Raw genomic sequence first — 209,676 nt, forward strand, 5'->3', positions numbered from 1 at the left:
GCAAAGAGTGGGGTGGGGGTTAGGGGCCAGGGGGTAAGTTGAGTGATGGTTTAACTGCCATACGTCTGACAGACAGAGCAGGCATGCTCCTGGGCGTGTGCAGTGAGACAGATGCAGCCGTAAGATGATCTCATTGTGTCCTCTTTAGCCTCTTTTACTGTATTTGTATCAGTTGTTGTGTTGAAGGGGCCGGGCCGGGGGAAAGGGCTGTTTTCACAGTTGTCCAGCTCTCCTCAGAATGATTATGGGTGACCTCATTGTTTTTGTGGAGCCAAAGGTCAAAGGTCACGGCTCTCATACTGTAGGGGTCAATCCTGGATCACCTTCTGACTCGGAACAGAACATCCCCAGAATAAAGACATCAGCCACATCCATACCACAATACTACATTGTTCTGTTGGGTTCTCACAAACGTCATACTGTCTTTTTAGAGAGTTGAATGCATTGAAATATTATATTCTGCCACACAATCCACCATGCCCTTTTACTGCACCAAGACGCTTTTAATGTGTTTTCACAAATAACTTTTACCGCCACAATGTCTAGCGTTAAAAGAGCTGACACTTTTATTTGGGCCTGATTTATTGATCGAAACAGGCTTTTATAAACGGCTGTAATTTTTCTAATGCTGTAATTACCCTCATGTGGTAATCATTTTATGTCCAAAACCTCCCCAAACTTTTCATCTCCATGCCAACGTATGATGTAGCTGCTTGCGGAGCTAGGAGAACAGGGAGAGGGGAGACACAAGATAATGTGGAGACGCTCAGGCTCTCTCAGTGGCACCAGCCTTGTCAAATGTGTTTTTCCATCCAGCACTACTGTTAATAGGAATCAAATGCTCACTTTTATGACTGCTGACTTCTAGAGCAGTAGACTAAGACTTTCACTGTTGCATTACGCTCGTATGTTTTCTCATCAGAGTGAACGTGTTGTTGACATTACAGGAGAACAGAGTGGGGTATATATTATTATTCATCAAGAGTTATGCTGTGTTGTATGTGGGTTTGATTTGCAGTCTAAGATTGTACTGGGGTTAAGGTTAAGGCTAGGGTTAGGTCAGGGGTTCCTACCACTACATTTTGATATCAGAACATTCTTGCGACCCCATCATGCAAAAAATGGGATGAAATCAAGAGGGAATCTCAAGAAGACATGAAGAACACTAAAGTAACCTGCCTAAATGACTACCAACCCCTAGCACTCCCGTCTGTAGCCATGAAGTGCTTTGAAAGGCTGGTCATGGCTCACATCAACACCATCATCCCAGAAACCCTAGACCCACTCCAATTTGCATACCGCCCTAACAGATCCACAGATGATGCCATCTCTATTACTCTCCACACTGCCCTTTCCCACCTGGATACAAGGAACACCTATGTGAGAATGCTATTCATTGACTACAGCTCAGCGATCAACACCATAGTGCCCTCAAAGCTCATCACTAAGCTAAGGACCCTGAGACTAAACACCTCCCTCTGTAATTGGATCCTGGACTTCCTGACGAGCTGCCCCAGGTGGTAAGGGTAGGTACCAACACATCCACCATGCTGATCCTCAACACGAGGGCCCCTCAGGGGTGCGTGCTCAGTCCTCTCCTGTACTCCCTGTTCACTCATGACTGCACGGCAAGGCACGACTCCAACACCATCATTAAGTTTGCCGATGACACAACAGTGGTAGGCCTGATCACCAACAACGATGAGACAGCCTATAGGGAGGAGATCAGAGTCCTGGCCATGTGGTGCCAGGACAACAACCTCTCCCTCAAGGTGATCAAGACAAAGGAGTTGATTGTGGACTACAGGAAAAGGAGGACGGAGCACGCCCCCATTCTCATCGACAGGACTGTAGTGGAGCAGGTTGAGAGCTTCAAGTTCATTGGTGTCCACATCACCAACAAACTAACATGGTCTAAGCACACCAAGACAGTTGTGAAGAGGGCAAGACAAAACCTATTCCCCCTCCGGAGACTGAAAAGATTTGTCATGTGTCCTCAGCTCCTCAAGAGTTTTTACAGCTGCACCATCGAGAGCACTGGTTGCATCAAATCAAATCAAACTTTATTTGTCACATGCATCAAATACAACAAGTGTAGACTATACGGTAAAATGTTTACTTTCCCAACAGTGCAGTTCAAGAAGAGTTACGAAAATATTTACCAACTAGCCTAAAATAAAAAGCAATAATAAAAAAGTAACACAATAATAATAAGAATAACGAGGTTATAAACACCGGCTGGGGTTAGTGCTAGGGTCCAGATACAGGGACGTCGCAATCACCATTCAAATCAAATGTATTTATATAGCCCTTCTTACATTAGCTGATATATCAAAGTGCACTGCACATTGCCACATCCCAACTGTACAAGAGAAATACCTATGTAAGAATGCTGTTCATCGACTACAGCTCAGCCTTCAACACCACAGTGCCCTCCTAGCTCCTTACTAAGCTCAGGGTCCTGGGTCTGAACTCTTCTCTGTGCAACTGGGTCCTGGACTTCCTGACGGGCTGACCGCAAGTGGGGAAGATATGCAACAACACCTCCGCCATGCTGATCCTCAACTCGGGTGTGTGGCTCCTCAGGGGTGTGTGCTCAGCCCCTTCCTGTAGTCCCTGTTCACCCATGACTGTGTGGCCACACACATCTCCAACTCAATCATCAAGTTTGCTGATGACACAATAGTGGTAGGCCTGATTACCAACAACAATGAGTGAGAGCTCTGGCGGATTGATGCCAGAAAAAAACTCTCCTCCAATGTCAACAAAACTAAGGAGTTGATCATGGACTACAGGTGACAGCAGAGAGCGCACCCCCCCCCCCCATCCAGATCAACAGGGCCGCAGTGGAGAGGGTCAAAAGCATAGAGTTCCTCTGCTTGCACATCACTGATGACCTGAAAATGGTCCCTTCCCACAGACAGTGTGGTGAAGAAGGTGCAACAGCGCCTCTTCAATCTCAGGAGGCTGAAGAATTTAGGCTTGGCCCCCCGAGCCATGGCCTGTTTACTCCGCTACCATCTAGAAGGCGGAGACAGTACAGGTGCATCTAAGCGAGATGAGAGATGGATAAACAGCTTCTATCTCTATGCCATCAGACTGTTAAACAGTCACGACTAGCCGGGCCCCGCCCAGTACCCTGCCCTGAACCTTAGTCCCTGTTACTAGCCTGCCACCACCCGGTACTCTACTCTGCACCTTAGAGACTGCTGCACTATGTACATAGAGTCATTGAACACCGGTCACTTTAATAATGTTACTTACTGTTTTACCCACTTTATATGTGTATACTGTATTTTAGTCTTAGCTCATCCTATATAACTACTGCTGTACATACTTTTTCTATTCATATACTGTCCATACTGTCTATACACACCAATATATATATTTATATTCTGGACTCTGACATTCTGATATTTCTTAATTTCTTAATTGTTATTATGTGTTTATTGTATTGCTAGATATTACTGCACTTGTTGAAGCTAGAAACACCTGTGATAGCATCTACAAATCTGTGTACTTAGATTTGATTTGGTTAGTGTTAGTTTTAGGGTTAGGCTTGGGGTTAGGGTTAAAGTTATGGCTAGTGCTAGGGTTTTGCCGCGGTGTGGACATTACGCTAGGGTTAGGGTTAGTGGTGAGGGTTGAGCTAGGGTGTGGACATGAACCCAGGGCTAGGGTTAGGGTTAGACATTATAGCTGTACCTTCAAAGGCTTACACAAGATCCAAACAGTTTGGTCAGAAGTGAAGATGAGGCAATGATACAGTAGATGGCTGAGCTCTAAGGGGGAGCGTCTCTGTTTATTCTCATGGAGGAGCTGTCCCACTACAGGAGCCAAGCACTCTAGGCACACACAGGGACGATATGTAAGCCAAGAGCAAAGAACCCAAGAGAGCCTATCCAACCCCTGACAGCCTTTCTATTTCACAATTTATGGACAGCCAAATGGCGCCATCACTCTACAACCCCCCAGCCACCACCACCCCTCCCTTTCTCTCTTTGTTCCCATTGGCTGCCTAAACCAGTGAAGACCACATAGTGCAGAGATGTCATTGATGCCCGTAAACAACTGCTGTTCGGTCTTCTCTGCTTCTGTGGCTTCTCTCACTTCTATCAGTTCTTAGTTCAGTCCAGAGTAGAGACTGAGAGGTCTGAAAGGGAATCAGCTCCAATGCCACCAAAGCTTTCATTAAGAAACATGGGTTCATCTAGACATGTGTTGTCTCTGTGACTTTATCAGTAGTAAAACTGGACAACCAGAAGCTCCACGAGACCTGTTTGACCTACTGTGACCCCTGCTGGACTCTCAGACCTCTCATTCCACCCACTTACTTTCCACACACACACAGTCCTCCCTGGGCAGCAGAGGCAGAGCTAGAACCCTGTTAGTAGTTAGCCACGCGAGGCAGCAGCCACAGAGTCGCCCACAGTTTACACACTGTGCTCAGCGGAGGAGGTCAAGGAGGCGTGCGTAGTGCTCAGAGCAGAGCTTGGCAGCGCTGGCCCATATAATCATCACTGTTACGCAAACATTCAGATGCACTATTCCCTGCATGATTTAAGTATTGTGGCATATTGTGAACCCAGTGTTGCTGCAAATTCATTTTCTATTCATATCTGCTGTTGTACTCTATGCTTATAGATAGAATTCATCATTATGATCTGTTATGATGGCTGTTTCCGTGCACACGACCAACACAAGACCAACACACGACCAACACAAGACCAACACAAGACCAACACAAGACCAACAAATTAGATTTATGGGGAGAGTTACTGCTTTCTCCTGCGTTTTGCTATGTTGAAACTTTCTGTTGAGAAATCATACTTGAAAAAGAATAGTCACAATGGTCTCTCACCATTAAAAATGTGTTATTTTATTCAAATTACATTTACATTTAAGTCATTTAGCAGACGCTCTTATCCAGAGCCCTTCATCAGAACACTCCAGGGAAATCCTAGTATTATACACATGACCTGAAAGTTGAGGATGCGGCATTATGAGCAATAGGAGGTTGAAAGCATTGTTACATTTTAGCACAACGACGCCAAGATCCTATTGAAAATATATGGGTCTGGACCTAATCTTGTGTTACCATGCCTCCCCTGCCATGGCAACAAAACATGGCTATGTGAAAACAATGGCCACCACAGCTGTTTAACTGTGCCCACCAAAACTAGCACATACAGCAATTAGCTGTTTCTACTCAGGGGCCACTTAGTGGATTTGAATGTCCTGAATTGTGCAGCCACTTGAGGGACGCGGTGTTGGTTGATTACATGCAACCAGTGCAGTATCTGTTCCAGGCAGAGGAGGCTGGTGGGAGGAGCTACAGGAGGGCAGGCTCTTTGTAATGACTAGAATGGAATATGTGGAACGAAGTCAAACATGTGCTTTCCATATGTTTAATGTGTTTGATACCGTTCCATTTATCATTCCACTCCAGCCATTACAATGAGCCTGTCATCCCATAGCTCCTCCCAGCCTCCTCTGGTTCCAGGGTATTGGTGTGTCATGTAGAGTAGCACTACATCTCAGTACACAGAATTAGCCTAATGGATGAGCTCTCCATTAGGGTGGCCAAACTAAAGTATCAAATCAAATCAAATCAAATGTATTTATATAGCCCTTCTTACATCAGCTGATATATCATAGTGCTATACAGAATCCCAGCCTAAAACCCCAAACAGCAAGCATTGCAGGTGTAGAAGCACGGTGGCTAGGAAAAACTCCCTAGAAAGGCCAAAACCTAGGAAGAAACCTAGAGAGGAACCAGGCTATGAGGGGTGGCCAGTCCTCTTCTGGCTGTGCCGGGTGGAGATTATAACAGAACATGGCCAAGATGTTCAAATGTTCATAAATGACCAGCAGGGTCAAATAATAATAATCACAGTAGTTGTCAAGGGTGCAGCAAGTCAGCACCTGAGGAGAAAATGTCAGTTGGCTTTTCATAGCCGATCATTAAGAGTATCTCTACCGCTCCTGCTGTCTCTAAAGAGTTGAAAACAGCAGGTCTGGGACAGGTAGCACGTCCGGTGAACAGGTCAGGGTTCCATAGCCGCAGGCAGAACAGTTGAAACTGGAGCAGCAGCACGGCCAGGTGGACTGTGGACAGCAAGGAGTCATCATGCCAGGTAGTCCTGAGGCATGGTACTAGGGCTCAGGTCCTCTGAGAGAGAGAAAGAAAGAGAGAAAGAGAGAATTAGAGAGAGCATACTTAAATTCACACAGGACACCGGATAAGACAGGAGACGTACTCCAGATATAACAGACTGACCCTAGCCCCCCGACACATAAACTACTGCAGCATAAATACTGGAGGCTGAGACAGGAGGGGTACTGTACAGTATGTGTGCTGCATCAATGCTTTGTGCGGGTGATGATGATAAAAACAATATCTCCATAGATACGTTTCATGTGCAAAATCCAACAGGCTGTAGAATGTCTTACGTAAACACACACACACACACACACACACACACACACACACACACACACGGTCTCGAAACAGGCCATGCCGTCACAGGATCTTCCACCGCTGTGGTTGTGTAAAGCAGCAGCATCACAACACCTCCAAGATCCCAATCTGACTGCATCTGACCAATTTACGAATGGAGTAGAAAGGTGTCTCTCTATCCGGAACGTGGAAGATCCGCATTATAGCGCGATTGACAGACATTTAAAGGTCATTTCCGATTGAGCTGACATACACAGCATTTACCATGAACGTGTCTCCGTGAATGCGGTCTCTGGGAATGAGGTAACAATGCCTTTAAAAGGTGCATAACCGAAAAGGGTCGATCAGATTACATCTAGCATTTAAACTCTAAACTATTTTATCTGCCAAAATAAAGGAAACATCAACATAAAGTGTCTTAATAGGGCGTTGGGCCAACAAGAGCCAGAACAACTTCAGTGCACCTTGGCATAGATTCTACAAGTGTCTGGAAATCTCTATTGGAGGGATGCAACACCATTCTTCCACACAAAACAAAATAATTTGGAGTTTTTTATTTTACCCCTTTTTCTCCCCAATTTCATGGTATCCAATTATTTTAGTAGCTACTATCTTGTCTAATCGATACAACTCCCGTACGGGCTCGGGAGAGACGATTGAAAAGTCATGCGTCCTCCGATACACAACCCAACCAAGCCGCACTGCTTCTTAACACAGCGAGCATCCAACCCGGAAGCCAGCCGCACCAATGTGTCAGAGGAAACACCATGCACCTGGCAACCTTGGCTAGCGTGCACTGCGCCCAGCCCGCCACAGGAGTCGCTGGTGCGCAATGAGACAAGGATATCCATACCGGCCAAACCCTCCCTAACCCGGACGATGCTAGGCCAATTGTGCGTCACCCCACAGACCTCCCGGTCGCGGCCGGTTGCGACAGAGCCTTTGCACGAACCCAGAGTCTCTGGTGGCACAGCTGGCGTTGCAGTACAGCGCCCTTAACCACTGCGCCACCCGGGAGGCCAATTTGGTGTTTTGTTGATGGTGGTGGAAAACGCAGTCTCAGACAATGCAACAGAATCTCCCATAAGTGTTCAATTGGGTTGAGATCTGGTGACTGAGACGGCCATGGTAATGGTTTAAATTGTTTTCATGCTCATCAAACCATGCAGTAACCACTCTTGAATGGGGTCATTGTCATCGCATGAGGGGCATAGCCATGCTAGCCAAAATACTGGCCTGCCCAGCATTTTTATACATGACCCTAAGCATGATGGGATGTTGACTGCTTAATTAACTCAGGAACCACACCTGTGTGGAAGCACCTGCTTTCAATATAGTTTGTATCCCTTGTTTACTCAAGTGTTTCCATTATTTTGGCAGTTACCTGCATGTTTAGTGTATTTCCGTTTGCTCCTCTCCTGTGATGGTGCACTGAGCCACCTTAAGGAGCAGACAGTGACAGGACAGGATCGACAGAACCTCTCCTCTCTCTGAGGTTGTGAAACCTTCTCTGTAACAGCCTCTGATGAGGATTTGGGTCAGTGAATACGTGTTGTGTGTCAACCCTCTCATAAAGCAACATGGCACAAAGGTCCCAGGGTTTGAAGGGCTTCAGGGTTATGTGTCCATGTTATTTTTATATGGCAGGGGTGTTACTCCATAGCTCATCCAACAGGGACATGGAGCACCTCTGGGATGCCTCCTCGTTTGAATTTGTTGTATGGAAAGACAGCCCTCTAGTGGTGTATTTTGGTCCACTATAAATCTTCTCTAACGCTTATCTATTTTCCTCATGGAGATTAATAAACATTTGAAGCAAGCAAGCAGGCACACATAAACTTTAATACTCTTTCTTTGTTTTAGTAACACATGGGAAATCTTCTCTAATGAGTTTTTCTTTTGACAATCCAGAGGCTTAAAGTGAAGTGTTTGATTTTGCTCCCACATTATTAAAAATGATCAGAAAAAGCATGCAATTAATCAAATTAATGAAATGAATCATGTTTGAGTTCAACAAAGGTGGAGAGATTAAAACAAAACATTTCACAGCTTTTTGCAATAAATCAGCTACACTTATATTACTTATATTTTCCAGCCAAGATTTTAAATCGGAATTCTCTCCTGAATCACTTCAGTTGTCAGTGACAATACAAAGCCACCTTTTTAGTCAGTCCCCATTGAGAGTGTACTCTCCCTTATAGGGCTAATAGCAGTGGTGTAAAGTACTTAAGTAAAAATACTTTAAAGTACTACTTAAGTAGTTTTGGGGTATCAGTACTTTACTTTACTATTTATATTTTTTGACAACTTATACTTTTACTCCACTACATTCTTAATGAAAATAATGTACTTTTTACTCCACATGTTTTCCCTGACACCCAGAAGACCTAATTACATTTGGAATGCTTAGCAGGACTGGGAAATTGTCTAATTCACGCACTGATCAAGAGAACATCCCTGGTCATCCCTACTGCCTCTGATCTGGTGGACTCACTTAACACAAGTGCTTCATTTGTAAATGATGTCTGAGTGTCGGAGTGTCTGTTAAATATCTGTTTTAAAAAATCATGCCATCTGGTTTGCTTAACATAAGGAATTTGAAATGATTTATCCTTTAACTTTAACTTTTGATACTTAAGTATATTTGAGCAATTATATTTACTTTTGAAACGTCAGTATATTTCAAATCAAATACTTCTGGACTTTTACTCAAGTAGTATTTTACTGGGTGACTTTCACTTTTACTTAAGTAATTTTCAATCAAGGTAACTTTACTTTTACTCAAGTATGACAATTAGGTACTTTTTCCACCACTAGCTAATATTGTAATTTTAAAGCGTGGCCAGCTACCTATTTGTCTGTGTGATTCACCTGAGCGGAGAGGTTGTTTTTTGTTTATGGACCAGCCAGTCTGGTTAGTCTGGTGAATTAAATATTAATGGATGTAATTGGTCTGTTTCCAGGAAGCTTATCTGATGCAGTGAATTCTTAGAATGGTTACCGGAGTGGCAGTAGACTCAGCATGAACCAGTGATATCCCACTGGTCACAAACTGGTTGAATCAACGTTGTTTCAACCAAATTTGTCAACATATCGTGACGTAGAACCTACACGTAAAATATATTGGATTTGAAAAAAGTTATCAACTGTTGTTTTGAGAGTGAAAGTTCAACAACAGGATTATGTCATCATGGTAACCAATTTCCAATATAGACAAACCTGGTATAAAATATGTGGAATTGACCTTTGAAACAAAGTCAGATTTTCAACGTTATATCCAATATCAGAAAAAAACTAAAGGCTGGGCAGCACCTGCTACTGGAGGTGCTCCCATCCAGGGTTTTAACCAAGCCCTGCTTTGATATTTGTCACTGACTACTTCCAATGTGCTATCCTGAGAAAAATTATTGAGAGATCTCTGCTTAATAACTAAATAGATTCACTGTTGCTATCAAAGTCATTCCAAAGGGTTTAACAGAGCAAATAAAATGTACTTTATAAGTCGTATATCATGTCATATATCATGAATGACAAAAATATTAACGCAACAGGCAACAATTTCAACGATTTTACCGAGTTACAGTTCATATAAGGAAATCAGTCAATTGAAAGAAATGTGTTCGGCCCTGAGGATTTCACATGACTGGGAATATTGATATGCATCTGTTGGTCACAGAAGATACATCTCCTTCAAATGTTGATATTTGGTTGCGTTGACAACCAAACACAATTCAATATCACGTTTTCAGTACAATTAATAGACTATTAACTTGTTGACAACTTAACAAATTAATGCTATGTTGGATTCACATCTCCAACTAAACCAAAAATAAAAGTTAAGGAATATGATTAAGCCAGTGGCTCAGATGAAACTATCCATGTATTAGATCGCCTTTAAATTTTAATATTTGGTTGCGTTGTCAACCACAGTTCAATATTGCTTTTTTATTTTCAAATCAAATCAAATTGTATTTGTCACATATGCCGAATACAACAGGTGTAGACGTTACAGTGAAATGCTTACTTACAAGCCCTTAACCAACAATGCAGTTTTAAGAAAAATACAAAATAAAAAGAAAATTACAAATAATTAAAGAGCAGCAGTAAAATAATAATAGCGAGGCTATAAACGGGGGGTACAGGTACAAAGTTAATCTGCAGGGATGCCGGTTAGTCGAGGTAATTTAGGTAATATGTGCATGTAGGTAGAGTTATTAAAGTGACTATGAATAGATGATAACAGAGAGTAGCAGCAGTGTAAAAGAGGGGAGCAATGCAAATAATCTGGGTAGACATTTGATTAGATGTTCAGGAGTCTTATGGCTTAGGGGTAGAAGCTGTTTAGAAGCCTTTTAGACCTAGAGTTGGCGCTTCGGTACCGTTTGCCATGCGGTAGCCGAGAGAACAGTCTATGACTAGGGTGGCTGGAGTCTTTAACAATTTTTAGGACCTTCCTTTGACACCGCCTGGTATAGAGGTCCTGGATGGCAGGAAGCTTGGCCCCAGTGATATACTGGGCCGTACACATTACCCTCTGTAGTGCCTTGCCGTCGAAGGCCGAGCAGTTGCTATACCAGGCAGTAATAGCCTAAAGTTAAGGCTATTTTACAAACTAATGTAACAGTATTTATTCAACCTTAAACTGAGGAACACATCCATGGCCATATTTTGAGGTTAATGTCACTATAAGTGTCTTCTTATGTAATCATAGAAAGCGTGCATGTTCAAGATAGCATGCAAGGGTCGCAGGTCTGTGGAGATCTCCACAATTGCTATAATAAGCTGAGCACTATTGATCACTTGAGCCATGTACTTTTAATGTAATCTCAACTGCAATCCAGGTAATTTGGTTGTGCTAATTGATAAGGCACCGTGATAACACATTAAGTTGTTGTATAAATACAAAATATCTGACATTGTATTCCCATTTGAACTTTGTTGCACTTTTAAATGGTTGCAAGTATAGTGATAACACATTGAGAATTCAACAAACCTCTGGCTGTCGTTTTGAGTGGGTAAATAAAGGTTAAAATCTCATTGATCAACGTCTCAACCAAATATTACCCAAATGTCCATGTTGGTGTGTCCAGTGGGATAGCCCTAATTGACATGGTATTGGGACATGTTCGATTCACTGCGGACTCAAGTGATCAGATGGCTTAATTTCAGGACCAGCTAGTCCTGAAAAATTGGTCAGCAAGACATAAACACAAAGAATCAAGGCTATGTCTACAATACAAACATAATACAATACAATCATCTGCAGCCTACATGTTTTTGTGGATTACTCTTCATGCAGGATTAAATGTAAAGAACAATCATAAAAATTAAACAATCAGCTCTGATGAGATCACAGGATAGATGGTTTCAGTAGATGGAGCCATTGAGCCTCCTTGTGGTTTCCTCCTTGAGTTGCCAAGTCAGTCCATGATCAGTAAGTAAAGTTGTGATATGGCACAATCATTCTGCTGTTGATGAAATAGTTGGATGATCTTTCATGATTACATCAGTGGATCAGGGGAGCACACAGCAGGGCTTGGAAGGGGGAAACTGCATTCAGCAATCCCTCTACATACAGACACATATACACACTGTACACATACACACGTAGACCCAGATATAATTATGTTCTTATGGTAGCAGAATTGTAAATGTGTGAGTTGCTAGGTTGGGAAGCAGCAGAGCATCCAGAAAAGCAGAGGGCTGAGAGTTGACAGTAGACAACAGAGAGCTCAACAGACAGTGCCACAAAGGGTCAGGAGGGGTCAAACTGTAGAGAAAAAGACCCAGTGAAGCAGTCAAATCTGGGAAGTGTAAGTGAGTATATTATAAATATCTGGTGTGGTGGGGTAGCAGTCAAAGGTTTGGACACACCTACTCATTAAATTATTTTTTAAAGAGTGTGCAAAGCTGCCATCAAGGCAAAGGGTGGCTACTTTGAAGAATCTCAAATAGAAAACATATTTGGATTGGTTTAATACTTTTTTTGGTTACTACATGATTCAATATGTGTTATTTCATAGTTTTGATGTCTTCACTATTATTTTACAGTGTAGAAAATAGTAAAAAAGAAAGAAAAACCCTTGAATGAGTAAGTGTGTTCAAACTTTTGACTGGTACTGTATTTTGAAGTAGGACATTTTGCAGGTTGTTAAGACAAATGTGTGTGTCACCTCAGAGACCTGTAACATCACATATCACACAGACATGGAGTAGAGGATCATGGCTGACGTGTAATTCACATCACAAGATGGAAGAGAGATGTGCAGGGACCTTCCTGATTGAATGGCCTTCTCTTTGTGCTAGCCACAATTCCCTGATTCCGTTCAGGATTTCAATTTCCGTCACATCAGGGCATTGAAAGGCCTTCGCGCAGTGAACGAACAGAAAAGAAGAGAAAAATCCTCCCTCAGAATATACTTTACCACTGCCAAACTCATATTAACCTCCTCCTTGTCTATTGTCAGAGATAGTACAGTCCCAACAGAGAAGAGTTTACTACTCAATAGTGTCATTGGTATTGGGGAGGAGAGAAAAACCATTTGGTACATTAAAGTGTGTCAGCTCTGATATTAGGCAGAGATAGAGGGAAAAAGAGAGACAGAAAGAAAGAGAGAGAGAGAGAGTCCCTGTCTGTATTTTGCGAAGCAACAGCTAGCTGTATGTTGAAATTTCAGTCTTGAGATCCATTGTTAAAGCCTGAGTCTAATTAAATATATACTTCTCCTCAGAACAAATTTCCCTGCATGAAAATGCAGTCTTACCCCAGTCTCAGTCGTAAAGCCTGCAGGATTTAAAAGTACTTTACTTAACCTGAGCAAATGCTCCTCTCCCATTACAGTCACAAGGAGCAATAAAATGTCTGTTTACTGTATCCATCCGATAATGAATGAATCTAAATGGATCTTAAAGTTAATAGTTGCAGATTGAGAAGGCAATCCACCTCTCTTTACTGTAACTCCAGGTCCAACACTGCGAAGGTTCCTTTTGACATAATGAACCTCTCAGATTTTACAGTTAATTGTGATTCAAAAACGGTGTATGTGTGTGTGTGTGTGTGTGTGTAAGGGATAAATATTCCATAGTACTGAAATGCTTCCAAATCACCATACTGTACATGCGTATATATATCTACAGCCTGGTCTCAGACTAGACGTAACATGGTAAATGTAAATCCGAGACAATCAAATTACCATACTGTATCTGCTAAACTGTGTACGCCACCAATAAACTTTGATTTGATTTGATTTGATATGTTATGTTTAGTATGATTACATAAGACAGAAAGTTACTTAAGGCAAAACCGAAAGGACGGTGATTGGTTGGGGTGGATATATACTCGGCTCCCGAGTAGCACAGTGGTCTAAGACACTGCATCTCAGTACAAGAGGCATTTAAATAAATACAAAATATAGGTGTATAACGCAAACGTCTAGCAACCCAAAGGTTGCGTGTTTGAATCTCATCACGGACAACGTTAGCATTTTAGCTAATTAACAACTTTGCAACTACTTACTGCTTCATTAATCTGTTACATAACCATCATCAGGCCATAGTTGAGCTAAATACCCACCAAAAATGTTGGTACACAGGTTTTGTTGTTAGGTATTCCTTGATTGGAGGATACTCTGTGCATACAGATATTTCTCAATGAGTGCCAAGCTGATGCCAAGGCCCTAGCCCTTCATGGACAGAGAGAGAGAGAGAGAGAGATTTATTTTGCCTATGTAATTTGAGTGTTATTTGATGCTATCAATCCATATCATGCTGATTTTTGGGGGGGAGGGATGGTGTGTGAGCAGGGAGTTAAGGTTAATGATGCACTATTGAAACAGCAGACGATTCCTCCCTATTACAATGTGTTCTAGATGCAGAGAACACTTTAGCCATAAATTATCACTCAGCGCGTCCATAAACCAATAACATTCTCCAATAGCTCCTCAGAGCTTCTCCGTACACATGCACACACGCACACACACCTCCCCACTAAGCCCATTTTACAGGCTCACAGACAATGATGAGGATGTACTATGCCTACGTCTGTACTGTAGATGCTAGGTGAGAGGAGACGAGGCAAGGGGACCAAGGGGCCATTCACGTGATGCCCCAGGCCCAGATTACATAAACAGCCTTCTCCATAGCAGCAGTTGTGCAGTTACATAAATCCCGATTTAGGATTTACAGTGTGTAACTGCACAACACCTGTGAGATAGACATGTAAATAATGTATTAATCAAGATTATGTGAGAACAGCATGGTGATGAGGCTCTGGTTCAGGGTCAGCATCTTGCTATGTTAGGGCTAAATAATCCTGATGTTACCTGATACTGAGTACAATAACAGATTTGATTAACAGACAATAACAGATTTGTCAATTATGGCCAATCCACGTAAACTAGACAACATCGTTGTCATAACATCGTTGTTCTGAATTATTTCAATGAAAGGTCTTGAGCGGGGCATTAGCTGCGTTTCCCTCTTAACCTCATCAATGGTATTCTATCCCCAGTTGTGTGTGAACACACTGATGAAGGTCTAGCGGATGTGTGTATGTGTGCACATGTGCATGCGTGTGTGGGTGTGTTAATCACTGGCCTCTCTGTGAGTTTGCTCAGAAATTCTTCTTACAGTAATCTAACTGGCTGTTATGTGAGCAGCAGGCATGCAGCCAGGTGTTTCAACTGTAACAGTACAGCACTGTAGGTAGTCTAGCGGTTAGAGATGCAGGAAGCTAGCAGCTGGAGGGTCCAAAACATCTGGAGGGAAGTGAGATGGCAACTGGAGGGTTGCTGGTATCAAATCAAAGAAGCTATTGCCTGGCATTGTGCCCTTGAGCAAGACGTGGCAGCCCCCTGCACCTCTCCAAAACATGTACGTATGTCTTTAGGTGGGGTTGGATTAAAAGTGGAAGTCAAATTTCGGTTTAACCTTATGTGCAATTGATCAATAAAATAATCTTAATCTTCGAAAGGAGCTCACATTGAAATACTTGCATCAAAACAACAGACAGTCCATATAAAGCCTGTTATCATATATTACAGTAAAGTGTCTGTACTGTGTGTTGTAGCATATTGCATCTGGAGCCTGTGGAGTTCTCCAGTTTTCCAGTGTTGAGCTGATGAGCTCCCTTTGTCCTCTAGCCCTGTGTATGCTATGGCCTTGGGACATGGCCGGTTTCTCATGCACACTGTTTTTCAGAACTCCTTTCTTGTCAGGGCCACAGAGGGACAGCCTCAGTCCTGCCAGATTTTCAGAAAGTACTACATTTGTCTGACAGGATAAGGATTTTTACCAAGGAAAGATCTAGGTCACCTGTTTTATACTCCTCTACAGCTGTTGGTTGGAAAGCCAGAACACAATTCAATTACTTTTACTGTGAAACTCAAGTTCCAGGATCTTCTGGTGGGAAGTAGTTCCCAAAAGCTGTTCCCTAATAGCTCTGATAAGAAACACAAGACTATGTGGATGGAGTTCTGTGTGTAGTATCCACACAACATGAGCAGACTGTGTTCCCTCTCCCTCCATGCTGTTAGGGTAATGAAGTCAGTGAATTACTGCCTGTCAAGTCACTGCATTTAAACAGTTTGTTCTCCAAACCACTCCTAAATTAAGTTATAATGCCCAGAGAAGCTGTGGTTTGGAGGATATATTGGCATGAGAGTTGTAAGGCCCGGCTGGTCGTTAGTTCTATGCGTTCTATGCCAAGCTAGCCTAGCTATCTAAGCTAAATAGCTATACTAGACAAGAGAAAGGAAAGACATAACCAAATGCTAAACTAAAAGAGAGGGGAAATAATGTCTAGATGTGTTTTTACATTGGAGATCAAGTTTATGCCCTGCACCTTAGATACCGCTTTGCCCTATGTACATCGTCATTGAACACTGGTCACTTTAATAATGTTAACATCCTGTTTTACCCACTTTATACACTGAGTATACAAAACATTAAGAACACCTTCCTAATATTGAGATGCATGCTCTCCTACCCCCCCCCCCAGAACAGCCTCCATTTGTCAGGGCATGGACACTACAAGGTGTCGAAAGCATTCCACAGGGATGTTGGCCCATGTTGCCTCCAATGCTTCCCACAGTTGTGTCAAGTTGGCTGGATATCCTTTGGGTGGAGGACCATTCTTGATACACACAGGAAACTGTTGAGCGTGAAAAACCCAGCAGCATTGCAGTTCTTGACACACTCAAACTGGTGTGCCTGGCACCTACTATCATACCCCGTTCAATGGCACGTAAATATTTTGTCTTGCCCATTCACCCTCTGAATGCCACACATATACACTCCATGTCTCAATTGTCTCAAGGCTTCAAAATCCTTCTTTTTCCTGTGTCCTTCTGTTCATCTACATGTATTGAAGTGGATTTAACAAGTTACATCAATAAGGGTTCATAGCTTTAAACTCGATTCACCCGGTCAGTCAATGTCAATGGGAGAGAGTCGAAAACAGCAGGTCCGGGACAAGGTAGCACGTCCTGTGAACTGGTCAGGGTTCTCTAGCCGCGGGTAGAACAGTTGAAACTGGAGCAACAGCAGGTGGACTGGGGACAGCAAGGAGTCATCAGGCCAGGTAGTCCTGAGGCATGGTCCTAGGGCTCAGGTCCTCCGAGGAGAGAGAGAGAGAGAGAGAGAGAGAGAGAGAGAGAGGGAGAGAGAGAGAGAGATAGAGAGAGAGAGAGAGAGAGAGAGAGAGAGAGGGAGAGCATACTTAAATTCACACAAGGGCACCGGATAAAACAGGAGAAATACTCCAGATATAAAATATTGATCCTAGCCCCCCGACATATAAACTATTACAGCATAAATACTGGAGGCTGAGATAGGAGGGGTCAGGAGACACTGTGGCCCCGTCCGACGATATCCCCGGACAGGGCCAACCAGGCAGGATATAACCCCACCCTCTTTGCCAAAGCACAGCCCCCACACCACTAGAGGGATATCCTCAAACCACCAACTTACAACCCTGAGACAAGGTTGAGTATAGCCCACAAAGTTATCGGCACGGCACGAACCCGAGGGGGACGCCAACCATGACAGCAAGATCATGTCCGTGACGCAACCCACTCAAGTGACGCACCCATCCTAGGGACGGCATTGGAAGAGCACCAGTAAACCAGTGACTCAGCCCCTGTAATAGGGTTACAGGCAGAAAATCCTAGTGGAGAAAGGGGAGCCGGCCAGGCAGAGACAGCAAGAGCGGTTCGTTGCTCCAGTGCCTTTCCGTTCACCTTCACACTCCTGGACCAGACTACACTCAAGCATAGGACCTACTGAAGAGATGAGTCTTCAATAAAGGCTTAAAGGCCGAGACCGAGCCTGTGTCTCTCACACGGATAGGTAGACCATTTCATAAAAATGGAGCTCTATAGGAGAAAGCCCTGCCTCCAGCTGTTTGCTTAGAAATTCCAGGGACAGTAAGGAGGACTGCGTCTTGTGACCGTAGCATACTTGTAGGTATGTACGGCAGGACCAAATCAGAAAGATAGGTAGCAGCAAGCCCATGTAATGCTTTGTAGGTTAGCAGTAAAACCTTGAAATCAGCCCTAGCCTTAACAGGAAGCCAGTGTAGAGAGGCTAGCACTGGAGTAATACGAGCTGGTGGTACTCATGAAATAAACAACGGCTTGAATGTGGTTTTAACCAATCACCATCCAGGATTAGACCATCCAGGATGTATAAACTGCTATTAATTGGCTATTACTTCCCATAACCCTAACCTTTGTTTTGCATTCCAGTCATGTCCAGTCATAACCTACGTAATGTGCAGACTGTCCATTACAGACTGCAGGATACAATTATATCATTGCTAATATTTCATCATTCTTCCCCTGACCTAACCTGGAGCTTAGCTCTGGGGACACGATGCTGAATATGTGGTCTAATACCAGAGTAATAGCTAGCGGGCAGATGAAAACACCTGGAATCCAGTCCCTTCCTCCTGCCTGTCATTACTGCCAATGCTCGGGTAGAGTAGTGGGGCAATGGAAATAATTCAGGGATGAGTAACAGAAGAATTTGTGGTAAAGATGAATTAACCTGTATGCTGCGCAATGTAACCCCAGCTACGAATGTGCCCACTCCACCCACAATATGATTCAGAGCTAGCATATGCTCGATGTCTCCCCATGTCTCTGGGAAGTGCTACCCTCTCTGTCCCCTTAAAGCAGCGCTAATATAGGGGAGGGGAACAGAAGTGGGAACACACAGTTCCAATTCTAAGTTTCCTTTTCCAATCACGATTTTGGATATAAAATAGCCAACTAGTGATTACACATGCAATTTGACATCCTGTTACCATATCTTACAGGGACTCGGGTAATAGGCTCAGTGTCATCATGAAGATGGAGGAGAGGATGAGAGAGACGGTACTGGATGAATACTGGTTGCTATCCTGCCTTCTGAATGAATTAGGTAACATAGTGTACACTTCTCAGCTTCCCAGGAACTGGGTATATGTGGCCTTGTACTATGAAAAGAGTGGATGCTGTCCTCAGCTTCTCTTGTACTGAAGATCCATCTGGAAAACTTGTTTTAGGTTTAAGCATTCCATGTTCAGCACATGCTGTTTGTCATGTTCTTTTCCCAAATAGTAGGCCTGCACATGTTATTTTATATTTTAGGCAAATAATTTTTTTATGCTTGGACACAATTGACTCCGCTCTTATGGGACTGTGACTATTAGGGCTAGAAATTGCCAGAGGCCTCACAATTCAATATTATTACGATACAGTTTCTTCAGAAGGTATTACTCCTTGATTATTTCACATTTTTATGTGTACAGCCTGAATTAAAAATAGATTAAATCTATTTTTTTGCTCACCTATCTACACACAACACCCCATGATGACAAAGTGAAAACATGTTTTTGAAATTTTTGCAAATATATTGAAAATGAAATACAGAAATCTAATTGACATAAAATAAAATAAAACATACATAAAATCAGTAGTGATTATGGCACTGGGAGAACTCAGGCATGGTGTGGATGGTCTGACACTAGTAAAATGATCTTGCATGCCACAGTTGCCGTGTATGTATGTACAAATGCCATGATGGCATCTGCCTTTTAGAGAGTTTTTATAAAAACATTAGAAAATCATTAGAAGCAAAGATGTAAACAAATACTAGGTGAGGTCAAATAATGTATATACACACTAGATGACTAACAGGGGCCGCTGTTTTGAAGCCATCACGCCTCCATCTTAGCGCTCCTGCTCTGTTGTAAAATATATTTTGGAAGCTATAGTAATGCATTTATTAAAGGCTATATTTGTTTATGCCATGTTTATTCTATTACAGACATGTTAATGCATACTTCTAAAATATATTATGTCAGCTAAACATACAATAATATGAAAATATATGTTTAAAAAATGCTTAAAGTATCATTTTTGGGAAAGTACTAATGTTACAGTCCCCACTAAAACCAAAAATACTTACATACATGTAATTTTGTCCTTGAAACATTTAATTGAAATACTGTAGAATTCCATTCATTCCTATGGAGGATTGCTCCTTCTGGGCAGTGCCAATATGGCCGAACGGTGGCTTCAAAGCGCCTCATTGGCCAATACTCAGCATCAGCATCAGCATTCCAGGGTTTATATAGCCTAGATCATTGGTAAGGAGCTACACTACATGACCAAGTGTATGTGGACACCTGCTCGTCAAACACCTCATTCCAAAATCATGGGCATTAATATGGAGTTGGTCCCCCATTTGCTGCTATAACAGCCTCCATTCTTCTGGGAAGGCATTCCACTAGATGTTGAAACATTGGTGTGGGGACTTGCTTCCACTGAGCCACAAGAGCATTAGTGAGATCTGGCACTGATGTTGGGCTTTTAGGCCATGCTCGCAGTCAGTCAAAATAAAGTGTTCGATGGGGTTGAGGTCTGAGCTTTAATGCAGACCAGTCAAGTTCTTCCACATCAACCTCGACAAACCATTTAAGTATGGACCTCGCTTTGTGCATGAGGCGTTGTCATCCTGAAACAGGAGAGGGCCTAGCCCGAACCATTGAAAACAGCCCCAGACCATTATTCCTTCTCCACCAAACTTCACAGTTGGCACTATGCATTCGGGCAGGTAGCGTTCTCCTGGCATCTGCCAAACCCAGAATTGTCCGTCGGACTGCTAGATGGCGAAGCGTGATTTGCTGACATTGCTACCAGAGGCAGTTTGGAACTCGTAGAAAGTGTTAGAGCAAAGGACAGACAATTTTTACGCGCTTACACCCTTCAAGACTTGGCAGTCCCGTTCTGTGAGTTTGTATGCCCTACCACTTCGGGGCTGAGCCGTTGCTGCACCTAGACAATTACACTTCACAGCAACAGCACTTACAGTTGACCGGGGCAGCTCTAGCAGGGCAGAAATTTGACAAACTGACTTGTTGGAAAGGTGGCATCCTATGACGGTGCCACGTTCAAAGTCACTGAGCTCTTCAGGAAGAACATTCTTCCGCCAATGTTTTTCTATGGAGATTGCATGGCGATGTGCTAGATTTTATACACCTGTCAGCAATGGGTGTGCTTTTCTTTTTTTCATTCTTGTTCAAATGAAACAGTGGCCAAAGGGACAATGCTGTTTAAGAGATGATGATTACGCTGAGTTCTGGCTCTTGTCCAATTAACAAGCTTAAGGCCAATTCATCTTGATTAAATGACAATGCACTCTCGATTAGTTATTGCAAACAATAGTATTCTGGTGAGGACTATTAATGTTAGGACAACAGATACGTGCGCACCGCTGTAGTGTATGAAACAGCGGCTCAGATTAGAGAGGGTGTGGTCTGTGACATCAGCAAACGTTTAAACCTAGTGCTTTCAGAACAGATGAACTTGGCAAAAAGAAGTAACAAATGAATGACCCAATTGGAGCAGTTATATTTTATCCATAACAATATTCTCTTTTCTACATGCCTACGTTAGCAATGTAAATCATAGTCCACATTGTGACATACACTGAGTGTACAAAACATTAGGAACTTCCTAATATTGAGTTGCACCCTCCTTTTGCAGTCAGAACAGCCTCAATTTGTCATGGCATGGACTCTAAACGGTGTCAAAAACGTTCCACAGGGATGCTGGTCCATGTTGACTCAAATGCTTCCCACAATTGTATCAAGTCAGCTGGATGTCCTTTGGGTGGTGGACCATTCTTGATATCCAAGGGAAACTACTACTGCAGTGGTTCCTATTTATTTTTCATATTTTTGAAGAAACTCATTCCGGCTTTAAACGTACTCTTGTAAGTTGTAATAAGTTGTAATAGTAGAATGCACAAGGTGCAATTTCAAAATTGGGTAGTGCCTCTTCAATTCCTCTTGTCATGTTAGCCATTGCATACCTTGCTTAGAGAGCTATTTATAAGTTATCAGAAATGTCCAGATCAACTAGCCCATATCAGCTAACGTTTTTTTATTTAGTTTTTTTATCCCATAGATATTGTTGTAATTTTTTAGTTACTCAAATACCACATGAATACACATTAGATATGGCAAAATGTATAGAATTGCAGGAAATAAGCTTTCAACCTGCAAAATTCTCTGCACCAACAAGAAGGGTGTGAACAGTTTGAGAAGGGTGTGAACAGTTTGTGTCCTGAACAGTGCTCGGGCCCAGGGTGAAAAAGTTTGGGAACTACCATAACTGGTTCAAAGGCACTTAAATATTTTGTCTTGCCCATTGTCTCAAGGCTTAAAAAACCTTCTTTAACCTGTCTCCTCCCCTTCATCAACACTGACTGAAGTGGATTTAACAAGTGACATCAATAAGGAATCACAGTTTTCATATGGATTCACCTGGTCAGTCTATGTCATGGAAAAAACAGGTGTTTCTAATGTTTTGTACACTCCATGTACTGTAGCTACACCGCTCTGAGACCACCATCCACGTGGAATGCACAGCCCGAACGCACACCTACAGTACCTCCCCACAATTCCCAACAAAGGCTTCTTCTCTGTTACGCGTCCTCAATTAATTTGGATGTGTTGACAGATGGTGAAATTTGTTTGAGCTAGGCTATGAAAGTCAACGGTCCAATATTCTAGAACACTGCTGCGCGCACGCGTACATGTTTTGGACTATAATAAACTTAGGCTGCGTCTCCGTTTCTTTTTCTGTTTTCTCTAGTTGTGCGAGTGTGCTCTAAGGTAACTCCACCGTAGCGCTGCAACCCTAGGCAGCTGGCACTTGGCTCAATTCACCGACTGGGAAAGAGGTCCCCGTCCACTGATGACAGGCTTGGCAGCAGATCAAACTACAAAGTGGCAGGTTGGTTTAATCAAACTATTGTTTGTATCCTATTGGCGTATTTGAAATTGAGAAACAAAGTGAAAGTAAAAAGCTGAACATGATTGTATATAAGTGACAGCTAGATTATGTTGAAAAAGTTACTCCCATAATTGTCAAATGACTAGCTAGCCTTTTACTCTTTAATAGCGTCACTGTGTTAAAGCGTTGTAAAATATTTTCTTTGATGTGTGATTTGGTAGAGTATCCAAGGCTATATTATTTCAAATCTATAACTCGTATTGTGCTCTGTGGATATCCTTAGGCTACTGTCAGTAAATCGATGAGACATTTCGTTTCGGCTACAGTTGTGATTTAGATTAACAGTAGTTTAAGATTTTATATACTATAGATTTGGTGACAAACATATAACAGATCTGGACTCATCAAGTTGAATTACAAGCTATATTATGCTATATGCTTGGCACACATTATTATATTTTACTTGAAATATCGGTAGCCTATATACTGTAGGCTACTCAGTGACACAGTAGCCTAGGCATTATTGCATACCCTTTTATAATGCAATGAATGTATTATTACTGCTGTAGTTGACCATTACAAACATTCCAGTGCTATAATTTTGAAACACTTTAAATAGCAAATTGATCTAGACTTCCACGAAAAGAAACACATGAGCAATTTGAGAAACAACAAGAGGCATGTAAACTTAGCAAAGCCTTTAAAGAGGCATGCAATCTAGGATAATCAGAGGTTGAGAAGTGATATTTGGACAGTTGGGTTTGTCCGTGGGAGATAACATAGGTTGATAATATACCAGTAACTTAAGGTGATAAGAGACTCATACCCTTATTATGGCTGCCTGCCTGCTCCCTCCTCATTTAGAAAATAACCCTGCCCAGATTGTGTGAAATAGAGGATGAATGGCTAGACGGGTTGTTTGCTTTGGTTGATTACCAGCAGAAGATCGCATTTAAATGTACAGATAGATTTGGATTTGGTATGGTTGTAAAAAAAAATATATAGATTTAAAAATATATATATTACCCACCAAAAATATTTGGTATTTGGTATGGATTTCAGATACAGAGGGGCAGAACAATTGTTCCCTCACTAACAAGCAATTATAAGCTAATATTAGGCAAGTGTTAGCCTATTTAACCCTGGCTTGCATGCATCACATCACACCTATGACCAAAATGACAGCAAGTGCCTTTTTGTTGCTCGTGTTTATCTTATTTACACTGTTTTAAAACATATTTTTATGCACCCAAATGATATTCCCAATTCTCATCATCACATAAACAAAAATGGTCATATCAAAAATCAAACATGATTTACATTTGGCAATCTCCTCTGATAGCCTTGACACTGCTCACAGTGTAATAATAATCCTACTGTTACTGTGGGTTACTCTCCTTTCTACTTACAAATAACTTGACTGTGGGGGAGCTATGTGTGGGGGATGTCCTGTCATGTACAAAAATAATAACCCAACTGTGCATCCCCTTCCGTCCTCCTGCATGTCAACCACTTGAAACACATTCCGTTGGCAAGCACCTAAAACACACCAAGGTCACGGTTTCAAAAGACTGTCTTAGTTTGTACATTATCCAAAAACTAATACACCATGTTACTAAAACATGCCTCCATGCAGTAATCAAACGCAGCCCTCACTGCAGACACACACAGCTACACAGCTACACACTCAGTCACTGGCAGTCATGCACATAAGGGCTGCTGTAGGAGTGTGTTGCGCTGCGCAGCCAGCTTTAGTTGTCAGGTTTCAACTTAAACCTCACACACTACTACAACATGCCCATCAGGGATAGTACTGTACATGCCAATGGGTTTACAACGAACCTCTTTAGTCGTGGTGTTACATTATATGGTTGTCCATAACAGCTTGTCCTCCATTGCAGATGTTATCTCCTTTTCCATTCAGCTGTAAGCACAGTGGCTAGGAAAAACTCCCTAGAAGGCAGGAACCTAGGAAGAAACCTAGAGAGGAACCAGGTTCTGAGGAATAAATGATCACAGGGCAATTTGAGGGAGGACACCAATAAACCATGTAGAAACCATCATTCAGAAGGGTTTACCATGTACAAACCAGGTCTATGTGGTTGATGTTTGAGTGGTGAGGCATAGCTGGTGTTATTTGGAGCTGGGTGGTTAAGCGGTGAGTAGTTGAGCTAGCTGCTACAGCACAGAGGTACAGTACAGTGGGGAAGGCTCTGGTGCGAGCCAGGTGTAGGAGCTCCAGTGACAGGTGACAGGTAAATTACCTCCAAGCTCTAGGTGCCATAATCAGCCTGTCTGCTCCACTCAACTGCACTCTGCTCGGCTCCACTCTCACAAGAGTTTTTACTCTACCAAAAGCAGCCCCTCAACTCCTCCTCCCGTGTAATTTGCTTACAAGGCTCGTTTTCTCTCCCTCCTTCAAATTGAGACAAGTCTTTTCTTGAGCGCTTACTTGTCAGTATTGAGGGAGAGCGAATGGAGGCTAAATGGGGCTGCTGTAGCTCTTTGTGTGGAGGTATGTGTCCCTGGCTCTTTGCCTCCATCTGAGAGGGAACGATTTGGGAGCATGGCTGACTTAATCATTCTGCTTTAATCACTCTCTCAATCACTATCTCCTCCACATTGTCTGACCAACATAGTCTGGAAATGTTCTAGAATGCAATCTTCTTAATGGATTCTTTTCTTTTTTTTTCCGAATTCACAATGCTTTTTCATTACGATTGACATTAGTCCAACTGGTACAGTATTCTAAAGGCACTAACACTGAGGAAATGAGTGAATCATTGCTGACCTTTGTTCTCAGTGAATAATGGCAAAGGTCTCCTGAACCGCGCTTTGATCTTAATGCTATCGAAACTGGTGGTGGGGGGAGTGTGCAATGAAAATATTCATTTTCTGATGTTCAATCTCTCATTAGCAGCAAGAGAGAGAGCCCTGTACATGAAACTACCTGTACAGCTGAATATCCTGTGCACAAGACAAATGTGTGCAAGTGAAATTAATGTGCAGTACTATCACTGAACAGTATCATTGTTTACAGGATAGGGGAGACCAGGGGTTGGTTGTCTCACAGGTTGGTTGTCATTGTGTTTATTACTCAAAATCCAGGGGGGCTATGCAATAAATGTACAGATAAAAATGTGTGTCCTCTATAGGAGAGGTCATCCATGTGGCCAATTCAGGTCAGGATCACAAAACATGGAGGTGAGAGGAATATTAGCATTTTTCATGGGGGGCTGTCACATTGATGTTGGAGTTGCCTGTCACAATCTGATAATGAATCCTCATTGTAACAATGTATCCAGAAAGCTAAATATATTTTCCAGATGTTGAAAAGATGTCTATGTTTCACAAGTTTGGACAGCACAGCACAGTACAGTCCAGTAGTTGAATTTAGCAGAGTACAGATCTGCGCACAGGGCCAGCTTAATGAAAGGGCTTATAGGGGCCCAGGAGCGAAAAGCCACAGGAGCCCACTCTCAATGTTCAAAATACACCAGCGAGCATAATTTAGCCACACAGGATCAATAGTTTCTAAAAAATACAGGTGGATTAAGGTTTATCATACGCACATACAGGTAACTGCCAAACTAAAGGAAACACCAACATAAAGTGCCCTAATAGGACATTGGGCCACCGCGAGCTGCCAGAACAGCTTCAATACGCCTTGGAATAGATTCTACAAGTGGACAGCAACCATCCAGGAAAATGCACCCCACACCATAATATATACTTTGTATCATCATTTACTCGAGTGTTTCCTTTATTTTGGCAGTTACCAGTATGCTTACAGTTGGCAGGGGTGCTTGTGTTGTGTTAATATATATCTATTTTTTTACATTTTAGATAGGCCAGTTGAGAACAAGTTCTCATTTACAACTGCGACCTGGCCAAGATAGAGCAAAGCAGTGCAACACAAACAACACAGAGTTACACATGGGATAAACAAACGTACAGTCAATGACACAATAGAAAAGTCTATATACAGTGTGTGCAAATGTAGTAAGATTAGGGAGGTCAGGCAATAAATAGGACATAGTGGCAAAATAATTACAATATAGCAATTAAACACTGGAGTGGTAGATGTGCAGAAGATGAATGTGCAAGTAGAGATACTGGGGTGCAAAGGAGCAAAAAAATAAATAACAACATGGTGATGAGGTAGTTGGGTGGGCTATTTACAGATGTGCTATGTACAGGTGCAATGATCGGTAAGCTGCTCTGACAGCTGATGCTTAAAGTTAGTGAGGGAGATATAAGTCTCCAGTTTCAGTGATTTTTGCAATTTGTTCCAGTTATTGGCAGCCGAGAACTGGAAGGAAAGGCGGCCAAAGTAGGAGTTGGCTTTGGGGGTGACCAGTGAAATATACCTGCTGGAATGCGTGCTACGGGTGGGTGCTGCTATGGTGACCAGTGAGCTGAGATAAGGTGGGGCTTTACCTAGCAAAGACTTATAGATGACCTGGGGACAGTGGGTTTGGCAACGAATATGAAGCGAGGGCCAGCCAATGAGAGCATACAGGTCGCAGTGGTGGGTAGTATATGGGGCTTTGGTAACAAAACGGATGGCATTGTGATAGACTACATCCAATTTGCTGAGTAGAGTGTAGGAGGCTATTTTGTAAATGATCCTGCCGAAGTCAAGAATCGGTAGGATAGTCAGTTTTACGAGGGTATATTTGACAGCATGAGTGAAGGATGCTTTGTTGCGAAATAGGAAGCCGATTCTAGATTTAATTTTGGATTGGAGTTGCTTAATGTGAGTCTGGAAGGAGAGTTTACAGTCTAACCAGACACCTAGGTATTTGTAGTTGTCCACATATTCTAAGTCAGAACCTTTCAGAGTAGTGATGCTAGATGGGCGGGCGAGTGCGGGCAGTGATCGGTTGAAGAGCATGCATTTAGTTCTGCTAGCATTTAAGGGCAGTTGGAGGCCACGGAGGGAGTGTTGTATGGCATTTGAGCTCGTCTGGAGGTTTGTTAACCCAGTGTCCAAAGATGGGCCATGAAATTTCTATAGGATTGAGGTCAGGGCTTTGTGATGGCCACTATAATACCTTGACTTTGTTGTCCTTAAGCCATTTTGCCACAACTTTGGAAGTATGCTTGGGGTCATTGTCCATTTGGAAGACCCATTTGCGACGAAGCTTTAACTTCCTAACTGATGTCTTGAGATGTTGCTTCAATATATCCACATAATTTTCCTCCCTCGTGAAGCTATCTATTTTGTGAAGTGCACCAGTCCCTCCTGCAGCAAAGCACCCCCACAACATGATGCTGCCACCACCGTGCTTCATGGTTGAGATGGTGTCCCCCTTTTCCTCCAAACATAACGATGGTTATTATGGCCAAACAGTTCTATTTTTGTTTCATCAGACCAGAGGACATTTCTCCAAAAAGTACGATCTGTGTCCCCATTGTCACAACATCCGCCGAAGTCGGCTCCTCTCCTTGTTCGGTCGATGTCACCGGCTTTCTAGCCATCGCCGCTCCATTTTTCATGTATTTATTTGTTTTGTCTTGTTCCATGCACAACTGGTTTTCATTCCGCAATCAATTCATATGTATTTATTCCTCTGTTCCCCATCATGTCTTTGTGTAGGATTGTTGGTGTTACGTGTATTTTGATATTGTGGATATTGTTACGTGCATTACTTTTTGTCTATGTTCCGTGTTTTGGGCACATTTTATGTTATTTTGTGCTGTCATTTTGACCGGAATAAAAAGTGTGCCTGTTCACTACACTCTGCTCTCCTGCACCTGACTTTTCCTCCGATACACACTCCTAACAGAATCCTACACCAACCATGGAGTCAGCAGGAGCAGGTACCCCGGTCAGAGGAGTCCAGGAACACGTCCAGGAACACGCGGCTATGCTACATCATCTCGGTGGCATGATGGATCGCGTTGTCCAGACCATGGACCGCTGGGAGAAACAGGAAGTCTCTCCAGCGCCTCGACCAGCTCAACCAGGGTTATCTCTACACGTCCCGTCCGGATCCAGCTCCAGTGGAATACGTCTCTCCCTTCCCAGGGAGTATGATGGGACGGCCGCACAGTGCCAGGGGTTCCTTTTACAACTGGACCTATACCTGGCCACTGTTCACCCAGCTCCCTCAGGAAGGGAGAGAGTATCCACCCTCATCTCATGCCTCTCGGGCAGAGCTCTGGAGTTGGCAAACGCCGTGTGGGGAGAGGAAGACGCTGTGTTGGACCACTTCAAGGAGTTTACCCGCCGTTTCCGGGCCGTCTTTGACTATCCGCCCGAAGGTAGAGCGGCGGGTGAACGACTCTTCCATTTGAGACAGGGGACGATGAATGCACAGGATTTGGCGCTGGAGTTCCGGACCTTGGCCACCGGAGCAGGATGGAACAACAGGGCCCTTATCGACCACTATCGATGCAGCTTACGTGAGGACGTCCGACGGGAGTTGGCCTGCAGGGATGCCACCACCACCTTTGACCAACTGGTGGATATATCCATCCGGTTGGATAACCTGCTGGTCATCCGTGGACGTCCTGAAGGGGCTCTGTCGGTTCCATTTCCCAGCACTTCCACTCCGGTGCCCATGGAGTTGTGAGGAGCTGTGCATAGGGAGGCTGGAGGAGGGGCCTTCACGTGCACCATCTGTGGCCGCAGAGGGCACACTGCCGGTCGGTGCCGGGTTGGTCCCTCTGGAAGCCGAGGCAGCAGGCAGGGCACTCTAATGTCACCCCAAGTGAGTATGCACCACTCTCATCCAGAGTCCTCTGTTGTCCACCTGTTTGTACCGGTTTGTTTCCCTGAGTTCTCCCCGCATTCCCAGCATAAGGCGCTTGTCGATTCAGACGCAGCCTGGAATTTTATTGACAGAGCATTAGCACTTAGTTTAGGGATCCCCATTATTCCTGTGGATAGACCATTTCCGGTTCACGCTCTGGATAGTCGACCATTAGGGTCCGGGTGAATCAGGGAGGCCACCATCTCCCTGGCCATGGAGACGCAGGAGGTTCACGATGAGAGAATCAGTCTCTTTCTCATTGACTCTCCTACGTTTTCCATGGTACTAGGCCTTCCCTGGTTGGCTCGTCATAACCCCACCATTTCCTGGCAACAGAGGGCTCTCACGGGGTGGTCGCGAGAGTGCTCAAGGAGGTGTGTAGGGGTTTCCATTGGTGCTACCACGGTGGAAAGTCCAGACCAGGTCTCCACCATGTGCATTCCCTTAGAATATGCTGATTTGGCTCTCGCCTTCTGTAAGAAGAAGGCGATTCAATTACCACCCATTGACTGGGGGATTGTGCGATAAATCACCTTGTAGACACTGTACCCAGGAGTCACGTGTATCCCCTGTCGCAAGCGGAGATGGTGGCTATGGAGACATGTGTTTCCGAATCCCTGCGTCAGGGGTACATTCGATCCTTCACTTCACCCGCCTCCTCGAGTTTCTTTTTTGTGAAGAAGAAGGATGGAGGTCTGCGCCCGTGCATTGATTATAGAGGTCTCAATCAAATCAAGGTGAGGTACAGTTATCCGCTACCTCTCATCGCCAAGGCGATTGAGTCAATGCACGGGGAGTGCTTCTTCACTAAACTGGATCTCAGGAGTACGTACAATCTGGTGTGTATCCGAGAGGGAGACGAGTGGAAGACGGTGTTTAGTACCACCTCAGGACATTATGAGTACCTCGTCATGCCGTACGGGTTGATGAATGTGCCATCAGTCTTCCAATCCTTTGTAGATGAGATTTTCAGGGACCTGCACGGGCAGGGTGTAGTGGTGTATATCGATGACATTCTGATATACTCCGCTACACACGCCAAGCATGTGTCCTTGGTGCGCAATTGACTTTTGTACCTGTTTCCTCCAGCATCTTCACAAGGTCCTTTGCTGTTGTTCTGGGATTGATTTGCACTTTTCGCACCAAAGTACGTTCATCTCTAGGAGACAGAACGCGTATCCTTCCTGAGCGGTATGACGGCTGCGTGGTCCCATGGTGTTTCTACTTGCGTACTATTGTTTGTACAGATGAACGTAGTACCTTCAGGCTTTTGGAAAGAGAAGACTCATCTGTCTGTAGAACCAATAGATTTGATTGTTTCTCAACAACTCCATATTTTGAGCAAACAGCATAGTCCCGGGGCCTATGATTTGTGACTTTGCAGTACAGTGCAGTTTAATTCAGTGTACAGTAGAGTCTAGTAGAGTTAAATTCAGCAGAGTACAGCACAGTACAGTGCAGGACAGTACAGTTTAATTCAGTGGTGTACAGTAGAGCAAAGTAGAGTACAGTACAGTACAGTACAGTTGAGTCTAATTCAGCAGAGTAGAGCAGGGTTTTTCAAACCTTTTAATGTTAAATGAATTCTCACAAAAGTATTGCACTAAGCCTTTACTAGTCTTATATTAGTGGAGTGACATAGCCATCTGTAGTGCAGGCAAACATTTCTCAGTCCCCCCCCCCAAACATCTTCCCGTGGCCATGCAAGGACCCCCAAATACTATGAACCCTGGGCGAAGACCCCTTAAAAAAAAAGTATATTTTTGCGAGCTGCCAACTAAGTTCTTGAGAGCTGCATGCAGCTTGCGAGCAGCGCAATGACTACCAGTGGTGATCATTTTATATAGTTAAAGCACATTTCCTGCTATTTTACCCATTTTGCCATGAGGCTGAGAGAAAAAAATAACAGTTTTAAAGCAAATTTCCTGCTATTCTACACATTTTGCTATGACTTATGTCCAGTTCATATGCTTTCTGAACAGGGCTGGTTCTAGGATTTTGGGCCCCTAACTAGCTTTTGATTGTGGGCCTCCCCAACTGCCACTGGAAATAATAATAATAATAATAATTGGGTAAAGGGTCCCCTGGAGGTCAGGGCTCCGTGGCACGTCCCCCACGTGCCCCTCAGTAATAAGGCCCTGACTACCACTGGTGTAAAGAGTGAGACAGGAAAGTGCAAACGCTATTTGCATATTGATGGGATACTGAAATATAACTGGTTAAAACATGTTTTTTGTTATTGTTGTTCCACGGACTCCCTAGCCCCCCCCCCCCCCCCCCCCCAGTTTGAAAACCCCTGGAGTAGAGTACGGTATATTACAGTACAGTACAGATACATATGAACATTAAATTATATTTTTTCTTACAGGTAGCTTTAGTGTAGATTCATTTATTTCGGTTTGAAGTAGCTTGGCAAACTATATTTGGTAGCTTGGCAAACTATATTTTCAGAGGAGCTTCCCCAACACTGGGTATTAAGCACATTCATAACTGTTTTATAACACCTCAAATTAATGTCACTTTACTTAAGTTGTCTGTGCAATGGCATATGGCATGGTTATGAACATAGCCACAGGACGTATGGGTGCTGAGGGTGCTGCAGCACTCCATGAAAAATCAGAATAAAATGTTTTATGTATATATACTGTATATATGTAAATACAGTGCCAGTCAAAAGATTAGACACACCTACTCATTCCAGGGTTTTTCTTCATTTTGAATATTTTCTGCATTGTAGAATAATAGTGAAAACATCAAAACTATGAAATAACACATATGGAATCATGTAGTAACCAAAAAAGTGTTAAACAAATCAAAATTTTATATGTGAGATTCTTCAAAGTAGCCACCCTTTGCCTTGAAGACAGCTTTGCACACGGTATATGAATATTCATAAAACAAAATAAAAAATCAAATTCACTGTGCCTTTACTAGTCCTTTATTAGCAGACTGATATGTCTTTAGCGCGGGGAAAACATTTTTTTCAGTATCTCTGCTTTGGCAAAAAAGGTAGTTGTATAATTAAGAACAGAACATCTTTCAGGATTCAATTGTTGGAATTGTAAGAGTTATTGAATAACTCTTACAATAAAAACAATCCACAATACAGTAATTGAGTACATTGAGACATCAAGTGATTTGTGATGATTTGATATGATGATTTGGCTCAGTTGGTAGAGGATGGTGCTTGCTAGGGTTTGTCACGCTGGCATAAATGATTCAGGAGACAGGCGCAGTCTGGGTGGTATGGATTTTTATTACACCCAAATTACGGCATGCCGTGTAAGGGCACAGTGACAAAGACCAAACAAACACATAACAAAACACAGGGTTGAAACCCAAACAAAATAGCGAGGAGTATTTCTAATAAATAACACGCACACAATGATTAACACACGGGAGGAGACCCGTAATCATCTGCGCAATCCACAATGGCACGAAAGCCAAAACACACAGCACAGGTACTCACACGCACCAACAGACATTGTAACAATAATTGACAGCACTATGGTGAACAAAGGGCACATATATGCAAATACAATCAGTGGGAATAGGGGCCAGGTGTGCGCAATGAAAGTTCCAGAGGGATCGTGACAGGGTTGTGGGTTCGACTCCCATGGGGGACCCGTATGAAAAAGTATGAAAATGTATGCACTCACTACATTTACTAAAATGTCAAAGGAATGAATAGACCATTTTGGTATTCACATGTGTTTGCAAAGTATTTCAAGAAACTGGAAATCATATCAAGCAAGTATTTTCATATTCCACAATTATCAGATTAACTGTTTTGTACAGATAATTATCAGACTCAAATTACAAATGCTGGTAAACACAAAATGCATTACATTTACATTTTTTTCACAAAAGTAGTGCACTGGACCTTTACTAGTCCTGTATTAGCGGGCCAATATAGACATGTGTAGCGTGGGCATTTTCAATATTTTACAGTGCATTCGAAAAGTACTCAGACCCCACATTTTTTCCACATTTTGTTACATTACAGTCTTTTTCTAAAATTGATTCATTCGTTTTCCCCCCTCATCAATCTACACACAATACCGCATGATGACAAAGGAAAAACTATCAGTACTCAAGATAAGACCCAGATGCAGACAGTTCGAATCAGAGTGGTTTCTTGACTAAACGGGGCAGGCAAACAACAGGTCAAGGGCAGGCAGAGGTCAGTAATCCAGGGCAGAGTCAGTACGGTACAGTACGGCAGGCAGGCTCGGGGTCAGGGCAGGCAGAGGTCAGTAATCCAGGGCAGAGTCAGTACGGTACAGTACGGCAGGCAGGCTCGGGGTCAGGGCAGGCAGAGGTCAGTAATCCAGGGCAGAGTCAGTACGGTACAGTACGGCAGGCAGGCTCGGGGTCAGGGCAGGCAGAGGTCAGTAATCCAGGGCAGAGTCAGTACGGTACAGTACGGCAGGCAGGCTCGGGGTCAGGGCAGGCAGAGGTCAGTAATCCAGGGCAGAGTCAGTACGGTACAGTACGGCAGGCAGGCTCGGGGTCAGGGCAGGCAGAGGTCAGTAATCCAGGGCAGAGTCAGTACGGTACAGTACGGCAGGCAGGCTCGGGGTCAGGGCAGGCAGAGGTCAGTAATCCAGGGCAGAGTCAGTACGGTACAGTACGGCAGGCAGGCTCGGGGTCAGGGCAGGCAGAGGTCAGTAATCCAGGGCAGAGTCAGTACGGTACAGTACGGCAGGCAGGCTCGGGGTCAGGGCAGGCAGAGGTCAGTAATCCAGGGCAGAGTCAGTACGGTACAGTACGGCAGGCAGGCTCGGGGTCAGGGCAGGCAGAGGTCAGTAATCCAGGGCAGAGTCAGTACGGTACAGTACGGCAGGCAGGCTCGGGGTCAGGGCAGGCAGAGGTCAGTAATCCAGGGCAGAGTTAGTACGGTACAGTACGGCAGGCAGGCTCGGAGTCAGGGCAGGCAGAGGTCAGTAATCCAGGGCAGAGTCAGTACGGTACAGTACGGCAGGCAGGCTCGGGGTCAGGGCAGGCAGAGGTCAGTAATCCAGGGCAGAGTTAGTACGGTACAGTACGGCAGGCAGGCTCGGGGTCAGGGCAGGCAGAGGTCAGTAATCCAGGGCAGAGTCAGTACGGTACAGTACGGCAGGCAGGCTCGGGGTCAGGGCAGGCAGAGGTCAGTAATCCAGAGCAGAGTCAGTACGGTACAGTACGGCAGGCAGGCTCGGGGTCAGGGCAGGCAGAGGTCAGTAATCCAGGGCAGAGTCAGTACGGTACAGTACGGCAGGCAGGCTCGGGGTCAGGGCAGGCAGAGGTCAGTAATCCAGGGCAGAGTTAGTACGGTACAGTACGGCAGGCAGGCTCGGGGTCAGGGCAGGCAGAGGTCAGTAATCCAGGGCAGAGTCCGTACGGTACAGTACGGCAGGCAGGCTCGGGGTCAGGGCAGGCAGAGGTCAGTAATCCAGAGCAGAGTCAGTACGGTACAGTACGGCAGGCAGGCTCGGGGTCAGGGCAGGCAGAGGTCAGTAATCCAGGGCAGAGTCAGTACGGTACAGTACGGCAGGCAGGCTCGGGGTCAGGGCAGGCAGAGGTCAGTAATCCAGGGCAGAGTCAGTACGGTACAGTACGGCAGGCAGGCTCGGGGTCAGGGCAGGCAGAGGTCAGTAATCCAGGGCAGAGTTAGTACGGTACAGTACGGCAGGCAGGCTCGGGGTCAGGGCAGGCAGAGGTCAGTAATCCAGGGCAGAGTTAGTACGGTACAGTACGGCAGGCAGGCTCGGGGTCAGGGCAGGCAGACTGGTAAAATCCAGAAGAACTAGAAAACAGGGACTAGAGAGAACAGGAGTACCAGAAAAAAACACGCTGGTATTCTTGACGACACAAGAAGAAATGGCAACAGACAAACAGAAAACACAGGTATGAAAGAGGAGACAGAGGGCTGTGAGACAGAGGTATCCTTGATACATGAAAAGTGGAATGTGTGCGGGGCAACAGAAGATGAACAGCAGAGGGGCTAAGAATCTTTGAGATGGGGAAAGGGGCGATAAAACGGAGGGAAAGTTTGAGGGACTCCACCCGGAGGGGAAGATCCCGAGTGGACAGCCATACCCTCTGCCCAAGACGATAATGTGGAGCCGTGGTCCGGTGGCGGTCCGTGCGTCGTCGATACCAGGAGATGATCTTGAGAAGAGCAGACCGGGCTCTCTTCCAGGTCCGGCGACAGCAAGCGGACAAACATCTAGGCCGAGGGTATACTGACTTCCTCTTGCTCATGGAAGAGCAAGGGCTGATAACCCATCGAACACACGAAAGGCAAGAGACCAGTGGCTGAGCAGGGGAGGGTGTTGTGGGCGTATTCCACCTACACGAGTTACTGGCTCCAGCTGGTGGGGTTGACAAAGACAAGGCAACGAAGAGTCGTCTCCAGGTCCTGATTGGCTTGCTCCAACTGGCCGTTAGACTGGGGGTGAAACCCGGAAGACAGGCTGGCCGACAACTCAATGAGTGTGCAAAACGCCTTCTAGAACCAGGACGAGAACTGAGGACCACAGTCGGAGACCATGTCCACCGGATGTCCATGGGGAGAGTGCAGGGATATATATGACCAGGGACAGTGAGGGACAGGAAGTGGTTGAAGGAGACCAGGTGGAGCTTGCTGACAAGTCTTATTCTGAGCACAGACAGTGCAGGCGGCAACGAACAAGGAGACCACCAAGGAGAACCATGTTGGACCACCAAAAGCGTTGTCGCACAAAGGCCAGGTTCTGTCGGGAGCCAGGGTGGCAGGCAAGCCTGGAGGAATGAGCCCATTTCAGAACCGGGCAGTGGGCAGCATCTGGTTAGCCGGGCCCCCTCCCCACCCGTGGTCCAGCTGGGAATGCTGCGCCTCATGGACCTAGTTCTCTATTCCCCAGATGAGTGCAGCCTCCAAACATGAGGTAGGAAGGAGGGTCTCGGGTTCTGGGGGTGTAGCAGATGGCCTATAGCGACGTGAAAGCACATCCGGCTGAACATTCTTGGACCCCAGGCAGTAGGAGATGGTTAAGTTGAACCGAGTGAAAAGCAGGGCCCATCGAGCTTGCCTGGAGTTGAGACGCTTGGCGGTGTGGAGATATTCCAGGTTCTTGTGGTCCGTCCACACAATGAATGAATGTTCCACCCCCTCTAACCAGTGCCTCCACTCCTCCAATGCCATCTTCACAGCAAGTAGTTCCTGATTTCCCACATCATAATTCCTCTCCGTGGCGTTAAGACAATGGGAGAAGACAGGACAGCCCTCACTCCAATGTCCGAAGCATCGACCTCCACCACGAACTAACGGGATGGGTCCAGATGGATTAATATGGGAGCTGTGGTGATTTAAAAAAACATATATATTGAACTTTTATTTAACTAAGCAATCAGTTAAGAACAAATTCTTATTTACAATGACGGCCTACCAGGGAACGGTGGGTTAACTGCCTTGTTCAGGGGCAGAACGACAGATGTTTACCTTGTCAGCTTGAGGATTCGATCCAGCAACCTTTCGGTAACTGGCCCACTAACGCTCTAACCACTAGGCTACCTGAAGCGGTGCTTTAGGTCCAGGAACGCCCGATCAGCAGCTGGGGACCATGTGAACTGAATCTTGGGAGAGGTGAGTGCTGAAAGGGGGGAAGCCAGGGTGCTGTAACCCTGGATAAAATGGCGATAGAAATGGGCAAATCCCAGTAATCGTTGCTGCTGCATTCTGGACGTGGGTTGGGGCCAATCCACCACTGCTCTCAACTTTCCGGGATCCATCTTCACATTACAAGCAGCGATGATGTATCCTAGGAAGGAGATGGTGGAAAGGCTTGAATTTGCATTTTTCTGCTTTAACAAAAAGATGGTTCTCCAGGAGACGCTATAAGTTCATTCATTTCTACCATGGTACAGACAGTCATTGTTCTAATTCTTGATTATATTTGCACACATTATATTCAGTACTAAGATTAAAAAGATTCAAGAAAATTCATACATATACAGTAACATAATAGTATTCTGATTAGTACATATACAGTAACATAATAGTATTCTGATTAGTCAGTCCTGATTGAAATGTATACATAATTAGTCATCATTGATAAAAATTCCCTTAACAGGATGGGGCTGTCAAGAGTCAATTATCTTAGTCGGTATTCAGAGTAAATTATCCCTTTAAAGATGGTATAGTGCAGGGGTATTCAACTTTCCCTATGAGGTCCAGAGCCTGCTAGTTTTCTGTTCTACCTGATAATTAGTTGCACACACATGGTGTCCCAGGTCTAAATCAGTCCCTGATTAGAGGGAAACAATGAAAAATGCAGTGGAACTGACTTTGAGGTCCAGAGTTAAGTTTGAAGGGTGTAGTGTGTTTGAAACAAGAACACTTACCTCCAGACGGTCAGAGGTTTGAAGTTGTTTTTGCTAAGCATCCTACTTGCTGTTTGCAATGTTTTGGGGGGGATTTTTTTCTCTCTCTCACAAAAGTAGTGCACTTGGCCTGGTTGCATAAAACATCTTAAGTGTTTCCCTTAACCTCTTGAAGCTAGGGAGCACTATTTTTATGTTTGGAAAAATAACTTTTCCAAAGTAAACAGCCTATTTCTCAGGACCAGATGCTAGAATATGCATATAATTGACAGATTAGGATAGAAAACACTCTAAAGTTTCCAAAACTGTCAAAATATTGTCTGTGAGTATAACAGAACTGATATTGCAAGCGAAACCTGAGGAAAATCAAACCAGGAAGTGGCTTCTATTTTGAAAGCTCCATGTTTCATAGCCTGCCTTCACTCCATTTAAAGGGATATCAACCAGATTCCTTTTCCTATCGCTTCCTCAAGGTGCCAACAGTCTTTAGACATTGTTTCAGGCTTTTATTTCGAAAAATTAGCGAGAAAGATAGCATTGCGTCAGGTGTTCGCATGAGTTTTGCTCGCGCAACAGAGTTTGGGCAGCCATTGCCTCTCCCTCTCCTACTGATAAAGACAGTTGCGGTTGATGTATTATCGATTATGTATTTTAAAAACAACCTGAGGATTGATTATAAAAAACGTTTGACATGTTTCTGTGGACATTACGGATATTTTTTCGTCTGCATTGTCGTGACTGCTCTTTCCTTTGGATTTCTGAACATAACGCTCCAAACAAACGGAGGTATTTTGGATATAAAAATAATCTTTATGGAACAAAAGGAACATTTATTGTGGGAGTCTCGTGAGTGAAAACATCCAAAGTTCGTCAAAGGTAAACTATTAATTTGATTGATTTTCTGATTTTCGTGACCAAGCTACTTGATGCTAAGTGTACATAATGTTTTGCCGAGCGATCGATAAACGTACACAAACGCTTGGATTGCTTTCGCTGTAAAGCATATTTTCTAAATCTGAGACGACAGGTGAATTAACAAAAGGCTAAGCTGTGTTTTGCAATATTGCACTTGTGATTTCATGAATTTAAATATTTGTAGTAATATTATTTGAATGTGGTGCTATACAATTCAGCGGTTGTTGATGACAATTATCCCGCTACATGGATGGGTAGCATCAAGAAGTTCCCTTAAGTGTTTTACCTAAAGGAATAATTTTATCCATACTGAATGAAGCACTTAAGGGACCTATTAACTTTTATACTATTAACTTTTTCACTTCATTTAAGGAAGAAATTCGACTTAAAATGTTTGGTGCAACTGACTTAAAGTTAAGGAAACTTTAAAGGAAAAGAACAGGGGGGAATTAACATACAATGTTTTATACAACTGGGCCCTGAGCCTTTACTAGTCCTGTATTAGTGAACCAATGTAGTCGTTTTTGCTTTTTGTTTTTTCTGCAGAATGTTCAGCTAGAAATGTATTGAACAAATATGACTGTCAGATAGATTGGAATAGTATAGAAGATTGTGTTCTCTATTAATTCTATTTCTATCTTCAACATGCATTTCTAGATACAGCCCTGCCATTAGTTGAAGGCAGCCAATCCAAAAGTTTCTGAAAAGGAGTCACTTCCTGGGATCTGTATTCAAATAGTTTAAAAAAGTTGTTATATTTGGGATATGTATTCAAATAGTTTTAGTCACCCCCAATAGTTTTTTCCTTTCCACAAAGTATAGTTAAATCTATAGTTATCCCAGGCCTGGCATGGTGTTCTCTCTTGGTAAGAACATTCCATCTTCCAAGTATATAGTCTTATTAACAGAGCTGGCACCATGACCTTTGGCATGTGATGCAGTGCTGGGTTTACCATGGACCTCTGCCAGGCTGCAGGTTCAACAACTAGACTGTCTGTCCAAAGACCACACCACTGGTTTGCCAGCATTTAACAAAACATCGGGCCGTTCAGACTGTCAATAGTATCCATATCCTCAGCATGTAAACGTAAGTGACTCAGTCCATTCTTATACGTTCTGTATGTTAATTAAAACATATGTATTTGAGATTTTGGGGAAGAAATTTGTTGGAATATTTTTGTCTTACCTTCTAATTTAATATTGATTTAATATTCAAACCCTATGATATATTATTTAAGATGAGTAGAAATAAACAACATTTTCCCTACATCTGAATGTTGAGTTCCACAGGCTTGGTCTCATGTTGAGGTTTGTGATGATGTGAAATACAAAAGCGTAGTATGGGCTTTAGTTAATTAAATGTAAAGTCCCCATATTTGAGGAACTTATTAGAATTATTTTATTCAATTTAGTCTGTAACAAGAACGGTAGCCCATATCTGCAAAAGCAGGATGTCTGCGGAAAGCTGAGTAGACTGGCTATTGATTAGGCCTTCAAATATTTTATGTGACTTACTACCAAAAATGGGCATACGAATGTATAAAGGGAGGCCGAGCCGACGACATAATTTCAAGACGGCTGCTACCTATATTCCGGTTAACGTTGTGAAGCATAAACGAAATAAACACAGAATATGTTGATTCACACAGAAAGCCGGGACTCCACAGATCATGAGGATATCTTATTTATCTGACTGTGAACAACCATTATTGATCACCAGCCCGAGAGTCAAAATGTTTATTTTAGACAACGTTTTCACCAAATAGCAAACATCTTACAAGGTAAGCTTCGATTTGGTCTGTGTTTGAGCTATAGCTACATAGGAGGTATCAAATTCATCCTTTGGTTGGTAGGAACACATCTAGCCTATTGTCAATTATGATGTATGACTTAATAGCAACATTTATCTTTGCGCATGAAAAATATGATGTCTGCTTACATTACACGGGATTGGCTACTATGGCACCTTGACAGTCTCTTGTAGCCAATGAGATAAGCTTTCCAGGGATATGCAGTTGACCTGGATGGGACAAAGCAAGGCCTAGAACCTTTTATCCGTAATGCGAACTATTGCTTCCTGGCTCAGAGACTTGGAAATGTACCGTGACTTACTAAAACATCTGCCCATTTCTAGTTGTTAAGTCAATCAATCCCTTTTTTGCTGATTTTGTTCAGTTTTCAACTCTAGTCATCAATAATTCACTTATAGCTTGTCAATGACAGATTACTTTCAAATTTTAAAAAACTAAAAAATGTTATTTTGTGTGGGTTTGATCTTGTGTATTCTGAACTATGTAACTGCTATCTATCTTCTGATAATTTCCTCACAATCTCCCAGATGTCTTCTTTCCAAATATACTAAGTTTTTGCCTTTACATTTAAGAGGTTTAAGAGTTATCCCACCCAGGCTTGATTGGATGGTTTTAGATCAAGCTATAAGTATGGAACTGACCTAAAAAAAAAATTTTTTTTAAATTTTACCTTTATTTAAGAACACATTCTTATTTTCAATGACGGCCTAGGAACAGTGCCTGTTCAGGGGCAGAACGACAGATTTGTACCTTGTCAGCTCGGGGGTTTGAACTCACAACCTTCCGGTTACTAGTCCAACGCTCTAACCACTAGGCTACGCTGCCGCTTGCCCTCAGCAACTTCAGGTGAAATACTTTGATTGGGTGAGTTTCCTGGGCATGTGCTGGAATGGACATCTTTACTCTGAATTCATGTGTGGGCCTGTTTTTGTGTGAATGGAAATGGAAACCTAACCAATGCCTGTCCTCAGCCCTCGGCCTGTGCTGTTGGTAGCTGTGCAGTTGGTACCTGTGTTATCCACTCTGACACTGATTAACGTGCTGATGGCCTGTTTGTCACAACCTACAGTGCCTTCAGAAAGTATTTACAAGCATGGACTTCTTCCACATTATGTTGTATTACAGCCTGAATTTAAAATGGATTAAATTTAGATTTTTGGCCTACACACAATACCCCATAATGTCAAAGTGGAATTATGTTTCTAGAAATGTTTACAAATGAATTTTAATTGAAAAGCTGAAATGTCTTGAGTCAAAGTATTCAACCCCTTTATTATGGCAAGCCAAAATAAGTTCAGGAGTAAACATTTGCTTAACAATTCACATGATAAGTCACATGGACTCACTCTGCACCCCACACATACAACGATCTGTAAGATCCCTCAGTCGAGCAGTGAATTTCAAACACCGATTCAACCACAAAGAACATGGAGGTTTTCCAATGCCTCACAAAGATGAACCCATTGGTAGATGGGTAAAAAAACAGACATTGAATAGCCCTTTGAGCATGAAGTTATTCATTACACTATGGATGGTGTGTCAATATACCCAGTCACTGCAAAGATACAGGTGTCCTTACTAACTCAGTTGCCGGGGAGGAAGGAAACCGCTCAGGTATTTCACCATAAGGCCAATGGTGACTTTAAAATGGTTACAGAGTTTAATGGCTTTGATAGGAGAAAACTAAGGATGGATCAACAACATTGTAGTTACTCCACAGTGCTAACCTAATTGACAGAGTGAAATGAAGCAAGCTTGTACAGAATAAAAATATTACAAAACATGCATCCTGTTTGCAAATTAATACGGCAAAAAAAATGTGGCAAAGCAATTAACTTTTTGTCCTGATTAAAAGTGTTGTTTGGGGCGAATCCGAAACAACACATTACTGAGTACCACTCTATTTTCAAGCATCGTGGTGGCTGCATCTTGTTATGGGTATGCTTGTAATCGTTAAGGGCTGGGGAGTTTTCCAGGATAAAAAATACTTAGAATGGAGCGAAGGACAGGCAAAATCCTAAAGGAATCCAGTTTAGTCTGCTTTCCACCAGACACTGGGAGATGACCTTTCACCTTTCAGCTGGACAATAACCTAAAACACAAGGCCAAAGGTACACTGGAATTGCTTACCAAGAAGACATCGAATGTTCCTGAGTGGCGAAGTTACAGTTCTGACTTAAATCAGTTTGAAAAGCTTTGGCAGGAATTGAAAATGGTTGTCTAGCAATGATCAATTTGATAGAGCTTGAAGAATTTTGAGAAGAATAATGGATACATATTGTACAGACCAGGTGTGCAAAGCTTTCAGAGACTTACCCAGAAAGACTCAGCTGTAATCACTGCCAAAGGTGATTTCTAATATGTATTGACTTGGGTGTGAATACTTATGTAAATTAAATACCTAAATGCTGTATTTAATTTTCAATTCATTTGGAAAAAAATGAAAAACTTGTTTTCATTTTGTCTCTGTGCTATTGTGTGTAAATAAATCTGTTTAATCCATTTTGAATTCAGGCTGTAACACAACAAAATGTGGATGAAGTCAAGGGATATGAATACTTTCTGAAGGCACTATATGTACAGCCTTACGTAAGGCACTGTAACGGCTTTCCTCTTCCTCTTCTGAGGAGGAGTAGCAAGGATCGGACCAATGCACAGTGTTGTAAGTGTCCATATCGATACTTTATTTACATGAACACTAAACTACAAAATAACAACGTGAAATACCGAAACAAACGAAACAGTCCCGTGTGGCACAAACACTGACACGGAAAATAATCACCCACAACTCAAAAGTGAAACCAGGCTACCTAAGTATGATTCTCCATCAGGGACAACGATTGACAGCTGCCTCTGATTGAGAACCATACCAGGCCAAACACAGAAATCCCAAAAAGGAACATAGACAACCCACCCAACTCACGCCATGACCATACTAAAACAAAGACATAACAAAAGAACTAAGGTCAGAACGTGACAGGCCCACACGTCCAGTACATACCATATGTACAGAACACATCTACCTATACACATAAAAAAGCACACTTTTCCCAAGGAAGATTGTAACAATTTTAATATACCACGTTACTTAATGTTGCACCTATTTCTTTTTCATGTGTTTCATCTGATCAGGCTTGTTATCAGTCTGATGTAGGTGCACATTTTTCTTTCTGTACAACATGTTCTGTGATTTGGATTTGAGTATTCACGTTTCCCTCTTCCATCCTGACTTAATTACACTATTGTTAGAAGAAGGAGTGTTCCTCTGAAGTCTCTACACGTGCACTCGAGTGGCAACAGTAAAAGTAACTGGTAGTCTAGACAAGGTTTGAGACCAAATTAAATAAATAATTTCCTGTTGCATCTGTCCTTTTACAGGCTCAATGTGAGCAAGATATATTACAACTATTTACCACTCAGGATTGGAAATTGAAACTGTTCTAACTCTGAGCAATGCAAACAATGATCTTTCCTCAAATAAACAGATATGATCATATAGTTTTTGTTGAGTATGTACAACATTATTTTGTTGAGTGACTTTGTGTGCACTTGAGAATATCTATGTGGTATTTGAATGCGACTCTGCATACACTTTCTCCATCCCACCCTCCATGCTGCAGTAGGACTTCTCACTGACTGGTCCCGGTGAGGAAGGCAATAGACGACAGCAGCAGCCACAACGTCAGCCCAACATTATCCCCAGCATGGCATGTTCTCCTGAAAGTGGGACAGACATTTCTTCCCTGCTCCAGCTCCAGGATGTGGGCTCCAGCAAGGTCCAAGAGAGGGGGAGCTCCCCGGGACTCCTACCCGCCCTCTACAGCCCTCCGAGCGGCATGGAGAGCCGCACATTCTGCATCCCCTCTCCCTACACAGACAACAGCCATGATTACAGTCACAGCCACGGACCCCTAGCCTTCTACAACCCCTCTATGCTCGGCTACAGCAGACCACCTATCTCCGACAGCCCTTCTCTATGTCCACCCCTCAGTCCCTCTCTCTTCTGGCCCAACCATGGCCACGGCCAGCACAACATGCCCTCGCTGACCCTGCACTGCCCCCAGCCCCTGGTGTACAGTGAGCATAACCCCCACACCCCCTGGGTGGAGCCTAAACCCCACGGCCTCAGCCCCAGCAGGTAGCTACAAGCCTTCAACATCTGACACACCCTCCTTTTGTATCTTTTAATGTACACACCTGTCTTATTTGACCTTTTCTTGTCTCCTATAACATCTCAGATGGGTAAACAATAGGAGACAGCCTCTTAACAAAACTGAGGCTTCTATTTTGGAGTTTGTTAAACATTGATTGACGTTCCTTCTCATAGCCCTCTCCTCCACCCTACCAAGCTGCTGGGGAAGAGACTGGAGGACGGAGAGGAAGTGAACTCCTCCTCAGCCAGCTGTGTGGTGGTGAAGGCAGACATGCACTTCTGTGCCGTGTGTCATGACTACGCTTCGGGCTACCACTACGGCGTGTGGTCTTGTGAGGGCTGCAAGGCCTTCTTCAAGAGGAGCATCCAAGGTATGACCACCAGGGGAGCTGTGTGGGATCGTTTCCATGTATACCCTAGGGACTGTGGTCATGGTGGCCACCCTCTGTCTCAGTGTCCTGTAAGGTCTGCCACTCCCAAAAAATGTGTGATATATAAATATAATTTGGTTTAAAAAAAACTTTTCAGTGTAAACTTAAAACAACTCGAACCAGATATAAAGTATGTAGCAAAGATAATAGAGCTACAGTACCAGTCAAAAATTTGGAATGAGTAGGTGTGTTCATTCTCTCAACCAGCTTCATGAGGTAGTCACTTGGAATGCATTTCAATACACAGATGTGCCTTGTAAAAGTTAATTTGTGGAATTTCTTTCCTTAATACGTTTGTGCCAATCAATTGTGTTGTGACAAGGTAGGGGTGGTATACAGAAGATAGCCCTATTTTGTAAAAGACAAAGTCAATATTATGGCAAGAACAGCTCTAATAGGCAAATAGAAACGACAGTCAATCATTACTTTCAGACAGCGGTCCCCAACCACCGGGGCCGCGGACTGGGCCGCACGGAAAGGATATATATATATATATTTTTTTTAATTGGTCAAATTAAATAACAATTATATACAATTTTAGGCTATTTGTGCAGTAAGTACATTGAACTTTGTGCAGTCTGTTGGTCCTTTCCTCACCACTCTAATATTTCTGTCACGCCCACAACAGTTTACAGATTTTGAACTTCAGTAATGCGTGCGCCGCGAGTTCATCATGGTCTGCGTGAGCTGTTGCCCGGCAACTTTGTACTAACTAGCTGACATAAATATAAACAACGAAACGTCGCTTCTTCTGAAGGGGTAAGGGGGGATACAAGGCCCAACGACCATGTCGATAATGCAGACAGCAGAACCCGAGACTGTAATTATTATTTTTTTACGAAAGAAAAAGAAAGCCTCGCCAAACTGGAACTGCGGGGACGGCGAGTGGACAGGGGCATATTTGACATGTTCCAAACATTAGTGGGGATTTTGGGATAGACTGAGCCGTCTTTCTCCCAGCTGGTGCGCGATCACATAGCTTCGCTGTCAACAGCGTTCAAGCTTTACTTCCCAATCGCCAAAGACCCACGAAGTGTGAAGTAAAAGATCCACGACCCATTTGTGAATGTCCGAGGTGAATCGTCCGTGCAGGAAGATCAACTCCTTGAGGTTGCACATGATGGTGGCCTTAAAAGTATGTTTGAGAACCTCATTTCTGTCGACCTTCTGGATTAAAATCAAGGCTGAATATCCTGAGATCGCCACAAAAGCACTGAAAACGTTGCTTCCATTTCCAACATCCTATCTCTACGAAGCAGGGTTTTCCGCTATGACGTCAACAAAAACTTAGTTACGGAGTAGACTGGACATAAGGAACACCATTCGGGTATCAATTCAATTCAATTCAAGGGCTTTATTGGCATGGGAAACATGTGTTAACATTGCCAAAGCAAGTGAGGTAGACAACATACAAAGTGAATATATAAAGTGAAAAACAACAAAAATTAACAGTAAACATTACACATACAGAAGTTTCAAAACAGTAAAGACATTACAAATGTCATATTATATATATATATACAATGTACAAATAGTTAAAGGACACAAGATAAAATGAATAAGCATAAATATGGGTTGTATTTACAATGGTGTTTGTTCTTCACTGGTTGCCCTTTTCTCGTGGCAACAGGTCACAAATATTGCTGCTGTGATGGCACACTGTGGAATTTCACCCAAAAGATATGGGAGTTTTTCAAAATTGGATTTGTTTTCGAATTCTTTGTGGATCTGTGTAATCTGGGGGAAATATGTCTCTCTAATATGGTCATACATTGGGCAGGAGGTTAGGAAGTGCAGTTCAGTTTCCACCTCATTTTGTGGGCAGTGAGCACATAGCCTGTCTTCTCTTGAGAGCCATGTCTGCCTACGGCGGCCTTTCTCAATAGCAAGGCTATGCTCACTGAGTCTGTACATAGTCAAAGCTTTCCTTAATTTTGGGTCAGTCACAGTGGTCAGGTATTCTGCCGCTGTGTACTCTCTGTGTAGGGCCAAATAGCATCTCCCATCAACCTTAAACGGGACCGTCTTGTTGCCTGGAAACAAGCTCAGGGCTCCCACTGATTCAGTGACATGGTGAGTTGCAATGTTTTTATTATATGGTCGTTAGAGAAAAATATAAGCTTTGTTTTTATAATATCATCACATTAGACCTATTTAAACTAAAATGTTATGAAAAAGCGGCTATACTAAACTTATAGGCCTAATCGATATTCTGGTTGTGTCAAAAATATTATCTATATGAGACCGGTCCATGGTGCAAAAAAGGGTTGGCGACCGCTGCTTTAAGACATGAAGGTCAGTCAATCTGGAAAATTTCAACAACTTTGAAAGTTTCCATATGCAGTCTCAAAAACCATCAAGGGCTATGATGGAACCTGGCTCTCATGAGGACCTCCACGGGAAAGGAAGTCCCAGATTTACCTCGCCCTCAGAAATTGCAGCCCAAATAAATGCAACAGACACATCTCAACATCAACTGTTCGAAGGAGACTGCGTGAATCAGGCCTTCATGGTCGAATTGCTGCAAAGAAACCACTACAAAAGGACACCAATAAGAAGAGACTTGCTTGGGCCAAGAAACACGAGTAATGGACATTAGACTGGTGGAAATCTGTCCTTTTAATCTGATGAGTCCAAAGTTGAGATTTCTGGTTCCAACCGCCGTGTCTTTGTGAGACGCAGAGTAGGTGAACGGATGATCCCTGCATGTGTGGTTCCCACCGTGAAGCATAGAGGAGGAGGTGTGATGGTGTGGGTGTGCTTTGCTGGCGACACTGTCTGTGATTTATTTAGAATTCAAGGCGCACTTAACCAGCATGGCTACCACAGCATGCTGCAGTGATACGCCATCCCATCTGGTTTGGGCTTAGTGGGACTATCATTTGTTTTTCAACAGGACAATGACCCAACACATCTCCAGGCTGTGTAAGGGCTACTTGACCAAGAAGGAGAGTGATGGAGAGCTGCATCAGATGACCTGGCCCCCACAATCGACCGACTTCAACCCAATTGAGATGGTTTGCGATGAGTTCGACTGCGTAGTGACGGAAAAGAAGCTAACAAATGCTGAGCATATGTGGGAACTCCTTCAACACTGTTGGTAAAGCTGGTTGAGAGAATGCCAAGAGTGTGCAAAGCTGTCATCAAGGAAAAGGGTGGCTACTTTGAAAAATATATTTTGAGTAGTTTAACATTTTTGGGGGGTTACTAAATGAATCCATTTCATGTGCTATTTAATAGTTTTGATGTCTTCAATATTATTTTACAATGTAGAGAATAGTAAAAATAAAGAAAAACCCTTGAATGAGTAGGTGTGTCCAAACTTTTGACTGGTACTGTATATATTTTTAAAATAAGATCATATTTGAGAACTAACAATCACCAAAATAAAACCTAGATAGTCAGGGAGAATCTAAAATTCCCTAAATGTCATGGCATGGGGCCCCCATTGATTTTGTTATGTATTAGTCACTCAGATAGCATAAGAACACAGCATAAATCATGGTAAAATGTTTAGAATTGCAAGAAACTAGCTTTAAAACAGAAACATTTTGTCTCTGCGGCCAATAGGAGGGCCTCAGTGCCATTGGCCTCGCCCCCCCCCCCCCCCCCCCAAGCTAACTTGGCCATCGCTGCTGAAAGAAATCCTAGGGGTGAACGCTGAATAAGGTTGATTGTAGGTTGATCAGATATGATGAATAGTGCAGCCATGTAATTTCTCCGACTGTCTCCATCTATCTCATCTAGGCCACAATGATTACATTTGTCCAGCAACTAACCAGTGCACTATCGACAAGAACCGCCGTAAAAGCTGCCAGGCCTGCCGCCTACGCAAGTGTTATGAAGTGGGCATGATGAAGTGTGGTAGGCAGCCATCTTCCTTATCTAGTCTAGTTGTGTTTTGAAACCTAACCTTATGTAGTCAATAGAACATTTGGCAACAGATACTGTAAGCTTGTAGAGGTACAGTACCTTCAGGAGTGAAACCTCTGTTGCTTGTCTGTGTTGTTGTCCAGGTGTGAGGCGAGAGCGCTGCAGTTACCGGGGGGCGAGGCACCGGCGTGTACCTCAGGGGCGGGGGGCGTCAGGCGGGCTGGTGGGGGTAGGGACCAGGGCCCAGATGCGTCTGGAGGGGGGCTCCCACCCCCAGCTGGAGGTGCACCACTCGTCATTGACCCCAGAACAGTTGATCTCCTGCATCATGGAAGCGGAGCCGCCAGAGATCTACCTGATGGAGGACCTGAAGAAGCCCTTCACTGAGGCCAGCATGATGATGTCACTTACCAACCTGGCCGACAAGGAGTTGGTCCTCATGATCAGCTGGGCCAAGAAGATCCCTGGTGAGACACCTGGAGGGTGTGTGTGCCTGCCTGCCTGTGTGTGTGTCTGTCTGTCTGTCTGTCTGTCTGTCTGTCTGTCTGTCTGTCTGTCTCTGCCTGTGTGTCTGTGTCTGTCTTTCTCTGTCTGTCTGCAACATATGTGCAAGGCTGAGTTGGTGTCCCAGGTCTATATGTGAGATAGGAGGTATATCTCCAAACAAAGAAAGACTAGCTGTCTGGCTGTAAACCCTTCGCACCCTACCCTTTAACTGTGTCCATTACTGTAGTAGTTGGCCCTTAGCCTTCTCTTTATGCCACATACAGTACTGCAGCCAGGCACACAGCTGTGTAGTCCTGTTGGACAGGATATCACACAGGCTATGAAGGGGTTACTACTCCTCTCTTCTCTATCCTGCTGGTGAGCATTGTTCCTTCCTCACTCAGGGTTTTAGAGGTGAGCCCAGCAGGTGCCCTCTCAGAGGAGATGGGACTGAGTTCACACACACACTCTAGTCTGAGATGGGGTTTAGGGGGTTTGGTGAAAGAAGGAGATGTGACAATTAGCTTGTATTGTCTGCTATAAAGAAGAACAAGAACTCCACAGACTAGATATGCATTGTGGATTTTTGTTTAATCCACAATCAGCATGCAAGGTGTCTCAGTATTTGGCTTTGTTCCAATGTCCATCCTTCAGTACTTGTACCAACAGACTGCTGGGAGCGTAGGGTGTCTCTAGTGTGAGGGCTCAACCATGCATTTAATCTGTCCTTTAATTAGTCCCTCTAAAGTTAGGGGTCTTTTAGTTCTCTTTATGTTCTCTGGTTCCCAGACTCAGTCCTAGTAAAGCTATACAATAGCTACAATGAACACTCATTTCCCACACATTCTTTTCGTGTGTGTGTGTGTGTGTGTGTCTGTGTGTGTGTGTGTGTGTATGCACGCGAGCATGCACATTTGTGTACTACAGGCTTTGTAGAGCTAAGTCTGACGGACCAGGTGCACCTGTTGGAGTGTTGCTGGCTGGAGGTGCTGATGCTGGGTCTGATGTGGAGGTCTGTCGACCACCCTGGGAAACTCATATTCTCACCAGACCTAAAGCTCAACAGGTACAATTGCTTATGTTTTACTACTAAGCTTCAAAATACAGTATACCGGTATAAGATTAAATATCACATATTTAAGTAAAGACATTTGACATACTGCATTTCCTGTCATATCTTGGTCAGTATTAAGTGCATCCTTTTTTATCTAGAAAAGACCAAACTGCAAAATAATCGTTTTTTACTATGTGTCCAGTTAAAAGCATGTGTTTTAATATGGTGGGGTTGTGTTGGAAAGGCAGGCCTGGGGTTGCTCATTAGCTTTCACCAATACGCCTGGAAAAGAACACTCACATTCTCAGTACCCTCTGGGGCCAGCATTATTCACTCTGTGTGTGCGTGGGTACTGATAAGAATGATCGTGTTACAGTGTGTTCTCCCTATAAATTGCTGAGGTTGACCTCTCATAAATCTATGAGCTATATGAAAATGCAATAATATCAGTGTTTGCTTCAAACGATTGGACAGAATATTTTCAAATTCCAGATTGATTAGTATTTTGAGGTTCTTAAGTTAAAATGTTGTGTTTTGTTTTGACTTTGAATTTAGGCCATATCAAAATCTTAATTTGCTGGCAAAGCACCTTTTTTGAATTGTCAGTAAACAAAAGGTTTGTGTCTCTAAATCACACATCCCACTTTGTTTGTCAGAATTATACATGTGTGTTGTAGCCTAAAAAACTTTAGCATTGGGGTTTGTTAAAACATTGAATGTTGGTTATTTAGCTGTATTTCTGGTTTTGGGTAAATCTGATCAGGCCAGAAGGTTAGAGGATTTATTGGCCTTGAGAATGATCTCACCCTTGAGACTAAGATCCTGGATGTGTGAGTGCTTGTACTACTTGTCTATATGTGAGTGTGTGTGCTATTAACTTGTCTTTTGAATACAGATGTGTGCAGATGTGCTCCTATATTTATTTTCCTATCTTTGAGTTTGTGTCTGAAGCCTTACAGCAGTGTATGTGAGTGTGTGTTTTGTTGTGGTTGAGTAGTGTTTCCCCTTTTACACTACCACGGCGACTATCACTATAGGCTTAGCTAACCTTGGTGTGTTCCCATAACATGGGACTTATTGTTCAGTCCTCTGGTCATTGTGTGGCTTTGGCACTGTCTCTTGAGGCTGCCATGAAAAACACATTATGTAGACAAATGGGTCAGCGTTTTGATTGGACTTTAATTTTCTCACACCCCTCAACAAATCTCTCAACATGAATTTAATTCATTTGTAGCACTCCATTACTAAGAGTTTTTATTACAGTATGTGGGTACCTACTGTTTTACAATATGAATAATGTGCAGTGCCTTCGGAAAGTATATAGACCCTTTGACTTTTTCCACATTTTTTTACGTTACAGCCTTATTCTAAAATTGATTGTTTTTCCCCCCTCATCAATCTAATGACAAAGGAAAAAACAGGTTATTGTATGTATAAAATAAAAATAAATAAAAATGAAATTATTTACATAAGTATTCAGACCCTTTACTTTGTTGAAGCACCTTTGGCAGCGATTACAGCCTCGAGTCTTCTTGGGTATGACGCAACAAGCTTAGCACATGTATTTGGGGAGTTTCTCCCATTCTTCTCTGCAAATCCTCTCAAGCTCTGTCAGGTTGGATTGGGAGCGTCGCTGCACAGCTATTTTCATGTCTCTCCAGAGATGTTTGATCGTGTTCAAGTCCGGGCCACTCAAGGACATTCAGAGACTTGTCCTGAAGCCACTCCTGCATTGTCTTGGCTGTGTGCTTAGGGTCGTTGTTCTGTTGGAAGGTGAACCTTCGCCCCAGGCAGAGGTCCCGAGCAGGATCTCTCTGTCCTTTGCTCCGTTCATCTTTCCCTAAATCCTGACTAATCTCACAGTCCCTGCTGATGAAAAACATTTCTTTACATTTTTATTTATCTGTTATTTTACCAGGTAAGTTGACTGAGAACACATTCTCATTTGCAGCAACTACCTGGGGAATAGTTACAGGGGAGAGGGATGAATGAGCCAATTGTAAACTGGGGATTATTAGGTGACCGTGATGGTTTGATGGCCAGATTGGGAATTTAGCCAGCACACCGGGGTTAACACCCCTACTCTTACGATAAGTGCCATGGGATCTTTAATGACCCAGAGAGTCAGGACACACGTTTTAACATCCCATCCGGCCAGTGTCCCCAATCACTGCCCTGGGGCATTGGGATATCTTTTAGACCAGAGGAAAGAGTGCCTCCTACTGGCCCTCCAACACCACTTCCAGCAGCATCTGGTCTCCCATCCAGGGACTGACCAGGACCAACCCTGCTTAGCTTCAGAAGCAAGTCAGAAGTGGTATGCAGGGTGGTATGCTGCTGGCCATTCCCACAGCATGATGCTGCCACCACCATGCTTCACCGTAGGGATGGTGCCAGGTTTCCTCCAGACGTGACGCTTGGCATTCAGGCCAAAGAGTTCAATCATGGTTTAATCAGACCAGAGAATCTTGTTTCACATGGTCAGAGAGTACTTTAGGTTCCTTTTGGCAAACTCGAAGTGGGCTGTTATATGCCTTTTTACTGAGAAGTTGCTTTCGTCTGGCTCCTCTACCATAAGGCCTGATTGGTGGAGTGCTGCAGAGATGGTTGTCCTTCTGGAAGGTTCTCCCATTTCCACAGAGATGCTCTGTCAGAGTGACCATCAGATTCTTGGTCACCTCTCTGACCAAGGCCCTTCTCACCCGATTACTCAGTTTGGCCGGGTGGGCAACTCTAGGAAGAGTCTTGGTGGTTCCAAACTTCTTCCATTTAAGAATGAATGTTCTTGGGGACCTTCAATGCAGCAGAAATGTGTTGGTATCCTTCCCCAGATCTGTGCCTCAACACAATCCTGTCCTGGAGCTCTACGGACAATTCCTTCGACCTCATGGCTCGGTTTTTGCTCTGACATGCACTGTCAACTGTGGGACCTTATATAGATGGGTGTGTGCCTTTCCAAATCATGTCCAATCAATTGAATTTACCACAAGTTGAGTATCATAGCAAAAGGTCTGAATACTTGTGAAAATAAGGTATTTGTTTTTTAGTGTTTAAAAAAAAAAAATTGGCAAAAATATCTAAAACCTGTTTTCACTTTGCCATTATGGAGTATTGTGAGTAGATTGAGGGGGAAAAAAACATTTAATTGATTTTAGAAAAAGGCTGTAACTTAACAAAATATGGAAACTGTCAAAGGGTCTGAATACTTTCCGAATGAACTATACTGTATGTATAATACATATCTTTCCCTCTGTGTGTTTGTAGGGAAGAGGGAAACTGTGTGGAGGGCATTATGGAGATATTTGACATGCTGCTGGCAGCCACCTCTAGGTTCAGGGAGCTGAACCTTCAGAGGGAGGAGTACGTCTGTCTGAAAGCCATGATCCTCCTCAACTCCAGTAAGTCAAATAATTAGTACTTCTGTACTGTATGAGAGGTTGTGTGTGTTTTGAGTGTGTGTTTGTCCCCAGTCAGAGACCTGGAGGTGAAAGCACCTTTAGGAGCTACTTTTGTAATTGGGCACATTTGCCATATTTCCATTGAGGATCTACACCAGTGTTTTACCCAAAAGACTCCGACTTTTCTGTTTCCATCTACACGGGCCGGGACACCCATGTCTCATGGACCTGCTCTAACTTGGAGCCATGGCAAGGCCATGGGTACCTTTCAGCTTGCATTTTTATAACAATGGCTAACTGTGAATGTTAACCTCACACAGCAACAGTCTTGAATGATGCAGATGTAATTAATTCTGCTCACCACAAGTATTTTTTTTATTGTCACACTCCTGATGAAAACACAATAACACTATAGCTCACATTAACATTAAACACTGGCGGCCAACTAGTGTGGGGGTAAGTCTCAATGGAAAAGCACAAGTTGTTTTCCTCTACCAGGGATCAAGGTGTCCTATCCCTATCAATGTTCACTCCAGGTTTCAGTGGGGTGACTGACTCCTCTGTCTGTCCTCACTGGGGTCAGAGCTCGGCCACCACATACACTGGCTCCCATCACTGCCAGACTCTGTTGATTCTTTTCCAAAAACGCTGGAAAAATAAAAATTGTGCAACAGAAATCTAGTTTAGAAACTCAGAGCATAGGATTGCAGAATTGCTTTGTTGGACAGAAGTAAGATATGTCTCAATTCCTCAGGCCTACATTTTAATGTCTATTCTTGTTTGGAATGTCTGATTTATGAAGGAGATGTTTGTAGGCTGAAGCATTTTCTCCCCACCAGTGCCATCTAGTGTTTCAAATACAAATGAATTATATGTTAAGTGATAGTAGGATTTTTTGTTTTATGGTGTTAAAGTAAGTGTGACAGGTGTATGTTTGCCAGTGATTCTGCTTCATAAATTAATAGTTACATAGGGTCTATGTTTGTGTCCACCTGTAGACATCTGCTCTACCTCTCCGGAGAGGGCAGAAGATCTGGAGAGCAGGGGGAAGCTGCTGCGTCTGCTGGACTCGGTGACGGATGCCCTGGTGTGGGCCATCTCCAAACGAGGCCTGTCATTCCAGCAGCAGTCATCCCGCCTGGCCCACCTCCTCATGCTACTCTCACACATTCGCCACGTCAGGTAGACTACAGCTACAGCAATGTCTCACTAGCAGCAACAAGAGTCTACTGTGTCAGTGTCTGTTCAGTCAGTGACATAACAGCACACCTGCAGATCTGTCCATTGTAATCTCAGTCAGCGACACTTTTTTTGGGATGTTTATCAAAACGACATTCCCATGCTTCTTCTCTCCACGTCTCCTTAGTAACAAAGGCATGCAGCACCTCTCTAGCATGAAGAAGAAGAATGTCGTGCTGCTCTATGACCTGCTCTTGGAAATGCTGGACGCCAACACAACCCACAGCAGCCGCATGTCCGCAACTCATGACCCCTCTAACAATGACCCCACAGAGCCCCCAGCAGCACCAGCTCCTGCTGTAGACACTCAGCTCCTGCTAACATTCCAAAACCCAGAGGAGAGCCAAACACTCGAGAGCATTAGTAAGTTAACGAAGTTGGGTTAGCCACTGAAGACGTAGAATGTATGTTCACCAATACTCCATGAATCATAATCCAATATGTTCTCCAGGTACATCCAGCCAGGGTGCTGGCCAGCCGAGAGAGGGGAGATGTGTACCTCAGTAAGAGGGACAGTGACAGGATACAGCGTGGGACATGGATGGAGACTGCCTGAGACTGTAAATGGACTGAAGGAGAGGCCAGACTGGCACAATAGGATAAGTGTGGATCTGACCAAAGTCCACACTCTGGGACAGTGTACACCATTCCCAATAGGCTGACTGAGAGTAAAATCTCTTATAGACTGCAGAATGTGTCATTGTGAGGTAAATATTACAGTTGTATCCTTTTCGGATGTTTTTGGTCTATGGAAAAAATATGATTTGTAACAGTGAATTGACTGTATTTTTGGTGTAATTTCCTTGTATTAATGCAGTTGGTAATGTAGCTAGTAATGAGTACATCTTTTAACCTCTACCAGTCAAAATGTGTCTCCTTTTGATATATTTCTAAACTTTTTCACCTTTATCAGTGTCTGCCGAAACAATTCATACCATCCTACTGTAACTGGCTTACTTGGAAAATGGTGCATGAAGTGAACATGATTTATCAAACAGGACTATAGCAATGAGATGTGCATTTGACATTTCAGATTGTGGCTGTTCTTTGCCTCATACCACCAGGGCACACTGCTATTACAGTACAGTAACTGTAACTTTTCATGCTGGATGTGTGGAGGGGAGTGTTATGATGTACTCATTGTAAAAACCTACATTTTAACCAGATGACTTTTGTGGCCTTTGATTTAAGATGACTGCTAGTCTCCATTCAAGTTTGTGTGAAGCGATCAGAAGCCAAACGAAAAACCAGCAACTGCTAGAAACTCACACACCTGTTGTACTTATGCATCCTGATCATACCCTGTCCCTCCTGTAATGATTTGGTGCTTCTGCTGTTTCTGATGTTCAATGTCAAAGTCATGTTTGTATTGATAGAAAACCTACATACAGAGCTTGTCATATTGAGGCATTTTAGCCCCAATGGAATTGCAACCAAACATCTTAAAAGCAACTGTAAAACGTGAATGTAGTTCTATTGACATAAGCACAGATTATGGCAAACAATGTTTATTGTCAAGTAAAAATGAATTCAAGCTATTCATCATCCATAAATAAGCATTAAAAAATGTATTCAACTGTACACCATTGTTTTCTTTGTTTCATTGTACTACAGAGGAGTACAAAGTGACTTGACTATGTACACTAATAATGGAACTAGGTAAATTAACTCTGATCAGCTCCAGCTTGACTGTAATTTTTTTACACATGAGTAAGCCTTCTTTGTGAAGAAAGCCAAAGCATACGGACAGGAAACCTTCGAGTCTATACGTACTCTTTGATTCTGCATGTACACCGCAACATTAATCGCTCACTGACTGGTCCAGGTTCATGTCACCTATATATTCATATACTGTAGTGTATTTACGGTATTCTACAGCTATGACAGCATCAGATTTTACTCACAATATTCAACCGCAGGAAAGAAAAGTGTAACAGAGCAGCTTCCAGAGGGGTACATTCAAACATTTTTGATTTAGTTCTCCGGTGCTAAAACGGTTTGTAAGCCGCACTCTATGTCCCCCCATCAGCCCAGGGTGTCCCACAATCACACAAGGCCTCTGTGGGAGATAGGGTTACTCACTCACATATGCACACACGCATTGTCAATAATTTACCATTGCTTTGTCAGTAGTTTGCCATTATGTACAAATGCACTCATACACACAAAATCATAGGTACACTAGTGTAAATAAAATATTTTTAAACAAAAACATTTTCTAAAGCACTGACTACAGCAAGGCATGTTTGCAGTTGATTCGCTACCATAATTCAGTGAAAATGACATATCACAGTGTACATGATTCTAAATCAAATAGACAAAAACAAAATCGTTTTCAGTCGATATGTACAAAAATGTGCTACCCACAATTGGTTGTCCTAAGTAAAATGGTAGAAACAGTAATGATCAATATCCTCAGTACTCTGATCCTTTGGTAGCAACTGCACTTTGCCATTATTATGAGTATACAGTATCTGCAATGATAAAAACAAAGCTATCAAAATAACTTAAAAATATTTTTTTGTATGTGGAAAACAACTCGATGGGGATAATAATCATCTTCACTACATATAAAAGTGTTTACTTCAAACCAATGATATGGCTTATTTTCTTATTTTCAGAGCCACATAACTTCATGAGCGCTCAACATATATTAAATATAAATATGTATACATAAATACCTAAATTCAATTTTACTTTAGACAACTTTAAAAAAAAACATTTGGAGTGGAGAAACAGAACGCTTGGCTCCAGTCTCTGTTTTTCGGGGCCGTTTCCGACAGTGGTGAATGGGGACTTTAAAAGACGGGGGCAGGGGGTGAGTGTTAGGGGAGGGGGTGTTGTTGCTGTCTCATGTGGGCGGGGGGCCGTTGGTGTAGCGCAGCATGGGGTAGAAGGAGCGGGCAAAGTTGTTGGACAGGGCACAGCTGTAGTCCTCTTCAGACAGAGGCACCAGGCAAGCCAGCACCAGCAGCAGCAGGAAGAGCAGGTGAAGGGGGAAGGCAGCACGCAGTACCCTGTAGAAGAATGGCCGAGCTGAGGAAGAGTCCCCCTTCTCCTCCCTGGCGATGGAGAGAAAGGCATTAGTACAGCTATGGACATTAGAGTCAAACGGATTAAAAAAAGTTGTCTGAGGACAGTCCCGGACACTGGCATAATCTTTCTCTGTAACATATTTACAGCAGTAGTCAAACCCAAGCCCTGTTCTTATCACTCAGGTATTTTGTTCCTACATGTTAAATGAAAAGGGTGTAAAAGGTGTGAAAGTTGTGAGCGATCAGGCGTTTAGATTAGCACGTACTTTCTGCAGCCTGCGTCTTGGAGTCCTGCAGCTCTCATTCCAGCTTTCTCCTATACACATACACATCATACCATGCCGTTCGATCACATTCCAGTCAATGCAGCATAGCATTTCAAATAGACTCATAGTAAACATGCCAAAACATGCTAAATGTATTTTAATCTATGGTTATTACAGAATGTTCACTGTAAATAGCGTTGGAGGCTTGATTGAACCCAACAGTGAACAACCAGTAGCAGTCAGCCACTATTTGCATATACTCTGCATTAGAGCACCAGACTACATGCGTGAATGAAGGTGTACCTTCTGCAGCTGGAGTTGAGAGCTGAGCGATCCCGGAGCAACACTATCCATCTCAGAGCTGGTTGGACACGATTCCTGTGACACACACAGACAGTACACAAACATTCACATCATCAGTCAGAGAGACAGACACACCAAACCTGTTGACACTACCAACAATAATAATAATAATAATACTGTCAATGACTGTACCACAGCACATAAACCCTATTCACAAAAAAAATGAATGATGGGGTCCTGGTATTGCATAGGTAAATTACCCAATGTTGACGTACCAGCCTTCCTTGCAGGATGTGCAGGTCATTGGCCACCTGGCGCAGTAGGAGTCGGAGCTTGTTGCCGATAACATGGACCTTCTCCTTTGCCTCGACGCTGTCCTCGGCCGTGGCCTCCAGGAGGAGCTGGGAGGAGATCTCCTGAAGGGAGGAGACCTGCCGCTGGCGCCCATGCAACTCTTCTTCCAGGGCCTGCAACAGAGCAGGGGGCACAAGAGAGACCAGGCCTCAGTCAGCACGCTCATACTGTAGGACAACTACAGTAACTATTACAACTTATAGGTCAGCTCTATCTTATAATCAAGCTTATTCTATTTCAAATTGCTCTGTGCACATAAAAGTAGGCCAGCTTTCTATGCCATGCTAGCAGCTATACTATATATTAGGAAATATTGTCCACGATGCTCTGTTATTTGATGCTAAATGTTTCTATGGAAGCTTGTTCTCCCTTCCTCACCATGAGTGTGTCTCTGTGCTCCAGCAGGACAGAGTGCTGTGCAAACTGGTCATGTATGTTGACGGCGTAGTGTGTGCTCTCAGACCTGGCCAGCCACAGCAACATGGAGTGCAGCGTCTCATGGAACTCCTAAACAGATAGGTCAGAGGTCAATAGGACAAGGTTAGTCTTATCCATTGTTTTTTTTAGGTGTGTCTTAAATTACATCCAATTCCCTACATAGTGTGCTCCGTTTGACATGAGCCATTGGATGTAGTGCCATGTTTGGTCTGGAATGTTAAGTCACGAGCTCTGACTAGTGGTGCCAAAAGCCCTGGTGTGTCCCAGAAATGATTGCCAGAACGGCCAAATAAACTGTTTTAGACACCCGTTTTGAGCTATAAATGTGTTTATTAAGGCCTCCCGTGTAGCGCAGTGGTTAAGGGCGCTGTACTGCAGCGCCAGCTATGCCACCAGAGACTCTGGGTTCGTGCCCAAGCTCTGTCGTAACCGGCCGCGACCAGGAGCTCCGTGGGACGACGCACAATTGGCCTAACGTCGTCCGGGTTAGGGAGGGTTTGGCCGGTAAGGATATCCTTGTCTCATCGCGCACCAGCAACTCCTGTGGTGGGCCAGGCGCAGTGCACGCTAACCAAGGTTGCCAGGTGCACGGTGTTTCCTCCGACACATTGGTGCGGCTGGCTTCTGGGTTGGATGGCGCTGTGTTAAGAAGCAGTGCGGCTTGGTTGGGTTGTGTATCGGAGGACGCATGACTTTCAACCTTCGTCTCTCCCGAGCCCGTACGGGAGTTGTAGCGATGAGACAAGATAGTAGCTACTAACAATTGGATACCACGAAATTGGGGAGAAAAAGGGGTAAATTTAACAATAACAAAAAATAAGTGTTTATTATGATCAAGTTTGATCCTCACAGTGAATTGTTTTAAAGTTCGCTGCAAATCGAGATATTTAATTTAATAGTGATCAATTATGACTACTACAGTAGGTATATTTCTCTGGTCACCCACAAAACCAATTCTTCCTTTGGCCGCCTCTCCTTCCAGTTCTCTGCTGCCAATGACTGGAACGAACCTCAAAAATCTCTGAAACTGGAAACACTTATCTCCCTCAGTAGCTTTAAGCACCAGCTGTCAGAGCAGCTCACTGATTACTGCACCTGTACATAGCCCATCTATAATTTAGCCCAAACAACTACCTCTCCCCATACTGTATTTATTTATTTTTGCTCCTTTGCACCCCATTATTTATATTTCTACCTTGCACATTCGTCCACTGCAAATCTACCATTCCTGTGTTTTACTTGCTATATTGTATTTACTTCGCCACCTGGGCCTTTTTTTTTATATCTCACCTCATTTGCTCACATTGTATATAGACTTATTTTTCTACTGTATCATTGACTGTATGTTTGTTTTACTCCATGTGTAACTCTGTGTTGTTGTATGTGTCGAACTGCTTTGCTTTATTTTGGCCAGGTCGTAATTGTAAATGAGAACTTGTTCTCAACTTGCCTACCTGTTAAATATATATATTTTTTTTAAACAGTGAGCTCCAAAGGTATTGGGACAGTGACAAATGTTTTGTTGTTTTGGCTCTCTGTACTCCAGCACTTTGGATTTGAAATGATACAACAACTATGAGGTTAAAGTGCAGACTGTCAGCTTTCATTTGAGGGTATTTTCATCTATATCGGGTAAACCGTCTAGAAATTACAGCTCTTTGTTTTGTACATAAGTCATCCCATTTTAGGGGACCAAAAGTATTGGGACAAATTCACTTATAGGTGTATTAAAGTAGTCAAAAGTGTAGTATTTGGTCCCATATTCCTAGCACGCAATGATTACATCAAGCTTGTGACTCTACAAACTTGTTGGATGCATTTGCTGTTTGCTTTGACTGTGTTTCAGATGCTTTTGTGACCAATTTTGGAGTCACTTTTATTGTAAATAACAATAGAATGTTTCTAAAAACTTCTACATTAATGTGGATGCTACCATGATTACAGATAGTCCTGAATGAATCATGAATAATTATCAGTGAGAAAGTTGCAGAGGTATAAATATCATACCCCCACAAGCATTTCGCAACACCCGCAATAACATCTGCTATGACCAATAAAATTTGATTTGATATACAGTACCAGACAAAAGTTTGGACATACCTACTATTTCAAGGGTTTTTCTTTATTTTGAATATTTTCTACATTGTATAATAATAGTGAAGACATCAACACTATGACATAACACATATGTAATCATGTAATAACCCCAACATTTTTTAAACAAATCTAAACATATTTTATATTTTGGATTCTTCAGCCACCCTTTGCCTTGATGACAGCTTTGCACACTCTTGGCATTCTCTCAACCAGCTTCATGAGAAATGCTTTTCCAACAGTCTTGAAGGAGTTCCCACAAGAGGGCCGCCATTGTTCCTGTTCCCAAGAAAGCTAAGGTAACTGAGCTAAATGACTACCGTCCCGTATCACTCACTTCCGTCATCATGAAGTGCTTTGAGAGACTGGTCAAGGATCATATCACCTCCACCTTACCTGACACCCTAAACCCACTTTGCTTACCGCCCCAATAGGTCCACAGATGACGCAATCGCAATCACACTGCCCTAACCCATCTGGACAATAGAAATACCTATGTAAGAATGCTGTTCATCGATTGTAGCTCAGCATTTAACACCATACTTGTCATTAAGACCCTGGGTCTCGATCCTGCCCTGTGCAACTGGGTTCAGGACTTATTGAAGGGACGCCCCCAGGTGGTGAGGGTAGGAAACAACATCTCCACCCCGCTGATCCTCAACACTGGGGCCCCACAAAGGCGCGTTCCTAGCCCTCTCCTGTACTCCCTGTTCACCCACGACTGCGTGGCCATGCACGCCTCCAACTCAATCATCAAGTTTGCAGACGACACTACAGTGGTAGGATTGATTACCATCAACGACGAGACGGCCTACAGGGAGGAGGTGAGGGCCCTCGGAGTGTGGTGTCAGGAAAATAACCTCACACTCAACGTCAACAAAACAAAGGAGATGATCGTGGACTTCAGGAAACAGCAGAGGGAGCACCCCCCTATCCACATCGACGGGACAGTAGTGGAGAAGGTGGAAAGTTTGAAGTTCCTCGGTGTACACATCACGGACAAACTGAAATGTCCACCCACACAGACAGCATGGTGAAGAAGGCGCAACAGATTGTCACCAAAAACACTCACGGCAACTGATACGGCAACAATACTCATGGCAACTGCTCCGTCCACAACGCGTCACCGGGGGCAAACTGCCTTCCCTCCAGGACACCTACACCACCCGATGTCACAGGAAGGCCAAAAAGATCATCAAGGACAACAACCACCCGAGCCACTGCCTGTTCACCCCGCTATCATCCAGAAGGCGAGGTCAGTACAGGTGTATCAAAGCTGGGACCAAGAGGCCATCAGACTGTTAAAAAGCAACATTGAGTGGCTGCTGCCAACATACTGACTTAAATCTCTAGCCACTTTAATAATAAAAAATTGGATGTAATAAATGTATCACTAGTCACTTTAAACAATGCCACTTTATATAATGTTTACATACCCTACATTACTCATCTCATATGTATATACTGTACTCTATACCATCTACTGCATCTTGCCTATGCCGTTCGGCCATCGCTCATCCATATATTTATATGTACATATTCTTATTAATTCCTTTACACTTGTGTGTAAAAGGTAGTTGTTGTGAAATTGTTAGATTACTTGTAGATATTACTGCATGGTCGGAACTAGAAGCGCAAGCATTTCGCTACACTCGCATTAACATCTGCTAACCATGTGTATGTGACCAATAACATTTGATTTGATTTGTTGGTTGCTTTTCCTTCACTCTGCTGTCCAACTCATCCCAAACCAACTCATCCCAAACCATCTCAATTGGGTTGAGGTCAAATGATTGTGGAGGCCAGGTCATCTGATCCAGCACTCCATTCCTCTCTTTGGTCAAATAGCCATTGCACACCCTGGAGGTGTGTTTTGGGTCATTGTCCTGTTGAAAAACAAATGACAGTCCCACTTAGCACAAACCAGATGGGATGGCGTATCACTGCAGAATGCTGTGGTAGCCATGTTGGTTAAGTGTGCCTTGAATTGTAAATAATTCTCTGACACTGTCACCAGAAAAGCACCCCCACATCATCACACCTCCTCCTCCGTGCTTCAAGGTGGGAACCACACATGTGGAGATCATCCGTTCACCTACTCGGCGTCTCATAAAGATACAGCGGTTGGAACCAAAAATCTCAAATTTGGACATATCAGACCAAAGGACAGATTTCCACCGGTCTAATGTCCATTGCTCGTGTTTCTTGGCCCAAGAAAGTCTCTTCTTCTTATTGGTGTCCTTTAGTAGTGGTTTCCTTGCAGCAATTTGACCATGAAGGCCTGATTCACTCAGTCTCCTCTGAACAGTTGATGTTAATATGTGTCTGTTATTTTGGGCTGCAATCTGAGGTGCAATTAACTTATCCTCTGCAGCAGAGGTGACTGGGTCTTCCTTTCCTGTGGCGGTCCTCATAAAAGCCAGTTTCATCATAGTGCTTGTTGGTTTATACGACTGTATTTGAAGAAACTTTCAAAGTTCTTGAAATTTTCCAGGTTGACTGACATTCATGTCTTAAAGTAATGATGGACTGTCATTTCTCTGCTTATTTGAGCCGTTCTTGCCATAATATGGATTTGGTCTTTTACCAAATAGGGCTATCTTCTGTATACCACCCCTACCTTGTCACAACACAACTGATTGGCTCAAACGCATTAAGAAGGAAATAAATTCTACAAATGAACTTTTAACAAGGCACACTAGTTAATTGAAATGCATTCCAGGTGACTACCTCATGAAGCTGGTTGAGAGAATGCCAAGAATGTGCAAAGCTGTCATCAAGGCAAAGGTTGACTACTTTGAAGAATCTCGAATATAAAATATATTTAGATTTGTTTAACACTTTTTTGGTTACTACATGATTACATATGTGTTATTTCATAGTGTTGATGTCTTCACTATTATTCTGTCCCAATACTTTTGGAGCTCACTGTACATGTGTCGTCATTTGTAGTTCTGACAGAAATCAATCACAGGCAACGAGGAGGCTCCCGGTTGAATTTCTCAGGCAAGATGAAAACAACTACATCGACCATGATCCTTTGCTAGTTACGCCACTTTCTCCACAATCGTTAGCGATTTTTTGGGTGCTATTCAGCCACAGATAGAAAGAGTAACCCAGACTCGTCACAGGGGCTATAAAGCTGAAGCATTCGTTGAGAACATTTTCTCACCACCAAATATGGTAGTGAGAGGAAGTCCAGCTGCGGGTAGTGGGAGAGGATAGAACTGGGTCAACATTCTGCCAATTCTCTCATCGATGAAACATCTGATCTCAATATGTTTTTCTGTTCCCAAAACTAGAATATTTTAAAAACAAAGTTTTATAGACTTGACACTTTGCCAAAGTAAAAAAAAAAAGAAGCATTGTTTAAAAGGAGTGCAGGGTCGAATTGCATGCTAAAACGCGCCAATAATTGTATTTATTTATTTATTTCACCTTTAATGAATCAGGTAGGCCAGTTGAGAACAAGTTCTCATTTACAACTGCGACCTGGCCAAGATAAAGCAAGGCAGTGCGACACAAACAACAACACAGTTACTTACACATGGAATAAACAAACTTACAGTTAATAACACAATAGGTAAGATTAGGGAGGTAAGGCAATAAAATAGGCCATAGTGGCGAAGTAATTACAATTTAGCAATTAAACACTGGAGTGATAGATGTGCAGAAGATGAATGTGCAAGAAGAGATACTGGGGTGCAAAGGAGCAAAAAATAAATAAATAACAATATGGGGATGAGGTAGTTAGCATCTTGAGATTTGAGATTTGACCTCAGAGTGTATCGTATCGAGTTGTTCCCCTCACCTGGCACTGCATGAGTGCGCTCTGCAGTCGTTCTTCCCAGCTCTCCAGGCCGACGCAGGCCTGTGTCCAGCTGTGATTGGCTGTCCTCAGGCCCTCCTGCAGCTCCTGCAGCTCAGCGCTGTCCCCACACTGGAAGTCCTGCCCACTCAGGTTGATGGAGATCATCAAAGACTTGTAGCTGTTGAACGTCTTCTGCATCTCCTGGACAGAGAACAGGAAAATTGTGTTTCTTGTTTGTCCATAACTCAAATAATGTTTCACATTCATCTCTTTTACTAATGAAATAACACATCCCTAGTTTTTGTCTATTGTTGCCCCACTGGCATCACAGGAGATGTGTCATACTTGGGCCCTCACCTTGAGTCTCCTTATGTTGCCCTCCATGTCTCGGATGCTGGTAGCCGGGGCCAGCCTCTGCAGCCTCTCTAGCTCTGGTAGCACATGGCCCAGCCAGGAAGTGATCTCATTGAGGTCAGAGTTCAGCTTCTGCCACTGCTGCAGGTCCTGTTTGATGCACAGCTCGTCACTGAGGGCCTGGGCCTGCAGCAGCTCCCAGCGCTCGATCACACCTGCACGACAACAGGTCACAATGGTTATAAAGGCCATTGTGGCAGATGTAAAGCCTAGTCCCAAATCTGTTTGTGCTGTCTTTCCAAACTTTGCAACAAAAAACAAACAGATCTGGGACCAGGCTAGCAGATATAGATATAGCAGACAGAATATAAATGGCTGTAGATCAGTGTGTGTTATCAATGACACCTACCAGTCTGTTTGTCTGCGGTGGTTAACGTGGTGAGGCCTTGGTCCTCCAGCTCCTCGTCATTTAAGATCAGTTTGACCCTCTTCACACTGTCGATACTGCCACTGCACTCTGACATCAGCTTGACCTGGCCCACGGACACAGACATGCCAATGTCACTACCTATCAGCACTATCATCAACTAACAGTTGTGTCTTTATCCAATGATGTTACTGTATATACAGTTTGATTTGTGTGTTTTGAGAAATAACAGGCAGACAGTATGGTGACTTACATAGCCCTGCTGGTGAAAGGGGGTGCTGGTGATGTGGGTGGGAGAGGAGCCCAGGCCCAGGATGATGTCCCTGGGAACATGTTTCCTCTCCTGTGGCTCAGGGGAGTGCCAGCTGGGGGGGTCTGTCACCGACTTCACTGGGATGGGGAACAAGAGGAGGAAGCAAGTCAGACTAGGGAAAGATGGTTCTAGGTTCACTGAGTGGACATGGGCAGTTGGGTTCCCCTATGGCCACTTTGAGATTCACTTCTGCTGAAAACACAGAAAACATTTTTTACCAAATGTACATGCACACTCGACCAAAGGAGATGCCATGAGAATGCCGTAACAACTGACTACATGCAGCAGAACACGCAGTAATCAAATAGTGAATCTACAAATACCATCAATAAAATCCAGTTATGTACTGTATAATCATGCAGTGGTGTGTATGAAGATATACAGATGCAGGTGGTTAGGGTCAAGTCATGGTCAAGGCCTGTGGTGGGACAGTGTTATTCACATCCAATAATGTACAAAACCAATCTGTAGGCCTGTATGTCCAGGGGAAGGGGGATAGCAGAGCTGAGATATTGGGATGGGGGGGGGGGACATCATAACCACACAGCAGCATAACCACACATGCAGGACAAGAGGCAGAGTGCCTACCCGAGACTGCTCTCAATGCTTTGGCAGTTGCCTTAACAAACGACTCTGAGCTCTCAGTGATTTCTACATCTGCAACAAAAGAAGGGTGTCAATAGGTACTCTTCTCTTGGACCACTAAGGATAGAATGGCTCTCTTCAGCACACTCTTCTTCATTCGTGTTCATTCACCTGGTAACAAAGACTGAGACAAAGCCAGGTACAAGAGACTAGAGAAGTCTATCAGTGGTCATTACCTGACATGGCGCTATAGTAGGTAGCATCCTCCTCATCCTCATGGGATGAAGATCCCCCCACGTCCACAGTGTGGTCCCACTCCAGGGGGATAGAGTCCACGCTGAGCGGGGTCTCTCGCCCCGAACACTCCAGAGGGGGGGCCAAGAGACGGCACCCGGCCTGTCGTCCCAATAACTCGCCCGTCACTCGGGACTCATCCTCCTCCTTTTCCTCTTCATCGTCCTCCCCCCAGGAACTTCCAGCCAGCTCCGCTGAGTCCTCCAGATCTGTGTCGCGGTCAGACAGGTCCCGCTCCTCCTCCAGAACCTGAGGGAGAAAGAGATAGGGATACCAACCTTCAGTCATACTGTGTAGATGCATAGCATTTCCAATGATACTTTCCTAAAAAGCATCCTGTTTGTAAGTGTAATTGTCCAGGAATGAAATGGATTCATATCCACAGTTTCACAGACTGGAGTTATATGACTATTTGACTGTTAAATGAGGTGAGGTAGAGTGTGTCATAGTGTTGCGGTGAAAGGAGATGCAGCCCACTGACCGGGCGTCTGTTGATGAGGCGGTGGTGGAAGCGGGCCACCCTGCCAAACACCTCCTGGCAGTAGGAGTGCAGCTCCTCCAGCTCATCCTCTATCAGCACGGCGTCCAGAGGAGCACTCTTCTGGATCAGGTTCTCCCCAAACACGATCAGAGCATCGATCTTATTGGTGTTCAGAGTGATCTCCTGCTGGAAGCCCTGAAGGAGGGGAGACCAGAGAGAGAGAGAGATCAGCTATCAACCCGCCAGCCAAACATTAAGCATAAACACATCGTATCAATAGAGGGAAAGGAAAGGAAGATGGATAGACTATAGTGGCCAGTGGGAGTCAACGTACATTGAGCTGTCTCATCTTGTCCTCGATGTCGCTCTCTGAGAAGTGCTCAACGTTGGTTAGCTGCAGGTCCATCTCAGTGAGCCAGACCAGGATACCCTCCCGTGTGCCCTCGAAGTCTTCCCTCTGAGAGGTAAAGTGCTGCAGGGGACAACCGAATAGAACATTAACATTCAGACATTTAGTAGAGATTTAGTGGATCACTTAAATTGAGTGATTTGTAAAACCAGCACTAATCAGCATAGGAAATAACAGTGCATTGATATTTCAAAATCAGAATTCATCAGCATTGATATTGAACTAAATTGAAAGCAAGTTCATTCAATCTAATGTGGAATAACAGATTTATTCTTGGCAAAGGAGAAAGTATATTCATAGCATATATGGAAATGTCCTATAGAGAGAGAATTTAGCTGCTCTGTCCAGGCAATGTTGGGAAGGGGCAGAGGGCGACAGAAGTGAAGGTCCCTAATCAGATGCTTCTTTAAAAAAAGATCCTCCATCTGGCTCCAGCCACATGCCACAATGGAAACAGCTGCTTGGCAACATGACTGTCCTTGCTTTTTCACCATCAGAGAGGTGACCTAAATACAGCAGGCTTAGTGCTGATGCTGAGCTAACGCATCACTCAGATCACTACTCACATCTACACTCAGAACCTAAAATAGCACACTGGTGACGTTACACATCAGCACTATAAGATAGGGCGTGTTTTTACGTGACTCTTGAATAACCCCAATCTGTTCACATTCCCATTCTGACTTGACCTTACCCACCAGAATTTCAGATGTTGACCTTAGGGTAACTGATTCAACGATAACTCCTCTCACCCTTAACCCCTTATCCCCTGACATCTGACCCTCTCACCTTGAGTCTACGGAGAATGGCGGCCACCCTCTTCTGCAGGCTGTCCCAGCGCTGGTTGCCCTCGTGAACCATGACCTTGAGTTTGCTGGAGGCGTCAGTGCGGTTCTCTCTGGCCAGACGGCGATACTGCTTGTTGACCAGCTCCAGCTGGGTCAGCCTCTCATGGACCTGCCTCTGGAAAGCCTGGGGGTGGAATCAGGGGGTAGGGGGGCAGGGAGATAGGTCTGGGTTAAGACTGACATCAAATATATTTTAAGAGTGATATTGGATTGATGTTGAATGGAGAAACACATTGTGTTCTGCACTCTAGAGTCGAAGCATAGATGAACAACATGGCAACGCTCCCCGGTGAATACATGTAATCAACGCAAACATTGATTCCTCTATTCGATATAGTTCAACAATTACATGCACGATTATGTCAATTAAATGTTCAATATCAACCATGGTCAATCTGGAGGCAAAAGAAACGCACACCTGTTTAGGCGAAGTGCTGGCTAGCAGAGTAGAACACTTGAAAAATTAAAGGAGAGCCGCACACTCTAGGAGCTCAGATGGAATCATTTAATAACCAATGTTTCGACAGCCAAGCTGTCTTCATCAAGTTATAACATCATTTCAGCCATGGAAACATACTGGAAGAGCAAGACAATCATATTTGGTAAATAATAGTGTCATACAGCTACTCTGGTTGCTCTCAAGAAAAAGAGAGGGCTTCAGCAGAGCCCAGATTAACCAGCCTAATCTCTGTTAGTAATCCATACAAACACGGAAGGCCGAAGGTTAATTGTCTCTCGTCACCACATGAGAACCTGACTACTCATAAACAGAATGAATACTCTGACCAAAAGCTTTCTCAAAAGTTCAGTGGCCGACATGTCGAGAACATTTTGGTGTGAGGGCTCATAGGTCATCCATAGGTCATCCATAGGTGTTTTTGCTGACCTCAAACTTCTTGAGTTCCTCCTTGGCGCTGGTGTAGAGGACATCCGCCGAGACAGGGTTGGCCGCGGTGCGCTCAGCGGTCCTCAGCCAGTCCTCAAAGCGGGAGTAGTCATCCAGGAACTTACACCACAGTCGCCATGTTTCCTCAATCCTGAAAGGAAGAGGTTGTAGAAAGAATGTATAAGCTATATACACGAGGGGCTTTTTGACAGTCGTTCATCTGTGTCTGTGTTTGTGTGCGTGTGTACTGTATGGGTGTATGTGTGAGTTCATGCCTCACCTCATCCTCCTCTCCATGGACATGGCACAGATGTTCCTCCAGCGACGGTCCAAGCTGCGGGTGGTCTGTTGGATGGAGTCGTTCTCTGTGTCGCTCCCGCAGGCGTCGGCGTCGTGGAGAAGAACATCACAGAGAGTCAGAACTGACGCTACGCCCTCCGTGTGCTGCTCAATGTCCCGCTGCAAATCCTGCATACAGACACAGGAAGATAGAGTCAACTGTTTAGATACGCCTGAGTAACACCCATTGCTTTTGAAGTAAGTCCTCAACCTCCACAACACATCTCCTGTCAGAACAATAGAATCTTTCGGAAGCTGCGGTTTGTTCTCTGGAATCTGGCGTTGCCCTGGCCAAACCTGGAGGCCTGGAGAGCACAGCAATGTAAGTGTCATTTCCAAATGCATCTGAGTGTTCCCTCACTCCCTGTAATGACCAGAATAGCCCTTTCTCAGGAGCCGCAGGAGACTGTTTTTCCTTCTCTATGAAGCACGGCTCCATTTACACTGTTCCCAAAGAACATGTGTAGGAAGCGGGAAGCAGGACTATTAAGGCTAAAGTCCATTTCCAACTGCATTCTTAGCTCTCGGAAACCTACAGTAGCTTCATTACAGCACATCTCCCCCCACTGGTGTGATAGCATGTCTCCTGCTCTCTGTAACCCGCTGGGACCCCAATACAGCATGCCACATTCAAAAGTGTCAAAAAATATATTTCTCTCTACATTCCTCCCCTCAGCTTTCTGACCCACAGAGACTATGTAAACTAAACATATGCAGTTAATGTTAAACAGCCTGTACTGAATGGTGTTTGTGGTTAGTGTATGGAGTGTCTGACACCTGGCCCCTGGTACCCACCTGCTGCTCAGCCAGCTTCCTCTGGATCTCATCACTGTGGCAGACGCTGTAGACCACGGGTTTGGCCAGCTCGGCCTCGATCCGTGACAGCCACGTCCGCAGGTTGCTCATGTTCTTATCCAGCTGCTGCACTGTCACCAGAGTCTCCTTTAGCTTCCTCACCCTGGGGAGTCAATCTAATCAGTTAGTCAGTCAATCAATCAATAAATAAATCGACCAATCAAATCAGTGAAATCAGGAAGTTTCTTCATCCTGTTTGTCACCAGTGGCACAATTCTTCACCTATTTACTATCCCTCCCAAGCAATGACATTGAAACCAGATACACTGTAACTGCCTAAATAATGGAAACGTTTGAGTAAACAAGAGATACAAAGTATATTGAAAGCAGGTGCTTCCACACAGGTGTGGTTCCTGAGTTAATTAAGCAATTAACATCCCATCAATCTTTAGGGTCATGTATAAAAATACTGGGCAGGCCACCAGATCTCAACCCAATCGACTGCTTATGGGAGATTCGGTTGCGGTGCCTGAGACAGCACTTTCCACCACCATCAACAAAACACCAAATGACGGATTTCTCATGGAAGAATGATGTCACATCCCTCCAATAGAGTTTTGACACTTGTAGAATCTTGGCCTACAAAAGGGGGGCCGCCAGCTGCCCATCCCTACATTAGAGCATGACCTATATCAGCACGGTCCTCTGAATGACGTCTGCCAAAAATGTAGAGCACTACACTGTGATTCCATTTCCACTGGTCAATGACCTAAATCAGTGCGTTCCTCTGCAGGAGGTGACACAATGCATGAAGAGCATTCCACTGTCATGTGACCCGCCACTGAGCATTCCACTGGAATCTCCCACAAACAAACCTGTGCATGTCTACTACACAGCTTGACCACTGGCTGCTCTCATTATACGGTCCAGAGAGATATCCACTTACTCCCTCAGCTATGAGACACCACCATTTTAATGTAAGTTGCCCGACCGGTGCTTGTAACCTGACTAGCAAACCAGAGATCTGATGCAACACAAGAGAAAAAACAGAAACATGCTGCTATCAGGCTTGCTCATAACTGTTGTCATTCCACCCGCATAGACAAGGTACAGACTCCAATTCTAAACTGATCTGCTGAGAACGAGCAACAGAGCGAGAGAGAGGAAGAAAGACAGACATACAGTGTTGTTGTGTGTCTATTTTTGGCTGAGTAATTGTGTTCATCACTGAGGCATCCAGAGAATACTGCTGCAGGCTGTGGTGGATTAAGGTTCTGTGTACCTGAGGATGATGCCTGGTAGTGGAGGAGAGACTGAATTAATAACATGCATCATACTGAGAGAGACTGGAGCTACGGACAACTCTGTCTGAACATGAATGGCAAATAAACATACACTGACACCATGCAAAAATACACAATGAGCCAGCCTTGTGTTAGCCATCACGCTGAGACTGAATGGCAAAAGCTGCGGCTGTGGCTGCTACTTGCATGCACTGACAAAGCACAGCCCATCCCCCCTCATTCTTGCTCTCTATCTCTCCCTCTCCCTCACTCTCTCTCTCACAGACACAACACAACACCCTTTTCCGCTCCTCTTTAACCCAGCCACCTATTGAGTCCCATGCTTGCTGTGTGTAGGGGCGTGAGGGCTGGGGGATTAGGGAGAGAAAGGTACTTACGGCTGGGCTAGTGAGGAGGCTACTCCACGGCGGTTCACCCGTTAGCAAGCGCTTCCCCCCCGCTCTGCCTGCCTCATACTCTCTGCAGTCAGCCTGTCCCCTCCCCCCTCCCTCAGCCTCAGCCACGCTGGACCAGACTAGATCAGCACCTCTCCTCAGCAATATGCACAGGCACAGGGAAATGTACTTACATATCACACACACACACACACACACACACACACACACACACACACACACACACACACACACACACACACACACTTGTAAGTACTTTATTCCTTTATAAAAAAAAGGATCTGTTTATGTTGCACAGACATGATACCACCGTACTGGCTCTGTAATTGGCTGTAGATGGGAGCATCTGCCAAAACAACTCATTATACACCTACATACAGTAAGTTATGAGCTAGGCCTCCAGCTGGCAGGGCAGCAGCCATTGTTTACATTTACATTTACATTTAAGTCATTTAGCAGACGCTCTTATCCAGAGCGACTTACAAATTGGTGCGTTCACCTTATGACATCCAGTGGAACTGCCACTTTACAATAGTGCATCTAAATCTTTTAAGGGGGGGGGGGAGGATTACTTTATCCTAATCCTAGGTATTCCTTAAAGAGGTGGGGTTTCAGGTGTCTCCGGAAGGTGGTGATTGACTCCGCTGTCCTGGCGTCGTGAGGGAGTTTGTTCCACCATTGGTGTCAGTGGACTGTGGGAGTGGGCTGATGGGGGGGGGCTGGTGGGAGGTCTGTGTACCTGAGGGACAGCCCTGAGTCCTGGTACCTGCCTGGAGATTAGAGCCAGAGCCATAAAAACTCAAGTTAAAGTTAGTCTAGCGCTAAAGGGATTACAGGGCCGAGGCATGCTACTACCACTGTTACTGTTACTACGACTACTGTTACTGTTACTACTGTCACTGTTATAGCTACTACCTTTACTGTTACTACTGTTACTACTACTACTGTTACTACTACTACTGCCACTGTTATAGCTACTACCTTTAGTGTTACTGCTACTACCTTTACTGTTACTACTGTTACTGTTACTACTACTACTGCCACTGTTATAGCTACTACCTTTTGTGTTACTGCTACTACCTTTACTGTTACTACTACTACTACTACTACTGTTACTACTACTACTACTGTTACTACTACTACTACTGTTACTGTTACTACTACTACTGTTACTGTTACTACTACTACTACTACTACTGTTACTACTACTACTGCCACTGTTATAGCTACTACCTTTAGTGTTACCGTTACCACTGTTACTACTGTTACTGTTACTACTACTACTACTACTACTGTTACTACTACTACTACTGTTACTGTTACTACTACTACTGCCACTGTTATAGCTACTACCTTTAGTGTTACCGTTACCACTGTTACTACTGTTACTGTTACTACTACTACTGTTACTGTTACTACTACTGTTACTGTTATAGCTACTACCTTTACTGTTACTACTGTTACTACTACTACCTTTACTGTTACTGCTATTACCTTTACTGTTACTACTGTTACTACTACTACTGTTACTGTTACTACTGTTACTGTTACTACTACTACTGTTACTACTACTACTGTTACTGTTACTACTGTTACTGTTACTACTACTACTGCCACTGTTATAGCTACTGCCGTTTGTGTTACTGCTACTACCTTTACTGTTACTACTACTACTACTACTACTGTTACTACTACTACTACTGTTACTGTTACTACTACTACTGCCACTGTTATAGCTACTACCTTTAGTGTTACCGTTACCACTGTTACTACTGTTACTACTACTACTGTTACTGTTACTACTACTGTTACTGTTATAGCTACTACCTTTACTGTTACTACTGTTACTACTACTACCTTTACTGTTACTGCTATTACCTTTACTGTTACTACTGTTACTGTTACTACTACTACTGTTACTGTTACTACTGTTACTGTTACTACTACTACTGTTACTGTTACCACTGTTACCGTTACCACTGTTACTACTACTACTGTTACTGTTACTACTACTACTGTTACTACTACTACTGTTACTGTTACTACTACTACCTTTACTGTTACTGCTATTACCTTTACTGTTACTGCTATTACCTTTACTGTTACTACTGTTACTGTTACTACTACTACTGTTACTGTTACTACTGTTACTACTACTACAGTTACTGTTACTACTACTACAGTTACTGTTACTACTACTACAGTTACTGTTACTGTTACTACTACTACTGTTACTGTTATAGCTACTACCTTTACTGTTACTACTACTACTGTCACTGTTACTACTACTACTGTCACTGTTACTACTACTACTGTCACTGTTACTACTACTACTGTTACTGTTACTACTACGACCTTTACTGTTACTGCTATTACCTTTAATGTTACTACTGGTACTGTTACTACTACTACTACTACTGTTACTACTACTACTACTGTTACTGTTACTACTGTTACTGTTTCTGTTACTGTTACTACTACTACTACTGTTACTACTACTGTTACTACTACTGTTACTGTTTCTGTTACTACTGTTACTGTCACTACTACTGTTACTATTTCTACTGTTACTGTTACTGTCACTGCTACTACTACTGTTTCTGTTACGGTTACTGTTACTACTACTACTGTTACTACTACTACTGTTACTGTTACTACTACTACCTTTACTGTTACTGCTAGTACCTTTACTGTTACTACTGTTACTGTTACTACTACTACTGTTACTACTGTTACTGTTTCTGTTACTGTTACTACTACTACTACTGTTACTACTACTGTTACTACTACAGTTACTGTTACTACTACTACAGTTACTGTTACTACTACTACTACTACTGTTACTGTTACTACTGTTACTGTTTCTGTTACTGTTACTACTACTACTACTGTTACTACTACTGTTACTACTACAGTTACTGTTACTACTACTACAGTTACTGTTACTACTACTACTACTACTGTTACTGTTACTACTACTACTGTTACTGTTATAGCTACTACCTTTACTGTTACTACTGTTACTGTTACTACTACTACCTTTACTGTTACTGCTATTACCTTTACTGTTACTACTGTTACTGTTACTACTACTACTGTTACTGTTACTACTGTTATAGCTACTACCTTTAGTGTTACTGCTACTACCTTTACTGTTACTACTGTTACTGTTACTACTACTACTGTTACTACTACTACTGCCACTGTTATAGCTACTGCCGTTTGTGTTACTGCTACTACCTTTACTGTTACTACTACTACTACTACTACTGTTACTACTACTACTACTGTTACTGTTACTACTACTACTGCCACTGTTATAGCTACTACCTTTAGTGTTACCGTTACCACTGTTACTACTGTTACTGTTACTACTACTACTGTTACTGTTACTACTGTTACTACTACTACTGTTACTGTTACTACTACTACCTTTACTGTTACTGCTATTACCTTTAATGTTACTACTGGTACTGTTACTACTACTACTACTGTTACTACTACTGTTACTGTTTCTGTTACTACTGTTACTGTCACTACTACTGTTACTGTTTCTGTTACTACTGTTACTGTCACTACTACTGTTACTATTTCTACTGTTACTGTTACTGTCACTGCTAGTACTACTGTTTCTGTTACTGTTACTGTTACTACTACTACTGTTACTACTACTACTGTTACTACTACTACTACTACTGTTACTACTGTTACTACTACTACAGTTACTGTTACTACTACTACAGTTACTGTTACTACTACTACTACTACTGTTACTGTTACTACTACTACTGTTACTGTTATAGCTACTACCTTTACTGTTACTACTGTTACTGTTACTACTACTACTGTTACTGTTACTACTGTTACTACTACTACAGTTACTGTTACTACTACTACTACTGTTACTGTTACTACTACTACTGTTACTGTTATAGCTACTACCTTTACTGTTACTACTGTTACTGTTACTACTACTACTGTCACTGTTACTACTACTACTGTTACTGTTACTACTACTACCTTTACTGTTACTGCTATTACCTTTAATGTTACTACTGGTACTGTTACTACTACTACTACTACTGTTACTGTTACTACTGTTACTACTGTTACTACTACTACGGTTACTGTTACTACTACTGTTACTACTACTGTTACTGTTTCTGTTACTACTGTTACTGTCACTACTACTGTTACTATTTCTACTGTTACTGTTACTGTCACTGCTACTGTTACTACTGTTACTGCTGCTACTCATGTTACTACTACTACTACTGTTACTGTTACTACTACTACTACTGTTAATGTTACTACTACTGTTACTGTTACTACTGTTACTGTTACTACTACTGTTACTGTTACTACTACTGTTACTGTTACTACTGTTACTGCTACTACTACTACTACTACTGTTAATGTTACTACTACTGTTACTGTTACTACTGTTACTGTTACTACTACTGTTACTGCTACTGTTACTGTTTCTGTTACTGTGTCTGTTACTACTACTGTTACTAATGTTACGGTTACTGTTACTACTACTGTTACTGTTACTACTACTGTTACTGTTACTACTACTGTTACTACTACTGTTACTACTACTACTACTGTTACTGCTACTGTTACTGTTTCTGTTACTGTGTCTGTTACTACTACTGTTACTGTTACTACTACTGTTACTGTTACTACTACTGTTACTGTTACTATTACTGTGTCTGTTACTACTACTGTTACTAATGTTACGGTTACTGTTACTACTACTGTTACTGTTACTACTTCTGTTTCTGTTACCGTTACTATTACTGTTATTGCCACCACACTGACAGGTGGGCATCTTGGGCCACAGTCGCCCAACTGTCAACAAGGGCAAGACCAGAGACGCAGTGCTGCCTGCCAGGAAACACTGCTTAACTCCCACCTACAGTATATCTGTCATTCACCCAAGCAATTAAAGACACCATACAAAGAACAGCATAGAGCAATACCCAGCAACTCTTGAAATATCTAGTGACACCAATTTACATAGAAAGTCAGGGTAAGCCTTTCATCTGTCATAAGACGGATGTCTCTGTCTCTGAAGAATCCTATGCAACATTAAGTCTTACATTCACTTTGTAATGAGATAAGAGACAAATCCCTGTGGCATGTTAAGTATGTTACTGTGTAACTGTGTCTCCCATAAAAGTGTTGAAAAGATTCACTTCAGCTACCCACTGTCTGAGCATGTTGCATGCTTTATGACGGCTCATGAGTCTGTTATGCTAAGAAACTTGCTATGGTTCAATAAAATATGAGTGCTGAACAGTAATACAATCTATGACTCAATACCCATTATTATCACCAGACCCCCCCACACACACACATACACATCCCAACCCCTGACACACACCCCCAGACAGACAACTCTATTTTGCACCCCCTTGTCTGAACTCAACCAATCACCATGGCAACTGAGCTGGTAACCTGGTGCCAAAGTTCTTTGAGATATACTGCATCGCCATGGCTACAGGAACTTCAACCATAAAGGGGAGACGAATGGCCAAAGAAGTGCTTTTTTAACAGCCGTACTCAAACACTGAATAAAACATGCTGAATCCTGTACTTACAGCAAAGGAAAACAGATATAACTCAAATCCCTGTCTCTTCAGACTCCTGGCGTAGAGGGGGTTGTTTCAACAAAACATCTGCCTCACACGCCCCTCGTTCAGACAATGGTGAAGAGTGCGGGGGCCTTGGGGGCCTTGGGTAGGGGAAGCTGGGGCTACGGGCCCTATGGATGACACAATGCCTTGTGTCAGCAGACGGCAGCTGCTGGACAGGGTGACGGAGCAGCCAGTTTGTTTTGGGGGACAAAGGCGACCGGTGAGCCTGAGCCAGTGTCAGCGCATCTAATCTTCACCAAGTCAACTTTCACTAATCTTCCATATCACACTGCAGTGGGTCCGCCCAGGCACAGGCTGAGGCACGGTCCTCACTCATCACCACTCTGAAATGTCCCCTGTCTGTAATAAGCACTCATCCAAATAGGTGACACATCATTTCAGGACCCTATGATAGGCCAACATAAACTGTCAACCTCCAAATCAACACTTCCTGTTGTAAGCATGATAAAATGAAGGATGATTCAAATCCCCTTTATGAGGTCGATAAGCAACACATAGCAGAGTTAAGACCACTCATTGCTTAATAATGCAATAGATCTACAGTGTAGGCATCATTGAAGACTTTAGGATTAGACTTTGAAATTGTGAAATGCTATACACATGTATGCTATTGCAATGATGGCATGCTCTGGTCTTGGTGAGGGAAGGTTGTGTACCACCTGTACACAGGATTATAGTGCATCATGGGATGACCGGAGATGATGGGAAGTGGAGCTGACAGGACATCCTGGCTGAACGGGCCGTGAGGAGGCTAATTGAGGGCCCGGGGCTATCCAGCCATCTCCCCTCCCTCTATACCTCTCTCTCTTATTACCCTGTATCTCTCTTTCAGCTCCCTCTCTCTCACTTACCTACTGATCTAAAGCCAATTGTAGCCCTCTAACTTTTCCCCCCAACACACAAAGCCAATTGTAGCCTTAGTGCTCTAGTCTATACGACACACAAAGCCAAATGTAGCCTTCCCCTCTTGTTGTGGTGAAATGAAAACTGCCATGTACATGTCGTGAGAGGGAACTCAGGGCAGAGACATAGCAACAGGCTAAATGGTTTCCACACCGCGTTAAGCAGCTTGTTCAAGTGCAACAGGCAGACATTCCTCACGTTTATCTGCTTACAGGGGGTTACAGCTACAAACAACCATGGAGACTGAGGCCCAAATCCTGTCCTCATGCGCTCTAAGACGGAATAATTTCATCCCAACTTTTACACCATGTCTCTGGAATAGCGGCAGAATATGTAGGCTAAACTAGGGGTCCACACATTCCTTTGCATAGCGCCATATGGACCAGTACTAAGTGGCAGAATGGACTAACTAGCTCATTAACAGGATAAAACATCCATGCAAGGTTGGCTTAAAGGACAGTGTGTTAGTGGGCTGGGCAGCCTGCCCTGCATTCTCTGTGTTATTCCATCCTATATCTATCCGCAATCCTAAGGACCTCAAACTTTAGGCTCCCTGTCATTCATAGAGAGAACCCTCTCCCTGTCCCTTGGTCCACATGGCCATAGACAAGTCCAGAATATCACTCAAATAGAAACCCCTCCCTCTGCCTGTTGTTGCTATGCAGGCAGACTCCTGTTAGTGAGAGAAAGACAAGGCAGCTGGACACCATGTTAGAGAGAGCCAAGAACAGCCACCATATGGCCCAGCTAAATCCCTCATTCTCATGGAGGATAAGTCATCCCCCTTCCTCCCCTTCGCAGTGACTCTGTATGTCTGGCCCCTGTGGCCAGAGTAAAAACATTCCACTGAAGAGCAGGTCAGCTGGCTCTCTCTGACAAGTGGGGCCTCCGAGTTTCCAATTAACCACTTGGGGGTGGGGGGGCTAGTATAGGCTATAGTAGTGCCTGCCTGTGAACAACAGCAATGACGCCAGAATGTTAGATTGAATAACCTATTCTCTCTGGAGATCTAATACCAGTGCACTATATGCTACCCTCAATAATGAATAGCAATTGAATGAATGCTACTAACTAACATGCAATGCAAAAAGCTTGGATGATGAGAATGACTCAAAAGTCTCTTAAAAATATTCTAGCAGAGGCTTGTAAACAGGCTGCAGCAGAGAAGACTGCAGACATCATTATACCGATGATGCCCAGAGAAAACAAGGCCTCATCAGTGACCAGAGTTCGAAACACTTCACCTAATGATCGCCATCTCAGAAATAAATCGTGTCAGAGGAAAAAGAACATACATGAAGGAGGACACAGTTTTAACCCCCTGCACACTGCAGACCTAGTGTCCATCAGGCGCACGGTGAATCGTTACAAGACGACTACACTTGGAATAGCATCATGGTCTCATAATACACCAGTCCTCCCTGATGCATTAGATTAGAACATATTCTTTTTCAATCTCATTAGTCCGAAGGTATTCTATATATCCGCCTTGATATTCCTCTAAATGGATCATGTGTTGACTGCTTTCTGAGAGACGCATGCACCATCAATAATTGCATCGTGCTGTATGATGACACATAAGAGGTAAGCCTGTGTAAAGGTATTTCAGCAGTTCTCTTCATTCCACTCGGTGTTGGATTGGGATTAATGTTTCTGGATTAATAACTATATCCCTGTGATGGCTCCCTGAAGCTTTCCCTGTTATAATCTCAAAGCTTGGAACATTGCAGCAGCAGCAGCTGTTCTACCCTGTCCTGTCCTCACCTAACCCTAGTGGTAGAACCAGTTCTGACAGCGGTCAGACCACAGTCTTATAATGATGCGTTGGTGTAATGCATCCTCTGTGTTGTTTTGAATGACAAAGAGAAATCGATCCATTTGCAAGACTGATATACTATGCACTCGATATGCCCTAACCAAGCCAATATTGTGGTCAGAGAGTTGTAAAGGTCCAACTGTGGCCTTACCTGGTCTCTATGTGATCAAACAGGTGCTGCCAGCGGTCGTTGATGTCCTTCAGCTTGTCGTTGACCTCGGTCTCCTTGGTCTTGTTGCTAGCGGTGATGAGCTGCTCTCCAAGCAGCTTCAGGTGGGTTTTATTCTCACTGAAGAGGTTGATCTCCTCCATACAGTCCTGGGAGTCACACAGAATGGGAATGAGTATCTGAATGAGTGCACGTGTTGTGTCAAATTAATGTTTGTATGAGGGGGAGAGGGTATGTGAGTATGGGTCGAAAGGTTTTCTGAATGATGGTATTCTATAGGAGGACATTTCCCCCAATATGATGTATTATGGTATCAATGTTTTAAAAAGTCCAATATTGTCCAGTCAACAAAGTGTGACATCCACCTCCCTCCAAGCGGCCCTGCTGCTGAGATTAAAACAGCTGTCGTTCCATTCACTGGCACGATAATTCACAGCACATTGAAAACTTTGTATCCCTCCCTCCTTCTCTCGGTCTCCTCCTTCAGAACATTCCCCACCACTCTATCTTCTGTCTGTAGAGAGCTACTATCTCTGTTTATTTCCCTACTTTCATACGGTGGACTTTGATCGGCTGTTGAGGGGGAGCCAATCAGTGGAGTGATAAAAACCAGTCTGGATATGTTTAAAAGTCTAACCGTTGAACTGTGGCTGTTGGATAAATCGAATCTAAATGACAATAGATAAATGAATCACTGTTTACGTTCCACAGTGCCAGGCCGGTTTATTGTTCTAATAATCCAATTCAACTTGAAAGTTTTTATCATTTTGATCTAAACTTGATTTAGATCACTCTGACTAAGCTATACACCAAAGGGAGTGAAACTGTTCAAACTGTTTTGATTATATTTTAATCACAGAGACTCAGGACCCCCCTTGTGGGCCAAGCAGCATGGTACAGCCCCCCTACCTTCTTCAGCTTCTCCACCATCTCCTCGATGCTGATGTCGGCATTGTGTGCTACTTTGTTTTCCATCTGCGTCAGCCATTCACAAAGCTCCTTGTTTTTCTCATTAAAGATGATCCATGCGTTGAGACGGTCTGCTATCTCCTGTTTGCGTAGGGAGACCTTAAAGAAAACACGGAATATGGACAATATATGCTTAATGGGCAATGATAGATGGTCAATGTACCATAGATAACTGTTATCATATCTACTATATGGTTAAATAGTGAGTTAGGTGGGCATGGATTCTGCAAGGGTTTCTCCAGACTAAATAACAGTGACAGTAAGATTGCCAAGGGAATGTCAGGGAAACCAGTTCAATTGCTTCACCAAAGTTTCCTTCAAGTTAGTAATGATGTAATGATAAATAATGATGACACAAAGATGTGGAGCATTCACACAGACAGGTATGATTTCTCTTCAACCAGGAGTTGAGTAGAACTGTACTTCATTGCATGGCAAAATGAAGTCTGTTCGTACTACTCTGTGTGACACGAGAGAGAAGGATTTGTTGTGGCGCGTGAGAAACAGGTTCACTCTATTAATGGCTGCCGTGATTATGAGTACTTCAAGACGATGCCACCTCACTTCACCACCCAAATAACAGGCAGGTGTAGTCCTATGCTCACAGATAAAAGAAACCAATATCATCTACACTACATGGCCAAAAGTATGCGGACACCTGCTTGTCAAACATCTCATTCCAAAATCATGGGCATTTATATGGAGTTGGTCCCCCCTTGCTGCTGTAACAGCCTCCACTCTTTTGGGAAGGCTTTCAACTAGATGTTGGAACATTGCTGCGGGGACATGCTTCCATTCAGCCACAATAGCATTAGTGAGGTCAGGGACTGATATTGGGCGATTAGGCCTGGCTCGCAGTCGGCGTTCCAATTCATCCCAAAGGTGTTCTATGGGGTTGAGGTCAGAGCTCTGTGAAGGCTAGTCAAGTTCTTCCATACCGATCTCGACAAACCATTTCTGTATGGACGTCGCTTCGTGCATGTGGACATTGTCATGTTGAAACAGGAAAGGGCCTTTCCCAAACCGTTGCCACAAAGTTGGAAGCACATAATCGTCTAGAATGTCATTGTTAAGATTTCCCTTCAAAGCCCCAGACCATTATTCCTCCTCCACCAAACTTTACAGTTGGCACTATGCATTGAGGTAGATAGCATTCTCCTGGCATCTGCCAAACCAAGATTAGTCTGCCGGACTTCCAGATGGTGAAGCGTGATTCATCCCTCCAGAGAATGCAAGTCCAATGGCGGCGAGCTTTACACCACTCTAGCCAACGCTTGACATTGAGCATGGTGATCTTAGGCTTCTGTGCTCGGCCATTTCAAGAAGCTCCCGTCGAACAGTTATTGTGCTGACGTTGCTTCCAGAGGCAGTTTGGAACTCGGTAGTGAGTGTTGTAACTGAGGACAGATGTTTTTTACGCGCTGCGCGCTTTAGCACTCTGCGGTCCCATTCTGGGCTTGTGTGGCCTACCACTTCGCGGCTGAGCAGTTGTTGCTCCTAGACATTTCCACTTTACAATAACAGAACTTACAGTTGATCTAGCAGGGCAGAAATGTGACGAACATGAGCTCTTGAGCTCTTCAGTAAGGCCATTCTACTGCCAATGTTTGTCTATGGAGATAGCATGGATGTGTGCTTGATTTTATAAACCTGTCAAAAACGTGTGTAGCTGAAATAGCCGAATCCACCAATTTGAAGGTGTGTCCACATACTTTTGTATATATAGTGTATCTTGTACTCAGGCAGAGTTGCCACAGCAGCACAGAAAGAGTTAACCCAAAGTTAGGCCAAGAAAGTGAAAGGTAAGATGGACTCCATCTGCTATGAACATCATGTGCTTATTCACCATTTATCAAAAACAAATGCAAAATAAATCAGTTCTCTCTTGATCTACATTCACTTCCACTAATAAAAACACCTTCCCAAAGACTTCATGTTAATTTTCCGCCACTCGCCAGACTGAGTGTGAGTCTAATGGAGTCAGTGTGATGGGTACACAACTCTGAGAGATAGACATGGTGGATGGTGTGGAGGAACATTAGGAGAGGTGTAAGCGACACCCTTCAGCTGACTGCTGCATCGTGTTCCCATGTGACAGATTTTGGGATGAGCACCAGGCACAGGAGTCAACACTCCCCTTGAAATCAAATCACAAATTCCATCAGTAAATTTGTCAAAACTGTACTAATTTTGTCATTTAAGCCTGAAAACATTGAATCAGTTTTTTTTTTACTCACCCGGTTGAAGTGAAAGCCTTAGAATAGCCATAGCAACGGCCCTAGCCTGACGACAGGCTGATTTCCAATACAAAGGGCCTGCTTCCTGAAGCCTAAACTAATTTCTCCATCACCATCTGGCCCCCCATTCCCACACAGCCATCTCCCCCAAACCTGTATGTCTCTACCCCAGAAACTAACCCAAAAGCTCAGGCTCCAGCACATATCCACCAAACTTGGTTTTCATTCTATGGTTGACCATACCATAATAAAACAATTATACAATAATATTTCAGAAGATTTGACATTTTTAAAGTTCTTGAAGTGTACCACTACCAACTGGGTTATATTTATATAAAACTAATCAAAAGAGTAATCAAATCAGAGTCAGATGACAGGCTTGTTTCCCTTGCAAAACAACTACTGATTGGATTAAGAAATTGAGTTTCTGCATTTAGTTATCTGGACATTCATGCCAACCACCTTTTCTGTATATGTCACCACGGCAGCTGCTGTCCCAACACGCACGCACACACACACACACACACACACACACACACACACACACACACACACACGGACTGTTTGGCTACTGCATTCACACTAAACACACTCAGCCTAGTGAGCCTTGAGCCTCCAGGCTGTCTAGCCCAGAGCCCAGCCGTCTCCCCAGCCCTAGCCAGCCATGTCCCCTACCTTGAGGCAGAGTTCCTCCCATTGACAGTGGAGGTGCTCCACCTGTTCCTGGAGTAGCAGCACGTCGTCAGCAATGATGTACTGGGACAGGTCCGTCTTCATGGTGGCAAGTTCAGTCAGGCTCTCAGCCCAGTCATCCAGTGAGTTCTCAGCCTCCTGCATACCATAACACAGCACCAACAAACTGTCCCGTCAGGCCCCCTCCACTCCAGTCCATGCCACGCGCTCTCTCTCTCTCTCTCTCTCTGTCCTGCCCCTTCTCTTTGCTCTGCTTCTCTCTCTCTCTATTTCTCCCCGCCCCAGGAGAGGATTAAGGGCCGCAGCAGACCAGGACAGAAGGAGGGGGGAGGGGATAAACCCCTGATGGGCCACAAGAGATTGAAAAGCCAAACATGTTACTAACTTGGCTCTGCTCTTGTGTTCTGACTGATACTTTATCTGTTTTAGATGTGCTTTAGTGGGCCAACTAACGACTTCCCAGTCTAATACTGAAGTCTCATCAGCTTCTATTGCACAGTGCACACAATAAACTTGGATAAAACAAAACAAATTACCACATGAACACCAAAAGGACTCTTTTGTTCCTAACTTTTGTCCCACCCCATTCTGCCCTATGTATTCACACACTGGGTGAAAGGGTCGAGACATTTGGAAACAACTGCGTTTACTACTTACCTTAGTGAGTTTCTCTGTAACTTGGAGCTCATTGTCATGTTCTGGGATCGACTGCTTCAGTCCGGTCTGCATGGTGTCCAGCTGCTGCATGCTATAGGATAGTCTGGCCTCGCAGCGCTCCCAGTTCTGAGAGTAGAAAGGTAGTCATGTAAATAGATATACTCTAGTTGAAGGAGTAGTTGAGAAGGTTAGTAGAAGTTAAGAGGAGCATTTCTGTTTTTAGCATTGAAAATTATTTTTAGTGCCTCCATTGTCAGGGTGGAGGAAAAGGGAATTGATGTAATCTATTGGATTTCATCAAAGCAAAGAAAGACTTGGCCAAAAAGCAGACGAAAGGGGAGAGCGGGTTAAGTTTCCAAGAACAGACACGAGACCTCCCACAGAAGGAGAGGCCAGGTGTCAATTCAGGTCAGTGAACATCAACATATCTCATGCCTCAGCCCTTCGTAGAGTATCTCTAGGTAATGCCCAAGGAACAGCAGGGCCAAAACAAAAACAAGCATGTTTACCCAGTTGGAGAGGCTCTGGTCTCCATGTCCACCTTAGTACTCCTGACAGCTCAGGGACCGGAGGAGTTCAAGTGCTCTAATACCCAGACAGGCTTACACTAAGCTGCATCCCGGCCTGCCTGCCTCCTCCCTGCCTGCATGCTAGCCTCGTCCAGACCCGCCTGCCTCGTCCCTGTCTGCCTCGTCCCTGCCTGCCTCATCCCTGCCTGCTTGCCTAGTCCCTGCCTGCCTCCTCCCTGCCTCCTCCCTGCCTGCATGCTTGCCTCCTCCAGACCCGCCTGCCTCGTCCCTGTCTGCCTCATCCCTGCCTGCCTCGTCCCTACCTGCCTGCCTAGTCCCTGCCTGCCTGCCTAGTCCCTGCCTTCCTGCCTAGTCCCTGCCTGCCTGCCTTGTCCCTGCCTGCTTGCCTAGTCCCTGCCTGCCTCCTCCCTGCCTGCATGCTTGCCTCCTCCAGACCCGCCTGCCTCGTCCCTGTCTGCCTCATCCCTGCCTGCCTCGTCCCTACCTGCCTGCCTAGTCCCTGCCTGCCTCGTCCCTGTCTGCCTCATCCCTGCCTGCCTCGTCCCTACCTGCCTGCCTAGTCCCTGCCTGCCTGCCTAGTCCCTGCCTGCCTGCCTAGTCCCTGCCTGCCTGCCTAGTCCCTGCCTGCCTAGTCCCTGCCTGCCTCGTCCCTGTCTGCCTCGTCCCTGCCTGCCTCGTCCCTGCCTGCCTGCCTAGTCCCTGCCTGCCTGCCTAGTCCCTGCCTGCCTAGTCCCTGCCTGCCTCGTCCCTGTCTGCCTCATCCCTGCCTGCCTCGTCCCTACCTGCCTGCCTAGTCCCTGCCTGCCTGCCTAGTCCCTGCCTGCCTGCCTAGTCCCTGCCTGCCTGCCTCGTCCCTGCCTGCCTCGTCCCTGTCTGCCTCATCCCTGCCTGCCTCGTCCCTACCTGCCTGCCTAGTCCCTGCCTGCCTGCCTAGTCCCTGCCTGCCTGCCTAGTCCCTGCCTGCCTGCCTCGTCCCTGCCTGCCTGCCTAGTCCCTGCCTGCCTGCCTAGTCCCTGCCTGCCTGCCTCGTCCCTGCCTGCCTGCCTAGTCCCTGCCTGCCTCCTCCCTCACTGTGGTTACTACATGATGTGTTATTTCATAGTTTTGATGTCTTCACTATTATTCTACAATGTAGAAAATAGTCAAAAATAAAGAGAAACCCTTGAATGAGTAGGTGTTCTAAAACCTTGGACCGGTAGTGTATATGGGGATCTGTTTCTAGGATCACTCACTCTGATAAGGGACAAATCCCTTTTACAGGCCTACTCAATGGGAAAATATTTCCTCCATGAACCACAAGCTGTCATAAAGAGCCTTAAAACTACTGAGTGCTGTGAGTCAAAGAGCCTTCTCATGACTGAATGATTTATCAAGTCTGATAGCTGACTAAGGCACTCCCTCTGACAAAAGGTTGACCAGTAATCAACTCAGTCAATCGGTCAGTATCCCACACTGCCAGAAACCCAGATCAGTGCTAGACTAAGCCAGACTACTGGATGAGTGGATAGTTGTTATAGAGAAGATCCAGGAATGTACTGTAGGTCAGTGGGCTGATCTGTGTGTTTCAGGCACAAAACTGCTACATTTGACTTTACTGCTTTGAGCCCAATGAGGGAGGAAATGTGCTGTATGTAACAGTAGGGGTAGAATGGGCATTTAAGGTGAAATGTAACCACAGTAGGGGGGTAGGGGGTCAAATATAATAAGGCATTTCTAAAAGTAGACCTCTGACTGTAGAGAATGCCTGTTTCACATCAGACATTTCAAGGCTAAGCTAAGATCTTTCTTTATATTGTAAACCTGTGACTCTGACAGAACTTTACTCAATTCTATTGATTCAAAGGTATCCTCTTAACTCTGACCTATCATTTTATAATCAAATACACTTAAAACATGTTATTCCACTAAACTGTGATCCACAGATAATGATCTTCCTATAGGTCAGCTGATTGAGTAGTCTCTTCCCCAAGCTGCTGTTTCCCACTGAATGAGGGGCAAGAGGAGCACCTGAATGATAGCGTTTGTTATGTCCTTTCTCTTTTCCAGCAGTCCTTGCAGGTTCTCCCAGTCCTCCTGCAGGGTAGCCAGCTCGGTCTGCAGCTGTGCCTGAGTCTGTTCGTCCCCCATGGAGAAGAGCTGACGGCCTAGCTCCAGAGTGTGGATGTAGCTGCACTGGTACCTCTGGAAAAGCAGCTCCGTGTGCTACAGTCCACAGACGACAGAAGGAATGCACTGTCATTTATGAACCCTTGCCCTTCCCCTTGGCTGTATCAATCTCTAACCTATTACCTTCATGTCGTAGAGGGAGCTTCGGAGCTGCTGCAGGCTGCAGTGGGCTGGCCCTGTGGGGGGCAGGAGGGCCTGGGCATCTGCTACGAACCTCTGGAGCTTCCTGAGGCTGCGGCTGTAGAGGTGCCAGTGTTTGACTAGCCCCTCCACCAGGGAGCCCCTCTGAGCTGCCCTCTGCACAGCCCCCTGCCAGTGCTCCCTCAGCTGGGCCAGCTTCAGGATAAAGTCGCTCCTGGGGGACAGAGAACGATAACAGCATACAAATGAATACAACTATAAGAGTAACTCTGAAAGCTAAAATCAATGACGATGATTGATAATGATCAAAAACGTGTAACTAATCACCAGCTGATGGTCAAAGGACCACGACGCCCGTTAATAGAGGTGGATAAACATCAATGGTGCAACAGTTCTTACAAAGACTCTAACATTGATTATGTGAGCAGATCATCTCTGTCCTGTCCTCACCTATCATCCACGTCTCCCCTCTGCAGCAGACGTAGAGAATCATTGATGACAGAGTGCAGGATCTGATGACCGATAGACATCTCTAACTGGAACCTCTGAGACACCAGAATCACAATATTACTGTCATTTTCACTGGCCTAGTTAGTGTTACTGAATAGATACTGATAGTGGCTGTATTTTTATGTGTGTGTGTGTGTGTGTGCGCGTGTGTGTGTGTGTGTGTGCGTGCGTGCATGAGTCTGTGTGTGCGTGTGTATGTGTGTATGTGTGTGATGTAAGCGTGCGAGCGTATGTGTGTTTGTCACCTGGTGTGTGCGTAGCTGCTCTCTCAGGCCGCTGTAGGTACTGGCCAGGTCTACTGCTAGGCTGTCCTCCATCGTCTGTAGGAAGTCCATCCAGTTCTCACACTTCTCCTGAAAACTCTGTTGCCTCAGTGACTCTGTCTGCAACTCACTGACACACAAACAAGACACACTTTAAACCTGCCATACTGTTTTCTAGTGTAATAGTAGGGAATAGCCAGAATTTCGTTTTTTTATTGACTAATTTGTGGTAGACTCTGTCTGTTAGTGTCTCTCACGTTACCACACTGACAGTAAATCACTTCTACTGTACTGACCTGTAGGTCTCCACAGCACGGGCCGAGGCCTGAGCCCAGCTCCAGTTGAGGCTCTGTAGTCTGTGGGTGGCAGGGTCACTGAGGGTCAGCCTGTAGCTCAGCTCATTCAGTATATCAAGGTCAGGAGAGAAACCACTCAGCTCCAGCAGACCCATCTGGAACACATGGATCCAAAGTCAGTCTCTGGATATACAGTATTCAATACCGAGGTTTGACTTTAGCATGAGGTCTGTTTTGTGTTGGCCTACCTTGGATATATACATTTGTGGAGGCACGGTTACACTTTTCAGTCTCCCCTCCCAGTCCTCAAGGTGTTTCTCAAGGGATGCCAAGACACTCTCAAACTCCTGGAGCTGCTCATGCTCTTCCTGCACACAGATAAACACATTAATAACATGGTCAGGGATCAGGCATAAAGGCATACATAACATAATTAAACAAGAATGTAATGTCATACAAGTAACTATAAAACAATAAGGCAAATATCACCACACAGTACCTGGAGATGCCCAAGTTTATCGGCCAGTGACTGGCTCAGATGTAGGACACCACGGGTTAGCATACGGCTCTCTGATTGGATGAAGACGGCAGACGAGGGTTCCACTCGTCCACTGAGTTCCTTAGAGGCCTCTAGCACCCCCTCCAGGTCGGTCTGTAAACGGTCTGTTCTCTCCTGCAGGCTCTGGGACAGGGGCAATGGAAGACATACAGCAGCGAGAATGAGAGAGTTCTCACAAGAACTGATTCAGGATCAGTCTGATCTATACTCTCATACGACTCATTAACTATATGCATATTCCCTCTACCATGTAGATTTCACAATATCCCACTTACATGGACGGCCTGTATCTGGGCTGCAACCAGTTGTGTAGTGTTGTCCTGACCAGGTGGCTGGTTCATCAGAGCTGTGACATCACCCCTCAGTGTTTGCAGACGTTGGGAGAAAGGTACAGAGAGACGGGCATAAGCCCCCCAGATCTGGAGCAGTGTCTGAGTTCTATTCAGGTGATTCTCCAGCTCACGATTCACCTTATTCCACCTTGAAAGACCACAAAAGACCACTCAGTGTGTGTATAAGTGCGTGTGCATGTGTATATGCGTGTTTGTGTGTATTGTAGTTTACACTGACCTGGTTCTCTCTCTATCCAGTTGCTCTGACATGAGGAAGGTGGCCGTAGGACTGATCATGTCCCTGAGGATGGAGAGAGTGTGGATCAGACCGTCCCATTCTGAGTCACACCCCTCAGTCTCCTTCCTTAGAAGCTAGATACAGGAACACATACACAACCGTGTGATTGCCTGCTCATAAACTGTATTATAACAGGAACAGTGCAATGACAGGTTGAAAGACAGAGGTCATATACCCAGTTACAAATCAACAGTGGCGACCCGCCATTCAGGGCCCCACCTTTTTTAGCAAAAAAAGTGGGGGGGGGTTGCCTGTTTTACATGTTATTTTGACATGAATAAATCAAATCAAATCACATTTTATTGGTCACATACACATGGTTAGCTGATCCAAGAAGGCTCAAGGTCAGTGGCCACATATAAAATGATGTCAAATCACGTTACATCTACATTAGCTTTGATTGGACTGATCTTGTCAACATCATACTTTCAAAATCTTAGCTAGCAGTCATCATCATGAATCAAGGCGACAATCTACTGTCAAATGCTTTTTAATCCTTGTCATATGAAGAGAAATAATGAAGAGAAATTATAGATAAAATGTATCAGTGCTCATCGGCCATTGGACATAAAGTGGGTGTGTGGTCCCAAGTCTGGGTTAGCGGGTCTCTTTTCCAAGCTTAAAAGGATAAACGTTCAACATTGCCCTTGCTGTCAATCCAGCATGACCTCTGCCGCGGTCAAAACAACTGGAAACTCCGAACTGGGAAAATTCTACTGGGACAACTGGGAACTCTGGAAAAAAAACAAGCTCCCACTGGGAAAAAAACATTTTGAACAGTCATCCAACTCGGAATTGCAAGTAGGGAACTCAGGCCTCATTCTAGAGCTCCAACCTGAAGATCACTGACGTTATCACGATTTGACCTTGTTTTTTCTGAGTTCCCAGTTGTCTTGAAAGCACAATACATCCAGAGAATGCCAGACTTTGATTACAAAGTTTGATAACCGTGGCCGCGCCACCTTCCTGTTCAACTGAGCACAGCACAACAAGGCGAGTCCAAAATGTATTGTATGCTGCTACATAATGATGTAATACGCCAGGGAGATATGTATACTGTAGCTAAGAAAGTAATACTAAGTGTATGTTGTGTAGTAAGCTGTTAGTATGTGAGCTCCTGAGTGGAGCAGCGGTCTAAGCAACTGCATCTCAGTGCAAGAGGCTTCACTATAGTACCTGGTTTGAATCCAGGCTGTATCACATCCGGATGTGATTGGGAGTCCCATAAGGTGGCGCACAATTGGCCCAGCGTCGTCGTGGTTTGACCTGAGTAGGCCGTCATTGCAAATAAGAATGTGTTCTTAACTGACTTGCCTAGTTAAATAAAGGATCAATTAAAAATGGTCCCTTTTCCGCTCTTAACTTCGCCTACTGTTCTGACTTGGTGGTGCCCATGTAGCCTATAGCCTGTTTTAGAGAAATGTAATCATTGAATATTGTAAAAGCTTTCATTGTCTGCTTATATGCCCCCTTTATTTCTCCAACGGTTCTGACTTGGTGTACACGGAGAATACCGTAAGAACGGCTCATGTTCTGAATTCTAAACAGTTATATTGACTATGTCTGTCCTAGCTCGCTCATTAATGTCTTAATCAAAATTACGGATTGCCTCTTATCCCCTCGTCATCCCTTTATGCCATAGTTTATACATCTCAATTGTCATTAGAAATAACATTTGTTAAGCAAGTCAGGCATATTAGGTACTTTTTTTTTAGAGGCAGAAAATTAGACTGAATGAACTGTTTCGAAGCCAGACAAGGCTCCGCTGATAGCCAGGTGTAGTAGTGGTAAGGTGTTGGGACAGCTGTTGGGACTCTGCTGTTGGGACAGCTTTATGTAGGCCCTAACAGTTTGTGGGCACCGTTTTTCACCATTATAGTGCACTTAATGTATTGTTTAGTGTTGTGCTGTGCTGTGTTTGTGTAGTGACTTTGCTGGCATGCCCCACTAAGATTTACATGCTAAAATCGCCACTGGAAATCAAACTTGATGTCTATACTGTAGTACCTACCTGGAGCTTTTCATGGAGTCCTTGCAGGGCCTGGAGAGAAAGTTGAGGAAAGCAGCTGTATTCCATAGCCTGGCAGGTCTTCACTGTGTCCAGTGTTGCATCATTCAGTCCTTTCTCAAACCCAACCCACAGCTCCAAAACCTGTTTCAGTCTGTGTCGCACAGCTGGGTTCTGGAGGGGGAAACAATGAGTCAAAATAGGAGCCACTGCACCCTACAATTTGAAGGTTTTTACAACTAGTGTCCATGCAGTGAATACATGTATTTGTTAAGCAACTGCCCTCATTCCCCTGAGCTTACCTCTTGACTGAGGGTTGTACAGGCCTTAATGACATCATCGGTCTGAGTGATGAAGGCACAGGTGCCATCCTCTTTTCCTGTGTGGTGTTTCTCTCTCAACTCTTGAAGAGCTGTATAATTTAGCCAGAGTTTCTCCTCCAGACCCTGACAGACAGGAGTAGCAGTAAGAAAACACAGTAACACATGCATGTTCAACTGTAGGTCCAATCCCCAATGTATTTGATTGTTTTATTACGTTCATTTGAAACAGGGACAACGTACAACAAAATATATGTCTCAGAAGTAAGATTGAGCTAATATCTCATTTCCATCTGCAGTCCCTTGGTAGGTGAACATATAAACAGACATCTTAAAAACAGAAGTCAAGACATTACACATCAAAATCAGTGCACATCATTGCTAATAAATTGCTGTTGGATCTGATAATATTGGGGTTCTAAAAAACATAAACACCTGGTAAAAACAAAATATTGCACATGGCCCTGTCATCATAGAAATAGCTAGAGGGCAAATGACTTGACACCTGTGGTACTGTACACCAGGTTCTGTTTTTCAACCCACCTCACAGGTTTTTAAGCTCTTCTCCACCTCAGAGTGACTGACGGGCCTCTGGGCTGAGCCCATCCACTCTCTCTGACTGGTGAGCCAGGTGTGGTGGTGCTGCAGTCTGACCTCTCTCTCTGTGCACATCCTCAGCTCCTGTTCAACATCCTGGATCTGCAGAGGGAAAGTCAATAGATATGGGGTCAAATAGATTCAATAGATATGGGATCAAATCGTAATCAGTCGGAATGATTGGTTCTATAAAACAGGAGGTGTCGCTAAAAATGACCAATAGCTATGGGATAAAATCATCAATAGTACGGATTGATGCTCTTAAAATAGCCTAGGATTTGTTACCGAAACGGCTTTAAAAATCGAAGGGGTTGAGCATCATGTTGATATTTTATATTAAAGACTATCCATAGGTTGAGGTTCTGTAAGCTATTTTCTCATTTCCTAATTGAGTTCTCACCTGGTTGTTGAGGGTGCCCTGTAGACTGAGCCAGCGGTGGTTAAGACCGCCCAGCTCATCAGCATAATCTGGGTGTTCATATTTCCCTCTGCTCGTCTGCAACTCCGACTGGTTGACATAGTCCACTGTGAGCTGGCGGACTGCTATCTCAGCCTTACACACCTGTAGGAGAGAGAGAGACGTCGGGAATCGAACAATTTGTTTATGCAAATATAAATACTTTCACATGACCAGGTATTGAATAAGAGAGGACAAACTGAATCTGGCAGTTGCTACCTTGAAGCTCTGAAGGACTAGGTTGAGGTTCGCGTTGGTGGAGGTGGTTTGGTGGACCCTATCCCGCTGCTCTTCCAGCCTGGCCTCAGTCTCTCCAACCCAGGCTAGCAGCTCTGTCAAGGCCCCCTGTGGGGACAGCCTCTCCATCAACAACTGACAGACGGAAGAAGAGAAGGGAGAGGAGACAGTCAGCAGCATTGCAGTTCTTGACAGACTCAAACCGGTGTGCATGGCGCCTACAACCATACACTGTTCAAAGGCACTTAAATATTCACCCTCTGATTGGCACACATACACAAACCATGTCTCAATTGTCTCAAGGCTTAAAAATTATTCTTTAACCTGTCTCATCCCCTTTATCTACATTGATTGAAATGAATTTAACAAGTGACATCAATAAGGGATATTTGCTTTCACCTGGATTCACCTGGTCAGTCTATGTCATGGAAAGAGCAGGTGTTCCTAATGTTTCGTACACTCAGTGTATGACCCACTCACCTGATGCAGAGTCTGCTGCACAGCAGGTATATCAGACAGAATGCCAGCCCAGTCCTGCTCTATCTGTCTGAGCTGGGTCTGTACAGAGCAAGGCTCTGGCGCAGCAGATTGAGGCTCTGGCGCCGTCTCTGCCTCTCTCAGCTGCAGTAGCTGTGTTCCAGTGGTGATCACTGAGGCCTTCAGAGCCGACCTAACCTCCAGCTCTTTGGTGAAGTCCTACAAACATGAAACATACATGGTCATATTCACCAGAGGGTCATTCAACCCAACATTTTCTCACAGGCGTTGACTTGACTGGAAAAAAACTGTCCATATATGATTCTGGATTTACCATATACTGGTTAAGGTGGGAGTGAATGGGTTTCAGCTCTCGCTCCTGATTGGCTGTGAGAGTGAAAATGATCCAACTGTTGATGTGTTCTCTGGCCCCACCGATCCACTTGCTCAGTGCCACAAAGTCACGGGAAAACCTGCAGTGGTGAGATTAGGGTCATTCTTCTCAACTTCTGATTTTGGTTTAAAGGTTCAATTCTGACGTTTTCATCTCAATATAACATTTCTGGGTAACAATTAGGTACCTTACTGTGATTGTTTTATATTAAAATGGTAAGACATATATTTATATATATAGCTTCTTAGCCAAGAGCAATTTCTCAAGCAATAATTTTGCTAGGAGTGGTCTGAGTGGGTAGGTGAAAACTACTCTTACACTAAAAGGGCATTATCATAATTTTCACAAATTCACATATTATTCCAACCTCATAGTGTGGAAATACAGTATGAAACACAGGAAAATCCCATTTTTGATTGCATTGGCATTTAACAAGTAAATGCAAAACCACTATCCCAAGTGGTTGTAAAATGTCAAAGCTGAAAACTTGCCAAATGCAATTATGAAGTTTCATATCTCATCTCTAAGCACTGTATCAAAGTCCTCACCTGCTCCACAGTTTCCTGTTCCTATCTGTGCTGACTCGTTGTTGCTCCAGCCTGAAGTGAAAGGTGGTCCAGCGAGCCTCCAGGCCACACCCAAACACACCCACCCCTTGGCAACCCGCCTCCTTCAGCCACCTCCCCTGCTCCTGCATCCGGCTGAACTTTGCCCCACTCTCATCCAGGACTGCTCTCATTTTCTGCCCAAGAGAGAGAACCTAATCATCAGTCTCTTCAACATAAGCCTATACGCCCCATCATATCCCACATCCCATCTCTACTGTAACACACTATAAAACCCCATCTCTCACACATGGCCCCAGCCCCAGCTCCTCAGAACCAGGCTGTGAATGAGGAAAACACTTATAGTTCTAATAGAACATCACAAGAAGGGCTTCTGGACGAGGTGCACCACTCTGATGATTGAGAAGAAAAAGTAGCAGAACCAGATATAGCCATGGAGCTGGCTGGGGGAGAAATAATGGAAAATGACTGCTAGGCTTAGAATATACAGTTGAAGTTGGAAGTTTACATAAATTAAGGTTGGAGTCATTAAAACTTGTTTTTCAATCATTCCACAAATTTCTTGTTAACAAACTATAGTTTTGGCAAGTCGGTTAGGACATCTACTTTGTGCATGACACAAGTAATTGTTCCAACAATTGTTTACAGACAGATTATTTCAATTATAATTCACTGTATCACAATTCCAGTGGGTCAGAAGTTTACATACACAAAGTTGACTGTGCCTTTAAACAGCTTGGAAAATTCCAGAAAATTAAGTCATGGCTTTAGAAGCTTCTGATATGCTAATTGACATCATTTGAGTCAATTGGAGGTGTACCTGTGGATGTATTTCAAGGCCTACCTTCAAACTCAGTGCCTCTTTGCTTGACATCATGGGAAAAATCTAAAGAAATCAGCCAAGACCTCAGAAAAAAAATTGTAGACCTCCACAAGTCTGGTTCATCCTTGGGAGCAATTTCCAAACGCCTGAAGGTACCACATTCATCTGTACAAACAATAGTACGGAAGTATAAACACCACAGGAACACGCAGCAGTCATACCGCTCAGGAAGGAGACGCGTTCTGTCTCCTAGAGATTAATGTACTTTTGTGCGAACAGTGCAAATCAATCCCAGAACAACAACAAAGGACCTTGTGAAGGTGGAAACAGGTACAAAATTATCTATATCCACAGTAAAATGAGTACTATATCGACATAACCTGAAAGGCCGCTCAGCAAGGAAGAAGCCACTGCTCCAAAACCGCAATAAAAAAGCCAGACCACAGTTGAAACTGCACATGGGGACAAAGATTGTGATTTTTGGAGAAATGTCCCCTGGTCTGATGAAACAAAAATAGAACTGTTTGGCCATTATGACCATTGTTATATTTGGAGGAAAAAGGGTGAAGCTTGCAAGCCGAAGAACACCATCCCAACTGTGAAGCACGGAGGCGGCAGCATCATGTTGTGGGGGTGCTTTGCTGCAGGAGGGACTGGTGCACATTCACAAAATAGATGGCATCATGAGGGAGGAAAATTATGTGGATATATTGAAGCAACATCTTAAGACATCAGTCAGGAAGTTAAAACTTGGTCGCAAATGGGTCTTCCAAATGGACAATGACCCCAAGCACACTTCCAAAGTTGTGGCAAAATGGCTTAAGGACAACAAAGTCAAGGCATTGGAGTGGCCATCACAAACCCTGACCTCAATCCTATAGAACATTTGTGGGCAGAACTGAAAAAGTGTGTGCGAGGAGGCCAACAAACCTGACTCAGTTACACCAGCTCTGTCAGGAGGAATGGGCCAAAATTCACCCAACTTATTGTGGGAAGCTTGTGGAAGGCTACCCAAAACGTTTGACCCAAGTTAAACAATTTAAAGGCAATGCTACCAAATACTAATTGAGTGTATGTAAACTTCTGACCCACTGGGAATGTGATGAAAGAAATTAAATCTGAAATAAATAATTTTCTCTACTATTATTCTGACATTTCACATTCTTAAAATAAAGTGGTGATCCTAACTAACCTAAGACTGGGAATTTTTACTAGGATTAAAATCTGGATTTGTGAAAAACTGAGTTTAAATGTATTTGACTAAGGTGTATGTACATTTCTGACTTCAACTGTACTCTGAGCTGAAAATCCATCTACTTCTTTTGCAAATTACTATGAATTAACAGACTTATTTTCTCAAACTTGTCAATACTAAACATCATGTTAAGGTGTGGGACATTCATTGTGTGACAAGAAATAACGTGCAGGTTTATTAGGCTCCAGCATCTAGAATTTGTCTGTCCACAATTCAAATGTGGGAACATGGAGGCTCTCAACAATAGCCAGCAGAAAGAGTTGGATGCTACTATACGAGGGATTGTTTGTGAAGAGATTTCTTCTGCCCTGGACTTACAATTCAAACTGGTAAATGAATCATTGGCAGTGCTCACTGCTAAAGTGGATACCTATTCAACCAAAGTGGAAGGTCTGTAGAAGACAGCCAATGCGACAGAGGTGCGGCTCCATGACCTGGAAACAGCGCATGCTAAGTTGGAAGGGATAATCAAACTCCTAAAAAATAAATCACTCTAAATCACTCAAAAATCATTCCTGTAAATTCCATGTGCGGGTCAGAAGACTTGAAACTGGTTCTTTCATGAACAATCTTTTCTATAAACTGTTCGGGTCAAGTCAAGCGGCTAATTATATGCCTTTACAGCAGAATCTGGGTGTCTGACCTATGCAGGGAAGATGATCAGCATATACCCTGACCTGAGTGCCGAACTGCTTAAACAGAGTGAAACCTACAACGAGGTGAGATCCCAGCTACTTAGGCAAAACCTGAGATGCGGCTTCATCCACCTAGCATAAATTAATTTGGATCTTCCACAACACAATACACACGTTTTCCACTGCCAGGAAGGCTCAGGACTTCTTGGAGAAGCACCTCAAATCCAACACAGAAGGGGACACGCCGACAGATGGAACCCCATGACTGGCTCATTATTCAGGTATGCTATCCATGCACAATCACGCAGCCTATGGCTACGATGCTGCCCTCAGCATAAGACAGTGATAAGAACACCCCTCATGTTTGGGTACAAGGAACAATAGTACTATTATTTCTGAGCATTGAACTTGTTATAATTATATTGCCTATAGTCCAGGACATTTACACAATGATGACACCATGCCAATTAATGATCAATGGACAATATATGGATCCTACAGCTACTATTTTTGACTGTTTGGGCATTAGGCTTCCATATCTGTCATACCTTATTTCTGTTTTAATTGACGTTCTTTTTTCTTCATTACCCACCCTTACATGTGTTACGGGTGGGTAAAAGGCACATGTGTCTTTCTGTTTCTCATTATAAAAACGACATTTCAATCTTGGTGTGTTTCCTGACCAATTCTGTGTTTGTCCCCCATAAAACACTGAAGCCTATTTCATTTCCTCAGAATGTAAACTTCCAACTTTCAATCCCCAGAATGAATCTATGATAACTCAAGAAATCTGTAATTAATTTTGACGTTTTGCCAAGGATGTTTTAGATGCACAATTTTATATTTCACTAAGGTTAGTAGTGCAGTATTTCTCAAGGAAGAAAATGTGCAACGTGTTGTCTTATGTAAATAAAGTAGGAGCTGCTGGGCAGATTTGTCTCACTGTCTATGCTATTGGATAGAGAGCAATCACCACAGCTGTTCACCCCATGTTAGTGGGCAAATGGACAGCGTGAAATCAAAAACCCAACCTTCATTTGCCGGTTTCAAACTTCACTTTATAACCAAAATTGTCCTATTTACACTTTGTAGTCAATTTTGATACTAGAATAACTGTTTCTGACTCATATCGATGCCACATAGACCGTTTTCAAAGGGATTTGTTGCTTTTTAAAGGCATTAGCTCCTTACTACAAAATCCTACTTTCTGTAAACAGTTTGAAACTGAAGTGAATGAATTCATAATGAGTTTTAAAAATTCCATCGACGATCCTCGGATTTTATGGGACGTCATTAAAGGTTTTGTAAAAAAAACAATGCAACTGCATTTGCATCTGGGCTGAATAAATCACAATTCAAGAAAATATCAGAATTTGAAAAGTTGCTAACAACGTTAGAGCGTTCTCTCTTTTTCAGACTAGGTAGCGACTACTCTCATCAAGACAGAACTAAATATAATGATAAGAAAGGGAGCAGAATTTGCCATCCATCGACTTAGACACAACGATTATTTCCAAGCTTCTCGGTAATGAATTAATTAGTGGATATTGCAACTATTGAATCTGAATCAGGTTAATTACTTTCAGAACCCAAATGAATCAACCAAAGATTCTCCCATTTCTATAAAGAATTGTACACCTCATTGTAAATCCACACCAAGCCAGTTAAAGCCTTTTTAAACAGTTATAAGAACTCCCCTTCTCTCAACTGAGGAACCGGCTTGCTGGTAGCCCAAATCTCTCTCCGTGAACTCAAAAGGGCACTGGATAACATGAAAAAAGGAACCAATTAGCTCCACATTGTTACTGTCCACAAAGGTTCATTTTGAAGGGATGTAAATATGGCACTAATTATGCTTTTATTAAAAAAGGGTAAGGACGCCACCCAGTGCTCTCACTATCTACCTCTATCTTTGAAAATACATATATTAAACTTTTTTATTTTTTATTCTGGCATACTGTCTCAAAACTTACTTACCCAACATGGTACATCCGGATCAAAGGGGGTTTGTTAAAAAACAATTATCCCCAGATAACCTCCGTTGTCTATTACATATGTGACTCATTTCAGGAAACTAGGTGTATGTCGCACTTCACTACTTGACGGAGAGGCATTTGAACGTAATCATAATTTTTTTTATCAAAATGCACCTTTTGGGCAGAAATGCCATCTGGAACAAATTAACTTTCATGTGCCCTAATAACAAACTTGTATTTCATCCATAAATATGAATAAAATTGTTAGCTTACGAGCCTAGATGGTTTAGCCACAAAAAAGACAGGAAACTTCCAGCTAGCCATGATTGGCTGAGATAATGGATTGCCGGGATTGGTCTGCCATGTAGCATGCATCTGTCTATAACGTGATCTGTTCAATATGTGTTGATAGTCCTTTCTGTTCGGAATAACTGAAATAAGAAGGCAAGGCGATCCCATTTCACCTCTGTTATTTTTATTTTATAGAAATTACACCAATATCGCTCAATTCTATGGATCACGTAATTTCATTATATGCCAACGATATCATACTTTATCTAGACAATGTGTCTCAATCCCTCCCAATAGCTTGGAAGATCATAGACAAATTCAGCATCTCAAGTTATAAAATAAATTGAACCAAATCTTCCCTACTGCCTCTCAAGACCCTAATGGAGGACTCCATCTCTACTAATGGAATCCCAATCATTTCCCATTTTAAATATTTGGGAATAGATGTATTTCCTTCCTTGCCTGAAACTTTAACAGAATGCTCAAATGAATTAATGGACTATTATCCCAGTTTAACCGGGCAGAATATCTATTGTCTAAAAAAATATTGCCATGTCTGAATTTCTGTAGTTCAATTTTTCCCTTGTCTCCCCCTTCTGGCTATTGGGATAAAATTCTTAGTTCGGATTCAAAATGTATATGGCAAGGTAAGCAAGCCCGGATAAAATGAACAAACTTGCAGAGGGAAGACATAGGAGGACTATCCGTACCAAACTTTGAATTTTATTTTCAGGCACTAGCCTTCATCCCATCCTAAATTGGTTTAGACATGATTCTTCCGTCCCCTGGCTGAGTTTAGAGAGAAATATGGTGTCTCCTACTGGACTGGAAGAGGTGGCATTTACTGATAGATCCCTTAAACAATGCAAACTACGCTTTGGTCCTATTATTGCTCACACAATTTCTATTTTGGCGCAAAACTGAAAAACAATGTAAGTGGGAATCAAAATGGCATGCCAATACTCCAATATTTCACAATAATGCCTTGTGATCTGGAGGGCAGCATTTTGCATCCCCCCAATGGTCCAAATGTGGAATCCGTAACCTTGCCGATATCATGGACAGTAATGGTTCCAAGATTTGAAAGACACATACACATTCCAGGCAACTCCCCGGGGAAACCCAACTACCGAACCATCCAATGATAGATTTATAAATAATAGTGCTGAGCTCTTAACCCGAAATCGCTGTTATTTTGGGGTATTTAAACAACTGATTCACAAACATCGGTGCAATTATTTGAATTCCATTTCGTTCCGTTTTTTTCTGTGAGCTCAATGTGCGTGAGGGAATATCATGAGGGGATATAGTGAGCAGCTGTTGCTTCACGAGGTATCTCTACCTGAAAATACATGATCAAAATGATTGATACAGTAGTTGGTATTCATCAGTCATAAAAGTATTCCTTATTTACTTTGAAGAAATACAAAATAGTGATGGTGTCAGGCAGCATTGGCAGCAGCTCTATAGAGATGAGATGATGACATGGAAGGAAATGATAAAGTCATCATATAATACAAATGATATAATGTATTCATTGTTTTATTCTGTTTTGTTACAGATTTCAACCGAAATAATACAAATTATTTTAAAAATAATCGAACCGAAACCGAACCGACCTCAAAAAGCACTAACTGCTCAGCACTAATAAATACAGTATCTCAGGCTCCCGAGTGGCGCAGCGGTCTAAGGCACTGCATCTCAGTGCTTGAGGCGTCACTACAGACACCCTAGTTTGATTTTAGGCTGTATCACAACTGGCTCAAATTGGGAGTTTACATAGGGTGGCGCACAATTGGTCCAGTGTCGTCCGGGTTTGGCCGGGGTAGGCCGTCATTGAAAATAAGAATTTGTTCTTAACTGACTTGCCTGGTTAAAATATATATATATATATATATATAAACAACTTTTGTAAAGCTTATATTTCAAACTAGCCAGTAAAAAGTATGGTCCATAGATCTAAGATAGAGATATGGGGGGGTGGGGACTGACAACCAACCTGTGTTGCTAGGCGGGGTGGAAAACATGGGGGTGGGGGGGTTGGATGGAGACAAAGCACATAAAAATGTTGTCAAATAAAATAAAAGAACATAGACTGATAAGACATCAAAGGTAGAGAACATCCAGTGCTTCCATTAATGCCAGCTCTGTATTTAACGTAATTGGAGGTAGAGTGCAGCGGGCACGAGTACATAGAATGTCCTATCGGTTCCAAATGCGTGGAAAAAAACTTGTGCACAACCAACACAAAGTATGTACAAAAAGGGTTATTCGGCTGTCCCCATAGGAGAAACCTTTTGGTTCCATGTAGAATTATTTTTGGTTCCAGATATAACCCTTTTAGGTTCCATGTAGAACCATCTGTAGAAAGGGTTCTACATGGAACCCAAAAGGGTTCTACTTGGAACCAAAAAGGGTTAATCAAAGGTCAGACGAAGAACCCTTAAAGGTTCCAAACAGCACATTCTTTTCAAAGAGTGGACAGAGAATCCACTGAACTGTGATCAGCCTTCATTCTTTTGATAAATAACACATTTTTTATGTTTTATTTTCTATTAATAAGACGTTAAAGCACATGGAGTGCTACCTGATAGACAGAGAGTTTCTCGCAAATCTGTGCCACTGAGTCCTCCTCCAGGTGCATCTTGGACAGGCCAGCGTCCATATCCCTAAGCAGGGTGTCCAGACTGGTACTTTCCTCCTCCCACTGTGTCCATATCTACAACCAAACCAACAACAACAATTTAACACAACTGCACATAACACAACACACATTTTTCTATACACCATCTCAAACAGTCACACCAGCACACCTCAATATGAGTCCATATCTAGCTTTAACAAAGCCAATGTTTCCTGTGCTGTGTCTACCATAGAAATCTTACTCAATTACTAGAGGGACTATGTCATGAACCTTCAAAGTTCCAGAATGGGGTGAAAATGGCAGCCATATCGGTCAGGGAGAAATCCAAACCAGTCTAATTGGAATGAATGGCAGTAGAAGGATAGTCCGGATTTGACTTGTGCAGGAAAATAAAAGTAAGGCATGTGTTATATAACAAATAGTGTTCTAGAATTATTGTCAATGTAAAATATTGTCATATCATTTATCAATACAGTTTATATGGGTTTTATAGCAATTGTCTCTATAAATAGCCTCTGAAATATATGTAAACAGACCATAAAATGTCATGTCTAAATTATTAATTGTTTTGAAAGTGTGAATGCTATTATATGATACAATATAAGTACTTGTTGCATTTACAACTCTTCTAAGTCATAAAATCAACTGATTTCAGTCAGTGTATGGCTGTGAATTGACTGCATTGTTTGAATGGTTTGAATGGCAGTTCATTTGAAACATTTATGGAATCATTCCTCTAAAACTGTCTGGCTAGCTAGCGAACAAAAATACAGTACAGACAAATTCTTCAAATTCATTATTTTACACAATATCTTATCATAGCACAGGCAAACCCTGGATGACCCACTCCCTGACCTTTATCCCATCATAAGAAGGCTCATGTCCATTCTAGTATTCTAATTCCTAATTCTATGGTGCCTACCTGTAATATCCACTGCATCCTGGTGCCTCTCTCCAGGGCCTGCTGCTGCAGTTGGGTCACCCTCTCCTGGAGGCCCCTCATCCCTCCCTCCCACCTCTGGAGGGTGCTCTCTGCGACTCTCGTGGATAGGTGCTGCAGGGTCCCCAGGTGGATCCCCAGGAACTGGAAGAACTTCTGTCAAATCCATAAGAACCATAGCAGGAAGAAGGAACAATAGCACCAATGCATGCTGTTTCAATACCAAGGATTACACAAGAAGCCATATCTTGGTTTCTATGGTGGCTGAATGAAAACTGAATCCAAGGTAGCTATCTAATCGCACTTGATTGGATCAGTACACAATGGAGGATCTGAATGGTGTGCGCTCACCGAATGTGTGCTAAGGCAGTCCTGTAGCCCAGTCCTGGTGTGGAGCTCCAGACCAGGCCTCTGCGAGAGACGCTCTGAGCCCAGGGTGACCAGCACTTCCAGGCCATGTAGCAGCCTCTCAAACTGCTGCTGGAGATCCATACTGGCCCTCAGCTCCTCACGTCTGGCGCCCACAGAGCCCAACACACTTTCCAGCACAACCTAAATACACATTATAAACAGTATGATATCCACATGCAGTAAGTTTACATGATAACACACATGGTCATACGTAACCACACGCTCAGAACTAATATCTTCATCGTTATGTATGGGGTCACGGTTTCGGCATTCAAATGTATGGTCACTCCCACTGAATGTGTTCATTACTCCGATTCCATTGAGCAAGGCCTTGTTTTAATGGAATGTAGTTCCAAAGATAAGTCGGACAGCAGTCATTCTGAGTCAAATAAAAATAAATAAAAGAGGGAGAGGTTGAAAGTAAGGTCAGCTCTATTCCAAATAATTTAACTGAGGTCACTTATTTCATTGGGTAATATAATAGACTAATGTCATATCATGGAGTCTCAGCATGGTCCATGTAGTTCAGTACATATGTGTTCAGGTGTAGGTGTTATACAGGACTACTGTACCTCCAGCTTGTAGGCCTCCTCTATGAGTGTGGAGGGCAGACCCTGTCTCTCTGCCCTCTCCTGCAGGGAGGACACCTGGCTGGACTGAAGCTGCAGCTCTCCCTGGACCTGCACCACAGCCTAAACACACACAATGCAAATACACAGGTCAAACAGCCCACACCCTCAGCTGATCCCTCAGACCCATCAGATGTTTATCAAATCAGTGGAGGGGTGTCCACTTTGTTGTTTTTTGTAATGGATATTGCGCCTTCGAAGGTGATCACTAAATATCATGGTCATTTAATGACAGTTTGTGGATGGTTCATCCAGATGAGAACATCTTTAAGTTGGACATGAATTAATGACTTAGCTGTAAGCTATCCACATAGAAGGATTTATAGTAGACCCAACTAGAACTATTTAACATGGATAGATTTACTTATGACTATTAATGACTACATATGAATGAGTTTACAGTACCTGTAGCTGCTTGCAAGTGTCTTGAGGGACAGCTTCGTTAGTCATTTGTTGTACGGCCAACTTATTAGCAAGAAGGGCTGCATGCAACTCTTTTAAGAGTGTCTGTTGAGTTAGACCAACACAAAGTACAGTATACCAAAACAATTACTGCATAGCACAACAAATCAATATTTGATGCTGTGTTACATATCATATCCTTACGATAAGTCAAAACATTACAAACTGTACAGTTTTAAGTGAGACAAGGCGATGTTAAGTTAAGAGATCATTTCAAATCCCTATCCACCAAGTAAACACAATCTAAACATCTAACAAGACAGACAAAAATCCACCATATAGTAATACAACATACTGATGTGCACTGTACCTAGAATGCTCATTGGCTGAAAGCTGTGGTATATCAGATGGTATACCACGGGTATGACAAAACACTTATGTTTACTCTTCTAATTATGTTGGAAACCAGTTTATCATAACAATAAGGCACCTCGGGAGTTTGTGGCATATGGCCAATATACCATGGCTAAGGGCTGTATCCAGGCACTCCACATTACATCATGCATAAGAACAGCCCTTAGCCGTGGTATATTGGCCATATACCACACCCCCTTAATTCCTTAAATAAACTACAGGGAGTGCAGTGGTGGTTCTGACCTGGTGATGGCCTGTCTTCTCCAGCTGGGCCTGCAGCTGCTTCTCTCTGGCAGCCAGACCGCTCTGGACCACAGGCAGGAGTTTACCTAGGTGATCCACACACAGATGACCTCCACCTGACCCCAAAACACCAATTACCTCTGACCCCTGGGAGGTCAGCTCACCACCCAGGGTCACCAGCTCTGCTGCCAGAGTCTGCGAACAAAGATCAAACACATAGACACACATTGAGTCAATAGTCTCATTCAACTGACTGAACTCTGCACTGAACACGCATCAAATTTGGAATCAACTAAAACATAGTTATGAAAACCAAACCATATGGTTTGAAGTACTTTGGTGGCGATTGAGAGTGCTTTAGTGTTGACCCTACCTCGAGTTGCATCAGCTGGAGCTGTGTGTCCTCGTGTGACTTCCCTGAGGGGGACTGCAGGAGCCGGGTCAGTGAGGACAGAGATAGGCCCACCCCACATAGCACCTCAAACAGACCCTCATCCAGCCTCTGATGAACCTCCTCATCCGGCACAGACTGGAAAGACAAGCCATAGAAACATCAAATATAGAGAGTGATCATTAAAACCAACATGGAGAAAGTGACAACCCTAAAAGAAAACTGATTTTAAAGAATACTTTGTCTGACTATTTTTCTCACATGGAATTGAATCTCTTCTCCGGTGATACCCTTTTCCCAATTCCATGAAAACGGTGATATGTTAATGAGCCATGATGTCCTGAGACTGACTTGAATTCTACACCCACAGATCAGTTCCCTCACCTGAGTCACCACCTCACTGGCAGTCTGGCCCAGCTCCCGCAGCCGACATATGTGTGTCTGTATGTCCTGAATGCTGTGGGAGTCAATGAGACTACTGGCTGATCCATTGCTCTGACTGACAGATGAGTCTGTCCCCTTTAGAGTGAAAGAAAGAACTCACGTACAGTATGACCCCATTTGTACTCCACATTTACACAAACACACATACCCACTGTGGAACACTACACACTTGAAAATGTGTGTCATTTAAGAGTGGGAGCTGCTTACATCAGAAGGACCTTGCTGTGCAGTCTGCTCCAAGGCCAGAAGCTGGTTGTGAAGGTGTGTCCACTTCCTTTGGACCCCTGCCTCCCCCACTCCTTCAGGTTCAACAGGAACTCTAAGGAATGAGTTGCAGTTCAGCCTGGTCTCATAGACTGGAATCCGATCATGAGTATGATATGTTACATTTGGTATGGTTACAAAAAAAAGCAAGGCAGGTGGTTGGTTGGTCAGGGTGGATGGATGGGCGGATGCTACTTACTACTTTTTAGCTACTTTGCAACTACTTATCATGTTAGCTATCCCTTCCCCTAACCCTAACCTTAATACTTTTAGCTAAACCTTCCCCTAACCCTAACCGTAAGCCTTTATTCTAACTCCTAACCTTTAACCCCTAGCCAACGTAGAATTGGAATACGTAACATATCATACGTTTTTAAAATTCATAACATATTGTACATTTTGCAAATTTGTGACATATTATACGTTTTTAAATTTCGTAACATAACATATGAATTGTAATTCATAACATATCATACGAAATGGATGATGGACATCCACAAATTAATACATACCATACAAAACGTAACATATCATGCTAAATGGAGTGTTTGAGATTGACGTACATAATAATACGAAATGCTTTGATACCAAGTTGTGCAGTTAGATGGTTGTCAGAACCACACACAGCCTGGGAGAACTCCACTGAGAACACAATCATAATAATTTTTATATAGCTGACATTTTTAGTCTCTGAGAAGAAATGAAGGTCCATCTAAATGAATCTCTCCCACTCTCACTGAAGAGAAGCACAGAGAAATGAAAATGTAATAGACAAACAAAGTAATTACTTCTAACTCTCTGTGCCATGCTGTGTTTTTTTCCTCTGACAATGGCAAAGATCACATTGTAAAATGATTATTTGGGGAAAGAGCTGATTCTATTTCAAGAACATGATTATGATTATGGAACAAAAGCATAGATTTGTAGAGAATGTGGACAACCACAACTACTCAATCCCCTTCTCCCGAGTGAAGGAAAAAACACCATCAAAAGATGATTGTCTAAAAATTGTGTATAGCATCGTTCATGATTTATTCTAGCTCCAAAGCCTACAGACTGGAGCACTCTAAGGGAATCAGTACCGTGTGGATGGCTCAGGTTGATCCTTTTGGGCCTGGCTGTGGAGACGACCTCTACTCCCCTGCTGGGCGATAGCCTTGGTCAGGCCTCTCTGCTCACTCAGCTCCTGCTCCAATTCCTGCAGGGGGACAAAAATAACAGCCACGACTAGCAAACACTGTACTTATAATTCTTCACTGGGCATCATCATATGTGAATTTGTCAATACAATTAAAGTCCAATAAATAGCCAGCCACACTCTCCGTTCAGACATGTTTTGGACAGTTTACCTTCTGCTGTTGAAAGCTGGTCTGTCTAAAGAGTTTGTTCTTGGAGGAAGAGAGAATCTCCTGGACACTGCCGCTACGCTGCAGTCTGCCCTCTAGAGGAAGCTTTCTGGGTGATGACGGTGACGGTGATGGCACCTTCAGAGGATGGAAAGAACAAGGAAGACGGCAAGAGAGAGAGAGACATTTCTGTTGTTTGAGTAAAATATTCACAGTCGTGACTTGGAACATAGTGCCCAGTCTCAGGATGTATTACTCATTAACATTACAAGGCTTGTTTCTGTGTTTTCGTCAACAAGCGGGTTTTACACCCCTTGTTGAAATAAAAACTTGCCACAGGAACTAAAGCATTAGGAAGTGATAATGATCTCTTTGACATTTCAATTTAAACATTTTTAAAATCCAATTTTCTCCCCAATTTCGTGGTATCCAATTGCTAGTAATTACTATCTTGTCTCATCGCTACAACTCCCGTACTGGCTCGGGAGAGAAGAAGGTCGAAAGCCATGCGTCCTCCGAAACACAACCCAACCAAGCCGCACTGCTTCTTAACACAGCGCGCATCCAACCCGGAAGCCATTCGCACCAATGTGTCGGAGGAAACACCGTGCACCTGGCTACCTTGGTTAGCACACACTGCGCCCGGCCCGCCACAGGAGTCGCTGGTGCGCGATGAGACAAGGATATCCCTACCGGCCAACCCTCCCTAACCCGGACAGTGCTAGGCCAATTGTGCGTCGCAGGCTGCGACAGAGCCTGGGCGCGGACCCAGAGTCTCTGGTGGCACAGCTAACGCTGCGATGCAGTGCCCTACTGCACCACTCGGGAGGCCCTGACATTTTACTTTAACAATAGCTGTTTGTTTATCTGGAAGCTTGGTAACATTGTCATGGAGAGATTACCAAATAGACAAAACACCTACTCCACTGTCAGTGTCATCAGCAGACAGCTCTTTTGCAGAAGTTCAGTGAGTGTGTGTGCGTGTATGTGTGTGTGCACGCATGTGTGTTTATGTGTGCACGTGGCTCTCTGTTTGGATGTACCTGCTCCTCTGTATGTGTGCTGGTGTGCATCTGCTCATGGCTCTGTCTCTCCTGCAACAACAGCTGGAAGGTGACCAGGCTGGTCTTGAGCAGCTCCAGTTTGGAGGAGAGGGCCTCAGCCTCCTGGTGGGACCCTGCTGAGCCCTCCTGCTGCTCCAGGACAGACAGACTGGCTACCTTCTGCTCTATCTCCAGGAACATCTCCTACACACACACACACACACACAACATTGCCTCATTTTAGTACCTAATTCTCACGAAGAACAATAAAAGGAAGTGGCCCGAGACACCTGCAGCAGCGTGAGTGCTAATGTCATCAGAACACAGTGTCCTGGGAGAGTAAGTAGAGCACAATCCCATTCACACTGGTTAATCCCCTAAAGGTGTGAACCTGAGCACACAGACTCTCTCCATGGATCAACTATATCTAGGGAATAGGGTATACACTATACAGTACAGACTCATACTATGAATACAGTATATTTTCCTGCAGCTAGCTCGCTCTCCAACCAGGGTGCATGCAAAACACTGATGAAGGCTAAGGAATTAAACATGTCAGTTTTATCAATAATTAATGTTTTTTTTTATCAACTCCCACTGTCCTCCAAGAATTGCTGATGCTCCTTTAATGTGTCACTTTTAATAGGTTGACCCACATCACCTGCCAGAGTGTACCAGGTTTGACTGACCCACATCACATGCCAGAGTGTACCAGGTTTGACTGACCCACATCACCTGCCAGAGTGTACCAGGTTTGACTGACCTACAGCACCTGAGGCAGGTGCTAGGAGTTATAAGGCTCCATGTGAAAGGCAACCTGCTAGGGTTAGAGTCCATTTGGGATTGAGGTTGTGAAAAGGGTGGTTCCTGGAAAAAGGGTGTACAGGGTTCTCTAAAGATGTTGATCAATTTAAATATGAGGCTAGATCCTATGTTTTTGTTTGCCTACAAAGCCTTCATTCAAATCTGTCGTGCTATAGGAATGTGTTTACCCTCTGAAACTTTAATGCTGGGATCAGATTACACGCCCAGAGAATCCAGGCTGGATAGTACCAGGTTTATTCTAGATTGAAAAGGTGATAGCTAAGAATATATTGTGAACACTGTTGATGTAAAAAAGTAAGAACATAATCGTCTATATTCCAGAACTGGCTGGTCCTACAAGTGATTTTCCAATGATTTGCCCACATCACCACAGCAATCATAACTAATGCTTCATTGCTGCATGTCTTTGTTTAGCGTGTCTAAGGTCATGCAAGGAAATGACACTGTAAAACTATTAGCTAATTCCATTTACAAATAGCCATTTGGAGTAATTCCCTGCAAATCAGAACAGTTAGTGCACTTGACAAAAGCCTATCTAGTACAACTGATCGTGGCCATGTGGCCTGCACCTTTAGAAAATACACTGCACCCTGAAGACAAATACCAGCAACACATTAGCTGGACTTCACTGTTTGTTCAACCTTGCCTCATTTCAAACACTAACCTATCTGCCTGTGAGACAGCAGCACTTTCTATCCAACAACCGGTGGTGTTTACTAAGACTGAATGAAAAAACAACAACTCCCACCTGCAGCAGTAGGCAAAGCAGCTACAAAGCAGGAAAATGACTGTTGATGAACCTTGATCACTGGTGATTTAGAAAGACTTTCAACTATGGACAAGGCAGGTCAATAAATTAGAGGTTGTTAAAGGAAATAAACCTAATAGTCAAAGCAGATGATTGGCATGACATCAGAACGACTGACAGTGATGTACATCATTAATATGACGCCGCTATTTGTGGTTGTAAGTAGATACCGAATCCCTCTCGTGTGCTAAAGAAAAGCATGAGCAAACCGATAAGACGAATACACACAAGTTTATGATACTGAGGCGTCTCTTATATCCTTGCTATTAACTACCATGCCTGGGGAAGTTCCTGGATAAAGCCCCACTCGGCAGGCCCTCCACAGAGCTGAACTTTGACACCCGTCTGCAGTTCTTACCTGGCACGTGAGGAGCTGCTGCTCCACACTGTCCTGCATGCTGGCAGTGGCGGCCCGCTCCAGCACTCCAAGGGTGTGCTGGGCTCTCTCCAGCCAAACCTCTAGCTGGGTGGCCTGCTCACTGTAGGCATTAAGCACCTCCAGAGTGGGGCAGGGCCCAGTCAAGGCTGGGGCTGGGAACACCCCTAGGGCCTGGGACACAGACACACAGCCACTGAGATTCCTCCTGTACCAATCACCTCCCCCTCACAATCGGCTAGTAGGGACAGCAGATAGGAGGAGAGGGAGTGGATGACATTCTTAACTAATACTAGTATACACTGACAGTAACTGACAGGCACTGGCCGGTGAGTACTCAGGCTACAGCTGACTGTCCTGGGGATTTCGGCACTTAAAAATCTACTTCTCACACCACCCCATTCTCTTTCTTTTTCTCTCTTTTGTCTCCTCACTATTTCTCCATCTCTTTCTTTTTCTCTGTCTATCTGTCTCTCTCCCTCTTTCTTTTTCTCTGTCTGTCGGGTCTCTCTCTCTTTCTCTTTCTTTTCTCTATCGGTCGTCTCTTTCTCTGTCTGTTTCTCTCTCTCTCTCCCAGATTGACTCTGCCTCTAGTTCTCTCTTTCTTTCACCCATGGTGCCCCACCCATCTGTGGCCAAAGCCACTTCCTGAAAAGAGTGGCAGGTAGGCTCAGAGGGAGCTCCGGTGACAGGGCCTCATTATCACACACCCAGTTAGAGGCCCCAGGCCACGGGGGCGGGGCTGAGACAGAAGAGGTGGATCTACTGGCAGACCAGTCAGCTGAATCGGCAAACCTCCTTATTCGCTCCTTCAATATTTTATCTTTCTCTCTGATGTACTATCTGTTGTTGTTTCCTCTTTCTTCTGTTATGCCAGTTCTTTTAAATGTGTTCTCCCGTTTCTCTCCTGTCAGCACATATGCACATATAGATGTTTGAGGCACAGACAGTGTGAGAATAAGATGTAACACCATGGTTAGCACCATGAGTCACTCAAGCCCTCTACACTGCTGTACATTACAGTCTTAACTTTACATCACACAGATCACTCAACAGGGATTATTGAAATCATTCACAAATGTGCATCATTATAATTATCAGCATCATTACTGTGTAAACCCATTCCATTAACGTGACACTACAGTTGTGAACAGACCTGGGTTCAAATACTCTTTGAAATACTTCAAATACTTTGAAGGTTTGCTTTATTCTGCCTGTAGTGACAGATGGGTGTGGTTTTGCAGTTTTGGGACCATTCTATTGGTTCCATTAAGCAGACAAGTTCAATCAAGCACAGGTAAAGTGCTTGAAACGATTTCAAAAAGTATTTGAACCCAGGTCTTTGTGAAACATCGTTTAAGACCCACTCGTGTGTGCACTCGTAGACCACTGTGGTTGCATGGTTAGCAGGGGTTAGGACTGTTGGGCCTGTATTGTACTGGGACGTTTCAGTGCTTACCAGGGTTGCTGCTGGATGCACACCCTCCATGTCCTCTTCGGTTGGTTTGAGTGTGGTCTGGGGGACAGTGTGTGTGCTGACCACGCCCAGGGTGGTGGTGGTGGGTGTCTCCTCAGGTGCTGCTAGAGGGGTAGATGCCTCAACTTGCACAGGTGTCTGGTGTGTGAGATCAGAGGCTGTGTGTGTCTGTCCAGTGGATACATTGAGTGCCATTTCTATAGGCTGGGATGGTGCCGTGAGCAACCCTGTCTGAGGTGCGCTTTTTTTCTTTCTGGGCATTGGCTGGGGCACTGTGGGCCTCTGCTCTGGAACAACCAGAGCCTTCTCAGAGGGTGGCTGAACCAGACAGGCCTGCCCTGCCTCAGATAACACCAGCCTACTATCCACCTTTGACAGTCTCATCGTTGGTAAAATGACTGGAGTTACTGTCTGGATGTCTTTGGGGACACTTGTGTCCACTGTGACCTCAGTGAGTGTCTGTACATCCTCTGTGAGTATATGTGCAGCAGGTGAGCCCCCTGGGTGTGTGTGTGTGTCTCTGATGTGTGTCTTCAGCCCCTCTGGGTGGCTGTCATCCCCCCTCCATGCAAGCCCCCTCTGTCCCATGAGCTCCTGACACAGAAAGAGAGAGACGGGGGGAGTAGATCATTTGGCTGGATTTATTTCTCTTTTCTTCAGTTTTGCCACATAAGAAGAAGCAGCTGTATTTGTTCACAAAGGAAAAATGAAAAAGAACATCCTACAGTACAGTACATGCAGAAGTATTAAGACTAAGTACTCTATTAATATCAATTAAGTTCAATCAGTGCATTTTCATGGCCAACAGTCATCTTGGTAGTGTATACTTTACTATAAACGTACTTGCTTGGGACTGTATCTAAAGTATAAATGGGAAAATACTAATTCCAAGAATATAGTTTTCCATGCCGTCCTGCTTCCAGGCAGTGGTGGAATAGTGTGTAAACAGCATATTATGCAAAACGATCATAACTCATTGAAATACAATGCATATGTGTGTAAGCAAACACATAGAGTAATAAACTAAACAGATATGCATATTGCGTCGAGGCATGTGCAATTATACTCAGAGTCTTAAGGGTCAACAACGTCTAATAAATGTATATTATACATTATTAAAACAGGATTCACAAATGTGGTTACCAGTATACGATTTTATGGAAAGTCCAAATAATTATCAACGTATCAATATCAAGTACGTTTTTTGATCATCAAACAACAACAAAAAGGACCCATGCAGTACAATATAGTATCCTTTTTAAAAACGCACCCCACATCATCAACTCCTTTCTTTCCCTTCCAGTTAGAGGAATTGTCTTTGTTGTAAAAGAGGTGGTCTGCCAGCTATCAGTAACCGGGGATGAACCAGATTCACATGAGCCTACTCCCTGACAGTTCACTGGATAGCATGCTTAGTTGTCATTTATCACGTAAACGTATAAAACTATAAAAATCGGAATTCGAATTCCTGACAATGTGTTAACAGAATGTTCAGACTCATACTGCAACCTGTGAGAATCAAACTGCAGTGTGATAGAATATCTGGGATTCTTCCGCCATGTAAATGCACCGAACGTAGATCGAGATAGAGAGGGAGTCTAAACAATGGGTTCTACTCCAGACTAGGTCTAGGACACAATACATTGGGACTTGGAGGATTTTGAGAGTTGAATGGAGGGGGGTGTGTTTACCATGCTTTCAGACAGAGACTGTGTTCTGACTGTGCCCACAGGTTTTGATAAAGCTTCGGACACACTTGTTCCTGAGGCGACCGAGAGACCCACTACAGAGAGGTCCTGAAGAGACATGAGCAGTGTTACAATGTGGACACTACTCAGATACAGCATCAGTCATTATTATGTTATCATCCATGAGAAAACCATACACAGTCATTCATTAAGGCACTAAAACAGTCATGTTATTATGTAATGTTATGTTCTTTCATATGAGGGTTGTTATACATGTTACATCATACAGTGCTGTTAGGTGCCATTGTCTGACTCCCATAGATGGAGGTGTCTGGTACCTGTTCAGTTGTGTCCTGACTCTGTTCCATGGCTGTGCTTCCCCCTTCTTCCTCAGCTGCAGCACGGCTCCCTTCTGCTGCAACCTCGGGGTCCTGACCAGAACAGCAACACAGTGGAGACAGTCAATAACAAATCACAAACATTTTAATGAAATAATAGGCAACAACAAAAAACATCAAAACTATAAAAACACCCTGGTTCTAAAATAAGGTGCAGATATATGAGTAAAAACAAACGTTTTAAAAACTTCTCATAGATGTTTTGGTAAAAGTCATTGGCAAAGATTGCACCACATTGCCCCCTAGAGGTAATCAATCACATCGGCAGCAGTACCCTCAACATTCTGAAAAGTAAAGAGGAAGACTTGAGGGGACGGCATTAAATAACAACGACCCACCTGAAAACAAAATAGCAACATAGAGAATTGAAAAAAAATAAATAGAGAAGATACTGATTTTATTGTCAAAGTAAAAATATGTGGAAAGAAACTGAACACAGACAAGCAAATTTCCAGAATGTGTGTGAGACCAGCAAGGAGGAAGAGGAGGAGGAAGAGGAAACATGGGAACAAGATTATAGGGAAGCAGGGTTGGATATAGTGCCTCCCAGTGCTGCAGTGAAACAGGGGGCAGAGTGACCCACGGGCATGTCACAGGAAGGCCAGGGGCAGTGATGTCAGAGGGTCCAGTAGGACACTGGAGCTTTGCCCCAGACAGCCACCACAGAGTCTCCTCTCCCCTCCTCCTCTTTTTCCTACCCTCCCTCTTCCTCCTCCACAGGACATGACACGCCCCTGGACTCCTGCCACGCCAAGTCAAGGACACATGCACAGACATACAAAGAAGCTGAATGATGGGAACACATGCACGTCCCGGAATAGAAGCGCACTCTAAAAGGAGTGTATGACAAAGATAGATTGAGAATTAGAATGAGCAATGCTCTTATTTGGTAGACATTTAAATATAATTGGTTTAGTCATGCTTCAGTGTTGTGTGTTGCATTAGGCACATGGAAAAAATGGAAAAAATGTCATGAATCGTTGGAGTTTTACAGAACCGTAAACCCATACTAGAAACTGTAGGAATGGACACTGTCTTTGAGACTTACTCACTGTACTCACATTGGTCGCCTTATTGCAGGTCAGGGGTCATGTGTGGTGGGCTGGACGGGACTCATGTGTCATAGGCAGGGGGGGGGGTCTCTATGTCTCGCTCTTAAACACAATCTATTCAGAAACTCCTATCCACCCTCTGTGAATATTAAGTAACTTCCCTGGAATCTAGGATATCCTCATCTCTATAACTTTTTGGAGTTTACTGTATCTTTGTGTTATATGACTATATCTCAGATCACTTTAAATTGATGTCCCACTGCTTTCACAGGTTATATGTTCACCCACTTTATAATATTTAGCTAATGTCAGTAAACTGAATGCATGGCAATATATACATACAGTTGAAGAAGGAAGTTGACATACACCTTAGCCAAATACATTTAAACTCAGTTTTTCACAATTCCTGACATTTAAATCTGAGTAGAAATTCCCTGTCTGAGGTCAGTTAGGATCACCACTTTATTTTAAGAATATGAAATGTCAGAATAATAGTAGAGAGAATGATTTATTTCAGCTTTTACTTAGTTCATCACATTCCCAGTGGGTCAGAAGTTTACATACACCCAATTAGTATCTGGTAGCACTGTCTTTAAATTGTTTAACTTGGGTCAAACATTTTGGGTATCCTTCCACAAGCTTCCCACAATAAGTTGGGTGAATTTTGGCCCATTCCTCCTGACAGAGCTGGTTTAACTTAGTCAGGTTTGTAGCCCTCCTTGCTTGCACACGCTTTATCAGTTCTGCCCACAAATGTTCTATAGATTGAGGTCAGGGCTTTGTGATGGCCACGCCAACCATTACTTTGCTGTCCTTAAGCCATTTTGCCACAACTTTGGAAATATGCTTGGGGTCATTGTCCATTTTGAAGACCCATTTGCGACCAAGCTTTAACTTCCTTGAGATGTTGCTTCAATATATCCACAATTGTCCTTCATGATGCCATCTTCACGGTTGGGATGGTGGTCTTTGGCTTGCAAGACCCCCTTTTTTCCTCCAAACATAACAATAGTCATTATGGCCAAACAGTTCTATATTTGTTTCATCAGACCAGAGGACATTTCTCCAAAAAGTATGATCTTTGTCACCATGTGCATTTGCAAACCATAGTCTGGCTTTTTTATGGCGGATTTGGAGCAGTGGCTTCTTCCTTGCTGAGCGGCCTTTCAGGTTATGGCGATATAGGACTCGTTTTACTGTGTATATAGATACTTTTGTACCTGTTTCCTCCAGCATCTTCACAAGGTATTTTGCTGTTGTTCTGGTATTGATTTGCACTTTTCGCACCAAAGTACGTTCATCTCTAGGAGTCTCCTTCCTGAGCGGTATGACGGCTGCGTGGTCCCATGGTGTTAATACTTGCGTACAATGGTTTGTACAGATTAACTTGCTACCTTCAGGCGTTTGGAAATTGGTTCCAAGGATGAACCAGACTTGTGGAGGTCTACAATTTTTTTTCTGAGGTCTTGGCTGATTTCTTTAGATTTTTCCATGATGTCAAGCAAAGAGGCACTGAGTTTGAAGGTAGGCCTTGAAATACATCCACAGGTATACCACCAATTGAGTCAAATGATGTCAATTAGCCTATCCGAAGCTTTTAAAGCCATTACATAATTTTCTGGAATTTTCCAAGCTGTTTAAAGGCACAGTCAACTTAGTGTATGTAAACTTCTGACCCACTGGAATTGTGATACAGTGAAATAATCTGTCTGTAAACAATTGTTGGAAAAATGACTTGTCATGCACAAAGTAGATGTCCTTAACCGACTTGCCAAAACTATAGTTTGTTAGCAAGCAATTTGTGGAGTGGTTGAAAAACAAGTTTTATTGACTTTAGTGTATGTAAACTTCCGAATTCAACTGTATATACTGTATGTTGACAATAGGCCCTTTAATGATGGGTTGTTTGATGCTTCATGTCTGTCTCCTATTTTGAAACCTTTTCTCCTTTTGATAAACCTATATCCCCTATGTTATAAACATATATCCCCCTATCCCCTACTAATGTTAAATACATTATATATTATAATAAATGATTCATCATTTCTTAGGTGTTCGTTTTGTCTTTGAATATGGTATGTCCCTCCCCCTATGTAATAGTGAGGTCATCTTCTAAAAAGAAAGAATAGTAGAAAAACAAAGAGTTATGAAAAGCATGCAATGCTACTAGAAGACTGATGTCCTGCTTTATTAAGCACTACAAACTAACTAAGCACTAAGTCATTACAAATGTACCATTAAAAGCCACATGACATACGGAGCATGACCTGCCTACCCCTGACCAGTGTCTGTAATGTTAGAACAAGTCATCTACTCTCACATCTCATTTTTAGAATATAAATCAGATTACGGCTGACACAAAGTAGTGAGGTGAGACAGGTTAGAGGTAAGATGGGTGGCAGATGATGGGGGTGAGACAGCTGAGTGAGGGGGAGACAGCTGACTGAGGGGGAGACAGCTGAGTGAGGGTGAGACAGCTGAGTGAGGGGGAGACAGCTGAGTGAGGGTGAGACAGCTGAGTGAGGGTGAGACAGCTGAGTGAGGGTGAGACAGCTGAGTGAGGGTGAGACAGCTGAGTGAGGGGGAGACAGCTGAGTGAGGGGTAGACAGCTGAGTGAGGGTGAGACAGCTGAGTGAGGGGGAGACAGCTGAGTGAGGGGTAGACAGCTGAGTGAGGGGTAGACAGCTGAGTGAGGGTGAGACAGCTGAGTGAGGGTGAGACAGCTGAGTGAGGGTGAGACAGCTGATTGAGGGTGAGACAGCTGATTGAGGGTGAGACAGCTGAGTGAGGGTGAGACAGCTGAGTGGGAGTAAGACTTCAAAGGCTTCTAAACTATAATAGACAGCACAGACAGGTACAAGATACTACCAGGTAGACACATGCTAACAACATGTCAGACTGTCTACATATGGGTGACTTGGTTTTTACCCGACTCTTCTCCGTTCCCCAGCTGAGTCTCTGTTCAGGAGAAGACTTCAGCGCGTCTTCCTCTACATGGACTATCTGGATCTGGCCCTGCTCCACTCCATTCTCCTGCAAAAACAGAATATCCTGGTCAGGTTCAATCAATCACATTTATTTATAAAGCAATTTTTACATATTACAAAGTGCTTATACAGAAACCCAGCCTAAAACCTGAGGATCATTATAGTGTGGAGGTGACCCATGCAGTGGTGTGGCTGTAGGGAAGGATCTCACGTCTGCTTCCTCAGTGGCTGGTAATGTTGAGCTGGGCACAGAAACATTCTCTGTGGAAGAGGTGGGTACAGTTGGGCTAGGAGCAGGGACCTTCACTGGCAGTAAAGGGAGTGTCTGTTTCTTCACTATGAACTCCCCTGGAACCATCTGAAAATAAAGGAAAACAGTCATCCTGAGTGTACATTTGAGAAAGTGTGTTTGTGTGTAGGTGAGGAGTCATTTATTTGCCCAGCCACCTTCTCCAGCTCTTCTAGCTGCTGTTGGAGCTGCTCCACTCTCTGAAAGACAGTGAGGGTCTCCTCAGCCTTCTCTGGCAGACACAGGCCTGGCTTACAGCTCTGGATCTCTGCTATGGTCGTCCGCAAAGACTGGATCCTGTCCACACACACCTGTATAAGGATATACACACAGTGACTCACTTCTGGGTTACAGGAGGGAGACCAGGGCCTGTATTCATAAAGCGTCTCAGAGTAGGATTGACGATCTAGAATCAGGTTTCCCATTTGTTATTCATTATGATCTGAAAGGCAAAACTAATCCTAGAGCAGCACTCACTCTCTGTCCCAGGGCTAAACGTGCCAGACACTCCTTTCACCCAGCTCACCTTCAGGCTCTCCTCTCTGGGGCTGGGAAGAGTGTCAGGGGACGATAACAACGTCCTGATCTCAGTGACGTCCTTCTCCATCATCTTCACCTCCGTCTCTATAGCTTCCACCTCCTACACAATCAGAAAAGAACATTGAGCAATGCAGAGAGAGAAAGCGAGACAGAGTCTCTCAGAGCATTCACAGTCAGCCCACACCCCTATCAGATCACAGCAAAATTACAGTTTACTTGAACAGAGAAATACTCAAATCATGAGGCATCAAAGCCAAAGGAACTGAATAATATTAAGAAATACTATAGATGGAAGGAAATAGTGTGGAAACCTACCCTCAAAAAATGAGGCAACAACAAATTCCATCCCCTTTAGACAACTTCCTGGACAAAACGTAATAAGTGAAGGTGTAAACTTGGCAGTAGAAAACCTAAACAGTATATTTGACCTCTCAGCTTCCCTATCAAATCAAAAAAATGTAAAGAAGATTAACAACAATGACAAATGGTTTGATGAAGAATGTAAAAACCTAAGAAAGAAATTAAGAAACCTGTCCAACCAAAAACTTAGAGACCCAAAAAACCTGAGCCTACGCCTTCACTATGGTGAATCACTAAAACAATACAGAAATACACTACGGAAAAAGAAATAACAGCACGTCAGAAATCAGATCAATGTAATTGAAGAATCCATAGACTCTAACCACTTCTGGGAAAATTGTAAAACACTAAACAAACAACATGAAGAGTTATCTATCCAAAACTGAGATTTATGGGTAAACCACTTGTTCAATCTTTTTGGCCCTATACCAAAGAACAAACAGCAAAAACATATACCTGATCAAATACAAATCTTAGAATCAACTATTAAAGACTACCAGAAACCACTGGAATCTCCAATTACATTGAATGAACTACAGGACAAAATACAAAGCCTTCAACCCAAAAAGGTCTGTGGTGTTGATGGTATCCTCAATGAAATGTTAATATATAAAGGCCACAAATTCCAATTGGCTATACTTAAACTATTTAACATCAGCCTTAGCTCTGGCATCTTTCCCAATATTTGGTACCAAGGACTGATCACCCCAATCCACAAAAGTGGAGACAAATTTGGCCCCAATAACTACCTTGGGATATGCGTCTACAGCAAACTTTGAAAATCTTGTGCATTATCATTAACAGCAGACTTGTACATTTCCTAAATAAAAACAATGTACTGAGCAAATGCCAAATTGTATTTTTTACCAAATTACCATACGACAGACCACGTATTTATCCTGCACACCCTAATTGACAAACAAACAAACCAAAACAAAAGGCAAAGTCTTCTCATGCCTTGTTGATTTCAAAAAAGCTTTTGACTCAATTTGGCATGAGAGTCTGCTATACAAATTGAAGGAAAGTGGGGTTGGGGGAAAAACATACAACATTCTAAAATCCATGTAGAAGATGGCAGAGCTAAGTATGAGGTTATAATTGGCAAAAAAAACACACACATTTCTTTCCACAGGGCAGTGGGTTAAGACAGGGATGCAGCTTAAGCCCTAACCTCTTCAACATATATATCAACGAATTGGCGAAGGCACTAGATCAGTCTGCAGCACCCGGCCTCACCCTACTTGAATCTGAAGTCAAATGTCTACTGTTTGCTGATGATCTGGCGGTTCTGTCCCCAACCAAGGAGGGCCTACAGCAGCACCTAGATCTTCTGTACAGATTCTGTCAGACCTGGGCCCTGACAGTAAATCTCAGTAAGAGAAAAATAACAGTGTTCCAAAAAAGGTCCAGTTGCCAGGACCACAAATACAAATTCCAGCTAGACACCGTTGCCCTTGAGCACACAAAAAACTATACATCCCTTGGCCTAAACATCAGCGCCACAACTTCCACAAAGCTGTGAACGATCTGAGAGACAAGGCAAGAAGGGCCTTCTATGCCATCAAGAGGAACATAAAATTCAACATACCAATTATGATCTGGCTAAAAATACTTGAATCAGTTATAGAACCCATTGGCCTTTATGGTTGTGAGGTCTGGGGTCCGCTCACCAACCAAGAATTCACTAAATGCAGAATTCTGCAAAAATATCCTCTGTGTACACAATGTAAAACACAGAATAATGCATGCAAAGCAGAATTAGGCCAATACCCGCTAATTATCAAAATCCAGAAAAGAGCTGTTAAATTCTACAACCACCTAAATGGAAGCGATTCCCAAACCTTCCATAACAAACCCATCACCTATAGAGAGAGACAAACTTGGAGAAGAGTTCCCTAAGGAAGCTGGTCCTAGGGCTCTGTTCACAAACACAAACAGACCTCACAGAGACCCAGGACAGCAACACAATTAGACCAAATCATTACTTGACACATTGGAAAGAATTAACAAAAAAACAACAAACTAGAATGTTATTTGGCCCTAAACAGAGAGTACACAGTGGCAGAATACCTGACCACTGTGACTGACCCAAACTTAAGGAAAGCTTTGACTGTGTACAGACTCAGTGAGCATAGCCTTGCTACTGAGAAAGGCCTGCAGTAGACAGACCTGGCTCTCAAGAGAAGACAGGCTATGTGCACACTGCCCACAAAATGTGGTGGAAACTGAGCTGCACTTTTTACCTCATGCCAAATGTATGACCATATTAGAGACACATATTTCCCTCAGATTACACAGACCCACAAAGAATTTGAAAACAAACCCAATTTTGATAAACTCCCATATCTATTGGGTGAAATACCACAGTGTGCCATCAGAGCAGCAAGATTTGTGACCTGTTGCCACAAGAAAATGGCAACCAGTGAAGAACAAACACTGTAAATACAACCTATATTTATGTATTAATATTTATGTTAATTTTATTTTTGCTCCTTTTTGTACTTATTATTATTTGCACATAATATGACATTTGAAATGTCTTTATTCTTTTGGAAATTTTGTGAGTGTAATGTTCACTGTTCATTTTTATTGTTTATTTCACTTTTGTTTATTATCTACTTCACTTGCTTTGGCAATGTTAACATACGTTTTCCATGCCAATAAAGCCTTTAAATTAAATTAAATTAAATTAGAGAGAGAGAGAAATTAGGAGAAGTGGAGAAAGAGAGGTGGACTCACGGCGGCGGCATGGTCTAGCTGGGAGAGTGGAGCCACAAAGCCCTGCTGCACAGTGGCCACATGGCGGTCAGCCTCGGCCAGCTGCTCCTGCTGCGCTGTGATGTCACACACCAGGGAGATCTCCTTCAGCACGGACACAAAGCCCTGCAGAGTGATGCGGATCTGCTGAGAGTCATCCAGCACCATCTACAACACAGAAGGATAGAGATCAGTAACATCTACAGGAGACCATATGATTATTCTGATAATATAGGCTAACCTTAACATTTGTTATGCGGTGATGAATCAAATTGTGTTGTGCACTTCATTGTAGTACATTTGACTTGGGTGAGTGTAGGGAAAGTTTTGGGTAAGAGTTGCGCTGTACTGACCTGTAGTGCGTGGACGTAGCTGGCCAAATCTTTGGCTGTAGTGTAGGTACAGGGAGCAGTGAGCCAGGACTGAGCCTCAGTTAGCCAACTGTTGGAGCTGTTGATCATCTCATCATGCTCCTGTAACCATGTGCTGATCTGCAACCAACACAAACACATAGTCAGTATTAAATCAGCTATAAAATCATATAGAAAAATCATAACATCAGACATGCTATGATATCATCATCCACAAATAAAAGTCAACCCTGACGTCATCAAAAAAGTATGATCTATCACACACTGTACTAGGACTATTCACAGTCCTAGTCCACAAACACAGGGGCTAACACTACCCAAGGGGTTAACTGAACATGTGTCAGAGTAACCAGGGGGGTTTAGGGAATTGTAGTTCCTCACCTTGCTGAGGAAGGCGGTCCTCTGCTCTGCCTGCTTGGCCATGTGTGAGTGGAGCAGCTGGGCCTCCGTCAGGCTCTCTGTAAGGACCTGGGCCTCCTCAGCCTGTTCCAGATCCTGCACCTCCACCTCCAACGCTGCCACACGGGAGTGCCACATGTCCAGTTCGTCCCACACACGCACACACACACACACACACACACACACACACACACACACACAAATGTGATAACACAGTCTCTTTCTGCTATGTACATCAGCCTGGTAAACTCTGATCCTAGATCAGTTCTCATATCTGCTATCTTAGCACTCACCTTCTGTGTGCTTTCTGCCTCCGAAAGAGAGGTGCTTCTCTGCTGCAGTTTGTCCTGCACTGATCCCAGACCAGCCTTGATCTCAGACACCTTGGCTCCCAGTCTGTGCAGGGGACCGCTCTTCTCCATTACATCCCCTACCTGGGGGGCAGTAAGACAGTCAGACACAAGTAGTGGAAATAAATGTAGCTTGTTCTTGACATTCATAGAAAATATCTACAAATGAGGTCCTTACAAATAGACCACATTACAATGCTACAAGCACAGGTAAAGGTTTCAGCTACTGTACCTTCTCCTCTACTTCCTGCAGTGAGTGTGTCACGTCCTGTAGCGGTCCCTCTATCTCCACGGGAACCAGGGTGTACATGTCCGAGTACTTCATCCTCAGACCGTCCATGATGCGCTGCAGCACTGCCTTCTGGGTACACAGCTGGGTGTGAACCTCCTGAGGAGAGACAGAGAGGGAGGGAAAGAGAGAGAAAGATGGAGAGAGAATAAGAGAGAGAGAAAGCAAGAGATTGAAAGAGAGAGGAGAAAAAACAAAGTTCAGCGAGCCTCATTCTACAGCACAGGAGGTTGGTGGCACCTTAATTGGGGAGGAACCGGCTGGTGTAGAATAGGTGGAATGGAATCAAATACACCAAACACACGGCTTTCCGTGTGTTTGATGCCATTCCATTCGCTGCGTTCCAGCCATTATTATGAGCCGTCCTCCCCTCAACAGCCTCCACTGTTCTACAACCTATACCCTCTCTTTGCCATCATTATGTCTCCAAGGTCACAAACACGCTAATACACATTCATAGATTCATTCACATCCTCCATAGGGTCCAGCTCTTACCAGACAGAATGTACAGCCGAGTATGTCGCACCTCTCTCTCCTGGACTGGTTTAACTAGCTCAGAAAGGCTTCCTTATTAAGTCTTTCATTCCTGAAGCTACTCAGCATGAGCCCTCTTCACCTCCCACCTAGCAGCACACAGCTAATGAGAGGCTATTCACAGTCCTAGTCCACAGACTGAACATGAAAATCAAACGACGATAGGAAAAACACGACCAGTGATGCAGATGAAATACAGCACAACCTGGCTCTGAGACAGGGACCAGGGCAACACCACATAGGAAGCTGCATGTGTGTGTGTGTGTGTGTGTGTGTGTGTCAGGGAGGTGACATCAGTGCTGGTCTGAGACTGGGACAGATGCACCAAGAGGATCCACTTACAAGGTGGAACAAAAAGAGGCAGGTATGGGGGGGCTTTAGAGCCCTTTCATAGACCCTCTCTGAGTAGAGGGGGGTGGGGAGACATAGAGAAAATGTTGGACAAGACTCAGGTCTTTAGACAACACTAACACTGGTCCCCTCTCATCCACTGAGTACCAAGACAAAGCTCCGGGGAAGGTTGATAAAACTAAGCTAGCTAAAGGGATGAGGGCCCAGCCAACGGTTAAATTCAAATGTGGCACTTTGTTGGGGAACTCTTTCACTGAGCTAACAGTCTCACTGAAGACCTTCATTACAACAACCTTTCAGTAGTGAAACTCAAAACCAACCGCCACATACAGTTCATGGTGGAATGATAGAATCAGGAAATATATAGTACAGTCACAACGAGACTTTCCACTTAATTCAACTTGAGCTTCAAATCATTAACTCGATGAATTTCAAATGAGATAAAAATGTGAACCGTGCAATTTGGAAGAGATATTGTCTTTGTAAACGTTTCCTCTGAGTTGATAATGTTTGTTTGCAGAGCACAGACACAGCATTGTGTTGTGGGTACAGAGATGGGAAATACCTACTCATTAGAAGCCCGTTACGCATGCATCACTGTACAGAGGGGAGGGAGTTGTTCAAATCTCAACTATGCACTTATCCCTATGAAATATATTAGCATTCACAGTAGGCTATGCTATCATTTGTCAAGAACACTGAAACAACCAAAACCACCTCAATAAGCAACACACTAAATATGAAAAAATATATGGACAATTCCATAAAATACAGTAAATTACTGAAAATGACAAGTAAACAGTATTTTGTCATGAATTCCACTAATTGTAGTCTACCATATGCTTCCATAGGAGGATGATAAAAGCAAACACCCAAAATGCCATGCGTCAACTGTGGAACCTTTCAATCTGGCACTCTTAACTCCTGCATGCTGCTGAGAATATTTGCTAAATTACTACACTCTGCGTGTATAGGTACATTGTGTTGTCCACACTGTGTGATGTTAAGGTGTTGTGAGACCGAGGGTTACCCACATGTAGCTTATGTGTGTTGGGACACTGCTCCAGCTGTGACAGGAGATATTCTGCAGTCACCAGCCACGCCTTCACCCCACTCAGCTCCTCCCTCACCTTGTCCCTCTCCTCCACCTCCGTCCGCACCACACACCGCCCCAGCATGCTCTTCTCCTTCAGACTGTAGACACAAACAGACAGGCAGGTCTATAGTGCACCAAACAGCTGGCTAAAGTCTTAGTTACAGTGCCTTCGGAAAGTATTCAGACCCCTTGACTTCCTCGACATTTTGTTATGGTATAGCCTTATTCTTAAATTGATTTTAAAAAATCCTCAGCAGTCTACACACAGTACCCCATAATGACAAAGCAAAAACAGGTTTATAGACATTTTTGAAAATGTATTAAAAATAAAAAAACTGAAATACCTTATTTACATAAGTATTCAAACCCTTTGCTAGGAGACTCGAAATTGAGCTCAGGTGCATCCTGTTTCCATTGATCATCCTTGAGATGTTTCTACAACATGACTGGAGTCCACCTGTGGTAAATTCAATTGATTGGACATGATTTGGAAAGGCACACACCTGTCTATATAAGGTCCCACAGTTGACAGTGCGTGTCAGAGCAAAAGCCAAGCCATGAGGTTGAAGGAATTGTCCTTAGAGCTCCGAGACAGGATTGTGTCGAGGCACAGATCTGGGGAAGGGTACCAAGAGATGTCTGCAGCATTGAAGGTCCCCAAGAACAGAGTGGCCTTCATCATTCTTAAATGGAAGAAGTTTGGAACCACCAAGACTCTTCCTAGAGCTGGTCGCCCGGCCAAACTGAGCAATCGGGGGAGAAGGGCCTTGGTCAGGAAGGTGACCAAGAACCCGATGGTCTCTCTGACAGAGATCTAGAGTTCCTCTGTGGAGAAGGGAGAACCTTCCAGGTGGACAACCAGCCCTGCAGTACTCCACCAATCAGGCCTTTACGGTAGTGGCCAGACGGAAGCCACTCCTCAGTAAAAGGCAAATGACAGCCTGCTTGGAGTTTTCCAAAAGGTATCTAAAACAAGATTCTCTGAAATGATGAAACCAAGATTTAAATATTTGGCCTGAATGCCAAGCATCACGTCTGGAAGAAACCTGGCACCATCCCTACGGTGAAGCATGGTGGCAGCATCATGCTGTGGGGATATTTTTCAGCGGCAGGGACTGGGAGTCTAGTCAGGATCGAGGCAAAGATGAATGGAGTAAAGTAGAGAGATCCTTGATGAAAACCTGCTCCAGAGTGCTCAGGAGCTCAGGCTTGGGCGAACATTCACCTTCCAACAGGACAACAACCCTAAGCACACAGCCAAGATGACGCAGGAGTGGCTTCGGGACAAGTCTCTGAACGTCCTTGAGTGGCCCAGGCAGAGCCTGAACTTGAACCAGATCAAACATCTCTGGAGAGACCTGAAAATAGCTGTGAAGCAACACTCCCCATCCAACCTGACAGAGCTTGAGAGGATCTGCAGAGAAGAATGGGAGAAACTCCTTAAGCAGAGGTGTGCCAAGAAGTGCTGTAATCACTGCCAAAGGTGCTTCAACAAAGTACTGAGTAAATGTAAATGTCATATTTAATTTTTCTTATTATTTATAAATTAGCAAACATTTCTAAAAAACTGTTTTTGCTTTGTCATGGGGTATTGTGTGTAGATTGATGAGGAAAAAAAAACAATTTAATCAATTTTAGAATAAGGCTGTAACATTTTCGAAAAAGTCAAGGGATCTGAAAACCTTTCGAAGGCTCTGTACATCACTGTGAATCAAAAAACAGCTAGCATGGTACATAACCAATATAACACATAGTCCGTTTAAAAAGGAGATTTAAAAAACTCTAGTCTCTTACCTTGACTTCATAAGGAAAAGAGTTTCCTTTGGGAACGAAAGCTGACACCAAAATCAGGATGCAGAGCATCATCTCAATTCAGGTATTTAAGTATTTCACAACCTCTGCGTCTGTGATTGTCTATCTACACAGTAAGCATGTGCGTGTATGCTGTGGATGACTGAGTAGGTATGAGTGTGCATCTTTCTGCGCTTGTTGTCCTGAGTGGAGAGGCACAGCAACCCTTTCCCGACCCACTTTTCCCAGAATGCTCATCCAAGTGTGAATGTGTGGAGCCGTTGGGAGTTTGAGTACCTATGCCCTGCACTACCACAGAAACACTGATTGGTATGACCATCAATGCACGTTTGGCTTTTAACACTTGTCTTAAAGCCTATAGTTGTTCATTCATGCCATATGGGCATATGCTGGCATATGGGGATTTGTGTCTTTGAGAAGTGGGAATTAAGTGTAATATTTGCGGCACCACACACTCAGCTCCTGAAACAACAATACCAAACAATGTGTTTCCTGTCCTGTCTGTTGTATGGTGGTTGACCTCTCACCTGTCATAGCGGTCCTGCATGACCTGCAACTGTTGACACAGCGGGTTGGGCGGGGCCTGCTCCAGGTGGGCGGGGACGCCCAGCAGTCTGGCGATGCGGAGCTCGAGAGCTGAGAGAGCTCGGTGCTCACAGTCTAGCCTGTCCTGGTACTGGTCCCAGTACAACAGCAGCACCTGCAGCTCTTCCCCACACACCTTCTCCCTGGAGTCATTTGGCAGCTCAGCCTCCACCTGCTCCAGCATGATGGACGCTCGCTCCACCTGAAAGGATAACAAGAATTGGAGTTAATGAGTCAGTTTGTAAAATGGCTGCTTCCAACCTGACTTTCTGTGCTGGGAAGAGTGGGGTCTCTCTCTATATTGTGTCAATCATTGGCTGAAAGAGTTTGGTAGATTTTATATCGCAGGGTTGAAAACAATTTAATTTCAACTTAATTTCAAAGCTATTTTTAAGATTGAGGAAGAGGTGTCCAGTATTTATCATGTAACTCACACTCTTTGTAATATCACTCCATTCGTCTGCCCTCTGATTTGAGTGAGTCTTCAGATTGCGGGTGCAACGCTGCAGTCTTGCCACCTGCCTCCAGAGCGCGCTCACCGCCCCCTCCCTGCTGCAACGGCAACCCTGCTCCGGGCACCACTCCCCCAAACACTTTAGAAGCCCTGTTACAGAGTCCACCTCCTCAGACAGAGCCTGTAAAGGAGAGAGAAAGTAGTGGGTAAAAAAATAGATATATTAAAAAAAAAAAGTTAACGCTACGAAAAATGTGTTTCTTTCCCCATACCTTTAGCTTAGCTTGCTGGTCGGTGCAGTCTGTGAGAGAGCTGACTTTGTGAGAGTGACAGTAGGAGAGATGGGTCTCTGCGCTCTTTACACACTGGCAGATCTCCTCATGGCACTTCCTATACCTTCTGTGATACTCAGCACACCTACCAAACACAAGCCACATATCAATCAGGCGTCACATCAATAAGACTACTACAAATGGCATTAAGCATTAGAAGGTTGGCTTGACTTGGCAGTTGAGTTTTACAATCATTTCACTATCATGACTATATCTAAGGTCCTTTGACTCTTAAGAGACCGTGTCTACCTCTGCAGTGCCTCCAGTTTGAGCTGGGCCTGGGCCTGGAGGGTGGACATCCGCACCAGGAGCTGGCTCAGCACCTCCCTCTGTAGACGCTCCACCGTCTGGGGGCTCAGGTAGTCATGCTGGAGGGCCAGGGTCTGGATCTGGCTTATATGGGAATGGAGCTGCTCCTCCATGGAGGCCAGGGCCTGCTGGATGTCTCTCAGCCTCTCAAGGCAACCTCCGACTGGGGCTAATGAGGGATGGAGCAGGGCCTCAGCCTCCTGGAGGAACCTGACAGCACCACTCACAGCTCCAGTGTAGTCTCTCAAAGAATTCCGTGCCTGGGAAACGCTCTCCTGAAAAATCATCACCATTTTTTACATGAATAGTCAATTACCTTTTAAATTAGTAGAACATGCATTTAATATGGTTTTGAAACACAATCAACCAAAAACAAAACAACTTGCCATTCGTAAGTCACATTCATTCAGGATTGCATTCTTCAGGTCCATCAGGTCACTATACTCCAGGGATCCATCCTGCTGCCTAGTTCCTTTCTTGCGCTCGAGAATCTTCAACACCCTCAGTCTGCACTCCACGGTCATCCGCAGGGTCACAATCCTCCAGTGCTCCTTGTCGACGGCTTCCTCGGTGGGCTCCACTTGGCATGGTTGCTGCAGCTCCCGCTGGATGTCCCTTAGGAAGGCCAGCACAGCTCTCTGCTCCGACTGGAGGTGCACCTCCTTCAGCAGGCCCCACTCCAGGATCTGGATGTTGTTGATCACAGTCATCTCCCAGGTTTGGAAGCTCTCCAGGTTCTGCTTAAGCCGCCCACGCTCTGCAGACAGCTGTGAGGGATAGAGGTCCTGGGAGATGCTCTGCAGCTCATCGGAAGCCTCCTCACACAGTCTCTTTATCAGAGGGAGCTGAGTGAGGATGACCTGACCGGTCGTGTACCTCTCCTCCTTCCCCCTGTTCTCCTCCTTGGTCTGGAGGACCTGCTCCTCCACATTTTCCCGCAGTTCCTCCACACACTGCCTGAAGGTGAGGTACCTCTCGTGTTCTTTGGCCTTCATATTCAGCGTGCTCATTTTGCAGTGCAACTGGGAAATGACACACAGCAGCTCTTGTTTCTTCTCCTCAGGGATGAAGGGCTGCAGCTTGTCCACCTGGCACTTGTGCTCCATGATCATGTGTTTAAACGGCTCAATGGTGCTTAGAGTCTCCCTGGTGACCGGGAACCTGTGTCTGTTTAGGTCCACCAGCATCTGTCTCAGGCTCTTCTCCACCGTGGTCACCTTCTGCCTAGATGCGTCTTGAGTCTGAAGGAGTTCCTCCAGCTCCTGCTGGTTAGCTTTCTCATAGCTGATGATGCTCTTGATGTCCTCCTGGAGGTTTGTGAGTTTCTCATTGAGGAGGCAGTTCTCTGTGATGCTGAGCTCAGAGGCAATGTCTCTGCTCCTCATGAGAAGAGCCTCGGACACAGCAGCCTGTTTCTCCGCCTCTACCAGGGTCTCCTGGATCTGTCTGACTCGGCGATCCAGGTCTTTAGAACTCTGGCCCTCCCCCTCTCCCCTCCTGGAGGCTTCTCTATGGAGGTGACCCACCACCCAGGAGTCCAGGTCTGCTATCTGCTCTGACATATTCTCTCTAGTCTGCAAGCCTGACTCCATCTCCTTCACAGCCTTGGCTAGCTTCTCTGTGGTGGACCTGGACAGACTCTCCAGGCTGACCAGGGAGGAGTGCACCATGGGGACCTCATCAGCCTGGTCCAGCTCTGGGAGCAGCTCCTCCACCTCCTCCACCAGGGCCTCCAGCTGGGCCTGCTTGGCCGCCATCTCCCACTGCAGCTTCTTCAGGTCTTTGATCTGCCGATGGACCCCCTCAGGGAGCAGGGCCACCTTCCTCCTCCGGCCCTCAATGTCGCTCTCCATCTGCTTGGCCCAGGCAAAGGCGTCCATCATTACCTTGTGGATCTTATTCATGATAGGGTTGTCACTGCTGGGGGTCTGAGAGGACACCTGCTCTCCAACACGATCCAGCTGCTCCTTGACCTGTTGGAGCCCCTGTTCTATCTGCCTCGTCTTCTTCTCATATAGGGAGCTGTGGGCCAGAGCCTCTGAGCCCTGCTGCAGGTAGAGGCATTTCTGCTGAGCTGCAGTCAGCTCAGCATTCACCATCATCAGCTCCTGGGCCCTCTTGCTGTCCCACTGGATTGTAGTGGAATGGGGTGAGCCTGTAGCCTTTCCTATGACCTCCATTTGCTCCTGAAGAGAGGAGATCTCTGCGAGAAGGCTGCTGGTTTCCCTGGCATAGCCATTGACACAGTACAGGGTCTTCTCTGAAGCTCTCTCCAGTGACCTCCACTCTTCCTGCAGGCCTATCTGCTGGATCTGTGCAGCAGCTCGCTTTGCCTGGTTCAGGTGGGGGGACAGCTTGGTGAGAGTGAGGGTCAGCTCCCCCATGACGGTCCTGTCCTCCTCCATACCCCGCAGAAAGGAACGTAGCTCCTCAGCTTCTGCTGAGCTGCTCTCCACTGGGGATCTGCACACAGCATTGGAGAGGGGCATTATTTTTTTAAACGGAGCATTATAGACATATTCTCCACTATTCACTAGGCAGTGTGACCATCGAATTGTATTGTGAAATTAGAAAATACCTAATATTCTTACTGATAAAAACTAAAGTAAATCTATTCATCAGAGATTGCAGTGACAACACTCACGTTGTGAGGGCCTCCAGCTCTGCAGACAGTTTCTCCAGAGTGGCCTTGACTGTCTGTGTCTGCCTGTCCGCCTCAGTGACCAGCTGCAGCTGGGCCTCCTTACAGTGGACAGCTTCCGAGGCATCCCATACTGCTGCGCCCCACTGGCTCTCCATATGCTCAAAGGCCTCCCGGTCTGCAGTCTGAGCCTCTCTGGGCTGGGAGAACACAGACATCTGGGTCTGAGCAGCCTGTCTGCATTCCTGGAACCACAAAATACAAAACACAGCATGTTCACTCTAGGAATAATGATCAACTGACTCAATAGGACAGACTTGAAAAGCTTATAACTTAAATATCAACCTCTATGTTGACATTTAAATGGGTTACTATTGTGAACTGTACTGTGGATTATGTTGTGGGTTTCTATTGTGCGTTGCTGTTGTGGTTTTCTGGTGTGTTGTGTGTTGCTATTGGGTTGCGGTTTATTTTGGTCTGGCTCTCACCTCGGCCTCCTCCACCTGCAAAGCCATGGCTGCGGGGCTGAGGTCTGCAGGGCGGTTTCTGCAGCCCAGTACCCTGACCACCAGCCTGCTCAGACGAGCCTGCAGGTCAGCCAGAGACGTGTTCAGAATCCTCATGGGGTCCTCACAAGGTTTAATCTGTGGTTACACACAAAGAGACAGTATGACCATGTGGACAGTGAACAGTGTGGTGCGCTTCGACAAAGATTGAGATACTAATAATTCAAGCTATTGTAATACGTTTTTTCCTTGCCAGGGCAATTTTTTCTGAACTGCTCGCACAAACGTTCAAATATCAGAAACATTTCAAACACTAATATAAAGCATTACTATCACAAACTGAAAAATGTGCATGTGCAACTCTGCCCGGTAACCTTTGAGCGTACCTCAATGAGAATGCTCTTTGGTCCAGTTTGTGACAGGCGCTGGATGTCAGTGAAGATGTCCTGCATGGTGGGTCCTTCTGGTACAGCTGGGGTCTCTTTTTTCACAAAAGGGTCTGGGGTTAGAGTCTCCTTCTTTACAACGGGGACTTCTGCCTCAACAGGAGCTTCTGGCTTCTCTGTGTTGCACACCTGTTGCTGCTATGAAAACCAAAATAACAATTAACCTGTGAATGAATAGCGGGCTTCCAGGCATTCACCAAAGCCTACGTCAAACCTGTGGTGTCAAAAACCACGGTTGGAAGCAGAAAAATAATACTCCCCACAACAACACTCACTGCAGTGAAGTGAACACTAGAGTGGGCAGGATCAGTGTTTAGTCTTTCTGCCTATGACATTATAGAGAGTGACATCATGAGAGAGGCGGGCAGCTCACATTCCTGTCCAGGAGCCGTGTGTTCCGTGCAAACACAGGTAAAGACCTTCCTTATATATAGATACAGTCTGGCAAAAAAGTATTTAGTCAGCCACCAATTGTTCAAGTTCTCCCACTTAAAAAGATGAGAGAGGCCTGTAATTTTCATCATAGGTACACTTCAACTATGACAGACAAAATGAGAAGAAAAAAAATCCAGAAAATCACATTGTAGGATTTTTAATGAATTTATTTGCAAATTATGGTGGAAAATAAGTATTTGGTCAATAACAAAAGTTTATCTCAATACTTTGTTAAATGCCCTTTGCCCATTCCTTCATGCAGATCTCCTCTAGAGCAGTGATGTTTTGGGACTGTTGCTGGGAAACACGGACTTTCAACTCCCTCCAAAGATTTTCTATGGGGTTGAGATCCGGAGACTGGCTAGGCCACTCCAGGACCTTGAAATGCTTCTTACGAAGCCACTCCTTCCTTGCCCGGGCGGTGTGTTTGGGATCATTGTCATGCTGAAAGACCCAGCCACGTTTCATCTTCAATGTCCTTGCTGATGGAAGGAGGTTTTCACTCAAAATCTCACGATACATGGCCACATTCATTCTTTCCTTTACACGGATCAGTCGTCCTGGTCCCTTTGCAGAAAAACAGCCCCAAAGCATGATGTTTCCACCCCGATGCTTCACAGTAGGTATGGTGTTCTTTGGATGCAACTCAGCATTCTTTGTCCTCCAAACACGACGAGTTGAGTTTTTACCAAAAAGTTATATTTTGGTTTCATCTGACCATATGACATTATCCCAATCTTCTTCTCGATCATCCAAATGCTCTCTAGCAAACTTCAGACGGGCCTGGACATGTTCTGGCTTAAGCAGGGGGACACGTCTGGCACTGCAGGATTTGAGTCCCTGGCGGCGTAGTGTGTTACTGATGGTAGGCTTTGTTACTTTGGTCCCAGCTCTCTGCAGGTCATTCACTAGGTTCCCCTGTGTAGTTCTGGGATGTTTGCTCACCGTTCTTGTGATCATTTTGACCCCACGGGGTGAGATCTTGCGTGGAGCCCCAGATCGAGGGAGATTATCAGTGGTCTTGTATGTCTTCCATTTCCTAATAATTGCTCCCACAGTTGATTTCTTCAAACCAAGCTGCTTACCTATTGCAGATTCAATCTTCCCAGCCCGGTGCAGGTCTACAATTTTGTTTCCGATGTCCTTTGACAGCTCTTTGGTCTTGGCCATAGTGGAGTTTGGAGTGTGACTGTTTGAGGTTGTGGACAGGTGTCTTTTATACTGATAACAAGTTCAAACAGGTGACATTAATACAGGTAATGAGTAGAGGACAGAGGAGCCTCTTAAACAAGAAGTTACAGGTCTGTGAGAGCCAGAAATCTTGCTTGTTTGTAGGTGACCAAATACTTATTTTCCACCATAATTTGCAAATAAATTCATTAAAAATCCTACAATGTGATATTCTGGATTTTTTTTCTCATTTTGTCTGTCATAGTTGAAGTGTACCTATGATGAAAATTACAGGCCTCTCATATTTTTAAGTGGGAGAACTTGCACAATTGGTGGCTGACTAAATACTTTTTTGCCCCACTGTATATACAGTCTATGGTCAAGAGGGCACAGGCCCTTTGTTCTTTGTTCAGACTACATTGTATTCTTAAAAAAAAAACATCTAAAAGTACCTTGGGTAGTTGTCCTTTGCTGCATTATGAGTGAGAACATTACAAGGGAGTAAATATTAACATTATCAACATTATCAAAAGTTATCAACAGCTATCAATGTCATTAACAAAAGACTAAGCATTCTTTGTAGACCCAAGCTACAACACACACAAAAGAACATGTGTTTTTTCCACCTAGAGCCATGCAAACATGGTGGTTTTAATACAATTTTGGCAATAACATTACTTCCCTGAAGCAACTTCACTCACTGTATTCACTCTCGTCTTTCCAACTATTTATTTCACTCTGTCCTCTCTTTGTCTCTCTAGGTAAGACCTCTAACCCTCCTAGCTGCTCTGAGGTACAGGGGCAATCAAAATGTTCTGTCTTTTAGAACAATGTGCCACAGAACCCCAGAGATAAATCAGACTAGAATCATGCCTGTCTCACTTATACAGCTCATATTACAGAGCCTGGAGATAGAAACCCACACTTTCTCAAAACAAACATGGGGGTATTTTACAGCTTTGAGTGAGTGAGCGAGCAATGGACTCACCTGTGGCAAGTCACTGCCATCCGGCTTTGCCCTCTCTGTGCTCTCTGTTGCCATAGCAACATGGCCTGGGCGCAGATTCCCAAAACACTTCTTATACAAAAACTTAAGAAGCTTCTTAAGAAAAATAATAATAAGTTCATAAGATAGTTTGTAAATGAAATTCCTCAACAATATATTAAGGTTGAATGATTTTCTTACAAACTTCTCAAATATCTTCTTACAAATCTTCTTAAGATGTTTGTTGCTAGGCAACCGTTTTAGCTAGCTATCTAGCTAGCAGTGGCAATCATGTTAGCATATTTCTTACTGAGATGACTGTTCTAAAACATGTTTTTGGGTTTAAAATAATCAATACTGAAACTTTCAGATGAAGTTTGTGAGTAAATTAAATATGTTCAATTGCTTTCCTGAGCTTTTTCTCTCACTGGCCTGAGTGTAAGGGTTGAGCCATCTTGGAATTAACAACATTTCCAATAACATTATTTTCAAGAATCTAATTTCTTCTTAACTTTTGGCTTAAGAAGAAACATAGGAAATAGCGCAAGAAAATGTTCAAGAACCTTTGAGGAATAGCAAATTTGCTTAATTTTATAGTTAAGGAAAAAATGTCAGAAGGTTTTATGAATATGGGCCCTGGTCCCTCCTTGAGCTCCTTCCTCTTTCGCTCCTCTGTCTGTTGTTTGTCTAATTTGGCCACACTTACCTCTGGCTGGCCTTTAGTGCTGCTCTCCCTGTCTTCTTTTCTGGTGCTCTCAGTTGCAGCTGTAGCTCCATGTTGTTTGATTGGTTGGGCAGCATCTCTCTTTGGCTGTTTTTCACTCACTGACTGACTCTCACTTTCGATTTTAGCTGACTGTTTTCTGTCTGTTTGGGCAGTAGCCTCCAACATCACCTTTGGTTCGGTCAGACTTTCTTGCACCTCACATTGGTCATGTTCACTTCTCCACTCTTTAGCATGCTCTTCCCAGGTCCCTTTGTCCTCAACCTCAATAGCTCTGTCACTCGTTGCTTTGGAGGGTTCTGGTTGAGTCTGTGGTAGACATGCTTTGCTAACCTCTGCCTGAGATATGTCAATTTCAGTCCACACTGTCTCTGCTTTCTCTGACTGCACTGTCTTAGTGACGTGTGTCTTTGTTTGACTGGGTTGATCAGAACCGATTACCTTGCTCTCCGGTTTAGTCACAGCTGAAGCTTCTTGTTTGACTGGTATGGTTTTCTCTTTGACAGGGGTGTGTGACAGTGGCTTAGCTTGCTGACTGTCCTGGGTGGGAGACTGTTGGCTCTTGGCTGTCTTCTTGGTCCGGGGCAGTGTGGATGGTACTGGTGCTTTTGGTTCGACTTGTGTCTGGATAGAGGTGACAGCAAGAGATACAGCCACATCAGCCTTCTGTTTACTTATCTCAGAGGTCAGGGGTGATGCGGAAGGTGCTGGTGGAGTTGGTGCTTTTGGTTTGTCCTCTTTCCCAACAGGCTCTTTCTGGACATCACTCACTGTGGGCAGGTCCGGTACAATGTACCGTTGTTCAGTCTCCGTTTTACTGTCCTTCCATAATTCCTCAGTGTTATACTTGACCCTGTTCTCCACAGCTGTGTTAGAGGCCTGGGGTAGAAGGGCCTGGGTTGTAGCCTGCTGGCTCTTGGCTGTCTTCTTAATGCGAGGTGGTGTGGATGGTGCCTTTGCTTTGTCCTCTGTCTGGGTTGAGGTGACAGCAGGAGGTACAGCCACATCGCTCATTGTGGGCAGGTCCAGAACAATGTATCGTTGTTCAGTGTCATCCTTGCTGTCCTTCCATAACTCCTCAGTGTTATACTTGTCTTTGTTCTCCACAGCAGGCTGTGTGTTAGAGGGCTGGGCCTGCTGGCTCTTGGCTGTCTCCTTGGTACGAGGCGATGTGGATGGTGCTTTAGCTTTGTCTTCTGTCTGGATTGAAGTGACAGCAGTAGCAACAGGCTCTTTCTGGACATCACTCACTGTGGGCAGGTCCAGTACAATGTATCGTTGTTCAGTCTTACTGTCCTTCCATAATTCCTCAGTGTTATACTTGACACTGTCCTCCACAGCTGTGTTGGGCTGCGTGTCAGAGGGCTGGGCCTGCTGGCTCTTGGCTTTTCTCTTGTTACGAGGTGGTGTGGATGGTGCCTTTGCTTTGTCCTCTGTCTGGGTTGAGGTGACAGCAGGAGGTACAGCCACATCGCTCACTGTGGGCAGGTCCAGTACAATGTATCGTTGTTCAGTCTCAGTCTTGCTGTCCTTCCATAACTCCTCAGTGTTATACTTGACCCTGTTCTCCACAGCAGGCTGTGTGTTAGAGGGCTGGGCCTGCTGGCTCTTGGCTTTTCTCTTGTTACGAGGTGGTGTGGACGGGGGTGGTGCTTTGACTCCAGTCTGGAAAGAGGCAACAGCAGTGGGCTGAGCCACATCAGGCAAGTCCAGTATAAGGTCTGGTTGTTCAGTCTCAGTCTTGCTGTCCTTCCATAACTCCTCAGTGTCATACTTGACCTTGTTCTCCACAGCTCCGTCCGGCTGGGACTGAGGAAGCCTATTCTCAGGGTGTTCCCTGGGCCTTACAGTGGAGTCCTGTGATTCTGTCTGCTGTGGACTGTGACTGGTGGACTGAGTGTCCGAGTCCATTTTGTCAGTATCAAGCACTACTGCTCCGGAGGATATGATAAGTGCGGTGTCACTGCTCATCAGTGGCCACATCTCTGGTGTCTGCACATACACAGTGTCAGTGTCCAGAATGACAGAGGACAATTTCTTCTCTAGTGGCTGCGGTGTGTCGACATCATAACACACTTGGCTTTTTGTGTCAGGGACGTGAGATTGTTTTACTTGTGTGTCGTCATGACTACGTTGTTTTTCAGAGTCAATGTAAGCATGCTGTGAGCGTAGGGCATCTGTCAAAGATGTCTCCTGATCAAGGCCCTGGTCTATCTGGTCAGTTGCCTGACTAACCGTCTTCACAGTTGTAGTCTCTACTCTTGTAACATGAGTATCACCATGCCCCTTGACTGCAGTTCTCTCTGTCATCAGGGTCTCAGACGATCGACTCTTGGTATCTTGTATTTGGATGGTGGTGGAAGTTATGTCGGTTTCAACCGATCGAGTAGTCACTATCGTGCTCTGTTTAGGCTCTACTGCAGCTTTTGGCACCTGTGTGACAGCAGTTTTATTCTCCTTTGCCAGTTCTTGTGTCATGACAGACCCTGAACTTGGGGCTTCAGTATGCACCATGGCAGTGACCGCTGAAGTCTCTTGTTTGACTGGTATGATTTTCTCTGTGACAGGGGGGAGTGGCTGTGGTATGTTTTTCTCTGTGACAGGGGGGAGTGGCTGTGGTATGTTTTTCTCTGTGATAGGGGGATTGGCTGTGGTATGTTTTTCTCTGTGACAGGGGGATTGGCTGTGGTATGTTTTTCTCTGTGACAGGGGAGTGGCTGTGGTATGTTTTCTCTGTGACAGGGGGAGTGGCTGTGGTATGTTTTTCTCTGTGACAGGGGGGAGTGGCTGTGGTATATTTTTCTCTGTGACAGGGGGGAGTGGCTGTGGTTTGTTTTTCTCTGTGACAGGGGGGAGTGGCTGTGGTATGTTTTTCTCTGTGACAGGGGGGAGTGGCTGTGGTATGTTTTTCTCTGTGACAGCGGGGAGTGGCTGTGGTATATTTTTCTCTGTGATATGGAGAAGCAACTGTGGTGTAGCTTGCTGACTCTCCTGGGTGGGAGTCTGCTTGGTCTTGGCTGTCCTCCTAGGTGGTACGGCTGGTTTGTCTTCTGTCTGGACTGAGGTGACAGCAACAGGCTGAGTCACATCTATTTTCTGTTTACTCTTCTCAGCTACATCCTGGGAGGGAAAAGGAGAGAAAATATGAATACAAAATGTTGTTGCATTACACAGTTTAACAATGGACTGGTTGGGGATCAGTAAAGTTCTCACTTTCAGAGTCTTGGTGAGAAAGGTGCTGTGTGTGTCTGCATCCCTGAGTGTTGCAGTGGTGTCTTTCTCCAGTCTGTCTGCTTGGTCAGGCTTCAGGCAGTCCACCAGGAACTGTCTGTGAGACAGCACCTCCTTCAGGGCCTTTTGGAACTGCACACCCTCCTCTAATGCAGCCTGAAACAGGAAGAACCACTGTCACCTGTTCTACCATCAGTGAGTGATGAGTGTTTCCATGTTTTCTCAACAACTCTGAGTTCTTGGAATAGTCTATATACCTGACCTCACTAGCTCTGATTCATGTTGTTTGAACAATCTAGCAAATGGACCACAGTGAGTGGACCTACGTCACGTATTAGAGGATGTACCCATAGGCACTAAACAAAGTCCTTGATAATGTTCTTGTAATAATTGGAAATAATGACCAAATTCAAAACATCTACACACTTATGCACCCTGGCAATTACTTCAGCATGGCATACAGGAATATTGTGTTCCCTCTACAGTTCCAATAATTTGCTCCCATACCCAGGTAGCCAACATTACTGGGAAACTTTCAATTGTATTGTATGTGATACTCATAAAACTAGATTGTGCAATGAAAGTACAAAAGCTGACACAAACCGAATTACATATCTATTTGGATATATTGAAGACGTTAAACCTCCTCATATCAACATTCATTCTGTTTGATTGAGAGGCCTGTGCTATAACCTGGATGGAGGGGGCTGTCTGTGTGGGTGAGGAGTGGTTCCACTGCTGCAGAAGCTGAACAGAGGCTGTGAGGCAGCGAGCTGTGTTCTCAGTGCAGCAGCTCTGCCTCTCACCCAACCTGGTCTTCAGACTACACACACACAGAGAGAGAGAGAGAGTGAGAGTAAGAGGATAGCATCAGCACACTGACAGGATATTCATATGTACAAGCTGATACAATCTCTTAGATTAGTTAATAGCTACTATACTAAACATCCCAGCTACTCATGTATATAAGAATTCCATGTCTCTATCTTTTGCAACTTGCTACGCCTCAAACTACAAAGAAAGATCAGCATGTTCCGTTATCTATGATATAAAGGAGTAATAACAATTCAAACTGAAATTGAAATGGAAGAGAGCCAGCTGAGTTTAAACTTGGAGAGAAACAGGAAGAGGTTCTGTGCACTGCACAGTTTGATAATGAGCTGAATGTTTGGGATGCCAAGTCTAGTACCTGTCGTGCTGCTGGCTCAGTAACTCCATTATGGAGATGACTTCAGCGGGAAGGTCCTCCTCTGTGGATGCAGATCTGGCAGCCTGACGCATGTCATGAACTTTAAGCCCTAACCCCTCCAATGACCTCTCGCAGTTCTAAAGGGTGCAGAAATCACAAGTGTAAAACTCAGGTTAGAGTCTCGGGGCAATATAGAACTATAATTGATTTGTATTTACTTTGTTGCAATTGTCCCACAGACTGTGTACATTGATTCTTTTAAGTTGTTGAAAAATAAATACCGTAATATGGGAACTAGTACAGTGCCAAACAGAGCAGAGTCATTCGGAGCCGCGGAGGTACCTTGAGGCTGTGCCAGTGCTGCTGGAGCTGGGCTATGTTGGGGTGTGGCTCGCTGTAGCTCAGGGCCTGGTCCAGAGAACGGAGCTCCCACTGCAGGGCTTTGGCCCTCTCCCTCAGGCCCTGGGCCTTCTTGGCCATCTTCGCATCCAGCTCCTTCAGCTGGGCCTCGCAGCCTGCCAGCCTTTCCGTCATCTCCCTCTCAGAAGAAGTGAGGAGGTCGTGGAGGTGGCTGACCTCCAGGGTCAGGGTGTCACGACCGGCAGGGGTGCAGTGGCTCAGCAGGGTGTCTCGGATTGCGTCCAGCTCCCTCATCTCCCTCTCCTCCCTGTCGACAGTCTGGAGCAGGGCCTGGGGGAGGAAGGCACATACAATATTTACAACCCTCAGACTAGCAATATGGACAATATGGTCTTAACAAGCTGTCCTGAAACACATACAGTAAAACAATAGTATGACATATTTTGCGATGCACAAATAAATACACCATGACATGGGGTGGAACAGTGGCAAAGGTACCCACAGGAATAATATTAGTCTGAGGAGAGATTAAATAGCATTAATACAACAAAAATAATTCAAAACACACTCCTTTAGTTTACGCAAGTTAAACAGATGTATTTTTTCTTCATAATAAGCAGGAGTCCTAGGCGTTACTCTGGAACCTGATCTCTCTTTTGACAAACATATCAAGACTGTTTCAAGAACAGCTTTTTTCCATCTACGTAAAAATTGCATTGCAAAAAATCAGAAACTTTCTGTCCAAAAATGATGCAGAAAAAGTAATCCATGCTTTTGTTACTTCTAGGTTAGACTACTGCAATTCTCTATTATAAAGCACTAAATAAACTTCAGTTAGTGCTAAATACGGCTGCTAGAATCCTGACTAGAACCAAAAAATGTGATCATATTACTCCAGTGCTAGCCTCTCTACACTGGCTTCCTGTTAAGGCAAGGGCTGATTTGCTAAGGTTTTACTGCTAACCTACAAAGCATTACATGGGCTTGCTCCTACCTATCTTTCCGATATGGTCCTGCCGTACATACCTACACATACGCTACGGTCACAAGACGCAGGCCTCCTAATTGTCCCTAGAATTTCTAAGCAAACAGCTGGAGGCAGGGCTTTCTCCTTTAGAGCTCCATTTTTATGGAATGGTCTGCCTATCCATGTGAGAGACGCAGACTCTGTCTCAACCTTTAAGTCTTTACTGAAGACTCATCTCTTCAGTGGGTCATATGATTGAGTGTAGTCTGGCCCAGGAGTGTGAAGGTGAACGGAAAGACTCTGGAGCAACGAACCGCCCTTGCTGTCTCTGCCTGGCCGGTTCCCCTCTCTCCACTGGGATTCTCTGCCTCTAACCCTATTACAGGGGCTAAGTCACTGGCTTACTGGTGCTCTTCCATGCCGTCCCTAGGAGGGGTGCGTCACTGACGTGATCTTCCTCTCTGGGTTGGCGTCCCCCCTTGGGTTGTGCCGTGGCGATGATCTTTGTGGGCTATACTCAGCCTTGTCTCAGGATGGTAAGTTGGTGGTTAAAGATATCCCTCTAGTGGTGTGGGGGCTGTGCTTTGGCAAAGTGGGTGGGGTTATATCCTTCCTGTTTGGCCCTGTCCGGGGGTATCATCGGATGGGGCCACAGTGTCTCCTGACCCCTCCCGTCTCAGCCTCCAGTATTTATACTGCAGTAGTTTATGTGTCGGGGGCTAGGGTCAGTTTGTTATATCTGGAGTACTTCTCCTGTCTCATCCGGTGTCCTGTGTGAATTTAAGTATTCTCTCTTTCTCTCTCTCTCTCGGAGGACCTGAGCCCTAGGACCATGCCTCAGGACTACCTGGCATGATGAGTCCTTGCTGTCCCCAGTCCACCTGGCCGTGCTGCTGCTCCAGTTTCAACTGTTCTGCCTGCGGCTATGGAACCCTGACCTGTTCACCGGACGTGCTACCTGTCCCAGACCTGCTGTTTTCAACTCTCTAGAGACAGCAGGAGCGGTAGAGATACTCTTAATGATCGGCTATGAAAAGCCAACTGACATTTACTCCTGAGGTGCTGACTTGTTGCACCCTCAACAACTACTGTGATTATTATTATTTGACCATGCTGGTCATTTATGAACATTTGAACATCTTGGCCATGTTCTGTTATAATCTCCACCCGGCACAGCCAGAAGAGGACTGGCCACCCCTCATAGCCTGGTTCCTCTCTAGGTTTCTTCCTAGGTTTTGGCCTTTCTAGGGAGTTTTTCCTAGCCACCGTGCTTCTACACCTGCATTGCTTGCTGTTTGGGGTTTTAGGCTTAGTTTCTATACAGCACTTTGAGATATCAGCTGATGTAAGAAGGGCTATATAAATACATTTGATTTGATTTGATATTTTGCGATGCACAAATAAGCTAATAGAAAATGGCAGGTTTCATTGCAATACAATTTTGTTCTTTCATGTTCTTTTCCATGCTCCTGTAACTAACCTTCAGGGTGTTGGCATAGCTGTGTAGAGCCTGTCTGTCTGTGGGCTGGGGGCCCAGACCCTTCACATGCTCCCTCAGCCAGTCCTGGGCTGCCCCATGCTGTTCCACTAGCTGGGCACAGTGCCTCTCCATGTGGATGCCCTCCTCCATCCTCACACAGGCCTCCTGGAACACACATACACACACAAATTATAATTACCAACACGTCTTTCAATGGGCACTGATTCAAAGAGGAAAATTACAATTATAACAATTTCTATACAATATACAGTGCATTCGGAAAGTGTTCAGACCCCTTCCCTTTTTCCACATTTTGTTACGTTACAGCCTTATTCTAGAATGAATTAAAGACATTTTTTCCTCATCAATCTACACACCAAACTTCATAAAAACAAAGCAAAAACAGGTTTATAGAATTTTTTTACATAAGAATTCAGACACTTTGCTTTGAGATTAGAAATTGAGCAATCGGGGGAGAAGGGCCTTCGTCAGGGAGGTGACCAAGAACCCGATGGTCACTCTGACAGAGCTCCAGTGTTCCTCTGTGGAGATGGGAGAACTTTCAAGAAGGGCAACCATCTCTGCAGCACTCTACCAATCAGGTCTTTATGGTAGAGTGACCAGACGGGAACCACTCCTCAGTAAAAGTCACATGACAGCATGCTTGGAGTTTGCCAAAAGGAACCTAAGGACTCTGACCATGAGAAACAAGATTCTCTGGTCTGATGAAACCAAGATTAAACTCTTTAGCCTCAATGCCAAGTGTCACGTCTGGAGGAAACCTGGCACTATCCCTAAGGTGAAGCATGGTGGTGGTAGCCTCATGCTGTAGGGATGTTTTCAACAGCAGGGACTGGAAGACTAGTCAGGATCAAACAAAAGATGAACAGAGCAAGGGACAGCGAGATTCTTGATGAAAACCTGCTCCAGAGCACTCTGGACCTGAGACTGGGGTGAAGGTTCATCTTCCAACAGGAAAAAACCCTAAGCACACAGCCAAGACAACGCAGGAGTGGCTTCGGGACAAGTCTCTGGATGTCCTTGAATTGCCCAGCCAGAGCCCGGACTTAAACCCAATCGAACATCTCTGGAGATACCTGAAAATAGCTGTGCAGCGACATTCCCAATCCAACCGGACAGAGCTTGAGAGGGCCTGAAGAGAAGAATGGGAGAAACTCCCCAAACACAGATGTGCCAAGCTTGTAGCGTCATACTCAAGAAGACTCAAGGCTGTAATCGCTGCCAAAGGTGCTTAAACAAATGTGAGGGATCAGCCGGATCAAGTGGTCCGACTGCACCCTCTCCTGGAGATGGGCCGCAGTACAGCCACTACTGACGAGCGCACCTGAGGCCAATTGACTGATTGTTGTTTGTGCTCTCTTAAGGACCTGACTGAAGGGGCAGAGAGGGAGAGTGATTATGAGCCGGAGACTATGCCGAATTCCGGGACAGTAGGATCCCCTGTTATAGGTTTGGCTCAAGCTGTTGGAGTGGCGTTGGGTACCAACTGTTATTTTTTTGGGGGGATTTGTTTGGATAGCCATTACCGTGGCCTTTGTTTGTACGGTCCCGGGGAGAGTTGAAAGAAGAACTCCCAATACAGTTTCCTTCGTTTTGTTGAAGTCACATCTCTGATTCTCTTTTCGTGCTGTCCCGCCTAGGATTTCATCAGTGAATAGGTACGGCCTTTCACACAATGTACTGAGTCAAAGGTCTGAATACATAATGTAATGTGATATTTCAGTTTTTAATTTTTTATACTTTTGCATTATGAGGAATTGTGTGTAGATTGATGAGGGGAAAAAACAATGATGATGAGGGGAAAAAAACAATCAAATCCATTTTAGAATAAGGCTGTATAGTAAAACAAATTGGAAAAAGTCAAGGGGTCTAAATAATTTCCGAATGCACTGAATACTACAGATGAGTGTATCAGTATGAGTGGGGAGATCTAACACCCACCGTCAGTTCTTGGAGAAGGGCAGGGATGCATTCCTCCATGGTGGCCCAGAAGAGGTCTGTCCAGCTGGGGTCCTGGGTAAGCTGGAACATTTCCTTGCCCTGGGTGTGGAGGACAGACAGGGCTGGGGCCAGGTTCCTGGTTTTATCCAGGAGGGTCCTGGCCGTCTCCACAGCCTGCCCCCGGTCTCCCAGCCCAGGCCAGGGGAAGTGACGGGGCAGCTCTGCTGTCTGGTGCTGGACCTCAGCCAGACAGGACTGGGCTTGACACTTCTGGTACTGACAGGTCACCAGGCGTTCCACCACACCTTGCAACAGTCTGACACACCAGGGAAACATCTGTTTCACATGGTCGTTTTTTTATTCATTACACACCTTTTAAATGCAATAAAATGTCACTGTACCTGTGCACCACCTCAGCATTGTGTACAACTTCTCCCCACTCCTCTTCCAAGTCTCTGACTGTCTGCTGAACCTCTAGTCTCCTGCTCTCCTCCAGGTCCTGGCTTTCACACAGACTCTGACCTTGTCTCCTCAAGTCCTGCAGCTTAGAGTCTCCCTCAGGTCTGGAACTCAGGACAGCCTGAAGAGGATATTTGAGTTAAAGGCCCAATGAAGCTGTTTTATATCAATGTCAAATCATTTCTGGGTAACAATTAAGTAACTTACTGTAATAGTTTTCCATTAAAACTGTCCAAAATACACAAACATTTTTCAAGCAATACATTTGGTAGGACTGTCTGAGTGGGGAGGGAAAAACTGAAAACTAGCTGTTATTGGCAGAGAGGTTTGCAACTCTCTTTGTTATTGGTCTATTAACTAATTTACCACCTGGTGATACCAACAAGCAAGCCGAAACTCCCCCATTGAAAAACCTGCTGATTAGAAGGTCCTGTGTATATTGTATTTTCAACCAGCAAATATCAGGAAATAACACAGATCAAATGTTTTCACACTTTTACAGTGATAGTTTTATCGCCTGTTGTAAATGATGCAAAACACAGGAAAAACAGAATGTTGCCTGCACTGGGACTTTAATGCAACAGAATATACAAGGAATGGTCTGACTACAGTCAATAGTAGCTCGGTGATTTTTTTGATCACCGAGCTGGTCGCATCCGCGCTTCGGTCTCCTTCGGTCTGCAGGTTGTATAACTTTTTCATTACATTTCATTATAGTACAACGGTCTGATTTGTCTAATCTTAGCAATTTCTTCTTAGCTAGCTACATAGCCGTCGTTGTATCAAAGATAATTGCGTAATTATCGTATTTCGTCGTCCTCCTATCTGCCCAACACGTTCACCGTCTACCGTAGCACTGTAGTAACTATCACACTCAACTGAACGACTTGATTAGTGTAGTGTTAGCTAGCTACATAGTTGTCTTTGCTGTCTTCGTATCCAAGATAATTGTGTAGTTTAGAGTGTGGAGTCTTAGAGTGATAATTGCGTTATTATCGTATTTCGTCGTCCTCCTATCTGCCTAGCAGCTAGCCAGCTAGCATACGTTCACCGGCTACCGTAGCACTGTAGTAACTATCACACTCAACTGAACGACTTGATTAGTGTAGTATTAGCTAGCTACATAGTTGTCTTTGCTGTCTTCGTATCCAAGATAATTGTGTAGTTTAGAGTGTGTAGTCTTAGAGTGATTATCTTAATTTACCGAGGTTAGCTAGCCAGCTATTTTGTCGTCCTTAACGTAGGAGACACTCCTAGCTAGCCAACAGCCAGCCAACGTCTACTGAATAGAACTTTCGCATTCCGGTCGCATTCCGCTTCGCTCCACAGGTAGTATCACATTTTCATTTCATTTCATTACAGTCCCAACGGTGTGATTTGTTTGATCGTAGCTAGCTACATAGCTAGCTACATAGCCGTCTTTGTTTCAAAGATAATTGTGTAGTCTAGAGCGATTTTCTAGGTTAGCTAGCCAGCTATTGTCGTTCTCCTAACGCAACGTAACGTAACCAACACTGCTAGCTAGCCAGCTAGCCCCGAATAGCAGCATTGTAGAAACTTCACACTCAACGGAACGACTTGATTAGGGTAGTGTCAACAACGCAGCTAGCCTACCTCAGCAGTACTGTATCATTTTAATCATTTTAGTCAATTAGATTCTTGCTACGTAAGCTTAACTTTCTGAACATTCGAGACGTGTAGTCCACTTGTCATTCCAATCTCCTCTGCATTAGCGTAGCCTCTTCTCTAGCCTGTCAACTATGTGTCTGTCTATCCCTGTTCTCTCCTCTCTGCACAGACCATACAAACGCTCCACACCGCGTGGCCGCGCCACCCTAATCTGGTGGTCCCAGCGCGCACGACCCACGTGGAGTTCCAGGTCTCCGGTAGCCTCTGGAACTGCCGATCTGCGGCCAACAAGGCAGAGTTCATCTCAGCCTATGCCTCCCTCCAGTCCCTCGACTTCTTGGCACTGACGGAAACATGGATCACCACAGACAACACTGCTACTCCTACTGCTCTCTCTTCGTCCGCCCACGTGCTCTCGCACACCCCGAGAGCTTCTGGTCAGCGGGGTGGTGGCACCGGGATCCTCATCTCTCCCAAGTGGTCATTCTCTCTTTCTCCTCTTACCCATCTGTCTATCGCCTCCTTTGAATTCCATGCTGTCACAGTTACCAGCCCTTTCAAGCTTAACATCCTTATCATTTATCGCCCTCCAGGTTCCCTCGGAGAGTTCATCAATGAGCTTGATGCCTTGATAAGCTCCTTTCCTGAGGACGGCTCACCTCTCACAGTTCTGGGCGACTTTAACCTCCCCACGTCTACCTTTGACTCATTCCTCTCTGCCTCCTTCTTTCCACTCCTCTCCTCTTTTGACCTCACCCTCTCACCTTCCCCCTACTCACAAGGCAGGCAATACGCTCGACCTCATCTTTACTAGATGCTGTTCTTCCACTAACCTCATTGCAACTCCCCTCCAAGTCTCCGACCACTACCTTGTATCCTTTTCCCTCTCGCTCTCATCCAACACTTCCCACACTGCCCCTACTCGGATGGTATCGCGCCGTCCCAACCTTCGCTCTCTCTCCCCCGCTACTCTCTCCTCTTCCATCCTATCATCTCTTCCCTCTGCTCAAACCTTCTCCAACCTATCGCCTGTATCTGCCTCCTCAACCCTCCTCTCCTCCCTTTCTGCATCCTTTGACTCTCTATGTCCCCTATCCTCCAGGCCGGCTCGGTCCTCCCCTCCCGCTCCGTGGCTCGACGACTCATTGCGAGCTCACAGAACAGGGCTCGGGCAGCCGAGCGGAAATGGAGGAAAACTCGCCTCCCTGCGGACCTGGCATCCTTTCACTCCCTCCTCTCTACATTTTCCTCCTCTGTCTCTGCTGCTAAAGCCACTTTCTACCACTCTAAATTCCAAGCATCTGCCTCTAACCCTAGGAAGCTCTTTGCCACCTTCTCCTCCCTCTTGAATCCTCCTCCCCCTCCCACCCCCCCTCCCTCTCTGCAGATGACTTCGTCAACCATTTTGAAAAGAAGGTCGACGACATCCGATCCTCGTTTGCTAAGTCAAACGACACCGCTGGTTCTGCTCACACTGCCCTACCCTGTGCTCTGACCTCTTTCTCCCCTCTCTCTCCAGATGACATCTCGCGTCTTGTGACGGCCGGCCGCCCAACAACCTGCCCGCTTGACCCTATCCCCTCCTCTCTTCTCCAGACCATCTCCGGTGACCTTCTCCCTTACCTCACCTCGCTCATCAACTCATCCCTGACCGCTGGCTACGTCCCTCCCGTCTTTAAGAGAGCGAGAGTTGCACCCCTTCTGAAAAAACCTACACTCGATCCCTCCGATGTCAACAACTACAGACCAGTATCCCTTCTTTCTTTTCTCTCCAAAACTCTTGAACGTGCCGTCCTTGGCCAGCTCTCCCGCTATCTCTCTCAGAATGACCTTCTTGATCCAAATCAGTCAGGTTTCAAGAGTAGTCATTCAACTGAGACTGCTCTTCTCTGTATCACGGAGGCACTCCGCACTGCTAAAGCTAACTCTCTCTCCTCTGCTCTCATCCTTCTAGACCTATCGGCTGCCTTCGATACTGTGAACCATCAGATCCTCCTCTCCACCCTCTCCGAGTTGGGCATCTCCGGCGCGGCCCATGCTTGGATTGCGTCCTACCTGACAGGTCGCTCCTACCAGGTGGCGTGGCGAGAATCTGTCTCCTCACCACGCGCTCTCACCACTGGTGTCCCCCAGGGCTCTGTTCTAGGCCCTCTCCTATTCTCGCTATACACCAAGTCACTTGGCTCTGTCATAACCTCACATGGTCTCTCCTATCATTGCTATGCAGACGACACACAATTAATCTTCTCCTTTCCCCCCTCTGATGACCAGGTGGCGAATCGCATCTCTGCATGTCTGGCAGACATATCAGTGTGGATGACGGATCACCACCTCAAGCTGAACCTCGGCAAGACGGAGCTGCTCTTCCTCCCGGGAAGGACTGCCCGTTCCATGATCTCGCCATCACGGTTGACAACTCCATTGTGTCCTCCTCCCAGAGCGCTAAGAACCTTGGCGTGATCCTGGACAACACCCTGTCGTTCTCAACTAACATCAAGGCGGTGGCCCGTTCCTGTAGGTTCATGCTCTACAACATCCGCAGAGTACGACCCTGCCTCACACAGGAAGCGGCGCAGGTCCTAATCCAGGCACTTGTCATCTCCCGTCTGGATTACTGCAACTCGCTGTTGGCTGGGCTCCCTGCCTGTGCCATTAAACCCCTACAACTCATCCAGAACGCCGCAGCCCGTCTGGTGTTCAACCTTCCCAAGTTCTCTCACGTCACCCCGCTCCTCCGCTCTCTCCACTGGCTTCCAGTTGAAGCTCGCATCCGCTACAAGACCATGGTGCTTGCCTACGGAGCTGTGAGGGGAACGGCACCTCAGTACCTCCAGGCTCTGATCAGGCCCTACACCCAAACAAGGGCACTGCGTTCATCCACCTCTGGCCTGCTCGCCTCCCTACCACTGAGGAAGTACAGTTCCCGCTCAGCCCAGTCAAAACTGTTCGCTGCTCTGGCCCCCCAATGGTGGAACAAACTCCCTCACGACGCCAGGACAGCGGAGTCAATCACCACCTTCCGGAGACACCTGAAACCCCACCTCTTTAAGGAATACCTAGGATAGGATAAAGTAATCCTTCTCACCCCCCCTTAAAAGACCTAGATGCACTATTGTAAAGTGGCTGTTCCACTGGATGTCATAAGGTGAAAGCACCAATTTGTAAGTCGCTCTGGATAAGAGCGTCTGCTAAATGACTTAAATGTAAATGTAGTATAAACTGCTTGAAGATTTGGCTTTGCAATCTTAACATAACATTTTCCTATTTTTAATCAGCCAATCAATTGTGACATTACAAAGATCCTGTGGTGTAGTGTAGCGCGCACCGTTGCTCTCTGCAGCCTGTCCTGGATCTCTTCCTTGCTGCCCCGGGTGCCTGTTCCCAGGGAGTGTGTGTTCTGCTGCTGCAGTTGGAACCAGGCTCTGCTGCTCTCCTCCAGGGCCTGGAAGGCCTCTAGCTGCCTGGAGAGAGAATACCACACCTGGGCCTGACGCAGAGCCTCCTCAGCAGTCTGCAGGACTCTCCTCCACTCCTCCTCCATGTCTCTGACTGTCTGCTGAACCTCTCGTCTCCTGCTCTCCTCCAGGCCCTGATGTTCACACAGACTTTGACCTTGTCTCCTCAAGTCCTGCAGCTTAGAGTCTCCCTCAGGTCTGGAACTCAGGACGGCCTGTGGATAGAGAGACAGAAAAAGAGTAGTGCCTTAGGGCCTCAGCTAGATCGGACCTTGTTGGAAGTGTTGCTGACTTGATATCTGCCGTTTTTTTAGGCACAAGTAGCTATAGACTTACCTGTGCTACGTTTATTCTGTCATCAGTCTGGCTCTGGCTGCCCAGAGAGTGTAGGCGTTGTTTGTGGTCTCTGACCCAGGCCTGAATGCTTCCCTTCTGGGTAACATATTCAATCATTTCCCTCTCTATGACACTCTGAGCCTCGGCCTTATCCACCACCTCCTTTGCAGCCTTAAGAACTTCTCCCCACTCCCCTTCCATGTCTCTGACTGTCTGCTGAACCTCTCGTCTCCTGCTCTCCTCCAGGTCCTGATGTTCACACAGACTTTGACCTCGTCTCCTCAAGTCCTGCAGCTTAGAGTCTCCCTCAGGTCTGGAACTCAGGACAGCCTGGTAACAAACACAAACACTAGCTTAAGACTAAGGTAGTATAGTAAGCATTATGGACTTAGACTTAGCACAAAAAATACTCAAACAACCTCAGTCCAAAACTGAGCCTAAGCTCAAGTCCTAGGCTTTGCCCTGCTGTAGCACAGACCCAAACACTAACCATGTCTACCATTAACTGTAGACTGACCTGTGCAGTTTGTATTCTGTTCTCTGTCTTGGCCTGGCTGCCCAAAGAAAGTAAGCGTTGATTTTGGCCTTTGATCCAGGCCCTGGAGTTCTCCTTCTGGGTTTCCAAGTCTCTCAGCTGGCCTTCGATAGCACTCTGCATCTCAGCTTTGGTAAGAATCTCCTCAGCAGTCTGCAGGACTCTCCTCCACTCCTCCTCCATGTCTCTGACTGTCTGCTGAACCTCTCGTCTCCTGCTCTCCTCCAGGTCCTGATGTTCACACAAACTTTGACCTCGTCTCCTCAGGTCCTGCAGCTTAGAGTCTCCCTCAGATCTGGAACTCAGGACAGCCTAAAGACAAAGGTACTCAGTCAAAACTGAATTAGGCAGTTTAGAGCAAGACCAAAAGCCAAATCCATGTTTTTATGCCAAGTAAGACTCTGATGGAAGAGCCATGAATTGTAAATTCAGAACGAATGCTGACAACAACAATAAGTCCATATCTTCAGAGGATTTATAAGCACTTCTAGCTGTACACAGACCTGTGCGGTATGTAGTCTCTCCTCAGTCTTGGTCTGGCTGCTCTGAGAGTGTAGCTGTTGTTTCTGGTCTTTCACCCAGACCCAAGTGCCTTCCTTCCAGGTTTCAAAAGCTCTCAGCTCTTTTTCTAGTACCTCAGCCCGATCCAGCGCCTCTTTTGCAGCCTGTAGGACTCTCCTCCACTCCTCTTCCATGTCTCTGACTGTCTGCTGAACCTCTCGTCTCCTGCTCTCCTCCAGGTCCTGATGTTCACACAGACTTTGACCTCGTCTCCTCAAGTCCTGCAGCTTAGAGTCTCCCTCAGGTCTGGAACTCAGGACGGCCTGGTAACAGACACAAACACTAGGTAAAGACTAAGGTAATATAGTAAGCATTATGGACTTAGACTCAGCACATAAAATAATAATATTAGCGCAAAAAATACTATCCATAGTGGGATACTTAGCACAAAAAGTACTATCCATAGGGGGAGACTAAGCACAAAAAATACTATACAAAGGGGGAGACTTAGCACAAAAAGTACTATCCATAGGGGGAGGAGACTAAGCACAAAAAATACTATACAAAGGGGGAGACTTAGCACAAAAAGTACTATCCATAGGGGGAGACTAAGCACAAAAAATACTATACAAAGGGGGAGACTTAGCACAAAAAGTACTATCCATAGGGGGAGACTAAGCATAAAAAATACTATACAAAGGGGGAGACTTAGCACAAAAAGTACTATCCATAGGGGGAGACTAAGCACAAAAAATACTATACAAAGGGGGAGACTTAGCACAAAAAGTACTATCCATAGGGGGAGACTTAGCACAAAAAATACTATCCATAGGGGGAGACTAAGCACAAAAAATACTATACAAAGGGGGAGACTTAGCACAAAAAGTACTATCCATAGGGGGAGACTAAGCACAAAAAATACTATCCATAGTGAGAGACTTAGCACAAAAAATACTATCCATAGGGGGAGACTTAGCACAAAAAAATACTATCCATAGGGGGAGACTTAGCACAAAAAATACTATCCATAGTGAGAGACTTAGCACAAAAAATACTATCCATAGGGGGAGACTTAGCACAAAAAATACTATCCATAGGGGGAGACTTAGCACAAAAAATACTATCCATAGGGAGAGAATTAGCACAAAAAATACTATCCATAGTGAGAGACTTAGCACAAAAAATACTATCCATAGGGGGAGACTAAGCACAAAAAATACTATACAAAGGGGGAGACTTAGCACAAAAAGTACTATCCATAGGGGGAGACTAAGCACAAAAAATACTATCCATAGTGAGAGACTTAGCACAAAAAATACTATCCATAGGGGGAGACTTAGCACAAAAAATACTATCCATAGGGGGAGACTTAGCATAAAAAATACTATCCATAGGGGGAGACTTAGCACAAAAAATACTATCCATAGGGGGAGACTTAGCACAAAAAATACTATCCATAGTGAGAGACTTAGCACAAAAAATACTATCCATAGGGGGAGCCTGGACAATTGAAATGTCTGACCTTTTTCAACAGTCTGACTGTGAACATCTGTATGAAACCCAAACTAAGGGAGACAAATAAATGATTAAAAAACAACTTTCGATGCAATATGGAAAAAAAATGTGTGTAGAAGATTAATCATGAACCCAAATTGAGAACCCTTTGTTTGATTAAGGGTGAATCTGTGTGAGAGATATATTACATATAACCTACCTAAAAGCAAGAGATCGATATGTACACAGATCAGGGATATTGCCTCAGCTTATTGAAACAGATAAGATCAGGGATATTGCCTCAGCGTATTGAAACAGGTAAGATCAGGGATATTGGCTCTGCGTATTGAAACAGGTAAGATCAGGGATATTGGCTCTGCGTATTGAAACAGGTAAGATCAAGGATATTGGCTCTGCGTATTGAAACAGATAAGATCAAGGATATTGGCTCTGCGTATTGAAACAGGTAAGATCAGGGATATTGGCTCTGCGTATTGAAACAGGTAAGATCAGGGATATTGGCTCTGCGTATTGAAACAGGTAAGATCAGGGATATTGTCTCTGCGTATTGAAACAGGTCGGTATTGTGGTGAAATGGAAGAGGAAAGACTATTCCACTATTGTGACCTCGAAGAAATAGAGACTGACACTCATTGTATCCTCTATTGCCCTTGCTACCAAGATATACGCTTGCTTTTATTCCAGAAAGCACACCAGATATACCCTGGCATTATGTCGCTTAGCGATGAGGAGAAACTGAAATGGTTTTTTGTCCATTGTGTATTTCCATTTGCGGAATATTTAGATAAAGCCTGGAATAAAAGAAAAAGGGCTACCTATAATTAAATTGTAAAATTATTTAGTTTCTATGTGGTAAATAGTATGTGTGTATAGATTGTGTATAGGTTTGTCTCCCATATGAATCTTCTCTTTGTGCCAGACTGGGTTCAAATATCTTCTGTTTCATTTTCCTATATTTATTTATATGTGTGTGTGTGTGTGTGTGTGTGTGTGTGTGTGTGTGTGTATGTACAGTGTAGCAAAAAAGTATTTAGTCATCCACCAATTGTGCAAGTTCTCCCACTTAAAAAGATGAGCGAGGCCTGTAATTTTCATCATAGGTACACTTCAACTATGAGAAAAAAAATCCAGAAAATCACATTGTAGGATTTTTAATGAATTTATTTGCAAATTATGGTGGAAAATAAGTATTTGGTCACCTACAAACAAGCAAGATTTCTGGCTCTCACAGACCTGTAACTTCTTCTTTAAGAGGCTACTCTGTCCTCCACCCGTTACCTGTATTAATGGCACCTGTTTGAACTTGTTATCAGTAGAAAAGACACCTGTCCACAACCTCAAACAGTCACACTCCAAACTTCACTATGGCCAAGACCAAAGAGCTGTCAAAGGACACCAGAAACAACATTGTAGACCTGCACCAGGCTGGGAAGATTGAATCTGCAATAGGTAAGCAGCTTGGTTTGAAGAAATCAACTGTGGGAGCAATTATTAGGAAATGGAAGACATACAAGACCACTGATAATCTCCCTCGATCTGGGGCTCCACGCAAGATCTCACCCCGTGGGGTCAAAATGATCACAAGAACGGTGAGCAAACATCCCAGAACCACACGAGGGGACCTAGTGAATGACCTGCAGAGAGCTGGGACCAAAGTAACAAAGCCTACCATCAGTAACACACTACGCCGCCAGGGACTCAAATCCTGCAGTGCCAGATGTGTCCCCCTGCTTAAGCCAGTACATATCCAGGCCCGTCTGAAGTTTGCTAGAGAGCATTTGGATGATCCAGAAGAAGATTGGGAGAATGTCATATGGTCAGATGAAACCAAAATATAACTTTTTGGTAAAAACTCAACTCGTCGTGTTTGGAGGACAAAGAATGCTGAGTTGCATCCAAAGAACACCATACCTACTGTGAAGCATGGGGATGGAAACATCATGCTTTGGGGCTGTTTTTCTGCAAAGGGACCAGGACGACTGATCCGTGTAAAGGAAAGAATGAATGGGGCCATGTATCATGAGATTTTGAATGAAAACATCCTTCCATCAGCAAGGGTATTGAAGATGAAACGTGGCTGGGTCTTTCAGCATGACAATGATCCCAAACACACCGCCCGGGCAAGGAAGGAGTGGCTTCGTAAGAAGCATTTCAAGGTCCTGGAGTGGCCTAGCCAGTCTCCAGATCTCAACCCCATAGAAAATCTTTGGAGGGAGTTGAAAGTCCGTGTTGCCCAGCAACAGCCCCAAAACATCACTGCTCTAGAGGAGATCTGCATAAAGGAATGGGCCAAAATACCAGCAACAGTGTGTGAAAACCTTGTGAAGACTTACAGAAAACGTTTGACCTCTGTCATTGCCAACAAAGGGTCTTTAACAAAGTATTGAAATAAACTTTTGTTATTGACCAAATACTTATTTTCCACCATAATTTGCAAATAAATTCATAAAAAATCCTACAATGTGATTTTCTGGATTTTTTTTCTCATTTTGTCTGTCATAGTTGAAGTGTACCTATGATGAAAATTACAGGCCTCTCTCATCTTTTTAAGTGGGAGAACTTGCACAATTGGTGGCTGACTAAATACCTTTTTGCCCCACTGTATGTATGTATGTATGTATGTATGTATGTATGTATGTATAATTATTGTTTGGATAACCTTATTTCCTATTTTGTATTGATTTTTACTTGTAACATTTTTTTCACTCTTTATTCGATGAGCAAAGCAGAGAACACCGGAAGAAGAATTATCATTGAATTACCACAGTGAATTATTCTAATGCTTGTTAAAGTGTCAATTAATCCCAGAAGGGATGGGTTGCCAATTGGCGATTTGACACGAAAGTAAAATGTCATTTATTCAAAACAACCTTAGTCCAAAACTGAGCCTAAGCTCAAGTCCTAGTCTTTGCCCTGCTGTAGCCCAGACCCAAACACTAACCATGTCTACCATTAACTGTAGACTGACCTGTGCAGTTTGTATTCTGTTCTCTGTCTTGGCCTGGCTGCCCAAAGAAAGTAAGCGTTGATGTTGGCCTTTGATCCAGGCCCTGGAGTTCTCCTTCTGGGTTTCCAAGTCTCTCAGCTGGCCTTCGATAGCACTCTGCATCTCAGCTTTGGTAAGAATCTCCTCAGCAGTCTGCAGGACTCTCCTCCACTCCTCCTCCATGTCTCTGACTGTCTGCTGAACCTCACGTCTCCTGCTCTCCTCCAGTCCCTGATGTTCACACAAACTTTGACCTCGTCTCCTCAAGTCCTGCAGCTTAGAGTCTCCCTCAGGTCTGCAGCTCAGGATGGTCTGAAAAGAAACACCTATTTTTTTAATAAGTACATTAAGCATGTCTAATTGACTACTGACTGGCCAAAGGCATATCCAAAACTGTATGCCAAACCAGGGCCCATGCCATGACTCTTAAGTTAACCCTAAACTAACTGCCACTGTTTGTCACCCAGACAGTGTACCATACGTGTCTGTAGCAGCTGGAGACTGACCTGTGCTGTGTGTCTTTGGTCCTCAGTCTTGGCCTGGTTGCCCAGAGAGTGGAGTTGCTGCTGCTGGTCTCTTACCCAGGTCCTGGTACTTTCTGTCTGGGAGTCAAAAACTCTCAGCTGGCCTTCGATAGCACTCTGCATCTCAGCTTTGGTAAAAGTCTCCTCAGCAGTCTGCAGGACTCTCCTCCACTCCTCTTCCATGTCTCTGACTGTCTGCTGAACCTCTCGTCTCCTGCTCTCCTCCAGGTCCTGATGTTCACACAGACTTTGACCTCGTCTCCTCAAGTCCTGCAGCTTAGAGTCTCCCTCAGGTCTGGAACTCAGGACGGCCTGGTAACAGACACAAACACTAGCTTAAGACTAAGGTAGTATAGTAAGCATTATGGACTCAGACTTAGCACAAAAAATACTATCCATAGTGGGAGACTTAGCACAAAAAATACTTTCCATATTGAGAGACTTAGCACAAAAAATACTATCCAAAGGGGGAGCCTAGCCTGGGCAATGGAAATGTCTGACCTTTTTCAACAGTCTGACTGTGAATATCTGTATGAAACCCAAATTAAGGGAGACTTAGAAATGACTAAAAAATAACTGTTGAAGCAATATGAAAAAAAAATGGGTGGAGACGATTAATCATGAATCCAAAATGAGAACATTTAGTTTGATTAAGGGTGAATCTGTGTGAGAGATATATTATATATAACCTACCTAAAAGCAAGAGATCGATATGTACACAGGAAAGATCAGGGATGTTTCTTCTGCGTATTGAAACAGGTAAGATGAGGGATATTGTCTCTGCGTATTGAAACAGGTAAGATCAGGGATATTGTCTCTGCGTATTGAAATAGGTAAGATCAGGGATATTGTCTCTGCGTATTGAAACAGGTAAGATCAGGGATATTGTCTTTGCGTATTGAAACAGATAAGATCAAGGATATTGGCTCTGCGTATTGAAACAGGTAAGATCAGGGATATTGGCTCTGCGTATTGAAACAGGTAAGATCAGGGATATTGGCTCTACGTAATTGAAACAGGTCGGTATTGTGGTGAAATGGAAGAGGAAAGACTATTCCGCTATTGTGACCTCGAAGAAATAGAGACTGACACTCATTGTATCCTCTATTGCCCTTGCTACCAAGATATACGCTTGCATTTATTCCAGAAAGCACACCAGATACACCAGATATACTCTTTGTTTCTGGCTCAAAACAGACAGAAACAAAGCCCTTTTTTTTCTTATTTTTTTTAAAAATTTTACCCCTTTTTCTCATCAATTTCGTGGTATCCAATTGTTGTAGTAGCTACTATCTTGTCTCATCGCTACAACTCCCGTACGGGCTCGGGAGAGACGAAGGTTGAAAGTCATGCGTCCTCCGATACACAACCCAACCAAGCCGCACTGCTTCTTAACACAGTGCGCATCCAACCCGGAAGCCAGCCGCACCAATGCGCCAGAGGAAACACCGTGCACCTGGCCACCTTGGCTAGCGCACACTGCGCCCAGCCCGCCACAGGAGTCGCTGGTGCGCGATGAGACAAGGACAACCCTACCGACCAAGCCCTCCCTAACCCGGGCGACGCTAGGCCAATTGTGCGTCGCCCCACGGACCTCCCGGTCGCGGCCGGTTACGACAGAGCCTGGGCGCGAACCCAGGGACTCTGATGGCACAGCTGGCGCTGCAGTACAGCGCCCTTAACCACTGCGCCACCCGGGAGGCCCCACAAAGCCCTTTTCTTCTGAAACTCGTCAGTCTATTCTTGTTCTGAGAAATTAAGGCTATTCCATGTGAGAACTTGCCAAGAAACTGAAGATCTGGTACAATGCTGTGTACTACTCCCTTCAAAGAATAGCGCAAACTGGCTCTAACCAGAATAGAAAAAGGAGTGGGAGGCCCCGGTGCACAACTGAGCAAGAGGACAAGTACATTAGAGTGTCTAGTTTGAGAAACAGATGCCTCACGTCCTCAACTGGCAGCTTCATTAAATAGTACCCGCAAAACACCAGCCTCAAAGTCAACAATGAAGAGGCTACTCCGGGATGCTGGCCTTCTAGGCAGAGTTCCAGAAAAAATCTGCCGTTTCCAGCTACAATAACCATTTACAACATTAACAATGTCTACACTGTATTTCTGATCAATTTAATGTTATTTTAATAGACAATAAATTTGCTTTTCTTACATAAACAAGGACATTTCTAAGTGACCCCAAACTTTTGAATGGTAGTGTGTGTATATATGAATGTGTATATGTATGTATAATTACAGTTTGGATAACCTTATTTACTATTTTGTATCGATTTTTACTTTTAACATTTTTTTCACTCTTTATTCAATGAGCAATGCAGAGAACACCGGAAGAAGAATTATAATTGAATTACCACAGTGAATTATTGTAATGCTTGTTAATGTGTCAATTAATCCCAGAAGGGATGGGTTGCCAATTGGCGATTTGACACGAAAATAAACATTCATAACAACCTCAGTCCAAAACTGAGCCTAAGCTCAAGTCCTAGTCTTTGCCCTGCTGTAGCACAGACCCAAACACTAACCATGTCTACCATTAACTGTAGACTGACCTGTGCAGTTTGTATTCTGTTCTCTGTCTTGGCCTGGCTGCCCAAAGAAAGTAAGCGTTGATTTTGGCCTTTGATCCAGGCCCTGGAGTTCTCCTTCTGGGTTTCCAAGTCTCTCAGCTGGCCTTCGATAGCACTCTGCATCTCAGCTTTGGTAAGAATCTCCTCAGCAGTCTGCAGGACTCTCCTCCACTCCTCCTCCATGTCTCTGACTGTCTGCTGAACCTCACGTCTCCTGCTCTCCTCCAGTCCCTGATGTTCACACAGACTTTGACCTCGTCTCCTCAAGTCCTGCAGCTTAGAGTCTCCCTCAGGTCTGCAGCTCAGGATGGTCTGAAAATAAATACAAGTTTTTTTAATAAGTACATTAAGCATGTCTAATTGACTACTGGCCAAAGGCATATCCAAAACTGTATCCCAAACCAGGGCCCATGCCATGACTCTTACGTTAACCCTAAACTAACTGCCACTGTTTGTCACCCAGACAGTGTACCATACGTGTCTGTAGCAGCTGGAGACTGACCTGTGCTGTGTGTCTTTGGTCCTCAGTCTTGGCCTGGTTGCCCAGAGAGTGGAGTTGCTGCTGCTGGTCTCTGACCCAGGTCCTGGTACTTTCTGTCTGGGAGTCAAACACTCTCAGCTGGCCTTCGATAGCACTCTGCATCTCAGCTTTGGTAAGAGTCTCCTCAGCAGTCTGCAGGACTCTCCTCCACTCCTCCTCCATGTCTCTGACTGTCTGCTGAACCTCTCGTCTCCTGCTCTCCTCCAGGTCCTGATGTTCACACAGACTTTGACATTTTCTCCTCAAGTCCTGCAGCTTAGAGTCTCCCTCAGGTCTCGAACTGAGAATGGCCTGGAGAGTAAAACACATGAACATCTTAAGGGAGTCCTCTTAATATTTTTTTATTAAGTTTTCCATCATCTCCTATTGACATACCTGTGCTGTGTGTATTCTCTCCTCTTTCTGGATCTGGTGATGCTGTCGTTGTTGCTGGTCTCTAACCCAGGTCCTGGTGCTGTCAGTCTGGGTATCAAACCTCCTACTGGTCTCCTCCAGGACTCTCTGGGTCTCGGCCTGCTGCTGCAGTCTGGCCTCCAGGCACCGGTGGCGCTGCAGGAGGTCGTCAGTGTCAGTCAGCAGGCTGTCCCCTCTCAGACCCTGCCTCCGCACCGATGAACACAGCTCACTGAGGGCCTCCACTCTCTCACTGGATCACAGAGAAGACAATGTATCACCACTACTCACTACATCACACCACCACATCACTGCTCTACATTAACCCTCGCGCAAGTCTGCAATAACTCAATTCACCTTTCTTTGTGGAGGTCTTTGAGAAAGTTGTTGACTTGTTCTCCTTCCACTGACTTGTGTTCCCAGGCCTGAAGCCAGTCATGGAAACGCTCATGTTCCTGCTGTAGACTGAAGAACACAAGAAAGACACCATGTTGACTAAAATGACGCATGCGACTGACAATGACCCATCGTCAAATGACCGATTGCTTACATCCTCCCTTCAGTATCATTGTGGCGCCACCTAGTAATAACAGTGCTTACAGCAGTGTATAGTAGTAATGATGTATAGTAACACTGTTAGGAATAGGAGTGTATAGTATTTAGTGGTAATAGTGATTACCTGTTGAGGGTTCGGAGGACAGTGTCCAGCTGGCTCTGTCTGCCCTGACAGTGGGTTCTGAATGTGGCCAGCTCCTTCTCCTGCTCCCCCAGCCAGCTTTTCAGGTGGGCCAGCTGCTCTGGCGGAACCTGCTCTCTGCCTCTCTCCAGGTGCTCTCTCACCTGACCCAGACGCTTCTCACCCTCCTTAGACGCCAGGAAACACTGGAGGAAAAATAAAGAGACATTGTAACTCAGACAGAGCTGATGCTGGGGTTTCAAGCAATGTATCAGTCATGTCAAGAAAGTACTGGGATATTCTAAGTGAAATAGAGGTTCAATAGAGAGAATTCAGTCAATCCCAACCAACACTGTGTTCACCCATGTGATGACAGATCAAAAGATGTGATCAAGACCAAAACTCATCCTCCCCTTATGTCCATTTACATAGTCAGATGATTCTGTAAGATGTGATATCCAGCCTGCTACTCACAGCCAGTCTTTTCATGGAGGCCTCCACGTCCTGTTTACACACTGGGTTCTCAAAGCACTCGTTCACAGACAACTGCAGGTCCTGGAACCACTCTTCAAACAAATGGCTCTCACCTGAAGAAGGGAAAATGACGAAAGAAGTATTGAAAAAATTAGGGGGAACTGATACCTGACTAAACCAAGTAACCACTGAATGAAACTAGATTTTTTATAAATATTACTAAAAACATATTAAAGGACTTTTGGCCAAAGGATCCATTATATTATTAATCTACAATTGATATTCTTAACCCTGGGCAACATGGGTCTGGGAGGCTCACAGGGATATTGGTATACACAGTACTCTACCAATTATATATATTTTTTAACTCAATACTATTCCTAAATGCACTGTAATGTACGCTTGAAAACACAACATTTTGTATTTGTCTCATGGCAAAATGTGTAGAATTAGAAGATATTAGCTTTAAATCTGCAACAACAACCAAAACCTCTCTGCCCCATGACGCAATGTGTAGAATGGCAGGAAATCTGTTTGAAAACTGCAAAACTTCTCAGATGCCAAGAGGCGGCCCTTTTTAATGTCCTTTCCCCGGGCTCGAGACTTATGCACTGCAGACGTCATAGTGAAACTATCACAAAAGGGGTCCCCGGCCCCAAAGAAGTTTGAGAACCCCGGTCTTAAATGAAGTTTAAATGAAAGCAACAACCAATTAACAATAAATCCTTACTTTTGATGACCTTGATGAGGCCCTGTTCTCCCTCCTCCCGTTTCTGGTGGATCATGTATTTGGTGTGTGAGATGTTCTCTCTGAGCCTGGTGCAGTCTATAGACAGGGTCTGTAGCACCTGGGGGCTGGCCACACTGGACATGAGACCCACCTCCTTCAGCACTGTCCCTGCCTGCTCCTCCTGGGCCTGTAGCTGCTCACACAGATCCTACACCATGACAGAAATCATGTTCAATATCAACACGGGGACCAGTCAGGTTATATTCTGGTCTATGTGGGTAGATATGTTTTGTTTGGATAGGAGTTTGTTTGTGTCATTCAAAATAGTCATCTGAACTATTCATATGAATGATACATTTCACATAGTATAAACAATGACAGGTGAGTTTTGTCATTTAGTTGTCAGATGAGTTTAGTTTAATGAACATTGTACAGTACGAGGAGGGTGTACAGTACCTGCATCTGGGCCTGGTCTCCTGGCATACTGAGCATGCCCAGAGAGGACTGGATGTTGTGCAGGGCAGACTGGCACTCCGTGATCTTCTCTGCCAGGTGTCTCTTTACAGCGATCAGCTCCTGGAAGACATCAGTGCTGTCGGAGAATAGCTCGTCCACCTGATCCATCTTCTTCCTCAGCTGGGTCTCCATCACCTGAGGTGAAAAGGGGGGGGGTCACATGACATGGGGTGTGTTGGGGAGGGTGGGTCAGTTAAGTTGAAAATTATTGCCATTCTAGATGTCAATGCTAAATTTCACCCTTTGAAAATAACATATATCGTGTTTACAGTAAATACTATGAAATAGAGCTACCTGTATTCTGGAAATAGTTATGCTAGTTAACTCACCTGTAGCTCCAATGGGGCCTCTTGGGTTTGAAGAAGCTCCTGGATCTCAATGGACTTCTTGTGGAAACGCTCAATGTTCTCCTCATGGGCATGGATCTCATCCTGAGGAAAACAGCACAATGTCACTAAAACAGATAGACTGCTGTAGAAGACTAATGACTTCAAACAAGCATTACTGAACCAGACAAGTATTTAAGTGGTGATGATATAGGATGGTTGTTTGTGATAGGGATTGTCTTGTGTCTTACCCTTATGGTCAGGACCTCCTGTTCGTTCTGGAAGGGGTGGCTCTCTGCAAACAGGGCAAGTTTGGCCCCCGCCCAGCCGTCCACCTCTCCCCCTAACATCAGCTGCTTGTCCCACAGCTCCAGCCCCATGCACAGGTTATCTAAGCATGAGTCTGTCTTCTCTGTCACCTGGGTCACCCAAAAAGAACAGTGTCAATCTGTGAAGTGTCACTGTGACGTGTGTGTGTGTGGGCATGCGTGCAATGTTTGGTGTGGTGTGGTGCAGGGTAGCCTAGTGGTTAGAGCATTGGACTAGAAACCGAAAGGTTGCAAGTTCAAATCCCCGAGCTGACAAGGTACAAAATCTGTCGTTCTGCCCCTAAACAGGCAGTTAACCCATTGGAAATAAGAATTTGTTCTTAACTGACTTGCCTGGTAAAATTAAAAAATAATGTATTGTTTTTTACTCTTACATCCAGCCACTGGTCCACCAGTCCATCAGCCTCGGCCTCAAATGGAGTCTCATTACAGTCAGGGATCTTCTTCAGATGGGACTGCAGCTGTCTGCACACCCCCCTGATATCCTCCATGCCTGTCCCCAAGCCACTCAGATCATGCTTTATACCATGGACCTGGGGAAACACATATTATAATATAACAGACTGTTAAGGCCGAAAATGAATCTAAGGTAGTGGGCTGCCATCTAGTGCTATGTACTGTATATACAGGGGCAACTTCTCTCTGACAGAGGTGTATGTACAGTAAGTAGTGTTACCTTAGCTATAAGCCTCTGCAGGTTCTCCTTGCCCATGTAGGAGGCCTGCTCACTGATGGTCTGCTCCGCCTTCTGCATGGTGGTGCTTAAGTAACTGCGACAGCTCTGGAACACCTTTAATAGTTCCAACAGGATGTTGCACTGTTCCTGTCTGCAAAGGGAGCAAGAATTGGGATATATGTCAATATTATTGACCATGTATGATTGTCAGTTTGCTTTATTCACAGATCTGTATACTCTATTCCTCTAATAGTAGACACATATTTATCCCTCTATTCTTCCTGCCCACCTGTCAGCCACAGCTCTCTGGGTGTCCTCCCACTGGGTCTTCAGCTCTTCCAGGGGATTGCCTTCTCCCTCCTGGCCCTGAGAGTGGGCCTCCCGGAGTCTCTGGAGCTCAGAGCGCTGGGAGTTCAGTTGGCCCTCCAGGTCAGACAGGACACGCAGCCTGAAAAAAAAAAAAAAAAGAGAGGAAATATGGAATAAGTCTCGGACTTTAAAAAATTAATAATGACCACTCAGAGATCCGCCATCTCACAAACACAAATACAAACCTCTGCTGCACAGCAGGCATGGTTGGCTCCTTTAGTCCGTGCCTCTCTGCTGCCTCCTGCACCTTCCTCAGCTCCGCCAGCAGAGTCCTCCTCCTCAGGCCCAGGCCCTTCATCTCCTGCTCCCTCTGGACACTGTGCTGCTGGCTGACCAGACCGCAGTCAGCCTCCTCAAGCCGCAACACCAAGGCAGACACCATGTCCAGGCAGGAGGCTGGGGCACCGTCCCGAGTTACAGACAGCCTGGCCCCCTGGAGTAGCAAGTCTAGCTGGGGGGCCTTGTCCCCCAGACTCTCCACACTCTGCCTGATCAGGGTCAGCTTGGAGCGGCAGTCCTGCAATACCCACGCATCACTGCAGGGGGCACCCTGTACTCCAGAGATGTCCTGCTCTACGGTGCGCAGGGACATGAGGAAGCGGTCCAGGGCCCTGGCGGCCGCCTCGCTCTTACGGACTTGCTGTCTCAGCTTGTCTAGACTGGTTCTGTGGGTCTTGACCACACGGGTCAAAGGAGAGCGATCACTGGGATCCAGCTCACTGGAATCAGAGTCAAAACTAGACAGCTGGTCCAGCTCTCTCTGAATGCTCTCATCCAGGTCCTGTTGAGAAAAGAGAGAGAGACTATAAAGATAATGTACTGAAAGTTGGAGTTTGCGATTATCATTGGGATATAGTATACATTACATTACAATTTATTTAATAAGGATCCAGTTATTATCTTTAAATTACACCAATCACTCAACTCAAATCCTAAAGTTAACTGGGTATTTCTTTCCTTAAAGGTAAGCTGTATTGTGTACCTTGATGTCCGTCAGGATGTTGGTGTTGGCCAGTGTAAATGCGTTGATGTCCTTGGGCTCTCTGATGAAGCAGTCGAGGCGTTCGGAGAAGTCAACAACGTGGTGCTCTGTGGAGTCTACCTGTCTCAGAGCTGCCCCCAGAGAGCTGCCTCTCCTATGCAGAGCTGACTGCTGGCCTCTCCACTGCTTCATCAGCTCAGCTTGGTCGTGCTCCACACTCACACCACCATCACCCCTCTCCCCACTGTACTGGGAGCTCTGAGAACACTGGTGGCCAAACTCAGGCCACAGAGACTCTGTGTCCTGGCACAATGTCTGGATGAAAGAAATATAATCACTCATAGAAAAAGACAAAAACCTTCAAACTAAAAAGGCCCGTGGAACTAAGAGGTCAAGTAATATGCAGTGTACCTGTATCTCCTGTAGACGTGTGTGCAGGTCTTTGAGAGAGACTGAGTCAGCGGCCAGGTCTCTCTGGGAAATCTGCTCGATCTTGGCTAGTTGAGCCTGAACAGTCTTCTTAGTAATGTCATATCTGAGGGAGAAATTAGTCAGCATGATGAAGAAACTGATCAATTGAGGTTTATTGTGATATTTCCAGTGCTGGTTAGTGCCATCAACATAGCCTAAGTTCCAGACTGTTTTGGAATTAAAAAAGAAATGATCATTGCCTTGTTTGGTAATTCAACAACAACAGAGTTGATTAAGGCAAGAATAGACTTGCACCCAGCCTTACACTCACCAAGCCGCAAGCCTACCTTTCTAATGCCTCCTTTTTGGCAGGATCCTCCTCTATGACTGCCTGCTTGTCAATCTCCTTCTCGTCAATCACCCTCTTCTCAACAACCACTGTCTTCACAACAACTTGTGAAACCTACAAAAGAGAAATGATCAGATACATTATTTCTTAAATGAGTGCATGTGTCTTTATCATAGGTACTATAGGTACCAGGTCCTACCTCAGTTGGGCCTGGAGGTTTGTCACTCTGCACTGTAGATTCCCTCTGTGGGGTCAGATCTTTCCCCAGGTCAAGAGGAATTCTATTGGACATTTTTTGAAAAAACAATCCAGTCATGTATTGCAATTGTCAGTCATGTATTTTGAAGCTAATGTCTTGTTCACAGACCCGGCCCTGGTCGTTCTGCCACCCTAGGCAGACAAAACAAATTGCCGCCTTCCTCCCCTGCAAAACTAGAATAGTGTAGCCTACACTGTGTGGCCCAAATGGAATTTTATGAATGTCCATCCATGTGGTAGGCCTACCGTTTGTAAAACAAGCAGATGCATTGGCTTTATTGGTCCTGATTACTGTGACTAATCATTTAGGCTATTTAAGCTCTGCATCAGCTACCCAACTCTATTTTCAAATAGAATCCATGTGTTTACACAGTGGGAAATGGAAAAGTCGTTTCTTTTTAACTATGATGCATCTCGTAAAATGTACAAACTTGAAATCACTAATCATAACGACAATTTAGCCCAGGGGTGAATCTCCCTGACAGTATTTGCGAGTAGTATGATTGTCTATTCCCTATTGTCCATTTTATTTGAACCTGTCCTGTTTTAGGATATAATGTTTGTTAACATGTCATATTCAAATGAAAAGCTTTTTTTTTTTGATTGGGCGCTAGGTTAGGTTATTTGATCGTAGAAATGTCCATGATGTGAAAAGTGTGACATTGTCATAAATGTGTTCTCCAGCCTGTAGGCTACAGACAACGCCACAAACTCTTTCTACCATAGTCTATAAGCTAAATTATTTATGTTTTTGACGGAACGTTGGTTGAATGCCACAGCAGTGCGTCTCTCCAACAACACCCTGCAGAGGAGTATGGGGCTTGGACAAGCTAAATATTTTCCGCCCATCGCCTTTGACAAAGTGGGCACTGCTTATCACGGGGTAGCATCAGTGCTCAACTAAATAGCCCATATGTCACTGGGTGAGAGAAATTGTCATTGTTTTTGGGCAGGATTATGTTAGGTGTTAGGTGTTATGTGTTGTTGGAGGTGCGTCTTGGTCAATTTAGCTATGAAAATGCTGCCCTCATCAATCTGCCGCCCCAGGCGGCCACCTAATCCTGTCTAATGGGCCTAATCCTGTCTCTCTCCTCTGTGTCTCACCCAGGTGTGTCGGGGGGCGGTGTATCCCTGTCCCCACTGAACTGACGCTGGATGGCGGCCAGTCTTTTCTCACACTCCCTGAGCTGAGCCTGGGCCAGACGGTGGGCATCCTCGGGGCTCAGGGTGTCACACAGCTCCTTCAGGGCCTCCAGGTGCTGCCCAGCCTGGGCTAGGCTGCCCTCTGCAGAGAAACATGCCTGGAGAGCAAGAGAGTCATCAGTCTACAGGTGTCTGATGTACTGCCACTGTCGACCCAACAGGTGTCAACAACCCACAGGTATTTGTAAACAACCCACAACTCCCAGATGAGTATCATTTTGGAAGTTATTGCCTACTACATAACTGTCTCTTGCATCTCCCGAGACCAGAATCCTAACTCAACAAAGGGGAGAGGAGAGCTACTTGTGGAACCAGAAAGATGTAATTCAGTCAAATCGGGTTAAAAGTCAGCGCCTTCAAAATGTCAAATCAACCCATTAGTTATATGAAATTCCCTGATCTAGCATCAGGAAGCAGATATTGCTTAGTTACCATTTATAGAACTTCAATAGATGAATAGAGAGCAGAAGGCCCCCCAAAAATGTGCATGCAGTTTTGACACCAGTTCTTTCATGCACCTGTCCACCAGATCATGCAATGGGGTTAGTGTTAGGTTCGAGTTATTTTACCTTCGCTTTGGATGCTAATTTTGAGTTAAAGTGCATCTCACACTGCAAGGCAGCTGTGTTAAAGTATTTTGTCTTAATTTCAAATCGTAAATGCTGCAAAAACGCCGCTGTCTCAGCTCTCACAGCCTAGATGACAAAAACCAAAAGCATACACAAACTTTAATCTGATGACATACAGCAGAATGCTTGTTAGGAATTTCATTGCTCATACAAATAACAAAACAGAGTGGAGTAAATTCAAAAAGATTCAGAACAGATTTTCATCCAAGTGAATATCACACAGACATGCAGTGTAGAATGAATTCAATATATTTAGGGACAAGGTGGTCATACACACAGAATGATATGCTTTTGCTATCTGCAAAACAAATTCATACAGTCTCTACATCCTAAAATATACAGACAGACAGACAGACAGACAGACAGACAGACACACACACACACACACACACACACACACACACACACACACACACACACACACACACACACACACACACACACACACACACCATACCTCCCATTGGGTCCTGACAGACTGTGTGAAGAACTCCATATCTCTGAGCTGAGGCATGGTGCAGAAGGCCTCCATACCCTCTGCTGCCCTCAGGAACACTTTCAACAGCTCAGGGTCCAGGGTCCTCAGGGTCTCCTGGTTGAGGGAACACAAACACAATTAGACTGGGTAATAACGGAGCTTTAGAACAACTATAAACCAAAAAAAGTATTCAAATTCCTTACCTCCTTAACTGAAACTTGTTCGATAGATATGTGTTTGTCTTTGAAGACATTAATGGCAGCCAGGATGTGCTCCTGCAGGCAGTGCTTGGCCTCCTCAAACTGGTTCCTGGCCAGGGCCTGAGCTTTGGCATAGGCCTCGGTGTAAGCCTGGGGTGGGGCCTGGGCCAGAGCTGGGGGTTTCATCTGGAGCTCTGGGGAATCTGGTGGTGACTGGGGAAGGAGATGAGGCTCGAAAAGGACCTGGGGATGGGTCTTAGGCTGGAGCTGGAGCTGAAGCTTGACCTGGGGAAGAGGCTGGATATTGGGCTGGGGAGGTGGCTGGTGTTTGGTCTGGGGGTGGATACTGGGCTGGGGTGGTGGCTCTGGTTGGGGCTGGGGCATGGGCTGGATCATGGGCTGGGGCTGAGTCTGAGGCTTGGTCTGGGGCTGTGAGTGGGGTTGAGGCTGGATATGGGTCTGGGGCTTGGGCTCCATCTGGATCTGGGGCTCAGGCTGTGGCTGAGGGGGGGGTTGAGGCTGAAGCTTGGGCTGGATCTGGGGCTGAGAATGAGGTTGAGAGTGGGGCTGAGGCTGAAGTTTGAGCTGGGTCTGGATCTGGGACTGAGAATGAGTCTGAGAGAGGAGCTGAGGCTGCAAATGGGTTGCGGGTTGAATTTGGGTCTGGGGAGGTGGCTGAGGCTGGAAATATGGCTGGGGTTGAATTTGAGGCTGGGGATGGGGCTGGGGCTGGGCCCATAGCTGCTGTTGGAACTGGCCTTGCTGGGCCTTAACATTGGTAAGGTTGTAAGCTCTCACCTGAGGCTGCTGTTGAACATGGCTTTGGGGCTGTATTTGGGCTTGAGGTTGGCCATAAGGCTGGCCATAAAGATATGCCTGGGGGGCTTGCTCTGGCCTGATTGGGGCCCATTGCTGCGGTGGAGCTTGACCTAGTGGGCAAGCCTGAGGAAGAGGGTGACGTTGGACCATGATGGGCTGAGGATAGGCTTGTGGCCGTGGTTCAGGTCTGACTGGGGTTACCTGGGGATGACCCTTTGGCTGAGGGTAAATTGGGCTGAAGGGTCTGACTGGGGCCCATTGTTGGGGTTGAGCCTGAGCAGGGGAATAAGGATGAGGATGAAGTTGGACCTGGGGGTGAGACTGAGCTTGAGGGTAAGGCTGGGCCTGGGGGTGAAGCTGGGCCTGTAGGTGAAGCTGGGCCTGAGGTTGAGGCTGGACATGAGATTGAGGCTGGGCCTGGGGATGAGGATGAACTTGAAGGTGAGGCTGAGCCTGGGGATGCGACTGGACTTGAGGATGAGGCTGGACCTCGGGCTGGACTTGAGGATAAGGCTGAGCCTGGGGGTGAGGCTGGACATGAGGGTGAGGTTGTGCCTGGGGGTGAGGCTGGACATGAGGTTGAGGATGGGCCCGGGGTTGAGGCTGAACTTGAGGGTGAGGCTGGGCCTGGAGTTGAGGCTGAACTTGAGGGTGAGGCTGAACTTGAGGGTGAGGCTGGGCCTGGAGTTGTGGGTGAGCCTGGGGGTGAGACTGGGCCTGTGGATGCAGGCCCAGCCGGTGCGTCTCAGTGAGGGTTTGTGGCAGCCTGACTGGGGCCCATGCTTGGGGATGTGGTTGGGCCTGAGCTTGAGACTGTGGATGCATCAGTTGATGAACCTGTGGCTGTGATTTCTGGACCTGTGGCTGAGGTTTCTGGACCTGTGGCTGGGGTTTCTCTTGAGTCATCCGGGATTGAGACATGGCCTGCATCTGTGATTGTGAGTAGGTCACAGGTTGAGATTGAGTTATGGGCTGGGGTTCAGTGTGAGTCATGGTTTGGGATGGAGCATGGATAATAGTCTTGGGTTGCTGTTTGGCTTGGGCTGTTGGTTTAGGTTGAGTGTGGCTCTTGGTCTTTGCTTGGGGTTGGGTCAGAGATTGGGCAGGAGGCTGGCCATAAAGATATGCCTGGGGGACTTGCTGTGGCCCTGCTTGGGGTAGAGCCTGAGCACTAGACATGGCCTGTGATTGAGAAGGAAACATAGTCCTGGCTTGTGCCTGAGGCTGGGGCCTCGGTGTTCCTGCAGGCTGTGGAACTACCTGGACAGGGACTTGAGACATGATTGGTTTCTCTGGCTGTTGTTGAGCCTGTGTTTGATTAGAAGCCTGGGCAGGAGCTTGGGATGGAGCCTGGGCTGGAACTTGGGATGGAGCCTGGGCTGGAGCTTGGGATGGAGCCTGGGCTGGAGCATGGGATGGAGCCTGGGCTGGAGCTTGGGATGGAGCCTGGGCTGAAGCCTGATCCTGATCCTTGACCTTCTTCTGGAGCCAGGGTCGGTTCTTCATGGCCTGAGGTTGCTTCTTCCAGCTCAGCATCTCTTCCTTGGTTAGAGGCTGCTTCTGTGTCTTTTCCGGTTGCTGAGATGGAGTCTGTTTCTGGGCTTGTGCTGATTGTTGGGCCTGTTTCTGGCTTTGAACCTGCTGCTGAGCAGATATTTGTTGTTGAGATAGAACCTGTTGTTGAAATAGTACTTGCTGAGAGAGTACTTGTTGCTGAGAGAGTACTTGTTGCTGAGAGAGTACTTGTTGCTGAGAGAGTACTTGTTGCTGAGAGAGTACTTGTTGCTGAGTTGGACGCTGTTGTTGAGGTGGTGGCTGTTGCTGCACTAGTGGTTGTTTCTGGGTTAGGGGTGGAGAGTGTTTTTTGCTCTGGGCAGCAACCTGTGGCTCTGGAGGTGACTGTGCTCGGCCCTTTGACTGAGTCACAGCTTGTGCATAGGAATACAGGAGTGGAGGACTGGGACTTGCCTTCTTCTCTCTGTATTCCTGGACTATAATCTGTGGTATTGGTGGGTGTTGGGCCTGAGCTTGTGGTTTAGTAGGGGAAGGCTGGGACTGGGGCTGTGGTTTCACATCAGGCTGAGATGCTAATTGAGCAACGGCCTGAGTTGCATGCCTGGCAAGAGAGAGTGATTGAGGCTGTTTGGGTTGAGTCCCCTCTTCAGGCTGGATGAAGATCTTGGGTGGGGGCTGGTCTTCTGTGGGGCTTTGGCTTCTGTCTCTTCTGGCTCCCAGAGAGCTCAGCATCCCAACCGCCTCCTGTAATTAAATCAAAGATAGCTTTGTCAATCACAATTTCTCTCAAGGTCAATAAAGGAAAAGGAAAGTGATAAGAGATGAGAGAGAGGGAATACTGGCCTGTGACTGAGCCACGGCAGCTCTGACTCTGTCCTGCATGACGGACACAAGGAGGTACTGGAGGGGAGAGTTCTTCTGTCCTGTCATCACCATCACCTGCAGATCCTGCTCCTCAGTCACCACCTGACCCTCCAGCTGCAGCCCACGAGAGATCAGCACCTGGAGAGAACAGCAAACACTATGAGCACTTGTAAATTACAAAAGTAAATGACAATATTCATAAACAAGGTAATACTCTGATCTTCACCCAGCACATAACTATCAATGCTTGTCTAGCCCCTGTGTTGAACATGCTTACTTACCTTGCTTCTACATTCCTAACCAGGCTAGTTAACTATTCGAGTAAAGCTACTGCTGTTTACCTTATTCCTTTGGCACTTATATGATGTTTTCCTTAGTCTAGTATGTTACTATTGGCCCCTGTCTAAGTCTTACCCTGGCGCGGGGGTCCTGGCACCGTGAAGCCCTGCGTTCTCCTGCCTTCAGGATCTGGTAGAGGTCCCGGGCCTCTGTCTCCCAGTGCAGGAGCTCTGCCAGGCGGCAGTCCAAACCAGACACACTGTGCTGCAGCTCCACACACACCTGCTCAGCCTCAACCAGCGTCTGCATCACCTACAGACACACACACACACACATACACAGAAACAAACAGCGTACACATTCATTACCGCAAACAAAAATCTCACGTAATTTGCTCAGATGCTCGATTGTGTTTATGTAGTCTGTCCACGCGATATTAAGAACCCACAGACCAGAAACAGGACCGAAGGCATAAAAAAAAGGTTATTTTCATATTTAAAGTAAATATACGAAGGAAGTCATCATCCTCACCTCAGGTAAAGCCAGCTTCAGTTTCTGTAGAGTCTCAGCTGAGCATTCTGTGGAGGGGGAGAGGGCATCCATATCCACTTCCTTTATCTTCCTCATCATGAACTGAACAAGGTAAAAATAGACAGCACCATTAAAATGCATTGTGTTGTGGAAGGAAATGTATACCAAAGGATCAATTATAGTTAGAAAACTCTGAGACCATTGTAATAATGTTGTAATAACAGTGTACCTGTAGTTTCTTTGTGTAGGTCCTCAGGGGCCCAGACATGGCCTCTACAGGTTCCTTCAGGATCTGGGTGGCCTCTCTGAAGAGGGCCTGGAGGTCTTGGGGTCTGGCTGCAGCTCCGCTGGGCACAGCTACAACAGCCTTGGGGCAGAATAACAGCTTTTTTTGAACTGAACATAATTTTCACCGAAATTGAACAAGAGAGCATAACAACATTGCATTCTCACTTTGTAATGGAAGTGTTATCTCTGACTTACAAATTGTGTTATCTTGATAAAGTCCGCCCAATGCAGGTTGAGCTTGCAGAGGTCATCTGCCAGAGCTCGGCTGGTCATGGGGTCAGTCAGCTGGACCAGGAAGTTCCCTACCTCATTCAGATGGGCCTGGCGGGAACTCCACTCTGACATACTCTCAGATGTTACCTAAGCAACATACAAACACCTCATCATCATTATTGCAAAATAATAATTTTGAACACTTTGTTCTTTAGGAACACATGTGGCGAAGTAATGGCAATAGGTTTGTTAAGAGCAGGCATGGTATACCCCTGCATTGTGGACAAGTTTGCAGATTAGTGGAGGGTTTCTGTCTGTACCTCTGGCCTCTGTGCGAGCGTGTGGGAGGCTGAGGCCTGCTCCAGCCAAGCCTGCAGGGAGCTGTAACAGTCACAGTAGGAGTCCCAGGCAGACAGCACACGGCCCATAGTGCTCTTCACCGTAGACACTCCCTCCAGAGCCACAGCACCCTCCTCCTCCAACTCCTTCACTTGGCACATTATGTATTTGGAGTCTGCAGCTGGGGGAACAGCCAGGAAAACCTCTCTTAAATCAACCAATCAATTAACCATCAATAAATCCATTTGCGAAGAACATTAGAAAGACTGGTACACACAGTTCTTTCTTTGGCGATGTATTTTGGACCAGAATGTATTGAATCAGAACACATTACCACACACACACGCAGTCTTCTTACCTAGGGCAGATTTGCTAGTATATTTGCTTGCAACAAGCTTCAATTTAAGGAGAGCCCCCTCCAGCAAGGATGGTAGGTCCTGTTTAACCACTAACTCCTGTGAGAAAACAAATGTAGAGATTAGTCAATGACTTCATATAGGCCGGCTATAACTCATACTATTGTGAATCCAGTTTGCCTCTTGTCTACAGAAAGTCGTCAAACTCTGTCATTAAACTGGATTACTCACATGCCAGTCCTGCAGCAGCACACGCACAGCCTCCTGGGATATGTAGGGTCTCTTCCAGACACGGAGCTTGCTGCTGATCTGGCCCAGCAGGTCCAGCACTGTGTGCCGATGCTCCTGGTACTCCAGTTTGATCCCATGGTACTTGGCAGTGACTCTTACACTGGTGAACCTGAGGAGGAGGTAGAGAGAGGTGGGTTGTTGGAGGCTCTCTCGGACATTCACGCTACAGTTATGGGAAAAACAGGTAGACAAGTGCACACCTTCTCTTCATCTCTTCCAGTTTGTCAGTAGGCACCAGGATGGCTCCATATTCATCCATATTCTGGAACTTCTGAAAGTTCTTAAGTTGTTGGGGCATCTCGTCCAGGGATGTCTATAAAAAATATACATTTTGATTGGAAGGACTAATGTTGCAGGTTGGTTAAGAGGCAATTAACTTTTTTTAGTGATGCATGTTGATTGACAGATTGTGAGATATTACCTTGAGCAGATCCAGTTTCTCCCTGGCCTCCTCGGCGGCGCGGGCGTGGTCCTGAGGGTCCCCCTCCTCCTCAGCCAGCGCCCCCTCTGCCCTAAGCAGCCAGCGGCCCACCATGTCCAGGGAAGCAGGCAGACTAAGGTCCAGCTCTGTCTTATACTCACGCAGCTGGGCGGGAACAATCACATAGAAATGTAACCAAGCAAACACATGAAAAAACATACTCAGACACACACACAAAACCATATATTTGTGTACACTGTAAAAGCATAAATAGATGATTACTGCGAAACCACATCAACACGGAATATCATGCTTTATCAGTACACCAAGATAACTATATTATATTGCAGGACATCATGTGATTTGACTTAGTGTGTAAGATAACCAGTGTGAGGAGTGAGCAGACCTTCTCGGCGAGGGCGTCCCAAGCCCCCCTGAGGTTCCTCTGTTCCTCACTCAGCTGGGGGGTGCGCTTCATGGCTGTCAGGAGAGGCATCACGGGGCGACGCTGCTCGTTAAAGGACACCACAAAGGTTTGGAACACCTGGGAGACACAAACACATAGACACACACACACAGACACATGCATGCAAACAGGAAAAGCTCTCAGATAGTGCTGTGAGGTTAACACTATTTAAGTATCAGACTTGAATAGAATGCAAATGTATCCCCCTAAACTATATAAAAGATAGACAGTCCTTGACTCCATTTTTAATCCAACTAGCAGCCTCCACATACTGTACAGTACTACATACATGGTATCTCTCTGCATAGCTCTCGCCTTCTGTGGAGTCCCAGCCTTCCAGTAACTCCTGATAGGCCTGCAACAGCCAGCAGGTCACTTCCTGGGTCTTCTGATTGGTTGTGGTCTTGAGTCACAGCAAAAAGACGAATGAGTTATCAGACAAATTATGAACCAAAATAAGGCACTAACCCTACCCATAACCTAACGTTAAACTTTCAAAACACCCTTTCCACTCTATGTAGCCTGAAGATTACATTTCAAAGAACCTCTTCACATGGGAGGTGAAGTATTAGTGGGTAAGGTGGAGTAAGGTGGAGCTCAACTCTAGTATGTAAAGTTCTCTCCCTCTCGCATGAGTTGATTATTTTAAGATGTATCTTCCTTTTAAGATGTGTCCAAATAAACAGCAGTCTGTGAAACAGGCAGGGGTGAAATGAAACAGCTGATTTTCGATCGTTGTTTAGACAGTTATGGGATAGGGAAGCCTTGAGGGAAGCCTTGAGGGAAGCCTTGGGACCAGGCAGAGGAGAGGAGATGAACAGGGTTTACCGCAGCAGCAGCAGCAGCTCTGGAGGGTTCAGGTTCTTGACAAGGAGCTGATCTCATAAGTAGGGGTTGGAGCAGGCGAGCCTGACCAGAGAATTGACAGATAGACAGTGAATGGGGGCTAGGTACTTCAGGCTTCAGGGAAGATTCTAGATAACATGACAAACTCTAATGCTCTCTCTTCCAATCCTCTTATATCTCAGAAAAGGATCCCTCAAAACAAACCCCTATAAAAAGAAATAAGGCACATCATGGGGAATTGGGCTTCAAGGGATCTTGAAAGTTCACCACATGGTCTCTCAGATGACTTCTGAACTATCCTATACATCCAGATCACTAGAACTATGCTGAACCTCCAACCTCAGGCCGTCCTGAAACACAGCAGGAAACATGAGCTGAACAGTGGGCCTGATCTGGCATGAGTCCCCTGAGACATGAAATGAGATACCCTGGTCTCAGTGGAAATAATTACTGCCACTCTGATTTTTAAGGTGGGGAACAGCAACACACCCTCCTGTAGCTCAGGGCTGGCAGCAACTGAACAGGGAAAACAGGGTGAACTGGTTGTAAAACAACCTAATTTTCCCTCTGACTTTAATCACTCTGACATTTAGAGGTAATCTTGGCTTTGAGTGATTAAATTGTTTTCAAAAGGAAGACAGTATTCTATACAGCTCTGTTGGTATGCCTGGAATAGGTGTCATGTGTTTGTTTGTACTGCAGGTATGTTGCCATTGTGGACAGCATTGTGTTTGATTGATATTTTATATTGAGTAATGTATAGGGTATCCGTAGTTGGTGGTAAAGTATAGGTGTACAGTTGTCCCTGAGGTACTACAAACCTGAGGCCGCTGACATCACAAAAATGTAGTACAAGAGACATTACTTCTGTTTCAAAACATACTAGTTACTGAGAAAACTGTTTTTTAAGTCATTTTTAAACTTCAAACCAAAGTAGAACTCCGTAGCAGTGGGGGAGGTGCTGATTGGGAATTAATTTCAGATGTCTTACATGATGTAGCATGTTTCTCAGAAGTCTGAGAGGTGAAATAAACAGTGCTGTAGGCAAAGTGAGGGATAGGCTACCTGGCGCAGAGGGGAGGCAGCGATGGCAGGAGTGAAGTGAGTGGGCAGGTTGACAGGAGAGAGGCTTTTAGGAGGAGTCATATAGTACATCTGAATAGATACAACAGAGAGTGAAGAATAGAAAAGGTGAGGTAGAAAGAAACAGAATTCAAGTGAGAAGAATTTAGATTATGCTGAAGAGTCACAACAAGGAGCCACAGTACACAGTGAACCTGAGGAAAGCCTAAACAAAAGAGGAGCAGATAGGACGTGCTTCTACATCTGCATTGCTTGCTGTTTGGGGTTTTTAGGCTGTGTTGCTGTACTTTGTGACATCTGCTGATGTAAAAAGGGCTTTATAAATACATTTGATTTGATTAGCTAGGAGCAGTGTGACCAAAAATAATTTCAAATAAAAGGCCATTAAAAGAGAGTGAGTAGATGACAGTGTGGTACAAACCTGCATGTCATCCTCTGTCACAGGCATGTCTCTGGAGTACTGGAGGAACTGGGACACGTAGGTCATGATGGACTTCTCATCTGGGTCTCTCACATCGACATCTACACCAAGAAAAGTTCCTTGAGAAATTCACACTTTTGGCCAAAGCAGCTGAGACAAACAGTATAAAGTGGCTTTCCAAAGCCTTGTTTATACCTGGTGCATATGGACGTATAAGAGACACATTTCAATACAATGTGTAGACTTGACAAACCTTGATACATGAAACTCACATGTTTGCAAGATAGTGTAAATGAGGCTTAAAAAGCACAACAACAGAGTACATATCTGATTTAACCAGGGAACTGAGCTAGACATCAGATGTCACACCTCCCCCCAGGTTATGTGAACACCACCCACACACCATCGGGCTCCAGTAGTCTGGGGATGCGCAGCTCGCGCTCGGCAGTGCGGAAGGCCTCCTCCAGGTTCTGCCGGTTAGTTCTGGTTCTGGCCTTGGACAGGTCCACCAGGTCAGGTCTCAGGGCATACAGGATGGACAAGAAGAGCACACCGCTCCGCCAACTGGCCTTGAAGTCCTTCACATTCAGAGTACAGCCAGCCCTATGGAGGGTGCCACATTATATTATAATGGCAATAATGGCAACAGACAGAACACCCTTTCACCAGTGGATGTCAATGTGTGTGATATTGTGTAGAGGCATTAGGTCTCATCAGGAACCAAAACAATAACATCTTGAGATTCATTTGGACAGTGAATATGAGAGGTGTGAGGGCTTAAACAAGGAAGGGCCTAAACAGAGGGCCTAAACAGGGAAGGGGGCTCACTTGTGGCACTGTTCCCTGACCCAGAGCAGCAGAGCTTTCTTGGCAGAGACGCGGAAACGCTGGTGTAGGGGGGAGCCCCTGGGGGGCACGGGGCTGTTGCTAGTAGAGCGGGCCGACAGGGTGGAGCGAGAGTCCAGGCTGGCCAGTGACTCCAGAGAGGACTGACGGGAGCTGAACGACAGGCTGCTGGCCAGCTCCTCAATCTGCAGGGAGAGAAGTTTATAAAGTAGCCCAGCCGGGAACAATAGACAAAAACTACAATGTATTACCGTGGACATGTAGCTCCCGCATACATTTTCTCATAAAAGCAAGTACCTAAGAGTGATTACAGCTGATTCTGACTGAGACTCACATGATACTGCATAATGATTGTCCAGATCAAGCCTAGGATGATGGATGGTTTGCCGTCGATGATGTCGGGAATGTTAATGTTGACCAGTTTGATCTGTGTGAGGAGGACAGCTTAACATTATCAGAGGTTAAACACAAATGGCTTTGCAACTCACATGAGCTTGGAACCAAAGCACGAAAACGGACTCTTACCGATTTCTTCTTCAAGAAGGACAGGGCTGTTTCAATGTTGCTCCTGTGCTGAAAGATGCCTCTGCCTCTCTCCCGACTCTACAATAGACAACAACAGACATCAGAACCATAGATAAAGGCAAAGGACACAAGAGATGACAGAGGGCCATAGATACCTACAATGAAATGAGGGAGAGGAGAGGAAAATAGAAAATAAGTTATTGTGAGGAAAGGGTTGATGCTGATGTACAGGGTTAAGAGAAAAGGAGAAATACAGTCCCAGAAAAATAGGGGGAGACACTACAGCAGGTGCTCCTTGTCTATTTAGGACTAGCCTTCTAAGAGTTCACTTGAGATGAACTTGTAATGTATCTACGGTGGAGTGCGTTAAGAGTTCATCTGTGACAGAGATAGAGACTTACCATCCGCTGGCCACTCATCACCTCCAGCAGGTCCAGCAGCTTGGACCCGTCCCGGAAATCATTGAACAGGTCCAACACCATGCACGGGGGAATCCTCTGAGACAAGACCACAGAACAGCTGCTGTTAGTCTCTTTCATAAGGCATAGTGACTAATACTAAACAACCCACAGCGGTATGTGGGTCCATGTCAACCCACAGCGGTATGTGGATCCATGTCAACCCATAGCGGTATGTGGGTCCATGTCAACCCACAGCGGTATGTGGGTCCATGTCAACCCATAGCGGTATGTGGGTCCATGTCAACCCACAGCGGTATGTGGATCCATGTCAACCCACAGCGGTATGTGGGTCCATGTCAACCCACAGCGGTATGTGGGTCCATGTCAACCCACAGCGGTATGTGGGTCCATGTCAACCCACAGCGGTATGTGGGTCCATGTCAACCCACAGCAGTATGTGGGTCCATGTCAACCCACAGCGGTATGTGGGTCCATGTCAACCCACAGCTTAGGCTCCACAACTCTGACTCAGCCCCGTGTTTGTTATAGGTCCCAAGAAACAAAGAGATCTTCTGTTGAATCTGACAATTAATCTTAATGGTTGTACAGTCGTCTCAAATAAAACTGTGAAGGACCTCGGCGTTACTCTGGACCCTGATCTCTCTTTTGACGAACATATCAAGACTGTTTCAAGGACAGCTTTTTTCCATCTCCGTAACATTGCAAAAATCTTAAACTTTCTGTCCAAAAATGATGCAGAAAAATGTATCCATGCTTTTGTTACTTCTAGGTTAGACTACTGCAATGCTCTACTTTCCGGCTACCCAGATAAAGCACTAAATAAACTTCAGTTTGTGCTAAATACGGCTGCTAGAATCCTGACTAGAACCAAAAGAATGTATCATATTACTCCAGTGCTAGCCTCCCTACACTGGCTTCCTGTCAAGGTAAGGGCTGATTTCAAGGTTTTACTGCTAACCTACAAAGCATTACATGGGCTTGCTCCTACCTATCTCTCTGATTTGGTCCTGCCGTACATACCTACACGTACGCTACGGTCACAAGACGCAGGCCTCCTAATTGTCCCTAGAATTTCTAAGCAAACAGCTGGAGGCAGGGCTTTCTCCTATAGAGCTCCATTTTTATGGAATGGTCTGCCTATCCATGTGAGAGACGCAGGCTCGGTCTCAACCTTTAAGTCTTTACTGAAGACTCATCTCTTCAGTGGGTCATATGATTGAGTGTAGTCTGGCCCAGGAGTGTGAAGGTGAACGGAAAGGCTCTGGAGCAACGAACCGCCCTTGCTGTCTCTGCCTGGCCGGTTCCCCTCTCTCCACTGGGATTCTCTACCTCTATTACAGGGGCTGAGTCACTGGATTACTGGTGCTCTTTCATGCCGTCCCTAGTAGGGGTGCATCACTGGAGTGGGTTGAGTCACTGATGTGATCTTCCTGTCTGGGTTGGCGCCCCCTTAGGTTGTGCCGTGGCGGAGATCTTTGTGGGCTATACGCGGCCTTGTCTCAGGATGGTAAGTTGGTGATTGAAGATATCCCTCTAGTGGTGTGGGGGCTGTGCTTTGGCAAAGTGGGTGGGGTTATATCCTTCCTGTTTGGCCCTGTCCGGGGGTATCATCGGATGGGGCCACAGTGTCTCCTGACCCCTCCTGTCTCAGCCTCCAGTATTTATACTGCAGTAGTTTATGTGTCGGGAGGCTAGGGTCAGTTTGTTATATCTGGAGTACTTCTCCTGTCTTATCCGGTGTCCTGTGTGAATTTAAGTATTCTCTCTTTCTTTCTCTCTCTCGGAGGACCTGAGCCCTAGGACCATGCCTCAGGACTACCTGGCATGATGACTCCTTGCTGTCCCCAGTCCACCTGGCCGTGCTGCTGCTCCAGTTTCAACTGTTCTGCCTGCGGCTATAGAATCCTGACCTGTTCACCGGAGTGCTACCTGTCCCAGACCTATTATTTGACCATGCTGGTCATTTATGAACATTTGAACATCTTGACCATGTTCTGTTATAATCTCCACCCAGCACAGCAAGAAGAGGACCCACCCCTCATAGCCTGGTTCCTCTCTAGATTTCTTCCTAGGTTTTGGCCTTTCTAGGGAGTTTTTCCTAGCCAAAGTCCTTCAACACCTGCATTGCTTGCTGTTTGGGGTTTTAGGCTGGGTTTCTGTACAGCACTTTGAGATATCAGCTGATGTACGAAGGGCTATATAAATACATTTGATTTGATTTTGAGTGCTGGCCAGACTCCACGGGGTGGGAGGGCTGGGGGGGACTTCTGTTGCTGTCTGTCTGTGTGTGCTCTCTAAACCACGCTCCAAGGGGCTATATTTACATGATTCCACCCTGCCCCTCCCCTGACGCATGCACAACTGACCTCTACCATGAGCAGGAGATCAACACAACCCTTCTCTCCAGGTGGATGAGTGAGTGAGTGAGTGAGTGAGTGAGTGAGTGAGTGAGTGAGTGAGTGAGTGAGTGAGTGAGTGAGTGAGTGAGTGAGTGAGTGAGTGAGTGAGTGAGTGAGTGAGTGAGTGAGTGAGTGAGTGTGAGTGAGGCATGCTAGTGGAAGACATACAGTATTGCAGACAGTGTTACCTTTGAGAGCTGAGCATTGATCCAGTTGGTGAAGGTTCTCTTCTGAATTTGCTCTTGCTCCACTATGAAAGGGAGAGGCAAAAGAAATATGACAATATTGTATCATATTTTACATAAATAAACACCCAAGAGTACATATGTGATGCATACAAATCCTGAAATATAGCAGCAATACGTTTTCTTTAATATACAAGCCTTCAGTAAGGCTCAAGGTGCTGCCAGAGGGTTCCTAGCTTTTTAAATACGCCACAATCATGGTCACATGTCTAACATGCTGCTGAACACATCCAATAACTTCCCTCTTACCCATTTACAGTTATATCGGCCAGGTAGCCTAGTGATTAGAGCGTCGGACTAGTAACCCAAATGGTTGCAAGATCAAATCCCCAAGCTGACAAGGTAAACATCTGCTGTTCTGCCCCTGAACAAGGCAGTTAACCCACTGTTCCTAGGCCGTCATTGAAAATAAGAATTTGTTCCTAACTGACTTGCCTGGTTAAATAAAGTTAAAAATATAGACTTCCAGCTTTACTGGCAGAGGCCCACTCACCATTATATATCTCTACAAAGTCCATCAGGTCCATGACTGAGTGAAGCATCCCAACATTAGCCAACTATCCCCAAGCTTCTCACAAACACCTCAAACATAGTATATTCCACTTCCTCTGTGACAGATCTTCTATACCTTCAACTGTCTTCAAAATAGGTCCTTGATATCAGAATGTTGATGTGTTCATCTGATACTTGCTCTTTCTAGCCCACTTGATGTAGGCCCCCTGTACTATTGTGCACCACTAACTACTCCATGGTAAGCCCCTATCCAAGTCATCCCAGTCTTTTCTACTGAGCTCTGTGATAAAAGGACAGAGACTGATAGACCCATTAAGCTGTTTTACAGAAGGCCAGTCTTGGCTCCAGTCGGTGTCTAATGTTAATTATAAGGACCTGCTCCAAGTGTGTGACTCAGGTCTATTCCTGTTTCTGGAAGGATGTGGACTGTGGTGTGAGGGGATGACAGAGGCTCGCCTCATAGGAGACTGTTACTAATTACTGCCGAGGTGTGGTGGTCTCTCAGGTGCTTATAGCTGCCAAAGCAGCACCCGGGTGGGTGCTACACATTCAGCCTAGCCGTGAACTTCATAGACAGGTCCCTGATGAAAAGCTCCGGGCCTGCCTGTCTGACTGATGTTTCTCCCTCCCTGGCCGTACCATCGAAGTCACTTCCACTCAAACTATTAATTTTCTGAATTGCAACATCCGCATCGAGCTAAAGGCTAGACCTGCCGCTTTCAAGGAGCGGGAGACTAATCCAGATGCTTGTAAGAAATCCGGCTATGCCCTCAGACGAACCATCAAACAAGCAAAGCGTCAATACAGGATTAAGATTGAATCCTACTACACCGGCTCTGACGCTTGTCGGATGTGGCAGGGCTTGAAAACAATTATGGACTACAAAGGGAAACCCGGACGCGAGCTGCCCAGTGATGCGAGCCTACCAGACGAGCTAAATGCCTTTTATGCTTGCTTCGAGGCAATCGATACTGAAGCATGCACGAGAGCACCAGCTGTTCTGGATGACTGTGTGATAACGCTCTCGGTAGCCGATGTGAACAAAACCTTTAAACAGGTCAACATTCACAAAGCCGCTGGGCCAGACGGATTACCAGGATGCGTACTCAAAGCATGCGTGGACCAACTGTCAAGTGTCTTCACTGACATTTTCAACCTCTCCCTGACTGAGTCTGTGATACCTACATGTTTCAATCAGACCACCATAGTCCCTGTGCCCAAGGAAGTGAAGGGAACCTGCCTAAATGATTACCGCCTTGTGGCACTCATTTCGATAGACATAAAGTGCTTTGAAAGGCTGGTCATGGCTCACATCAACAGCATCCTCCCGGACACCCTAGACCCACTCCAATTCACATGCCTCCCCAACAGATCCACAGATGACGCAATCGCACTCCACACCGTCCTTTCTCACCTCGACAAAAGCAACACCTATATGAGAATGCTGTTCATTGACTACAGCTCAGCGTTCAATACCATAGTGCCCACGAAGCTCATCACTAAGCTAAGGACTCTGGGACTAAACACCTCCCCTCTGCAACTGGATCCTCGACTTCCTGATGGGCCTCCCCCAGGTGGTAAGAGTAGGCAACAACATGTCCGCCACGCTAACCCTTAACACTGGGGCCCCTTAGGGGTGTGTACTTAGTCCCCTCCTGTATTCCCTGTTCACCCACGACTGGGTGGCCAAACACGACTCCAACACCATCATTAAGTTTGCTGATGACACAACAGTGGTAGGCCTGATCACAGACAACGATGAGACGGCCTATAGGGAGGAGGTCAGAGAACTGGAGTGGTGCCAGGACAACAACCTCTCCCTCAATGTGAGCAAGACGAAGGAGCTGATCGTGGACTACAGGAAAAGGCGGGCCGAACAGGTCCCCCGTTAACATTGACGAGGCTGTAGTGGAGTGGGTCAAGAGTTTCAAGTTCCTTAGTGTCCACATCACCAACGAACTATCATGGTCCAAACATAACAAGACAGTCGTGAAGAGGGCATGACAAAACATTTTTCCCCTCAGGAGACTGACAAGATTTGGCATGGGCCCCCAGATCCTCAAAAGGTTCTACAGCTGCACCATCGAGAGCATCCTGACCGGTTGCATCACCGCCTGGCGCTACAGAGGGTAGTGCGAACAGCCCAGTACATCACTGAGGCCAAGCTTCCTGCAATCCAGGACCTAAATAATAGGCAGTGTCAGAGGAAAGCCCAGAAAATTGTCAGAGACTCCAGTCACCCAAGTTATAGACTGTTTTCTCTGCTACCGCACGGCAAGCGGTACCAGAGTGCCAAGTCTAGGACCAAAAGGCTCCTCAACAGCTTCTACCCCCAAGCCATTATACCACTGAACAATTCATAAAAATCATCACCGGACAATTTATATTAACACACCCTCACTCCCCGTACACTGCTGCTACTCGCTGTTTGTTTGTTACCTATGCATAGTCACTTCGCCCCCACCTTCATGTACAGATTACCTCAACTAGCCTGTACCCCTGCACACTGACTCGGTACCGGTGCCCCCTGTATAGAGCCTTGTTATTCTTATTGTGTTACTTTTTATTATAACTTTTTATTTTAGCCTACTTGGTAAATATTTTCTTCTTCTTGAACTGTACTGTTGGTTAAGGGCTTGTAAATAAGCATTTCATTTAATGGTAAATTTCATGGTAAAGTCTACACACTACTGTATTCGGCGCATGTGACAAATAAAGTTTGATTTGACTTGATCATCATTTACATTTGACATTTTAGTTACTTCGCAGATGCTATTATTCAGAGTGACTTACACGAGAAATTAGGGTTAAGTGCCTTGCCCAAGGGCACATCGGCAGATTTTCCCCCCACCAAGTTGGCTCAGGGATTCGAACCAGCGACCTTTCGGTTACTGGCCCAAAGCTATTAACTGCTAGGCTACCTGCTGTGGAAGACCCTCTCCCATCAATTGCCAGCACCCTGAATTAATTTTTGTGTTTTTAAAGCGACTTTATATTCTGTATAAAAAGCACTATAACAAATAAAATATTATTATTATTATTAGAAAAATAGACATGGTCGATTTTAAACTTTCAAACATATTCTAACAGTTGCAAATATAGGTGGATGCCTTCCATATGAGCATTCAACAAACATCTGTGAAACAAATCTTTCATGATAAATGGTGAGAAGTTCAACATTGGCGTGTCAAGAAGAAGAAACCCGAGAGTTGGCACACACTTGCTGGTTTGCCAATCAGTTTTAAAAAACAACTTTCCAAATGAATGAAACCACAGCCTTTTCGAGCAATGTTGTTTTCAACCTGCTCAACATAGACACACAATTAAGGTACAGTAGCTAGGGTGTATTCATTAACTGCATACCGTTGCGAAACATTTTGCAACAGAAACTGTTTACCATTTACTCTCGTAACCAAACAGAAACAAACAGAGCAAATGGAACCAGGCAGAGTTTCTCTGTCCAGTGTCTGTGTTCTTTTGCCCATCTTAATATTTTCTTTTTATTGGCCAGTCTGCAATATGGCTTTTTCTTTGCAACTCTGCCTAGAAGGCCAGCATCCCGGAGTCTTCACTGTTGACGTTGAGACTGGTGTTTTGCGGGTACTATTTATTGAAGCTGCCAGTTGAGGACTTGTGAGGCGTCTGTTTCTCAAACTAGACACTCTAATGTACTTGTCCTCTTGTTCAGTTGCGCCCCGTGGCCTCCCACTCCTCTTTAAATTCTGGTTAGAGCCAGTTTGCGCTGTTCTGTGAAGGGAGTAGTACACAGCGTTGTACAAGATCTTCAATTTCTTTGCAATTTCTCACATGGAATAGCTTTCATTTCTCAGAACAAGAATAGACTGACGAGTTTCAGAAGACAGTTCTTTGTTTCTGGCCATTTTGAGCCTGTAATTGAACCCACAAATGCTGATGCTCCAGATACTCAACTAGTCTAAAGATGGCCAGTTTTATTGATTCTTTGATCAGAACATCATTTTCAGCTGTGCTAACATAATTGCAAAAGGGTTTTCTAATGATCAATTAGCCTTTTAAAATGATAAACTTGGATTAGCTAACACAACGTGCCATTGGAACACAGGAGTGATGGTTGCTGATAATGGGCCACTGTACAGCTATGTAGATATTCCATAAAAAAGTAACCTGTTTCCAGCAACAATGGTCATTTACAACATTAACAATGTCTACACTGTATTCCTGATCAATTTGATGGTATTTTAATGGACAAAAAAATGTGCTTTTCTTTCAAAACAAGGACATTTCTAAGTCACCCCAAACTTTTGCATGGTAGTGTATGTTCTGAAGAAAATGTCATTTTAAACTGTAATTGGGCGGTCACAAAGTAATTGATATTTGACACACAATCACAACAAAAAGAGACCTGATCTGGCCTGAGAACCAGTCTCATCTGACAAGGTCAGGTATTTGGTCAAATGAACAGCTGACAAAGCATTATGTTGAAGTATGACAATTGTAACAAGTAGACTAATATATTCTGTTTTCCAATACATTATTTGCTCTTTGCTCGAGAAAAGTTCAACCCCCAGAAATCACAGATTTCAGAAATGTAACAGCCATACAAACTAATGTCAATGTACTCACTCATGATGTGAACATCAGTGCTGCATCAGACAAGAAAAAAATGGAAAATTGAACAAAGAAGCTAAACCTCTTCTTTCTGCTGCTGTATAAGCATGGTTTGCATACACAAGATACCATCCTTTGTCTGAGATGTGAGGTATTCTACAAGAGCAACGACAAGCAGCTATGGGATCCAATGGGAAATGTATCAATGGAATGCGAAGTTCGTTGGTGAGTGGATTCTGTATAACCACCAATCACCCTGCCAGCCTGCTGTGCTGCACCTCCTGGGGAGGCAGGTGAATGGTATCACCTCAGCTCCACCCATCCAAAAAGTTAAGGCGTGATGGATTTGGTCCCGCCTGCCCAAACAAAACCCGCTTCTCAAGTCGTCCTCCAAGTGCCATCACAAAAGAGAAGAGTCCATCAAAGAGGGGTGCTGCATTACCTGCTTTAGATCATTAATGATTTTATCTATCCAATGATACAACGTCCATTATGTGAATCTCTAGATATCCCTGGACATGGGACAGTCTGTGATGAAAGCTGTTGTTGCCTACAGTCTGAGAGTGGGAGAGCTACGCAAACAGTGGAGAACCTCTTCTAACTCAACTAGTCGCTCACATTCAAAGGAGGGGAAGTGCTTCCCGTTCTACTGCCACTGTACATACAGTACATGTATGTATAACAAAACGTGAAGAGATTTAAGAGTAAGATCCCATCACACTGCAGCCATATGTAAATAGTGTTCATCCATCAGGACTCTCCTTGTCCCTCAAAGTTCCACGGGGAGGGGAAACGGAAAACATTATAGTCTGCATATTTTCCCAGCTTGGATTTCTATTACTTTCTAGGAAATGTCCTGTGTAATCCTGTTCTTGCTAATCTAGGTCTAGGAATTCACCACGGCCTAATGAGAAATGTGTGAGAATATCAGTGAGTTGTGAACTATATTTAGCTGCATTCTTGTATCGCTACGACTCCAAATATGCAAAGAAAAACAGACTTTCAGACCATTATTTTACAAGCTGCCTTGTCAGTGGGGGCAATAAGCATACATCACCCCTCACAGTACATTGCATCATCTGGTAATTGCATAGCTGTGAAAAATAGATCCAGAAACAGTTGTTTCTAAATAAGGTTAACAGAGCAACAGTCGTGGGTCTGAAATAGTACTGCTGATGGCCTCTCTATAATGGCACTCAACACACAAGTAAAAGTAAAAGGAGAAAGATAGTGGGGAGAGACAGACAGACAGACAGACAGACAGACAGACAGACAGACAGACAGACAGACAGAGAGAGAGAGAGAGAGAGAGAGAGAGAGAGAGAGAGAGAGAGAGAGAGAGAGAGAAAGGGGCATGAGGACAGGGACAAGGCAGATAGTTAGAGAGGCAGTGTCATATTTATCCCCCTAGGAAGAATACCTGTATACAGTGCCAACATACAAGACGAGAAGCCTCTGTGCCATGCCCAAGGTCAACAGAGGAGACCAAATCAACCTCTCGATTACCCTCTCCTTTGCCAATGAAAACTGATAGCTAATCAACAAATGTTCTCTACTAGCAACCAAATAGAGAAAAAAGGAAAAGATGAGGAAACAAAAGCACAGGTCATATATAGTAATTCAAACCACAAAGTGAATAGTCTCTGCTATTGTATGTAAAACTGTGAGATGCCTAGGAGACTTCATAGGCATGCAACATGACATTTCACGACCCACTACTGAATTCCATCCCCTTTGGATGACTGTTTGACATATGACTCATATCTCATTGGGTTTACATTTCAACAGTAAACACAACACATCCCAAAGTGACTACTTTGAGCCAAAACAGGACCGAACAGGCACAGGTTGGAGTGAGAGAAGTTAATACGATTGTGAAATTTTCCCTGGGTGTGAGAAAATCCTGATTATGATGATGAATATTAGGTTGCCTCAGAAACTAAAACACGTTAGCTCAAATATTAAGACATGAATAACTAGATTGTTTTCTCCTCATGTACAATAGGTCCACAGAGCTGCTTTCCAACACTACATCAACTGTATTGTTTAAACAACAAAAGGAACACAGAGTCAAGGGGAGTAGAGTAGAAGGGCAAAAAGAGGGACAGAGAATCAGGGAGGAAGAGAGAAAGAGGATCAGGGAGAAAGAGAGAAAGAGAATCAGGGAGAAAGAGAGAAAGAGGATCAGGGAGAAAGAGAGAAAGAGGATCAGGGAGAAAGAGAGAAAGAGAATCAGGGAGAAAGAGAGAAAGAGGAAGGCACACAGAGAGTCACTGACCCTGCAGAAGCATGTGGACATTGTCAATGTCCAGGGGGATGTATCCCCTCTCCACCAGTGCATCTCTGTCTCCTGATATAACACTGATATAACACTGATATAACACTGGCTTAACACTGATATAACACATGCTTCCTGATATAAAGGGGGCTAACATCCACGGACACTGATATAACCCCCAACAGCATGGCACCTTTCTGGAGATTAACAGAGACAAACATGACACATATATGACATAACACTCAATCTCACTGTTTGAAACACACTGACATAACACTGACATAACACTGACATAACACTGTGGCTTAACACTGATATAACACTGATATACTGATATAGGATCATATTTACATGTTACATTTGGCACACACTGAATTACACTGACATAACACTGGCTTAACACTGACATAACACTGATATAACACTGACATAACACTGACATAACACTGACATAACACTGATATAACACTGACATAACACTGATATAACACTGATATAACACTGATATAACACTGACATAACACTGATATAACACTGACATAACACTGATATAACACTGACATAACACTGATATAACACTGATATAACACTGGCTTAACACTGACATAACACTGACATAACACTGATATAACACTGATATAACACTGATATAACACTGGCTTAACACTGATATAACACTGATATAACACTGATATAACACTGACATAACACTGATATAACACTGATATAACACTGATATAACACTGATATAACACTGACATAACACTGATATAACACTGATATAACACTGGCTTAACACTGACATAACACTGACATAACACTGACATAACACTGATATAACACTGACATAACACTGATATAACACTGGCTTAACACTGATATAACACTGACATAACACTGACATAACACTGGCTTAACACTGATATAACACTGACATAACACTGACATAACACTGACATAACACTGATATAACACTGACATAACACTGATATAACACTGACATAACACTGACATAACACTGACATAACACTGACATAACACTGGCTTAACACTGATATAACACTGATATAACACTGATATAACACTGACATAACACTGACATAACACTGACATAACACTGACATAACACTGATATAACACTGATATAACACTGACATAACACTGATATAACACTGACATAACACTGATATAACACTGACATAACACTGGCTTAACACTGACATACACCTGCACCTGCTTGCTTGCTGTTTGGGGTTTTAGGCTGGGTTTCTGTACAGCACTTTGAGATATCAGCTGATGTACGAAGGGCTATATAAATACATTTGATTTGATTTGATTTGATATACCACTGATATAACACTGACATAACACTGATATAACACTGACATAACACTGATATAACACTGACATAACACTGGCTTAACACTGACATAACACTGATATAACACTGGCTTAACACTGATATAACACTGACATAACACTGACATAACACTGACATAACGCTGATATAACACTGACATAACACTGATATAACACTGATATAACACTGACATAACACTGGCTTAACACTGATATAACACTGACATAACACTGACATAACACTGATATAACAGTGACATAACACTGACATAACACTGATATAACACTGACATAACACTGATATAACACTGATATAACACTGATATAACACTGACATAACACTGACATAACACTGATATAACACTGATATAACACTGACATAACACTGATATAACACTGGCTTAACACTGACATAACACTGGCTTAACACTGACATAACGCTGACATAACGCTGGCTTAACACTGACATAACACTGGCTTAACACTGACATAACGCTGACATAACGCTGACATAACACTGACATAACACTGACATAACGCTGACATAATGCTGACATAACACTGACATAACACTGACATAACACTGACATAACACTGATATAACACTGACATAACGCTCACATAAGGAGTGTAGAGAATATTTATTGCTTCTGTTCAGTTTATTGTTTATGAGTGACACCTTCAATTTAATGCAATACCCTTAACACAAGAACAGTCAATGAGATGCACACATACTGAAATTCACTCAGTAGTAGCAATAGCATACCGATCCATGTATTCACACTTAAAGCCTGCAAATCACCGTCACCGTGTTCCCCAGTTATACCTTGTTCCCCAGTTATATCTTGTTATGTTGCAACCCTGCCACTCACCAGGGTGAAGACAGAAATCACAACATGGAGAACACCAGCAGACTGCATAATCCAACATTTTGCCAAACATGTATTTTTATTAGATTTTTTTAGGGGGTAGATCAACTTTAATATTATACGTTTTGAATCAGGTGTCATTTTGCGTATCAGTTCATAAACCATGTGCCATGGAATCAGTACATCAAAATATCTTCACAACTACATTATTTTAGCAATCTATGACACAGCTGTCATTTTTCGGGTCCTTAAATTAAACTGGTAGATTTTTTTTATTTATCGCAATTTTCTTAATGCAGGGCTGTCAGGCAAGTTCCTTACTTTATCCCTCTTCCACTTGCCTCTTCCATTTTTGAGGTAATGCTGCAATTAGTTGGTTATGCTGCAATAGTTTATGTGTCGTGGGGCTGGGGTCAGTCTGTTATATCTGGAGTATTTCTCCTGCCTTATTCGGTGTCCTGTGTGAATTTAATATTTTGATTTCATTTTCAAATAACCGAAAGTGAGAGGTTGTAATCTAAATAAACAGAAAAAGGCCATTCTTGAACATGGGGTTAGAAATTCTTACTAATCTGCTAGAGAACCAGTTGTCACGACTTCGGGCGACGTTCGGCGATCAACGTCACCGGCTTTCTAGCCATCGCCGCTCCAGTTTTCATATGTCCATTTGTCTTGTCTTGTTTCCATACACACCTGATATTCATTTCCCCAATCAATCTACTTGTATTTAACCCTCTGGTTACCATCATGTTTTGTGCGTAATTGTTTCATGTTATGTGATGTTAGTTTACGCGCTTTACTTTTATGTTCCGTTTTTTAGCGCGTTTGATTTATGTAGTGCTCTCGTTTTTGGAACTATAATATAAGTGCGCCTGTTCATTATACTCTGCTCTCCTGCACCTGACTTCACCTCCAATACACCATTGACACCAGTTCAGATTTAAGTATAACTTTTGTATGACTGAAGCCTTTAGTGAGAGATCGAATGCTTTAATATTTAATAATTCTTCACAATTTGTCCTAACCTGAGTCTCAAGCCATGATTGCTTCTATCAGTTTAAGTTCTGTCTCTGGTGGGGGTCGGGGAAGTTCTGTTTTGTCTTGTTTCATGTAGCTCAAGGATGCAAATAAGTGATAGGAAACATGTGTGACCTTTAAAGATGTCTGCTTAATTTCTCTGCTCGCTCCACTCTCTTTGCTCTCTCTCAATTATCAAACTTGACTGACATCTATGAAAAGGCAACAGGTGACTGTGGTCAAAATACTCAAGACACAATAAGAGTATTAACCTACAGCTCTTCACCTCTCCCTATATAACTTATACAGAGAATAATGGCAATAAACACAGGGTGAACTTTAAAATGGATAAACACGAGGCGAGGCCTTATCCACCACTGCTAATGGGTCATTTCGCCAATTTGGTCCCTTATGAGAAGTGTAACTTGGTCCCAAAAAATAACAGTTGATTTTACCTAATTTTAACATTCTGTCATAAAGAGCACATGTTAAACTTAATAAAAAACTGTTTCCCCAACTCAAGAGGTTAAAAATGTATACTATGCTCGACCTGATTTTACACAATGATTTGACTATTAAAATAAAAGTTATTAAAAAACATACTGTATATATATTAAAACAAGAGCTAAGTTCAAATAACAGGGTTGACCTTGAAAAATGAAAAATCACAAAAATTGTAAATAAATAATCTTCAGAAATGACTATGTCAAAGCAACAAAATAACTAGGGCTTTAGAATGATGGAGAGAACTTGGAAGATATTTTGGGGTTAAATGGTCCTAGAAGTTACAGAAGGTGCACAGAGGGACAAGTAATTGTTTGTTTTTTTGGCACATTAGTAAGTCTTTATTCACAATAAAAAATCATTTGATTGAATTCTACACGTGGTCTGTATTAAAGGGTACTTTATTTAACATAACATGATTGATTTAATATCATATGTAATATTTATTTAAATTACAAAGGGACGCAAAAGGCACTCATTTCGTGGAAAGACCGTAGTGTCAGGACTGAGAAGCAACTCAATTCAATCATAGTCCTAAACTGTGTTGTCGCTATCCTCAGTGTGGCATCTGTGCTATCCAAAGGTTCATGTCAGCTGGAGAGAGAGAGGGGGACAGAGATTGTGTGTCCCTGAGACAAAGTCATACAGGGTTGCTCTAATTGTGGATACAGTGGGGGTCAAAAACACATACTGTAACAATGCACTGGAAAAAGACCAGGGGGGGAGGCAATAACACCATAACACAGGCTTCAGACATATGACATAGACAGATAGCACCGTCTGTTTGTCCACTGGAACACATGTCCAGTCCATTCACCTAACGACTCCATGGCTGGACAACGAGGTGGAGGGTTACGCACCATACCTTCTATTTCCGTCAACAGTATAGGCCTAACACATCTTTGTTTTGTTTTTGGAGGCCAGAGGGGGAGGGCCTATGCAAGGGATATATCAAAGAGGTGCTGGTGCCCTCTTTTGCATAAATTAAACAATATTTGTTTTGCTGGCGCATTTGTTTGGTTTCAGCCTGTGTATGTAATTGGCAACAAAAAACTACAGTGTGGCTTTAATGCTGTCAAGACTTGAGGGCACACAGACCTTTTGTCATGTTTGAACAGGGGTAATAAATCAGTAGTGTGTTGGGCTAGTTCCACCCATCCAGGCCAAGCATTCTGACACACACGTGACACAAATGGGGAGAGATGAGGGTGAGGAAAAATAGTCTCCTGTTTCATTTAAAGAAAGGGACACTGGGAAGGGCAGTTTGGGGCATATGCAGTATCCTGTGTACGCCTGTGGAGAGACATGAGTGTTCAACAGAGAGAGGGCATTGTTTTCTTTAATCTGCCGACTCAGAGGAGGCAGAGGACAGACAGACAGGCCTCCCCATATCAGAACCACTCAGCCAGTCTAGCCCAGGTCTCACGGGAACGGATTGGCAAATAGGGTCAAGGACATGACTCCCACTCATAATGACTAAGTCATACTGCTCTGATCCGTTCTGGCTTTCGTTGTTAGTATTTAACATCCAATATGCTGTGCAGAGACATTGTTATTGACAAAAGAGACCAATTACTTGACTGGGCCTGTGCTGTATATCTCCCTCTGGTTGTAGCTTTCATTCACCGGTTCCATAAACCAGGAAGCATGATTTTACATGTCAGATAATCATTTAATGAGCATTCAGGTTCAAGTATAATTTCCCTCATGTTAACGTCCTCATGTCCATTTTGTCAACCATAGAATCTGTTTTACAAATCAACTTCCACCTTGTAAAAACTAACTGACAGATTAGGCTATCTCTGTGAATTTATTCCATCTGAAATATTTGGTCTCTCTGATCGTTTCAAGGCAAAGTTTAATACAAGTAAAGTCATTGTAAACTTTGCCAGACATCTGACTTTTCACAGCATCTACTTTCTGGGTCTAACTCAAGTCAATCCAACATCAATCACGACTATCATTTCCCTGACCTAATGTTATGGTATGTGCTCAGGAGAACCAGTGTCCACTCTTAGAAAAGAAACTGCCATCTATAAACTAGAAGGGTTATTTGGCTGTCCCCATAGGAGAACCCTTTGAAGAACCCTTCTTGGTTCCGAGTCTAACCATTTTGGGTTCCATGTAGAACTCTTTCCACAGAGTTCAACACGGAACCCAAAAGCGTTCTACCTGGAACAAAAAATGGTTTTACCTGGCTGGAACCAAAAAGGGTTCTCCTATGAGGAAACCTTTTTTTTTTTTAAACCTTTTTTTTTTAAGAATCAACAACTTAAAAGTAAAATACAAAGATCTCAAATAGAACAGCAACAAAAAGCAGTAACTTTGATCAATTGTAAGTAATGTAAGAACTTCATCGACATTGAAAAAGAGTCCATGCTAATTCAAGTAGTTGTATAAAGTTTTTACAGCTAAAAATAACCTGTATTTCCATTCATAAAGAAACTATCAGAGGGTCTTGTCTTGCAAATTGGCTGCATGAATGAAACTTAATGTGTCCCATAAAAATGGCAGTCATACTGTTGAGAGAACAGTTAAACATAATCAAGCAAGCTTGTTTTTAGGCAAAAACTGGTCAATCAAATGTTCCACTAATTTAAACAACAAAATGCAATGTGATGAAGTTGAATCCATGTGGAAAACTGATTGGATTATCAAAAAGTCATCAATATAAGGGAATGTTGTATTTTTTCCCCCCCAACGTTTAACCTAAATCCAATGACATGGTGACATTTGTTGTTGGTTTCACGTTGAATTCACGTCAATCAAACTAGACTTTGAAATTAAGTCCGTGCCCAGTGGGAGGATAGTTTTTTCCAGTAGAGTTTAAAATATTCCTCACATAGGTCGAGTTAAGAATAAATGTCGTGCACTTTGACTAGCGAAATGCTAGATAGCACGACAGACGTGTCGACTTCGTGAACTTGTCACTGCCTAAAATAGAGCACCAGTGGGCACGTGTTCAGTGCCGCTCTAGTGCGCTTCAAACCCAAGTTTTGTAATGTCAAGAGTCCTTGAGGGCAGACAAGTATGGACCAGAAGAATTTTAATAATGAAGGCTATACTGTCGACGTGAAGCTCGTCCTATAGTTCTGTCAAAATATGGTGAAGTTGCCTAATGAGAAACTCATCATATAGGCTACACGATTTATGAAGAGAGGGGGGAACAAAACTCAAATATGCTAATTAAATGCTATATTGGCTAATATGATCATCTGAACACAAGTCGAGGGGTGAATAGAGGGTCAAATATTCTAACAATAGGCCTAAAATCAAACATTAAAAGCTTCTTCAGAGTAAGTAAAGTAATATTGCGCTTTCCAAACTGAAAGCCACTATCATTCATTCGCCAAAAGGTGTCTACTTACATGTAACAAAGTTGAATAGACGTGTTTCAGTTGTCTGGCAATCAGATACAAGTCCAACAATAACAATACTCATTGATTGGAATAGGGAAAACAGAGTGCGCTGTACAGTACAAGTTGTGAAGCACCAGCACAGTTACACCCCTCCCACCGCGCGCAAATGTGGAGATGTCTACACAACTCCGAGAGTAAAGCGAGCCTCTACGGATCGAGGAGTGGGTTTCAGACCGAGTCCGGACAGCTAAATATATCAACCAGTCACGTCGGACATACTCCCCATTTTGTCACACCTGTAGGGGTTGGGGGCTATAGCCTACAAAAGTGTATCCCATTGTAACCAGTGGAACAACAACATGAACACTGATAGTCACTGCAAGAACAACTTATTCTTCAAATCACATCTCAGAATTAATGTATTATATTGATATAAAAACCCATCCACTTCACCAAACGCAGATCTTATGGATAGGTAGGTTTAGAGTGTCCTTTTTAAATCTGGCATGTTCTTCAGCAACACTATTGCCAGACTAGTGGCTTTGATGGAATCGTAATAATGTCACACTAGCAAATAAACACTCCACTCCTCCAGTGGGTCTCTCTATAGCTGACTAGAGACTAGAGTGTCAGTGTTACATATCAATTGCTGTATGCCTGGAACAGAGTGAAAAGTTAAACTGTCTCACCAGTTTAAGATCTGCTGTCTGCTGGGGCCATGTAATGAAATGAGTATTTATTGCAGATTTAATTGAGAAAATAAATAAACATAATATACACCTGGCCTTTTGTACAGTTATTGACAACAGCAAAGGCAGCCAGTCCATTATCATTGTATAGTTTTTGAGAATTGCAATTTTTTCCCCCACCCCACAACTCATACAGTATCATTAACTAAACGTCCATGGTTGAATGAGGTCCTTTGATTTATGGGACTAGTCAGTCCTGCCAGCAGGAACAAGAGGTCACTGTATTCTCATCTTAACCAGAGCCAGAGAGCCAGCCAACCTGATTTGAGCTTTAAAACATGGCTTGAACTTTAGAACTCTTTAGAAAATGCCAGGTAATATGTGATATCCAGGAAGTGAGGAGGGGGCTTAGATGACTGAGATCAGGTGGACTCATCCTCCCTCCCTGCTACTCTAATCTAACCAGAACTGGGTGGAGGTTGAGGTTCATTTCGTAAAGTACTTGAGTTCTTTTGCTCCAATCCCCATTATCCTGAGGGAGACGGTCATTTCATGATGATTGAAGTATTTACTCATCCAAATAAACCGCCAGGTCTTCTCGTCTCTCTCTCTCTCTCTCTCTCTCTCTCTCCCTGCTCTCATCTCCGTTACTGTGGCTGACACATATCAGACCAGACCGTAAAATACTCCTGTCTCCATGGGCTCCACACACTAAACATCCAAATTAGAGCTACAGTAAGTGCTCTGTGAAAATATAAATTAATATTTACAAAATGTAATTACATTTACAGACTTGTACTGAAATGGATAAGAACACACAAGTTAATTAGCAGGTCCAGGGAAAGGATCTCACGTGTAAGAACAGCTCCTGAGGTCCATCAGCTAAATTAGCCTGGGTGTAGATCTACAGGTATGATTGTGTTTCCCCCCTCTTCTATGTGGATCGCTATGAACAAAGAAGCAGCCACAGTCCCTAATCAGGCTAATAGCCTGTAGTTCACAGGTGACTGGGCTGATGAGGTAGAAAGGCCTAAGGGGGATCAGACAGGAGCCTGACTCTCTGGCAAGAGCCAGTCAGGTTACTAATTCCCTGACTGGCTCCTGGTTGACGTGACATGCTGGGATAAATAGCTGGAAGTTCCTCCCTGGGATCCATTAGCAGGTGCTGTCAGAGACATCACAGCTACCGGAGTTACTGCAGCTCCTGATTCAGAGGTTCAGTGGTAGTCCTCTTCAGTGGAGATCTACTGTAGTGAGACCAGTTGTGAGCCCAGATGACCCAGAGTAGAAGTACTCAAGTGGTGAGTTATACCACTTTAGTTAGATCAGTCACACTTACTCTTTATGGAGTTTGGGTCAGCAATCAGAGATCTCTGGAATATTTCATTTTTTAAGATTTTGCTTAATAGTTATTTACATTTTTCATTAAAATACCAACAGTAAAGTACAAAAATACTCACCACATTAACTTGCTATACACAGACTATTTGAAGACTTTGATAAAAGATATAGAGATATAGAGAGAGTGTAATGTTAGGCAATAGAGATAACCCTGTGGTGTCTGTGCAGGTTGCGTTCTGTGCTGCTGTGCTGTACAGTGCTGTGATCATGGCATTACACTAATTCAGACTTCATCCGTCAACCTGCCCGCTTCATTGGCTGTGCTGTCCGGAGTTTACTTTCCGGGCCAGGAAACCAGGCTGTGGTGGGCTGCACATCACCACGGACACCTGCTGGGGGCGCTGTGAGACCTGGGAGGTGAGGACGGAGAGCAGGAGAGAGTCCTATGCAGTCTGACTGCAGATAACGGTTACAAATCAGTAGATGTCAGCAAACTCTGTAAACTATTTAATTATGAGTACTAAACTACAGTATGATGATTATTGTAGAACAATGCATCACTGTATCCCGGCTAAAGGCTAAATCGACCAGTGACAAAATAAAGCAAGTAATAAACAAATATATTATAAACTAAACTAAGTACCTAATTGTCATACTTGAGTAAAAGTAAAGACACCTTAAAAGAAAATGACTCAAGTAAAAGTGAAAGTCACCCAGAAAACTACTACTTGAGTTAAAGTCTAAAAGTATTTGTTTTGAAATATACTTAAGTATCAAAAGTAAATGTAATTGCTAAAATATACTTAAGTATCCAAAGTAAATGTATAAATCATTTCAAATTCCTTATATTATGCAAACCCGACCGCACAATTTTCTTGTATTTTAAATGTATGGATAGCCAGGGGCATACTACAACACTCAGAAATAATTCACAAACGAAGCATATGTGTTTAGTGATTCCACCAGATCAGAGGCAGTAGGGATGACCAGGGATGTTCTCTTGATCAGTGTGTGAATATTTTCCTGTTCCATTTTCCTGTTCTGCTAAGCATTCAAAATGTAACAAGTACTTTTGGGTGTCAGGAAAAATGTATGGAGTAAAAAGTACATTATTTTCTTTAGCAATGTAGTGAAGTAAAAGTAGTCAAAAATATAAATAGTAAAGTACAGATACCCCCCCCCAAAACGACTTAAGCAGTACTTTAAATATTTTTTACTTAAGTACTTTACACCACCGCTGTGGAGTGTGTCTGACCAGCACCACTGAGTGTATCACCTATGTCTAACTGTTGCCATCACTAGTACTGGACAGGGAGAGCAGCGCTGGACATTTCCATTCTCTCCATAGAATAAATCGCCTTTCGATTTCTTTTTCAAGTCATTATGCAACTTGGAAAAACTTGAAACATGTTAACACATTATGTAATCTGACTCTGAATAGTTTATTTCAATAAGATATAGCTCACTCAGCTCTCTTTACTGAAAAAGAAGACGAGAAGAATCAAAAGAGTCAAGAAATTCAAAGCGTAGTGGTTGATAATGAACTTCAAATCATTCATAGAGGATATAAACTTGTTTTTCTAAGCGTTATGAATATGCATGAGAAGGAGCATTATATAACCGGTGTCACTAAGGTGCTTCAGGGCTGTGTTTGAGCTCTCATGCTTGGAGCATCTTCACTGTGTGGGTGGGGTTTAGGAGGCTGTGGAGCACTCCCTAGACAGTCAGACACACTCACAGCGTCACACACACCCTCGTTCACAGTGTCACACACTCACACTCACGAAGAAAGACCCAAAGACGAGTAGCTGCTGCTTTAGCAACAGCCAATGGGGATCCGAATTTTAAAAAATACAACAACAAAAACACACACACACCCTATGGTGGCAGGGGTGTCAGACTCATTTAGAGTGCCTCTTGGGTTCATCACAAAATCTTCAAGACTCGAAACATAAACACAGACATTATCACCCTCTTCCCCCGGATATTAATATTAATAGTACAGTCTCTCTGTGATTATTGCTTTTAGGCTTTTCATGTTGTGGCACCAGGATCATCCAAAAGGCCACATTAAAGGATCAACAGAGTTCCACCATCTTAGAATGGAAAATATCATTGAGAGGAAATGAAGAGATCTCTGTTATAAATTACCATGGAAAAGCCAACAACAGTTCTACCATCTTTAATCCTTGTTTGACTCCATGTCACATCTGTAAATCTGGACAAGGTAAAAAAAGACATAGTGCCAACATGTTTGACCCAGTACACCTAACTTGGAACAGTGAACAGACCTGTGTCTCTGTGTCAGCTGGCCATGTCTCCTGGGTCTCCTAATCAAACTCACTGACAATCTACAGCACTGTCAAACACAGCATAAATAGGCGAGATTAGAAGACCTGGCTGTGTGTCTCAAGACAGCACAGTTCTGTGGCCCTGTTGAGAGCTGCTGTAACGGCCCCTGTCTTTCTAATCGTTTCTGACATTACCGTCGCTTCCTCCTCTGGCTGGGGGAGGGAGGGGAGAGGGGAGGAGGGTGGAAGGGGGACCTGTAACAGCTCCTGGCAGGAGGACTGAAGGGGGAGGTGTGGGGGGTTGGGGGGCACTGGTGCAACACACCACACTGCAACGTCCTAATGGAAAAAGAGGAGGCAGGATCTGAGAGGAAGGAACAGATGATGAGTATGACGATGATAAGGATGAAGGTGATGATGTTGATTATGATGGTGAAGATTATGGTGAACCCCTCCTCTGCTGAGATTCTGTGATAAGATTTTCACTCAAAAGGGAAATTGTAACAAAAACATGAACATTGATAGCCTTCGCAAAGGCCATGCTGAACCCAAATCCACCTCTAACTGACCGCTGTAAAATAATTACCACATACTGTATTTGGTGGTTTTAATGGATGATCTATAGTGGTCCTTACTGAGTGGAAAGGGAGCTTGGTCTTTTTCTTTGTCGATCTTAGGTCTGATAATCAATGTCTTTACTTAGAGTACACCGAAGAGAAGGTACACCTAAAATGCTTTAAATTAGTAAATTTAGCCACAATCAATAGTATTTCAAGAGAATTCAATGGCATGATGCTCCTACAGTATATTGATGAATGTCAGTTTCAGAGGAAGAGCACTTAACCAAGGGTAATGGGTTCAGACTCTGTGACCAAAAACTATTACAGAAAATAGTCATTACATCTTACTTTTCACACTCCCACAGGAGTCATCAATTGCAGCTTTATTTTTAGTAGCTCTTGAGAAGCTAATTTCTCTTGGACTTTTTCTCTTCGGCTTGGTGTCAATACACACAAATGGTGGTAAATTAGCCACGATAATTCCTGTCAACCTGCTCAGTTTTAATTGGCAGTTCCGATTAGAACCCTTCATTGCACCCTACCTGTGCCTGAACAAGGACTGTAGCTCCAGCGTTAATGAACTTACTAGAGTCAACACGATTTATCACAACACAGGAGTTGATTGGACAGATTATTGGAATGCAGACCTTTTGCCAAATCAAGCCTGACAAAGTATCTCAAAACGCTTTCTAAAAAACCTAAAAACAAAAAAGGTTTGAGGTACCTCAATACAATTTATGTTAATTAATTTAAATGGGTTAAATTGTACTGTTTCGGTCTAGAAGATTGCATCAGATTACACGGATTCCTCTTAGAATCAGAACCCTGTATCCGACCAGTAGTATTCAAATCACACATCAACACAGAAATAACTAATAACACGCAGACAGTATCAGCTTGGCAAATCTAATTTCTGGGAGTTCAGATTTGACTACTATATGGTATCACAGATTGGACTTTGCAGTAAAACCTTATGATGTATATAAACCCTGGATTGCTGATGCTATGTATTGGCCATTGAGAGGCTTTGAAACCACTGTTCAGCCATATTAGCACAGCACACATATTGGAACAGTCCTTTATAGGAATTAATGGAATTCTACAGTATTTCAATAAAATGTTTCAAGGACAAAAGTACATGTACTGTATTTAAGTATTTTTTGTTGTTATAGTAGGGACATTAGTAACATTAGTAATCTCAAAACATTATACTTTAAGGAAAACGTTTTTAAATACTGTATATTTTGTTTTTTATGTTTAGCTCACATAATATAATTTAAAAGTATGCATTAATAAGGTGTCTGTAATATAATAAATGTGGCATACATTTCTATTCCAAAATACTTTTTACAATGGCGGGGGAGTGTCAAGATGGAGACACATTGGCCTCAACACAGCACCCTCTAACCCTCATCTAGTGTATACATAAATCAGTGGGTAAATATTTGTCTGCTTAGCCATCTCATCTAGTGTATACATAAATCAGTGGATAAATCTTTGTCTGCTTAGCCATCTCATCTAGTGTATACATAAATCAGTGGATAAATCTTTGTCTGCTTAGCCATCTGAAAGTATAAAGAGGGAATACATTGAACGAGTGATTCTGACATTCTGTAGATTTCCCAGTAATAATACATTTCCTTCCCTGTAGAGAAGCACATTGTAAAGTTGACAAATAGACTAGAAATCCCCAGACAGTACTTTATTTAGCTGACGCTACAGTTAAGGTGTGCAACTGTAAAAAACAAAACAAAAATTAAATACATGAGCCATAGTGGGAATCATCAGTGCTACTTGTTAATGCCATTGCTTTAACAAATGGTAGACAACAGTAACATTCCAGTAGAAATTAATTGGAAATTATAGTCCAGGTGTGACCAGATGCTTCCCAGTCATACCAGTCCTGTCGCCATATGGAGAGGTATCCAGTCAACATAAACAGAGAGAGAGGCTAGATATTAGCATGCTCAAGACACAATCAGTGAGTTTCGCTTGAAGTTCTTCAGAGAGAGGAGAGAGAAAGAAGAGAGAGGGGGACAGAGAGAGCGAAGGAGAAAGGGATAGGGATTGAGAGAAAGCGAGCGACCAGTGTGCGGGGTGAGAAGGAGAGATAGAAGAGAGGAGAGAGCAGTGTCAGCTGAGAGAGGGATGGGGGGGGGTGCAGCTATACATTCAGGCGTCTGAGACTGAGACGTGATGTGTTGAAGGGAAGACTGGCCAGGCTCTTTTTTTTCCCAGTCACTAGTCAAATCAAGACTAAAGGAAGAACCAGAAGAAACTCTCTCCTTCCCACTGCTCCTCCTCCCTGTGTCCCTTCATGAAAATCAAGTCTGTTTAAGTCATTTGAGAGAAACTTTCAAATGGCATGTACAAGAGTGTTACAGTATGAATGACTTATATGCACAAATCCCTCGACTGAATCCTAATTATCCCTGTAATATTACGTAGTACTAGATTCCTATGTAGCAGACAGGCATTCATCAGTGGACTTAGAGCAAGAACCATACACATACATACTTTACATAAGACTCTGCTGTGAGTTTACGAGTGCCATTGTGAAATAATCTGTTCTCAAACCCCAGACAATCACAGTTTGCGATATTCAATGCGTCCTCATAACCATGAACGTGGTGGTAAAATGGACAGAAGACATCCCCATTGGTACTAAACACCTCAGGTAGGTATCTCTGTTGGAATAGCTGTGCCAGAGAGGGAGCCACGTTGCAGCAAGCTAGGCTAGCTGAGAAGAGGTGAGTTTTAAACAGAATCCAGCCCAGCCCGGTGCTGCAGTGCAGTTGAGTTGAGGAGAGGCTGAGAGGCAGGCAGGCACCCAGCACAGAAGAACTAAAGCCTCCCATGCTCTGTCTGCTTGATGTTCTGGCAGCCAGGGAAACGGATCTGCCTCTGTGGAGACACCATCTTGGGAAATCAGACCCAGATCAAGAGCTCAAGCGTTGCACGTGTATACAGCAGTCACAGTACCCTGGGTCATAACACTGCTCCTCAGGCTGCAGATTTACAAATGCATTTTCATAAATGTATTTCATATTTTTATTGAGATGAGCCTTTAGTGGTGACAGTGCGCTCAACAAACTCATCTTCAATAATAGAACTTGGTTCAGGCTTTGTGACACACTGTGTCACTGTGTGGAGGCTGTCTCGTGCCATGTGTAGGGATCGTGGAACTGTGTGTCACTGGATGGAGTGGACCTTCGTGTGCATTCAACTTTATGTGCCAGAAGCCATGCTGTCAGTCTGTCTCAGACGTCCCTACTTTATTTACCACATTGCAGTCAGTCTGCACATCTAGTTCATGCAGCAGGGTGAACTTAAAAAGCGTTATTTACACATCATGGCAACATACGGTTGGTGCATAACATGTCCCTAAATGATGCATAGACACGAGAAGAAACTGTTATGCTATTAATGCTAAAATACTTCTGAAAAAAATCTCTCTCTACAGGAAATCAGACAGTGATAGGGGATATGCTGTACAGTGCTGCTTGAAAGTATGCGAACCCTAAAGGGCTAGTCATTATTTTGTTATAAAATATAACAATTTTGTAATAGACATTCCAAGTAAATGACAGAAACAAAAAATATATATCTTTTCACTGGTTTTTTTTAACAAAAGTGGTTTATTTAACAGAAACTCAGATTTGATGTGTGTAAAAATATGAGAACCCCTTCAGTCAATATCTTATGGAACCTCCATTAGCAGCAATAACTTGGAGTAAACTTCTCCTATAGCCAGTAAACAGTCTCTGATTACAGAACTCAGCCAATTGTAGTGAGGTTTGAGGGGTGTCTGGCATGAACTGCCCACGTCAGGTCCTGCCACAGCATCTCGATTGGATTTAGGTCCGGATTTTGACTTGGCCAATCCAAAACACAAATCTTCTTTCTCCTGAGCCATTCTTTGGTAGATTTGCTTGAATGCTTTGGGTCGTTGTCTTGTTGTAAGACCCATTTTCGGCCCAGCTTTAGCTCCTTGACTGATGGCCTGACGTTCAAGAATCTCCTGGTATACCTCAGAATTCATGGTTCCCTTAAGATGTGGAGTTGTCCAGGTCCAGAGGAAAAGCAGCCCCAGATCTTGACATTCCCACCACCATACTTGACTGATGGGATAAGGTTCTTCTGGTGGTAGGCAGTGTTGGATTTTCGCCAAACATAGCGGTGTGACCAAAAAGGTCCATTTTGGACTCATTGGTCTAGAGAATGGACTTCCAGAAACCTGTCCAGGTGGTCTCTGGCAAAGTTAAGACGGGCAGTTTGGTTCTTTTTTGATAGCAGAGGCTTCTTTCGATTCAGTGTTCGTCTTATTGTTGAACCATGCACAGTTACCTGAGCGAGGGAAGTCTGCAAATCTCTAGATGTTATGTTTAGGTTGGCTTTTACCTGATTTATTATTGTTCTTGTGGCTCTTGGGGATATTTTGGAGTTGCTGTCATGTTAAATGCTCTCCATTTGTAAATTATTTGCCTCACAGTGGCCTGATGGAGCTCAAATCTTATTGAGATCATCAGCCTTCCCCAGACTGATGTGCTCTCACTACCCTCGTCCCGATGTCCTCTGAGAGCTCCTTTCCTCTCGGCATGGTGTGCTTTGCATTCACCTGAATGGGTAACACCAAACTTACCAGGTTTCTTATGTCTATTTATCAGTCCCGCCCAAACTCTTTCCAAATGATCTTTCCTTTGATTGGTTCATTTGGTACCCAATTATTTACCCACCTGATTCTACTTACCTACTTGATTTAACCAATGCAACTTTGGGTTCAATTATTTTTGCACCTGCACTAATTACTTTTTAATTTTGTTTTTCTACTACATGCATGATTTCCTCTACAACATATGGTATTGGGAAATATAAACCTGTTATGTCAGATCAAAAGGCTGGTTCTGATTAAATTAAGATTTCATGGTAAAAACTTTAAAAATCTGTCATTGCACAAAGGGTTCACATACTTTTAAGCAGGATTGTCTATGTCAATCATCAAAAATATAAATCAATGTACAGTATGTAGCAACAACTTACTGGAACAGACCGAGGCTTGAAAGAGAAAAATCATGACGGTGCTCAATAATTGACACTCAATCATCAATATCAGTTTATCACTTGCACTGGCACTCATATCATCCAGAACGACCAGATAAGTTTAGCCTATAGCTACTGGACTTTCTTTCTGTGGGAAAAGCATTAACCTTATTGATTTCCCCATTCGTCAAGTATCAATGCAGTGTTTCAGAAACCATTGGTAAGTCATGGTTAATAGTGCTACCTCTATACATACCCTGAATGTCAACATTGGAAATTGTCAATAATTAAAAAATATTTATATATAGAGTAGATCAATAAAATCTTGGTTCTCTTTCAACACATTTGCATGCAGTCAACTGCATAATATACAGGCAAGAAGTAAATAGAGTCAGGGGCGCAACTTTCACTGGTGACACGACCCCCACATTCTGAAATGGCATTTTTGTCCCCCCCCCCTCAGTTTTACCATTGCACTGTGATACTAAAAGCGCCATCGGTGTGCTTTAGGACCATGCGGACGCCTCAGAGCGGTCGGGTAGGCTGTTTGGCGGGTTCATTGGACTGGATTTACGCGCATGCGGACAACAAAGGCCATGCGGACGGCAAAGCTTCTGAAAGGCACGGTGCTGCTGTCTGCAGCTGCTGTCTCTGTGTGTGTTGCAATTTTTCTCCAAGTCGTAAAAGCAAGCAGAGGAGAAACTGGCTACTTTTTATTTGACTGATGTAGCTGGCAAGGTACCTGTAACTGCTGTTTGACTTATATTACCAGTGCTGAGCTAGTAGTGTAACTGACCTGTAACGTTGCCTACAGTAATATTTAATCCCTTCTCCACTTAAGTTCTGTCTGAAGAGAATGAACCAGCTAGCTACTTGCTACCACAGCCAGTTACGCTCTAGTCTCTAGCTATGTGTCAGGTTGCTGTATCTAACTTTGCTAGTTTCCTTTTAACGTTGGCTAACGTTAGCTGGATAGCTCACTAACTTTAGCTATTACTTATGCCTCAATCACACCAGACCTAAATCAAATGATGAAACCAGCGGCCAAGCGACCGAAAACTGATATTCAGATTTTTTTTGACAGCGCAATGTGAGTTTTTATTAGACACAGTATAGCAATGTAACATTATTGATCTGTCAGTTTTCCAAGCTAATT

The 209,676-nt window shown here is 44.2% G+C and overlaps 2 protein-coding genes across 6 annotated transcripts; one reads left to right on the forward strand and one right to left on the reverse strand.

Moving 5' to 3' along the window:
- The first annotated feature begins 22,459 nt into the window (after positions 1-22,459).
- LOC115146152 (estrogen receptor beta-like) lies at positions 22,460-56,791 on the forward strand. 5 transcript variants are annotated; one of them, XM_029688035.2, is made up of 10 exons: positions 22,469-22,743; positions 44,200-44,714; positions 44,904-45,100; positions 48,908-49,024; positions 49,177-49,500; positions 50,447-50,585; positions 53,838-53,971; positions 54,970-55,153; positions 55,338-55,573; positions 55,662-56,791. In XM_029688035.2, exons 1-10 carry the CDS (start codon positions 22,705-22,707, stop codon positions 55,715-55,717), a joined length of 1,941 nt encoding a protein of 646 aa, XP_029543895.2. In that variant the 5' UTR covers positions 22,469-22,704; the 3' UTR covers positions 55,718-56,791. The 5 variants fall into 5 exon arrangements, with proteins under 5 accessions (XP_029543899.2, XP_029543895.2, XP_029543896.2 ...); XM_029688036.2 differs by having other exon boundaries at positions 22,472-22,743; positions 44,197-44,714; XM_029688037.2 differs by lacking the exon at positions 22,469-22,743 and adding an exon at positions 39,745-39,852 and having other exon boundaries at positions 44,197-44,714.
- Positions 55,949-208,080, reverse strand: syne2b (spectrin repeat containing, nuclear envelope 2b). The gene is made up of 131 exons (XM_065003352.1): positions 208,039-208,080; positions 203,116-203,199; positions 200,968-201,039; positions 191,685-191,688; positions 184,057-184,118; positions 181,449-181,544; positions 181,048-181,125; positions 180,857-180,949; positions 180,505-180,707; positions 180,080-180,279; positions 179,677-179,777; positions 179,238-179,327; positions 177,616-177,729; positions 177,267-177,404; positions 176,861-177,025; positions 176,640-176,752; positions 176,380-176,548; positions 176,151-176,247; positions 175,774-175,973; positions 175,436-175,600; positions 175,182-175,319; positions 174,953-175,054; positions 174,557-174,733; positions 174,122-174,280; positions 170,948-174,022; positions 170,724-170,858; positions 169,539-169,735; positions 168,376-168,457; positions 168,175-168,290; positions 167,828-167,951; positions 167,417-167,731; positions 166,620-167,215; positions 166,355-166,513; positions 166,066-166,216; positions 165,764-165,922; positions 165,312-165,479; positions 165,064-165,165; positions 164,675-164,869; positions 164,219-164,426; positions 163,489-163,601; positions 163,018-163,220; positions 162,696-162,803; positions 162,321-162,591; positions 161,907-162,236; positions 161,387-161,716; positions 158,809-159,138; positions 158,285-158,614; positions 153,804-154,124; positions 153,283-153,612; positions 152,766-153,095; positions 152,300-152,644; positions 147,288-147,466; positions 146,887-147,202; positions 144,925-145,089; positions 142,460-142,807; positions 142,118-142,254; positions 141,622-141,751; positions 140,911-141,084; positions 137,680-140,817; positions 134,324-134,521; positions 133,920-134,075; positions 133,435-133,676; positions 131,177-133,253; positions 130,731-131,065; positions 130,422-130,566; positions 130,130-130,330; positions 129,638-129,897; positions 127,237-127,396; positions 125,261-125,416; positions 124,972-125,112; positions 124,661-124,837; positions 124,262-124,399; positions 123,891-124,076; positions 120,778-120,891; positions 120,410-120,562; positions 120,111-120,320; positions 119,904-120,008; positions 115,863-115,955; positions 115,528-115,632; positions 113,819-114,430; positions 112,342-112,533; positions 110,351-110,554; positions 109,311-109,445; positions 109,044-109,159; positions 107,905-108,016; positions 107,638-107,772; positions 107,236-107,391; positions 106,863-107,057; positions 106,209-106,310; positions 105,747-105,866; positions 105,115-105,315; positions 104,746-104,919; positions 103,767-103,898; positions 96,182-96,375; positions 95,574-95,712; positions 95,243-95,458; positions 94,745-94,897; positions 94,469-94,630; positions 94,015-94,170; positions 93,454-93,597; positions 93,155-93,325; positions 91,084-91,217; positions 90,789-90,993; positions 90,454-90,636; positions 90,203-90,322; positions 89,955-90,109; positions 89,641-89,788; positions 89,336-89,430; positions 88,868-89,099; positions 88,586-88,780; positions 86,049-86,174; positions 85,374-85,529; positions 82,402-82,560; positions 81,475-81,641; positions 71,243-71,405; positions 70,389-70,576; positions 70,109-70,259; positions 69,164-69,346; positions 68,300-68,437; positions 67,966-68,160; positions 67,427-67,733; positions 67,194-67,262; positions 66,546-66,682; positions 66,275-66,398; positions 65,869-66,080; positions 65,512-65,712; positions 59,547-59,675; positions 59,075-59,281; positions 58,815-58,889; positions 58,512-58,561; positions 55,949-58,272 (listed from the first exon to the last, which is right to left on the reverse strand). Exons 1-131 carry the CDS (start codon positions 208,078-208,080, stop codon positions 58,062-58,064), a joined length of 30,660 nt encoding a protein of 10,219 aa, XP_064859424.1. The 3' UTR covers positions 55,949-58,061.
- Positions 208,081-209,676: the final 1,596 nt, after the last annotated feature.

The sequence above is a fragment of the Oncorhynchus nerka genome, linkage group LG18 (genome assembly GCF_034236695.1).
Source record: "Oncorhynchus nerka isolate Pitt River linkage group LG18, Oner_Uvic_2.0, whole genome shotgun sequence".
In the NCBI taxonomy this organism is placed as follows: Eukaryota; Metazoa; Chordata; class Actinopteri; order Salmoniformes; family Salmonidae; genus Oncorhynchus; species Oncorhynchus nerka.

Excerpts from the sequence above, each read along its gene's own strand:
- syne2b (XM_065003352.1), bottom strand. The coding sequence starts at position 208,080 with ATGCCGAGAGGAAAGGAGCTCTCAGAGGACATCGGGACGAGG. Across the intron at positions 170,859-170,947 it reads AACAAGTTTCAGTTAAGGAG|GAGACCCTGAGGACCCTGGA; the intron begins GTAAGGAATTTG and ends TCCCTCAACCAG. Across the intron at positions 115,956-119,903 it reads GGGGAACGGAGAAGAGTCGG|GACCCCGAGGTTGCAGCAGA; the intron begins GTAAAAACCAAG and ends TGTTCTGGTCAG.
- LOC115146152 (XM_029688035.2), top strand. The coding sequence starts at position 22,705 with ATGACAGGCTTGGCAGCAGATCAAACTACAAAGTGGCAG. Across the intron at positions 22,744-44,199 it reads ATCAAACTACAAAGTGGCAG|GACTTCTCACTGACTGGTCC; the intron begins GTTGGTTTAATC and ends ATGCTGCAGTAG. Across the intron at positions 49,025-49,176 it reads AGTGGGCATGATGAAGTGTG|GTGTGAGGCGAGAGCGCTGC; the intron begins GTAGGCAGCCAT and ends GTTGTTGTCCAG.